We start from the raw sequence: 288,358 nt of genomic DNA, 5'->3' as shown, positions 1-288,358 counted from the left end.
CGCATAATATGCATGGCCTTCCTAAAGAACGCCCCTCATCCCTGCTATGACAAAAAAAAAATACATAAATGGTAGGGCAGTAAGTTCAGCACACAGAAAAGGTATTATGCAAAACTTTCTGAAGTAAACAGCAGCCAGCCAAACAAGCTTCAGTGTTTATTTTGAGAGTCCTTTCAATGTTCCTGTTATGAGGAAGCCCACTAATTTTGCATGCATCTTCTAATGTGGCTGTATCAAAGGACGAACAGCATGATAAACACTGCTACTATAGTGGGAGTGATGCATAGGGAGACTCTTTGGATACAAATGATGGCAGGGGGTCACCTTTATCTCGGCCATGGAAGAACAGATGTGGTAACTTGCAGACAGTGGCTACATACAGAGTGCTACAACGTGGAGTTTCTGGAGTGCACCCATGGCGATAAACAGTCTCACAGTAAAGTATTCCTGCATCATGGTCGGCTGCTGAAGTGTCAAGCAAGAGTGATTTCTGCATATTTCCAACCAGTCTGCTGGCACTTAGTGATTGCCAAATGGCCATTACTTCAAACAACATTTGTGGTCATGTGCCACTCTGTGTCAAAAAGAGGTGGCACCTTGCCCATTTTCAAAGTTCACTCGCACTTGACAAGGAAATGCGAGAACCAGTCAGAAAGGCAATGCAGCAAGCAATACGGCACTCGATGTAAACAATAGGATTTCAAGTCAGCATGATATGTCCGGCAGTCTATCCCACACCTCCATTTCAGAAGGGACGCAACTTTCAACAAAATTTAGTTTATTTCTAGCTGTATTTACATGAAATTTTTTGAGCAATTTAAAAACAATTTTATGACTGCTCTCACCAAATGTCACTGTTTTATGTGCAGAACATTATTTTCCTATATATATTTTTCTTGAAACATACAAAGCTAAGAAAATATGGCAGAAGGCTAGTTCAACATTCATTGTTCTTGCAGGGTGAAGTCATTCTTGTAATTCTTTTTGTTTTGCAAAGGTCAAATTTTTGTTTTGAATTTTTGAGATTCAGTGTTTGTTGACATATTAAAGTGAGAAGACAATTTCATACAAGAAATTTAAAATTCATAAATTTGAAAAAAAAGCAGTTGTCTAGACCTGGGCTGCGGTCCTAGGAGTGCAACGAAACAAGTGGTCCAGAAAACATAAAACTGTTAAGGACAAGTATGCTCCGTAAGGCATGTATCTAGGCAGAAAACCTTAACAGAGAAAATTGCCCGTTTCTTGAATGTTTCGTCACTATTCACAGTCGCCGAGGTTCATGAAACAATTTTTTTACAGCACTTCCCAGTCGATTTCAAGAATTAAATTTGGGGACAGCAGAGTCATTCCACGCGAAAGGAGATGCAACAAATTCTTGGTATTTTAGATTTTGCTGAGAAAATTCATGGAAGACCAGTCCCAACAGAAGTGTAGAGACCTTCTTTCAAAGAAAAAAAAAATTTCTCCGTATATCATGCTCCAAAGTGTAAGACATCACCTTCATCTGGGCATTTGGCAAGAAATATTGTTCAGGAACCGGTCCTTGTTAGCAAAGTTTATCTCCGCAAGTAGTCAGGTATTGAGATGCCCTGTCATGCCTCAAAAAATAAACTGTGGATGATGCCATTTTGGTTTAAAATGGAAGTGCTTAACAGGAGAAAAATTTGAAGATTTCCGCATTTTTTAAGCTAAGCTTGGAGTCTAAATTTAACCAAACTTTTTTGGAGTTTTGCATAAAACCTTGATCTAGCACTGTTTGAATTAAACTTGAACCTTGCGTTGTTCTGTAATTTTTAAAAAAGTACATAGATTTCTGCGGAAACGGCCACATTGAGGACCAGAAAACGCTATGTGGGCAACGGTGGTAGATAAAAAAATCAGCCAAATGGTCAACCCATTTACTTAAGCATATTAAAAAAACTAGAAAGATATTTTTTGTTGGCGAGAAATAAATTTTTATAAAGCAGTTCCAGCGATGTGGTGCGAGCACCTGTTATGGTCCGTCCGGTAAAACGCTGCTTTTATTTCCGGCCTTGCTAAACTCTAGCAATTGCCATTAGCATTGAACATATTGCGAGAAGATGGAGCAACGGAGCCATTTCAGTGTTTTCATTTATTCTTAATGAATATGTTTGGGCGGAATACTCATGGTATACAGGATGTGCCATGTTATTCCCTATAGATATGACCTAAACGCAGGATTTAAAAAGCCAATCTGAAAGTGTTAGATGTATAAGCATTTATTATTTACATTGCACTTGACTGAGGCATCAGCCTCACCGATTATTCAACTTCCAAAGCTGTGGTGTACAGCAAATGCAATGTTTAATAAACCATTTGTATTGAATTAAATCGGACACCTTGTATACGCACAAAATATGAAGGGAGACTGCATACTGCAGCAAAAAAAGGGTTATAACATCATGTGGCCTGAATTGGGAACAGCTGGGGATAAGAGTTAATGGAGAATACCTAAATAATCTGTGATTTGCTGATGACATTGCCTTGCTGAGTCACTCGGGAGATGAATTGCAAAGCATGATCAATGATTTAGACAGGCAGAGCAGAACGGTTGGTCTAAAAATTAACACGCAGAAAGCCAAAGTAATGTTCAATAGCCTAGCAAGGGAAAAGCAGTTCACAATTGGAAGCGAGATGCTGGAAGTGGTAAGGGAATATGTCTACTTAGGGCACGCAGAGACTGTTGATCCGATCATGAGAGGGATATAGCTAGAAGGATAGGAAGGGTCTAGCGCATATGGCAGGTTCTCTCAGATCATGAATAGCAGTTTACCAATATCCCTCAACAGAAAAGTGTACAACAGCTGCATCTTGCCGGTACTCGCATATGGGGCAGAAACGTAGAGGCTAACGAAAAGGGTTCAGCTTAAGTTAAGGACGACACAGCGAGCCATGGAAAGAAAAATGTTAGGTTTAACGTTATGAGACCGGAAGTGGGCAGAGTGGGTGAGGGAACAAACGCGGGTTAATGGCATCCTAGTCGAAATTAAGAGGAAGAAATGGGCTTGGGCAGGGCATGTAATGCGAAGGCAAAACAACCATTGGTCCTTAGGGGTAACGGAGTGGATTCCAAGAGAAGGCAACAGTAGCAGGGGACGGCAGAAAGTTAAGTGGGCGGATTAGATTAGGAAGTTTACGGGGATACGGTGGCTGCAGCTGGCAAAGGACAGGGTTAATGGTAGGGACATGGGAGAGGCTTTCGCCCTGCAGTGGGCGCAGTCATGCTGATGATGATAATGATGAAGATAGATGGCGTGCTCATATACTTTTGTCGGCATTCATAGCGATATGAAAGCCTCAGTTACCTTCCTTTCAGCTTTACCTCTTGCCTTTGCAATGAACACTGTGTTTTCAAGGGCAGGGCAACAGCCATGTTTCTTGCATTTACTACAGTGCATACTCCCACACGGTAGGCGAATCTCGGCCTGTGTTCCGATTTGTGTCCCTGTTGAAAACATCCCATTTCAGTGATACCTAATTGGCCAAAATGCCAGAAGCAGATGCGCATCTACTTCCGCCATTTGGGGCAGTCAGGTGTCACCGAATGGAATTTTGAAAAAAGACTGCGCAAAACAAACAACACAGGAGAAAGACAGACGAAACGAGTGCAACTCTGCAACTGTGTATTCACTTGGAAAGCGAGTGAATAGATCAGCAAAAAGGCTAGACCAGGCTTCAACAAGCTGATATCTGCAACTGTGTATTCACTTGTAAAGCGAGCGAATAGATCAGCAAAAAGGCTAGACCAGGCTTCAACAAGCTGGCTATCCTACTCTGCTCAGTTGCCAAAGTGTTACTGAAAAAGGTTAAAAAAAGAAAAGTGTAATAACAGAGCAAAAAACTATGTTGCCAAACAGAAAACTAAACCTGTGATGATTCCATATATTCATAAGATGGCACACAATCTGAAACATGTTGAGGCAAAGTTTAAAGTTCGTGTAGTTTTTCCACCCCCAAGAAGCTGTTCTCCTTGTGTGCCAAAATGGATTCAAACAAATTCAAACAAACCGAAAAAAGCAGAATGCCGGAAAAAGAATGTGGCGCTGTTTGTGAAATGTGCAGTGGGCGTAGTTTAACAGATCCCGCTGACGTGTGGGAAATCTTACATTGACCAAACGGGCTGATGTATTAATGATAGCCTTGCTGACCCTAATCACGCATTAAAGAACGGCACGGGTTCTTTCTTACCACATTACTGTAAAGCCTGCAGAGAAAAAGAAGAAAAAATGCCGGGCGAAGCTGAAGGAAACAAAAATGCTAAGCAGGGGCAAAGATACTACAGCCCGTGATCTTATAGAGGGGTTCCACATCAAAAAAGGCAGAAGAGATTATGTAAGCACACCTTCGCTTACAATTGACAGAAAAGAAAGTGTCTTTTTAGATATGTGCTGAGACACATTTTTTTCTATAGCCATTTGTTACCTTATTGTTTCTGCTTGTGCGCATGTGTAGGTCCCTCTCTGCTCTCGCCTTTTGTCTATATATTCACTTGCTTCAATAGGTGAATAAACAGTTGCACTTGTTTCGTCTGTCTTCCCCCAGCGTTGTCTGCTTTGTGTGTCTGTTTTCAAAACCATGCACAAACTTAGCCTCCGAGAGATTATTACCGAATGGGATGTTTTTGAATGAGCCGCAAGTTGGAATAAAGGGCCGTGTTGATGGCCTTGAGGCGCATTGTGTTTGCTTATGTCTTTTTTTGTTAACTCTTTCAGCTCTTAATCTTTTGCTCAACCTTGGGTACACCTTGGCAAGCTTACGAGAGGAGGTCTAAAATTTGTGGCCGTTAATTGATGGAACGAAAGACAAAGGTTGTACCAAAAGAGTCTATTCATTCAAACATCTCTCAACATATTTGCCATTGATATCAGTGTGTTTCTTGTTGTGACAGATTTATTTTTCCTAATATGCTTTGAAATTATTCCTTTGTAGCTTTTGCAATTCACTGTTCCGAGTGGCAGTGGTCTCATTTCTGGAAATAAACAGTGGTCCTAGATGAATCTTCATTCACAAAATGCAGTTGGAATTCAACAAATCAATAGGTGGGCCTGAGCTGATAGTCAAAATGGTGCAGTATCCTTGTTCATTTTTGCTCTTTCAAGAATGTCGCCGTTGTGTTTGCACCATCTCCACATTTTTCTCATATTTATGGTCAGTATGTGTATTTGGAAAAGCACCATGAAGCAGTTATGCCTCTAAAACGACATAGGAACGCCACTCTAAGCTTGACAAGACAGAACATTCATGCAGCAAAATGTATTGCCAAAGTCCACAAAAATTTGGAGCTCCTCGCATAAATGGCACCAAAAACATAGGCTTACTCGTTACCTGCCTGCAGCTTTCTTGACGTGAGAAACATAATGCAGGTAAGGCATGGAACACACTCGCTTCCTGTCTTCATTGCTCTTCAAATTCTGTGTGTGTGTGTGTGTAGTTCTCATTTCTCCTCCTTCCTTTCTTGCTTTTTCAGTTTTTTTTTTACAGGACTATACCCACCAAATCTTTGCTTGCGTGTTTTCTTGTTTAAAATGATGCGTTAGACATTAGTATTTATGGATCACCCCATAAACATCAGTCGCTAAATAATTTACAATCGAATTTCCTCTTGATGCTGTTTTTATTCCAGCAGCTAGGAGATAGTTGTGATAACAAAGGTCGGTGTGCGGCACATGCGGCATAAAATAAACTGCAATATAACTGCTCCTTCTTTGTTTTCATTAACTGCAATGCTAAAACCAGCCTGTCTCAAGAGTGAGAATGACTACAAATGAAGAAGCAGTGACCTATACTGACCTTTGATGTCATAGCCATTGTCCGGCTGTCTAAACCGAAACAGCATGAGAAAATAAATTGAATTTTAAATCACATAGCAGGCCTGGCTAAATACCCTGTGGTGATCCATGTATTCTAATATCTTATGCTTCACTACAGAGAAGACAAGATGTAACTAAAATTAGGTGTCATTTTCGAATGTGAGTGACAGTATGACATTTACTGTGGCCTCCCTTTATTCTTGTTTAACCATGTTCACAATAGATAAACCATTTCATGCAGTTCAGATTATAGTAATTGCATGCAGCTTATCTATGTAATAAAGTACACTACTTGTGCAATGTATGAAAGAACTCTGACTGGCACCTACAAACTGTGCCAACTTTCTTCTTCTGTCATGAGCATGTTTGCAATTCGTAACGGTTGGAGAAAGCTTAGCCTAGCAGCACGAGCGGCCATCTCAGCAAGAATTAAAAAAATTAATGACCTCACTGACACCATGCCTGGCCTCATCTTTTTTTTTAAATGCATATAATTTCATACAAGTAGAATTGCAAGGGAAATTAGCACAGCTCAAAACGGGACTAAGACTTAGCAAGTTTGTTCAGCGTTACACTATGTGTATGACCCTTTCAAATGTTGAGAACTGGAAGTGATTTCCTCACTAAATTCCCATCAGATATAGTTTCATGCACCTACATTTCGAGCAATCTATCTTGAGTCAACATACACTGAAGCTGGGTGCAACACTAATGAGGTGTATATTTCAGTGTTTGCAGTTCAGAAACTTTGTACGCCACAGCTCTCTGGAATATGAAATTGCGCATATGAAAGATCTGTTTGTAGATGGACCAGCTTATTATTAGTCATTATACGACCTACAACCTCACTTACAGAGCTTTAGACAAGATATCTAAAAGCAATCTTTGTACAACATACAGTTATGAGCAGGTTTTATTGCTCTCTCAGTGCATAGCAATCGTGAACCTCATGTTAACTAAATTATTTAAGGATGAAGTGCACTTTTGAGAGTAATTTTAAAGTGCTCTGAAAAATTTCAGCCCCCAAATGAATGCTGCATAACTACACACAATATAAGCTTCAGTTATCGCTGGGCAAAAATCAAACAAAACTTAAAAGATCATTGAGGATAAATTAAAGTTGACCTGCTACTCGACAGACTATGATATTCTAATGTCAAAGGAACTGCTGTCAGCGAAAACTGAGCTTTAATAAGACAGAAACCACCAAAAGGTGAACTAAAGGTGTTGTCATCACCAGCTGATTTTGCAAGTAAACTGCGTGCGTGCGTAGGCACCAAATTTTGGGCATATCCAAAAAAAGCCAGAAAATACCAGGAGGTTCTAAAACATTTGCATGATTGAACAAGATGAAAATAGCCCAAGTTGTGGCAAATTTCTAATAAAGAAAGCATCATCATCATCATCAGCCTTACTACACCCACTGCAGGGCAAAGGCCTCTCCCATGCCTCTCCAATTAACCCTATCCTTTGCCAGCTGCATCCACCCTTTGCCTGCAAACTTCTTAATCTCATCCGCCCACCTCACCTTCTGCCGCCCCCTGCTACGCTTACTTTCTCTTGGAATCCACTCCGTTACCCTTAAGGACCAGCGGTTATCTTGCCTTCGCATTACATGCCCTGCCCAAGCCCATTTCTTTCTCTTGGTTTCGACTAGGATGTCATTAACCCGTGTTTGTTCCCTCACCCACTCTGCCCGCTTCAGATCTCTTAACATTACACCTATCATTTTTCTTTCCATGGCTCGCTGCGTTGTCCTTAACTTAAACTGAACTCTTTTCGTTAGCCTCCATGTTTCTGCCCCGTAGGTGAGTACCGGTAAGATTATGCTGTTGTACACTTTCCTCTTGAGGGAAATTGGTAAACTGCCACTCATGATCTGCGAGAATTTGCCATATGTGCTCCACCCCATTCTTATCCTTCTAGTTATCTCCCTCTCATGATCCGGATCAGCTGTCACTACCTGCCCTAAGTAGACGTATTCCGTCACAATTTCTAGGCTCTCGCTGCCAATTGTGAACTGTTGTTCCGTTGCTAGGCTGTTGGACATTACCTTGGTTTTCTGCATGTTAATTTTTAGACCCATCGATCTGCTCTGCCTGTCTAACTCATTGATCATGATTTGCAGTTCACCTCCTGAGTGACTCAGAAAGGCAATGTCGTCAGCAAATCGCAGATTATTTAGGTATTCTCCATTTATTCTTATTCCCAACTGTTCCCAATACAGGCCTCGAAATACCTCCTGTAAACATGCGGTGAACAGCATTGGCGAGATCGTGTCTCCTTGCCTGACGCCCTTCCTTATTGGAATTTTATTGCTGACTTTATGGAGGGCTATAGTAGCTGTGCAGTTGCTATATATATCTTCCAGTATTTTGACATAAGGCTCTTCTACCCCCTGATTACGCAACGCCTGTATGACTGCTGAGGTTTCCACTGAGTCGAATGCTTTCTCGTAATCAATGAAAGCTATATATAGAGGTTGGTTATATTTTGCGCATTTCTATATCACCTGATTAATAGTGTGAATATGATCTATTGTGGAATATCCTTTACGAAAGCCTGCCTGATCATTTGGTTGATTAAAGTCTAACGGTGCCCTGACTCTATTAGCGATTACCTTAGTAAATACTTTGTAGGCAACGGATAGTAAGCTGATTGGCCTGTAATTTTTAAAGTACTTGGCGTCTCCCTTCTTATGAATTAAGATAATGTTTGCATTCTTCCAATCTTCTGGTACAGTCGAGGTCATAAGGCATTGCGTGTACAGGGTGGCTAGTTTTTCTAGCACGATGTCCCCTCCATCCTTCAACAGATCTGCTGTTACCTGAGCCTCCCCAGCTGCTTTTCCCCTTTTTATTGCTTCTAAGGCTTTCTTTACTTCATCTTTCGTTACTGGCGGGATGACGCATTGCTGTGCACTGCTGTCTTTCTCATTAACGCTCTGATTACATTGGCTACTGTACAGGTCTGTGTAGAACTCTTCGGCTACGTTAACTATCTTATCCATATTGCTAATGACATTGCCCTGCTTGTCCCTTAATGGTGAAGAAAGCATTACCTAGAATATTTACCTGTACCATTCACGGTACCTTGTTCTTCACAACTTCTTTCTGTTCCGCTCTAAGAAGAAGGTCCACAGGGTAAACTGTTCTGTGGTCGTGGAACGCAGCCATTTGCACATACATTGAATTAAGCTTGCCCAAACGGCACTCTTTTACGCCATGTATTCATGCAGTCTCTTACGCACTAAAAAAAAAAGAAACTGGGACAGCCCAATGTCCCAGATAAATTGGCCAAACGGCACTCTTTTACGCCATGTATTCATGTAGTCTCTTACGCACACACACAACAAAAAACTGGGACAGCACAGTTGTCCCAGATATATTACTCACCTTCATTAAACTTATCCCATACCACCCCTACGGCAGACATCGTTGCTTCACCGCCTCACCGGCCTCGATGCAAAGAATGAAAACGAACAAAATACCCACCTTGAATTAAACTTGTCGAAACGGCACTCTCACAGTCTGATAGTCGCCGCAAGCGGCAGTCATCGTTGCTGTCATCGAAAAGCACGAACACCCAGAGGCGGCAGGGCGCCGCCATTTGCAATTACCGGCGTCGGGTCTATTTTCCACATTTTGCCATGGGAACAGCTGCTCCGCGTGCGCGTTGGCGTAGGCAACCATGGCATGTACATATTTGTCATGGCAACAGCTGCTCCGCGCGCGCGTTGGCATGGGCAACATTGGGCTTGTCTGCAGCGGCTAGCAAACGGAAATACGCGCCCCGCTCCCGCTCGAGCTAAGCGGAGCCCGGAGCGGCGTGGTGAGTGGGCCACGCGCAAAGCCTTCTGGGCTCGCGCTAGCCTAACCAAACGAACACATTAAACATGGCTGCCGCCAGCGCTTTTTCTGCCACCTCCGCAGAATGCACAGATCCGGCTTCGATTCGAACGCCTCGAAGAAGTTTCGTATCAGCGAGGATCTGTGTCTGTTGCGCGAGGTGATGTAGGTGAATGCGTTTCAAGACCCGCTCAGGTGGCGCCAGGTTTTGAAAAATGTTGCGGCTGCCATCCAGCGCAAGCTGATTCTTCGTGCCTTGTGTGACAGGGTGAACCTGTTGATTAGTTATTTCCGGCAACAGGACCGAGCTAATCTGCGAAAGTAAGTGATTGTGTGCTTTTTATCTTGGTGTGTTTGCGCTTATAGCTTGGTGTTGCGTGGGGGGATCCTGTACTATGTTAGTTGTCCAGCGTTTCCGCGGCCGTCCCCGTCACTTCGGTTCACGAGGTGGCTGCGCCGCTCGTTTATTTCCGTCCTCCCTTGAATCTGTTTTTGCTTTTTATTCCCTTATATTCGCATGCAGCATTGATAGCGGCCCTGTTTGTAGTCGACAATTCGTGGTCTTTTCTCTTGCTGCTTTTACTACCACTAATTGGTATTCGTGATCACTTACATAACCAAGCCTGAGCTTCTCGTATTTCATTCTCAGATCCGGCACAGAAGAAGATTACAAAGAGCTAGAGTAGTTGCTGCAGGAGGTTTCCGACCTAGCGTGGGAGTTTGCACATACAGTTAGAACTGTTCCTCGAAAGGGGAAAGGATCGGCGCCAGAGAAGCGGCAAACGCTGCCAGCACAGACATCGGCCGCTGCAGAAATGCGTATGGCCCAGCGACAAAGGGACGCCGCTTTGGCGGAAACACCTATTGTGCAGGCTAGCCATGATGAGGACAGCCAAATGAGCAGTAAGTGTTGTGGTCTTGTTCACGAGTATTTCTGCGCTAATCCTCGTTTGCACTTCGTTCTCCTTGTTGAGATGTTTGACATCGGTGTTTGCATGACTGCAATGATTATTGAGGGCATATAAAATGCGACGAATTTTGATTTCAGTTAAATGGGCTGCTTTATGGTGTATACACATAAAACGTGCAGCAAATCTGTGCATTTACTAAAAGTTGTGAAACCTTTTGATTCCTTGACTGTCCCAGTTTATTATCTTTGCAGTTTTGTTATTTCATTGACTCACACATTATTACTTTCTGCATTGCCTTTTTCTGGCAGACAATAAGTCACCAGCCAGACAGCTGCTGATGACTTTGTGCGAGCCCGAGTGCTCGCAGCCATATTCCCCACAGCCCGCAATCACTGCAAAGCGAGCAGGATGCCACTGCAGAAAATAGTGCCTTAGTCCACATTGAAAGCGGCTTTGTGCCTAGTGCACAGGTAGACGAAGAACAGCCGCAATGAAAGCGGCAATGCAGGAGGGATGTCACGATAGGTAAGAGAGAGCTCTGAGTGGTGCCCTAAAGCAGCTTGTAACCGTTATGTGCAGACAGTAGTGTCAAGTAAACCTGCATATATTATCCCTTGCAGGGAGCACTTTTGACTACAGGGAAGCTCCATGTTGCATATTTGGAACGTGCACCTAGACAGTGTTGCACAGGTCGCACCTGATTCTTGCACCTGAAACATTTGAAAGTGGTTCTTGCCTGTATAAGTACTCTTCCATGTAGACAATGCAATGAGAAAAATCCAAGAATGCACATGAAACAGCTGCCACAGGTTTAATCAAGCAAAGCTGTAATGCACACCTGGCCATATCCATTTTTAATTTTATTTCTCAGAATTTCCACAAGGAAAACAATTCAACATGTACAGGTGCGGACATAAGTAAAATGAAGCACGAAGTTTTGTTCTAAGTGCAGTTACGTCTTCTGTATGAAAAATGCAGAAACACTGAAATTGCAGTTGCTGTTCATTCTGTCAAGCCTGGCGTTCCGCCTCAGACAGTTGGTTCCGAGGCCCACTCTTGTCTTCTTCTGAAGCCTGTTGGTGTCTTCTCATTCTTCTTCACCAGTCTGCCATGGGCCAGACCAGGTACCATGCAGAAAAACAAAAAACTGCTCTTCAGCTGTGTTGAAGCCATTGTTCTAGCACACTAAAAACAGAGCAAAAATACAAGGCACATAAGTTGGAAGCATTGTTTCCAGCAATGTTTACTATATGTTTAATTAAGAATGATTTTAGGCATTTCAGAATGATTTGAACATGCACACATCACCTTGACAAAGACTGTACTCTGCACCTCCGCTCAGTCAAAAGTATAGAGCTGAAAGCATGATCCTTTCAACGTTTGTTCTAGGCTAAAGTTTTGTACTTTGCCAGTTTGCATAATACACTACAGAATATGTGCGGAATTATTCATGAGAAATACAGTAGGAAGTGGGTATCTAACAGTATTTTACAAGGATCTCGCCTGATTTTTGCATGCCCTATGATTGGCATTACCAGGGTGCTCATGGGAGCGCGCCGACGATGAAGACGAAGTGTGCGTGTGCCGGTGGACAAAGACGAAGTGTGTGTGTGGTTCGGACAGCCATCTTGTGAGTTCCCTGCGTGCGCTGGACTTCGCTGAGACTGTGATCTGTGCCGGTCCTGTCTTCGTTACATTTTTGGTGGAGGTGCTGGGTACTTTCCAACATCTACGTGCCCCGAAGGCTCTCTATGAACACGGATTTGACTCCGATTCATCGCAGTACGAGCCGCTGAATCCAAGGTCAGTCACCAGAGTACGGTCCGTTATCCCCTATGACCAGGGCTCCAGCTGCGACGCGCAGGACTGACGTGGCACCTATGGCTAGCAACGGAGACGCGGCAGCTATGGCTGACAACGGGAACTCAGCTGCTCATTTCCTGGTCCTCCAGCCGCGAACGCCGCCGACCTTCCATGGCGAAGTGTTTGAGGACGCGGAGGACTGGCTTGACCAGTTCGAGCGCGTTGCCAGGTACAACGGCTGGGATGCGGAGCGGAAGCTGCACAATGTTTACTTCGCTCTTGACGACTCGGCGCGGACGTGGTACGAGAACCACGAGACAACGTTTCCTTCTTGGGAACGGTTCCGTAGCCAGTTGCTGGCGACCTACGTCAACACCGACCGTCGGGAACGAGCTGAGTCGGCGCTGCAGTCAAGGAACCAGCGACCCAATGAGAGCGTCGCAATGTATTATGAGGACATGACACGACTGTTCAGAAGGGCGGATCCAAACATGGCCGAGGACAAGAAAGTGCGCCACCTGATGCGCGGGATAAAAGAAGAACTGTTTGCTGGGCTTGTGCGAAACCCACCTAACACCACTTCGGAGTTTCTATCGGAGGCCACTACCGTCGAAAAGACCCTGCAACAACGCGCCCGCTATTACAATCGCGCCGTGAACACCGTATCAACTGCCGACTTTGCGCCAGCCTCCAGCGACTCCGCTGACACCCTTCGGGAGCTGGTTCGATCTATCGTCAAAGAAGAGCTGCACAAAATGCGCCTCTCTGCCCAGTCGCAGCCGCAGTGTCCATCGTTAGCACAAATTATCCGAGAGGAAGTGCAGCAGATGGTTCCTGAACCTGTTGCCCCTGCTGCCCTTAAGGCGGAACCGCATGGCGCGTTTTCCGCGAGCGAAACACGCGACGCGCGGTGGACGCCCGCGTTGCCGTCAACGCGCGAGCACCCGCACGTAAAAAGGGGAGCGGCGCCTTCGCGGCGCGTTTTCCGGGTTGCCAGACAACGTAACTCCCAACGACATGAATTGTCCCTGCTACCGCATATGTAATATGCCCTTAAACTTACACAACACTGCAATAGAAATAATCTAAGTGTAATTACACAACGACATTTTTTTTCCGAAGTATATTTATCAAGCTTAATTTCAAGCAGGAAGAGTGTGTGCGAAACTGCGACTATGTACTTTCTGCATGCCAAGAGGCCGCTGCTTGTTTACAACTCGACATAGAAAATGGAGTGTCGGGCGCTTACTACAGAGCAGAAGAGGCGGTCGCGTATATCCCACAGGACGCGACGCCTCTCCACTTCCGTGATAAGGGCCTCGTTGAAGACTGCTTTCTCCATTTTCGATGAACACGATGCGCGCACGAAACAGTAGCACGTGTTTTTCACGTGCGCGCCGGTTCTGCAGAGCGAAAAAAAAATGCGCCGAAGAGGCTCCGTCGAGATGCGCAGAGAGTAGGGCCATCTAGCGGCAAAACCAAAAACCAAAAATGCCACGTGACCAAATACCACGTGACTTACTTGAAATCTGATTGGCGGACGCGCCCCGGACGCGCCGCGCGAGGCGTTTTTTTCTCCTCCGAGTAGGAGCACGCGGCGGCGCGATTTCGTGACGGATCATACTGGGCACGCGTCAAAATGACGCGCGCGTCCCACCATCCGCGCGTCAATCGCGCCTGAAATCGCGCCATGCGGTTCCGCCTTAGACGTACGCGTCGGTACTCCGACAGAACTGCGACCTCGCCCCTTGGAGCACCAGCCCATCTGCATCTGCTTTCCAGCCGCGGTCCACGCCTGTCCCTGTGTTGCCCGAATCCAGGCTGCGGAAGACGGACGTGTGGCGGGCACCTGACCAGCGGCCCCTTTGCTACCACTGCGGTGAGGCTGGCCATATCTTGCGGTGGTGCCCTTATCGTCGAGCTGGAATTCGCGGATTTCATCCGCGAGTCCCCTGTCCGCCCAATGGCGAACGGTCCCGCGAAATTGAGGAGCACCTGTCAACGCGCCGGGATCACACTCACACTGATTTCCCTCGCCCTGACTACCGCCCACCAACCTCTACCCGCTATCGTTCGCCGAGTCCCCGTCCTTCGACAAGCCGTTTCAGCCGCTCACCGAGTCTTCGCCGGGGAAACTAGACCCAGCGGCCTGCGGAGGTAAGGCCGCTGACGAGCGAACAGCCGAACATCCTCCATCGCGTTCCCGACCAGACGACGGCTATCAAACGAGGACACGTGACGATCACAAAGGATGTGCAGCTTCGAACTTACCGGTCGATATCGACGATTTAGCGGTTACGGCATTGGTTGATACGGGAGCGGACTATTCGGTTATGAGCAACGAGCTAGCAAAAGAACTGAGGAAAGTTTTAACCGCGTGGACTGGGCCTCAGATTCGCACAGCTGGTGGGCACCTAATTACCCCTGTTGGCCGGTGTACGGGGAGAGTTACAATCGACGGATTTATTTACGTTTGTGACTTTGTTGTCCTACCTCACTGTTCGCGCGATGTCATTCTCGGCCTGGACTTTTTACAAGCTAACGGCGCCGTTATCAACTTACAAGAGCCGCGCGTGACGTTTTCGCCGACGCAAGCAATTGAAATAGCCGACCCAGACGACTCCAGGATACCCGCCCTGCGTATTGCTGCTGATGACGTGACGGTGCCTCCGCGGTGCAGCATGATGGTCCCCGTGCAAAGTGACTCGCCTGGTGATCGAGACGTTATGGCAGAGAGAAACGTCAGCCTTCTACTCGAGAAAGGAATCTGCGCTGCAAGAGGGCTTGTTCGCTTACGGGATCGCTCTGCGACACTCTTGATCACCACCTTCGGAACAGAGTTCCAGCCTATTGCGAAAGGAACGGCCGTCGCATACGTTACCGACTTCGTTGAGCCCGCAGAAATATGTGCTCTGGAGCTACCGTCGCCGGACGGACGCGATGCAGCAACCGTTCTGTCTACCGTGGACATTAATCCCGGCTTGTCGGTGGGTCAGAAGCAGCGCTTGTTAGAGCTCCTTCACGATTTCGCAGAGTGCTTCGCCACGACATCAAAGGTAGGGCGCACCCCGGTAGCCAAACACCGCATCATCGTCAACGAGGAGACTAGCCCCATATCCCAACACCCGTACAGAGTGTCGCCGGTGGAATGGGAGGCTATACGATCCCAAGTGCAAGAAATGCTTGCAGACGACGTAGTCCAGCCGTCCACGAGCCCCTGGGCTTCGCCTGTGGTATTGGTGAAGAAAAAAGATAACACCTTGCGATTCTGCGTCGATTATCGGAAGTTGAATCGTGTCACGAAACGTGACGTTTACCCCCTTCCACGTATCGACGACGCCTTGGATCGACTGCGTGACGCTAAATATTTTTCTTCACTCGACCTTAAGAATGGCTACTGGCATATCGAAGTGGACGAAAGGGACAGAGAGAAGACAGCGTTCGTGACACCTGACGGCCTTTATGAACTCAAAGTGCTACCCTTTGGACTCTGTTCTGCGCCAGCAACCTTCCAACGCATGATGGACACCGTTCTTTCTGGGCTGAAATGGCAGACATGCCTAGTGTACCTTGATGATGTCATTTTTGCTCCTAGCTTCGAGGAACACCTCAACCGGCTGCTAATGGTGTTACAGGCGCTCCGTTCGGCACAGTTGACGATAAAGCCACAAAAGTGTCACTTTGGTTTCGAAGAGCTCAGTTTTCTTGGTCACGTGATAAGCGCTGACGGAGTCCGTCCTGACCCGGAGAAGACTGCCGCTGTGGCACAGTTCCTGCGCCCAACCGACAAAAAGTCCGTTAGTAGGTTTCTGGGCCTCTGTGCCTATTAGAGACGTTTCGTTGAAAACGTTTCCACAATTGCCGAGCCCCTTACAATGCTTACTAGAGACAATGTATCTTTTGTGTGGCATGATGATCAGGAATCTGCCTTCAACGAGCTACGCAGCCGCCTACAAACTGTCCCAATACTCGCCCATTTTGATGAACGAGCTGCCACTGAAATTCATACTGACGCCAGCAATGTTGGTCTCGGCGCTATTCTCGTTCAGTGGCAGGATGGCAACGAGAAAGTCATAGCGTACGCCAGCCGCTCCCTCTCGAAAGCAGAGGCAAACTACTCTACCACAGAGAAGGAATGCCTTCCGGTAGTGTGGGCGATTAGCAAGTTCCGACCATATCTCTATGGTCGCCCGTTTCGAGCTGTCAGTGACCATCATTCGTTATGCTGGCTAGCCAATCTCAAAGACCCTTCGGGACGGCTTGCGAGATGGAGCCTTCGCCTCCAGGAATACGACATCACGGTAGTGTACAACCCGGCCGTAAGCACAATGACGCCGATTGCTTGTCACGTGCACCTGCCGACGTTGCTCCGGCCGAAACGGAGGACGACTTCCCGTTTTTTGATCTCGTCACGTCGTCCGATTTGGCCCGGCATCAATGGGCTGACTCAGAGTTGCGTCCGCTCATCGAGCACCTGGAGGGCCTTAACGTCGCTGTTCCGCGGCTTTTCGTTCGAGGTTTGGGTTCCTACAGTCTCCGAGATGGCGTCCTTTACAAGAGGAACTTCGCCCATAACACGGAAACCTTTCTTCTGGTTGTGCCATCCGAACTCCGTCCAGAAATCTTGCACGCCTGCCACGACGAGCCATCGGCTGGCCATTTGGGTGTTACGCGGACGTATGCCCGCATTCGTGCGAAGTATTACTGGCCAAAGTTGCTCTCATCAGTCCAGCAATATGTGAAGACCTGCCGTGACTGCCAGCGACGAAAGACACCACCAGTTAAACCCGCAGGGCTTCTCCAGCCCATCCCACCGCCTACAACACCTTTCCAACAAGTGGGCATGGACTTGCTGGGCCCATTCCTATTGTCATCCTCTGGGAACAAATGGATTGTTGTGGTGACGGACTACTTAACGCGGTACGCCGAGACACACGCGCTCCCCCACGCTAGTGCTGCAGAAGTGGCTCAGTTTTTTATGACATCAATCGTCTTGCGTCACGGTGCGCCATCAGTCGTCATCACGGACCGTGAAACCGCCTTTACGGCGGCATTAATGCAATCTCTCTTCGAACTCACCCACACCAGTCACCGGAAGACAACAGCCTATCATCCCCAAACAAACGGCTTGACTGAACGCCTCAACCGGACGCTTGCAGATATGCTTGCTATGTATGTCGACGTTGAGCATCGTACGTGGGACGAAGTTCTTCCTTATGCAACCTTCGCCTACAATACGGCAGAACAGGAGACTACCCGTCTTACACCTTTCCAGCTGGTCTACGGACGGTGTGTCACACCCATGCTGGATGCTATGCTACCCGCTGCTCACAACGACGGAGACATCGGCCCCTACGCTGACGTTGACACATTCGTCCAGCGGGCTGAAGAAGCCCGCCAACTCGCAAGGTGCCGGATTCGACATCAACAACAACTCGACGCTGGTCGCTACAACCTCCGACACCGATGCGTTCGGTACGAGCCCGGCGACTCTGTATGGGTATGGACACCTGTGAGCCGCCGCGGACTCTCCGAAAAGCTCCTCCGACGCTACTTCGGTCCGTACGAGATGGTTCGTCGTATAAGTGATGTCACATACGAAGTTTTTCCGCGGGACACGACCTCCTCACCACGTCGGCGCCATCCGACCGAGACTGTCCACGTGGTGCGCATGAAGCCCTACCATGACAGGCTGCAACCCGCCGCTTTACCAGCTTAACAGCTCTGTATTCTCTGCCGTCCGCCGTCTATACCGAACATTACCTTTGCTGTCCGTGTTCGTTTCCGGCGTCGGGCCGCCGCCTTGATGGAGGGGGTAATGGCGCGTGTTCATGGGAGCGCGCCGACGATGAAGACGAAGTGTGCGTATGCCGATGGACAAAGAGGAAGTGTGTGTGTGGTTCGGACAGCCATCTTGTGAGTTCCCTACGTGCGCTGGACTTCGCTGAGACTGTGATCTGTGCCGGTCCTGTCTTCGTTACAATATTGAGTGAGGATTACTGCATCTGGAGCTTCACTGCGGAGATTCTAGCTTAGTCTTTCACAGCATGCGTGGGTGCACGCATTAGTTAAGGCTGTATTCAACTGTAGATCGAAAGTGAACATCTGGCCACATACTTGTGCTCTTGGACTCTCTTAATCTGCTTACTGGTAATTAGGTGGCAATAAGTCATAACGGCTCTTAAGGAGGGGGGGGGGGATAAACTAGCGACAAACTTGTCTGAGAACACTAGGTGCTGGGCGAGTTATCCAATGTGACGGTGAAAGGCCACTATGCGTGTCCGCAGATTTTTAATGTGTTAGTTGCTTGCTGTACATTTATCCTTCATTTGGAGAAGACAAGGGCATTACAGGTTAAGAGGCTTTTGATTACTAATTTGTGTTGCGTTGCAGCACTATATAATGTAACTGCCTGTCCTCATGCTAGTGTTCTTTAAGGCGACATTGCTCAAATTTTCCTTTCGTTGTCCCAATAGGAGTGCGAAGTCTTCAGGCAATGGGCTTGCAGCTCCTGGCTCGCCGTGAGGATTATGAATTTCGGCTGAGGCAGGAAGAACTGGCACTAGGAAGACAGCGGCTGGCCCTCGAACAAAGTAAACTAGCTCTAGAGGAAGAACGACACCGCCTTGAAGTGCAACGCCAGGCAGAACAACATGATCATGTGCTTGACCGCCTGTACAGGCTTGAGAGACTTCTCGAGAAAAAGAACACCTCGGGTGCTTGAGCAATGAATATCAAAAATGAATGGGTTGCCATGCTCCTTTTTCACGTAGCTGCCAAGAGCAGCAGCGATGTGTCGAAGCCATTACTCAGAGTAAATCTTGAAGGAAGGCTCAGTTATTCCTTGTAAGTGGCAATGATGTGCAGACTCATAGTATAAGTACACTAGTTAAAGGAATGTAATGCCTTTAGCACTGTTTTTACATTCTCAGTTTCAATTCAACTTTATTTTCCATTAGATTCTGGTCGGCTGCCTGAGCTTGACATGGCCCAGGCAACCGTTACTAGGCATGACTTCACACACACCGGCGGAAATATTCGCCCACGTCAAAGAAATACTTAAACGCATTAGAAGCATAACCCAACAGGAACTGGAAATGAAGAGAGCGCATAACAGACATATGTCACTAAATTCATTAATATTGCCGCCAATATTTGCAGTGTTTGTTCGTTTTTCAAATCTGCCGCGACACCACCTTATCGCTTCGTTTGCGACGCAAGACGCGACTAGAATTATCTCGATTGATCGCAGCCAGGCAAAGCTGATTCTACGTTGTTCCGGAATGTTCTAGTAACTTTGCGCCCTTTATCTCGAATGTTCGCTATCAGCTTTAAATTGAGCACGGCCGACAGCGGCGGGCATTCTGTTCGACGACCGCCGAGCACGCTTGTCGCTTCGCCGCCGCCGAGTGATTCAGTGCATTTTGGGTGCAAGTCAGCCCAATAAACAGTTCTTTTAGAAGACCCTTTCGTCCGTCTTCATCGCTGCTTCGACTGCCGTCACCACTACGTGACAATATCAAAAATACGAAGGAGATAAACATCATGACAAATAACAAATATGTATACAATCAACTGCTCAATAACAGCAATTCACATATACATTTTTGGGCTCTTATGCAACGTAAAAACAAACGAAACAAAACTACAGAAAAACTAAGCTGAAAGAAGATGAGGTTACATGATTACAAAGGGCACAGCACAGTGCGAACCTTGAGTCAAATAGACGGCCTTGGCATTGCCACCCAAGTGACGTGCTGAAGTGCAGCATGCAAAGCGGAAAAGACCAGCACAGTGACTTTCTTGGCCGGCTTTAAAAACCAGAAAATGTTTTGTAAATGATGAGGCGCCCCGATTTTTATGTAGGAAAAGTAAAATTGTGTTGATTTGACACTGCACGTTTCGTCATGTGGCTCACATAGGTAGCTTCCCGTTTCACGCTTTGTTTTTAAAGTTTACACTGCACCAGGCCTTTTGTGTTTATTGTGCAAACACGAAAGTAGGTACATCATTTGAGTGCGTAATACTTGCCTGCGTGTCCTTGTCACCGGCCTGCAGTTAGGAAATAACGTGCGTAAGACACTACTCGAAGGAAATTTTGAGGAGCGTTGATTGACTGCTCACTGGTGGCAGACACACAGACATGTATTTCATACTCAAATAATGATACGTACTGTAGTGTTTGCTCAAGAACCACAAAGGACCTGCACCAGTGGACACTGCAAAAACAAAGCTTGCAATGAAAAAGCCACTCACAGTACACGCTCGAGTGGAGCACTAGCGGGGTGTCAAGTACACTTCAAGTGATGGTGGTTCCAGGCCAAAATATTGCGACACTTGGGCACTGTGTCGGCACGTGTGGCAGTTAGCCAGCAAAGCACTGCTGCGTGGCACATTTTGCGTGGCACATTTTGGAGAAAGAGCTTCTGATTTTTTTTTAAATCCACGAAAGCAAACATTCCAACTATTTTTCCGAAGCCCTATTCTACCGCCTGTCTCACAGCGCTCATTGTCTTATTAAAATCATACTGCTGTGCTGTTATATGGGCACCACCATATGGCTTCAGCAGGAGGGATCGCAGCGGATATGCCGGGTCTCCATATATGCAATAGCTACGTCCTTGCACAAGTTTTTGTAGCTTGGCATACACATTGCTCCTCCCGAAGTTACCTGCAAGGACATAAAAAAACTGTACATTTAGACAAGCTTAAATGACACCTAGCATCAAGCTGCAAGTACAGGTAGACTAGCTTGTTGAGCTAGCTAGTGTTTTACTTCTAGTTGCACACTTACCGGCGTCATGTTTGATGCCGGGATAAGAGCGATCCAACTGGCAGATTATGCGATTTGGGCACATAATGGCCTGGTACTTAATGGCATGAAAGCGTTTGTGGCCACTGAAATACAATTTCTGGTCTTTGTACGGCCGGCATATTGCACGCGCCGTGCTGTCAATAAACCCCCAGCAGTTCCTAAGTGGGGCTCCTTTTGCGTGTTGTGTTGGGTTTTATGGCACATAGGCAGCTAAGGCCATCATGCGCCAAGCTCAAGGTATAAAAATGGTTTTCCGTAGAATGTTTAGGAACATTAAAAATCTTCGATGGTGTAGATGGCCTAAAAATATTGAACTGCTTGGAAAAAAACAGAGAAGAGTAAATCTCAAAATAGTTAATAGTAAAAGCCCCAAAAACGCTAAGGTAGCCCCAGCAGCTATCCTTGGCTGGGCAAGGACCCTGAGGCTCCCAACCAATCAAATAAAGAACTTCAGCCTTCTTCTCAGGAATGATAAAGTGGCTGAGGTTTACCATGCAATAAAGTGAACCAGTGGATTAAAATTTAGTTTTTCAAGTACAACTGCTTCTTTTAAAAAGCTAAAATCGGAAGGTATGTTAGCAATAGCATTATCATCTAAGAGCAGTGCTGGATAAAAAGGAATGTATTCATTACAAAATTGAGTAAAATACTTGTTTCATAGTGTTTCAAGTTTCACACATGAAAAAAAAATTGTGATTAACAGTAAGAACATCTCCGCATTCGCAAACAGGTTTGTCTTGTTTTGTTAGCACGAAGTTGTGCGTAAGGTGCGTGTGGCCTATCCGATGACGGCATAAAATCACCTCCTTAAAACGTTCCTGGTGAACACATGATTTAAATTCACCTAAAACCGGTTTTACCAAATGTAATTTATGATTCACTTCGCCGTTCCATGTGGACTGCCATTTTTCTCTTAATTTACGCTGTACTAAGTTTATGCAATCCTTAAAAGGTATATTTACTTTTGTTATTTCCTTCCCACGAACCTTACAGCGCAGAAATCTGCCTTCTCGTTGCCTCTTATCCCGACATGACTGGGAACCCAGCAGAGTTTTATGTTTTGTCCTCGAGCTTTCGCTGTTACTATCTTGTGTATGATGTCACCAAGAATCGGAGTGACTGCATTTCTAGAGTGCAGAGCTGTAAGTATACTGAGGGAGTCTGGAAATAATACTGTTGGTCTATTTTTTCTACGGCCACTCAGACTGCGTAACATTCTGCAGTGCAGATGGATGACCACTGTGGAAGTCGTACTGTTTTCTCCGACTTCCCTGGGACCACTGCGTTTCCTACGTAAACGTCTGTTTTTGAACCATCTGTATAAAACTGCGTAAAACTACTGTATTTTCTTCGAGTGCAAAGAATTCTTGTAGTATATGTTGTTACGGAGTTTGTTTTTTGTGGAACTGAGTAAGAGAGGTCACAGAATGCAGAAAAATTGTACCAAGGAGGTAGTGTACCTTGTCTCCGAGCAATGTCAGGTAATGTATCTAGTACGCCGAGGTTTTGGCACATCGCTTCAAAACGCAGAAGCAGTGGCTTTAAAACGACTGGTTTATTGTTAAACAATGTTCTAGATGGGTACTTTGTGACTATTGGGTAGCATAAATGTTTGGGCAGTGAACGGATTTTTAAAATGTATGAGCAGGTAAACAGGGTTCTTCTATCTGTAAGTGCCGGTTCGTTGATTTCTACATAAAGACTATTTATCGGCGACGTCCTGTAAGCACCAGAGGAAAGACGCAAACCTAAATTATGTATTGGATCTAAGCGTTTCACGTACGAAGGTCTCGCTGACCCATAAACAATACATCCACAGTCTAAGGTAGAGCGCACCACTGTGCGATAGATTTGTAAAAGACATCTCCTGTCAGCACCCCAACGTTTACTTGACAGTACTTTGAGTATATTTAGGGATCCGGAGGCTTTCTTTTTCAGTGCGTTTATATGAGGCAGGAAGTTGAGATTTTTTTGTCAAAAGTTATCCCTAGAAATTTATGCTCATTTTTGACGGGTATCTGTGTTCCATTCAGATGTATAAATGGGTCGGCTTGTATGCCTCGTTTCAGCGAGAAAAGGATGGCCACAGTTTTCTGTGTGGAGAACTGGAAACCGTTCTGATCTGCCCATGTCACTAGTTTATTCACTGCCAACTGTATTTGTCTCTCGCACGTTGCTACGTTTAAGGATGCGCAGGCTATTTGAAGATCGTCGACGTACGCTGAATATAGGATGGACTTTGGTATTATTTTACTTATTGAATTCAAAAATACCATGCTTAAAATACACCCCTGAGGAACCCCGTTCTCTTGAACGAAGTTCCTAGACAGAGTTGATCCCAGGCGTACTTGAAAAGAACGGTCCGAAAGGAAGTCAGTGAGGCAGTTTAACATCCTACCGCGGATACCTAGGTTGCCCAGGTCGCGGAGGATCCCAAGCCTCCAGATTGTATCATACGCCTTCTCCATGTCGAAGAAAACGACAAGACAATGCTGTTTGTGTATAAAAGCTTCTCTTTCTTATTGTGTTTTCGAGGCGTTCACACTTTCCACGAGGTGAAGCAGGAGATGGGAGTTATATGTCATATACTCTGTGCCGTATAAGGTTTCATAATCCATAAGAAAATTTACCATTTCTTTCTGAATTAGGAGAAGTTCTTCTATATGTACTGACGGACCAAGCAGATAGTGCATCATGGCAACAAACCTTAACCAGTGCTTGTAGTGCTTTTCTGGAACAAAGTCCTTGAGCACAACAGGCGAATAGAACAACATCTAGTTCTTCCACTCTGATGCCTTCCATTCTTTGATCTGTGATAGTGACCTTGGGAGTTGACGAAGAAGAAGGAGCGCCGACCAAAGAAAACAAAAAACATAAACAGACGACCAGACGAGTTTTCGTCGAACTCTCGACTTGACCTTGGGAGTCTCGATATCTCCCATATAGGAGTCAGGCTTAGTAGCAACTTGTTTGCATCTTCAAGGTGCTTGCGCAGTCTGAACTTCCGACAGCGATGTGATTTGAGCCACATGAACAAGGTGCTTCGAACGAAGCCTAAGCACACCGCGTGCATATGGTCAACTGCAAACCCTCCTCCAAATGTAAAAAATGCAAGCATTGTCAAAACACTTGCGCCCTTAATGCCACTGCTTGCCTGCTGACTGACCCTTGCCTTACTGGCATGCTCAGAAAAAGAATCTTGTGTCCTCGGCTTGGGCAATGGTGTGGCTGGTGGATACATACGGCAAAAGCCATTACCTTTAGCTACAACTTGGCCAGGGTGCTCACACCAAGCACAACCATTTGCCCCATTAAATTGGGTCATATTCATTACATCGCACCTTGCGACGCTGTCCACTGAACAGGGTCCAGGAAATGCCTTCGACAAGTGTGTATTTCCATCTCTGTCCTGCCACGTGACTCCCTCAGCAGACAACTCATTTATTGCCTTCACAGATGGAATAAAAAATGTATTCATTACTGGCTTCCCAGACCTTATCCAGAAGCCTGCCAAAAGAAGCTTCTCTCTCCGGTGCTTGTAAGGCAGTTCATTCACCATTACCAGCAGTGGCCACATACTCAGATTTGAACTCTCAAAGAGAGGCACACCATCAGTGTTGAAGGTGAGTGTGACATCATCGGCAGACAAAGGCAATTGATCATAATGAATGCTTTGTGTAATGTCTGCCACTTCGTATTGAACCGAGGTTCCCTCTCTTTTAGCCACTGTAGACTCTAGCACCTCTCGGAGCTGGCTTTTGAGGTCCATGACAAGGAAAAAGGAAGATTTGATAAGATTCTCATGTGTGTACACTAAATTGGTGTACTTATTGGTGTACACCAATAAGTCGTACTAGGCTCTCTGTCACCTCCTTGGAGCAGCCATGTCGCAAACTGTGAGCCATCACCATAAGCAAGCCTTCTGCTTGCGTTATATTTGCTTCTGGAAACAGCAAGTCATCCTAAAAAAGAAAAAAACAGTACACAACATTTGAAGTGCAATGTGAGGGTGTTGTGAACAAACGAGCAAGGTTTCATGAAAAACGCTGTGCGTGGAAGACGCTCTTGTAACTGTACATTACTGCATTACCTATCGTCTTCATGACATTACAATGCATCTCGTTGCTAAACTGTATGCGTCTTAGGGAACAAAAGACAAAATTGCACTCAGAATGACTAGAAATTAAATGACATCACTTTCAAGCATTTCAACCACTAGTTTGTAGAAAAAAGTGGTACACATTTGTGGCAATGACTATGTGAAGAGACCTCAAGTGCGCTCGTCAAGTGTGCTGTGCGGCCATACCGCAGTCCTCTCGACATAAAAAACACCTGCATTAGGACTGCAAATTATGTCAGAAAGTATTGTAAGGCAGCTTACTGATGGAAGAGGCTCAAAAGCTTTTGAATTTTTTCTCCGTCTTAATGGGATATGATGAACGGTGCACCTGCACTTGTAAATGCACATAACGAAGGGTGCCTATTAGTGACAGATAGAAACATGCTAAGTGATGTTTTGTTGTTTGGTAGCTTTCAGCATGCAAAAATGTGGTACTATCGAGACGCAACATTGTGCTACAAGCAATCTAGTCACACAGGAGCCTCTTATGACTGCCACATCATTTAAATACTGCATGTAAAAGCATGTAAGCCAGACTTCAACATCTAGAAGTGCGGCCTCAAGCAACCGGAAAATAATAATTTTTCCATTTCTGTTGTCACTCGCTGGTCCTGCAGACTTTTCTTCCCGACAGTACATAGGTGCACAGTTGTCCATTTGCTGACACTTGAACCAAGTGCAACACATGTTAAGCTCTCTTACAAAGGGATGAGAACTCTGTGGGCTCTTCATCTCTTAAGCAAGGAACAGCATTTAAATTGAAAAATACTAGATTCTCCTGTCAACATTGCATGGGGGCTTTTAGAAAGAAACAGCACTTAAGCTGAAAATAACCTAACTATAAGGTTCTGCTATAAGCTCCTGTCAAACAACATATAATCCATTATCCCTTTTCATACTGCAGTACAGTACGGTCTACTGATAAGTGATCTGGTCTATAGTCTATGGGGGTATAACATCCCAAAATGATTCTGGCTATGAGGGACGCCATAGTGAAGGGCTCCGGAAATTTCGACCACCTGGGGTTCTTTAACGTGCAGTTGCATCGCGCAGTACACGGGCCTCTAGAACTTCGCCTCCATCGAAATTCGACCGCCGCGGCAGGGATCTAACTCGCGTATTTCGCGTCAGGAGCTGAGCGTCATAACCACTGAGCCACCATGGCGGCTAAAGAATACACACAATTGCGTGGCCTCCACGCTTCGTGAAACTCTACAACCGACTGACGTCGAAAGCAGCACCAGGCGCATGCCCGGAAAAAGCAACCAAGCGTACTAACGGCGCATGCTTCTTCTCCTGAAGTCTTTTCTCGCCAGCTTTCGCAGCAGCGCTTCGCGAAACTCGGAGGCCACGCGATCGCGTGTTCCCTTAATTCAGCAGTTCACCGCACATGCAGAAACAAATGGCAAGGGCTGTTACCAATTCACCAGCCCGCTCATCCGGTGAGGCCTCGTGACTTTCGGGTTCATGCGGTTCAGGTTCGCTTTCTTCGGACGACACGTCATCAACTTCGTCCGATGAGACATCGTCAGGAAAAGCGCCTTCAAAAGATTCACAAGAACGTGAACGGCTGTGCGCAGTCTCCCCAGCACAGGCACCAGAGCTGGAATCTGCAACGCCGGCTGTGTTCTGTTCTTCATTACTTGCATAGGAGCTGCTTTCATCACCCGATTCATCCGAATCACTATCAGCTCTAGAAGCTGATGGCGCGCCAAGTAACTCCCGCTGCTTGAACCTGCACTTTGAACGATGCGGAACCTCGGCCGACGAGTCCCATAAGTATTTACTGTACTGCCTTTTCGGCGGCATGGTGGCAGCAAGCACAGTACCAGGTTAACTGGAGATTATATGGGACAGGAAGCTATATATATCTTCCGTGTTATGGTCACCCGTGCTTTCCAAGAAGCTTTCAAAGGATCGTCGGTCGCTTCTACCAGTAACAAAGGAAGGGCGCTCGCATGGGCGCTCGGATGTTGTTGTCATCGTCTGCTATTTATGACGGTGCTACTGGCATTCGCGTATGCAATTTTCGAACGCGGTTTGAAGTGCATGTGCTAGGATAAATGATTACTCTCCTCTCACTGCCTACCGGTGCATTTTTCCTGTCTTATCTTGAAATCAAGTAATGAAGCGTGCTTGAAGTAAAGTAATGGCAAATGCAATCTTGCCCAACGGGTTGACTGTAGCGCCACGCCAACCGTAGGTGCCCTTTCCCTAGCGGCAAAAGGCATGAGTGCAGCCAAATACCGCACCTGTAATCCCAACCATCCGAGCCAAGCCATCAGGCCCTGTGTGCGGTCCAGTCGGTTCAGCAGGTGCTACAGGAAGGCCCCGTGTTTCTTCCCAGTCCGTGACAATGAGCCACATTTTGATAAAATGGGTGTAGGAGTCTAAGTGGGATGTTTATCCTGTTAAATCGCTCGCGGACCCTGCCATCGGCATCCGACTTTTAACTGAAGAAGGCGCCATAAAAAAATTTAAAGGATCAATTGTAAGCGTTTTCTGGAAGGAGGGCGAGCAGCCGGTGAAAGCTGAATTGCTGTACCTAGGTGAGTACTTGTATTTCTTTTGCGTGTTTAGTCAATTTTACGCCTTTCCAGGTAGTGGAGTTCATTTGCATTATTTCTGTCAGGTAAACAAGCCTCACTGGAAAAAAAAGGGCGAAACTTGCCGCGGAAGCGCCAGATTGCGTGGACAGGCGGAGAGAGGACAGCCAACCGTCAGCCGGGATGGCCACGTGCGTTGTGCGTATCAATGATGCTGTTACGTGTGTTCTTTCCACTGTCGTTTATTTCAAAACGATTTCAGTTCAAGGGGGGCGTTTGAATATTTGTGCGTGCGCGGTGACGAACGCAATATCAAGGATAACTGTGGGCATTTCACCACAAATGCTGTTATTGTAACATGCTTTTAATGCGGGGCAATTTACTGTATCAGCTTTACTAATAACTTTGTTCCTGTGCCTCTTGGCAGCAGCGACGACAGCTTGCGAGACGCGCCTAACGCGCTCCCCTGCTTCCTTCTGCAGATCACTTTTGCCAGGTGCATGAGCCGCCCGACGTACGCCGGCGTACTATCGCGCTTCATCAGCACGACCAACCACGGAATCAACGACAACAGGCGTCAGGAGGCGATACTCGTCAGCAGCGCACGTGGTCTTCAGTCCTGGTTTCCGGTGGAGCGCCGCTTGCTATATAAGAGGCATTCACTTCCTGGCCTGGTCACTTGGCAGCAGCGACGACAGCTTGCGAGACACGCCTAACGCGCTCCCCTGCTTCCTTCTGCAGGTTAGTGCTCGTAAAAGCAAACTTTCCTGACCCCTTTCTTTGTCATCGCTGCTGCCAAGCACAATTATACGAGTATTTGTGTGTGCGGGTGTGTGTGTGCTAGAAAGACTAAGTATATTGCAAAAATAAAAGAGGAATTCCGTAATGAGTTCGTGAAGCTAAAGGAGGAATTTCAAAGAGAGGTGAAGACGTTACTTGAAACTTCCGGACGCGGCCTGCGGAACGAAGTGCGCGAAGTCAAAAAGGAGCAGATGGAACTGACTCACAGCATTGAGTATACGCAGGACATAGAGGAACTAGAGAAAAAATTGCAGCTAGAAGTGGAGAAAAATTCGAAACTAATGATCGAAAATCAGCTCAACTCCCGATGTGCTTTCATAGAAAAAAAGTCTCGAGATCTTGAGATCCGGCTTGTTCAATGTGAACAATACTCTAGAAACCACAATATCGAAATTCAAGGTGTCCCAGAGAATGAGGAAGAAAATGTGACTATGATTCTGTCAAAACTTGGTGATGCAGTCAAAGAACCAGTCACAGACTTGGATGTCGAGGCCTGCCATCGCGTTCCCATTCGCAACTCCGGCAAATCTAACATTGTTGTTAGGTTCAAAGCCAAGCGTGATGATATGCTGCAGAAATCAAAAAAGATGCGGCTTACTGTCGAGGATGTTGGACTGGAAGGCACGGCTTCAATCTATGTCAACGAACACCTAACGCCCGAAAACAAAAAACTTCTTGGAGCTGCATTAGCAAAGAAAAAAGAAGTTGACTGGAAGTACGTGTGGACAAGAAATGGGGCTATTTACGCACGCAAATCTGATGGATCCAACGTTATTCGCCTGTATCTGCACGATGATTTGCCAAAAATGAAATAGTAACTGGTCGCTCAGCACATGCATCTTTTTCCGTTTTTTTAGACTAATATGGAAGAAACGCCCCTTTTCACACCATGGGAGTTCAGCTGCTCCCTAAGAAACAATAAGTGTGGTAAATGTTTGCAAATGCTACATTTGAACATGCAGTGTGCCTTAACTAAGACGGATCATTTGAACAGTTTTTTGTCAAGCGTTCAGTGTACATACGACGAAATCATGCTATCTGAAATATGGTATCGCTTCGATAGTGACGTTATTCGATTTACAGGCTATAATACATTCTTTCTTAACCGAAGCTCACAACGTGGTAGGGGCGTCGCCCTTCTAGTAAAAGAAAGCTATTCGTGCCATATCTTATCGAAACACAGTCTGAGCGACGAGAATATTGAAATGCTTACAGTCCATTGTAGCCGTCAATCACTTACCGTCGTTTACCGCCCACCACAAGGCAATATGAATGAGTTCCTTCGTGTTTTTGAAAAAGAAATCACTTTTTTTGTCAGATAATTTCTTATCGTGTATAGGAGGTGCTTTTAATATAGACATGGGTGTTAACAGTCCTGCACAACAAGAATTCACAACACTGCTTCAAGCCGCTAGCTTCCAGAACGTTATAAATAGCCCAACACGCATAACTTCCACTTCATATACCATTATCGACCTTTTCATCACAAATTATGATGTGCCTCTCACCGCAGGGCGTTTTGCAGTAGACATGAGTGACCATCTGCGTATTTTTCTGCGCGTTCAGACTAAACCCCTCCCAACACAAACCTTTAATCCACGTCGGCAGTGTATTTCCCAGAAAAACCTTGAAAAATTTAGAAGTCGCATAGAGCTAGTAGTCTGGGAACCTGTTTTCCTAAGCACCGACTCGGATGCTGCCTACACAGCTTTCTTGCGACTCTTTTTACCAATCTATCACGAATGTTTTCCTACTGTTGAAGTAAAACTGCCGAAAAACGCTCGCAAACCATGGATGTCCCCTAGACTTATAAGACTTGTAAAAAAGAAGCACAGGATGCTTGCTGAATTTATTAGGACTAGGGATACTTCACTATTGCCCCGTTTTAAAGCATTTCGGAACTCTTTGAACAAAGAACTCAAAGCAGCTAGGACCACTTACCACAATAACCTTTTTGGTAAGGAACTCTCCAGTCGCCCTAAATAAAAATGGAAGCGCCTTAATCTACTTCTGAATAGAATTACACATCCAAATAAAATGACAAGTTTAGTAGTTGATGGAACTAACCTGAGTGGGTCTCGTTTGGCCGGTGCTTTTAATAAATTTTTTACTACCGTTGGCAGTCGGTATCACAGCCCTGACTTCTCAAAATTTCTGGGTGATAAACTTTCACAATCCCTCTTCTTTGAACCTACAGATGAAAATGAAGTGTACTCTATTTTAAAAAAAACTTGAGAGACTTAGACTCTTGCGATCTCCAGAGTCGCCCAATAAAGTATGTCCTGCCTTCAATAGTTCCCTGCTTAACGCATATATATAACACGGCGCTCACTACAGCTCACTTTCCTGCTGGTATGAAACTTGCTAGGGTGGCAGCAATCTTCAAAAATGGGGATAGAAATAATTTAAGTAATTACAGGCCCATATCGGTCTTACCTTTCTTCTCCAAGGGGCTAGAACGCGTAATTCATCATCGAACTCATAATTTTCTTCTAAATCACTCTATTATAAATGACTGCCAATACGGGTTTACCAAGAACAAATCAACCGAACATGCATTAATTGATCAAAAAGAATATATATTAGGTAATATTGAATCCCAGAAGCTCACTCTTGGAATCTTCGTAGATTTCAGCAAGGCGTTTGATACCCTCAATCATAACACCCTCTTTGCAAAACTTTAACATTATGGTATACGTGGCCTTGCCCTCAGCCTTTTCAAGTCATATATGTCCTTGCGTTCACAATAAGTTGTCATCAATAACTGCCGATCTGATGTCCTACAAATTTCAAATGGAGTGCCACAGGGTAGTCTCTTGGGTCCTATACTTTTTAACTTATATATAAATGACATCACTAATATAAGCAACGAGATAAAATTTACTATTTATGCTGATGACACCACTTTGTTCTGTTCCTCTACTGACATTAACCAATTAACCGATTCAGCGAACTTAGTATTGACTGCTCTGAAGGAATGGTCATCCTCAAACTCCTTGACAGTAAATAAGGAAAAAACAAAGGCGATAATATTTCATGCTAAGGGAAAGTTGGTAGAGAATGCAGCGCCTATCTTTTTCGATGGAGCACAAATTGAATATGTTGAATCATTCACATCACTTGGCGTAGACTTTACCCCGTCAATGTCATGGGATGCTCACATAAACAAGGTCTGCATCAAGCTCTCTAAATTCATAGGTATCGTCTCTCGCCACAAATATATCTTACCTACAAAGACAAAACTTGACCTTTACTATACATTCTTTTTTTCATACTTAGGGTACTACTGTTTGGTATGGGGAAATACTACAGTGTCCAATTTGCAAAAGCTTTTTCTTCAACAGAAGAAAATGCTACGAGTCATTACAAATTCCTGCTATGACGCCCCAACTCGCCCCATTCGAATAAAATACAAAATAATTCCATTTCCTAGGTTGTTTGAGTATAGGTTTGCCTGTTTTTATAAAAACAGACTGCAAGAGATGACCCCTTTTTGTCCCGTATTGTGCAGCTGGTACCACACAACACGCCGTAACCACTAGAAACGCTGAAATGTTTTCGGTACCCAGATGTAGAACAAACTATGGTTTTGCTATGCTGAAATATATACTACCAAGATGTTTGAACTCTTCTCTCTATAACAATATAAACACAATGTCTTTTCGTGCACTTCGTGAAACTTTTATTGATTAGGTTGTATTAGTACTGAAATACATTTGTCGACCGTTTTTTCTTTCCTTGTCATTGTTTAGTATATCTAACCCCCTACCTACATTATAGCACAATCTGTTTTGTTTGAGATGTGAATTGTTATTTGTATGCCGCAAGAACTGCCGCTGCTGTCATCGTCGACTTTTTCGGGTGACGAAGCCCGTCAAGCGGTTATTGTGAACCGCTTTATTTCGTCACCCACGCTTTCTGTAATGGCAAAAAGCGAAATAAACAAAGAAAGAAAGAAAGAAATGTGTTCCGCGTGCATTCGCAACCTGCACGCAGAAGTTGCATATGTAAACCCTTTACTTCCTTGGCCATCGCTTATTTTCTCTGTGTGGTATTTAAATAGTGTGACATACAAATTTTTGCCGCAAAAGACGGAAAGGCGGGAAACCAAATACTTTAGAGGACATCCAGGCCTGGCCTGTTTGTACACGCCCGAGAAAAAGTAGAGACCACAAGAACGGTCACACAACTGCATGCAAGGGCTATAAAGTAACGAACTGCTCAGGGCTCTGTCAAGGTCTGTTGCCAATTATTGCATTGGCGCAGGTGGTATAGTTTGTTGCATGTGCTTAGCAGCCCAAACCTAGCTGATGCATAGGTTCCCCTGCGCTTGCTGCTACGACGATGAGTTGCTAATCATTTGTAACAGCATGATCTACAATGCTGCATTTTGCTGCTGATGGTAGGGCTTTTTTGTGTGTGGGGGTGTACACTGATAAAATTATCATCAGACTAACTATGCTACGTCCAATGCAAAACAAAGGCCTCTCCTGCTTCGCTTAAACTGACCCTGTCGTGTTCCAGGCATAGTTAACAATGTCTCCTTGGAATCTTTCATACATCTCCTCATAATGTCTGGGTATAACTGTGTAAACCTGTGCAGTCATGAAATTTCTGAGCATGAGCACTGAAGTGCGTGCCGAGCAGCCTCGAACTCTACTTGTGGTTACGCACGGCGATTGCTTTAAATAACAGTAGAAAGGGAGGTGCGTTTCTCCGTTTGCCAGAAGCAGGCAAGGCAGCAGAACCCTTTTTGCCACATTGTGAAAAGTAGCCACTGCGCATTGCCACAACTAGGATTTGTAGCTATCTGCCATAGGTTTCTGTGTTCACGACCATAAGTTCATTGACTGCACTGCTGTCGGCACACTTAACACGAATGCTTGACAGCATGGCTTGGACTGACGTCAGTTCCATTGAGCGTTGGCCACTGTTGCTGAGATATCTCAATATGTTTACGACAGCTAACCACAGCCGGAGTTCAGCTCGATTTGACTGGTCGACTTGTCTTTCTCCTTTGTCTGACCGGCGGGGGAAGAGCACCCACTTGACAGGCCTGTTTTGCCACTTTTCGGTCGTGGCTGCAGTCTCATGTGCACCCGGAAAAGGTTGCGGTTCGCTTATCTCAGCAAAGCAACATGGTGTGCGATGGTTTGCATGACTTTTGAGTTTGGCCTCAAAGTGTGCATCGAAGGGTTCTTTGCAGGCCGGCTTCCTGCATAGTCCATGCTGCTCTGGAGATCTAGTGTCGGGGCATAGGAACTGCACGTGTCTTGAGCTAGAAAGACTCGTCGATGCGATTCAAACTAAGCTTTTAATAAAGTGGAGTTTTGGGCCAGTTGGTGATTCATGATTTCCAGGTTGCCTTAGCATGAGACAAACGAGGACAAGAGAGGGACACAGGACGAGCGCTCGTCTTGTGTCCCTTTCAACACAGATTACTGTACAGGGCAACACTCATCAATGACGTCTCGTCTGGAGTCTCCAAATCTGCAGTGTCGTTTCCGCGATGTTCTAGGTTATCCGCAGTTTCCTTTTCGCACTCAGCGCGGTTCCTAAATATATGGGTACCATTCTTTCCATTCAGCATGTAGAAAGTGCAAAATATGATGGACCTCAACCCTAGCATTAGCACTTGTATAAGTATCATATTATTGAACAAAAACCTGCAATGCTCTAAAGGCTCCACTACGGTACCTGTTTCCTTTCTTCTTTTAGTCCCTCCTTTATCCCTTCCCTTATGGCAGGGTTCAGGTGTCCTGTTCAGGTGTCTGCCGATATGTGAGAAAGACACCGGGCCATTTCCTTTCCCCAAGAAATCAATTTTCAATTTTCTGTAAAGGGTGCGACTCCCCCAGCCTAGCAAGCATTGTGCAAAGCCTGCCATTTTCTAGCCTGCAAGACAGCAGAAAAATAAATAATTTAAGGGCATATGGCAATAAAATTGGTAGGGTTTTCAAGGGACTATGCAATAAATTAATTGAGATTACATAAAGCAGACGAGAGATAGGCATTTCATCACTCGTCACCCCAACGCAACAATTTTTAAGCTAGCATCAATAACACCGAAGATATAGACGATTTAAAATTACGCTCCTCCTCTCCCCCCTCAACTCGCACACGCGGGGCACCAGACAAAAATAAAGAAAACAGCTCTGGTACTGGGCTCCGCCCATGAATAGGTCATCCGCTGGCGTTCCTTTTGCAACTTCCGGTTGTCGCTCCTAGCACCCCAGCAGCAGCGTCGGCGGCGTGATTGCGGCGCGCGTCGGGTTTCTTTGCTTGTCGTCTGTTGTAGTTAGGAGTAATAGACCGGGACCACAAGGCGCGACTGCTCGCTCTTACGGCCGCGATGGGCATCGAGCCCTATGCGTTCACGCCGTACCGACTGAACGCTAGCGACGACAGTAGCGACTCGGCGAGCCACTGCGAGTGGCTCCGGAACTCCATACAGAAGGAGGCGGCAGAGGAAAATTGAAACCATATGCGCGAAGGCAATGCCCTGGCTCGCGCTTGCCCGAGAGAGTCGTGCGGTGGCACGAGCAGACGATTTTCACGACTACCGGAAGTGTGCCTGTGACGTCGTGGCTGCCGTGGCTCCAGCGAATGAGAGCTTGTGGTTGCCTGGCGACGTCATGGGTACAGTGACGTCTTTTTTCACGATATAAGTTTAAAAATCGGTCACTACGAGGACACCAATCAGCATGCAAATTTTAAAAACACGGTTTTTAAAAATTCATAATAAATTGCCGGTTCAGTTTCGAAGACTCATACTTGGTGTGAATGCTTCTTAGCATCATTGCTAAGCATTGAAAACATTTACAAGTGACTTATTATTCATTGCATAGTCCCATAGTCCCTTTAACGCAGTAAAACTGAGTAGAGGTCATGATTTTGCTTTGCTGGGCCGTCGACACATTTGGGGACAATATTACACTCCTGTTAAGCTTGTCTGATATGTTTGCACTGCGACAGCCGCCTCGGTGGCTTAGTGGTTATAGCGCTCAGCTGCCGCCCTGAAAGACGCGGGTTCGATCCCGGCCGCGGCAGTCAAATTTTGATGGAGGCGAAATTCTAGAGGCCCGTGTACTGTGCGATGTTAGTGCAGTGCACGTTAAAGAACCCCAGGTGGTCGAAATTTCCGGAGCCCTTCACTATGGCGTCTCTCATAGCCTGAGTTGCTTTGGGACGTTAAACCCCTATAAACCTATTTTCACTGTAGATGTGCAATTCACGGCATGTCTGTGTTCTGCAGTTTAACACGAGGCGTGTTTGGCTGCGGTGATAGCCTAGTGCTCTCGCGCAGCGGCCAGCAAATCTGATCAATTCACCTCGCCGCGGGTTCGACTCCCAGCTAAAGGTAATGATGGCCAAATTCGAAAAAAGTCCTGATCCCTGCACGCCAGCCGATAAGGTATGTGTGCTTGTTCACTTGTCACCATCAGTGTGTAGGCATTCTGAACTGAACCTGAACTGTGCTATCAGGGAAGGGGTAAAGGAGGGACTGAAAGAAGAAAGGAAGAAAGAGGTCCTGTAGTGGAGGGCTCCGGAATAATTTCTACCACCTGGGGACCTTTAATGTGCACTGAGATCACACAGCACACGGGACCATCTCCTAACAATCACGACATATCAAACCATCTGATTGATTAGAAGAATAGCCAACAAGCACCGAGGCATTCCGTGAACATGACCTGAGGCGGCTGGTGCAGGCTTTCGTGATTTGTCGGATGGTTTACTCTCTTCCCTACGTCTGCCTCACAAAGGCGGAAGGGAAGGTAGATACACTAATAAGACAGGCATACAAGTCAGCCTTGAATCTCCCACAATGAGCTCCCACCACCCATCTCCTATGCATGGAAGTACACAATACACTACAAGAACTAACTGAAGCTCACCGCACGGCTCAGATTGACATACTATCCTCTACAACTAGAGGTAGGCACATTCTCGCCTCTCTAGAGATTCAGCCAACAGGTCCACCCCCTAACAACACCCACGCCATCCCAACACACATCAGGGACAGACTCATAGTTCACCCTCTGCCCAAAAACGTACACCCAGTTCACAACCAGGCCAGACGCGAAGCTCGTGCCAAGGCTTTACATAAAGCTCATGCAAACGACAAAGACGCGGTCTACGTGGACGCGGCTGAGTACATCCACAATTCGGTTTACGCCATCACTGTAGCATTGCATGACCTCAGACGCATAGCCTCGTGCTCGATTAAGGCGATAACCTCACTTGAAGCCGAAGCAGTGACTCTAAAACAGCAATCACGAATTTTGCACGGGGACAGATTCATTCTACCACCCAACAAATTCTCAATTCTTGCTGCACAGAACCCCGACCCCTTCATATAGTTTGGGTGCCAGCCCACGCAGGCAACCCCGGCAACGAAGTGGCCCACTCTCTTGCTCGAGCGTACGTCAATCGAGCAGGGCACACCGTAGACCAGGGTAGCGCTAGGGGCCGGCTCGTCACCTATCATAAAATAATTCTTCATTGCAGGGAGCAAAGACTCGTCTATCCCCCACCACATATCTCCCTCTCGAAAAAACAACAACTTACCTGGAGACAGCTCCAGGCTCGCACATTCCTCTCACCGGCTTTGTTAGCCCTTATCCACCCAGGCCAATACAGACCAGAATGATCTCTTTGTGGGGCTCCGAGAGCCAGCTTTTACCACATTTTATATCGCTGCCGAGAATTCCAACCACCATCTTGCTGGAACCTCACGGACAAAGAGGGTTGGGAGATCGCGGTCTCGAGCTCCGAGCCGGCCTCACAAAGGCGCCAGGTAGAGTGGGCTGGACAGGTCGCCGCACGTCATGGACTGTTGGCCACCACTCGGGATCAAGAGCCAGACCAACCCTAGGCAGTAACTCATCTATAAGGCTCATCAATAAAGGTTTCACCTACCTACCAGCACATGGGCGCCTTTGCATTTCACCTCCATCGAAACGCAGCCCCCAGGTCCGATTCGAACATGGGTACTCTGGCTCTTTAGAGGAGCACCTTGACCACGGGGGGGGGGGGGGGGGGGGTGCTAAATTGGTTTTTAGGTCATGTCATGTCTCGCTTTGAGCGTTTTTTTCTCATATGCCTTTAAATTGGAGCTCAGTGCTACTACTGTCTCATTTTATTTGTACGTTGTTGTTGTTGGGCTGCTTTTACCTCTGAAGGTGCTCCTGAATTTGTTTTTCTACTTTGCTACATAATCGCTGGATGCAAGTTAGGCTTTTGTGATGACCATTTCCTCACGTTTGACTCTTTATGTGTTATTGATATTTGGATTATTTATATTTTGGGCCATGTTTATATTTCGCCACCTTGTGAAAGCTGTTCTTCCTTAGAAGATGCTTACCTTTAGCCCCTCAAAATGCCAAGCTTTTTTGCCTACACTACCCTTGTAAGACTGATTTTACAATACGCAAGCACTCTTTGGATCCCGCAATCAATCACTAACGTCACTCCGCTTGAGAGTGCAACGAAAAGCTGTAAGGTTCATTAGAGCAAAAGAATCTCGCCTGAAGTTTTTATACCAATTATTACGCAGCAGCTACAGTGTAAATGTGTCTAAATATGCATCCTTCTGACAGTCACTGCAATCCCGGCACAAGCATGCGCATACGCTGACTGAATACTCATGTCAAACCAACATTCTCAAGCATTCCTTCTCTCCTCTAGCCATCAACGAATGGAATTAACTCAATATATTGGTTACTAGTGCGAACTCAATTTCACTACCTTCCTTCACCTCAATATTAGAATCCAACAAAAATCAGTAAAGTGGTCATAGTCCTATATTCTACCAGATGGCTGTGCAGCCATTATTTGTTGCCATTTCTTGATATGTTATATTTACGGATGGTTACATTGTCGGTTTCTCAGTGGGCATAGACCACTAACCACCGCGGATTCGTGCTTCGCGCGAGCCAAGGGCGGCGATCAGCCGTCACCACATGCACCCTGGAGCACCGGTGCGGCGCACTCAACCTCTGTAGAGAGGAGAGCGGCTCGCCGCAAAGACATAGGCCTCCAAGTTCACGAAGGAGACGTTTATTCACGCCGTCCTCCAGCGATACACAAACTCAACAGTCACCCCGTCCCGGGGGCGCGCTCGGAGCGACAAGAGCAATGCGCGCTGCTAGCACGCCGCTGGAGGAGATTGTCCCCGCGGCAGTGCTGTGATCTCCCTCGTGTTGGACGTTGGGCCGTTTGCGAGAGAGAGTGGGCAGTCAACGCAAGGTGCGCCTGTCGGAGGTCGCTGGACCCCTGGACAGGCTCGAGTATGCACTGGTCCGAACGGCAAAGGCCGGCTCGGACAAAGAGTAGCGTACGCACCTTACGCTGTCTCCGAGGGGTCTCTCTGGGCCCCGCTCGGACGATCGCGCGGCCACCCAAGCGGGTCCCGAATTCCCGCCCAAAGGCACCAATGGCAAAGGCCCTTGGGAAGCCGGGGCGGAGCTGCGGCGGAATGACAGTGATTAGTCACCCAGCCGCCTCTCCGTCGCCTGAGGCGGGAGAAAGGGAAAGAGAACGACGCGGGATGCCGGCAACCGCCGCGCAAAGGCAACGGCGGGAATCCCGGATTCCCACAATGTGGACCATTGTGATCCGTTACCTTCTTTTTCTAGCATGCTTACTAGCAAGAATGCTGCTCTACTTGTTTTCTTTTTTCTGTTGTTCTGAATTCTTAAGGTATTCTTTGATAACCTGCCTGCTAGTAGTTATATAACATTTATTTTCAAAGTTTCCTTTCTGTTGACCCCTGGAAGCAATTTCTCTTGATTGTTTTGAACTTTGTATTGTACTGATTGCCCACCTCCTATGGTCTCTTATTGCGACTAGCAGTATTGTAAATAAATAAATCAATTATACTGTCTCTTTATGGCACAACCACAAAGCAGGAGCATGTTTCATTAGGTAGCAGTTTCTGTGTGGTCACTGTAAAACAAGGCCTTCTAAAAAACCTTGTTCTCTTCTCGTTGCTGTCTTGCGAATGCTTTTGTTACAAAGGTGGAACATGCTTTGTCTTTGCAGGTTGATATCGATGGCGGTGTGCTTGTTGATAAATCGGTGCTCAAGCTGTTGAACCATTCGAACAGCGGGCCTGGGAAATATGCCCGTGCGCTGCTCGCCATCTATTTTTGCCTGAGGAGCTGCAGGGCAGCTCTCTCTTCGGGCAGGAGAACACGCACGCACTCGATACGCGGGGCTCTGGACCAAGCGAATGTCTCGAAAGTAATTGTTAAGTGTCCTTTTCAGACATATCTCTATGTAGACAGCCATCTAAAATACTTTTTACAAATCCAAACTGCTCATTTAGAATTTAGAACTCTGTTGATCAGAGTCAAAAAAATTCAGTATCCTGGGTTGAAAGCACTTGGAATTTTTTTGCAAACAAAACAGGAATTCAAACTAGATGTGTACGGATAGTACTTTTTTAAATTGAACATGAGTAGTTTAGCTGGCCCAATGAGTTGAATACGAATAGAATATGTGGCAATATTTGCTACTTTTGCAAATAATCGTACAAAACAGAACAATAGTGTTAAACATTTATGTGATAGCGGCGGCGCTACAGTACGATGCTAACTTACGGAGTTAAAGCTATAGTTGTTAAATTACGCAGCACTGACTTCCACTAAGGGGCTGCAACACGAATTCATTATGTTAACTCCATGATGCGTGTAAAAAATTATTTTCTTATTGTAACGATGGAGAATAAACTAGAGCCACAGCTAAGGGCATGAGAGGGGCAAAAGCATATATGAGCCATGGCCTCCATGGCTGCTAAACTTGGCGAAGCCTTGCCGCGTTGTCGCATGTTAGAGGCCATGTATGAGCATTACGAATGATGCCACAAGAAAGGCCCATGTAGTTGCACTAAACCTTCATCGCGCAGATATTGATCACCGCAGGATGGTATGCAGCATCAGTGTGTTGTGCCCTGTTCTTTGAAAGAGCAGTCATCGAGGAAATATACCATGCCGAGCCTTATTTGAACATTATGCCTACTGTTCAAAAACTGTTCGAAAGTTCATAACCAATTCGATTCGGTTCGAATAATTTCCAAAATACACTATTTGACTCGTTCTATATTTTATAATAGTCCGCCGCAATGGCTCAGTGGTTATGGTGCTCGGCTGCTCACCCGAAAGACGCGGGTTCGATCCTGGCTGTGCCGGTCTAATTTCGATGGAGCCGAAATTCTAGAAGCCCGTGTACTGTGCAATGTCAGTGCACTTAAAGAACCCCAGGTGGTCGAAATTTCCGGATCCCTTCACTGCGGCGTCTCTCATAGCCTGACTCACTTTGGGACATTAAACCCTATAAACCAAACCAAATCAAACTGATTTTCTGATATTCGCGCGCACTTAACACAAATCATATAGCAAGACCTCTCCAAATGGTATGTGGCCGCCGCGGTGGCTGAGTGGTTACGGTGCACGGCTGCTGGCCCGAAAGACGCTGGCTCGATCCTGGCCGCAGTGGTCGAATTTTGATGGAGGCGAAATTCTAAAGGCCGGTGGCTGATTGGTTACGGCGCTCAGCTGCTGGCCCGAAAGACGCTGGTTCGATCCTGGCCGCAGTGGTCGAATTTCGATGGAGGCGAAATTATAAAGGCCCGTGCACACATGTGCCATGTCGGTGCACATTAGAGAACTCCAGGTGGCCGAAATTTCCGGAATATTTCACTGCGGCGTCTCTCATAACCTGTCTCGCTTCGGATGTTAAACCCCCATAAACCATAAACTAAATGGTATGTAAAAAAAGAATAGGAAAGAATGAGAAATGGCATGCATGTTCAAACAAAGCAGCTGCTGAATGCCTTGAAATTGCAGATTGCATGCATGCATACAAAAATACTGCTCCCACTAGTGTGACACGTATCAGTTAAAGGGGCCATGACAGCCTATTTTCACGCATACCCTGCTTATCGCTTTTGATTCCCAGCAGGTTAAATTACAATTCCCCGAATTTTCAGTTGATTCTGCGCGGTAAATATTTTTAAAACGTTTTTTTTTTCGTTGCTTCTGCGAACTCCTTGCTGCTCTGGCAACGTCTGATCGCTGTCGTCACGAGGGCATACACGCCCCGCGTCGTCTGCTGCGAGATGTTGAGGCGCTTGCATGCACACCGTAGACAGCGGTCGCTCGAAAAGATTTTTTTCTTTTAGCTTAGTTAAATAAACCGGGCGCGAAGCTTTCGCTTGGCAGCACAAGCCCAGGCGACGGCGGCGAGCGACGAGCGGCACCGTTGTGCGGCGTTTTCTGCCCGTGTCGCTTGCCTCGCCGATCGGTTCTATGCGCAGGCACCGAATGAAAGCACATCTTCTCTGGTGCACGCATATTGCGTACGTCGCCGTGTCTAGCATGAGGTCCAGTAAGTCTTAAAATTCTTAAGTTTATAGAATGTCATACCAACTATAGTCCCTTAACAGACACTTCTGGTTCCCACTAATCTGACTCTTAACAATACTACGATACGCGGTCGTTGATCGTGCTGGCGTCGTCTTCGGTCTAGCGTGACAGACCAGTGCGTCAGCGACGGCATTTGCATACCGACCATCGATTGCCGTCACATCGGCCTATAGTGTGACCGGACCCTACCTATACCGAAGAAAAACTGCGTTACTGTTATTATCGCTTTTGCGGCACCAGTCACTCATATATGGGGGACGACTGCTCCTTCGATCGCCCGCGAAAGTACAGGGGGGAATGAGACCTCGCTGCGCATACTGCAGCAACGAAAGCAGACGACGTTGCTCCGTCACGACGTCACGAGAGCGTTCAATATAGCTGTCGCTGCCGGTGGGAGGAGTCTCCCGGTCTCAATTTCGATTGCATTTTTTTTTGAAATATACGGCGCGTCCAGGGCAGCCAAATTTTGGAAATTGAATCATGAGCTCTTGTATTAGTTACTGAAGCACAAAACCTCAATATGAAGAACGACCATGTCATGGCCCCTTTAGGACTGCCTGAAGTAACTTATTATATTTGCCCTTATTAGCAATAGGTTCACATTGCACAGTTGAGAGGGATATGGCTGGATTCATTATATCATTGCTTATAGTTTTATGGAGCAAACGAGAGTTACTGTACAGATAAGGAAAAGGAAAGGACGAGTCGATTTGGCAATCAAATTCACTAGGTGCTAGAGCACCTAAGTCACATTTAGTATAACTAAGTATTTTTGGTGTAATTTTATTTTGCAATAACCTTAGCAATTGGAGTGTCACGTTGTGCAAACTAAGCTGGCCAAGCCAAGCCAAGTCACCACAGTGCTCAGCCAAATTGAAAGGGGCGCATATATACTGCTGCACGTGCTCGAGAAACTCTTTCGCGTCTCACTCAGCAACGTTCATTGCTGCGCAATTTCGCAGTAGTACATATACGTACGTCACCATGACGAGCAAGTGCCTGGTAACGTTCCGGGAAAGGAATTTTGTTTTGCCCTTTGATGGGACGCTTACACGGCGCGGGCTGGTTGAGCGCGTGAGAGACCATGAGCTGTTCCGCGGCATCGACGTTGCCACCCTCATCTTCACGGTGAGTAATTGTGTAAACTTATCTACGTGGTAGCTCCGTGACAAGTCAGTTGCCGTTCTCGGGTTCTTTTGGGGACTGGTGCTTATAGGCAGGTGCTTATTACATCCACGCGTGTAAATGTGTGTACCTTACTTATGCCTCGCGCTTTTGTCCACAGTGAATTACGTAGTGCGCTGACAGTTTGCGTGTAATGTAAAGTTTAAAGCAATATCTCGGCATGCATGTGCTTCCCTATGCGTCATGCTTTAAAAATCTCCCTTTCCGTAAGGATCTCGTGTCACAACAAAGGTCGGCGAATATTAAAAATGCACACCGGAGCGCGCCGCTTAACACTAAGGCAGGTGTATAGAGCATTTTTCACATATTAATGCTTTATTTCAGTCGCGAGGTACAGGCCTGTCTAGAGCGCTGGAGCGGTGTAGTGCGGAGCAAACAAAGTGAAATCTTCACTCAACCCCTGTCAATGCTGCTTCGCACCAGCGCAAGCATAATCTCTACGACCAAATACCAGCGTGAAAATTCCACTTATTTAGTGCGATATGCAGGCATTCCTGTGCTCTAGACAGACGTGCTGACGACTGCACACGAAATACCCGAGGTAGAGGGAAGTGTTGCTGGTGTTGCAGTATTTTATGGTCATTGCTCTTCTAAATTGACAGGTCCTGAATTCAGTGCGTAGCCCGTTGATTGAGGTCTCGTAATGCGATGCAGCAAGCATGCCAACATTCTCTGGAAAATAATGTGACACACTCATTTTGAATAGTTTAACTTTACATGGTTAGCTATTTTAGTATCATTCTCGTGTTTCCACAGATGTTCGAAGAAGATTTTAATGTTTTTGTGGACATACCTGAAGACTTCGAAATTCGGGACAGGGCAAAAATCAATGTCTCCGAGGATTGCCAGGTTCGGTGAGTACATTTTCTTACCAGTATTAACTATTATTTTGTATATTTCAAATAATGCTGGAGGAGCATCATGCAGCAAGGGGGAGTGTCCAATTTATGTCTTCCACTGCAATCAATGGCAATCATAGTAGAAATGTATGGAAATGTTGGCCACAGTCTGTGCTCACTGTGTAGTATGCTCTTGTTCTTTTCTTATTTTAACCTGGCACTTTAGGACTGCGGATGTTCTCGACGAGCCCCAGCAAGCGGAGCAATCCCGTGTCACTGCCACATACAGCCTTACATACAGCCTGCCAGCTGTACCAAACGATATCCAATTCAGTATAGAGCGCCACCAAAGTGGACAGTACTTCAAAGCACGGAGCAGAGTTGTCCAATGGCTCTATCATGACCTCTGCTTATACACCATGTAAGTTATTTGCAAGACTATTGGACCATGTTGGGCAATGTGGAGATAACTTGGGCTACAAACTTGCGTGGCCATAAGCCATTTTAACGAGAAAGCATGAAGGAGCTCGTGGCGCAGAAAATCCTGTGTCGGCATTAGTAGACATGAGCAAGAAATCTGAATTTGTTGAAAAGGTGGCTATGTCACACATAGAGCGACGGACTTGAAAAGTGAATGAAATTAGAAAACTGGTGATTGGAAGGTTGCAATGTGCCTGGAACATCATTAGGACATCCAGACATATAAAGTGATCCATCGTATAAAAACCAGCGCTTACAAACACGGACAGAGGACGAGACGAAACGAACTGAAGGCTTTTCAGTTTGTTTCGTCTCGTCCTTTGTCTGTGTTTGTAAGCGCTGGTTTTTATTTGATGGATCACCGCCAAATCGCCCAATCCTGAGTTCTGCATATGAAGTGGATGAGTTGCCCCGAAAGGAAAATTGCGGTTAGTTGAGAATCGAATCCGTGACCCTTGGGTTGCGAGTCAGACATGCTATTGGTATGTCATGTAGGAATGTTCAAAGGACTTGGTTAAAGAGGGCTGTAAATGTGTGTGGTTTAGTCTTTCACATATTGATTGTGAGAGAGCAAGCAATGTCCTTGCTTATATGAGCAAGGGGAACTGCTGTCACGTCGTAAACTTAAAGGCAGAGCTTATGTGTCCTCCCACGTCTTGACACCTAAGACAATGACTGCATCTGAAACTAAAATGTCTATGTGAGCCTACAAAAGAACATCCTCACTGTGTACTGCCTTACACGTTTGTCTTAACTGTGCCAGGTACCCTGGCAAGCTGTACAATGAGGCTGCGCAAGCTCTGGTGTCCAGGTACCCAAACTTGGCTGACTCATCTGGCACCGGCTATATAAGTAGGCAGCTGAAGCCCTTCAAATTAATCTTGTAGGGACAGCAGACTTTCTTAAATTAACAGGGCGGCCTAGGTGTTCTGAGTATAATAATAATGTCTTCTCTATTTATCAGTGGTAGCCGTACCATTTTCAATGACTGTTTTGAGCGCCACTGATAGAGTCATTCACACCACAGTGCATGCTGCTGGCATGGCTGGCTGATTCTCTTTCATAAGATACTATCTCACAAAAAAAATGGGATAAAAAATTGTTCAGATATTTCCTGTGGTACGTCGCTAGTGAGCAGGTCCTCTTTCCCTCTTGCTGCAGTAGCGGGGCAGTCATGAGTAATACTTGTTGGGGGGCTAGTTGGTGCATGTTTTCAGAAGATGGTTGTAGCGCCGAAAAAGACAGCAAATTTGGCACACAATTTGAAGCATGTGGCAACAAAATATAAGGTTCCTGTGGTTTTTTCTACCCCAGAGAAACTGGCTGGCTTGTGCGTTAAAACTGATCCCAACAAGGTAAACAAGACTGATTGTAAAAAGAGGCATGCAGCTCCGCTTGTTAAATGTGCCGTGGGAGTCGTATATCAGATTCCTCTCACATGCGGAAAGCACATTGGACAAACCGGCCGCTGTAATAACGATCAATTAGTGGAACATAATCGGGATTTACAAAATGCACTGGTTCTCATCTGCCACATCATTATAAAGCCTGCAGAGAAGAAAGGAAGATTAAGTGTGTGGCAAGGCTGAAAGAAGCAAAGGCTTTAAACAAGTAAGGACCAGACAGCCCGTGAACTGTTGCCGGCCTTCTATATTAAAAGAAAATAGCGATTGTGTTAGTGCCCCATCTATCTCCATTTATAAGAATGAAACTGCTTTTTTAGATACACGGGCGTGAGATATGTGTGTGCCTAACCTATCTTTTATCCGGTTTTTTGTAAAACCCTCGCGCGCATGTGTGGTTCTTGCTACCCATCTTGATTTGTCCTTATATTCATTCGCATTCGCGGTGAATAAATAGTTGGAAGTTGTGCCTGTCCCGTCTTGCTTGCTATGTGTTGTCTTTTTCGGTGCTACAGCCGTCTTCTGGAGGTAGTCATGAAGACTGTCGAATAGGACGGTGTATTAAAGGGTTGTACGAGAGAGCTTGATAATCCTGGCCCAGCTTGTCTGGTTGGCATTTGAATCGAAGGGCCATTGGTTGGCCTAGTTATTAGAGAACTCCAAGTGATCAAAATTAATCCAGAAACTCCACTGTGGTGCCCATCGTAGCTGATGTGTCGTTTCAGGACATTAAAACAACAAAAAAGTTCGCCTCACAGTGAAAAGATAATTGGAAAACAAAGCTTGGATTACTGGAAAGGAACTCTATGCTGCAAATTTGGTAATGTGCGCGCTACCATAAAAAAACTAATGTCGGCGAGAGATCAGTGTGGGTCCTTTAGTGTTTTTATGCTATCAAAAATGTGCTGCAATAAAATATGGAGCAATATCTATAGCTTCTCATGAGGTATTGTTATGTCCATGGGTGTTTACTGGTGGCTTGTGATCAACACCATCACTGTTAGCATGTATTTAATTGTATTGTGATTGCTTTTGTCAGTGCAAGTAGTAATGCTTGCATTGTGTGGGATGTTTTAAACACAGGACTCTTGGCGAGAAGCTCTCCGTTTCAAGGCAAAATATGAGCGGAGAAAAATCCGTATCCAGCAGAATGATGGGGCAGATTCTCCACTGTCAAAAAAACCAATGAAAGATGGGAAAGTGGCCACGGTTGGCGGAAATGCCCTGCAGCGTGTTTCGAGGCCGTCTGTGGTATGCATTTGGATTTCATGTAGTCCTTGTGCTGAAGACAGCCTGGTGTGCAGTGTGAAGTAGGCTCCTTTTGCTTGCAGGCAACTGCACCAGACGGGGAGGATGAGGAGAGTATTGCTGGCCACATCGAAGGAATGAAGTCCGCGGTTCAAAAAGCTGGGCCAGACATGGCTTACATAATAGACTGTATGCGCCGTACATTTCCTACCCGAAGGAAGTGGATTGGATCCGAGGATCCATCAGTGGAAGTGGCCATACAGAAATTTCCAGCATTGGCCATGAGCTCAATCGTAAGTTCAGTAACTAGACCATCAGTTAGCGAAGCAAGGAAAAAGAAATTTTCTTTTTCTTTTCCTCTTTTGTCTTTCTTTCTTTTAATCCTTTCCTTTTTTGATTTCAGTTGCGGTGCCTGCACTTTGCATTCCATCTTAGTGGAGGCGAAATACAAAAGTGTGGATATGCTGTGTGACGTCAGTGCATGTTTAAGGACCTCAGATGGTCTAAATTGTCTGGAGCCTTTCACTACGGCGTCCCTTATGGCCTGAATCGTCTTGGGACGTTAAACCCGCTAAAGCAATTAGGCGGAAGTGGTCTATATGTGCAGAAAATTCAGCTCAAATTTATTTCTCTTTGCCTCAGTGGAGACCTGATTGAATGGCTCGCACTGTTTGAATTTCAGAATACACCTAGGGTTGGTTCAGTGTAGCATGCCCTGATTCCACATTCTGGTCTTTTTGTTTTTGTTGCTCGACTTCTGCTGTTTAGTCGTTTATTTATTGCACGGTTCTTGTATGTGCTTCAAGTTGGTACTACCGGTGTTTGCTGGTGACAGCTGTTACATGGTGGACACTGAAGGGAAATATCGAACTAAGCAAGACAGTCAGGATATTCGTCAGGGACCGTACTTATACTTTCGATGCACTGAATAGTACCTGCATTGCAGAGAAAATCCACACAATGAAAGTCCAAAGATCATTCCACATTTAAGCGGAGATGCCACAGGAAAAAAAAAACAATTTTAAATAGTCCACCCAGAGCAGTGAAATTTTGTGTGCTTATACTGCTTTTCTGCTCTTTTCAGGACACTAATTAGTTCTCTTGTAGTGCGCACTTTTGCTCAGTGTTGCTAACAGGCCTCAAAAAACAATTTGTGTAGGTTTAATCTTACTTGAACCTGGTTATAACTAGAAAAAGCATTCGCGGGTGGTCCAACTCGCTCATCCATGGTAGATGACGGCGGCAGACACAACCATTTTGTTGCAGCTTCTAATCACATGATCACCATGACGTCACACATGGTGGTGACGCCACCAAAGGCCAAAGGTTCTTTGCGACGGCAACTATTCCCTGTTGAATCTCTCCGTAACCAGCCAACTTGGGCTCTCTCCTTACTGGTGGCAGTGCTCGGCAAAGCCATCTACCGGTTGCGTGCCTTAAGTCTCAGCCACTGTGCCACTCTGCGGGTAGTGTTATAAAAGCTCGGAGGGCCTATATAACACTACTAGGAAAGTTGGAGCGAGGGGAATTTCCGAGTTGTACCTGGAGTAGTAGAGCTTTTTCTCTAAAAAGGCCCTTTTGTGCGCATGCTTTCTCATAAAAAATGTTCACTGGGAACTACCAGCGGTAGCTTATTTTATAGCTTACTAACTATAGAATGCAGGGAAATAGCCCTGATGTGGTCATGGAAGTTCCTGGTGTGAAAAAAAATTGTGATGTTATTGTTAGGTTTTTGGAACTCATTACTGTTGTATCGTTTCTATACACTTGCATTGGAGATACTGCAATTCTTAGGCGACATCTGAAGCTACACATTGTAAAGGACACATTTGCCAAGTTTCAGTGCGATACGAAAAGTGCAAGCACCAAAAATTCTGGGCGGACTTCGAAAATTTGCACCCAGGATCTTCTGTAAGTCTCCATTCCATATCACTGTGAAACGTCGCAGATGTGTTCTGTAGAATGTGTATGTGTAACTTGCAAATATCTATTCAGAATTTCAATATCTCTGCTACAAGTTTAGAGAGGCTTCAAACTACACTAATCTAAGTAATGATTCTGAAAAACAAAAGGGTAACATCATCACAATTTATTTTTCCCATACTAGAAAAACTTTCATGACCAAATTTGAGCTAGTTTCCAGCATTCTACAATTATTAAGCCGCAAAATTAGCTGTTGCTCTTCGTACCCAGTGAAAATTTTCAATGTGAAATCGTGCACAAAAGGACCTTTGTTTTAATCTTGTTAGTAACACTGAGCTAAAAGTAATCCTTCTACAAGGAAACTAATTATTGTCCTGAAAAAGGTAGAAAAAACAGTATAAGTGCAGTTTCGTTGTTCTAGGTAGATTAGTTAAATTTTAGTAGCTTCTCTCGTTAAAGTCCCCACGGAAAATGAAGCACAGTGACAATATTTGTATGATGCATTTGTAATGGAGCTCTACGGCCAATCAGAAGTGCCACCTGCCTGCCGGGGGCACTGGTGCATCTCTTAAAGGGACACTGAGACGAGCCCTATAAATTTTTTTTAGCAAAATCTGATAGTTCGGCATTTCATGGCTTTGTTTCCGCTTGTCCGGGAGCGAAAGATGCATTTATTTCAAAGAAATTTCGATTCGAAGTTGAAAAAGTTTTTCCCGCCGCTCTGATTCAAACTCGAGAACTATTAATTATTACGTCAAGGAGAACTCTTATGATGTCACAGGACGTAGAGACGTGAAACGTGACGTAAACGGAGACTCCGTGATTTCTGGCTGCTGGCAATGCGGTCTAGCAGCCGCCGAAATCAAAGCTACTGCCGCCGCACGTTGAAGGCATCTATCGGGAGTCGCTACCGTCAATTTTATTTTTTTTCCACAAAAAATGGATGGGTGCTCAAGGGCTATTGCATTTAAAGTTGGCGGCTTGAAACTAAAGCCAGCGCACGACGCTTCAACGGCTTCCGCTAGATCCAACGGGTCCACTGGATCGATCTCTCTCGCCCACTTGCATGTACCTTCATATGTGTACTGTGAATGGATTAAATTAGCTGAGTGCTCGAAAAGAACAGCTCCGCCCAACTACCAAAGCTATTGAATTACGTCACAACGCGCACCTCGCCGCGGAGTTGAACAAGTCTAGTCTGGTCGGGCCGGCGGCGGCTGGTGCACTCGGCGCGAAATAGAAACATGCTCCAAGTCTCCCCGCCAATGCGGTCAGAGTGCGCCGAAGCCGCCGAACGCGTCGGCGGTCAAGCGCAGTTGGAGTATAGAGGGTCTCGCTTTGGTCGACGTGACGTCGCCTTGCAGCACGCGCGCGCGTTACGCCGGAGCATAAACGCGCCTTAACAGAGCCTGCGCTTAGCTGCTAACCAATGTATTCGGTGGCGGCATCTATGGGAGCCACTGAACCCCCCACCCGCGCAAAAAAAAATCCTGTGCCGAAGTCCGGAATCGAACCAGGACATTTGGCGTTTGAGGCGGAGACGCTACCACAACGGCTCAAGGTACTACCATCAATAAAGGCGCATCTAGTGAATGCACTCTTACAATGCAGAAATATCCGCACTTTCGCTACGTATATCCTGGCCTAACAAAGCTAGGCCATCAGCAATTTTTCTGAACTGCCTTGTACCTTGTCTCCCGTCCCTAACAAACGATTTCCATTAAGTAGTTCGATGTTGACTGGCGCAGCTAGGAACGTTTCGTAGGGTGTGTGTGCGAAGACACAAGTGCTGCCTTGTACGATCACCGACCATCGTGCCATCATATTTTTTCATCGAACGTGGCGATCATCTGACAAGCGTTCACAGGCTCCTTCGAAAGTTAACTAGCACTTGAAGTGGCACTTGGAGTTCCTCTGCTGTTCGGCGCTTGTAAACGCGTCAAAAACAAAACCACGGGGCACGCAAAGCTCATAGACGCGAAGCGCCATAAATCGAAACTCTCCTGGCCGCCTGTGGCGCCACCAAGCATCGGTTTTCTTTGCTTCCAACATTCATGTTGTCATTTGTCTGCCTTCCTTGGGTGATAAAAGTCCACTATCGGTTTTAAAACAAAACTTCCTTCAATATTGAACCGCGCAACCTGCCTTTGTCAGCCTCAGAGATTCGCGGCTCATGTACGAACGAAAATTCCTCCAAGGTGGCGTCTCTTGTCCTATGACGTCACCACGCTTGCGCTTGCGAGATTGACCTGTGGCGGCGATACCTGTATTTTGGTTATTGCTATTTTCTACCTTACAAGTGCTTTGTTTTCAGTAAGAGCGGCGTTTTTATAATCAGGAGCTGGTATTCTATCGGTACAAGCCAAGTTCAATTTCTCCTCAGTGTCCCTTTATCTGCTGCAGTGCGCAGCCATGAGTGGCATGAGAACTCAATACGATTTGTGAGACTAAAGCAGAGAATGGCTGAATATGTATGCTTTGCTTTACGATTGCATGGTAATGCTTTCGCACTCATGCACATAAGTGGTCTCTGCCGAATTCTTTCTTTGCTTGGGAGCTATGTAAGCAGCCTGCAAATTTCTTTTCGTGAACTTCGTAACATTGCAAACTGGGTGTTATACCTGTGCTTCCATGTTTTATTCTGTCCTAAAGCAACCGATGTGCTACAGTTCTTCATTACTGTTATTTTATGCTCGTATTCTCCATTTGTAGGCCCAGCTGGAGTTTGAGCTGATCACAAGCGTGCCAGTCTTGGAACGGCTTGAAGAGGCAGTTCATCGCACGAAAGAAAAAATTGTGCATGCAGCTCGAAAGAAGCGCCACCTGGAAGGCTTCCTTGAAGACTTCGATGCCCGCATCGATGGCACTTCGGAAGCTGCAGTATATGGCACACATATTATACTGTATATTGTCGGCATATATATAGCTTATCGTATCTACTTGTGTAGGGGCTCCACTCTTGTAGACTGACAGACTGAGGATATTACATGAAAGTGGAATATTCCCACAGTTTTTTCGGCCACAGTGGAACCCAGTTCATGCATCACCTATTTCTGTGACGGCCACAGATAAATACTTTCCCTATTTTGAGTGCATCGGTAAGGCCCAGGCATGTGTAGCAATGAGCAATGTAAGCTTTCCAGTCGCGCTTTTGTTCCTTGCAAAGTGCATTGGAAAGAATATGTCATTAAGAGTGATATAGTCTAGAGTACTATGAATGTTGCACTATGGTTTAATGTCCGAGCTAGGAAATGCTACCAAAGTCATTTAAATGCTTACTGCTCATAGAAAACCTGTGCTGAAGTTTGTTGTGTCGACCACTACATCGCAATACGCAGCCTAGCAGTGAGAGGTGTAAGCAGTTTCTGGCACACTCATAGTGCTTCCTACCTGCCCTTATTGCATGAGCTTCCACACATTGTGAAGGCCACACTAGGCGAGCATCACTAATTTGGTCCGCAGGGACTGCCTTCTGTGGCTATGCTGAGCAGGAAAGGGAAAGACGGCTCTTTGTTTAGTGAAGGCTGGAGAACTGAGGAGCAAGTGTCATTCTGCAGCAGAATAAAGTCCCGAAGAGAACGGGGACTAGGGGGATCAGCTCGCATAATAAATCCCCCCGCCCTTTTTTTTATGGAGCCACGCAAACAATTCTTAGATATGGCTGAACCAGGTCCTAGCTCTCTCTCGCTCACCTCATCAACTGCGCACTTTAAGCAGGATTCACTCGAGAAAGGATTCTACCCCTATAGAGCGGGGAGGTGTGTACACATCACCAGAACTTGACGTCCTTGGGCGCCAGCCCAGGGGTGCCTGGCCTCTGGGATATGGGTCCTTTTGCTTGGCCAGCACAAAAGCTTCCTCGGTTGGAGGGGGTAAGCGGTCATTTTGTTGTAGTTTTGGGCCATAATATTATTTTAAGAGAATTTTGTTTCTACAGGTCTGGGAATATTCACTACAAGCACAGGAGCTGCTTTCTTGTGCTTCGGCACACTCTAATATAGTCAAGCAAGCTATTGACAGCTTGTCTCGAATCTGCTCTTTTGAGGTCACGTAATCACGCATTTAAGTTTTAGCAAGCTAGTTGAAACGGTTGTTGTTAGCTGGGTTCCCCTGTGCGGTTATCACTTCATGTTGAGGCAGTTTTCTAAAAAAAGAAATGGTGCATATTGTGGAAGCAATGCAAAGAGGAAAAATGATGCAGCTAAACTCGAAATACCATATGCACATAAGGTTGCTCATGAAAAAGAAAATAGCTGACAGACATGGTATACAAGTTGTGTTTGCTGCTGCTCAAAAGCTCGCCCAAATTTTGTTGCACATTTTGTGCTATGGAAGAAAAAAAGGGCCAAAAAGTTTGTGCCATGTTGCAGCAGGGTTGTTTATGAAATTCTGTTGACCTGTGGGAAGGCCCATGTAGGCCAACGAGGCACCTACGTTTGTGGTCATTAACATGTACAGAAGCACATTTATTACAGCATTGTGGTCACGGATGCATGTGGTAAAGATTTTGCACCAGAAATTTGTTGGAAGCTTATGCATAAAAAAAAAGAAATGCACTAGCGAAGTATCTGTACAGCTCTTAAAAGCCAAATTGTGGATCTTGAAATTGTATGCATGAATGCATACTGTTTACAGCTGTTCATTCTGCATGTGTGTTGTTTTTTTATATTTCCTCACCTGAAAAACAAATTGCATAAAGCAGATAAAGTGGCCAATGTGTGATGCCTGTTTGTCTTGCGCTGGCGCTTTACTACTACTTGAAACTATGAACCATCTTACCTGACAGCAAGCTCCGCTACTACTTTACATTCTGCCTGGACTATTGTTCTTGGTTTATGTCTAGTTAACCCCAAATTAGCAGCTATCACTTCAAGAATGTGTTTGATATACAGGGCTATTGCTTAATTTGTTATGCCTTCTAGTCTGAAATGTAGCAGCGCATTGCTTGGGTAGTTAGTGTGGCGCACCTTTTATTTTAGTTATCTCCAGTGCAGCCATTCTGGGATGACAACGCACTTTCCTTGATGCCTCATGAAGGCACTAATATAGTCTGCATGCAGTAAAAAGTTGGCTGGAGCAGGACCTTGGGACTGAAGCATATTGTAACAAGCAATAAAGATCAGAATTTATTGTTCATTTAATTTTGGTGCTCTTTTTATGTCTCCATGTTTCATGTCACTGTATTTAAATTCATTCGCCACTCTTTCAGAGACAACAGTCACGGCAGCAGTATGCCTGTTGCCAAGCATGGTGAAAGAAAGAGTGGAGACTTTCATCCGCCCCTTTGTAAGTTTCTAAAACCGCATGTGTGAGCAGCAATGTTTTTTGGGATGCTGGGGGCATGCAGTTCTTTTTTCTCCTTGAGAATGCATTTGACATTACTTTTGTTTCTTAAACAAGTTAAACAAATATACCGTGTCAGACTGAAGAAAACAAATACACAGTATTTGATATAATAACATAATACACAGTATTTGATATAATAACATAGCTTTGGATACTAGCCTTCATATTCTTGTTACATGGACATTTTCAGAGGCTATGTAGTCCAGAGGCTTAGAAATTCTCAGTTGCTATCGAACTCGAATCAGGTGTGCTGCTACAGTAAACTCTATCACCATTGAAGGATTCCATCTCACTGAGGCATAGTGGCGTCACTATCGCAGCCAGTCATTGTTCAGGCATCCAAGCAATTGACTTATAAATGACCTGCAGAGCAGCTGACTTGGTTTAAATGCAAAATTTTTGCTTAGGTGCCCTATTTAGCTAATCAATTCTAGTAAGCCACCTTTTAATATGTATTAAGCATTGTGGAGGTACAAGCTTGCAAATGCTTCCTTTACATGCAAGGCTGGAGGTGTCTGAACTTGGGATTTCTCGAATGATTTGCAAAACACTCTTTTCTAAAACTTGCGTGTGCGTTTGTTTTTTTACAGGATCCTGCAGCTGTGCACTATATACCAACTGTTGTGCACAGAGGAGGCATTCTGACAACGTCAGATTTTTCTGTTTGCCTTGAAAAGATTTGTATCAAGGAAACAAGCCTGCTGGCGGCAGTTGCAACCCAGATGGCCTTGTACTGGGCAATTAATATAGTTTTTGATAAAAAAAGCACAGCGGTCATTTGACCTGCTGTGCAGGCTCATCAATGTCGACAGTGGCCTACGGCCAACTCCACTTGTGCGTTTGGCACAAACTGTTTTGGGAAAGTGAGTGAGTGAAAACATTTATTGATTTCCAAAGGGATTCGTGGATCGAAGGCTCCGTCGTCTTCGTGCTTGCGCCGGCGACTAGAGTCTTCTTTCAGCAAGGGTGGGCCCCTATTCCAAGGCTCCACTGAGTCGTGCTGCACCGGTCGCGTGCTCTATAAAGGCCCTCTGGGCCGTGAGCTCGCTGCTGGTGAGACGGCTCTCCCATTGCTCCGCACTCGGGTGTTTGTGTTTGTGAAATGCCTCGTTACGTTCGCATTCCCATGTGATGTGGTAGAGTGTGGGTATGGCTCCGCACCACGGACAGGTGTCCCTGTATTGCGATGGGTACATTTTGCTTAGTATATATAAAGTGGGGAAGGAGTTCGTTTGCAATCTGCGCCAAGCAGTGGCCTCCTCCTTTGTCAGAGCTTTGTGTGGTGGCGGGTATCTAATCCTGACGCCTTTGCATAGGTTTAAAAGTTCTGTGTATCCCCCCTCGCAGGCTTGAAGGTGAAGACCCGGGGCGTGTGACTGCCCGGCTCGGATTACTTCCCCTCGAGCTAAGCTGTCTGCCCTTTCGTTCCCCTCTATTCCCGCGTGGCCTGGGATCCAAATTAAATTATGTCTGAGTTTTTCCAACCCTGCAGGGGCTACCCCGCCGAGTATGCTAAGGGCCGTTTTGCTGACTCTGCCCTTTGTATAGTTTTTGCACGTTTCTCTCAAATCTGTTAGTATGTTGAGTGGGCGACCGGTTCTGTAGCCTTCTGCTGCCGCCAGCGCGACGGCAGTTTCCTCGGCCTCCGCTGCGCCCGCGACTTTTGCTGCGGCGCTCGTTAGCATTCTTCATTTGCTGTCTACGACTACCAGTGCGGCTGCGTGTTCTGACCCGCACGGGTAGACGGCAGCGTCCGTGTATACTGTGTTTTCTTCCGAGGCTAGCATTTTCTCTACGTACTCCGCCCTAGCCTTGCGTCGGTTTGCGTGAAGGTTAGGGTCCATATTTCTCGGTATGGGCTTAACGTTAAAGGTTTCTCTAAGGTGGTCCGGCATCTCCGCGTATCTGTCTGTCAGTCCGCGAGTGTCCCGACCCAGCCTTTTCAGGAGCGCCCGTCCCGCAGGAGTGCCTCTTAGTCTGACTTTTTGTGCTCCTAGCAGCGCTTCCGCGAGTTCGTCGAAAGTGTTGCTGATGCCTAATTGTAGCAGTTTTTCGGTTCACGTGTTTCTGGGTAAGTGGAGAGCCGTCTTGTAAGCATTCCTCAGGATGGTGTCGGCTTGTTCTCTTTCCGCCTTGGTGGTTGCGTGGTACGGCAGGGAGTACGTAACTCGGCTGACTATGAGGCTGTTTACTAGCTTGAGGGTGTCTTCCTCTCTCATGCCGTATCTCTTTTGAGAGACGCGGTTGATCATGCGGCCCACCTGCTCTGCCGCTTTGCTTAGCAGGCTAATGGTGTGACTGCATTTGCGGCTGCCTTGTAGCCACATGCCCAAGATTCTTATCATGTTCTTTTCGGGTATGAGTTGACCCTCGAGGGTGACTTCCAGGGTTGCTTAGGTGGGATGTCTGCCGATTCTGAGGAGCTCCGATTTCTCTGTCGAGCACCGCAGTCCTCTTTCCTTTGTGTAATTTTCCACGCAGGTGGCAGCTTCTTGCAGCCTTTCTTGTTTTTCGCCTAGGAATCCCCGGGTGGTCCAGACCGTGATGTCGTCGGCGTACATCGCGTGCTGAATTCCCTCGATCTTCTTTAGTTTGTTTGCTAGTCCAATCATTGCCACGTTGAAGAGGACGGGCGAGATGACCGAGCCTTGAGGTGTGCCTTTACACGGGGTGTGGAAGACGTCGCTTCTTAGCTCGCCTAGCCCTACCGTTGCCGTTCTGTTGCTGAGAAAGTCCCTGACGTAGTCGTGGGTTCTCTTTCCGCAGTCGGCGTTGTTCAGGCCCTCCATGATGGCCACGTGGCTCACGTTGTCAAAGGCCCCCTTTATGTCGATGGCCATGACCACGTTTTCGCCCGCTTTCGGCATCGTTTCGAGCACCTCTTCCTTGAGTTGGAGTAGCACGTCTTGCGTGGATAGGTTGGCTCTGAACCCAAACATGCTGTCCGGGTACAGTTGCTCCTTTTCTAGATGATTTTGGATTCTTCTGGTTATTATTTTCTCATAGAGCTTCCCCAGGCACGACGTGAGTGATATCGGCCTGAGGTTCTCTATCTGTAGTTTCTTGCCTGGTTTCGGGATCATCACGACGACGGCGTGTTTCCATTCCGCCGGGACTCTTACTTCCTGCCATAGCGTGTTTAGATATTTGGCCAGTTGGTCTATTGCCTCGTCGTTGAGGTTGCGAATTAAGGAGTTTCGGATCTTGTCTGCTCCTGCCGCTGTGTTTTTTGTTGCCGACGCGACCGCTTCCATCACTTCTTCTCTCGTGATGGGTCTGTCTATCGTGGGGTTGTCTTCTCCGCGGTATTCTTCTTTATAACTTTCGACTTGGTCTTTGCCGTAGCATTTGACCTTGACTTCCTCTAGTAGTTGCTCGTCTGTTCCTTGGTGTGTAAGGCTATCGTCTAAATGTGTAAGGCTATCGTGTACGCGCATTGACAGAAGTGGTAATGCATTGCACTAGACACCGGTGTATGGCAGATATGTGCCTGCTACTTTCCCAACAGAGCTGTTATATTTTATTTTTGTCTTTATTTTTCAATACTGGTGTCAGCGGCGCTTGATTCAGGCAGCTTTATCTAGGCTACACAGTATAAAAAAGAGACATTTGCCACAAACCACCACAGAGTCAGTGCCAACAGCACCTACACTCGAAGATTCAGTCAGTGCAGACGAGACCGAAGAGGAACATGAACCCCAAATGGACTGCAGTGACAAATTTGAAGATGATGGGATGCTAACAAGTGACACGGATGATCTGCAGTCTCCTACTGCAGGAGGCCTTTCACTAGTAACAAAGGCTGATGTTGTAAGCACCCAGTATTATTGTAGATGTTGCGATGTAAATGTTTTTATACTCCAGAAAGTTGTCATTATGATTGCACTCTATCTGGTCTTTTTCTCACAACACTTTGGAGCATACCAAAACCATATGCTTTGCAAACAAAATTTTTTTTTGCTATTTCAGGCATGCCAAACAGTCTCCAGCCACTGGAAAGCTTACTATCTTTCTCTCAATGACGAATTGTGATGAAGCATCTGCTCAAGTTACTCACACCGAGCAGACCGACCAGGTTGAACCTTCATTGAACTTTTCATTCTCTGTTTTGTTTGTACATCTTTGGTTGTTATTTATATAGGAACCGGCATTTTTGTCTCCTTAATGGTTGAACATCCAGGAAAAAAATTATTGTCTTCCTAAAGTTGCTGCTGTTTTATCAGCATGTAATGTTGATGTTCGCTCTGCTTCTATATACGTCACTGGGACGGGTGGAAGTTGGCGAAGAAGGTGTGGTTTTCAAGGCTTTAACTCACTGCGAGGAAATGAAGAAGCACTACAAGACGTGTGTGGTGTGACACTCCCAGTATTCAGCCTGTTGTTGAACCTGCTACATACCTCTAGGTACAAGAGCACAGATATCACACGTGAGGATAAGTTATGTTTGTTCTGGCTAAACTTCGCCTTGGGATAACATACAGCGCCTTGGCAGTTATGTTAGGAGTGAGTGCGACAACTGCGTCAAATATCTTCAAGAAAATGCTCGAGATCTTGAGTGTGGTGCAGCAGGAATGGGTCTACGTGCCACCAAGAGAAGTCATCAAGCTGTCCATGCCACCTGCATTTAAAGTAAACTACCCTAACTGTAGTTTCATTATAGACTGCAGTGAAATCTGTACAGAGATGCTGTGACGCCCCCCCCCCCATAATGCGCAGGTCCACACGGGACGGAGAGGCAGACACCGTATGGCTCAGTTTAAACAAACAGATATATTCAATAATTATACATGATTATACATCAGAGGCTGGGGTGTCCGAGCTTACGTGCCGACGAGTTCATGGGGACGATGAAGGGGCTCCGGAATTGAGCTCGAACGGTTGCTGGCAGAAGCTTCACGCCGTCGGGCTTCGGCGCTGAAGGCCCCCTTGGCGAACGATGTCCTGAGCGTTTTTTCTTCCGTACTCCTTGTCGATTTTTATATCCTTCTTATTCCCCACATTCAATAGGTTGAGGACGCCCACGCCGGAGTGGGAGGGGCCTAGGGCTTTCACTTGGGCGCACAAACACACCACCGCACTTATGGTCTCGCCCCCGTCACGTGTTGAATCCGAGGGAAAGAAGGTTGCCGTCGAGGTAGCGTCGGCTGTGGTAGACGGTCTCTGGCCCGCTGACGGTTCCCGCGGGTCACCGACCTCCGTTCTCCATCAAATGACACTCGCCACTCAAGGCCGGAACGCGATGTCACTAAAAGGCCGGGAAAGTGGTCCCTTGTCCTAGGATGTGCTCGGGAGTGTTGGTGATGATGCCCGCCGTCTTGTCACGGGGCCAGGCCCGCCGAAACGAGGCCCTTTGTCCCCGGCACGGTCACGGCAATTGGGGCAGATAACGCCCGTCTCCCCGCGGCGGCGGCGTTCGACACGTGCCGACACTAAGGAAACGGGGTCCGGTTGTGCTTAAACCCCTTCGTTTTGGTCGTTCACTCTCAACGAGTATGGCTCGGTAATTGGACGCAGCTGTCACCTGGGTCTTCTCCGTGCGGTCCATGGCGGCAGGCCCGAAAGCAATCCCACTCAATTTGGTTGCAGCCATATACAGTAGAAACATGTGTGCTGGCTGCTTCCAAAACGAGACCGGCTGTCGCCGATCTCCTCTCTTCCAGCTGAATTGCTTTCCCTTGAGTGCTTTTGCCGCCACTGGGGGCTCCATCTACGCCGCGCCGTCGAACGCGGACCCTCGTAGCACACACAAGGAACGTCACAATGCCGTCAAAACCAGATTGCCAGCATGTTTTATACTCCAACTACAAAGCAGGCTACACAGTAAAGTTTCTTGTAGGCATCATCCCCAATGGGATGATAGCCTTTGTGTCTAAGGTGTATGCTGGGCGGCATACTGACTCCTTCATCATTCAAGACTCTGGATTCCTAGAGCTCATCAAACCTGGCGATCTCGTCCTAAGTGACAAAGGGTTTCCTAGCATTAGGACAAACGTAGAAAGAAAAGGTGGAATTCTACTCATGCTCCCATTTAATTCTGCTGGGGGTCATATGTCTGAAGAGGCCATGGACAATGCTTACAAAATTGCGGCTGTACGCATTCACGTTGAGCGCGTCATTCAGAGGTTAAAAAATTTACAAGATCTTATCCAACAGACTACCTCTAAGCTTGGTTACCCACATGAGCAAAGTGCTTTCTGTTTGCTCTGCCCTTGTCAACACGCAGCCACCTATTGTAAAGAAATGAGACACTAAGTCTCACCTCGCTCGATGGCTACCTTCTAGAGATTGTGCTGTCATTAAGCAAATTAAACTGCATGAAGCTTGTTGAAATGCTCTGTTTGACTTCCATATACGAGTAGCCCACTTGGGACCTGCACGGACTTTCAGCCAAGTCACGAAGTGGGTTCATGCATAAGCACAGAACTCAAAATTCATCCTGAGTTTTATTGTACCCATACAACAATGCGCCTTTGTTTTAGCAGCACGTGGGTTTTAGTGGCAAGCCAGACCAGAATACGCTAGACAAAAACAATAAGCCATGCATGTACTTAACCCTTGTCACTGATGGCAGCAGCTGCATGTCTTTAAGTGCATTCAAGTTCGAAATAAAATATTCCACGTCAGTGCTGTGCTAAAACTGCATGATGCTCCCATCGCAAACATGGTTATGCTGGGCGTTTTAGGGAAGACTAATTTTCAAAAATAGGCTTTTTGAGGGATGAAGACTGTTTTTGGGGCATAATAATTGTACCAGCATCAGCAACTATAACAGAATAGGTGAATAAAGGCAGCTATTTAGCCGGTTAACTGATTTGTGATAATTAGCACTTCAATGATCACAGTTAGAAACCTGGGTGAAATTAGGGATTTGTGGCCGGTCTTCAGTAATGGCCGTATCAGTTTTTAGCAGACAAGAGAATGGAAAGAGGTGCTCGTTAAGACATGACGGAAGCCTACAGTCACCAACACCAAGGAGCATAGGAGATGTCATTCTTTTAAAACATAATTTACAGTTTTCAGCGATGGCATATTAATAAAAGCACAAGAAAAAACAACCACATGCTGCCGGTGGCTAAAGGCGGATGAATGCTGATTGCACAAAAACAGGAATATATTTTATTGCGATAAGCAACACAGCCATGGCCAATTATTTTGCAAACATTTAACACAACAATATATTCCCATTCCAGTGCACATAGAAGATATTATACGGACTTAAAATATTTTAAAATTGATTCAAGTGATCACAGAAGCAGGATTTCAACATATTTTATCAAAAAATTATAAACAGATGGAAACACAAAAATCAGAATATGAGGCTAAAACAACGCTGGCATAAAGAACTTGAAATAAAAATGCTCCAGCTTTGGGATAACCTCCCAAAGGAAAAGCTCATCTCGAGTCACGCTTACTATCACTGACTGATTTGGTGAATAAACATACAGGGGTGCTCTCTGAAAATTGAGCACATACAACGAGACTTGCACCTGTGTGTAGTACTGATGCGTTTTCTTGAGTGTGATTATGTCATCGGTGAACGTGAGATAGGGGAGATGGTATATCGTTTCTTTATAGTTAATAAATGGGCTATCCTTAAACTTGAAAGTGCACTTTATCTCGATGAGAACTGCCTCGCCCCCAATTTGGACAAGGTCATTAGGGCTACAGCAAAGGCAAGGCTGCTGCGGCAGAACCACCAATCCTGTCTGGAAAGCAGAACATGGCTATAAGCATTTCTCTAAAAATTTACAATGAACACATTGCTTAATTATTAAGAGTGGAATCCATGTATAGCAAAACAAAACAGCTACATACCTGGACAATGCATGCTTCACGTTTCTGTTCTAAGCTCTGTCGAGCTGCACCTTCTGTCTTGATGCCTGTTAAACAGTAACACATGATAGTTACTTTAAGTACTAAAAATTTGGTGTGTAAGGGGCGTCTCTAATGGAAAAAGTCAAGGCTCGCAATAGACTGCAATACTATAACATCATTTTCATTTTACCAGGTTCTCATGGATTCAGGAAACCAACCGTAACGCATTGCAGCACTTGCGTAGGTGGTGGCCTTTGACAGTTGCTGGGCAGCCTTTTGAAGTCCGGCGTCGCATTTTTTCGTGACAACTGTGTGGGCTTTAGACCCGCTGATCCTCAGCCTGCGCTCCACATGCCATCTAGATAATGAAAAAATGAGCAATGCTGACTGTCTGATATTCATGCTGTATGCAAGTTGTCTATTAGAATCCACAGTACCGTGCACAGTTCGCCTGGCCCTGAGTAAGAATAGGCAGGTCAGCAACACTCCCGTGAAAAAGTATCTTGTGCTTGTACTTTTCTTTCTGGTCGGAACTCAGTTCAGACAAGAAGTCCTTTGGTTGCGTGTCCTTATCATCTATAATTTCCAGGTGATGGTAGACAGGCCTTATCAACATTGGAGCCAACAGGTCTTCCAGGAGCTCTCTTTCAACAGCTGTTGAAGCCCTCTCAACAACCTCATCAAGGACTTCTTTGCAGATCACTTTGTCTGCGTGTTGCGTCGTGAGCTCTAGCACTTCTTGCAGTGAGCATGCTATCTCTGGATACTCGAGCAGTACAGTGCATGAGGCAGGCTTCACATCTGGGTAACTGGTTTTCTGACCTGTTTAAGAATGCGAAGGTGAAATGATGTCACACTGTGTGTCTACAAATTAAGCGTTCAGAACATAATGTGGGCTGAATGCGCTTATCTAATGAGAGTATTAACCATATAATAGTTGTCTATTCAACAAATACCTATTACCAACACTACACAAATGTGGTTAGAGGAAAATGAGCAACTTTTTGAAACGGGCTGTCACAGCAAACTCACTAGGGAAGAAGTCCATCACGTCCTCTGATGAAAGCGTGCTTGCAGTGCCCCTGGATACCAGCCTTGCAAGTACACTTGCTATGCCAAATCTTAAACTGGCGCTTTAACGGGCATGACCATACCAGCTGTAAAAAAAATTACGGAGTACAGTTAAGAATACCTACGTGCTTTGAATGCGAAAGCATTTGTGTCTCATTGTGAACTACAAGTTACCTATACTTGTTTACTAACTGCTAACTCGTACTAGCCTTAAACGCCTCTAGAGTGAATACGTTTATGCTAAAGGTCTTTATGTTGAAGATATTTACAGTAAAGGCCCTCGGGTCGGAGCCTTTAGGTCAATGTCATTTACCCTGAACGTCTACACCTAAAGGCCCAAAACATTTGCTGTGAAGACCTTTTGGGCAGAGCCGCCGCGGTGGCTGAGTGGTTACGGTGCTCGGCTGCCGGCCCGAAAGACGCGGGTTCGATCCCGGCCGCGGCGGTCGAATTTCGATGGAGGCGAAATTCTAGAGGCCCGTGTGCTGTGCGATGTCAGCGCACGTTAAAGAACCCCAGGTGGTCGAAATTTCCGGGAGCCCTTCACTACGGCGTCTCTCATAGCCTGAGTCGCTTTGGGACGTTAAACCCCCATAAACGAACCCAAACGAACCTTTTGGGCAAACGCATTTCACATCAAGGCCTTCACCCTTAAGCAATTTGACCTAAAGGCCTTCACCATGAAGGCCATTGGGTGTCTATGTGTACACCGTTTTCGGGGCGAGGAGTAAAACAACATATGACGTCACTATAACCGTCTACAGTGCGTACCCATTCACTAGTCGCCCTAGTCTTGATGACGTCAAGCCTATTTTTTTATGACCACTCTTTCCGCTCAACGTCGACGCCGGATTTCGTTGCTGATTCATCTCTCTGAACCTGGGTTGGTAATGCTTTCGCAATAGCGACCTACATCACTGAAATAAACTGAAGCAACATTTTGCGGAGTCGAAATTGCTCGAATTTTTCGCGGAATGGATTAAAAAAAACGAGAAAATTACCATGACGGAAGCCTCCAGCGCACGAAGGGGCAAGGACACAGAAGCCGAAACTGCCACGTTAGCGAAAATTAAGTCGCTTGCAGTGCAAACGTCCAAGTTTGTTGGCATGCATGTGAATGCACAATTCTATGAAGATATATATATATATATATATATATATATCGAAGCTCGGCATTGATGATCCAAACAAACGATTTATTTCTGTTAATTCACATTCAACAAGCGCGACAAACATACACTAAGCGCACCGAATGGTTGCGGTTACCCTACAAAGCTGAACGTTTGCTAAATTGATCATGCAAAAAGGTGAAATAGTTGCCTCAAATTCCACGTCGTAAACGATGCAGTCATTCACCTGTGAAACACTTCGCCTTGACGAAGACAGCGTTCTCTTCTACAATCTGCTCAACGCAGTGCACATGAGCCACCAACAGGTGTCCCTTTTTTATGTTCGCACTGCGAAAAAAAGCGTCACTGTCGGCTATCTTCTTGAAACCACATCTAAGCGTGTACATCGCTGCACACCCACTTCACGTACTACGGCGTTCAAGCGTGAGCGAAAGAGCACGATTATCAAGGGCGCGCGCAAAACAGGCTACTTTCATTAGGGTGTCCAAGCGCGGGAGAACAAAGCAGGAGCGCGCGCACGCGAAAGAGATTTCCCACCTGCAAACTTGAGAGCGCGCGCGCGCGAATCAAATTTCTCTCCCCAAGCCACCAAGCGCAAGCGAGAAAGGACGAGCGCGCGCGCGCGCGCGCGCAAAACGGCTTTCTGGTACGTGCTGTCGAGGCAGACGCACACAAGTGAGTGGCGAAGCTCTTCGTCCTGCCACGGCCGGTCTCGAAGAGAGCGCGCGCTTTTCTTCTTACGGCCTTCGCAATGGGGTCTGTTTCCGCTTTCCGCCTCCCGCCGCACCTCGGTGGGGTCGCCAATGCCACACCGCTCCGCCGCTGCGACCGCCGTTCACTCCGAAGGAGAACGCGCGCTCGCTCCCAATTCGGCCCGCGTCAGTGGTAACTGTCAAGCCTTTATATTTTGCCCTTTACGCTTTACGCAAAGACCGCGTAGTCAGGCCCTTTCCCATGGGCGAAATCTGAAACAACGGATTAACGTTTGCGCGCTCACTCCTTGAGCCGGACTGTGTATGGTCGAGCGTATGCTTCGATCACAAACGTCAACAGGTTCCACCCTTATATTTGGCTAAAAAGCAAGGCTTTCAGCTTCTATAGTTCGTCTTCCGGCAGGTTATTTAGGAGTGTGTAGAATGATATGCGGCATGTAATACTTGGATGGCAAGTTTCAAAGAGTAAAGGATTCTGCAGAGCAAATATAGCTACTGAAATTTCAAGCGCAGATGCTTTAAGTTTGCACAACAGCGGCACTAGCAAGAATTCATGGTGCTACCCAGGAAAACGCGTCATGCCATTCGCGAAAGGAGCGGTTATAGACGGAACCCAACCCTGGATGCTGGAGGAGAGCACGCTGCACGCACGCGACTTCCAAGATTTCCTCTTGGAAAGGCATTTTGAAGTTTGGCGGCGTCTCACGACCGCCCATCACACCACATGACAATGCGAAAATTAAGTCACTTGTTTAAGTAACTGCAAGCATGAACTAACTGCCAGCAAAGCAAAATTAGGAACTGCGCTCTGTCTTAATAAAATCGGCCTTTACGAGCGAGCAAACTTATCTGTGAGGCGATGACTACCATCTTTGCATTATTCTCCTGCATATATGTAGCCTCATCCTTGCTTTCGATTGAGCATGAACTTTCCTCACGTCATTCAGGAAACAATGTAGCACCACAAAAAGAAGTTTTCCGCAACTTAACGGAGCTCCACAAAACCTCACAGCAATGCGCGTTATACCAGATGGCTGAGCTTATAATGTAAGGAACAGAAAATGAACATTTGCAGTACTTACATGTTAGTAAAATCCCCTGAATTTAAGAAAATAGAGGGCATTCGGCATTCGAGTCCATAATCTGATGTCTTTTACAATGATATTTAAACCAAATATTCTAGGAAGTTTCAGGACACGCCGCAGGTTGAATATACGTGGAGAACAAAAAATGGCGCTCTTTATGGTAGCTGAAGTCACTTATTAGACATACATACTTTCTGAAATTGCAATACTCAGTACATGTCAATATCTGTGGCAACATACGCAGCTTGTACTGATTGGTTCTGTATGTTCTATTAATGTTAGTCAGGCCAGAATGACGACAAGGAAGCTTGCGTCCAACTAGAAAATTGTTTATTGGGGCTAACTCGTGTCCTCCAACATAAATCATGCAGTTCAGCGGCGCAGCGATTAAACAAGTGCTCGGTCAACGAAGGTCAGAATGATGGTCGCTCTCGGCCTTGCACAATTTAAAGGTGACCAGGAACTTGAAACATTAGACGCCTAATGCGCTTACGACCATTTTGAATATGAAGAGAGACTTGCACGCGGATACAGACATTCCAGAGGGATCTGGTGGCTTCTTGTTTGACAACAAAATCAGAAAGGCCGCGGGCCATTGGCTTTGAGCAGATAAAAATTCATTACAATGCTTCTTGACACTTGCTCGCACATTAGTAATTAGCATTCTTTTGAGATATCAATACAGGCCTCTCGTTTAAGGAAGTTGTGAGGTATAAGAGGGTGAAAATAAGTTCATTCAGGACTTGCGAAAAGCGATATCGGCGTAATTAAGTACTATATACACCTCCCAGCAATCTCGCAATTTATTTGACCGTTCAACGACTCAAGTATCGTCTCAAGCCACCAGCTACGGCGCTATCGAATTTATGGCTCAAGCGTCGTAGAGAATTTTTTCTCCGATATAGTACATTTTTATGGGAAGAGCACAAAACGTTCCTTCTCTGAGTTTTCATTATCTTCCTCTTAGCACTAACTTGTCATTTAATCACAGACCATGATATATAAGAGAGGAAGTGATCACAGTATTTCCTTCTGGATTGAAAAACAGAAATGCTCGACATAGTTGTGAGGAATGGGAGAGGGATTCCTCATTTTAAATGTTTTCATCGAGCAAAGTTTGTGACGAAGAATCTGTGCACATGTGGACTTTGCTGCCGATACGCAGCTTAAGCATCTGGATTTTGTTTTCTTTGACTTCGGTGCTGCGCTCACCATGAAGCAGCGGACCACAGCGCAAAACCAGTCAAAAGCCACCCGCCGCCGCAGATGCAGGCGGGCAGCGAGCGGTGGGGTCGTCGCGCCTCTAGCGGCGGCAGGCGGCGTAACTCCCGGAGACTTCGAGTGAACTGCGCGGGAACGCGGACGTGCTCTGCATGGGCTCCGTGAATCGTCAGTGTTTTTGACCGGAAAACCCGAGTTTAATGCAAAGTGTTTATTGGATGTGTTCCGTGAAGTTACGAGGACCATCTGAACACCAATTTTATCTCTGTGAGTAGAATCTATTTCCACTTACGGGTCATTGAAATCTTGAGGCGGCGAGAGTCACGCTCACCCTAACGCCGACGTAGCGTCGGCCGTGGCCGAAGCAGGAGACGCATGGGCTTCGCTGGCCCTACCGGGGCTGAGCAGCCTCGACGGCGGCATGGCATCAGCATCGACTGCGGCACACATTACGGCCCCGGTTATTGAAAATAGCCCGGGTACGGACCAGCCCCAAGCCATGGAGCTTGCAAGCATCAGCAACGCCGGAGGTACGAGGGGACCGCAAGAACAACCAAGAGTCTACCCAGTCAACGAGACCCCGTGGCGAGTGATGAAGGAATTAGTGGAGCGCAGAGCCCAGAAGGATAGGAAAGCTACCGGTCAAGCAAGTACACCTTCCGAGGCAAACAAGACTCCAGTGAGTACGAGCGATCCGCAGCAGCAGAAACCTGGGACGCTGGGACCGAACGCCATGGTCCCGAACGCGCCACCGGCGTCCGCTGTAAACAAACAACTGAAGACGCTCGCTGGTAACAGGCGAGATTTCGTACAGCTCCCGAAAGGCGGATACAAAATCGTATTCCGACCGAAGAGCCACAACCTAAGAGTGGGAGATTTCAAGCCCAGCGATTACATACACGCCCTGGTGAAGGAATGCAACCTGGTCTACATCGGCGACATGCTTGTCGCGGTGAAAGCCATCTCAAACATAATAATAGTCCGGACGCCAGATGGTGCGAAGGCAGAAGCTCTGCAAAAGACGAGGAAGTTGTGCCTCGGAGACAAAGAATTCGAGTTCAATGCCTACTGCTCCACAGCGGAGGGAACTGTCCGGGGTGTGGTGCACGGAGTGATGGCCGGCACCACGCAAGAAATCCTAATGAACCACATCCAAGTAGCAACGCCGGGAATTCGTGCAGTCTACGCCAGAATGCTCGGGAAGTCAGAGTCAGCGCTCATCGCGTTCGATGGACCGAGGTTGCCCAAGACAGTCGCAGTGATGGGAGGACTGTACAGAGTTTACCCTTACCAACCTACGAAGCAGGTGTGCTTCAGATGCCACCTGCAGGGGCACCGATCAGACGTCTGCCCGGAACCACAACCCATTCCGCAGTGTCCTAGATGCAAACGTGCCAACGTCGACGGACACGAGTGTGGGGAGCCCAGGTGTGAGTGGTGCGGCGACGCTCACGCCACGGGCGATATAGGATGCAAGAGACGCCTCAAGCAGAAAGGCCAGCAGAACAAGCAAGGCAAGAAAAAAGAAAGTAATTACCACGGTGGCCACAGGCCGCGGTGGTTCGACAGCGAGGAAGCCGAAACGAGAGGAAAGAACGGATCTTCGAGATCTGCGTCTCGGAATAGGCGCGGCGGCAGCAGAAGCCGAACGCCGTTCTTCAAAGATGGAGACTTTCCGGGGCTAGCAGACGCGAGATCCACCGACCACGGTGGCGGCAACGCCTGGGTTCCAGGGAACGCTCATGACGCTTCCGCAACCAAACAGAAGACCAAGAAGTCCAAGAAGGTGAGTCAGTCTAGGAGCGAGTCTCCAGTCTATCCCACTGCTCTAGACTATTCCATACAGGCTCGATTCGAAGCTCTAGAAAAAACAAACAGGGAACTTAGAGAGGAAAACGAACGACTAAAAAGGAGGCTTTCGTTTATAGAACAGCGACAACAAAGAGAACAAACAAACCAAGGAAAAGTACACGGAGTACAATCGCCCTCGACGACAACAAGCACGCAGGGGCCGGCAGCCGTACAACCGCAAGTAACGGAAGCAATAGATGCTACTAAACCACTACACCAAATACAGGAACAACAGAAAACAGTCTTGACGACGCTGGAACAAATCATGACCAGACTGAACGCGACCGATCAGAGACTGGCAGAACTGTTCAGGAGACAAAACAAGAGAGCACCAGAACAGGTCGACCTAAACGAAAGCGCGAAGATCTTCGCGGCGCAGCAGTAGTGTCACATCATGGCTAACGCAGAAGAAAAATTTACAATATGGCAATGGAACTGTAGAGGATTTAGAAACAAAAACGATTTCAACGTACATGTAATGCAGCATAAACACCCACCTACTGTAATAGCGCTGCAAGAAACTAACACTTCGCCGAAGATAGTCGGCTACGACACCATAGTAGATGAAAGATATAAAAAAGTGGCCATTTTATGTCAGAAGGGGGTCACTACGCACAAGCACACGACGCCAGAAGAAGATATAGAACACCTTTTAATAGAGGTAATACCTAAGAAGCGCGGGGAGAAGAGCCTGTTCGTACTTAACATTTATTCCCCACCGCGCAAGAGGAGACATGACTTCAGAGAAATCATTAGAGCGGTGATCGGCCTGGTAAAACAAAACCACCTTGTGATTGTAGGAGATTTCAATGCTCCGCACAAAGAGTGGGGCTACAAGATGAATACAAAGAAAGGAAAAACCATCCTAGATGGAGTGGACACGCACGGGCTGGAAATCGTTACCGATAGCAGATACCCTACTAGGGTCGGAAACAGCGTTTCAAGAGACACTAGCCCTGATTTGACCATCATAGGAAAAATCCTAGACTACGAATGGTCTAACACCGGGGAGCAGTTCGGAAGCGACCACTACGTAATTCAAACGCAAATTAAACTTACAAGGTTCAGCACAATCCAGAGGAAGACAAAAATCACAGATTGGAAAAAATTCCGACAACAGTTGGAGAATGAAGGCGGAAGAAATGCGATAACGGACATCGAAAACTGGACCAAACGACTACGGGAGGTCCACAGAGACAATACTATGACGCTAGAGGTTACCGATGAATTTCCACGTGCGGATAAACGATTGCTACATCTTTGGGAGGCTCGTAGGGGGCTGACGAAAAGATGGAAGAAACAAAAACATAACAGAAAATTGAGACTCAGAATAGCTCAAATCAATAAGGAGATAGAAGACCACACCGCAAACTTACTTAGAGACAATTGGCACCAAATTTGCGATGAACTAAACGGCAACTTGGGTAGCGCTAAAACATGGGCGCTGCTCAGGCACCTCATAGACCCGACAAAATCGAAGAGAGAAAACAGCAAAACGATAGAACGTATCACGCACAATTTTCAGGGCACGGACGCCCAGATTACAGATTTTCTTTGGTCCAGGTACGTCGGAAGCACGCAGGTGCCACCCTGCACCATGGTATATTCAGGGACAAGGAACTCGAAGCTGGATGACCCGATAAAAGAATACGAGGTATACGCGGCTGCCAGGTCATTCACGAGGAACACAACACCGGGAAAAGATCAAGTAACCAATGCAATGATCAGAAACCTCAGTGATGACCAAATGGAAAGCCTGACCGGACTAATCAACGAGCACTGGGAAAGGGGCACGGTCCCGGCGGAGTGGAAACACGCTGAGATTATCGTGATACCTAAACCAGGGAAAACACCCAGTTTAGAGAACCTTAGGCCGATATCGCTAACTTCATGCCTTGGTAAACTATACGAGAAAGTGTTCAAGACTAGACTGAGCAACTACATGGAGGACAACGGTCTGTTTCCGGATACTATGTTCGGGTTCAGAACAGGACTCTCCACGCAAGACGTGATGCTCCAGTTAAGAGACATGGTACTAAAACAAATATCGGGGACTCGAGAAGGCGTAATCTTGGCTGTAGACCTCAAGGGGGCCTTCGACAACATCAGCCACAACGCCATTCTCGCAGAACTCTCGACAACAAACTGTGGGGAGAGGATCTTCGCATACGTAAAGGCCTTCCTGTCTAACAGAACAGCAACGATCGGCATCAACAACATTAGGTCAGAAAAGAAGACGACGCCAAACAGAGGGACACCACAAGGATCCATCATCTCACCTTTGCTCTTTAACATAGCAATGATTGGATTAACTAGGAGACTGAAAAACATCAAAGATGTAGAACATTCAATTTATGCGGACGACATAACAGTGTGGACGACAAAAGGATCGACAGGACACAAGCAAGAAATACTGCAAAGAGCGGCGGATGAGATCGGTCAATTTGCTTTATTTAGCGGGATGCAGTGCTCTCCAGAAAAATCAGAATTTATTAGACTTCACAAAAACAAAGAGGACAGGGGATCGCTAGAGTTAGAGATCGATGGACAACCCGTAAGAAGGACACATAAGCTTCGCATCTTGGGAATGTGGCTGCAGGAGAAAGGCAAACGAGACCATACCATCCAGCTCTTGGAACACTCCACGAAACAGATATGCAGGATGTTAAGCCGGATTACGAACAAGAGAAAAGGGGTGAAGGAGCGAGATGCGTTACGGATCACTTCTGCGCTCATCATACCGAGGATGACGTACGCGCTTCCGTACCTACAACCTAATAAAGGGGAAAAGAACAAAATGGAAACATGCATCAGAAAGGCGTATAAGCAAGCCTTAGGCGTCATGACCTGCGCCTCGACAGAAAAGTTAATGAACATGGGTGTGTACGGCACCTATGAGGAGCACAGTGAAACTATGCTCAGATTTCAACTCGAAAGACTTAAAAGAACAGCCACTGGCCGTGCACTACTGCTAAAGCTAGGATACCCGGCAGAAGGCGAGGGCGAAGACAAGACAGACATTGACAGCCAAATTAGGAGCACTTTCTTGGTTAAACCAGTGCCCAGAAACATGGACCCGAAGAACCACGAAGGAAGACGGGCGGCGAGATCATTGGAGTTGGACAGGTTCCTAAAGAAGAAACAGATGGTTCTGTATGTTGACGCGTCCAAGTACAGAACGAAGGAAAACGCTAGGGCGGTAGCAGTGGTGAACGCCAATGGGAAGATAATTACTGGTGCATCAGTGCGCACAAGGACAACTCAAGCAGCGGAAGAGATCGCCATAGCTCTAGCCCTGACTGAAGCCCATCGGCAGGGACTGAGTTACTGGATAGCGACGGATTCTCAGGCTGCAGCGAGGGCATACAGAGATGGCAGGATCGGCCAAAAAGCCGCGAGGATTCTCTTCGCACAAAACCAACACAGACATGGATCAAACAACACACACATTCAACACACCATCATTTGGGTCCCTGACACTGGGGTTGAGGGAAATCTCATGGCAGACACCGTTGTCCGAGGGTTCACGAACCGGAGGGCGGGTTTGCCGGTCGAACCCTTCAGCACGCCAGAATCGTACGGGGAGGCAATGAAGGCGTTGTTGGGAGCGCGCAAGAAGTACTCGGCTCCGGCGGATATCCTCAACAGAGAGCAGGCCACCACGCTCAGAAGACTACAAACAGACACCTACCCAAGCAGAGCCATGTATCATAAAATGTGGCCGAACAGATATGCGAAAGAGTGCGTGTGGTGTGGGGGCTACGCCACAACGTACCACGCCACCTGGGGCTGTGAAAAAAGCCCTTTACTACCAAAGATAAATAGCCCTAGTCTAGAGCAGTGGGAGGCCCTCCTGGCTGACTCCGACCCGAGCACACAGCTTATGCTGGTGACGAGGGCCAAGGCAGCGGCGGAGGCCAACGGGATCCTGGACTAGGGAATACCGACCACTGCAGCTCCACTTCTATCTATCCCCAACACCCTACTCCCTTACTCTTCCTTCTGTGAAAATAAATGTTTTTACTACTACTACTACTCCCGGAGAAAAACTCGCACGCATTGCTTCTGCGGCGAATGCGAAGGCCGTATGAAAGAGCGCGCGCGCCCATCTCGAGACCGGCCGTGATTACACTTCTCCGCTGCGCTACGCGCCGAATGGGACGGCCGGAGCAACGGCGCGCCGCCGGAACTAATCGCGTAGGCCACGGTCAACAGGCTTGTGCTTCGCGGCGTTGACACGAGGTAGCGACACAGTAGACTTCACGGTAGGATTTGCCGTCGCTGGCAGTGCGCCGTGCGTATTTGTGGGTTCGTTGTTCTGCTGTGCGGTTTTGCGCTGGTTTCAGTGCTTCTCGGGGATCATTTCACGTTTTTGTTCACGTATGGCGCCAGTGCTTGTTCAATCTCCCGTCGACAGTGAAAGTGTTGTTTACACCAAGTTCTACTAATATAATCCATTTACGTCTGTGTGGTCGTGTTTTGCCACGTGGTTGGACCGCTGTTATGCTTTTCTTTCACACACGGCGTGGTAACAGGACATCTGGCGTTTGCTAGCTGGTTGCTGCACTGAAACTAACTGCTAATATGCCTGCCTCCGCCAAAACGACTGTTACGCGCCTGGTTGCATGACCGGTTGTGTGCATACCAAAGGTGGCCCAAAGATAGCCCTGTTCGGAGTTCCCAAAGATGACGCTCTAAAAAAGCAATTGGAAAGCAACCTCCGTCGGTCGGACAAGAGGCTAGATGAGAGCTGCGCTGTCTGTGAACTTCATTTCGAACCGCGCTTCGTTCTACGGGACTATGTTCATATTGTGAAGTCCGCATTCCTCGTGGGAAACCAGCACTATCCCCTGATGCCGTACCAACGCTGTTGCCGATTCTGCCGGTCTACCTTTCAAAGAAGCTACCGAAAGAAAGGCAACAAAGAAAGAGGAGGATACCCGCTGATGCTGAATCTCATGGGTCCTCGAAAACAAAATTTTCAAGTCCGCCCGCTGTCTCTCTACCAGTATCAACAGAAGAGCAGGAACCGGCCTCAGACCACCAGAAGCAAACGGAAGATCAATCCTCGGAGTGCCCAAACTCGGAATATGATGACTCAGCATGCGTCTCCATTAATCATTCTAATGCCTGTGCATCAGAAGAATATGCTGGAAGACTGAAGATGCCATCGAATTTTTGAGCAAAAAACATGCTTCCGGACCATGATGGCTGTTTTCTACTGCACTTCAGTATTAAGTTCTAAAATGGAAGTTGTCTCCGAAAAAGTTGTGATATTTCTTCCTGGCCATTCTGTCCACTCTTGCAAAGTGTATGTAAGCGGCCTTTTGCTAGAGGAAAAAACCATTTCTTCAAAATTGGAAGCAGGTGTCCTTGAGCACGTTGACGCACTTCAACTCTGTACAGTACTGAAGACCCAGGAATACAACAGCGCCTACCTCACTGAAAAGCTTAGCGGTCATGCTGTCACACGTGATGACACATGCTTCAGCGATACCTGCTTAACAACAGTGACTGAACCAGGTATTCACACAATTTTTTCTTCTTTTTCAATTGAACATTTTTTTTTCTGTAAGCGTGCTGCGGATATTTTGAGACCATTTATAAACAATTAGAAATAATGTATTGCTTTGCTCTTTAAAGGTAGGCGATGCGTCTCCTGCAAATACTTCAGAAAAGCTGTGCTCACACGCCGTTCTAGGGTTCAGCGGGAGATTGCCACGTCAGCTCGCTCATCTGCACAGAAGGTTAAGGCCCTGTCACGGAAGAACAAGCGACTTGTGAGGCGTCTTCAGAGCGTGACTGCAGCCTTGGAAAAAGCGCAGGAACGTGCAGCATCTACAGGGGAGAATGTTTTCAACGAAAAAATCTCATTGCTACCCCCAAAGCAGCAAGAGGCTGTCCGTCAATGCTTTGCTGCTGCACGGGTGAAACCGAAAGGCATGCGCTACAGCAGGAAATGGGTGCTTGAGTGCTTAATCATGAAAATGAAGAGCCCACAGCTTTATCAGCACATTAGAAAAATGACATCCTCAGTCTCCCAAGCAAGTCTACTCTGAAACGGTACCTTGCCTCATACCGATCATTTGGCTTCAATGAGAACGTTTTGAAAAAGATCAAGGCAAAGGCTGCTGACATTGACCCTTACAGGAGGCATGGTGGCCTCATTATTGATGAGCTGAAGCTCTCTGAAAGCCTGACCGTGAAACGTGGCTTTATCGAAGGCTTTGTAGACTTGGGCCCTTTCACCACACCCAACCAACAGCGTCTGCCATCTGATCATGGGATGGCTGTCCTCTTTGTACCCTTTGTGGGCAAATGGAGCAAAATAATTGGCTGCTTTGCGACTAGCGGCAATATGAAGGCAGAAATTTTAACAAAGGTAGTTATAGAAGCTACTATTCTTGCTGAGAACAGTGGCCTTTTCGTTGACTTTATTACGTGTGATGGTGCGACGTGGAATTGCAAGATGTGGCGATTAATGGGTATTCAAGGAACTTCTGATTCTGTGAAATGTAAAGTTCAGCATCCAGTGGAACCCTCAAGGAGCTTGTTCTTTATATCAGATTTTCCTCACTTATTGAAGTGCCTACGGAACTGCCTTCTGAAGAATGGATTTCACACTCCAGATGGACAAGTACGTTTCACTCAATATGACCGTTCAGTTTCAGATAGTTGCTACATACATTGGTGTCTAACAAGAATCCTCTTTCACAGGTGGAGCATGTGAAGGAGGCATTCAGAATGGACTCTACCACTGACACTCAAGGCTATGCCTGGAATCACGCGAAGCCACATGGAGCCGAACAATTTTGAGAAGATGCGAGTTTCGTATGCGTTCCAGCTTTTTGGAATGAAAGTCCAGCAAGGTCTTCACCTGTACGAGCCGAAATTGAAGAAAAAATATGGATGTATTGCTGGAACACAAGCATTTTTCAGGTGAGCAGAACTGTTTGCCAATTTCATTCAATTTCCCTTTTTTTATATGAACAATAAAGGAGAGGTTGGTGCTGCCTAGCGGCTCTGGCTACTCCTTTTCAAGAATTCATTGCAACACTTGGTCCCAAGATATACAGTTCAACATACAAAACAAAGTGCAAGCGTCAGGAGAAGTAACACTAATGAGCGAACAAAAACACTGAATGTTAAGACAACAGTACACAATACAACATACATAAAACAGGACAGAAGAACGAAACATAAGCTTATTTGCAGTACGCACAGCAAAAGCAAATAACAAAGATATTGAAGCACTCACGCTCTGAGAGGTCAGAGCTCTAGCATTGACTCCAATTCTAATAAACTAGTATTGCCGAAGGATGCCGCTGTCCTCAAGGAATGATATCAAGGGAACAAGTGCTCGCTTTTGTAGTTCACATGTCGGCCACGGGCCTAAGAGCTTTTGTAGACTTATTGGTCTTTTGTCAAGAGCACTCGCGCGCCTTCTTCCTGATTCTGGTAAATATCTATTATGCTCAATACTACTACAAAATAATACACTACTAGCAGCCAGCTACAAACCTATGTACACCTGTAAAACTCTGTTCAGAAACTCTCCAGGCTAGTGTTACAACAAATGTTTTGTCATTGTGTCAAGTGCTGAGGGTCTCTTTATTTTGTGTGGTGCAGACGGATCCACGAGCTCATAGAGGCCATGACTACCCGGTTTCCACTAGAGGCTCTGCGGCCGGAATCAAAGCGTCACAATGTTTTGAAGACATTTTTAGCATTCCTCGACGACTGGGAGGCACTTGGTAAAAAGTGGTCGTGGTTTTCTTAGTGCCTCAACAGCCACTGGTTTTCGTGTGACTATTTCCAGCACACTTCAACTGTTAACATACCTGACAGAAAAGCTAAAGTATAAATATATGATGACTGCAAAGCTTCGCCAGGATCCTCTTGAGAATCTGTTTGGAATAATAAGGCAGTCTTCAGGATGTAACCAGCACCCTACACCAACCCAATTTTTAATTCTAGTTAATTGCCTTTCATTTTATGGGCTCATAAAATGTGCATCACAGGGCAACCATCCTGAGACAGTGCTAGATTCTCTGCTATATTTTGAAGACGGAGATGATGGAGCATGCCCAGATAAGCAGCCTTCAAATGCACTGTCAAGGCCCTCCGCACAAGAACATATTTCAACTTGTGTGCCTGCACATGACTACAATGAGCACGTAGCTAGAAGTGACAGTAGACTTGTTTTCTACGTAGCAGGGTATGTTGCACGGAAGTGTGTATTGAAGAGAAATTGCCAAACGTGCATAACGTTGCTCACAATGCAGTCTACCGATGATAACTTTTTTCTTGCGAGGCTGACAAAGTACCGCGACCACGGAGGACTGCTGTACCCATCGGCGCAGCTTTATGGCTTTGTTTTGAAGCTAGAAAACCTCTTCACAGAATGCTTTAGTTGCAATGAGTTACATTCCGAAAGCATTCTTGATGTGTTGGAAGTGGTCAGAAGTAGACTGCAGAAAGAAGTTGGTTGCCCGCTCACGCAGAAGGCCTCTCTGAGGAAATAATCAGGTTTTATTTGGTAACTAGACTGCACTTCTATGTTAAAGGAGTTAATTAAAAAAAAGCAGAGAAACGCGAACGGGCGAAGCACCTTAAACTGAGCCGTTTCTAACGCTGCTCTAAGTGCTAGAATAAGATGGGAAAAATAACAGGCTAAATTGTTTGGTTTATGGGGGTTTAACGTCCCAAAGCGACTCAGACTATGAGGGACGCCGTAATGAAGGGCTCCGGAAATTTCGACCGCCTGGGTTCTTTAACGTGCACTGATATTGCACAGTACACGGGCCTCTAGAATTTCGCCTCCATCGAAATTCGACCGCCGCGGCCGGGTGCGAACCCGCGTCTTCAAGGTCAGCAGCCGAGCGCCATAACCACAGAGCCACCGCGGCCAGAGGCGAAATGAGCGAGTATAAATGTAAGCAGTGATGACAAATCTGCCTCATTTTTTTTTCAAATAGCAGTGGCGGCTGCATGGCTGTCCAAATAAATGTGAAGTTACTGTTCTGTCCACTCTTCGTGTTCAGCGCAAAGCGTCAGTTGTAAATAATGTAGATAACCCCCCCCCCCTTATACTTTGTCTCACTTACGTGTCTTCCTTCTACCTATCGTCTCCCTGCCCCTCTGTTTTCTGTGTGCTGCAGCTTGGCTCCTTGCGAATAAATATAATTGTCGCCGTCGAAACTTTTCATTCCGCGTTTGTCCCTGGCATGAATCAAATGCCGCTACACCACATGCTACTACTATTGACTTTGAGCATAAATAGAAAAGCTGTATGACCCCTCGGCGTGCAGTGCATTATAACTCCAGGGAAACATTGCAGGCACGAGTGACAATACGTGATCATCCCTGCGTACCAAACGTACTCATAAAAGTTGCTCGTGTAACCCCTCATCAATGACATTTGTGGACCTTTGAGAAATAAATAAACATGTGCATATGCCAGAAATAAAGTTGCAATCAAGATCCGCTAAGCCATTTCGGCGACACCCACGCGAATGTTACGATAATAATTCAATTCGTCGGCGCGGCTACCACTGCTACTGCGACGCCGGCCGAATGCGCCGCTCGTTTCTACCAGTGAAGACGCCTGCAGCGCCACCACGCGCCGCCCCGCCCTGTCGACACCCGCGGGGTCACCCCGAGCGGGGCCTGTGAGCACACTACCCAGTATTCTAGTTCACTATACCATAGCTATAGTGTTAAGAAGGGGGTAGTGGGGTAAGGGAGAGCCCGCGGGTGCGGCATCTCACGTCGACAGCGTGAGAGGGCACCACCGGAGCACTGGCTGTAAAGAACCCGCGACATACCCGCGAGAAAGCTGTGTGCATCTGGTGCAACACCGAAAATCGGACGTCTGCAGCTCTAATGCATACTTTCTTAAAACCTACCTATCAAGGCAAAGAGCCCAGAAAAGGTGGAAACGCGGACATGCCACAAGTTTGGGCGAAGATAAAGCCGACTCGACGAAGAGACAGAACCGCCGTACGACGATCCGGTTGCATTTCTAAACGCAGAGCTCACAAACAGGGCAGAATTAAAATTGTGGATGAGTCGCTTATTTTTAATCAAAATTTTCGATGCACGTCCAGGCGCAATCACATTCACTGTTAAAGTTAGCCAAACAATTGCGGCACGCGCACTTACGCATCCTGAACAGAGATATCCCGAATCGACGAGGCTTTATTTCATCATATTAAGCTTTTGTTTTCCAAAGTACACATTCACTGAAATCTAGAAAGATAATTCCTGCCACGGTGATGCAATTAGTAGGCGGTCACGGCGGTTCCTAAAATGCGCGAAATTTCGTAATACACCTGCAAAAAAAGTAGGGGAACCCCAGTCAAAAATAACCAATGGGTTGAATTGGAAATTTTCCCATTGAAACCAATTGGTCATCCAATTGTGTTTTCGCCACCCATTGGGCCCCAACCAGATGGAATGAATTGGTTCTCCAACTGAGGTCAAATGGTGCACCACTTGGTTTTAACTGGTTGCCCAAGCAGACCAAACGGTACACCAGTTGGTTTCAAGTGGTTGCCCAAGCAAACCAAATGGTACACCAGTTAGTTTTAATTGGTTGCAGCTTTTCTTCAGATGTGGTATCTGACCTTTCTCCAGTCATGCAAGCATTGGCCACTGATGATTTGCCTTGCTTGGGCCAATAACATTCTGCTGCCTGGTACTTTTCCTGGATATAAACAGTCCAGTGCTCGTTCGACTTTTAATGAGGTGTGAATGCATTAGTTACAACCGTGTGCTGGTGGCTATTTTGCACAGCCATGGCCACGTGAACAAAAGAATTTGAATCGTGCCGTATGATGGAAAGCTGCGGAGTTTTAATATTGTGGGCACGATTTCTTGAGACGTTTATTTAAACGTTTCAACCTTAATATTGCTTTCCACTGGGACTGCACCAAACAATTTTATTGGTACAACAAACGGGCAGTCACCTCCTTCTCAAGGCACTGCTTACGGCAGCTACGAGAGAGGCACTATGAACAACGGCTTACCTTCGTGTGTAATTTCTTTTTCCGCCGTTCTTGTCGCGATTGGTTCAGCCCTTTTACATAAAAGTGCAGCCTTGTCAGCACATAGAACTTCATCAACTCTGCAGTTGTGAGCTCATCTGCGTGCTGGCTGTAACCTAAGGCATAACCAAAAGTTGCCTTCACAAGCAGCATTACATCTACTAAGCTCTCCCTGCAGAGTTCCTCGCGACTGAAGAAAGCAGTGAATATATATCCTCTAACTTCTTCTCTGCCCGGAAAAGTTCTTGCGAAGGATACAACAACCCTCCCTTGCCACATATCATTGAACTCAGAATTTCTGCCTTCCTTATTGGAGCTTTCCAATAGGCTTTGCAGTGCGTGCAGTGATAACGTGTCAAACTTTCAGGCAGCATACCCTGCCATATAATGTATAAGGCGGTCGTCGCTCTTCTGCTTTAGATACTCTCTGTGCTCAGCAGGAATACTCTGAAGCATGCGCTCGGCTGAAGCTAGGTTGCCTTTCTCGATGAGCTGGACGATTGCAGCAACCCTGTCTTGTGCAGGAGCATCGCACGCACCCAGGAGAGAACTTATTTCTCCACTACCTCCCTTAATGTCAGCATTGCCTGAGCGCACTGTCTTGGCCAGATTATAAAACGACAAGCAGTTGACGACAATTAGAAACTGTGTCGGTGTTGGGTGGTCGTTGGAACCGCACGATTGCCTGAATATGCGAAATAAATTTTCCAGTAGATCCTGGCTCAATCTGGATGTCATGATGTACTGGCAAGTTCTGCGTCTTTCCTCATCTTTCGGCACGGTAAACAACGACGGCTGCTTTCCTTTAGTCCACTTGTAGCCGGTTTGACACCCGGGAGCAAAGCAGTGTCGTTGCCGCTGACGGTTGCAACTTTTCACGAATGAAGAAGGCAGCCAGCGAAACAAACTAAAGTGATGCGCTGAAAAAACGGAGAACAGCGGCGGCTGCGTTTTTTTAGGAAAAACCCCAAGGCGCCCGTGTGCTGTGCGGTGTCAGTGCACGTTAAAGATCCCCAGGTAGTCGAAATTATTCCAGAGCCCTCCACTACGGCACCTCTTCCTTTCTTCTTTCACTCCCTCCTTTATCCCTTCCCTTACGGCGCGGTTCACGTGTCCAATGATATATGAGACAGATGCTGCGCCATTTCCTTTCCTCAAAAAACAATTATTATTATTATTATTATTATTATTATTATTATTAGGCCGCAAACCATGCGTGAACAAACGTGCGAGAGGCATCACATGGGCGCCACCAACAGCCAGCCCACGCGACTACAGCGCCGCCGCTAACGTCCGGGTCCCGTCCACACTCGCCGCCTCCCCGCAATGCATGGGGCGCGCCGGCTGCTGAACCCACTACCCTTCTAGAACACTATAGCATGGCTATAGTGTACTAGATTAGGTGTAGTGGGCCGAGGGAAGGCCCTGGTAGGCTGCGCGCGTGAAGCTCAAATCCCAGAAATCTCAAGCGGCCGCGAGGTGGCGCAGCTGCGCCTTTCACCTGGGGATTCCGCCGCGGCGCAGCGGCTGCTTGCCGGCTTGCCTGTCTCCACGTGCTTCTTGTGTGTTGACGCTTCGCTGTGCTCCGATGTTCGTGGTGTACTGTGTTCTTTCTTCACGATGAAGCCTCGGCGCAGGAACTACTGCTTCGCGCCTGGTTGCAGGGCGGGGTATAGCGGGGCTAAAAACTCGCCAATACTTTCTTTGTTTGGTGTCCCCGAAGACGAATGCAAGCGCCGGATTTGGGAGCGCAACCTTCATCGCGCTGACAAGGCTTTAGAAGTGACTGACACTCTTTGTGAGTTGCACTTCGAGGATAAGTACATTTTGATAGACTATGTGCATGTGATTGATAGAAAAGAGGTGCGCCTGCCGCGTGGAAAGCCATCGCTTTCACCGGACGCCGTGCCCACTATACTGCCGAACCTTCCGAAGTATCTTTCGAAGAAGCCCACTCGAGAACGACCGCCACCGAAGAGGCGGTGTGAAGAAGCAACGAAAGATGACGGAACAAAGAAATTCTGTGATGAAGACATACATGGCTGCTGTGCAATGCCGCAACCCAGCGAACCGGACGAATGTGTGGAGCCAGCCTTTCCATGTGACATTGAAAATATTCCAAAACCGACCGATCAATGGGCTATGCACAAATTTCCAAATTATGCTGGTGCTGCATACGTGCAGGCCTCGTACGACAGCGAAGCTCATTCTGTCGTCATCGAGAAGACTGTTTTTGCGAACTGTGGTTGTAATTCGGGTGAAGTAATTTGTAGAACATATTGCCGGGGGACCCTTATCTCTGAGAAAGTGTGCCGCGATATGGATGAAGCGAAATGTGTGCTGGATGATGCCGAGTCCCTATACCTCTGCAAGGGAGTGGGCAAACCAGCATATTTTGTGACTGTGTCCCTAACAAAAGGACTGGAGAAGCAACTGATTCATGCCGACGGACTCGACCTTAGCAAGAAATGCAGAGGAAGTGTGATATCAAAAGGTAAGAATCAGGGTTTTCATTCAGGTATCGTGAATTCTACGATGTTTAACGACGAACTGCACTGCTGCGTTTTTTCTCCTATTGCGGTGTTGCATGTTTTTAATGTGCTATTTATCAATTAATTTAGCGTTGGTGAGAATAAAGTCCTGTATGCAGATTTTCATTGAGTTTTGCTTGTTACAGGAACAGCCTGCATATCTTGCAAGTACCTGAGAAAGGCCTTGCTCACAAGGCTGAGTGAGGTGAAACGGAGAAGGCTACGCAGTACGCCTGCAGCCAAAGTGCGACTTCTTAGTCAAAAGAATCGTCGTGCAACTGCCGGATTAGTCTCCCTGACTGCGCGGCTTGAAGAAATGAGGAAGCAAAATGCAAGCATTGAGAAAGAAGTATTAGAGAAAAATATTTCATGCTTGGCGCTCAAGCAACAGCTAAGTGTACGGCAGTGCCTTGCAGCATCAAAAAGGTCCAGCAGGAAAGGTATGCACTACAGTCAAGAGTGGATACTCGAGTGCATACTCATGAAGCTAAAGAGCCCTCGACTTTACCACCATATCAGGAAGCATGATATCTTAATTTTGCCAAGCAAAACCACGCTCAAAAAGTACATAAGGTCGTACAAGTCATCATATGGCTTCAACTCTAAAGTTGTAGATATTTTAAAGACCTCCAGCATGTCAGTCTTCCAGAGGCACGGCGGACTTCTTGTGGACGAGGTAAAGCTGTCCGAAAACTTCACTGTGACTTCATCGGGAAAAATTCAAGGCCTTGTTGACCTCGGCACATTTACAAGACCAGAAGATAAACACCTGCAATGTGACCATAGCATGATTGTCATGTTTGTTCCATTTACTGGAAAGTGGAAACAAATAATTGGAGTTTTTGCTACTAAAGGTAACATAAAAAGTGACATTCTGTTCAAAATAAAGATTGAAGCGGTCATCGTTGCTGAGAAAGCAGGTCTGTTCGTGGATCACATTACATGTTATGGAGCGGCTTGGAACCGCAAGATGTGGAGATTGGCCGGAGTGTGTGCTTCGGCAACTAATATTGTCTGCAAAATGGAGCACCCTGTGGACAATGAAAGAAACTTACATTCTATCTCAGATTTCCCCCACCTTATTAAGTGCCTGCGGAATTCCCTGCTGAAGACTGGCTTCACTACACCAGAGGGAAAAGTATGTCATTTGTTTGGTGAAGGTTGCATTTCTACTGAAACTAATGTTTCCTCCTCTTTATGCTGTTGCTTCTAGGTATCTGTACGGCCAGTCCGAGAGCCATTTCTCCGTGACAACAACGTGAGGACACTGAAGGTGATGCCTGGTTTGACAGAGGCCCACCTTGATCCGAACTCATTTGAGAAAATGAGTGTCTAATATATTTCAACTTTTTGGATCAAATGTCTTGAGAGGAATGATGTTCTACAAGAATGAAATTGATAGAAAATGTGGCAGCATCACTGCAACTCAGGAGTTCTTTGTGTAAGTAGGCATTTAGCAGTTTTTCTACTTATTTGAGAGCATAGTTCGATGATTTACATTTTTGCTGTTTGCTTTTGCAGAAGGATTGAGAAGCTAATTAGTCTCATGACGTCCCGGTATGCAGCTCAGGCACTGAGGCCAAATTCTGCGGATGCAGCCACCCTTGTGGACTTCCTGGATTATTTAAAGAGATGGGAAGCTTGTAAGGGTGGTTTTGTTAGTGAATCGACATCAACGGGACTCAGAGTCACTATCATGCGTACACTTTCGCTGTTGCAGTACCTGACTCAGACTATTGGGTTCAAATACATGATGATGTCACGGCCTAGCACTGAGCCTCTTGAAAACCTCTTTGGCGCTGTTCGTCAGCCAAGTGGCTGCAATGCCCACCCCTCACCAGAGCAGTTCTTGATAACAGTTAATTGCCTTTCCTTTTATAACCTAGCCAGAAGCGTTGATGGAGCTAATGCTGAGCCTGACATTGTTAGTACACTTATTGGCGTTGAGGATCGGGAATGCTCACATCGTGGGCCAAAAAGGATTGATGAGATGCTTGCTCAAGGCAAACTCGAGGAAGCAGAAATTTCTTTAAAAACAATCCCTCGCAGCGGTGCTCAACACTTCTCACTTGTGATTGAGAGAAGCGATGCACGACTTATATACTACACTGCTGGATATGTAGCACGAAAATGCGTGCTCAGCCTCAACTGTGCATCGTGTAAGAAGATACTACTAGTTGAGCCAGCAGCAGCAGCTTCTGACCGCCTCCCCTCTAGCTTTACTGAGCAATGTGACTGGGGTGGACTGTTGTACCCGTCAAAAGTGCTGTACAACTTCATGCTTGCACTCGAAAATATATCCACTAAATGTTTCAGTGTAACAGAGCTGCATACCAACAGCATCTGTGATGTTGCGTCGCAAGTTAAAGCAAACTTTTTGAGCTCTAAAAGTGTTGGTTGCGATCAGCACAGGGAACAAGTGAGTGTAAAATTTGTTTCATTTTACATATTCACGCGCTTGCACTTCCTTGTTAAGGGCCTGAATAGCTCAAATGCCACAAAACGGCAGCGAGCTAAACATCTTAAGCTCAGCAGGAGCACGTGAACTGCGGTTTATCAGTACTTTTTCCTTCAGTGCTGTATATTTGAATAAAATAAATGCTGTTCTGTGTGTGGTAAAAGGTTCCTTGTTTTTTTCGCGAAGTCTCCGCATAGCCATACTTGTAAACAATATATGTAGTATTGCATGCTTTTTCTTTTAAGCGTCCATAAAATTAGCGTTGAATCGACTTCATAAAATACATTCGATGCGCGCGCCAGAACGCCGCTTGAGTGGGAGCATGCGGGAGTGCGGACGATGACCCAGGTGAAAGGTACTGCAGCGCCACCTAGGCGTGTCTGGGATTATAGCTTCACAACGGCTCCAGTCCTCGCCCCACTACACCTAATCTAGTACACTATAGCATGGCTGGGTTCCAATACTCTAGACGTCTAACAAGACGTCTAGTGTGACGTCTAGGAAGCAGTCTACATGTCCATGTATTGGAACTTGTCTACTGCTCACGCCGCCACGCGGCGTAAGAATGTAACTAAAGCTTATGAACAGTTGTACTACTATTTTTCACAAACTGAGCAATAACGATAATTAAAAACGTGTTTTCAACAAGCTTACACATTTCTTCTGCAATGACTGAGCGTAAACCGGACTGGTGGATGTGCCTATCGGTCAGTCAACTTGTAGCAGACGGGGCCGCTCTCCGAAGACGACGCTAAAGAGATATGCGATTATTCTTTTATTATTGATGCTAAACTGTACATGCTCCTCGAACGTGCTCGTCCAGACGGTCCTGTAAACATAAGAATACGAAAGACTAATCAATATGCGCGAAATGCGATACGGCTAATATACACTGCAACAGGAAAACACATACGTGACATTAAACCTGCTGTCTGCCGTACGTGGCACTCGGAGACAGCGAGAGACCTAAAGACAGCAGCGATCTTTAATCCTGCAAAGACTAAAATCAATTCGCAACATGCCGGAGTATTGGTTCTGAGAGTGTAGAGATAAAAAAAGAATGCACGCGAAAGAGTTGATGCAACTAATACAGCAACAGAAGAACACATTTGTTAACCGTCACGCCAGCCGTCTTAACGCCCGTCGAGGAAACCAACGACAGCGACGAGTATTCTCTAAAATCAAGGTGCTAATTAATCGTCAGATGCCGGACCACGTAAACAGACCTACAGCGTCCGCTGCTGTAGCAAACCTCTAACTGGACGATTTTCTCCTGCGTGATTCACTGCTAGGAATCGCACGTCAACGAAGATTAATTAGCCACTAGTTTGCGTACCAAATAACATGGAATGACACATTTTTCCTTTCCTATACTCCGTGTACAGTCCGACGCCCGCAAGCGCACGACTCGCTCATCCGCGTACATCAGCTCCGCCATCTTTAGACAGCAAGTTAGCCTGCATCGATGTGGACTTCGGCGAAGCAGTCTTATTAGACTGTTTCGCCGAGAAATGAAACGCGTCCCATGATGGCGGCTGTCCGGCTAGACGTCTAAGTAGCCGTCTACTTGGGAGTATTGGAACGCAGCCCATGAGTAAGGTGGCTAGAGTGGGCCCCAGTCTAGCCACCCTAGCATGAGTACAGTGTTCTAGAAGGTTGTAGTAGAGTGCACTAGAATATTTGGTAGTGTGCTCACTGCGCCGCGTCTCCATAGGCCTGAGTGAAGCCGCCGATGTCGACAATTTTTAGTTTCCCGCTTGTCCGCTAGGTGCCGCTACCGTTCCAAACACTGTAGCCACCGCCGCACGGTGACGCGCTTGGGAGTTGTTTTTTTGGTCGTCGTGGCGTTGTGTATGTGTTGTGGTTGCTGTGGAGGATTCTGTGGCGTGCTTAGGGCATTATTTCTTGTCCCACGAACCTTCAAGGCGAGGCTGTACCATCCTGGATAGACTGCAAGATTTCCGTAAGGGAAAAGAAATGCCGGGTCGCCGGCAGAACCATTGCTTCGCGCCGGGTTGCAATACCGGCTATGCTTACAAGAAAGATGGCCCAAAGGTAGCCCTCTTCAGCGTGCCGAAGGAGGCCGCTTTGAGGGAGCAGTGGGAAAGAAACCTGCGTCGCTCGGACAAAAAGCTTGACGACAGTTGTGCTGTGTGTGAGCTACATTTCGAGACGCGCTTCGTCATCCGCGATTACGTCCACGTCGTGCAAGGGGAAGAGGTTCGTATTCCTCGTGGCAAGCCAGCTTTAACACCTGATGCCATTCCGACCCTCTTGCCCAACTTGCCGAAATACCTGTCAAAGAAAATGCCGCAGCCGAGACAGTCAAGCAAGAGAAAACGGTCAGGTGGAGACGAAGAAATACCCACATCCAAAGCAGCTTGTGAAAGCTCTCGCCAAAATACCGGTGGTGCGGACGGTGCGAGCGTTGCTACCACTGACGGTACTTCGGTGACGGAACTGGCAGAACAGAGTCTCTCTGACGCTGTGCCATCGGACGCCTTTGCTTGTTCTTCCGTGTCACTGCAGCGAGAAGACATAGAAAGCTTGAGTGGGCCTTCAGCGCTCTGGACGAAGAAAGCGCTTCCTGGCCAAAACGACGGAACGTTTTACTGCACGTCAGTCCTAAACGCAAGGAATGAAGTGGTGTCGGAAAAAGTCATTTTTCGTCCGGTTTCCTCAGTGCTGCATTGCACGGTGTATTTGAGGGGCGTTTTATTCAAAGAAAGGCCTGTAAATTCACGAGCGGAAGCTGTAAACGTTCTGACAGAAGTAGATGCTCTTCATCTCTGTCGTGTCGCGATGCATTGTAAAGAATATGCAGGAGATTGCTAGACTCGGAACCTTAAGGACCACGCTGTCACCCGTGACGAGATCTACAGCAGAAGCCGCTTTACCACCGTTCCAGTAGTAGGTAATGACATATTTCAATTTACATTTTTTTCGCATGTTGCAGAGCATGTGGAGTTTAGTTTATGTAGTTTTACAGGGCATTCAGATCTGCAGCCAACCTTTTTTTACTTTTTCAGATGGACAGTGCACCTTTTGCAAGTACTTCAGACGGGTTCTGCTCACACGACGATCCAGAGTGAATAGAACCCGAAAGTGCATTCACTCAGCTGCACTCAAACTGAAAACACTTGCACAGAAGAAGCGCCGACTAGCAGACCATTTGCAGCGCTCAACTTCAAGCCTTTCGCAAATAGAGAAGAAGGCTGCCGCTTTAAAAGAGGATGCTCTAGAGCAACAAATATCGAATCTTCCACCTAGACAGCAGGAAGCTGTCAGGCAGTGTTTTGCAGCTGCGAAGATAAAGGCGAAAGGTGCTCGATACACTAAAAAGTGGCTGCTAGAGTGTATAATGACGAAGATGAAAAGTCCACGGCTGTACGAACACCTGAGAAAAAACATGGTCTCCTACCGATCATCATTCGGTTTTAAAAGCACTGTTATGAGGCAGCTAAAGGACAAGACTGCTGGCATTGACCCATACAAGAGGCATGGGGGCTTGGTAATTGATGAAGTAAAGCTGTCTGAGCATTTATCTGTCAAGAAAGCCGGTATTATTGAAAGATTTGTTGATTTGCGAAGATATACATCGGCTGACCAGCAGCATATGCCTTCTGACCATGGCATGGTTATTCTTTTCGTCCCATTTGTCGGCAAATGGAACCAAATAATTGGCTGTTTTACCACCAGGAACAACATGAAAGATAGAATACTTGCTCAAGTGATCACGGAATCCACAATACTGGCTGAAAACAGTGGGCTGTTTGTCGATTTTATAACTTCCATATTAGATTCCATATTGGCCTCCTTGCTTGATGTAGACGATAAAGATGCCGCTGAGGTACCTCAACGTCGTATGCCAGCAGGAACTACAGTGAAATTGCCGGTTGGTCAGGCTGGAACGAGTCATGATCATAGTCAACATGTAGTCAACAGTGACTCACAACTAGTTTTTCACATTGCAGGCTATGTAGCGCGAAAATGTGTCTTAAAGGCAAAATGTGAAAGCTGCATTGGCCTTCTAACTATGCCATCCACTGATGACAGCTTTCAGCTCGCAAGATACACCAAATACTGCGACAAGGGAGGACTCATCTAACCTTCTGCTCAGCTCTACAATTTTGTGCTGAAGCTCGAGAACCTTTTCACAGAATGCTTTAGCCAAAGCCAGCTCCATTCAGAGAGCATTTTTGATGTCCTGGATGTGGTCAGAGCAAAGCTGTGCAAAGATGTTCGTTGCAATCTTCACGCAGAAGATCTTTCCAAGGAAATTGTAAAGTTTTACATTGTAGTCAGGCTTCACTTCTTTGTGAAAGGAGTCAACACTGAGAGGCCTAGCAGACGTGAACGGGCCAAGCACTTGAAGTTGAGCCGTAGCTGAACCACTGCCACTGTTGCTTTCCCTGGGAGCTTATCTCCTTATTTCAAACGATGTAACTAAATTTCTTTTCCCCGTTTGAACACGAAGGGCTTCGTGTGTTGTTTCACTTAAAATCTGCTGAAAACCTTTGGGCTGATGCTATGGCAGAGAAGTTACTGCATGCAAGTTCAAAGTGATGGGTAGGTAGGTACATGCAATTCAAAAAGAGTGAGCGAGTCGCGAAATGAACTGCAAGGATGTGTGAAGTTTCACAGCCACCATTAGCATTGATCCCAAGCGATATTTGTCTACGTTAAAATTGGGAATAAAGCGACACGCCGTAGCTGAATTGGTGGCTCAAAGCATTTGCTTTACGTCGCGCTGGTAGGACGACGCTTAGCGTCGAGTCCGCAATCTGAGCTGATGAGTTCTTAGGATCGCAAAGTGGCGGCCGCTGTGCGCCTGCGCTCCACGCGCTTGACTCTACCTGTGTTCGCGCGGATGAAGATTTTATTAAACCTTCATCCGCTAATGTTGAATAACGCACATGCAAGCTAGGTTACTCCGCGCAGGCACGATCTTTTGGCAATAACACGGTATTTTACCCCCGCATACGCTTGGGCCACTTTCCCGGCCTTCCTACAGTGAACACGACCGCAGCGCCGCCGCCATTTTTCGACATCGGCGGCTTCACTCCAGCCCGGCCAGTGAGCACACTACCCCTATTCTATTTCGCTGTAGTTGTAGTGGCAAGAGCGAAGCGGGTTTCGGCGGGAGGAGCTGAAGCAAAAAAAAAAAGCGGTCGGCCGCTCGGGGCGCTGCCGTCGAATACTGGAGGAGAAAAGCGAGGAGTCTGCTTCGCCGCATCGCTGTATTGAGCGGGTTTGAGCGTTGCCGTTGGAAAAAAGTGGCGATTTCGGCTGCTTGGAGTATTTGGGGTAAGAACAGCAGATAAGAATATTCCTTGGGGGATGAAAAAATGTACAAAAAGACAACAAAACTCGGAGAGCGCCCCTCAGACATGTGGCCCCGCTCCATTAAAAGCCACCTGCGAACACGCACGCTGAACAAGACACCCTGAGGAAACATCGCTGGCCAAAGGCACAGAGAGTGAAAAAGCGTATGGGACAGAGAAAGTGCAGTGCATAGTAAGCACGGCGGCCAACGAATGCAAAAGTTGACAAACAAAAGTGAGGGGTAGCAGAGGGGCGAAGGGGAAGATGGGTGGAATGAAGCGGGGGAGAGGTTGCGAAATCACATAGGAACAGCGAGAAAGCGGCGGTAGAACTAGAAAGAAAGGGTGTGAAGAAGAGGAAAAAGAATGAACCGAGAACTGGAAAAGGGACAAGAGAATGAGGTGTGAAGAGGAATGCAGCAGGGAGATATCCCGTACTTCAGTGCTTTTGCCCCTCGAATTTTTTATCAGCTTTCAAATTGTGGTGAGTTCGTCTTGTTTGTACAATCTTTTTTTCTAGCCTTCCCCGTTCCTCCTGCTTCGCTACTTGGAAATAAATGCTCAGTTAAGCCAGCACTCGTGTGTCCGTGTTGTGTCTCTCCCGTGCTGTCTTCTCATCGCTGGAACACGGCGTGTTTTGCATCGCGTGTTCTGTGGAATAGTGGGCTTCTCCTTGTTCTTTATTCGGCCACGCTAGTGCTTTGTAATAAACTCAAGCACATTTTCAACCAAAAACTAATTTTAAAACCCAACGTTGCGGAGCCAGCTGGGCTCCTTCTTCAGAGGTGAATGGGGGCAGTAGTTAGCGTCTTGAAGTATGCATGGATGGGAGCAGCAGGAGGCCGAAAAAAGAAAAGCGGTGATGCGAAAGAAGCGGGCAGGGTGGGGGTTATGGCTGCGATTCACATTACGGTGTGTAGAACAATGGTACGTTCTCGGATTGACGCGGTCAATGGCGACTTGTCTCCTTTGAGCTGAAGAGCGAATTAAGCTCCCTGCGCATATACTGCGGGCAGGTTTCCTTTTGTGCGCTCGATGTCCCAGGAATGTTTCAGGATTCTGGGAATAGCCGTTTTTGAAAATTTTTTTTGTTCAAAGGTGGCACGCACGTACGAGGTTTCGTGGAAGTTGATTCTGTGGTTTCAGTCTTCGGAATGTCCGGGTACACAGGACTGCGCTCTCTTGCGAAGTTGCGGACGTCGTTTTTATGTTGCCGAATTCTTTCTTTCAGTTTTTTTTCGACGATGTAGCTTAGGTCGCAGTCGCCGCAAGGCTCTTTCCCTCGTGACCGGTCTTTGGGAACATGTAGGCAAAGCGCAACAGTGTTTGTGGGCTTGTGCGCAACCTGGAGACCCCTTTTCTCAGGATTCGGGTGGTGGTTTCGCTGGCATCTCGGACATAAGTCAGAGTGACGTACTTTGGTGGTAGCGTTGGTTGCTGTTCGTGCACGTGCTTCGGTTGTAGTGCCTCGGTTTTGCGTTTTCTGCGATGGAGAAAAGCAGATACTCACTGTTTTGCACCGGGTTGCAAAACTGGATATCCCGGGCATCGAGTGGAAAACGGACGGAAGCTTTCTATATTTGCAGCACCTTAAGATGCGGAACGTCGAAAGGTTTGGGAGCGAAATTTGAAGCACGACGACAAGCCTCTTGCTGAAACGTCTGCGATCTGCGAGAGACACTTTGAAGAGCATTTCATCCTTCGGAATTACATACATGTGATTGACGGCAAAGAAATCCGGCTTCCTCGAGGCAAGCCTGCCCTAGCTCCAGATGCGGTGCCGGCACTGCTACCAGGTCTGCCTAAGTACCTCTCGAAGCCTTCTTCTAAACCGAGAGTAGAAAGAAAGCGCCGCGAGGTCGCTGCAGCAGGACCCAGAAAGAAATCTCGGCTGTCTCGTTGTGATGAGCACGAAAACGAAAACTCGGACAGGAGCAACAAGTCGATCGGTGACTTCAAACAAGCTGAGCAAGTCGTGCAATCAGGCGATCTGCATTTCATCGCTGAGAATGTAACAGTACCGAAGTTGTGAACGAGGCTGAACACATCGGATCTTGATATTCTGCTATATGCAACAACACATGCCACCAAGACACCGTTTACTGTATTGCATGAAAAAGTGGTGTGGTTCAGCTCGGATGGGCAAGTGGAATTGTGGCCAAATGCTATTTCAATGGAAAAGAAAAGGAATGCGGAGGAATTACCTACCTTCATGAAGCAGGAGATATTCTAAAAGAAGCTGACTGTGCACGGATATGCGCAGGTACTATGAGTGCAGAGACGTATCACGAACTGAATGAGATGCTGACCTTCAAGATGAAAAACACGCTGAATCTTCTCAACAGCAAAGTCTTCAGCAAGTTCTGCCTTGGTGCAGTCACAGCTGAAGGTAAGTGCTTCTTGTATCATAAAGCGCACGTTTATTTTTTTGAGCAGATCGAAGACGTGCTATGTCGGCGTATTATTTAATGAATTTCATTCCATTTTTTCATTTCCCGCCCTTCGCAACTGGCTGAAGCGATGCCCCGCATCCGCATTTCGTTATTGGCTCAATAACGCCGCTTCAAGCAATAGTGAGGGGCGGGAAATTCAAAACTGGAATGAAATCTGGAAAGACTCGTTATATATACCGGCCCTGTTTTCATATTTAGTACATGGATCAGCAACCAACTTTGTGCATTTTGTTTTTGTTTTGCAGGCGGCATCTGTGTTAGCTGCAGATACCTAAGAAAAGCACTTGTCACCAGAAAGTCAAAGTTAAATACCAAGACCATGAAAAGGAATTTGTCCCAGCGACTGAGAATTACCAGTCAGAAAACAAAACGGCTCGGTATACGTTTGAGGAACCTTGCAAGTAAGATAACTGCAATGAAAGAAGAAAACTCCAAAACAAGCGAAGTGACATTCCAGCGTAGAATTGAATCGCTAACCACAAAGCAGCAAGAAGCAGCTTTGCACATGTTTAAAGCATCGAAGAGAAAAAGCAGGAGAGGGATGATGTACTCATAAGCGTGGATCCTTGAATGCAATATTATGCAAATGAAAGGTCCACGGCTCTATGAGCACATGCGCAGGCAAAACATCCTCACTTTGCAAAGCAAAGTGACATTGCAGAGCTATCTCAAGTCATACAGGACATGATTTGGCTTTAACGAAAATGTCCTGAAAATTCTGAAGCAAAAGACTTCCACGATGGATATCTGCAAGACATGGTGGACGAAATGAAATTACCAGAAAATCTTTGCGTCTCCTCTTCAGGACATATTCAAGGCTTTGTGGATATGTCAAAATTTACCCCAAGAAGTGAAACGCACAATGTGGCTGACCACGGGATGGTTATAATGTTTGTGCCATTTGCTGGCAAGTGGACACAGATACTTGCATGTTTTGCTACTCGGGGGAAACATGAAAAGAGATCTTTTGACAAAAGTCATGCTGGAAGCAGTAATACTGGCCTGTTTGTTGACTTCATTACCTCTGATAGCGCAACTTGGAATCGCAAGATGTGGACAGTAATGGGCATTCAGGCAACTGCATCGAGCACAAAATGCAAAGCACAACGTCCCATTGATGGAAAGCGGTTTCTTCATTTCGTCTCTGACTCCGCATCTGGTTAAATGCGTAAGAAATGGACTTCTGCACTCAGGCTTCAATACACCAGCCAGACATGTAAGTGCTCAAGCATATTGAAGCATTCCACTAAGAAATTATTTTTTAGAGAAAATTGAATACTTCCGTTGTCGGTGAAAGAACGTGCGTGCTATTTAACTGTTTGAAATGCTGCATGTTGTCTGTTGCAGTGCCACATCGGATTGCTGCTCTATTTGTTTATCTCATTACAGTATAGAGAGCAGAAAATTTTTTTATCTTATTTGTTTCAGGTGTCTATCTATCCAGTTCGAGAAGCCCTAAAACTACATGGCTCCAATGTGACGCTCCAGGCCATGCCAGGCATCACTGCACGCCACACACAGCCGAACAACTAGGAAAAAATGAGAGTAACATATGCATTTCAGCTCTTTGGTGACAGCGTTCTTAATGGCCTCCAGCTGTACAAGAGCGAGATTGAGCACCACTGTGGAAGCATTCAGCCTGTCCTGACTTTTTTTGGGCAAGAAAAAAGTACGATTGCGGGTACTATTCTCCCTAAGTATGTTCCACATCATTTTCTAATAGTATGTTTTGCCTCTTCCAGAATGATGAGGGACCTTATTGAAATTATGACGTCTCAATATCCCGCTGAAGCTCTGCGTCCGGATTCCCCTTCCGAGGACAAGTTGCTCTCATTTTTGGCTTACATCTGCGAGTGGGAAGTTCACGCCTGCGAGCGTGGTGGTTTCTGGTCCAACTCTACAGCAGTTGGACTTAGGGTCACTATCGGCAGCACACTGTCCCTGATGGACTACCTGGCACGTAGCGTTGGGTATAAATTCATTATGATATCAAGACTCAGACAGGATCCAGTGGAGAACTTGTTTGGCATCGCCAGGCAGTCGTCAGGTTGCAACACGCACCCAACCCCAGAGCAGTTTTTAATAACTGTGTCGTGCCTAAACTTTTATAACCTTGCCAAGTCAGTTTCTCATGGAAACGCAGAGCCAGGTGTTTTGGATTCTTTACTTAGTGGTGATGCTGATCCAGGGGCAAAAAACACTAAGCAATCACTCATTGATAAATTGATTGCTGATGGTGATCTGTGCAGTGCTGAGCTTGCTGTAAAAGAACTGAAAGATCCAGCTTCCGACCACATGGCATGTCTATCTGCAAGGAGTGATCAGCGCCTTATTTTTTTATATTGCTGGATATGTAGCACGAAAGTTCTTGGCTAAATCACCATGTGATGCATGCAGAAAGCTCCTACTTGCTGACGAAACTGACATACGAAACCCGATCTCTGATCCCGAACTCTGATCTTACTTTTGGGCGCGCGTGTACAACTGCGCGCTTGTCGAGGCATGCACTCTGAGACGCGTATTTCTAAACTGTGAAACTGTTGTGGCGGACTTAATTTTGACCACCTGGGATTCTTTAACGTACACTGACATCACTCAGTACATGGGCGCCTTGAGTTTCGTCTCCATCGAAACGCGGCTGCCGCAGCCGGAATCGAACCCGCGCCCTCGGGGTCAGCAGCCGAGGGCACTAATCACCGAGTCGTCGCGTAGAGGAGGCAGCTCAAAACATTGCATTAATTCGCGTGATCATTTTCTGCGGACGAGTCAGTGCGACTGAAGGCTGCTTCCGACTTGCGAACAGTGATCCAGTCACAGTGTTGATTGCGTGAATTTAAGCGGCACTTTCTTTTTTTTTCACCACAGCTAACTTGGTCAATTCATGCAAAGCAGGAGCTTCACATAAAGGACGGCCGCTGCACTTGTAAAGCGGGCATTGCAGCGCAGTGCAAGCATGTCGCCGCAGTGTGCTTTTACATCAACCGCTACGAGGAAACTTCCTGCACCAGCCAACCTCAACAGTGGGGCAAACCGAGCATGAAACCCCAGAGGCCACGGAACCAAGACTTGATGGCATTCTTTCCCAGTGAGTCTCAGCACTATTGCATTTTGTCTAAGGTTATTTCCTACACTTTCAGTTGTGTGCGCATGTTTCTCTTCGCATATGAAGCAAACAGAAACGTTAAAGCCTTGCAATTATTTAGCATCTTGCTGCACTGAATGTCTAAACAGCTTGTATTTATACTAAAATTAAGTTGCACTTCTCTGTTCAGAACGTGTGTAACCTTATGGATGTTTGTCTATGCCCCTTTTGCATAACAGGTCAAGAGAGCAATTCGGCCAACACAAAGGCTGCATCTCCGTCCATTCTACTGAACTACCCGGACATAATGAGTTCGATGAAGGAAATTTTGGAGATGAGACAAATGAATGCGGAAAAATTGGTGTGCCAGGACGTGCTTAACAAAATTGTAGATCAAGCTTCGAAGGTGGCAGACGAAGAAATTTTAGAAGACGTGCTGAAATCAACGGCACGGCGGCCTGTGTATCACTGCCTGAAAGTTGTCGACAACAGTGCAACAAAAAAAAAAACAATCATGCGCAGGGACCTTGCAATAGAGATGAATAGCTTAGAGGCTGCTAAGTACCAAACCGACGTGGTCCTCTCTTGCAGTCCCTGTAAACTGTCTGTCCTAACACAAGGCCAAGCAAAGTGTCCATGGTAAGTTATAATGGTAGTGAAGGCAATCTTTCAGCTGATTTCAAACCATTCGTTTAAAATGTGCAGGTGGCTTCAGGAACACAGGTATCGGATTAGCAGCACCAAAGCACATTGTGTGCGCACCAAAAGTGATGAAGATGGCTACAGGAAAGCTGCTGAGCAACTGAGGACTGCATGCTCATTCAAGAACGCTGCTATGCGTTACGGTAAGGTCTAACTTCTATCTTGCACATTATGATGCAAAGCTGATGACAATGGCATGCTCTAAGTTATATACGAGATGTGTTGAAGGCAAAGTTGAAGCACAAATGAGGTTCATTGAAATCAAGTGATTGACATGTGGATGAATTAAATGGAAAACGAATATTTAACAGGTATCAACACAGAAGCCAGAGCACGAGAGGAGCTGGGGCGGCGGCTAGAGGCACACATATTTCAGGTGCGATTTTGTTTGTTTACTTTTCTAATGCGCATATAAGCTTCTGCCTTGCGAAGAACCTATTATTTCACAAAATTATTTTTAATTCCTTCCCTCTCCAGACAGGGTTGGTAGTGCTGCCTGAGCAGCCATGGCTGTGTTGTAGCCCTGATGGACTTGTGAAGCTTGAGAATGAGACAGTCCTCGTGGAGATAAAGTGCCCATTTACATATAAAGATACGCCATTCATCAACTATGATGAAAGGTCTATAAAATTGCCCTACCTGGAATTCCGAAACGACCAAATTGAGCTTAGGTCTCGCCACCAATACTACACCCAAATCCAGGTACAACTGTATGTTTTGAATTTAAATAAGGCACTACTCTATGTTTTCACTCCTCAGCAGTCTGTGATTGTACCAGTAAAGAGGGGTGAAGCATTTTTGACTGAGCTCATCCCGAAGATGGAATACTTTTATTTCAAATTTCTCATCCCAAACCTTATCTAGAATTTAGTATAATTTATTTTGTTTCCACTCACAAGCAAAGAGGGTTCTTGTAAGTAGGCACTCAGTACGCCAACAAATCAAGCTTTCTGTTTTAAGTGCAATATTTTCACTCCATCTTCTAGTCCTTAAACATTGTTACTGCATTCTTAAACAGCACAAGTAATCATGGCAGTTCTACATCTTAATATTTTTGGGAGTATTTATGTGTGTATAGTGAAATGCTGAACAGCGACAATAACTTATTTTAATGACTTGGTTTTGTAACCAGTGATACTAATTGTACTCATGTTTTCAGAAATAAAAGTTTACTTTTTGCAGCTCTATTGGGTACGCTATATCATTTCACCATACTTAAGACCAAATATAAAGCCTTTCTTCCAGATTTATAAATGTGTTATGTCAAAGAAACAATGCTCCTGACACAAAATGAGTAAAATACACATAAGGAATGTATTTAATGCAGTTATCTGCAAAAATTAAAAACAGTAGGCAACAAATACCACAACCAAAAATGTGAACATAAAATATCACACAAGGGTAGTAGTGCCACTGCAAAAACATCCCATCAGGTATCATTGCAAAAAAATCTCATTGGCATGGCACAAGTCAAAGAGAACACTCAGAAAAAAACATATTCAAGCACTACAGAGCTTAGCATTGCCACAGTGACACAGTGCATTTGTTCATTTTCTTTGCACACAGTTGACAGTGCACTAACTGGTTGTGCCAAAGGTACAAAGAGGTGCCAGTGCATGACACAAATGCGTGAAATGCATCAATTAGTAATACACATAAGGAATCTAAGAAATACAATTATTTGGAAATAATTAAAACCAGCAATAGAACAACAAAACAGCAGTCAGAAAAATAATTTACTAGCACTGCAGAGCTTAGCATTGCAATAGTGGCACAGTGCATTCGTTCATTATTGTTGCACACACAACAATGCACTTGCTGGTTGTGCCAAAGGTACAAAGATGAGGTGCCAGTGCATGATACAAATACGTGAAATGCATAAATGAGTAAAACACATAAGGAATGTAAGTAATGCATTTATTTGCAAATAATTAAAAATAGCAGTAGAATAACAAATACAACTAATATGTGAACACAAGAAAATCTTTTTCACTATCCACTGGCCTTTTCAAAGTGGTTAGGCTAGTACACAAGTCATTTGAATTCTTGTATTTAAGCACAATGCATAAGCTTTCGAAAAAGATTGCCAGGTTCAAAGTCGATACGACAGTGAAGGTCTGCTCATTTGTTATTGATTCAAGGCTGAGCCACCGACTTTGAAACAATGAGGAACTGCTTAAGATCTTCGACACTAAGGTAAGAAAGGCAAAAGCCTGGAGCCTTTCGAAGGAGGCTGGATTTATTAAAGCACTGAGCCAGAAAATACCATAAAATATAAAGCAAGCGCAAAGCATTCAAATATTGTGCCAGTAGACAAAGCAAAGGGAACAACTTATCAGCATGAAACCAGTGATTCCCTTCCCAACTATACCAGGTAAGCAGACATGCTATTAGCGATATAGTAATGATGCCTGCAACACATATCAAAACTTACAGAGAAGTAAAACTGAATTCAGGTCTTAAGTGTGAACTAAGTGTGCCCATCATGTCGCTTGCACAGCTTGAGAGTGGGGAGGATTAAGGAGCAAACACAAGTTACTAACACTCCACTTGAGATGAAGAGAAAATGGGCATGGGCAGCAAGGCACTGATTAGTAAAGGGGCTAGCTTATGGTCTCTAAGGGTAACAGGCTGGACTCCAAGAGAACGTAAACATAGCAGGTGCAACATATCCGGGTTGGGATATGATATCAGGAAGCTTGTGGGGTTAAGGCAGCCGCAGCTGGCATAAGTGGAGGGATACGGGAGAGGCCTTCATCCTGCAGTTGGCATATTGGACCGATGATGATAGTTGCGGTGAACAAACCAGCCTTATTGATGATTGGTGGCTGCATATTAACAAGAGCAGCACACACAGAAACTACTTTGTTCATGTGTGGCATCAACTTGAGAGGAATTTCGTTGCTCAGAATGCGGTAGATTTTTAGTCTCTGAATAAACCTCTGAACATGAATGCGAACGGATGCGATTTCATGTTTTTCCATAACTTCCTGAGACAGTTGACCACCTCCTACATTAAAAGGAGGCATAAGACCGCACCTTTCCCCTCAACAGTAGTTCTTATGCTAGGAAACCCTTTGTCACTAAGGACTAAATCACCTGGCTTCAGGAGTTCCAAGAACCCAGAATCTTGAGTTATAAAAGAACCCGTCCGACGCCCACCATACACATTAGACACAAATGCGATCATTCCATTTGGTATGATCCCAACAAGAAATTTTATAGTGTAGCCGCTCTTGTAGTTTAAATACATCATATACTGACATTCAGGATTAGATGGTGTTTCAGTTCGGAGTTCCGTGCAGTCAATTATGAATGTACAAATAGGGTAGTCTTCCTTGAATGGCGGTGGCATAGACAGGCTAATCAACTCTCGTGGAGGTGCAAAAATCCACTTTTGCAAGGCCACACTAAGAATGTCTAAAGTCTTCACAAACACATTTGATGCTGTCGTTGCTGTTACATTAAACATGACTGCCAGTGCGGCATAGGCAATCCCGAGCCGAAGCTTTGTAAGAAACATGCACAGTTTGTCCTCAGCTGCCATATCACTTCTTCTGTACCTAGAACGGGGCATCAAGTTTAGTAGGAGGCAGAAAACTGGCAGTGTGACTCCACACAGGTCTCGCAGTGCTTCTTTGTTGTCTTCAAGAGAAGAAAATCCAGAAAACCCACAGCTTCTCTTCCACAATCCATCTGTCAGGGTCACCTTCAAGGATGAAAATGAGTATTTAAAAACCAAGCTGAAAAGACACCTACTTAAATGGAACATTTTAAAGGTAAGTAATTAATAAAAATAACTAATGCACTGCATTAGAACAGAGGTCTCTAGAACTGAACTACAAATGAAGATTAGCCAAACCTGGTCGGTCAGTTCTGTGTGAGACACCTGGGTGGATGCTTCACTCCCATTGGTCACACACAGAAGCAGGGTCAGCCTTCCTGAAGAAGAGGGTGCTGTTTGGCAGTCCTAAAAGAATAAATTTTTAGGTGTATATTCTTCAAGCACAATTATGTCGATGCTTCCCTGTACGATTCTAACCCCAGACAAAGTGCCACATCGCAAGGGCTTTTTAATCTACGGTGAACATCTCACAGACTGCAGTAGTTACAATTTCTTTATGAACACAAAAACTTACAAATTAGGTAAATATAAATTTCCACAAATCGCAGCTTTCCCCTTCCCCTAAGGCACACATTTTCCTTACAAGCAGTTGCAACACATTGGATTGCATTGTATTTGGACAATGGTAGGTGCATGTGCTTTAAAACAGTTTTGAAATTACTTCATTTCAAAGCAGCACGGCTGTCATGGTACATGTGAATACCTGGTAATGAGTCGCAAGGCTTATTCCTGTTATGGTAGCATATTACCTGCACTACCTTTATTTCGTTTATTCCTAAACACCAAACACAACATATCATTTATATATGCAAACAAACATTTAGAGCCACACTACAGCCAAGTGAGCAGCAGAGGCTGCTGCCCCAGCCCCATTCATCACACAAGTAGAAAGAATTTTCACGTTCAGCAGGTTTTGTCTAGTAACTCAAGAACAAAACGTGCTTGAATGTCATTATCTTTGTTATAGCTTCTAGAACTCAAGGTGATGGTGAAAATGCCCTACAATGTTGCAAAGGTGCTCTCTGGATACACTGAAGTGTCTGCAATTAAAGATGTACTTACAACATCAGCATGTGTTGGGAGGGGAGCTTCAGCTGCAGTGCTGTTCATACATGCAAACTGCCACTTTCTGCTGCTGCCGTGATACATCATCTTCCTCAGGTGACGATGCTGCTTGTTTAAAACGCTTCAGCTACCTGTGTTGTATGAACAAAAAAACTATGACTGCCATCCTCTGAAAGCTGAATGAATACATGCTTTGCACAATATCTTGATAGGATACCTATGCATCTTACCACTCTTTATGAATTGTCTGTGCCACTCGTACATTCAGGTATACATACTTCTAAGGCATTTTTACATACCTTTTTGCCCTCTCTTGGTTTGGCATTCTTTTCCTGTAGACTGAAGGGAAGATGCTGGGCACATACGAAAGATGGCGACTGATATCACTCTTACAGTTGCCCACGAAGTGGTCGCTGCAAATTCTTGATGAAGCATTTGGCTGCCATGTGGTGCCGTCGGGACTGCATAAAGAACAGTATGTAGTGTAGTGAGACACTAGGCATAAGCCAAAAAAATCATAAAGAAATTTGTTAAAGCTGTATTCAATGCTTTACTGCATTTTCTAATGTAACAGCACAATGTAGTAATATTTATTACTGAAAAAAAATCACAGTGCGAAAAAACTCTTCAATCCCAAAACAAAGACGCTGAGCCTCCACATTAAATGTCATTGATCAATGTGCCTGTCAGGAGCTGTAGCCCATAAGTGAGCATATTAATATATAGCTCAAAAGCAGCGTGCCATGATAACACTAAACAAAAAGTAGCCTTGGCAAAAGCTGTTCAGGAGATTAATAACGGATAGTTGTTCTACCTATCCTTAAAAAGCGGCCACCCTACCACGGCCCTCCCTCATAAATCAGTTGACGACAATGAATTCGCTTATCACGACACACTTACCGGGCGAAGCCAACAATCCAGTGTTTTCATGACCTGTCACTAACTACAGCCGAAATGAAAACTGTCAAATATCCTAGTGCCATTTCGAAAAGCACCGCGAAAAACACGAGAAGCGATACAAGCGTCTCTTTTCGTTCGGTGTTTCATCCTGTCGCGCTGCTAATCTAGATTGGATCAAAAACCCACTAAACTTCCTAGTCTGCAAATTATGCGGAACTGTCATACTTATTACAATCTACCTGCTAAAAACGCGCTGCTTTCAAGTGCGCGATAAACATAAGAGCCCATCCACACATTCAACTGCCGTGCGCATCGGTAGCGGGTTAAGCCAGTCTTTGCGCTAGTTAGCCTCAAAGGTATGACTGGGATCACTAGTATTGCTGTGCGATACGAATTAAGCTCATACTACCGCAAAGGAAACACTTACTTGATTCTGCGGACTGCTGAGATCCACGCTTGGCACCTCTCTTTCTCGTACCACTTACCAGGGAAGCGGTAAAATCTCACCGGCGGTTCCCGGTTCTTCGTGTTGTGCAGACTGTTATGGCACTCCACAACACAACAGTAATGGCTTCGAGGTTTCCGTGAACACGAAGAAGCTGATGCCATTGCAAAAACTGCAATAATATCACGCGAGATGAGCGTTTGGCACTGTTAAACGCGCTGCTGCGCTTGGTTTTCCTAGGCGCGGCACTCCCTACAACTTCGCCTCGTGCCGAAGCGGCGCTGCTGTCGCGCCGTCAAACTTGAGCTTGGGAGCCCTATTGTTGGGCAGCGGGAAGTCATTTTGAAGAATGCCCAGCACTTCGGTGTCAACGTCAAGCAAGCGAAGACTGCTGCACATGGTTTCGCGAGGTGACTTCAGCCGGCGTGAACGTGGACGGCAAAGTGCTACGGGAGAAGGCTGACCACATTGCACTTTCTCTTGGCATCGAAAATTTTCAAGCGTCCGAAGGGTGGCTCCATCGCTTTAAAGAAAGGCACGGGCTTGTTTACAAAACCGTTTGCGGGGAGGGTAAGAAAGTGGACGAGACGGCGGTTGGCGACTGGATCGACTCACTGCCGGTGCTGACCTCGGGGTACGCGCCGCGCGACATTTTCAATGCCGATGAGGCAGGCATCTTTTTCAACCTGCAAACGAGCAAGAGTTTGTGTGTGAAGGGCCAGGCTTGTCAAGGCGGCCAGAAAAGTAAGGAAAGTGTCTGTATTTTTCTGTTGCAACGCCGATGGTTCCGAAAAAATGACCCTGACCGTCATCGGCAAGGCTAAGCGACCGAGATGCTTTCGATTAGCTGGACGTTTGCCTTGCTTGTACAAGGCTAATAAAAAAGCCTGGATGACTGCAGATTTTTTTTCGAGTTTCTTATCGGCTTAAATCGGAAAATGTCATCGAAGAACAGAAAAATTTTGCTTTTCGTCGATCAGTGCTCTGTCCACCGTAAGCAAGTGACCTTAAACAGTGTCACAGTTATGTTCTTGCCTGCGAACACGACTACCCACCTGCAGCCGTTGGATGCCGGAATAATTCGGAACGTAAAATATCACTTCAAGGGCCTTTTAGTGAGGCGATTACTCGCAAAGATTGATCGCAAAGATGACAATTTGCAGATTAGTCTGCTGGACGCAGTTCATTTTCTGGCGATGTCTTTGGACAGTGTGACTACGCAAACAATCGCGAACTGCTTCCGCAAGTGTGGATTCACGACTGCACCGGTAGCAACTCGGATTGCCGAAGAGACCAGCGACGATTTTTCTATTGAAGGTTGGGAGACACTCGACGTTCAAGCTTCTGCGTTTGTCTTTGTCACTGCGGATGACAACGTTGCAACTTGCGGCTTGCGAACCATTGAGGATTTAATTTGGAACAATCTTCATCAGACAGCGATGAAGAGGCTGAACTGCTACCATCGATGGCAGAAACCCTCAACGCCCTTGACGTCCTGCGCCGCACCGTCAGCTCCGCCAGCGTGAGCGACGAAACTGCGGCACGGTTTTATTCTTTTCAGGCTGGGCTGAATGGCGAAATCGAGCCCAAGAAAGTGCAAACAAGCATTACTGACTTTTTCGGCCGAAAGTAATTGAGCTAATAAACTTCGCTTGATTTCCGTGTTAAACCTGGCTTGCTTTGGATCATACAAATTCGGGATGATACGAATATTTTTCGGGGTCCCGCGGAATTCGTATCATCGAGATTCTACTGTACCAGGGCAGTGTTTTTCGTGCACTATTCTTTTTCCTTTTCCTGTGTTTGTCTGTTTGTTTTTCAGATTGTTTCAACCATTCTTCACCTGCCTTTTCGCCACCTTCGTCTCTATGTTTACATCTTCACTCTCATTGCCTTCTTTTACTTTGTCTCCCTGTGTTTTTTGGGCACCATCATACTGTATTAAAGCCTTACTATTTCATCAATAAATCAGCTCACGTGGGGACTTTTTCACCCCTCTGTGCTCGCTGTGCCCTTAGGACTCCGTTTTTAGTTACCGTGCCCACCATTTTATTTTTCCAATTGGCTTTTTCTACCAAATTAAGTTTTTGCCGAATGGGCCCTGTTCATTTTTTCTTTGATTGGTTTAAGCCTGGTGATGCTTTGCAGGACAGGCTACTTCTCATTCCACTTTATTTTTACCATTGCTTTCCTCCATTTAACCGGGAATGGGACTTTGATTGGGGCGGTATTACGGATCGCTCTCAAAAACAAGTCTAAATTTTCAGATCGTGACGTCAAAATGACGACACCACGAGATGCCGACCGCGGAATCAGCCAATGAGGAGCAAGGTTGTGGTGGCTATTAGCAGGGCTCCGCGCCGGAACCATTTATTCGCACGACAAGGGACCGTAGACTAATGTTTTGCTGTAAGGACGCAGTGAATAAAACGAGTAATGTTTCATTTTGCTAAGAAACTGTATTTCAAACTTAACAACACCAAGCTAAACAAGCAGCGTTTTCAGTTTTGCAATTAAGTTTGCTGTTCAGTCACTATTGTTGCCGTGAAGGTGTGCTGTCAGCGGTAAAGCGTGAACATGTCAGTCTAAAAATAAATAGAAATGCAATGAAGAAAACAAATAATGTTTTATTTTGGCATAACACTGTGTTGTAAAGTTAATAACATAAATGAAAATTAAACACCTGGACTCCATGTACGCGAAAACTCACGCGAACGCGAAGGCGACGGCTGGCATTCGCTCCGTCGCCCACTGGCCAAGCTTCATGCACGAAACAGACACGAACGCGAAATGGCGATGACGATCAGTGTTGCTGGCATAATACACCGCAAAGCTGTTTGCGCCTATAACAAGAGTCACATTATGTGCAAGGTTTAAAATATTGCACATGAAATTCAAAATAAAATGTGTTTACAGCTTTGTGCATTGAGTATAGACTGTTTAACTGAACACTCACGTAACTTTTTGGCACTTGGTTGTGGAGTTTGTTTTTGGCTGTTTTCCCCACGCGTTTTTCCCCGATCGAAATGGAGTGGCAGCAGAAAGTAGCAGCTCTACGTTTGCGCCTAATTCCGAAAAGAAAGAAGGCCCTTACACGCAAGTACTGGGTGCGACCAGTCTGGGAGTGGCACGCTGAGGAAAGCGAATTCTTTACAGCAGTAAGTTGTTCCTGGCAAAGAAATCAAAGCAGCGCAACTGCATATGGTTCAATGCATTCTTGCAGATGAAGGTGATGCAAGACGGGGACGCATCGCTGTTCCACAAGTTTTACCGCATGTCCCCGGAGACATTTAACTTCCTCCACTCAACGGTTGCAAGTCGCCTAACAAAAGAGTGGCTGTGCAGAGAGCCCATATCGTCTGGCGAGCGCCTTGCCCTGACGCTGCGGTAAGGACGTACCGTTTCTGAAGGGACGCTGTGCGATGAGCGGCTCTGAGCAGACGACGCTTGTTTGGGGGCATTGTACAGGAGATTGCTTGCCTGTAATAATTCACAGAGTAGCACAGCGCGCGTGCATGTGCATGCATTTTGGAACTTGATGAAATTCTTGTTATTGTCTATATTTTCAGGTACCTGTCATCAGGAATGCTGATTAAAGATGCCGCAATGGCGTTCAGGGTGGGGATCGAAACAGCCAGACGGGCAATCCATCTGACATGCAGAGTGCTCTGGGAGGTGCTTGCTCCAATTTACATGGTGTGTCAATTAATTTTGCCCTCTAGTACAGTACAGCTACGATATAGGCATTTCAGTTTTCATTAACCACTAGTCCTCCGTATTGCAGGCTCCAACAGAGAACGAGTGAAGGGAAATTGCTGCGGACTTCTGGAGTCTGTGGCAATTTCCGAACTGCCTGGGAGCCGTTGATGGGAAGCACGTTGAAATCAAATGCCCCAAGAATGCTGGAAGCCTTTATTTCAACTACAAGGTATGAAAGCAAAGCATTTGTATGTTGTGATGTAAAAAAGGGAGTAATCCATTTGTTGCACTGCTGTAAAGGCCCAAAGAGCATTGTGGAAAGGGTCACATCAGACTGTGAAACAGTCACACTGAGCTGGTGTTTTGTGTGGCGTGATTGCAAGTGTGTATTCTGAGGAGGCAAAGCCTTTTTTTTTGTGAAAACTACTGCATTGAAATAATAATTGTAACGCACTGCAAGAAACAAAGTTCATGACACTCCAGCAGTAAACTCAGTACAAGGGGAGGGTCAACTGCTGTGGGTGTAGAGCGAGCATCAGGACGTGGTAGAGGGTGGGATGACATGCCAGGTCACCGCACTTGCTACTGCTCACTCTGGTGACACCTGTGGACCCCACCCTTCAGTGTTTGTATTCGCACTTATTCGCAGGGTACCCATTCCATTGTTCTGCTGGCCGTGGTGGACAGCAGGTATCTTTTTCGGCTGGTGTACTCAGTGATGGGGGCATCTTTAAGATTCCCCCATTGGCCAACGTCTGCATGAGGGCAAGCTCAATCTGCCTCGCGCAGCTCGATTACCAAAGTCGGAGAAGGTGTGCCCTCATGTTTTCATTGGCGATGAGGCCTTCCAGTTGCGCCCAGATTTCATGCGGCCACTGCCAGGGAGCCGTACAGATGCCAAAGAGGTGGTGTTCAACTACCGCCTCAGCCGAGCACGGTATGTATCACTCAAGTGAGAACCTAACAGTAAATTTAGCTGTGTTTTTGGCCTCACTCAGTCGCCAGTTAGCATCATAGACTTGCAGGCGTGCGATATTTTATAAGTGCTAAAATCAGCCTATTGAGTAACAAAAAGGGGTGTTTGGTGTGAAAAAAGTGAGACGCATATTAGCTTTGCAAGCAAAATTGTGATTGTTTCTTTTACAGAAGATGTGTCGAAAATGCATTTGGCATCTTGGTGTCTCAGTGGCGCATCTTCGAGAGAAAGATCAACCTCGAGCCCATAAATGTGGACAGTGTAGTAAAGGCAACATGTGTGCTCCATAATTTTCTTTGTATGGAGAGCAGTTCCACTATCTACTACTGCCCTCCTGGCTACGCAGACTGCACCGACACGTTCGGAAATGTTCACGAGGGCTCCTGGCGGGAGGCTGCGTCTACCTCTGCAATGTTCCAGTTGCAGAGGACAAGGGCACGCAACTGTGCACAGGGTGCCACTGCTGTGCGCAACACATTTTTGGAGTTTTTTAGTGCTGAAGGCCAAGTGCCCTGGCAGTAGAGCCTGCCTGGTGTCAGCAAGCCGTAAGGCTTGGGCAGTGGCTCAGCCATGTGTGTGTCGAGTGCAGACTACTAATTGTAGTTGCATGTTTCCTTCTCATCCATTCTATTAGATGACAGTCTATCATCATCTTGCATTAGCTTTATGGTTTTATGAGGGTTTAACGTCCCAAAGCGACTCGGGCTATGAGGGACGCCGTAGTGAAGGCCTCCGGAATAATTTCGACCACCTGGGGTTCTTTAACGTGCACTGACATCACACAGCACACGGGCACCTTGTGCATTTGCCCCCATTGAAATGCGGCCGCTGCGGTCGGGTTCGAACCCGGATACTCCGGCTTAGTAGATGAGTGCCTTAACCACTAAGCCACTGCGAAGGGTACCATTAATGATTTCATTGTTTGATCTGCCATAATTTGGTATTTTTCTAGAAGGTGGTCTGCTTTTCATTGATAATGAAAAAGTGGTGTGATAGAAAAAGAATAGTGATAGAAAAAAAAAGCCATACGCTGCTTAAACAATGTATCATATTTACATCCCTCAGCCGAGCTATTTAGTCAGCGTCATATAATCAATATTCACTCCCTTTATAATTACCGTCTCCTCCACCAGTTTCATTTTGGTAATGCAAAGTATAAAGAATTCTTATTGACACTTGCAATGTTATGCTGCAATATTTTTAAAACGCGTGCCTGAAAAATGGGAAATTGCACACCGCCAAACAAATTACCTTCTACAGTCATTAAGCTATACATGCCAGTGTTACTCAATAAGCTCAATGTACCCAGTTCTTTTAATCCTGTAATAACCCGCAAAGTTTTGCATTCAATATTTCTAGAATGACTTGCGCTTTCGTGCTATAAACATAATAATCTTAGCTTAATGTCTAACTTGAATGCAATGATCGGGTTTGTTGTAATCTCGTGTGCATATATACGCTAGTCGTTGTATAATGGCTTCATGTCTTTTTTTACTCTTACTTCTGCTCTTATTTTTGTAAATTTATGACAAAATGTGTCTTTTTCAAAACAGCAGAACATGTATAACTTTTTTTTGTACTGCTGTCACTGTTGCCTGCCGCCGGCTATCAGGCCTCGTCAAGCTGCCCCCACAGCTTTTTGCCTGTAAGACCGTCAACATAGTGAAATGTTGAAAATGAAGGTATTTTAATTTGAAATTTGAGGAGGTTGTGATCGCTCATGCCGGTTATCAGATTTATACTCGTTACATTATCAGGGGTTGATGTCAACAGGAAGGCCATATCATTGCTCCCTGAAGGTAGTGATCCTGTACTAGGCTAAAAAATTGCCTGGATTGTGCTCATGTACTGGACAGACAAAAGGAAGAAGGTAGTCGCTGAACAAGATGGGTACCAGTACCATGCAGCAATGCACCTCCATTGAGAGAGTTTCAAATTCGGCTAGTTGGTAGTTAACATGGTCAAACATAATGCCAGAGATAAGACAATCAGGGAGCTGTGGAAAGCTTAGCTTGGAATCGGGGAAAAGTGGAGACTTGTGTAAGAGACCCTTCATATTTGCATTCCAAACAAGAAAAGCAAATCTTGGAAAAGTAATATCAAAGGAGTAAAAGTAATATCCGATCTGCTGGGAGAGTTTTTTTTGACGCTTGTTGATACGATAGGAAAGTTGCTGCTTTCAATGTTTTCTTTTATTTATGTTTTGACATGTGACCCTTACATATGTGTGCAAACTGCAGTAAACTTCAGTTGACAGTTTGCGCACCAGTGCTTGTGTCGCCCCTGTTGTCCCCAGTCAGTTCAAAAGCGCAATTATGTTTGACCATCTGCATTCTCTGTATTACATTGTCTTTTTTCCCCAGCGAACTTTGTTGGATATCGATAATTTACAGCCTCAAGTGCGTGTGTGTGTAAATATTGAGAAATTATTTTGTTGCGTTTGAAAACTTTCTTTTATTTTGCATGTGAGCCTCTGCATTCAGATTATGTACCTTTACATCTTATGAATATGTTCTTGTGTATTAAATTTTTGTACCATAAAAGATCTCAACACTTGATTCTTTACATTGCCATGCAAAGGATCCATTATGCCATTGTTTTCCAACCTCTTTAGTAATCAGGGAGTTCGAAAGCAGTAACTTGCTAGATGCCACGACTAGTCAAGCTGCTGCTGCAGCTTTTTGCTTCGCCCCGTATTTCTGATGGAAAGAAATGAATTTGTAAACACACTGTTCTCTTTGTGATTGTAATAGATCACTGTATCCACACACTAAATTTAGAAACTTTAAAGACGCCTTTTATTTCACAAAAATGCGGACATGTACGCATTGAAAATGACCACTGCAACTGCAATGTCTACAGTGGCAAAGCTGACTATAAATAAAAAATGCATAACGGAATGTAACCTTGATTGCACAAAAGTGTAAAAGCTGCTGCATACACAGTTATTGCAGCATCACTGCAGTCAGATATCACTAAGCGCACAATAAAATGAGAAACTTTAAAGACTCCTTTTACTTCACAGCAATGCGGACATGTAAACATTCAAAATGACCCCTGCAATGTCTACAGTGGCAAAGCTGACTGTGAATAAAAATGCATACAGGAACATAACCTTGATTATTGCAGAAAAGTGTAAAAGCTGCAGTATTCAGTTATCACATCACTATAGTGGGGTATGACTAATCATACACTAAAATGAGAAAACTTGTACTTCACAAAAATGCAGACTCCTAAGTAATCATACCAATCAATGCAACTGCAATTACAGAGTTGACTTTAAAATAAGAAATACATACAGGAACGTAACAGTGATTACTGCGCAAAAGCTGCAGTAAACAGAGTTATCACAGCATCACTATAGTCGGGTATTACTAATATACACTAAAATGAGAACGCTTGTACTTCACAAAAATGTAGACTCCTAAGTAATCGGACAAATCGTTGCTACTGCAATTTCAGAGTTGACTTTAAAATAAGAAATAAGTACAGAAACGTAACATTGATTACTGCACAAAAGTGTAAAAGCTGCAGTAATCAGATTTATCACAGCATCACTATAGACTGGTATTACTAATCATACACTAAAATGAGAAAACTTGTACTTCACAAAAATGCAGACTCCTAAGTAATCAAACCAATCATTGCAACTGCAATTACAGACTTGACTTTAAAATAAGAAATACATACAGGAACGTAACAGTGATTACTATGCAAAAGTGCAAAAGCTGCAGTATTCAGTTATCACAGCATCACTATAGTCAGGTATTACTAATCATACACTAAAATGAGAAAACTCAGACACCTTTAATCTCACGAAAAATGCACTCCTGAGTATTGAAAACAATCGCTGCAACTCCAATTTCAGAGTTGACTGTAAAAGAAAATAAAGAAACCATAAAGGAATATAATTTTGATTATTGCACAAAAGTGTAAAAGCTGCAGTATTCACAGTTATCACAGCAACACTATAGTTGGATACAACTCAAGGATAAAGTGGCAAATGCCATTCGGCATCAATGCCTAATGATGCCATTGGCTGGAGGCCTCCTTTCAGCGGCCCTGCTGCTTAGCTTCTGAGTTGTATCTGGCTACAATGTCAAAGATGATGAAATGGGAAACATGAAACAATTAGCATTGCTCAGAAATGCGACTGCTTCATTGCAGAAATATCACAATTGATGCACAAAGCGATGCTGGCTTCACTGTATAATGATGCAGTTGACTATAATGCCTTGTGAAAATGCAGATGTTGATGTCTTGATTATTGCACAAAATTGTGTGTGATAGTACAGTTCAAAACGAGTGACACCAACAGTCACTGAAAGCAAGGAAAGCATAGTGAGTTTGTATACATATACTGTTCTCCATTTCTTCGTATTGTGGTACTGCTTGCTTGGAAATCAGTACTGTAATCTCATTATGCCTGAAAGGTAACTGATTACAAGTCGAATCAAAAACATGAATATGCCAGCAATGGGAACCAAACTCGCGACCGTACACGACATGGAGGTTGTGGGTTCGGATCGCACTGGTGGCAATTGCTTGCCTTTGTTCCAATTTGTAATCCAGCCGCCACGGTGGCTGTGTGGTTATGGCGCTCGGCTGCTGGCCCAAAAGATGCGGGTTCGATCCCGGACACGGCGGTCGAATTTCAATGAAGGCGAAATTCTAGAGGCCCGTGTACTGTGCAATGTCAATGCACTGCACAATGTCAATGCACGTTAAAGAACCCCTGGTGGTCCTTTTAGAGAGCCCTTCACTACGGCGTCTCTCATAGCCTGAGTTGCTTTGGGACGTTAAACCCCCATAAACCAAACCAAACCAATTTGTAATCTGTTATCTTTCAGGCATAACCATATTACAGTAATAATTTCTCAATGAGCAATACCACAATATGAAGAAATGTATATGCATCTAGTTCCCTATGCTTTCCTTGCTTTCGGTGACTGTTAGCTTCCTTCATATGATCTCCCATGCATGATGTATAGCTAGAAGCAATATAAGAGGGAACATGGGAGCATGTGGCCTCCTTGCTTTGCTAAGTACTGCCAGGAACAGAAGTCAAGAATTGTCAGTGTAAGGCGCACGCAAAGTAAGCATGGCCACCTATCCTTCCCGAGCATGACCCTGATGCCACCTGTTGTAGTCTATTGGTGGCTGCAGTTTGCAAAGTATGGAGGCACCATGCTCCTGTGTTCCCCCTCATATTGATTCCAGCAGTTCACAGGATAAATCAAGTAAATTACTTCTCCGGTGTGAATTCGAATACACACTGCAACAACTTCATCTGCATTTCATTCTGCAGCCTCTCTGGCACTTCCCTCATTTCGTCCACTAAGTATGCTCCGAAATGATCGAGGCTGTCCGGTTTTTTTTTAGCATTTCTCCAAGCATATCAATCTATCATACTTCTCTATTCTGCTCCTTTTTTTATGTGAGCCTGTGCTGGGCATTTCAGCCACAAGCTCAACACTGGCACTTGGGGCATTTGGTGTTGGTGCTGCGCTTGTCCCAGGACCTCTTCCGCCATGAGGGTGCGCTGGCAGTGGTATCGCGTGATCATGGCAGCCTGCAAGAAAACAGCTGATTCCATGGCTAGTTCCTTTTTTTGCGTGTCATCTAAAATCAAGGTACTTTGCACATATCAAAAGTGTGCAGAAAAATGTTTGAAGGCAGTGAATGCTACAGGCCTCCGGAGATCAACTTACAAGGAGTGTTGGGCTCGAAAATCGATGACAACATATTGTGGTAAGTGTGTTCTTGGTCGGTGCCTAATATCGATGACAACAATGGCCCAAAGATGCTCTTAGGTTGACGTGTGGGATGTGTGGTTCTGTTTTTTGTTTGCTAAATACAAGACACCGGCAAGTGTGAAATATGGGGCAAAATAAAGTTGTATGGCCGCATAATCGTCTGTTCATTGTGTGTAAGTAAGGAACGAGCAAGGACGAGAAAAAGATTAGGCGCACACTACCAACCGTCCTGCTTGTCCTTGCTGCTTCATAACCTTGTATAAGTTGTTACAATAGAGCACACGTCTATGCTCTGCTGTGTGAACCCAAGTTATATATATCGCACGTCCGTGTGAAGCCAAGCTGTAGATTCCCCATTATCCCCATTTTATTCCCTGACCGATAACAAAAAATCGCCGCCGGAATTGGCATGATAGTGTGTTATCATTCGAAATAGCGCCTGTGAAGTCGAGCAAGTGTGTGTCCAAGGCACAGTACCTACTCATGCTTGGGTTCATGGAGCAGCACCTGGTGCTCGCTCACGCTGCCTCACCCCTTTCCGGGGCTACACGGCGGCTCGAAGGCGCGAGCTGTGGCAGGAACTTACCAACCTGCTCAACTCCGTGGGCCCAGTTGCCAAAACTGTGCCCCTCTGCTGGTGCTACATGTGGCAGGTGTGGTGCACCCGGTGCAAGAGGGAGGAGGTGCAGTTTTTGGCAGAGGGAAGGTGAGCGTGTCAACAACGGTCTGTCGAATGGCCCTTGAATATGCCTCTCCGCATCCTGTTGCAGGGGCACTGGAGGCAGCAGGCTGCCAGGCCATGTTTGTAAGCTGCGGTCTCCAGGCGTTGTGCAAGGCGTCGCAGCTCCAATGTTCTCTTCCTCCAGCCAGGTATGTCGTAAGCTGCGGTGACGTTACTAATAATGAAGGGGGAATGATAGTGGAGGCTAATGAGGGATAATGAATGTCAACCTCGGGGCCATGTACTGTGAGCAATGCACACACAGAATGAACTTCGAGACACTTGTGCATGAACGTGGGGCGATGTGCCTCTTGCCAGCCCCGTGTGTCCTTGGGTGATGTACCCGGAACGAGAGGCCTGCAGCAGGCAGAGGCACACTCTCCAGCTGGTAGGTGAAATTTTAGTCATTTGATATGTACACCTAACAACTTGTCTACATTGTTGACCTCATTATGGTTTTTCTTTGTTAGGAAGGGATGTGAATGCTGAGGTAACAAATGCAACCTTGAGTTATGTACCTTGTACTATCTTGCCCTCTTGGTACTGCTGTTTTTCTTCTCGTGTCTCAGTACCTAGTAACCGTACATTTTGTGCCAATAAATGGTCTGCTGAGACTGTCCACTAAGCAGTGGTGTCTTGTGGAATGACTTCACACAGATGGCACCCCCCCCCCCCCCCCGGATGAAGAACAGATGCAGGAGGGCTGGAGGAGCAGGAAGAGGAGGACCTGGCTTGTCACACAGCCTGTGAGCTGATGTTCCAATATCAGGCTCCACATTATCCATTTCACAAGCTACCTAACATTAATACCATTTGCAGGAGCAGAGTATCAGTATTATTTTACAATACCCACAGAAGTGTCCTTCATATGTGCCACTGGTGCCTTGTGCAAGCTTTTTTCCTCTTACAACGGAAACTGTGGTGTCTGCGATGGTTACACAAATGTGCACACTAAAACAATGCTGTTTTTGTCATACCGCTGATTATGAATGATTTTATGTACTGCTCCTCAGTATGCATGTCAAGAGTCCTCTGAGATATTGCACCAAATAGTCAGGTTATTGTACATCGTGCTCTACTGTATGACAAGTGTACATTCAGTCACTTTCTCCTTTTGACAGCTACACAGGAGCAGCCAGCGGTGATGCCAGGCCATCCCACTCAGCAGCACAGGAGCACACGGGCAAAGGAGGTGCGCCAGCTGCTGGTGGAGACCCAGTGGAGCAATGACCTGCTGAAAGCTCAAAATGTGCAGGATGCAGCATTTCACACACGCCTTTTAGAGGTATGTGCAGACAGCACCGACCACATTTAGTGAAGGAGAAACAGCTGCATGCAACATGTCTTTAATGTGAAATGAGGCCTCCATGTCCGTTAAGTGTGCAAATGAAGCTCCTTTTATGTGCACCACCAGAGCGAGACAGCAGAAGTCTGCAGCCTCACTGCTGCAGTGAAGGACCTCGCTGGTGCCGTGAGAGAAACTGGAGCAGCGATGGCGCAGGCAGCAGAGGCAGCAAGGGCCGATTCGGTGCGCCTCACCGAACAAGTGGTGCCTGCGGTGGCTTTGATTATGCTTATCCTGCAGAACCAGGTACAGCCACCGCAGTAACTTGTTCGGTGCGGCTTTTTTTTCTCTTTTTTACCTGTTTTTTCCCTTTTTTTCCTTCTGCAAGGTGCAGAATATTTTTTTAAGTTTCCTGCCAGGTGCAGAAATTATGCATTTTTTTTTCTTCTGCAAGGCCCAGAACATTTTTTTAATTCCCTGCGAGGTGCAGAGGTTATGCATTTGTTTTTTTCTTCTGCAAGGCCCAGAATATTTTTTTAATTCCCTGCCAAGGTGCAGAGGGTATGCATTTATTTTTTTTTTCTTCTGAAGGGCCCAGAATATATTTTTTTAATTCCCTGCCAGGTGCAGAACAGTGATGCATTTCTTTTTTCCTGTTTTCTGCAGGAAGCAGAATGTGTACATATATGACCTTTTTTCTTCTGCAAGGTGCGGGAAGTGTTTGTACATTTTTTTTTCTCTCTGGGAGGTGCAGAACAGTCATGCATTTCTTTTTTCCTGTTTTCTGCACGATGCAGGAAGTGTACATATGACTGCTTTTGTTCGACTTCTGCAAGGTGCAGGATTCCTGCTAGCTGCAGGAGGCCTATGTATAAATGTTTTTTATTTTGTACTTTTTAACTTCTGTGAAGTGTAGAGGTTGTGCAATATTCGTTGTTCACTTTGGTTTCATGTTTAATTGTGGAAGCATCGCTAGTCCCATTACGAGAAAACTTGGCGGCATGTATGCACACTCGCAGACGGTATACAAAATCCCAGTCATGTCAAGATAAATACGTCGTCATCAAGTGGATGCATGACGCACACAGCAAGCTGAGCACCGCCTTTCCAGACGGTCATATACATGACATTCGCCTTATGCTCCCCCCATCCCCCCACTGGCTATGCTCAACATGGCGCCGCTTTTCCCTGCTGCATTCGGATCAAAATTGCGACCAACCGTTTCTCGTACAGCGTTCCAGGTGGTGTCATACGCACGTGCTTTCACATTCCCGCACATAAGCAGTCTGAAGTGTGAGTGCCAATTTTTTGTGATGTTACCTTGCAACCATTTGCAAGACACGCAAGGTGTGTGATATGTACTATTTACTCTGATTTCGTTTTTCAGATATTACCTTTTTACCTTCTGCAAGACACAAGGTAAGCAATAGCTAGTCAGTGTTTGGTTTTTCATATGTTCATTAATTTTCCTCCTTCGCACATTCAGTTAATTGTGTGCTTTAATGACCCGAAGTGACACACGTGCTTGTAGGGACACTGTTGTAGAGGGCTCCGGATTAATTTACACTGCGGGGTTCTTGAACGTGTCTACACATAGCGCAGCACGCACGCACTGTTTGTCCATCGCAGTGCAACCACCATGGCTGACAGTTAACCTGCTCCAGATCAGTAGCAGAACACTTCAACCACTGAGGCGCCATGATGGGGCTTACCATGCCTTATGCCAAGCTGTACAGCTACCATAGTCCTCCACAAAGTCAGCAATAAAATTCCAATAAGGGCGTCGGGCAAGGAGACACGATCTCGCCAATGCTATTCACTGCATTTTTACCGAGGTATTCCGAGGCCTGAATTGGGAACAGTTGGCGATAAGAGCTAACGGAGAACACCTCAGTAACGTGTGATCCGCTGATGACATTGCCTTGCTGTGTCACTCAGGTGATGATTGAGTTAGACAGGCAGAGCAGAACGGTGGGTCTAAAAATTAACATGCAGCAAGCCAAAGTAATGTTCAACAGTCTAGCAAGAGAACGGCAGTTCACAATTGGCAGCGAGGTGCTGGAAGTGGTAAAGGAATACGTCTACTTAGGGCAGGTAGTGACAGCTGATCCGGATGATGAGAGGGAAATAGCTAGAACGATAAGAATGGGGTGGAGCGCATATGGCCGGTTCTCTCAGATCATGAATAGCAGTTTACCAATATCCCTTGGGCAGGGCATGTAATTGGAAGGCAAGATAACCACTGCTTCTTAAGGGTATTGGAGTGGATTCCACGAGAAAGCAAGCATAGCAGGGGGGCAGCACAAAGTTAGGTGGGCGGATGAGATTAAGAAGTTTGCGGGCACACTGTGGGCGCAGCTGGCAAAGGACAGGGTTAATTAGAGAGACATGAAAGACGCCTTTGCCCTGTAGTGGGTGTAGTCAGGCTGATGATGATGAATGAAAATTTTGTCATGTTACAGTCATTCTGACACTGCAACTTGCAATGTTCATGATGCATCCAGTTGTGCGTCATTCTTGTCGGAACTGGTTATTGACTAATTATAAACAACACCTTCGTAAAGTAATCACAGGGCATTAAATACTTCAGATTAAAGAGCACAAATCTTTAATGTTAGCACTTTCACACAGCCCTGTTCTGTGCAATAAGGCTATTATTTCATTACTGATATCCCAAGTACTCATGGAAATAGAAGTTAAACTCCAGCATGGATATTACATGAAAGCATTTCTTAGAAAAATAAGCTTGACAAACTACTGCACGTGTACAGAGAAAAATCAAGAGCTTCAGTGCACTTCTCAAGGTGTCAGGATTCGTGCAGATAGAATAGTACTTTTACTGTCACTAGTTACGAAATGCCGAAAGGATGAGTGAGAACAATTCAAAACAAAAAGTGAAAGCTGAGAAAACCAATCTCAAACCTTCTCTACTCGTTTCCCTCATTTACTGCTCCATATGTGTCTGCTTTTTGTTAGAAGTTTGTGAGATAGTGTAAGAAAGGGCCATTTATTATACACGTTTCTTCTTTCCGCAAGTGTCGTTCTGTGCAGCGAGCGTGCTTTTGTGCCCACACGTGTGCTTTCTGTACGGGGAGCGTCCTTGGCGCCACCCACCGTTCTGCGAACGGACCGATGGTCGCCCGCTTCGTTACCAATTGATGTGGTCGTTAGGGTCGCGGGCAATGCCCCCGCCACCCGAAGTACGAACTGGAGAGCCGCGCGGCGTCTGCTTTCAAGTGGGCCCGTGCACATGTGTGCGTGAGTGTGTGCGTGTGTGTGTGCTTCCGGTGCGTTGTAAGTGCGCGGTAGCCTGCTCGACGGTGCGGGTGCGCGAGCGGGTGCGAATTCGCGCTATTTTGGCATGTAAATAAGTTTTTGTAAATATATCCTTTTGCATTTCCTTCACATGAGTGCTTAATCGTCTCATTTCTTCAGCACGTATTTGCTAACATTAATTTAATCTTAAGGGTCACATCTAACATTAATCAGAAGTGGGATTGTAACTGCGCGAACCGGACTGGAGACTGCGAATTCCAGAGAGCGAACTGTAGTTAATCACGACCATGAGCGAGACACCTTCAGGAGCGACAGCATTTCAGTGAGCGACTTCCTGAGCGCAATGCAGGAAAAAGACCGTCTGTTGGCCAGTCTGCTGGAAAGGCTCGCTCTACCAGCGTCATCAGGAGCGCCAGGCGTGGCAGCAGCAACAACAACCTATCAGGTGATGCCTGACCTCAGCAAGAACATTTCTGACTTCGATGGCAGCGGCGATGCGGCGTCGGCGAAAGAGTGGCTGGGAAACCTGCAGACCACCGCTACACTGCACCGATGGCCTGAACCATTCAAGTTGGAGACTGCTAAGTGCCACATTGTGGGATCTGCCAAGGACTGGCTGCATTCTCGCAAAGAAGTGAGTATGTCGTGGGAAAATTTTGACTACCACTTCCGCCGCACCTTCTGCGGCCAGACACAAGCGGCAGAACGATGGAGGAAGATGCAGGAGCGAGTACAGCAGCGCAATGAAAGCACAACAGCCTACTTCCATTCAAAGGTGCGTCTTTGTCGACAGGCCAACCTCGATTTTTGTGACACCCGGGAGCAGGTGCTGACCGGTCTCCGCTCAAGGCAGCTCTGTACTATGCTACTTGGACGCACCCACGAGGACAACGACGATCTTCTCCACAATATTATGGAATTTGAGCGTATCGACCGAGAGCGGGAGCAAAGGTTTGGCGGCACGCGTGAGAAGAGGCAATTCACGGCGGCCACCAAAAGGGTTGCAGAAACACCACCTGCGCGGAAGACTACGTACGATCGATTTGGCAAGGACAGGAGACCACCCCTGACCAACGAAAGAGGCCAGTTCAAATGCTACAACTGTGGGCGATTCGGACACATCTCTCGCGATTGTCCAGTAGAAAGGCATGAGATGAAATGCTTACACTGTGGGAAGAGCGGCCACACGCAGCGTCATTGTTCGATGAGCCAAAGCAACGAGACCAACATAGTGACCGACACCGAACGGAAAATCGCCCCTGGAGCGCTACTGAAGCAGGCCATGCTGAACGGGACGACAACCCTCGTCGGCATGATCGACAACGGCAGCTCTGGATGCCTCCTGCGTGCCTCTGTGGCTGCACGTTGCGGTGCGAGGCTAACGAAGGATGCCACGGCCCTCTACGGTTTCGGCAGCCAAGGCACTCCTTCAGCCAGGGCGATCGGCAAGTGCTACACAGACCTCGAGATCGACGGTGTCAAAGGCGAGAACGTTCCTTTTCTTGTAGTGCCAGACGATACTTTGACAGTTGACTAGCTTGTCGGGAGAACGTACACAGAACTACCTTACGTGGCCTACGCCAGGCTGGGTGGTTGTTTGCGCTTCTGGCACAAAAGCGTATGTCCGTTCTCTCACCTGGAGTTGTTGAATGAGCCCAGACTGCGTGTGAAAGCGACTAGAGAGACCGTCATTCACTCTAACTCCATTAATTGGATAATCTTATCAGATTCCGATTTCTCAGGCCATGTTTTGTTCAGTATACTTGGAAGCGAAATTCTTGTCGACATGAGAGAAGGGGAGATTAGTGTGCCGATTTTCACGAGCGGAGACAAAGACTTGCTTGTGAAAAGGGGACGGCGACTCGGGCGCGTCATGGAGGTTGACGTTGTGGAGATACCTGACAGCCAAAACCAACCTGCCCGCGTGAGCGAGAGGGATGCAACTGAGCCCAAGGTTTTCTGCGTTGCGACAGAGCGCAGACCAATCGAGGATCAGCAGCTTGAAGTAGGGCCCTCAGTAACGAAGCAGCAAAAGGCTGAACTTCTTGGCCTTCTAAATGAATATTGCCGCACTTAGTTTAGCCATCACGCTACCGGCTCCCCCGTGTGGTCTGTCTTCGACCTTTGTCGCGCGCCGGACTTCGTCCTCTTCTGCTCGGTGCTAGGCCCTGCCGGCTACGCTCTGCGCTGTGTGCTCACAAGGTACTGTTCTGCCAGGGATTGAACGTCCTACCGGCATCCGTGACATTTTTGGTGCAGCTGCTGGGTACAACCTATGTACGAAGAGGTCCCAGGAACCTCCAGCGCTCAGCCACACCCCGTGGACACGACACCTGTCCACAAGTGAAGCCGCCGCTTGAAAGGCTTAGCTCCCGAGTACAATCCCCTCGCCGCGCCATCCCGCAAGATGACCTCTACAGTGGCCAGCCAGACCTTCCAGCAAACTGTGAGTCCGCCACTGCTGCTTCTTCATTCGCCTCGTACGCCCGCGCCGTTTCATGGTGACAAGTTTGAAGATGTGGAGGACTGGTTGGACGGGTATGACAGGGTCTCTGAATTCAATCTGTGGGACGAGGACCGCAAGCTTCGGAACGTCTACTTTGCCCTCCAGGACGCTGCCAAGACGTGGTTTGAAAACCACGAGTCCGCCATCCACACCTGGCAAGACTTCCGGCGCCAGTTGCTGGATACATTCAGCAGCAACGAGCGGAGGGAGCGTGCTGAATTGGCCCTGCAATCGAGAGCGCAGCAGCCAAACGAGAGCGTGGCGATGTTCGTGGAGGACATGACCCGGCTTTTCAACCGCGCTGATCCTTCGATGTCGGAAGCCAAGAAGGTGCACCATTTGATGCGGGGCGTCAAGGAGCAATTGTTCGCTGGACTCGTGCGCGATCCTCCGGCTACAGTCGCCGATTTTGCAAAGGAGGCGGCAGGCATGGAGCGCGTCCTGCAGCATCGGTTTGCGCACTACGGCCGTTCCTCAAACATCACTGCTGTGGAGTGCCACATGCCGAGGCCCGGGGATGAGAACGCCTCCCTCCGAGAGCTCATCAGGAGCATCGTTCGCGAAGAGCTGCAGAAGCTTCGCCCTGTGGAGCAGCCTCCTAGTGTCACCGCCATCTCGGAGGCTGTCCGTGACGAGATACGCCGCACGGTGCAGCCCACTGCACCGCCGCCACCGCCAGCGCCCTATATGATGATGACATACAGCGAGATGCGAAGTCCTGCGCCACCACCGCCGGCGTTCTACTCTCCTGCCCCTACCGCGCCGTCCCACCGATTCCCGCATACGACAGCGCTGCCAGACGACCGCCCACCCGTCACGAAGGCAAACATGTGGCGAACGCCGAACAACAGGCCCCTGTGCTTCCATTGCAGCGAAGCAGGCCACATCCGTCGTCACTGCCCGTACCGCCGGATTGGCCTGCGCGGCTTTTCGCCCGACGCACCCCTGCCGCGCTATGGTGAACGACCCCGCGAGGTCGATAAGTACCTAGCGGCCAACGTCCCACCTGTACCCACTGCCCAACGTCAGTCCAGGTCACCGTCGCCTCGACGGTTTTCTTCACCAGTTCGCCAGTCCTCATCCGGCAGTTCTCCAGCCCGCGCCGGGAAAACTGAGGACGGCGACCCCCGGAGGTAGGGCCGCCGTCACCGGACATAATGACGAACATCCTCCGCTCACCGACGTTAGCATGCGACCCGCCCTCCGACCCCACGCCGCGACGACCTTTCGACGCCCAGAGACGCCTTCTTCGCTTGACGCCTCAATTGGACAATCTGAACGACCCTTAAGTCCGACGACTTTTCGACGAACGGAGACGCCTCCGCTTGATGCCCCAACCCGACCGCGAGAACGATCCCCTAGTCCCACCTCCCTCACACAGCGTTTTTCTGACGGTGACCAAGCTTCAGCTGAAATCTCGGTCATCGTTGATGGCCGCCGCGTGACTGCTCTCGTAGATACCGGCGCCGATTTCTCCGTCATGAGTCGTGGTCTGACGCTTGTCCTGAGGAAGGTACTGACAACTTGGCCTGGAACACACATCCGGACAGCTGGAGGCCATCTGCTGACAGCGCTTGGCGTCTGCACCGCTAGAATGGAGATTCGTGGTGTCACCTTCACTGCCTGCTTCGCTGTGTTGGCTCATTGCTCGAAGGACCTCATCCTCGGGTTAGATTTTCTTCGGGAACACGGTGCGATAATCAACCTCCGCGAACTTGTCGTGACGTTCTCACCTCATTGTGCCATAGCCGACAGCAGCGAGCCCGACAGGCCTGTTTTTCACGTGTTTGATGACAATGTCACGCTACCACCATGCTCCAGTTTGTTTATTACGGTGGAATGCTCCAACCCACGCACTCCTCACGGGGTTGCGGAAGGTAACCTGTCGTTACTGCTGAGTCAACAGGTCTGCGTTGCGCGGGGTGTTACTTCCCTCCGCGGACTGCGAACGCAGCTTTTTGTTACGAACTTTAGCGCCGAATACCGCCACTTGCCGCAAGCAACCGCCATAGCCTATTTCGATGAAATTAGTGACTCAGTCTCCCACTGCGCCTGCTCCCTCAACGATACCCATGCATCGACGTCTGACACCCCCGTTATGACTGACGTGAACCCCGACCTAACCGCCGATCAGAAACACCGCCTCCACATGATCCTCGACTCTTTTCGTGACTGCTTTGCGACCACTTCTAAAGTTCGACAAACATCGGTCGCTAAACACCGCATTGCAGTGGATGAAGGCGAGAGGCCTATACAACACCACCCCTATCGAGTGTCTGCGAAAGAACGGGAGGTGATTCGGAGGCAGGTTGAGGAAATGCTCTGCGACGAGGTTATCCAGCCGTCAACAAGCCCGTGGGCTTCGCCCGTTGTGCTGGTCGCCAAGAAGGATGGCACTCTCCGATTCTGCGTCGACTATCGTCGCCTCAACAAGATTACTAAAAAGGACGTTTATCCGTTGCCCCGAATTGATGACTCGTTCGATCGCCTGCGTCATGCCCGATACTTTTCTTCTCTTGATCTACGCAGTGGGTACTGGCAGGTCGAAGTCGATGTACGTGACCGTGAAAAGACCGCGTTCATATTCATAACACCTGACGGTTTGTACGAGTTCAAGGTGCTCCCCTTTGGCCTGTGTACCGCTCCTGCCACCTTTCAAAGAATGATGGACACTGTCCTGATTGGCCTCAAATGGCAGTCGTGTCTCGTCTATCTTGATGATGTGGTTATTTTCGCTGCGACCTACGAAGAACATCTCAAACGCTTGAGTGCAGTATTGACGGCCATCCGATCAGCCGGTCTATCTCTAAAACCCGAAAAATGCCACTTCGCGTACCAACGGCTTAAGTTTTTGGGCCATGTTGTGACACCTGAGGGTGTCAGCCCCGACCCCGACAAGACGGCTGCTGTAGCTGCGTTCCCGACTCCCACTGATAAGCGAGCTGTGCGCCGGTTTCTTGGCCTCTGCGCATATTACCAACGCTTCGTGCAAGACTTCTCCAGGCTGGCTGAGCCTCTCACACGGCTGACAAAAGACGATCAGCCTTTCGTCTGGGCACAGGAACAGCAGGACGCCTTCGAAAAGCTCCGAAAACGCCTACAAACAACGCCCATTCTTGCCAATTTTGACGAGGAGGCGGATACAGAACTTCACACCGATGCCAGCAACATTGGCCTCGGTGCAGTCCTCGTCCAGTGGCAAGATGGTGTTGAGCATGTGATTGCTTACGGCAGCCGTACGCTGTCTCGGTCCGAGGCCAATTACTCAACCACTGAAAAGGAGTGCCTAGCTGTTGTGTGGGCGATAACGAAGTTCCGGCCCTACTTGTATGGTCGCCCGTTTCGGGTCGTGAGTGACCACCACTCACTGTGCTGGTTCGCGAATCTTAAAGACCCCTCGGGCCGGCTAGCTCGTTGGAGCCTTCGCTTGCAAGAATTTGATGTAACAGTTGTCTACAAGTCGGGCAACAAACACAGCGATGCAGACTGCTTGTCCCGTGCTCCTATCCCATCCAGCTCTGATGACCTCGAAGATGACCCCCTCTTTATTGGTGCTCTGACCACGTCCGACCTCGCTCAACACCAGAGGGACGACACGGAATTGCGGCTACTCATCGATTATCTTGAGGGTACCGCCTCGTTACCGCCTCGTCTATTCGCGCGTGGCTTGTCGTCGTTTTTCTTGCGAGATGGCGTCCTCTACAAATGAAATTACGCCCCGACGGACTCTGGTTACCTGCTCGTGGTTCCAACGGCGCTCCGCACTGACGTTTTGCAGGCATGCCACGACGAGCTTCCTTCCGGCCACCTCGGGTTTTCTCGAACGATGGCACGAGTTCGTCACCGTTATTACTGGCCCAGGCTTTCTGCGACTGTCAAGCGTTATGTACGTACTTGCCACGAGTGTCAACGTCAGAAGAAACCACCTTTCAAGCCGGCTGGCTTGCTCCAACCCATTGCTCCGCCGAGAATTCCTTTCCACCAAGTCGGCATGGACTTACTGGGCCCATTTCCCACGTCATCATTGGGTAACCGGTATATTGTGGTTGCCACCGACTACCTCACCCGGTATTGTGAGACGAAAGCCCTTCCCCGCGCCACTGCTGCTGAAATTGCTGACTTTTTCATCATCAGCATAGTCCTCCGCCATGGCGCCCCTTATGTTGTTTTAACTGACCGAGGCACAGCGTTCACGTCCACGCTTACTCAGGAAGTTATGCGGCTCAGTGGCACAAGTCATCGTAAGACCTCAGCTTACCACCCTCAAACCAACGGCCTAACCGAGCGCCTCAATAAGACTATCGCTGATATGATTTCTATGTACGTCGACGACGACCATAAGAACTGGGATGAAATCCTTCCGTACGTCACGTTTGCCTACAATACTGCCCTTCAAGAGACGACGGGGTTCACGCCATTTCGTTTGGTACACAGTCGTGAAGTCGTGACTACGTTGGACACGATGTTGTTGCCCGATATTGCCCGCCCATCCGTTGCCGACGCTGATGCATTCGTTTGCCATGCAGAGGCTGCCCGCCGCCTGGCTCGGCAACGAACCTGCGTGCGGCAAGAAGTCAATGCTCACCGCTATAACCTCCGTCAGCGCGAAGTCATTTTCCAGCCTGGCGATCAAGTGTGGGTTTGGAGCCCCATCCGTCTGCGCGGTCGCTCCGAGAAGCTTTTGCGCCGTTACTTCGGCCCCTACGAGGTACTCCGCCAACACAGCGACGTTACGTATGAAGTGCGCCCGCAAGGGAGTGTTCGTTCTTCCAGACGCCCGCCGACATCCGAAATTGTGCACGTCGCACGACTCAAGCCATACCATGCCCGCTAGGACAACTCTCACCACGTTCGGTGCCTGGGATTCTGTTAACACCAACACGTGGCTCCCCCTCACTGTCAGGCATCGAGTCGATGCCTTTCCAGAGGGGAGGGGCAATGCCGCACTTAGTTTAGCCATCACGCTACCAGCTCCCCTTTGTTGCGCGCCGGACTTCGTCCTCTTCTGCTCGGTGCTAGGCCCTGCCGGCTACGCTCTGCGCAGTGTGCTCGCCAGGTACTGTTCTTCCAGGGATTGAACGTCCTACCGGCGTCCGTGACAATATCGCGACTGCTTCGCCAACAACATTAGCGAGCTCGGATGCACTCCTGTGCTTAAGATGGACATCACGGAGACACCTGGAAGTTCGCCTGTTGCGGTTAGGCCGTACCGAACAAATGCCGCGGAGAGACAATTCGTGAGATTGTTGGAGAGTGGAAAAGAGAGGGTATCGTAAGCGAGACCTTGTCGCCTTACGCGAGCCCAGTGATCCTAGTGCAAAAAAAGAACGGCGAGAAGCGTTTAGTCGTCGATTACTGCCGCCTGAACACGCAGACATTGAAGGAAAAGTACCCGCTCCCTAGCATGGACGAACAGCTTGAGAAACTGTCTGGGGCAAAGCTGTACACTGTGCTGGACCTTGCTCACGGCTATCTGCAGGTGCCACTCAGCGACGAAGCAAAGAGCAAAACAGCTCTCATAATACCTGATGAGACAGGGCAGTTCGAAAGGATGACGTTTGGGCTCACAAACGCTCCATCGGTGTTCCAGCGCCTGATGAATCGAGTCTTGGGGCCTTTGAGGGGCACAATTGCAATGTGCTATTTGGATGACGTGCTCATTCCGGCACGGAACTGGAACGAGTTGCTCGTGTGGCTGCGCCAGGTTCTCGAAGCTTTCAAAAGGGCGAATCTAACCCTGAGACTTAGCAAGTGCGCCTTCGCTAAGGACAGCGTTGAATTTCTGGGTTTTCGCCTCAAGGAGGGAACGGTGCAGCCCGGAGAAGCTAAGGTGCAGGCAATAGAGCTTTTCCCTGCACCGAAAAACGCTCATGACGTCAGGCGGTTCTTGGGGCTGACGAGCTTCTTTCGGCGTTTCATCGCGAAATATGCTCTGATTGCCGAACCTCTCACCAGGCTCACCAAGAAAGAAGAAAAATTTGTATGGGGCTCTGAACAAGAGGAAAGTTTCCAGGAGCTCAAATCAGGGCTCATGTGTGAACCTGTACTCCAGCTGTATGACCCGAAAGCGGAGACTGAGTTACATACCGATGCATGTGCGAAAGGACTAGCAGCAATGCTGCTCCAAAAGAAGGGCGACAAATGGCATCTCGTCTATTGTGTTAGTAAAAAGACGACGGACGCGGAAAAGAATTACCACTCGTCTAAGCTCGAGTTAATGGCAATTGTTTGGGCAGTGGATCGCCTCAGACCGCTGCTGCTGGGAATACACTTTACAATTGTTACCGACTGCCAGGCTTTGGTTTACCTCAACGCGCAGCGAACCCAAAAGCCGCAAATCGCAAGGTGGTATGGTTTGATCCAGGAGTTCGAGTTCACAATCAAGCACCGCCTGGGAACGCGAATGCTCCACGTCGACTCGCTCAGCCGTGGTCCCGTGGAAGCTCCTCAAGACACGATGAACTCCCTGCTAGAAGAAAGGTTCGAGGTGTGCGTGGTGTGTGACATTGCCGAACAAGTAATGGTTCTTCAGAGAGGTGATGAAGAGCTGCGAGAGCTTCAAACCATTCTAGAGAAACCGGAGAGCGATCGTACGAAGGAAGAGAAGGCAAGAGCGAAGGGTTACAACGTGAGGGAGGGAAGACTCGTGAGAGAGATAGAAGAGGACGGAAACGTGAAGTTCAAATTCGTACTGCCAAAATGCATGCGAAAGGCGGTTGTGGTGCAATCGCATGATTTGATGGGACACTTCGCACTGGAAAAGACAGTTTCCAAAATCCAAGAGAGCTTTTGGTTCCCACGAATGAGGAACTACGTCCGGAAGCACATTTCGCAGTGTTTCGAATGCATTTACAACAAAGTACCTGCTGGCAGACGAGAAGGTCTTTTACACCCAATTCCGCCGGGCAAACGACCGTTCGAGGTGGTACATATGGACCACATAGGGCCATTTGTCCCAAGCAAGAAGCGCAACCAGTACCTTCTTGTGTTCATCGACAACCTCACCAGATTTGCGAGACTGATCGCTACACGCGACACATCAACCAAGCATGTGCTCCGTGCGCTAGAGGAGTTCGTTCTCGAAAGAGGTCTGCCACGGACAGTTATTAGCGATAGAGGCAGTTGCTTCACGTCGCGCGCCTTTGCGGAATTCTGCACTGCACGATGCATACGTCATGTGCTTAACTCGACGTGCCACCCGCAAGCAAACGGCCTTGTGGAGAGAGTAAACCGGACAGTTCTGCCCGTCATCGCAACTTCAATGAGCGACCCAAAGCAGCGCGATTGGGACGAAAAACTTTCAAAGGCAGAACGTGACATCAACAATGCCGTAAACAAGACATCAGGCAAGACACCCTTCGAAATGCTGTACGGGTACCAGCCGGAGTTCCACAGCACCGCCTTGAGAAGAATTGTCGGCAGCGACGAAGCCCAATGGGAAAACCCCGAGGAATTGCGAACACGAGTTCGACAGCGCATCATCGCCGAGCAAGAGAAAAGCAAGGCAGCATATGATCGAAGACACTTCCCGGCACGTCTCTACGATGTCGGCGACATCGTGTTCATGACTAAGGCTCCTGAGCAGACCGGAAAACCGACGAAGGCCCAGCGTAAGTACAGAGGACCGTTGGTAGTAACCCAGGCTCTACCCTCTGATACATATCGAGTGACAGAGCTCGATCAGTGCAAGAATACTCGTTTTGCGACTACAGCTCACGTGTCACAGCTTAAGGGGTGGACGTCAACGCACCCGCAAGACCACTTAGAAGACGACGAGTTATCCACCGAAGAGGAAGACACTGCGAGAGAAGTGGAAAGTGTCCCGCAGCCACTCAGGCGTTCGGAACGCAAACGCGCAGTGCCGAGCTGAACTATTTTTCAGGCCACATCCAAGGATGCGTGCTACTAATTTTACCCACTTGTCTACTGCCTGCATCCGTTCTATTCTAGTTGTATTCATACGTCTGTATATGTTTCTTGACTGTTTGCGAAGTGTTTGTGTGTTGTACAGTTTTGTTCACTTCTATTAACGAGGCCGTTAAGTTTTGTCAGAATGCCCGAGTGTAAGAAAGGGCCATTTATTATACACGTTTCTTCTTTCCGCAAGTGTCGTTCTGTGCAGCGAGCGTGCTTTTGTGCCCACACGTGTGCTTTCTGTACGGGGAGCGTCCTTGGCGCCACCCACCGTTCTGCGAACGGACCGATGGTCGCCCGCTTCGTTACCAATTGGTGCGGTCGTTAAGGTTGCGGGCAATGCCCCCGCCACCCGAAGTACGAACTGGAGAGCCGCGCGGCGTCTGCTTTCAAGTGGGCCCGTGCACATGTGCGCGTGAGTGTGTGCGTGTGTGTGCGCTTCCGGTGCATTGTAAGTGTGCGGTAGCCTGCGGCGCTGGGAGGAGACACAGCGAAGAGACGGACGACAAGGGACGAGTGTGTCTCAGAGAGTGTGTGTGTGCGATGCTCGACGGTGCGGGTGCGAATTCGCGAGTATCTATTTTGGCATGTAAATAAGTTTTTGTAAATATATCCTTTTGCATTTCCTTCACATGAGTGCTTAATCGTCTCATTTCTTCAGCGCGTATTTGCTAACATTATTTAATCTTAAGGGTCATCTCTAACAATAGCAACTAAGTAAAGTTATGATCTATCCTCATCGTAGTCATCGGAAATCCACAGAATTTGCAAAGTGCTAAGACCATCAGAAGTGCAATTCGCTCAATATTTTCAATGACCATACATCAAAAAAATCTTTTTCTAACTTTCATATCTCACTATATTGTTCTATCACAAGACAGATGAAGACATAAGGGTTACAAAAATAAATTGAGATTAAAAATCCTGATCATACTATTTGTCACGTGCCCTATAATCTGAGCTAAGCAGCAAGGCAGCGCACCAATACTTCTGCCAGAAGCCACACCAGACAAGCACACTGTTAAAACAAGATGAGACGGTCCCTCTGTGTAAGCACCACAGCTGGCATCCACAGCACCAAGGCTCCGAGGCACTCTGAGAGTGCCCCCGTTGTTGGGCTACCAGTCCAGAGGCCTCGCACTTGGATGCAGCACAGGCACGAACTAGAAGCGAGAAAACTATGAATGGAGGTAGCATAAATTATTTGTGCATTTCAGCACAGAGCCACTGGTAAACAATGCAATCCGTTTTTTTCCTCTGCCCTCCTTCCATGCATGGCTTCTGATGCGTAGTTGCATGTTCTAGCAAAAAAAGTTGAAATGTTGCAGTTTGATACTTTTCCTGTTCTCCTCCTACATTCTGAATATTAATTTGGTTTAAATAAACTAATAATATTTCTGCTGTTATATTTTCCGTCTACAAAGGCGTTTTGCCATTTCTTGAATGAGGGCATGGGAAAGGCTGGACGGAGGTTAGACGGAGGCTGGGTGAGGTGTTCAGCATTGATTAGGGCTCATGTAATGATGTGAATAACTTTAACGAAGCATGGTGCCCCACTATGTGCCAAAGCCAACCAAAACTGCATGCACTTACCAAACACAGATACAAAGCAGTTTTTCCTTGGTGTTCTTCAGAAACCTGTCATTAAGCAAACGAGTTCAAGGCAAGCAAAGTGCAACAAACTAGCTATGACATCCATGATGTTATCTGCATGCGGAAATGGCTGAACAGCACTCACAGACATCTTGTTGAGAGGAACAGTCAACACAAAGGTGTTTTTTAGCACCTCTAATTAAGACCACTGCGGGGAATGCAAAGGCTGCAAGAATGATGCCTTGGCGAAGGAATGTGCTTGTCTGATCCTCAAGGAAATGACAGTCTGCAGCAGAATAGCAGGAGGGGGATAGACTGAATGGTGCAGCGTCAGGAAGAAGGCTTACTGCATGTTGCACACCTTTATACAGACCCAAGTCACCCTCTCCATGAGCTAACATCTCAGCATTTTTGCATTTCCTGCTTCTGAAGAAGCGGTAAGTGGCTACCAATCTGTGAGGCAGGCAACAATGAATGTATGCAAGCCTAAATTGTCAGGGAAGCAGCTTGCTTGGATTCAGAGGGGTGGCTGCATATGTTTGAAACATCTTCATGGCAAGACAGTGCTACCCAAAAGGGCTGGTCTGGCCCAGGAAGTGGCAACTGTTGGAGGCCTGCCGAGCTGAGGTGTTTGAGAAAACAGAGGTCAAAAGATGACCCTTAGAGCAGAACAACATTCCGCAAACCAGGCAACAGTTGTTCATGGCATGACACACTTGTGCTTGTTGGAGATTGGTGGACCTCAGTAGGCATGGCTAGTTGAAGCATCAACTGAACTTGACTAAAAGAAAACCAGCCCCTCCCCCCCCCCCTCCACCACGTCAGCAGTGCAGCATTGTTATCAAGGGCAGCTACTTTGATCAAACCAGTGATAGGTCCAACAGAAATCTTCAAGCAAATGGCACTGGCTAGGGTTACTGATGTTCCTCCAACAACTAGGGGAGGTCTTGTCCAGAGCAGGAGGGGGCAAGGAACTGACCAGGTCGCATAGAATTAGCATCACTTTAGATCAACTGTCTGGAAATGCATGCGGTGCTAGTGCAACAGTACAAAAGCAATAGTGGCGCTGACGAGCTAACACTGAACCAGTGATCCATCAAGGGTCTAAGGGCTGCTGTGGAGAGCTGGGGAAGGGGACGCAGAGTAGACTTTGGAGCAGCTGATTTAGATGGACACTTGTAGGCGAGATGTCCTTTTTGAAACATATTGAAAGCATACAGCACCTGGCCAGGACAGTGCTGTGCTTAGCAGAGATGGTCTGGTGCCGAGCATCTCATTGGTCTGCTGGGAGGGCTGAAATGTGCTGCTGCCGGTTGGTTGCCTAATCAAGCCTTGGGAGCGTTGGGTGCACTGTGGTGTAAAATGGCACTTGTGGCCTGAGAACTGGTAGCTTGGCACCTAAACTCTCTGTGTAGTTAAGTTGAACGGACGAACTGCTCGATGTCTGGTAAAACAGTGGAAATTTCCATGTATGCTGTGACTTTTTCTGGGCGTTGGACTGCAGTGGTAGTAGCCAAATTTGCGTTGGCAATGCCTTGAAGAGCGTACCTTACGTGCTGAAGGCAACTAGGCAACAAAATTACCTTAAACATTGCCAGAGAGTAGTGGACAAGGCACTCCTCTCCATGCACTTGCATGCGACTACTTGTTGCCACTGCAGCAAGGCTGCTGAACTGATCTAAGAAAGCTTGCCTGAAACTCTCCCACGTTGGGTACCGAGGGTCAATGACTGCTTTCCAATCCTCCGTGGCTACACAAAGTTTTTCCAGGGTGACGGCGAGAAGTGTTGACGGCTCCCGTGAAGCCAGTTTTTGAGTTTGCTCGAAATCTTCAATCCAATGGGATGCTTAAATGCTGCCGTCACCACTGTATGCTGGAAGCAATGTGGATAGGTCTGGTAGAATAATTACTTGAACTGGGACTGCAGGCATTGCAACAAGTGGAGGAGCTGCTGAAGTAAACCCATGAGCAACTCACTGGTTTGGGCAGCATTGCGACTTGGTGAAGGCAGTGTAAGGTCGGGGAAATAGAATGCTGTAAAGTCTGCGAAGGATAGGGGGGTAGCATTGTGGGGCTGCATTGTGACTTGGTGTAGGCAGCACAAGGTCGGGGCATCAGAATGCTGCAGAGTATGGGGCAGCATTGTGGGGCTTTTGGCGATATCGGCAAGGTGATTTATTACATCTTTCTTCAATCTGGTAGCATCAAAGTTTCAGCGAGCCAGCTCTTCACGGAGATAGTCTGCAATAAAGCCAGTAGGGTCCTACCGCTTAGCCTCGTTCCAGCTCACGCGGGGCATAACAGTTGATGGAGTAGCGCAAGAAGCGAAAAAGTGTGAAGGCAAGCAGGATGAACAGTTCAGACCGAGTGGCGAGCTGCTTCATCACATGGGCCACACAAGCACATGCAGTGAAATGGGCAAAAGGCTGCATTATGGTGGTCGGCAGAACAGCACAAAGGGTAAAAATGGGTGAGACAGCAAATTACTTCATCAGGAAGGTAACTGGTGACATTTCCAGCATGGTTCGAGATCGACTGCACCGCCAGCTGTGGAGGAGTGGGTGACAGCTTACGAAAGGCTAGACAGGGATTGGGCGAGGTGTTCAAAATTGATTAAGGATCATGTAATGGTATGAACAAATTTATAAACGAAGCATGGTGCCCCATTAAGCACCAAAACAAACCAAAACTGTGCGCTCAGCACGCAAGCACACACACACACAATATTGAACTGTACTAGGCTTGGCTTCAGGTGCTGCAGTGAATGGTAGGCAGCACTAGTAACGAGTTTATCACTTAAACTTAAAAGAAACAAGGAATGTAGCAAAGAAGTAAAGCCGACATCGAGGCGAACGAGGAAGACGAGCGTCACTTGCATGGCAAACTACACGCTCAGTCCAGCTTTGCAGCCTCGCTCAGTCGATCTTTTTGCCTGGGTCAACTCCCCTGCAGCATAAGAATATCCGAGACTACAGTTCAGTATTGCTTTGCCATCTCAACATGAGCTCTGCGAATGGTACAAGTGCATTAACGACAAGCCAGATTTTACGTCTGAAAATGTTCGCCTTCTTACAAATATAGTGAGGGTCGAAAGGAACACCTCCTCACTTCGCTAATAGTAGACGAGACGAATATCAAATACGATGTACAACTCGTAGGCAACAGTGTTTGGCTATGTGGACCTAGAAATGAAAAATTAAGACAGTTCTGTAAATCCATAAAAGCTAGCCTTTTTGTAGTTGTGGCCATGAATATGAGGTTGAAAGTGCCACTTGCCTACTTCTTCATTGCTTCCCTTTCGGTATCTGAGATAGCTGAGCTCACTAGGGAATGCCCGTCCACAGTTGCGTCATTGAGCAAATGAACAGTGTCACCGACCTTTGATGGAGCAGCGTCACACTTTTCTGTGGCTGAGTGTCTTGGAGCTCAACTGGATTGCCATTCAAGTGCATCTGACATCAGTTTCTAGTGCTCAGAAGAATATGCAAGCAATATTTGTCATGCTAGATGCTTGTCACATGATTAACCCTTACCAGTCGGGTGTACTTTCCCTCTCGACTGCTGCACCACCGGTTAACATTCGTTTAGGCTTTCTATCCCCTCGCGAAGAAAGGGAGTGCCACATCAAGATTTGGTTACAAACACTTAATGCACTTTTTTTCAGCTCCACTAGGGCTTCAGCAGAACATCTTGAGTGTGGTACCTCTCGAAGCACTCTCCTGCGTGGAGGCAAAGCTTCCTCTCGCATGTCTTCCAATAAAATACTGTCCCCAACTGTCGCCCTTTGTCATTGTCACTGGAGACAGCCCGCAATCATTATTGAAGGAGGCACATAGTTATCTTTGTCACTAAAGTCATCTTAAATTTCTACGAAGCCATAGACTAGTTTCCATAGAATACACCTGCTGAAATGCCGCGATATTTGGCACCGAGGCCTCAAAACCACGTGATAAAAAATATTTCTACATCAGTAAGGTGCTTCAACCCTCTGGGAGGAAAGCCAAATCGCCAATTTGCAGGCTATAACTATTCTAACCACATCGCGTGCCATTTTTTCTAGCAAAAAAGCAGCCAAAATGTATTACACCATGCTCGACAAATGACTGACACACACTTTTCCGCTGTGAAGGTTGCCTCATTCTCAAGGGTCACATGCTACAGTGGAATTTATATGTATTTTTGATCTTTTTGACATTCTGAACACTAGAAACTCTCTGGCTCGATCGTATAAAGCCCCCTTACCAAAGAGAATGCACGCGTTTGGAAGGCACTTTTTCACACAGCAAAGGCGTGCATTAGAGGGTTAAAAAATGTGACAGGGAAACCGTGGATTGAAGGAATCAAGAAAACTAGATTTTTAGGCCTGCTAATTTGCATTCAAAATATTACAGCTTTTTTCAACACGTTAGTGGCCACTGAAAAACAGCGGTACATGCCGGCAATTAGTCCTTTGCAGAGTTCATTGAATTTGTTTTAAGGATTGATGAACTTCATGATTCAACGAGAAGGCAAGACGGTGAAGTGCCAAAGCACCGTTTGCGAGACCAACTCAATCCACTGGAGCACTCCATGGACCGCGAGTTTTAATTCCAACACCGCTTCATGAAGCTGTCTGTCGTGCAGATCTTGGAGTGCCTTCCGCTTAAAGATAATGGAACAAATCGTGGTTTGCCGTTCTCACTGATGTTGCAGCTTTTGGGTGCACTTCGCTTCCACGGCTCGGGCACATTCCAAACAGTCGCAAGGGACCTCGTGAACGTCTTCCATCAAACGGTGTGGCGAATCGTAGAGTGTATTTCACAACACAGCGCAAGTGCACTCTTCACCCGCCTAGTGAAATTTCCGGACGACTTTGACAGCACCATGTGTAAATTTCATGAGATCGCCAGCTTTCCTGGAGTTACATGTTGCATCAATTGCACACACATACAGATAAAATGACCCAGTGGACTAAATGAAAAAGTATACAGGAACCGCAATGGGTACTTCCTCCACTAAAGTACCCATAGGTTTGTTCTATTCCTTCCCCAAAACGTGACCTAAAAAAATAAACTGCTGCTGATTTGGCTGTATTTAGCGAGAGAAAATTACTGAGCATACGTGTGGAAATATATCAATGCAGTTTTTCCTCAGGCATCCTCTTCTCCACTCACTGCAGACAAAAATTGTTTGCATAGCGTTCTAGTTATTGATCAGTACTTCACAGTAGGTAATTAATATGCAGTAGAGGAAAATGCAATCAGATTTATGGGATTATACACTAATTGATAGGCCACATACCTCCAACTAAAGAAATTTCGATGTGTTAGGATGGACTAATGCATTTTCCACAGTCATAAAATGCAAAAGATGAAGAGCTGCTAAAAATGCACTATATCAGCCTGAAAACTACATAATTGTTTTGCTGAACCATTTTATTTATTCGGTTGCAGTGAAGAATGGGTGCAGGTTGTTACATAGTCATAAAGTTCATGCAATGTAAAGCTTTGAGAATAATCCACATATTTCAACACAGCTGCACACTATAATATCCATTTCTATTTACCCCTAGTATCCAGTATGTGCAAGACATATGCTCAAACTGGGCCATTTGGCAGCATATTTACTGTGCAGTTGTTATTATTAGCTTGCTCAGTTCTACACAACCTGGCTGGTAGGTACGAAGTCCCCTGCCAGTCTGCTTTCCCATCAACTCCAGACGGGGCATAGCGCCAAAGACAACAGCAGATGCCACAGCCAGTGGACTCGGTTTGTGGGAACCAGGCAAGCAGGAGCCTCATTGTAGGGTGTTTCAGATGCCACAGCCAGTGGACTCGGTTTGTGGGAACCAGGCAAAGAGGAGCCTCACTGTAGGGTGTTTCCGTTAGTATAGTTGGCCATCTCCCTTAGCGTAGAATAGCAGGCAAAACTGCAGCCGACTTTGCCATATCTTCCTCAGATTAATGATGGATGTCCTTCTAGTACAGTTTCTTAACCCTTTCCCTCCCGGTGACGAGTATACTAGTCACGAGAATTTGTACCACTATAACCAAACACGACTATAGTCGTCATGCATAAAATTTTCTCACACAGCGAACCGATGGCGACAGTACTTGTCCTATTGCATCCAGTTGCGATTGCTAACACAAGATGGGCACACTTGTCCGTGTGCTAACTCCTTTCATCATATCCCCACCTCTCAGACCAGCACGCGAAACACGGCTGCCGGTGTGCCGCATGGGAATGAAAGTGCGCGCAAAGGAAAGTATTGTGATGACTCCTCATCAGAAGACAACTCTGCAGAGTTTTGCTCGGAAACAGAAAGTGACGTGATGTCATCTGAGGGCTCTGACGATGACGATTCTGTGGATGGACTGGAGGACCTTGCGGCTGCCAGTGAGTGGTGCCCCATAGATGTGTCAAATCCTGCTGCACCGCCACGTTCCCCGTTTTCTCAAACACCCGGGATAACCGAAGCAGTGCCTGACACTGAAGATGCAGTGGCATGGTTTTAACTTCTTATTGATGAGGAAATCTTTGACATAATTGTCACTGAAACAAACCGGCATGCAAGAAGGGTATTTCGAGCCAATTAAACTTCATTATGGAGGGATGTCGACAAGAGTTGAAAGTGTTTCTTGCTCTTGTAATTTTGCAAGGCATCATTGTAAAACCACAAATTCAGCTACACAGGTCGAAGAAAGCAATTCTGAGTCTGCCCATATTTATCCTCGTGAGACCCAGTGTACAATTTATTGCACACTCGGTCTCAGCGTCGAAGCCCTGCTGCAGCTGCGGTACGCGCTAAGTCCTCCTGTGCAATGTATTGCACAGACATGTGCTGCCATCTGGCCAAGATTGAGAGAAGTCAATCGCGCGGGAGCGCTTGCTGGGCAGGTTCGAAAATGGCGTCCATACCGACGACGTCGTTTTATTCAATGCGACCAAGTAAGTTGCCCCTATTTACTTAACCCTTTGCTAAATGTTCTGAACTTTGCAATGAACAGGTTCAGGAATGTACAGGCATCATTTTGAGCATAATTTATCGTGAGGCAAGCGCTTATTTTGTTCGTGGCCACTTTGAACTTTTTTGTGTACATTGTATTGCACACTGGGACTGAACTACAGCACATGGGGTTGTTTTCATTCTGTTCACCGTAAGTGCTTTCCTGCGTGGGAAGATGTTATGATGATGTTCAGTTTTACTCAAAAAGTTATTTCCAATTGATATGTAAGCAACGTTTGTAATTTAGGCTTTCTTTGGCCCCTGCCAGGGTTGAATCTGAGCAGGGCAGAGGCGATTTTGGAGGCCATCGCCTCCCAGGACGGGTCGGATCTCGACTTGTCGGATGACGAGTTGAACGAAAAGTCAACACAAGCGCCACAACCAGATGTTTCCTGTTCAGGTAAGTTTCTTAATATAAGTTTTTACAATGTAAGTGCAAAATGCGGAACTTGACGCCGTTTTTTTTTTTTTTTTAAGACGACTCGGACGAGGAAGATTCCGGCAGTGGGCCATTAACAAGTGTGGGGAAATTCCCTCCTTGGAGGCATACTCCGTTTGTGTCATCTCTACCCGATGTTCCGGATACTCCGGATACTGAGACCGATTCTCGAACGAATTGGACAGCTCTGGACTATTTCAAGCAATATTTTTCTGAAGAATTTTACCGCAATATGCACGAAAAGAGTGAGGTGGGCTACCATCAAAGAAAGGGGACTCTGCTCAATAGCAGCACTGCCGAAATGAAGCATTTCATAGGTGCAACGTTCATGATGAGTTGCTTAGGATACCCACAGATTCGTCTTTACTGGGCAAGGCAAACACGAGTTGCTGCAATCGCTGATGTTGTGACTCGCGATCGCTTCTTCTTGTTGCGAAAAAACATAAAAGTTGTGAATGACTTGGACATCAGTGATGAGGAAAAGAAAGCCGACCGGCTGTGGAGACTGCGACCGTTCATCGAAATGATAAGGACGGCTTGCCTCCAGCTTCCAAGAAGCCCGTCAGCAAGCATAGACGAGCAAATAATACCGTTTACAGGCAGAACTACACTAAAGCAATACGTCCCTGGTAAACCTCATCCAACAGGGCTGAAGAATTTTGTGCTCTCCAGCCCATGTGGAATGGTTCTAGACTTCGAAATATATCAGGGAAAGTCTGCGCTCGCAGCTGACCGATCAGAGCTTGGTGTGGGTGCTTGTGCTGTGCTTAGATTGTCACAGTCCATGCCAACAGGCAGTTCTTTATTTTTTGATCGCTACTTCACTTCTGCACCCCTGCTTCATCACCTCTCGAGCCAAGGCCTGCGTGGAACTGGCACCATAATGAAGAATCGCGTGCCAAAGGATTCTAAGCTCCCTGATGACAAAGCTTTGGTGAAGAAAGGCCGCGGATCCTTTTGCCAAACTGTCAATGTGGCTGATGGCATTTGCCTCGTTAAGTGGGTCGACAACAAGACCATTACGTTCGCTTCTTCACACATTGGTGAGGAGCCAGTAGGAGAATGCAAAAGATGGTGCAAGAAGGAGAGGGTCTATAAAGATGTACCTCGGCCAGCTATCGTAGAAGAGTACAATAAGAATATGGGAGGCGTTGACCTCTGCGATAGAATGGTGAGTCTCTACCCAAGCAAGGCAAGGACAACGCGCTGGACTCTTCGTTCTCTTTGTTTTCTTGCGGACGTGGCTGTCGTTAATGCATGGTTGCAGTATAAAGAAGACTCTCAACTCCAAGGAGTTGCCAGCAAGAACACACTAAGTCTACTGGACTTCAAACTGATAATTGCTAATGATTTGCTGAGAGCAGAATTGGATGTGGGCAGCGACGACGATGAGCCGCCAGCGAAGCGCCCTGCCAGTAAGACAACACCATTGCCTCCCGTCTCCTTCCGGACAGCCGGAGCAACACACATGCCCGAACTTTCATTGCAGAAGTCCGCATCAAGATGCCGTAACCCCTCCTGTTCTGAACGCACAAAGTTTCGTTGCACTCGCTGTGACGTTTTTCTTTGTATAACTTCTTCAAGAAACTGCTTTAAACAGTTTCATGCCTAGAGATATCATTGAAGGGCACAATAAAAGCCTTCTTGCCCATTATCCATAATCTCTCATGATATTGTTTTTTTCATCCGCTGAGTCCCAATGTGCAATATATTGCACATGCTTTGCTAAGCAAACAAAAAATACTTCATCAACAAAACTTTTTTTATCGTGATAAGATAGCCTCATTGGTCTAATAAATGCGTTTTCTTGATCTGCATACAAAAATTCGTCACTCAGGTTTCACGAGGTTATACAGGTAAAGAGCCGAAACGAATTTCAAATGCTGATGCGCTGTCTGCACTTCGTGAACGACGAAGAAGAAATAGACAAGGCATCCCATCCAAATCTGAAGGCACGAAGGCTATGGCCTGTACTTCAGAAGCTGATTGAGAAGTTTCTGTCTGAATATGCACCTGAGCAAGGCGGTTCAGTCGACAAAAGCCTCTTGCTCTTAAAAGGTAGACTTGCGAACAATGAAAAGCAAATACTTTTTAATGCCCCCAAAAGAAACACTTGCATGCCATCACTTTTCAAGGAATAGCAAATATTGCAGCATTTTCTTATTCATGACTAGGTATGTGACAACTATAAACTACAGCCTCCTCTCCCAACAGGAAGGGTTGTATACAATGCTACTCAGTTGCACTCCAGTGCACAGGTGGACAAACTTGGGAACCTTTATGAATGCTCGAGCAGGCCTAGAAATGAAAGCAACGAAACTTTTACACAGGATGAGCCCTAGCTTGAGATGATAAAACAAGCTTTGCTGAGAATGCTCACTGTAGCACATATTTCTAGACAAAGCCGAGCAGCCTTAAGCCGCACTATAGGCCATTCTGAGCCCCATAGCCTTTGAAGCAGATTTGTCTATGCAGATTACGTCTGCCTTTACCACCATAGCTATCAAACAACTTTTATAAAGTATATGGGGCCGAAGTGGCAATTGGAGCGCAAGACGCAAGCACAAGAAAAACTGACGGTGTGGATATCCACCAGCTGCACACGATGACTGCTGCAGCAAAACTGAACTGCAATGCACACCACCTAGAGTTACACATACAATGTCCAATGCTTGCCTATTCAATCTAACTCGTCATACCTGCGGCTTCGTGCACCACAAGACAGGAAAATGTGCGTCAGCAATGCCTGCACAGAAACTCGCCTTCTGGGCTAGCCACTCGCACAGTGGGACCAGAAAGATATCACAAAACACAGGATTTTGCAGAGCACACATTCACTGTTCAAACAAGAAAGTCGCCCATGCCTTGCCACTCATTCAAGTAGCAGTTCGCACACATGGTTTGCCTTTGGGCAGCCCTTAATTTACTTCCTTGTCAAGTGTTGCCCATTGTCAGCTTTAAATGGCAGCAGTTCAAGAAGGCGGCTCCCTTTTGAAGTACTGAAATTCTGGGCACTCAGTCTTTATGGGCAGGGCGTCCTGCTTAAGGCCAACGAGCTGCTGCGGTCACCGCGCAAAGTCATATTTGTCAAAATGGCGGTAGCAGATGCACAGGCTCAGGGGGCAATTGCGTTTATAGTTGATTGGCAGCTCCTTATCCCATGAAGAAATCAGCTGCTCTTTCTCGCGCATGGCGAACAGCCACAGGCCCTCCTTGTTACTCGTGTCACTGGACACACACAGCCTTCAACGCAGCAGTAGTAGCTGCTTTTTCCAGGTGTTCACACTGCCTGTATGATGTTGGTGTCTTTGTTCCAGTTTGTATATCCACCCTTAAGATTCACCATTGGTGGTGTTTGTGTTGGCACATTATGAGAAGGACCCCATGCAGAAATCTTTCACTGCCCTGGCCTCTGCACATTGGCAGGGGAAGGCAATGCAGGGGCATACCTATCAGCATGGTTTATTGGCTTGGCTGGCAGAGCCCCTTTATTTCCTGGTGTCGTGGTCCCTGGCATGCTGAGAGGGGAAGTCGATACAGGAGGAGAATGCTTGTCTGCATGCTTTGGTGTCTTGGCTGGCTTTCTTTTTCTCCTTTTGGCCAGCTTCTTCCGCGACAGACACTCATCTGGCTGGCTGACATCATCTGACGACTGTGACGAACCTTTGGGTGCACGTCGGACTAATGACAATGTACGACGGGCCTTCTGGAAGTTTTTGACCAACGTTGAAGCTTTGGTCATTGTCCAAGCGGTCGGTGTCGCTGTTGAACATCTCTGATTATATCTTCAGATAGTTAAACCTGTCTATAACAAACCTCCATACAACCAATTCCTCTATTTTACGAAGTTTTTCTATTCCCCGTCACCAGTCCCAGAGAAATCCATGTATTTGTGACCTCAAAGTAACAAAGTGGCCAGGGGAGAGAACCTCGAAATAACGAATTTGCCCCATCGACCGCTTTGTCTTTTTCCCCCATATTTTAAGAATATAGAGCTAAACTGTGCCAAATTTCTTTGTTAGTCAATGATGAATGATGAACGTCTCAACAAAAAACAGCGAGCATCATCACCCGCCCGTTCGGTGGTGATGATGATAATGCACAGGCGCTGCTTGCTTTCGCGCCGGCAGCACCCCTCTTTGGCTGCTGGCGAAGTCACTTCACTTCGTATGCGTGACACTAGGCGGCACTACATGCGTTTCTTGAACTTTGTTTTCAGCTAGCGCTTTCTGAATCTGTTTCTTTGTTCCCTTCACCGTGCTGGCGTGTGCACTTTGTTCTCGACTTCGTATATCTGTGCGCCGGGTCGCGTTGGTGCTTTGACACATCAAGAATGAAAGCGTCTATGAAAAAACGAAAAATATTGTCTCTTGAGTACAAAATTGCTATTCTGGACGCCGTTGTTGCCGGCGAAAAAAGAAGGATGTAGCTGCCAGGCTTGAAATCTAGGCCAGCTGTCTCTCTACGATACTCAACGCGAAAGATGCGATTCGCGGTGCAGTGGAGTCCGGTACTAGCGGCAACAATAAGAAGCTAAAGCCAACAACATACACCGATGTGGACAAGGCGGTGTTCACATGGTTCATGAGCATGAGAGCTAGAAATCTTCCAATCAGCGGCACTCTCTTGCAGCAAAAGGCACGAGATTACGCCTGTATCTAGGGATTTCATGACCTAAAAGCTAAGAACGGATGGCTTCAAGGCTTCAAAAACAGGTATGGCATCGCTGGAAAGATAAGTGGTGAGTCCTCTTCTGAGGACAGCGATGCTGCCAATTCTTGGGTTGAAGAGAAACTGCCAGCAAATTTGGAGTGCTACGACGCGTGCAAAGTCTACAACTGTGACGAGACCACTCTTTTTTATCAATTGCTTCCGAACAGCACCCTTAATGTCTGCCACGGAGGCAATCAGAGTAAACTTCGTGTAACTGTTTTGCTATGTGTTAACTCGGACGGGACTGACAACTGCGTCCCACTGGTTATCAGTAAGACGCCCCAGGTGCTCCAAGGAAACACACTGGATGCCCATGAAATACGTAGCAAACACGAAAGCGTGGATGACGCGGGCCATATTTGGTGACTGGTTGAAAGCGCTTAATGAAGATACCAAGAAGCAAGGCCGCACAATTTGCTTATTCTTAGATAACTGTGTTGCGCACCATGTTGAGAAACAAGTGCGGACATTATCGCCAACTGTATCAGAAAAGCCCGTGTAACAAAAGACGTTCAGGCTGCGCAAACTGACGAAAAGGAGCACTTAGGAATGGAGCCCTCAGGGCCGCCCGATCTAGCCAAAGCTTGGGGTTTACTGCGCATGAATGGAGCAGCCTCAGATGACGTGCACCTCTGTGACTTTTTGTATGCGGACGACTGTGCTGTGACTACAGAAGAGATGTCGGATGAGGCGCAGGTTGAAAGCGCCCGATGGCAGACCGGCGACGATGGATCTTTAGAGGTCGAGTCACCATGTGATATGCCTTCAACAAATGAAGTGTTGAATGCCATCGACTTTTCGCGGCGCGGCGCGGGCTCGCTGGATGATGGTGGTACAGCACTAAGTGCCTTGATGTGCTACAAGCGATCAGTGGTGCTGACCCTCTTCAACAAACAGAAGAGCAAAATCACTCGTTTCTTTTCAGTGCAATAAATGCATTCTGGGCCAGTTAAATGGCCTTGATTTTTCACCTTAGTTTCCTTTCTGTATTTTTCTAACTTTCTCGCGGAAACTGCACATAGCGAAAACCTCCCTATAATGAATATTTTTGGGCCTTTTTCAATTTCGTTATATCCAGGTTTAACTGTAGTCTGCTTGCTCGACGCTCGGTAGGCCTTGGTTCAATCAACCAAAGAACGTTGGTCAACTCCTCTGCCACTGTTGATGAAGCGGGGTCTTCAGAAAAACAAACAGCTGTTGCACTTCACTCCACAAGTTGGAGCACGAACGCTTGCTGCTAACTGGCGATCCTCTGTAAACGCAACAAACACAGTTCCTCAGAAGTCGAAGACCTAACAGTCTTCCTGGCTACCTGCCTGAAAGAAGAAATGTAATGAAGTCAAGCCCAACAACTGCATTAGATTATAACAACACCATGGGTGCTGTGGACAAATGCGATCAGAATTTGTCGCATTACCCTGCAACCAGAAATGGCCAAAAGGTGAACTACAAGAAAATTTTTCGACGCCTCATGGATATATCAATTTTCAATGCCTTTATTCTGTATCAGAGGTCCGGAGGAAAAGACACCTATCTTGATTTCCGTGTCAAAATTGTAGAACTGCTGTGGAGAAATCTAGATGGGCAGAAGATGCCAAAACAAAACATGTTTTTGACCAAAATAAAAACTTCAACTTTATACATCCAGTATTTTGGTGAAGCACCAGAGACTAGATTATGATGTTGCACCGAGCAATTTTCTGCTCCTCATGTAGACGGGGCAGTTATGACTGTTGCGTTCGTGAATGAGTAGCCACATACCAGCACCCCATCACTGGCAGCAACATGTGATGCAGCACAGGCTCAGCAGGATGTCTCAGAGGAAGTGCCGGATGTGAGAGATGATAAATCCTGTGAACTGTGGCCTGAGAGCAGGGCACGGTTCCCAATCTCTCAATGCAAAGAAAAGAAGGAACTTCTTGGAAAAAAAGGTGGCTGCCGGCAAGCTTTATTTCTTGTAAGCAAACAGTGGTGTTGGGGTTCGATCATGTGAGAAACTGGGTTGAGCAAGACAATTTCTCATGCCGCTTGCAAGTTCTTACTAGAGGCCATCAAAATCAGTGCAGGAGCCCCTAAATGCCCTCAGTGGTCTATGTACATCTGTCTACAGACATTTTGAGAACCCTTGACACAGAGCAGTTATTTCTTTAAATGGAAACTGATCATATATTTCATATTCCCTGTCTATGCAGGACAAACAGGGCACTGTGGCAAACTCTTAAAAAGGCAGTAAGCAAGGAGTTCAATTGCAGCGTCAGCCCAGTACAAGCAGAAAATAAATAAAAAAAGCCTTGAAAAGGCCTACAAAAGAGTTCCTTGCAACCATGAAGAGTACAATTTTTTTAGATCTAAACCATAGCAAATTGAACAAGGGGTACAGAGCAATTAGTCTGCTTGCCAACATTTCGACAAACGGACTTGCGCTTGCCCGGGTGAAGGCCAATCTACTTCTCGCAATGTTGGCTAATGGACTGAGGCTTGCTTTAAGCACTCTGTTCAGTTTATTTTTTGTGCTGCATTATCCCATGTATTGATGTTCTTGCTACTGTGGATTTACTTGATCTGCCATTCGCAAAGCTTCCCAACATTTATTTTAGGGAGCTAAAAGAGGTGCTGGAACGCAAACATCATATTATGCCCACGTTTCTCTTAGGCCCTGGAAAGGTTTTGGAGAGTGAAAACTCAAGGTAAGACTGTTTAAGTTCCACTGCTGAGAAATTTCAGAAAAGAGTGCTTTCAAAACAAAGATTGTTTCAGGACACCTTCTGACACAAAACCCAGCTGCCACCACGAGGCAGAACCCTCACAAGAGCCCCAGGAGAGCCCACGCCACAGGAGGTGCCACAAGGACACTCCTGTTGGCACCTTCTTGAATGTTCTTCAGGATGCTAGAAAAGGACAGGGCTGAACGCTTCAACAAAAAGATGGCTTTGCCAGAGCATCTTGTAGCAGCAGTGAGAGAAAAAGTGTCTGTCTTCGATGGCCTGGGTAAAGCGAATAAGCACCTACCTGAAAGGCAGGTCGCAAAGCTTTGTGGAATTGGCACTCCAGAGCAGTACTCCCCTGAACTGAGAACTTCTGCCTTAACTTTTAATTTCTATTCCCCATGGGCCTATCAGTACGTCAGGAAAGTGTTTGATATGTGCCTCCCGCATCCCAGAACGCTGCAAAAATGGTATGAGACTGTTGATGGCTAGGCAAGACTTTCAACAGAAGCTTTCAATGCACTAAATATGAAGTGTGCTGAAAACAGCAAGCAAAGGGTATCAAACAGTTTGCAGCCTCATGGTTGATGAAATGGCAATTCGCTAAAACATCCAGTGGAACAAACATAAATTTGAAGGATTTGACTTTGGGAGTGGAATTGACAGCGACTCTTTGCCACAAGAAAAGACTGCATTTGTAGTAATGGCTGTAGCTATTAATGGGCGATGGAAGTTGCCCATTGGATACTTTTTAGTTGACGACCTAACTGGAACACACAGAGCCAATCTATTACCCAATGCCTTCATAAGGCACATGATGCTGGAGCTGTGGTCGTTTTACCCACTTGTGATGGTGCACCTGCAAATCTGGCAGTGTTACTAGAGCTTGGGTGTGATTTCCAACACGTGAGAGATCTAAAAACAACTTTTCCACACCCAGCCACACAGAAGCCAATAACAGCATTTTTGGATCCCTGCCATCATAAGGTACATGATGCTGGAGCTATGGTCATTTCACACACTTGTGATGGTGCACCTGCAAATCTGGTAATGTTACAAGAGCTTGGGTGCAATTTCCAACATGTGGGAAATCTAAAACAACTTTTCCACAGCCAGCTAGACAGGAGTCAGTAGCAGCATTTTTGGATCCCTGCCATATGCTAAAACTTGTCAGGAATGCACTGGCACACAAGAGGTATTTTATTGATCAACAAGGAAGGACAGTGTCCTGGAAGCACATTGAGCAGCTGCATTCTGTGCAGCAGAAAGAAGGCCTACAATTGGCTAACAAGTTGTGCAGCACTCATATTGAGTGGCAGCGGCAGCCCATGAAAGACTTGCTGCCCAAGTGATGAACACTTCTGTTGTGACAGCACTAGTCGAGTGCAGGGAACTTCCCCTAGAAGGTTTTTCTGGCACACAGGCAACGGAAAATATTTGTTGAAAATTAATGACACATTTGATGCCTTATATTCAAGAAGGCTATATCAGAAAGGTTGGAAGAAGCCTGTAAATGAAATGAACAATGAAGCTTTCGAAGGCATGTGCAAAACCATAACCCATTACCTCTATTCCTTAAAGGAGTCTTCAAATGGGAAAAAAATGATTGAAGCAAACTGAAAGACAGGTTTTTGAGGCTTTATCATCTGCATGCAAAGAAGCCTTTTTCTTTTTCTTGTTACTGAAAAACGACTACTGAAGTACATCCAGGCCCACAAAATTTGCCAGGGCTACCTGCAACTGTTTTTTGGCCTGATTCGAGCCCATGGCGGGCATAACGACAACCCCACTACACAACAGTTTCGTGCTGCCTTCAAAAAAATGATTGTGGAAAGCGAACTGGCTGATGAGTCAACAGGAAACTGTCTGAGCCTGGACAGCATCTCCATATTGTCATGCAGCAGTGCAACAGTTATTTTCACTGAGCTCCTGAAAATATCTGCACAAAGGAGGCAACTTCTAGACAGTGATGCTGATCAGCAATCTCAAATCACAGCTGCAGACCATTATTACATTATAGCTCCAGGCTACATCAGTGAATGTGGAGGTGGAGTTGTGACTTCCATGGCGGGCTATGTAGCCCACATATTGGCTGCAAAGCTGACTTGTGAGCACTGCACAAGTGTGCGACTCGCAACAGAACGAGGAAACATTTACTCACTAAGAGGAAAAGCAGGAGAGAACTGACATGCCCATTGGATTGTGTATTGAAGATCTGTCAAAATCAGAGGCGGTGATCAGGATGGCAGTGCGCCTGAATAAATTGGCATCAAGAACACTACTCTCCGATATTCTGCATGAGGTCCTTGATGCATTCCACTGTAGAGAGCTCTTGCAATGAACTTCATGAACACGTTCCACAATGCTCCACTTGACAATGATTATGTACACCTTGTGAGAAGTGTTGTAGAAAATTATATCAACATGCGCTTGTTTCATGTTGGTAAGCAGGCAACTGAGAGCCTGCACACTGCTCAGGCTTGGCAATGTTTAAAAAATAGCTGAGTTTAAAGGGCCCCAGAAAGGGGCTCTCAATAGAGTTGTGATATGTCTGGGATGTTAAAAGATGCCCCTTCATAATTATCCTCCAGCAAGAATTTTTTTACTGCATTTTGTGGAAGCCGAGTTATATGCAGACAAAAATTGAACTTCCACATCTTCGCGCCTTTACCCACTCCTCGCATGCCAAAACGGCAGCACTCTGCTGGCCTCAACCACTCAGCCCCTCCCCTACCTCCACTGGCTGCAGTGCGCGCGGAGTGGCCACAGACGTAGCGCGTGACATCTCAAAGAATTAACGCTGTGAACCAATGATAACCCCCGGCTGCTGACGTCACTTGCACGATGTGACGTTGTATGCCAGGTGTGGAGCGAAAGCCCAGCACCGTGCGTCGCCGCGAGGTGCGAAAGTGGGAATTTTTACAAATGTATTGTACATTTCCCGCTTGCTTTTGAGGTCTCGTATGTGGCATGGACATTAGGTGGCCTGTACTCTACATAGTGCAACCATTTCAAAGCCAAGCTCAAACCAACCTTTCTGTGGCCCTTTAAGGAGCAGTGACTAATGCGGCAGTGAGGATTCAAGAATTAGAGTTGGTTTTCGTCATCACGTGCAAGTGTTGGTTTACCATAGAGTGTGAACAAAACCAGCCCAATATGGGCCCCGAACTTCATGTTGACACTGCAACATGCTGCTGCAATATGGACTTCAGGTTTATATTTTACACCTGAATAAGAATCATACTTGTAACAGACTTGCATGTGTGGCTTTTGTTAGGAGAAATTTCTATTCAAAAGGTCACTCACAATTTAGAGTACATTACAGCCTCTCATGCTTAGCATTGAAATTAAGTCTTGTAACCACAGAGTATTCAAGTGAATATGTCATGTACACTGACGATGCAGGCTATGTTTCATGACAGCCACTGTCATTTTTTTTCAGGAGTAATCAGGGCTTTGATCTAGCTTGATTGCTACTGAATCAACCAGAAACTACCTGCTTCCTAAAACCAAATTTCCATCTTTTGCGGTAAATGAAGAGTACACACATTTTCAAAAAGAAGTCAGTTAAAAGCAAACTGGAACGAAATTTTGCTTTGGCTGGAATGCCTCTTAATAAGTTAAGTATGTTGTTAAACTAACCATGACAAAGTTCTGCGCTTCTTAGCGAGTTTTGTTGCTGTAAGCATTTGAAAAGCTCTAAAGCAGACGACACGTGCACTTGGTAGCATGTCGCGCACTGAGGCAAATTACTGGACATGACGTCGGTATTGACCGCAGAGAATCTTCAACAAGGCTGGGAGGGGCGCTGCGATCGTCGACGAGCACGGACGTGCCTCACATGCGCTCCGCGATTTTTGGGTCCTCTGACCCGGTTAATCCCTACGGATCTCCAAAATTCTTGCTGGAACCGACGCCGAAAGTGAAGCGGACCACGAGGATACCACTTCCAAGCCGGTGGGTCCATTTTTTAGGATTTTATCGGACTTTGAAGTTCCCACGTGGTCGGCCAGGCGTTAAGCCTAACGAGGCTTAGCACGAGCTCGGGGCTCCACGGCCTTCCCGGCCTCGGCCCGCGGTGAAGACGCATCGGAGCGATGTCCCGAACGAAAACTTCGAGTCAGGAACAACCCACAATCACAAGACAACCAGGATTTTTTACGGAACCGCCCGAAAACATGGAAGAAGACTTCCACGACAACATCGACGTGACCCACGTACCGCGAGGCCACGACGGCCTCGTCGCTACAGGGACTCAAGCCCCGGGATGCAGCACCCCATCGACTCTACAACGACCACAAGTTAACGGAATGGACGCAGACAAAGCAGAAGGCTGGGCGGTCGTCCAGTCAAAGAAATCGAAGAGACGCCAAAATGGCGGCGACAAACCGCACATTTTGGCGGGAAACGGCGCAGGAAGGTCGCCATCTTCCGACGAAGCGGGAAGAAGCGCAGCTGGCGCACCGGAGAAGAAACAATGGGAGGGAGGGCCGAGGCTGCGACTGCCTCCTCTCCCGAAAGACGACATCAAGATAGTCCTCCGGCCGAGGGGACTCGCAGTCAAGGATCTACCGCAATACAAAGTGGTGGAAGCGGTGGTTGCGGCCACCGGAAGAGGATGCAAGGAAGAAGATCTTCTCGTCCGACTTCGCCACGGCTCGAACATCATAATCGTGAGCACAGCTAACGAAGACGCAGCCAAGAAGGTTCTGCACATCAGGCAGATCAACTTTGGAGGCAAAAGCTTTGCAGTGAACACACACGCGGCGGCCCCGGAGGGAACGCTACGGGGAGTTATTCACGGCCCAGCACCGAAAACCACATCCGAGGAACTCAAGGCCCACATACGACTTCGCACCCAGGGCGTCAGAGTCATAACGGCAAGAATGCTTGGAAATTCAAGCACGGCCCTCATCACTTTCGACGGCCCTACTCTTCCGAAGTTTGTCATCTACCACAGCAGCGAATACCGGTGCCACCCGTACAGGCCAACAAGGCAGGTATGCTACACCTGCGGCCAACAGGGGCATCGCATGGACGTCTGCCGAAACCCGAACGCCAAGGTCTGCAGACAATGCGGACTTCAGAACCCAACGACGGACCACCATTGTACACCCAAGTGCCTAGTGTGTGACGGCGACCACATCACGGGCACGAGGGACTGCAAACAACGACTCAAATCAGCGTGCGAGCTGCGGTGGGGCCCCCTGCAGCAGCAACGCAAGAGCCGGGACCGCAGCCGCAGAAGAAGGCCGCGGTGGTTCCGAGACGAGAGCCAGGAATCCGGGCGCAGCGGCAGCCGCGGACGCAGCCGCAACCGGAGCCGGAGTCGAGGATCCGAGCGGGACGAGTCCTTCCCGCCCCTGGGACAACAGCAACAGGAGCAGAAGCAAGGACAAGAGCAACAGAAGAAAAAGAAGACCGGCGGTGTCAAGGTGAGCTGGGGAGACGGCCCTCCCAAAACGCTCTTTGCTCCGCACTCAAACACAAACACACAATCCACTCGCGAGAAACAGTTAATGGAAGAGAACAAAGCCCTCAGACAGGAACTAGGCCAACTCAGAAAGCAGCTGAGCGAGGTCCTTAAAGAACTCCGCGAAATCAGGACAGGGCAGACACAGCCCAAAACTCAGACCCCACCACCCCCAATGGTGGAAGCAACACAGCCACAAGATGGGCAGCTCGAGGCTCTCATAATGAACATGCAGAAACAGACGCAAGAGCAGATGCAATTTATGCAGCAGAAATTTGCCCTTCTAGAGCAAAACGTTAGAACACACATTAAGAATCAGAACGCGCAGAGAACGACTAACGACGCTAGAGAACGCCTATATAACGAACGCAGGTTCGGCGCAGAAACCCTCAACTCCAACCCTAGTACACCATCATGGCAGAACGCCTCCAACAATTAGAGATATGGCAATGGAACTGCAGGGGGTACAGGCAAAAACAAGGCCTCCTGCAGCAGTACATTTATGCCAAAGGAACCCCGCCAGACGTAATTATATTACAGGAAACCAACTGCACACCTTCGCTGAGGGGCTATACGTGTCAGGAAGCTCGCCGTACGGCGACCCTCGTAAGCAAGAAATTGGTAGCCACAGCACACGACGAAATAACGGACACTCGGATCGACCACACGATCACAGAGATTATACCTAAAAAGAAAGCACAATCCAAGAGCACCTTTATTATCAACCTATACAGCCCGCCTAAGCAGAAGGATGGGGACTTTAGCAGGCTTTTTACAGAGGCTAGAAAACTAGCGGGCAACAACACCCTAATAATAGCAGGCGATTTCAACGCCAAGCACCCAAAATGGGGTTACAGCAAAGACGATAAAAAAGGAAGAACAATCAGCGACGCTGCAGAGCAAACGGATTGCGATCTCCTAACTGACGAAACCCAACCAACCAGACAGGGTAACAGCGTCAGCCCAGACACTTGCCCCGACCTGACTTTTGTGAGGGGCGCCAGACAGGTCGAGTGGGAAAACCTACTCGAAAACCTAGGAAGCGACCACTATATACTGAAAACCAGCATCACAGCCGAAGACACAAAACGAAAAATAGGCAAGACCCGTCTCGTCGACTGGGACGCCTTCAGGGCCCACTGTAGACAGATGCAAGGAGGCGACATTGTATCTGTGGGGGAGTGGAGCCAACAGCTCAAGGAGGTCCAGGAACTCTACACCAAAGAAGTGGACCGAACCGAACACGCCCCGGAGGTGGATAAGCGACTCCTCAAGCTATGGGAGGCGAGACGCGGACTCACCGCACGGTGGAAAAGACAAAAGCTGAACAGGAAGCTCAAGACCAAGATAGCTGAAATCACCAAGCAGGCGGAGGAGTACGCGACGCAGCTGGCCAGACAAGGATGGCAGCAGTTTAGCAACGCGCTGAACGGCACCCTGAGCACGGCCAGAACGTGGCAGATCCTCAAGTCCCTCATGGACCCAAGCAAAAACAAGTCGGAGAGCGGCAAAGCAATACGAAGGCTGGTGCACCAATACACCGGTACAGATAAACAACTACTGGAGGAGGTCCGGGTCAAATGCTACGGCAACGACCAGGTCGAGTGTTACAAAGAGGAATATCAAGGCGAAGAGAACCCCGTCATGGACAGGCCCATAACCAGGGAAGAGGTGGTCGATGCGATCAGGTCGGCAACAAGAAACACGGCAGCAGGAGCAGACAGAATCCGCAATTCACTGATCAGAAACTTAAGCGACGGAGCTATTGACCAGCTCACCGCGTACCTCAATAAACTATGGCAGGAAGGAACAGTACCCGCCGAATGGAAACACGCGGTCGTGGTGATGATTCCGAAGCCCGGTAAAAAACTACAAGTGGAAAACCTCAGGCCGATATCCCTCACATCGTGCCTAGGCAAGATGTACGAACGAATAATAACGAAGAGAATTCAGTCACACCTGGAGAGAAACCAACTCTACCCTGATAGCATGTACGGGTTTCGAGCCCACCTGTCCACGCAAGACGTACTCCTCCAGCTAAAGGAGGAAGTACTTGAAAAAATGCCGAGAAGCGGAGAAAACGTTGTCATGGCCCTCGACATCAAAGGAGCCTTTGACAACGTAAGCCACGCCGCCATCATGGAAGGCATAAACGACACGAACTGCGGAAGGAGAGCCCATAACTACATCAGGGCCTTCCTAAGCAACCGAACAGCGACCGTAGGGCTAGCCGAGCTGCGAAGTGACGTCTTCGCCACACCCTGCAAAGGAACACCCCAAGGCTCAGTCATATCGCCGGTGCTCTTCAACATGTCAATGCTAAGACTGGCAAGAAAGCTCAAAGAGATCCCGGGTATCAAACACGCCATGTACGCCGACGACATAACCGTGTGGATCACCCAAGGATCGCTAGGAGAAAAACAAGACCGACTACAGGAAGCCGCCACCTGCGTAGAAGACTACGTGAAGGAGAGGGGCCTGAAATGCTCGACCGAAAAATCGGAGCTCATCAGAATAGGGAGACACCCTACCCAAGCCCCACTGGACGTCGTCCTCGAGGGACAACCGATCCCGGAGAAAAACATAATCCGCATTCTGGGCATGTGGCTACAGAGTAGCCGCAAATGCAGCCACACCATCACCCTGCTCAGGAAAGCCACGGAACAAGTAGGAAGAATGATCAGCCGAGTATCCCAAAGAAGATACGGAATGAAGGAAGACGACACCCTAAGACTCGTAAACAGCCTAATCGTCAGCAGGGTCACATACTCGCTGCCCTACCACGCAACAACAAAAGCGGAAAGAGAGCAAGCCGACTGTATACTAAGGAAGGCCTACAAGATCGCTCTGCACCTACCCAGGAACACGTCAAATGAAAAATTACTCCAGCTCGGAGTCAGCAACACCTTTGACGAGCTAGCAGAGGCTCAAATGGGTGCGCAATTGACGAGGCTCAGGGGCTCCCCCACAGGAAGGGCGCTCCTAAAAAGGCTAGGTCGGAACGCAAGTGGTCTGGCTGACAGATACACAGAAGTTCCAGACGACCTCAGAAGAACTTTCAACGTGGGACCCTTACCTAAAAATATGGATCCCAACCTACACGAAGAAAGGCGGAGAGCCAGGGCCGAACAGATAAACAGAAGGCTAGGCCAATCCGAAAGCACACTATACACAGACGCTTCTATGTACGCAAGAGCAGAGAAACGCACAGCCGCGGTAGCGGTGGTCAACGGTACAGGGGAAACTATCACCTGCGCTTCAGTAGGAGTGTCAGGGATAGCAGAGGCCGAAGAAATTGCCGTCGCGCTAGCGATAGCCGAAGGCTACAGAAAAGGTCGCTCCCTAAATATCCTAACGGACTCGAAAGAAACATGCAGAAACTATACGAAGGGCAATATCAGCGGCACTGCCCTCAGAATAATCAGCGAGGCGGCAGCCTCAGCTGAAAGAATACCCATACAACATATAATCTGGGTGCCAGCCCACGCAGGCGTAGCAGGAAACGAAAGGGCGGACAGTCTAGCTCGAGGGCTCACTTACCGAGCAGGCTTATCGATCGTCTCGGAGTCACGGCTACTCATATGCGAGGGGGGCTACACAGAGACCCTACAACTATATAGGGGAATCAGAAAGAGATATCCATCACCACACAAAGCACTAAATAGGGAAGAGGCTGTAGGATGGCGTAGGCTACAGACGAACACCTTCCCTAACCTACACACATACAACAAGATATCACCAACGCAATTCAGACCAGACTGCCCCTGGTGCGGCAGTACGCCCACACTCTATCACATCACCTGGGAATGCAAGAGAAACATAGCATTCCACAATCAACAAACACCGAGTGCGGAGCAATGGGAGAGCTGTCTCTTCAGCAGCGAGCTTGAGGTCCAGAGGGCCTTGGTAAAGCACGCAACTGAAGCGGCACAACTCAGTGGAGCCCTGGACTGAGGGCCCACTCTTGCTTGAAGACTCAAGTCGCCAGCACCCAAGCAAGACGACCAGGAAGTCTTCATCCCCGCGAACCTCTTGGAAAGAAATAAAAGTTTTCTCTCTCTCAACAAGGCTGAGCATTTGCAAACGAACGGATTATGGATGTTGTGTATCAAAAGGTTGGTGACTGAAAATGAGGTTTTACAGTCCTCCTGTGGTACTGCGGAAAAATGTTACGAAATTTGAGGAGACATTACCATGTCGAACTGCTGTGTGATCGTCGGGGGCATGAACGCACACATCGCACATGGAAGCTCGCGCCGCAAGCGTTTTCAAAGTACAGAAGATGGTGCACGTTAGGGGAAATATGGCGGTTTCTTTTCTTCCTCATAAAGTTCCGGTGAGATACTGGCCTGAATTACTTAAAATGAATTCGAAAGTCTGCATCATCTGTGGCGGTTCCGGTCAGAAAAGAGAGCTTTCGCAAAGCTTGTAGTCGTCCACAGACCTGTCTAGAGCGCTTAAACTCCGTGCCGTCTGCGCTGCTTAGCGCGCAAAGCGATGTCTAGTGGCAGCGCCTGGTTTAGAGATAGCACTTGTCTGATACTCAGATAGCACTCAAAGACGCGCAATCTCAAACCAGGCACTGCCGCTAGACGTCACTCTGCGCGCTCGGAGCGCAGATGGAACAGAGTTCGACCATTCTAAACAGGTCTGTGGACGACTGTACTAGTCGTTCTCGGTGACAGGAGGACAACAGCTGCCCTACAACAAATGGCGATCTCTGCTCGCGTGCGTTTGTTCGCAGAGCTGTAAATTCTTGCAGTTGGCGTTCGTATCCCTAGCAGTGCATGTTTTAAATGTGTACCAGCTTGCTGTTGTTTCTATGGGAAGCACTGAGCCCCCGAAAACCCACGACTACGAGGTCGAGCAACACCTCCTTGGGCCAAGTGGTCTGTTTCCGCGTCATTTCCAGCACTTTATAATGGCGGGTCTGTTTCGAGTTCTGATTTGAAAATGACGATTTTTGCGAGCAATTCCTGACGCATTCACTTCTCTTGCAAATGTCATCTCCTGTTTTTACATCAGTCTATTGGCACAGAACAGTAAAAACATCTTTTTACGGAATGAAAATTTTCGTTGCAGTTGGCCTTAAGTAACATCACAAGTAGATGTCAACAGCAAAAATGCTAGTTCTTATTCATGAACCTAAATATGCTGTAAGCTTTACACATGGACTTGTACTATTGGCCAGTAATGTTCAAGACATGAATAGGAGCTGCAGCTAGCAGTCTCACAAAGCCTTCTTTACAGCAACGTGCCTGCACAACTGTCATGTGGGGTAGAGTGACTGAAGTATAGTATTTTGTAAAAATATGGAATGCGAGTTTTTCACACTAAAAGCTAGTGTAGTTAGTGCACCGTACTTAAAATTTTAATAATAGGTGTTGAACACAAGTTGAAGGTGATTTTGGCCTTTCAATGCAGGCTAGGCAGGTAAGAGTTGAAATACAAACAAAATAATGCAACGCTAGAAACAGTGCCGTCAGGGGACCATTTTTTACATATATTACAGAAAAGAATACCACATGAGCCAGTTACAGTACACTTGTTGCGACAGCTTCGTTCAATTTTTCAAGTCTTCTGCACGCAATGATCCAAATATTTGGTATTTACATTGCTTTCTATGAAATTTTATCAATTTTTTGATGCAAAAATAACTCGAGAAATGAAAGCTTTTACACAATTTGGCGAGATCAGTGCACAAATATTTTTCTGTCTCAAAGCTCTCATTTATTGCCTTCCTATGTTTCTGCTCTTCTCTGAATAGTTCATGGTTGCAAACTAACCTAATGTCCGTTGTGCGTTTCTGTCTTCTGTCTAATCTTTTTGTTGAATCCTTTTTGTGTGTGTTCTCCTTCCGTACACGAGTGTTATAACTTTTGTTAAGGGGGGACACGGGTCTTTCGGGCCAAAAATTCGCTAAAAAAATCAATTTTTCGAAACCGGTATTTTCGAAATCGGCAGCTATCTATCTACCTATCTGCCAAGTTTCTCACTTCTAAGATCAGTATTTTAGTCACAATATAAATTTATATAATCTACGTTGCCCGAATTTGCGCTGAAATCGGCTCCGAAACAGCTGTGTTCCGCGCCACATAGCTCCCGTTTCATGCGCGGCACCGCAGCCATCTTGGTCTCGTTTGAAAGAGCCGTCTTTCAACTTCAATTTCCCGCCACTGCTGCTTCCTTTCGTCCATTGGTTGCCTAGCAAATAACAAAAAAGAAAAGGTGCCTTCCGCGAGCCTATTGGCTGCTTGGGCGCACGTGACAGCAGGTCGCCTTCCGATTGGTGGAGCTGGCCGGCATCGTCTGCTCTGCGCGGCCAAGCCGCGGGGAGATGCGGCGTTTTCTTTGTGTCGAGCCGAGGCGAGAACGCACAGCGATGCCTGGATCAACGCGCAAGTTTTATTCGCAGCAGAAGTTCGGCAAGAAGAGGAAAAAGTCCTTGATTAATAACCTCAAGAGACCCCTTGCTCCAGCTGTCTACGCTGAGAACGACAGTTCTGCGCCGAACGACCGAGTCGACGACAGTACCGAGCTCAAAGTAGGCCTAATGCCAGTTTCACACGAAGCGCGTATACCCTGCGGTGGCTCAGTCTTCTTTTTTGTTTGTGTGGTTCAACCCGTCCAAGTCCTCCCTAGGTCTGACTCCGCCCTTAGATGTCCTCTGTCCCCTAGGGGTAATTCCCTTCCCCTGGCTAAATTTGTTTGTGTTGTTTGTCCAGCTCAAATAATTTTTAGTATCATATTTGAAAACAATGCTTATAAATTTTACAGAAAATTTTTAGAGTTTTGTTTTTATGTGATTTGAATTTTGTTTTTGTATTATACATGATCACGTGACTCATTTGTTCCGCAGATTTGTCCCCCGTTGCATCGTGCAAGCGTCGTCGCTGATGCCTGGATCTGCGATCTTGCTGTTGCGCTAATTGCTGTAAACTTTGCAGTAATTGCACTGTTTTTTTACCGCATTGTCCAGCCGCAGCTCCGTTGCGCTTTCTTTGTGGCCGTTGCCATATTCTGTGTTGCGCTGGGCGCGCAGTTTCTCCTTGTTTGTTCCGTTGCGCGTTCTTTGTTTGCCAGTGTGAATTGTGTTTGTGTCTGTCGCCGAGGTGCCCTTCTAGGAATGGAGGGACCAAGCGCACCACCCGTAGAATCACCTGTACGAGATAAGTATCAGTGTCCTGTGTGCCAAGCTGAGTGTTTTGGAGCAATCTCGAAGGAGGCATGTGCGAAAGCAGCATCCCGAAGCTGCAAGCTCTCTTAGTGGTAGTGCGAAAGCCTCCTACAGTTGTGATCAGTGTACTAATGTGTTTGCCCGCCGTGGCCAATTGTTGCAGCACCACGAGCAGAATCACGGGTTCGTGTCGAGGCTCAGTACGCAACAGTTCTCTTCCTATTCAGGTGAGGAAGATGCACGTGTTCTTGGCGCCATTTTTTTGTGTCTGTGCATGCACGAAAAAGTGTGAGCTTGTGTACAAACGCGAGTAGGCTTGCGTTAGAGCACTCACGTAGCGTTTACTGCATGCACGAAAGAATTGTAAGCTTGTGTACAAACGCGAGTACGCTTGTGTTAGAGCGCTCGTGTAATGTTCTGCGGAGGAAAATGGAGCGAAATTTTAAAGCAGGCAGTGGTTTCACAGCAACAGATTAAATCGCTTCCACGTACCTGCATAAACGACACAGGTATGACAGTCGAGTCACCAACATAGCAGATTTGAAGCTTCACCTTTCCTCCCGCAGCATAGCGTTCTCGACAAGTCGGCCCACATCCGTACATACCAGTGCATTGCAAATTATATCGCTGGGTAAAGTAAGGAACAAGCACAACAAATGCAGGACTTCCTGGTTTATTCAAACGACGCTGTTCGCATGCACAACCATTGAGTCTGCCACCAGAACAGCAGCAGAAGCTTAGGGTGTATTAGAAAAAAAATAAGCTGACAAATGCAAATGAAGGGGAAACATTATGCACCTCAATGCTTGTGCTTATCTGCTGTGTATTGCTCTCTCCTTTGTAATTTTTAATGCACAACTTGGAGCAACAGTGCACCTTTTCTTTCCGCTTTGGCAAACATGCATTATTTTCGAGGGTGAGAACTCGGACACAATGAAGCTACAAGCTTGCGCTATGTCCCTCTTGCTAGGAAATATTTCCCGCAACTGGCGAAATGATGGTATTTTCTTTTTGTGAACAGCTGACGAAAACGTATTGTCCACTAAAAAGTCACCAGTGCTCACTCTGTGCTCTTAATGAAAGAGTATGGCTACTTTCTGCATGATATGTATATTGTATCTGCAAGTTACTAATACAAATACGAAACTTATTTTGAGGCAGAAGCCTTGCTTGCTCTATGGAGCGAAAACTTGTGTGTGTTAAAGTTCAATGGTAACCATAAAAGATGGCGAACTTGTGCAACCTGGCATGTAGCCGTTAAATTAATGATTGGCTGCGGGAGGTTGCTCGAGAGGGACAACATGCTGTTGAGTTGAGGAAAGCCGGACCAGTGACCGGTTTATTGACTGTGCAGGCGAACATTGCCCAGAACGAGCTCGCGCGGCTCGCACAGCGTGCATCACGTGATCGCGCAGCCAGGCGCGTTCTCGCTCTAGCCCTATGCAGTGGCTACACTACTGCCTACAACACCTGTATCGCACAAATTCCACCGGTGGCAGCATCTGCCATCCCATGGTAGTGGCTTGTGAAGCGCTACCTGCATTGCACGAATTCTTCCTTTGGCAGCACCTGTTATCCCAGGGCACTAGGGCACCACTAAACTGCTGTACCACTGTGCTAGCCGTGGCATGAGGACTCCTAGGAAAGTAGACTAATTCTGCATATATGGGCATTAATCCACTAGCTATCGCATCATACCCTTATAATGGCGCCGAGCATGGGCTGTGGTACGGCGGCGACTGTCTTTAAGAGGTTAGCGTGCAGGTCACAAGGCTTGCAGCAGTGTTTTGGTGGTGGCTATGTAGAGCCATTCAGATGTACAATTGCCGGCTGCATGGCATCTGATTACATCACGCCGTTCACTAACAGTCTTAAGTGTGTGCGTCTTTTTAATGTGGTAGCGATGAAGGTCCCATTGTCAAGAAAGTGCGGTGTCGGTGTTGTTGGCATTGCAAGCGAAAAATCACGAGTATGACTCTGGAAAGTAGTCCCCAGGGAGCAAGCTAGGAGGCAGGTGGCCCGTCTATATGTCACGTGACTTTGTGGCATCCTCAAAGCCTTCCTGCCCATTGCAAACTGCCCACCTTGGCAGGTGGCAGCTAAATGAACGATTGGTATTTGAGAAGAGGCCTGGGTCATTTAAGACCTGCAGCTGGGAGCAGCTGCCATTGCAGGACAGTGGTGAATTGCTTATCTGCTGCACCACTACACCATGCTGCCAAAATTTTTTTTGGCAGCATAGTTAATCATGTTCTTAGCGTCCGTTTCACATGGTGCGACGGGAACGAAAAATTACGGCCCGGTCGCACTGTCGTTGCGGCGGTAATCGCAGCCGCCGTTTTACATTCCGATTTCTGTCGGTGCCGTCGGCACCCTAGTGTCGGTGCGGGCTTTCTGTGGAAGAAAATTCTTCGGCTGCAATAAATGTCAAACATCATGGCAGGCGTTGATTTCGTAATCATGAGTAATAATATTGAGCTGTGATGTATTATTAAGTTCAGCAAAACGTTTTCGAGATTATTTTTTTTTTTCGCCTTTGTTACCAGATATGCAACTACGCCAACTACGCGCATCTCGCCGCAAAGTGTTGCACGCGGGCCGGCCTCCGGCGCGCTATACACTGAGTGACCGAATATTCAACCATGCACCGCTTCCTCTCGCTATGGACCTTTTAGTAGCACAAAGTATTTTGCTTCTCGAGGAGTACTACCTCCTTGAAAAGAAAAAGCTGCTGATGAGCAGTACACCAGCCACAAGCAGTTTCGGTTCTGGTAGACGGCCGAGCGGGCGCTCTACCACCGGATTTCAGCCCGCAGCAGCTTTTGCTATTGGAAGAATATTACCTTCTGCAGAAGAAGAGGATTCTCTTGAGCGCTCCGGTACCTAGACGGTGGTGGACGCGGCCGATATGGCAAAACCTCAAGGCAGAGTCAGTGTTCTACACAGTGGCGAGTTCATACTGCCAAAATTCATTCTGTGGCTATTCCTCTCTTGCTTGTGTTCTCATACTAGAATTTCTGTGTGCAGATGCCTTTGCTTATGTATGGCGACCCCGAGTACTACAAAAAATATTACAAAATGACGCCTGAAAAGTTTGAGGAGTTGCACTCACTCCTTGAGGAGCATCTGACAAAAGCTTATGTTGTGTGTGAGCCACTGCCGTCGCGAGCACGGCTGGCAATAACGCGCAGATACGTACACAAACATGTCAGTACGTTGAAATTATTTTGCATTAATATGTCATTCTTTTTGTTTGCTGCTCTTGTCCAGTGTCCTTTTAATTTTATGCTCTTCCCAGATGTATTCTTTTTAGGCCCTAATTTGCACGATTAAAAACATCTAGCAAATAAGTTTTAGTGAAAGCCTCGTAATTGTCTTTTTTTTCAGATACCTGGCTTCAGGCATGTACATGCAGGATGTGGCCCTGGAGTTCCGTGTTGGGATTTCGACAGTATCCACAACAGTTCATTTTACATGCAGACTGCTGTGGAGAACATTGCAGCCTTTGTACCTTAAGGTATAAATGTATCCACATTTTTATGCACAAGTAAGCTAAACTAGTTTTTTGTGGAATTGAAGACTGAGTTCTGCATACAGGAATGCAGATTTCACCATTTATCTCCACTGTTAGTCTCAACAAGCCGTTCAGTGCTTTGATTTTGAAATGTATATAATTTAAACAGCTGCCATTTCAGGTGGCAACAACTAAAAAATGGGACGAAATTGCCAGAGGTTTCAAAGAAAAATGCAACTTTCCAAATTGTGTCGGAGCAGTTGATGGTAAACACGTTCAAATCCAGGCCCCATCGCACTCAGGCAACCTCTACTACAACTAAAAAGTATGTTGTTCTTGGTAGCAGTGCGTCATATTGAGACTTGACTGTGTTTGCAATACATTCTCATTACAGGGAACCTACTCCATTGTGTTGATGGCAGTTGCCGATAGCAACTTAAAGTATGCGATGATTGATGTTGGCGCATAAGGTCGGCAAAGCGATGGGGGCACTTTAAGCATGTCACAGTTTGGCAAGTGTTTTGAAAGAGGTGGTCTTGGGCTCCCTGGACCAGAACACCTGCCAGGCACATAGACGGCAGCACCCCATGTGTTTGTGGGAGATGAAGCGTTCCAGCTTTGGCCGGATTTTATCCGGCCTTATTCTGGCAGGAGTCGAAGTGAAGAAAACAGAATCTTCAACTACAGGCTCAGCAGAGCAAGGTGATTGTGGCGAATCTGCAGTGCCTATTTTATAGTCAGGTGTGAAGTTATCATTTACCATTTTCTTTTCAGGAGGTGCGTGGAAAATACTTTTGGGGTTATGGTGTCGCGGTTTCGTATCTTTCGACGCAGCATCAACCTTCTGCCAAGCAATGCCGACTATGTTGTGATGGCATGTTGTGTGTTTCACAACTTTCTTCGCGACGATGTTGTGTACATGTCTGCCACTTCTGATGATGAACCTGAAGATGCAGCCAATGGTCAGTTGTGTTCAGATGGTGGATCGGGTATTCTTGATCTTCAGCCACCATGTGGACACAACTATAGCCGGAGCTGCAGAAAACAGGGATTTGTTTTCTTCATATCTTTCAAGCACTTGCGGTGCTGTGCCGTGGCAGCAAACATCTGCTGGCCTGCGTAATTAGTGCATAATTCAACTGGAAACGTTCTTATGTTTTGTACCCTTCTTTGTCCTCTGTTATTATCTGCATAGTGAAATAATCCGCATTTTTGACTGTATAAGTTCTCTATATTTCATTTAACTGTGCATTACATTCCTTCAGTATTTATCAATGTTTCACCATGGAAACACTTCTGTTAAGATTGCCCTGATCTATAGCTATAATTAGCCTTGTACTTGATTTTTATAATAAAATTATTTATAGCTCTTCTCTTTTTTCTCGATTATATTTCCTACCGTACCTATGCATACATTGCTTGTGGGTGGGTAGGCAGACAAGCAGAGGCGTACCGGGCAAGCACACGTACGTGTTGACAGCAGTTCCCCCCCCCCCCCGGGAAGAAACGCCAAGCTGTGGGAAAATGCTACAAAGCAGGAACAGACGACAGCAGAAACGTGGGCGCCCTTGGACACCCGAACAGCTGCACTTGAAAGAGAGCGGACAAAAGGCCACCAACTGCGCGGCGCTTCTAATTGGCAGCGACATTAGGGAGAGCGGCGCGGTCGGCAAAGGACGGCGCTTCTGCTCTGCACGCCCGCGAGCGGTCTCTTTCCCGAACGAACTCCAGATGTCGGCCACGGCGCAAGTGCGGGGGCGGGGACGCGACCACCAAACCATGTGCACGTGCGGGGGAGACAGAAAGAGTGCCTCGAGGACATTGAGGGTGAAAAAGCGGGCGGACGTGTTATCGTTTATTCAGTTTTTCTCCCCGTGTGATTTATCCGCTATTATTCGAACCCTAAAGTTTAAAGTTCAAAGTCGTAGCGTTATCGCTAGATTCAGAAGTTACTATATATTACATACGTTATTCACTAGGCAGTACATGTATGTGGGTGCTTGCCGACGTGGTTCCAGGATGTTTTGCATGAATTTCATGCGTTCCATGTAGGGCCACCGGGTCTTCACTGACCCGCCGCTGGACCCACTGTGCGTGCAGTCTTTTAATTCCTTTAATTTTCTGCGGAACGAATCATTTAAACTGCGCCACTGTGTTTGAAGCTCTTCTATAGTTACTGCGTAGTAAAGAAACAAGACAAAAAGTTCAGGGGAAGGCATTTTTCTTTGTGTTTAGAAAACCTTAAACTATAGCCGCAATTAAAACATGCTTAACATGCCAGAGCTACAAACATCAGACTGTAATGCGAACACAAGGGCTTAATTTAATAGTGCACGGGTTTTTTACATGCATGCTGGCATATTGGTTTCGTTTTTCGTTCAGGTTGATTTCAAGGCATAATTGTTGCAGTAAGAGATGGTATCACTGCAAAGAAGAATATCTCAACAGCTGGGCTTGAAATTTGCACTACAAAAAGTGTAATTGTCAGCCAGCTTTTTAATATTCCTGTATGTGCATAGTGGAAGCCAAAGAAATGCAGCGTGATGTTGGCATTTGTGCCTGTTATGATGCCATTGGGCTTTTTTGAACTAAGAGGTTTACTGAAAGGGAAAGCCTGAAACCGCCTGAGAAGTGCACAATTTTTTTATAAGTTTGGTAGGTTTACAGGGGTTAATGCCCCAAATCTACTCAGGCTGTGAGGGATGCTTTTTCGAAAAGTAAAGGAATTTTCACACTCCTCGCCATGCATGAAAAAATTTCTATCGTTGAACTAAGACTTGTGTCACATAGTAGCTGCTGAAGCATTCTAGGACTTTCAGGATGCAATAGATTGCTGTACTTTCATTATGCTCAGGAGAAACAGCACGTAAGAGCCCGTGGTGGCTGAATGTTGTTTTTCCTGTGAATTTCTTTCTTCCGTGGAGAACTGTGCCATGCCGGATATTTGTAGCTGCAGTGCTGCTGTTCTTTTTTAATGCTCCTTTGCTTTTAACTTTTTTTTATTGCCTCTCAGTCATCAGTTTCTCTGCCCACTGCTCTTTACATTAACAACTGAAAACATGACTGCAGCCTTGTGCAGAATCTAAACCAGCATAAACCTCATCTTGGTACATTTTTTTCTTTAGTAAATCAGCACCAACCCATTTGACATTTTTTTTTTCATTCTGTTGCAGGGGACTCCATCGATGGCACTTTTTTGGAAGATTTCCCATTTTCTGTGATTGAAACGTGTGAAGCGGCTGGGTGTCATGTGGATGCTGTGATTTCTGACGTGGGCCCAGCAACAAGGCACAGTGGAAGAGATGTAGGATCTCTGCAACTCGCTCAGCCAAGCCCGTGGTGTCGTGCAGGCATCCGTGTGCGGTCAACACTGGTCGACAGCTGTACTTCTTGGCTGATACTCCACATGTTCTAAAAAACATAAAAGGTCACCTAGTGAGAGGCCAGTCATTCTTTCTGCCTGCTACCATCGCGACCGAGTACGAGCTTCCAACTGACGAGGTGGGTGCAAGCACAGATTCCATACATTCTATGCCCGTACAGTCAGGGTAATCAGGCAGGCACTCTGTATTGAGGAACTTAATTCTGTAATGATGGACTTAATGGGCGTGATTGAATGCCATTAACTTGCATTTTACTTCAAACTTAAATTTTGTTCAAAATCACATTTAACTGTGCAGTGTAACAGGGATATTATGACATTGCTTGAGCTGGGGTCTTTTAAAATACGGTAAGGTTTAAACTAGAGTCACTCTAAATAAAAATAAATAAAAAATTTTATTTAGTGACTCTAGTTTAAACCATTTTCAAATCTGTTTTGTGCTTCTCACAGGTGTCTGTGAAGCACATCAGGGAACTTTCTGTAATTGACGCAGAACGGGACCTTAAGTTGGCCCCTCACCTGAAGCCTGCACACCTGGACCCTGATCATTTTGCCAAAATGAATGTGGCATTTGCGGTTGCAGTTCTGAACCAGAGTGTTGGTGCTGCTATGCGTGCCCTAGCAAGTCTTGGGCTCCTGAAATCTAAGGCTCTAACCACAGCTTGGTTTGTCGAACGTCTGTTCCAGTGGTTTACACTAATGACATCACGGTATATGGCACTGCAATGACCCTTTTCAAGCAGGATGTGCATGATGAGGCAGTGGTTTTTCTCAAGGAATTCATGGAGATTTTTGCACATGTTTCCATAAAACCCAGCAATGCAAAGAAAATGTTTAAGCCTGTCAAAGCTGGTGTGCTCATCACAATGTCTAGTGCACTCCACATTCAACCCTAGCTTCTATGTGTGCACAAGTTCAAGTTTGTGTTGTGCAGGCTGACACAGGATGCCCTGGAGAACCTCTTCTCCTGCATTCGCTCAAGACACCCAATGCCGAGGCCACTAGAGTTTAAACTGATGCTCAGGCTCATAATGTTGAGCCAGTTCTTAAACCAAGCACCAAGGGCAACTATGACAACGATGACTCAGTAGACCTTATTGAGTTTCTTGAAATAAAAAAAGCAGCTTTGAAGAACGGTGTGAAGGCGGCAGGAGAGGAGCTCTTGAACGACAGCTTTCTTGATGATGCTTCCTCCCTTGATGAGGTGCAAATGGAGTCGCTGGTCCATACATCACCTATAGCGTGACCAAGAAGTACAAGCTATGCAACACGTGCAAGGAGAGTCTTGAAGCACAGCCTGTAGAGCAAAACAACCAGCTATTAAAGCTGAAGTCGTATCGGTCGCAGTCGCAACCAAGCCCCCTCACTCGTCCTTCATGTCACGTCGTGTGCCTGCTGTAGCATGTCGATAAGGTCTTCCGTCACTACGTACCTGACTTGTGAGGTCTCGACGAATATGCAGCAGCAATGTGGGATGCATATAATAAACAGGACGTCGCACAAGTGGAGTGCACAGAGCAAAAAATATTGGACAGATTCTTCAAGTGCATTAATTGAAAATAGTAATTTAGAGCTAACAATAAAAAAATTAGCTGTCTCGTGCTGCTTCACAGTTACATCTCTAGCAATTTGAAAGAAGTTTTTCCTAATTGTATCCAATTGGCCTGTACTAGAAAAACACATGTATGCGAGCATTCATTAGCCCCCATTTTTGCATGCACCAATGGGTTTAAGTGCAGTTTTTTTCTGGAACTGTCACGGAGTGGAATAGTCTTTCTTTGGGTTTATGCAGGTCTAAATATTTTGTGCAGAAATTGGAGGATTTATTACGCGCCACCTAGAATTGTTCTGATGACTGTTGACTTGGTCTATATTATGACTTGCGGCTGTTGTGGCTGATGGTTTTTATGGCTTTTACATTTTAGTTGAATGACCCTCTTTTTCGTTGCAGTCATATTCTTGAAAAGGTCTGTTTTCCTAGATCAGCAGCATGATGTGACTTCAGCCATATGTGTACATATTTTCAAATGTAACATTGCCTTTTTTATGTGTACATGTGCCCGCACAAAATTTTTCCGTGTGTTACCTTAGCAATGTATGTACTGATATGCTCCCAAATGCCTGGTCACTTTGTATATGTGTGTGTATGTGCACACAAGTCATGTTATAATGATGTCCTTGCTAGTCTTAAGTTCAGCAGTGTAATAAAAAGGCAGCAGCTGCCTGTTTGTATGGCAATCAATTTTTTTCTTCAGTCATGCAAAAGTTTAAAATTGCTTTTTTCTTTTCATGCAGAAGTTTGGTTTCATCTGCCGCCATTTTAGTTCCTGCTATCTCATGGCATATGAAACATTTGTTGTGTAGCAGCTGCAGTGTTCTCAAAAGGCTTGCACTTTGTTCATGCTGCCATTTGTTCACATTGTTTATAACACTGATTGAATTTGTATTTCATATAAGGTGGTATCTTGTGAATAAAACCACACTTTATTTCCAGTATTCCTAAGCGATATAGAGGTACTCCAGCCACCAGATGTTAGGGTTCCCCATAATTTCTCTGCGGTTCTTTTAATCAATGTGGAATGAAATACGTGTACGAATACTGCCCAGAACCACTATCATTGAAGCATGCACACTAATATTCACTTTACGTTTTTTTTTTATGGCAGCTCCAACATACTTTTTGTCTCTTTCTCCCGAAAAATAAAATCCAAAGCATGTGGCTGGTCTGGCAAGTGCTGGGATGTGTTCCTTTCTCTGTTTTCAATAAGCAATTTCTCCCCAAATTTGAAAGCATTTGCGGTCGGGTGGCAAGGTCGTTTTTTTTTTAAGTTATGACTAGCAGAGGTGACTAAATGTGTGCTTCCCGAAAATCAGCCGGCGAGCAGCTGCATGCATGAAAACCGACGCTGCACATCAAATGCCTGCGTAAGTGTATCGCAAGATTAAGCCATTCCCTATAACCAGCCCCCAAAGTTTCATGGAATTATAGTGATTACTATACTCCAGAAGTGTGCTGACCATTGAGTAACACCCACGCTGACCATCATGTAATACCGGCTACAAGTTGCAAATGCGCGTGCAGACGGCTCGCTCCCGCTCGCTTCCAGATTAAGCTGCTGTTTGAAGCAGTCGCCAGTGCGCCGAGCGTTATTTTACCACCAGCGGGGTTACCCCTGACTTAATCACCGTGAATTGCTCAGCCGGAGCGCTTGTATATTTCTGCTGTAAAAGTTTGCAGTAACTGCAACGATACCCGTAGCAGCATTGTACTCGACCGCTGCCTACAATGAGCCATTAGCAATACAAAAATTTGCCCAGAATAAGCAACAATAACCTGGAATATTTAAGTTCATATATGCAAGGAGTGTCTCCCCACGACGAAAGCATAAACTGATGGTAACGGCTGTACCCTTTGCATCTAAGCGGTTCCACGCCGCACGATCCCAGCCGCTGCGTCAGGGTGGCTCAACGGTCGGGTCAAAGTTGGCGGCGAGGTCGCAGAAGTGGCAATCTGAGAACAATGACGAACATCAAAATGTCCACCCCTACTTACCACCATTCTACAGTGTCGGTACTTTAAATTTTATTTACTGACTCTAGTACATACCTCACTGCATGGGTTCTGTCTGGTGCCTGTGACATGTTTTCTTTGTGGGAGTTCAGAGACGACAAAGTGATTTTTCCTACATAGCCTCCTCCTCCTCCAAAAAAGGATGGGCCGAGACAACACCTTTTGGACATTCTAGATGCAAAAAAAAAGCAGTTCAGGCATGAAGCAGATAATGAAAACCTGCATAGAAAGAAAACTAAACCTGAACACAGTCGCACAGACAGGACCTACCAAGTGACTAAAATGTTGAAAGAAGAAGTGAAGAAAAAACTGAAGAAATAAGGAATTTGAAATCTAAATTGCAAGTACAAGAGGAAGAAATCCTGCAGCTATGCAGGCTAAATGTGGGCCTGCAGGAAAAAATTTTGGCCAGGATTGACATTGGGGAAGGTACGTAGCTGAGAGGGTTTGGCACTAATCTAAAGCAGTTAGTACTGGGATGTTAGCTGCTATATATATATGACATGTGTATAACACAGTTTGAAACATGTCATTAATAGACATACTTCATTTACTCTCGAGAGAGTTTCTATTCACAAAGGCTGGTTGCTGGCCTAAACATCAAGTAAAATAACTGTTTCCATGAATAAAGTGTTTCAAATTTTCCTACACACACACATACGCACACACACACACACAGTTTCCATTAATGAAGTGTTTCAAACTTTTCCGCCCACACATACACACACACACACACAAAACTGCTATAAGATCAGTCAACATTCAAGTGAACATCTTTTTATTGTTATTAGAACTATAAGTGCCAAATTTCAGTTCAATACCTTTTAACAATGCGTAACAGCATTTATGCATACCTGTTCTTTTATTTAGTTTCGGTCTTGAAACAGGCTGATTTGATTGCTGAAAATTAAATTGATGAAGCACAGATTACATCATGCTTTCAGCATGCCTTACCTTCAATCACCTGTTGAAACTTCAAAAGTTTAAAGCAAGAAGTTCAATTATAAATTATCAGCAGCCATTGGCAAACCCTACAAAGTCTGCAAATTTCTGCCTGAACTTCTATAAAGAGCAGTTGGAAATAAGATACAAGGTAGTCTCAATAGCATTCACCACCTACGAAGTACGTGGTAGAACATTTCGACTGCTTTTAGTTTTTGTGGGATCTGGTTGTGCTGTACTTGGAACCTATCTATCTGGCACCTAGCATGCATACTGCAGTTGCAGAATAACTGAATTTGCAAAATTTTTCATTCTGTTTATGCATGTGCTAATACCCAATAGAGGCCTCCTGGTCACCCCTACTGTCACTCGACTCGGCCTACAGCAACCACATCGGAAACTAGCAGTGGCAGAACCTTGTCACAACATGCATCCTGCAGTGGAGCAGAACCATTGACAGAAAGTTCACTTCAAGGTGACAACATGGTAGGTTAAACTGCATTTTAATCGACTGCATGCTGGTCTGTATTGACAAAAGGTTAAGAAACGTTCCATGTACATGTTGTCAAGAGATATTTGTTTTCTGTAGATGGACATCAGCCAAGGGCTTTGTATGCAACGAGAAGCCTTGAAATATATTCAAGGCCAGCAAAAGGACACAATATTTATAAAGCAGTTGATGACAGCCATTTGGAAGAAGGAGGAATTAGTGAATAGGTCACTGCAAGGTAAATGACCATGCTATGCTTTATATCTTACTTTGAAATCATAACCACTATTTCTTATCCTTGTAAATAACTGAAAGCTTGCAATCTTTTTATTTTGTTTGTATGCAAGCGGAAAATGTCCATGGTTTCCAGGCAAGGCAACAAAGAATCAACTGTCCCCCTGGAAGGCTGACGTTATGCGAGGCAAAAGTTAGACAATGCAGCACGTGATGCAAAATAGTGCCGCTTGTCGTAGCACCGAGGGGTAAATAAGGACAAATGAACTGTTTGGTTGGTCTTGTTTCTTATTTTAGGGAGGAAAAAATTTCTTTTGATATAAAACATTCTACATTAAGCTTTTTTTGGGAACTTTATGTCAGAATGCTACAAGGCATGGCTGACAAGGGAAAACGTACCAGAAGGGCTGTTGCCAGCTGCCTCAAAGAACCTCAACGAAGAACAAAGAACCTCAACGACTTGACTGTGGAGAAGCTGGCAGATATTGAGAAGGGAGTAAGAGGTAAGCAGCTACTTTACAACTTAAATTTGCAGTGAAGCCCCACCCACATTCAGTCTCGCCACACAACCCCACGACATAACCATACTCCACTGTTGTTGTTTTTACTGAAACAAGGAACTAATAACAAGACGTAAATATTAGCTCTAGAATTTTGAGTTGTCTGGTTTGACTAGTATAGTCAGTTATTAAAACGGTGTCTTGCAGGGACTGCATTTACTTAAAGCATGACGTGACTACAGGTCTCTGAATACATTAAACTTCAAGCTTTTATGCAGGAATTATTGCTTAACCCCACAATGCCCAACGTATCATAAATGATACGACAAATTGAAATCTCCCGCTCTTGGAGCAAATCGAAACGGGAACTCCGGAAACCGCTGTGGGTCTCTCTTGACACGTTTAAAATTGTTTTCTTTTCCGGCTGCTTCCAATTCTTACCACCAGGAGGTCACAAGTTGTCTTTTAAAAATGGCGTCCACCAGCAACACTCGCGTCGCTATACCATGTCGCATGTTCTACTCCAAAAAAGTAAGCTGTGTGTTATATATTGCATTTGCAGGTTCATAATTGTTCCCAGTACGTTTGCAAATCACCAGAAGTAATTTTCATCGATACACAGCAGTTTTATGCTGCGTGACAATGTCCGGAATTTGCACATATCATATTTGATACAGTGGGCTTTAGTGGAGCTCCCTTTCTTCTCGTGTGTTTCTCCCCGTAGTGATTCTTGTATCTTGGATGAGCATACCTTGTAGTGCTGCCCGTTCTACGTGAAAGACTTCTCACTGTCTGTTCTAAAAGGCGTGAAGCAGAAACTTAGTCATGCTGTTTCCGTAGTTTTGTTCGGATTGCATTGATGTTTACAAATGCGCGGCCTGCCGTTTACCGCGTATTCTGCTCAGTAATCTTACTCTTTCTGTTTTAGGTGGCGCTGTGAAAGATATCCTGGAGCGTTTAGCTGTTGGAGATGATGTTAGTGACTTCAGTGACCTTTCGGACAGCGACGAAGAGGAATAGACTGCAGCAAATAGCGATGCACATTCTGTGTCAAGTGATGACAAAGAGGCAGAGGACTTCTGTGGTGGTTCAGCTGTCGCGTCATCATCCCATCCTGGAAGAAACTGGGAGAAGGCCTTACTCGAGATTGCCCATCCAGAATTTTTGGGAACATTTAGTGAACCGGACAATCTTGAATCTCCAGTGAAGGTTTTTGGAAGGCTTCTCACAGATGATATGCTAGCAATGCTAGTTGAACAAACGAACTTGTATAGTACGCAGAAATACGGAAAATCGGCGAACCCAAGTATCCATGAAGTCGAACAGTACATTGGCATGTACTTGCAAATGGGTCTCGTCCAAATGCCAAATGTAAGATGCTACTGGGAACAAGGCACAAGGCACTCACCAGTTGCTGACATAATGTCAAGAAATCGCTTCTTGAAATTGATGGCATGCCTGCACATTGTTGACAATCTTGCAGTTCCCAAAGAAGAAAAAAAGACAAGGTTTGGAAGCTGCGGCCTTGGATTGTCGCCTTGCAGCGGAACCTTGAAAGCATTGAATAAGAGGAATACAATGCAGTTGATGAAATGATGGTGCCTTTTCCGGGTATAAGTAGCTTAAAACAATATATGCCCAACAAACCAGTACCATGGGGCTTCAAGCTTTGGGGTCGTGCTGGAGCAACTGGTATTCTGTATCAGTTTGACGTGTACCAAGGCAAGACCAATGCCAACTACACATTTGGACTAGGTGGCGACACCGTCCTGGATATGTGCAGCAAACTACCTTCCGACGAGGGTTTCAAGGTGGCTGCAGATAATTTTTTCAGCTCTTTGGACCTCGTTGAAGAACTTACTGGCCGTGGTATCCAGTATGTCGGCACTTTGCACCAAAATCGGCTTAAGGATTGTTCGCTCAAGTCTGAGAAAGCCCTAAAGCCACATGGGCAAGGTTCCAACGATCATCGTGTCGACAATGGGGCAGGCCTTGCGGTTGTACGCTGGTTCGACAGGAAAGCCGTAACATTAGTTTCAAACTTTGTGTCCGTGGAGCCTGTTGAGAAGGTAAAGAGATATGACCGGAAGGCCAAAGTCCACATAGATGTACCATCGTCAGCACGCTTAACACGAACGACGGAAAGCGTGGCCGGGAGCGGCTTGGACTGACGCCAGCACCGCGAAGTGTTGCGCGCTGTTGCCGAGATAATATTTCGGTATGCTTGCGGTGGCTGCCGACAGCTGGAGCGCAGCTCGATTTGGCTATTCACGTTGTTCTTTCGCTTGTATCTAGCTGGCGGGGGTGAGAGCGCTCACTTGGCTTTTTCGCGACTTTTCTCTACTGGCCGCGGCTCACGCGGGCGCAGAAAACACGTTGCGGTTTGCTTATCTCCAAAAAGCATTAAAGTGGCGTGGCTTCTGACCGCTCGAGCGCTTTTCCAGGTCGGCCTCAAAGCCACTAATCGAAAGAAATGAAGATTCAGGAAAGCACAGCAGACCTGGGTTTGCAGCATTTCCAAAGATTGGACAATAAATTTTCAAATCCGGTGGCACCGTTGTGCAGGTTCTTATATTCTCATATTTTAGGACAGTGTGTGTCGCTGTGCTCTCGCAGGTTAGTGTCTGGCTTCCAGTTTCGCGCATGCTGCACTGTACAAGTCAATGCAATTCAAGCTAAGATTTTAATGTCTGGTTATCAGCGGGAAGCGCTATGTGTAGCATCCCTACGGATAAAAAACTGACTGTTTAGGAAAACTTGGTTTGGTTTTATGATATTTAATGTCCCAAAGCGACGCAGGCTGGCGATACCGCAGTGGAGGGCAGCTGATAATTTCTGACCTCTGTAGCTCTTTGACGTGCGCTGGCATCGCATAGACCACTTGCGTATAGCATTTCGCATCCACCAAAATACAACCGCTGCGGCCGGGATCTAACCCGGGTCTCCCGGGCCAGCAGCTGAGCACAAAAACCATTGGATGCCGCGGTGGCATTATTATGCAAACTAGGAAGCCTCTGGCCAGAGACGCAATGAGTCCAATGGTATAAACCGAAGAAGGATACCGGTTGGCTCAAAATAGGCTGCTCTGAGATATTATATGCACCAAGTGAACTGTTGCCGCGTGCTCATCCAGGCACTTTTCAATGCGATCCTGACTAAGTGGCTCTGACATGGCAGGCATGACACTTCATTTTGCGCGAAAATTGGTATCAAGAAGAAAGAATACTGCCACACTGCTCACATTCTGCGAGCGCCGCCATGAGGCCGAGCGGCATTACTGGGCTCGTGTGGGAGCGAAGAAGAGGACGTTCCCGTTCGAACGCGCGCTGCTGGGTTTCTGGCCTTCGGATTAAAAAAAGCCCCTTTTCGTGCCGCCCTACGTTTGTCGGCGACATTTTGGTGGAGCCGCTGGGTATCGTTCCATGAACGCTCACCCCGAGGGCAACTCTGACGCTGATCAGCGACGCTTGGACACAACACCCGTCCACAAAGCGAACCGCCGCCTGCGAGGCCTGCAACCTGAGTGTCAGCCACTGACGAGGCCGGTGCGTACCATGACGTCTACTACAGGCAGCCAGACAGGCCAGCCTTCTGGCACTGTCCCGCCCGTTGCAGTTCTCACCCCTCGCTCACCACCATCCTTCCACGGCGATCGGTTTGAGGACGTCGAGGACTGGTTGTCCAGCTTTGACCGTGTGGCCACTTTTAACCAGTGGGACGACGACCGAAAACTACGAAACGTCTATTTCTCGTTCCAAGACTCTGCAAAGACATGGTTCGAGAACCATGAGGCATCCTTTACAAACTGGGAAGCGTTCCGCCGTCAGTTGCTGGCTACCTTCAGCACAAACGCCCGCAAGGAAAATGCCGAACTCGCCCTTCGCACCAGGTCACAGCAGGCAAACGAAAGCGTCGCTATGTTTATTGAAGACATGGCACGTCTTTTCAATCGGGCTGACCCTGCCATGCCAGAGGCTACCAAGGTGCGCCACCTCATGCGTGGTGTGAAGGAGCAGCTCTTCGCTGGCCTCATACGCGACCCACCAAGAACCGTCGCTGACTTCGCTAAAGAAGCCACAGGCATGGAACATTCCTTACAGGAACGCAGTGCGCAGTACGGTCGTCCGGGAAGTGTTGCGGCCAGCAACTATTGTGCGTCCCTGCCAGTCGCCGGGGACGAGGCTCTTCGGGAGCTTGTGCGGAGTGTATTTCGCGAAGAACTGCGCAACCTCCGCTTAGATGCTCCACCTGCCAGTGTTGCAGCTGTAGCCGATGCCATCCGCGAGAAAATTCGGCGAGCAGTCCAGCCACCACCGGCACCACAGCCGGAGCCGTACGCCAGCAGCTACAACGAAGCCCTACGGACACCGCAGCCGGAGCCGTACATCATGAGCTACAGTGAAGCTTTGCGGAGACCTGCGCCAGTTCCACATGCGTTCCGCCCTGCTGCCGAACAAACGCAGGGGTACTTTCTCTCCGCCGAGCTGCGTGACCCGCGCCCTGTTCGAAAAGCTGACGTGTAGCGCACACCCAACAACCGGCCACTATGCTACCACTGCAGGGAGCCCGGTCATATCCTCCGCAACTGCCCCTACCGGCGGATGGGATTAAGAGGATTTCCACCGAGCGCACCTCGACCGCGCTATGGTGAGAGACCGCGAGACATTGAGCAGTACCTGGCCGATAATGTGCTGCCCTCAACGCCTCCACGACACCAGTCTAGGTCACCGTCTCCAAGACGAGTTCCTCCACCCAGTCATGCACCATCATCTGGCCAATTCAGAGGCACGTCTCCCCGCCGGGAAAACTGAAGACGGCGTCCTCTGGGGGTAGGACCGCCGCTGCCGCAGACAGTGAACAGCCTCCATCCGACGATTTTATGCGACGACCCCACCCGCCGACCTTAAAGACGATCCCACCGCCGACCTCACCGACGACCTCAGCGACGACCCCATCGACGACGGCACCAAAAACCTCGCCGACAAATTGTCAAACAATTGTTTCCGCCGCCGAAATTCTTGTTGCCGCCGATGGCTATGACGTATCTGCACTCGTCGATACCGGAGCCGACTTTTTTGTCATGAGTAGTAACCTAGCCGCGACCCTCAGAAAGGTTCTAACACCTTGGCATGGGCCGCAGGTACGCACAGCTGGTTGCCATGTGGTAACGCCGGTTGGCGTCTGCACCAGCCGTATAAAGATCCGCGGTGCAACTTTCACTGGCTCCTTCGCCGTGCTACGAGAGTGCTCTAAAGAACTGATTCTCGGCATGGACTTCCTTAAAGAGTATGGGCCGGTCATCAACCTGCACGAGCAATTGGTATCGTTTTCGACACAGCGAGCCGTTGATACCGACCCCGAGCCGCACAGAGCACCATTACGCATCTCTGATGACCACACAACGATACCGCCGAGAGCAAGCAAGTTTGTCACAGTCCAGTGTGATACCAGCTCCGGTACTCGGGGCATTGCCGAAGCGAATATGTCGCTGCTACTGTCTCGGCAAGTTTGCGTTGCTCGCGCCCTTGTCGACCTTGTTCACGCGCGTACCACGCTCTTAGTGACCAACTTTAGTTGTGAACCCCAACATTTGACAAAAAACACGGTGATTGCCCATTTTGAAGAACTTGGCGAACATGCCGGCCAATGTGCCTTATCAACAACGGCCCCCGAAATAGCTGAACAGGACACTGCAACAGCTATTAGGACCGACGTGAACCCTGACCTTCTGACCAATCAGAAACGCCGCGTGGAAAGCCTTATTGACTCTTTCCGCGACTGTTTTGCATCAACATCCAAGGTTCGCCAGACGCCAATAACTAAGCACCGTATTATCGTCAACAGTGACCAGAGACCGCTATGTCAGCTTCCTTATCGTGTTTCGTCGAAGGAGCGCGATGCTATCCGCCGGCAAGTTGCCGAAATGCTCCACGACGACGTCATACAACCATCGACGAGCCCCTGGGCGTCACCTGTTGTTCTCGTCGCAATGAAGGACGGCAGCCTACGGTTCTGTGTAGATTATAGGCGTCTCAATAACGTTACCAAAAAAGATGTCTATCCACTGCCGCACATTGATGACTCATTAGACCGCCTCCGCCATGCTACCTACTTTTCATCACTCGACCTTCGTAGCGGTTATTGGCAAATCGAGGTCGACGAACGTGACCGAGAAAAGACCGCCTTCGTTACTCCTGATGGACTGTACGAATTTAAGGTGCTTCCTTTCGGCTTGTGTTCAGCCCCTGCGACGTTCCAACGTATGATGACCACCGTACTAACTGACCTGAAGTGGCAGTCCTGCCATGTCTATCTCGACGACGTCGTGATTTTCTCCGACACGTTCGAGGAGCACCTGAAACGTTTGCGTGCCGTCTTCGAAGCAATTCGTTCTGCGGGTCTGTCTCTCAAGCCTGAAAAGTGCCACTTCGCATTTCGGGAGCTCAAGTTTCTTGGCCACATTGTGAGCGCTCAGGGCGTTAGCCCCGACCCAGAAAAGACCGCCGCCGTTGCTGCATTTTCCCAGCCAACAGATAAACGAAGCTTGCGGCGTTTCCTGGGGCTTTGCGCCTATTATTGGAGGTTCGTTCAAAACTTCTCCAAGCTCGCAGAGCCGCTGACTCGCCTGACAAAAGACTCCGAACCCTTTTTCTGGGGCCAAGATCAGGAAAAAGCTTTCATAGAGCTTAAGGCCCGCCTCCAATCTACGCCTATCCTTGCCCACTTCGACGAGCAGGCCGACACGGAACTGCACACAGATGCCAGCAATGTGGGCCTCGGTGCGGTGAATGTGCAGTGGCAAGACGGTGTGGAACGCGTGATCGCATACGCAAGTCGCACTTTGTCCCGTTCCGAAGTGAATTATTCCACAACGGAAAAGGAGTGTCTCGCTGTTGTGTGGGCAATCACAAAATTTCGTCCATACCTGTACGGCCGCCCGTCTCGAGTCGTCAGCGATCATCACTCCTTGTGCTGGCTTGCGAACCTCAAAGATCCATCGGGGCGGGGCGACTTGCACGGTGGAGCCTTCGGTTGCAAGAGTTTGACGTCACCATCGTGTATAAGTCGGGTCGGCACCATAGCGATGCAGACTGTCTCTCCCGAGCTCCTCTTCCGTGCCCACCAGATGAGTCCGACGACGAATCTGCTTTCCTCGGCGCTGTCACCACATCCGACCTTGCCCACCACCAGAGGGCCGACTGCGAACTACTGCCTCTAATCGAGTACCTCGAAGGAACCGCTCCGTCTCCGCCCAGACTCTTCTCGCGCGGACTTTCGTCGTTTTGCTTAATAGATGTAGTCCTCTACAAGAAAAACTACGGTCCGACCGACACTGCGTATCTTCTCGTTGTTCCAACCGTGCTTCGTAAGGAAGTTCTCGCTGCATGCCACGACGACCTTTCTTCTGGCCACCTCGGTTTTTCCAGAACATTGGGACGCCTCCGCCACAAGTACTACTGGCCATGGCTTGCTGCGGTCGTCCAACGCTACATTCGAACCTGCCGTGAGTGTCAACGACGGAAGGTACCACCGACAAAACCGGCCGGCCTTCTAAAGCCAATTGATCCACCGCAAATCCCATTCCAACAAGTCGGCATGGACTTACTGGGCCCATTCCCGGTGTCCTCCATGGGAAACCGGTATATTGTTGTTGCCACGGACTACCTAAGCCGCTATTGTGAAACCAAGGCTTTTCCCCGTGGCACCGCGGCTGAAATTGCACAGTTCTTTGTTGACCAAATCGTGCTTCGCCACGGCGCCCCCGTGGTTGTATTAACTGACCGGGGAACCGCGTTTACGTCGGCTCTTACACACGAGGTCCTCCTTCTTAGTGGCACCAGTCATAGAAAAACGACTGCTTACCATCCTCAAACGAATGGACTTACTGAGAGGCTGAACAAGACCATCACAGATATGATGTCTATGTATGTCGATGCTGACCATCACAACTGGGACGAAATACTTCCCTACATCACGTTTCCGTACAACACCGCCCTCCAAGAAACGACGCGCTTCACCCCCTTCCGTTTGGTGTATGGCCGAGATGCCCTGACCATGCTTGACGCCATGCTGCTCCCGGATTGTACCCCCTCGTCTGTCCCAGGCGCTGACCAATTCGTTCGCGATGCAGAAGCCGCTCGCCACCTTGCTCGACAACGCATTCGCCACCAGCAGACAACTGACGCCCGGCGTTACAACATCCGCCACAGGGAGGTGATATACCAACCCGGCGAGCACGTCTGGGTATGGAGCCCTATACGTGTGCGCGGTCGCTCTGAAAAGCTTCTGCGGCGCTACTTCGGCCCCTACGAGGTGCTACGTCAACTCAGCGATGTGAACTATGAAGTGTACCCGCAAGGAGTTGTCCGGTCTTCTCGCCCGCCCAAGTCTGAAGTCGTCCACGTGTCCCGCATGAAACCGTATTACGCCCGTTAGCCCCTCCCGGAATTCACATTCAGTGCTGCCACCACACGCCATCGCACTTTCGGTGTCTCCACACTCTTTATCCCCCTTGCCGGAGGCATCGAGGCGATGCCTCTTGAAAGGAGGGGGGCAATGCCACACTGCTCACATTCTGCGAGCGCCACCATGCGGCCGAGCGGCATTACTGGGCTCGTGTGGGAGCGAAGAAGAGGACGTTCCCGTTTGAACGCACGCTGCTGGGTTTCTGGCCTTCGGATTAAAAAAAGCCCCTTTTCGTGCCGCCCTACGTTTGTAGGCGACAATACAGTAAAATAGCCTTGCTCATGTAGGAATACCATCAGGGGCACAAACCAAGTGTTACGGTTCGGGGAATTTCGTGCCAAGTAGCCTAGTAATACGACAGCATGAAGCGATAAGGAAGCATGAGGTCAGCCGTTTTCAGCCAGCTAGCCAGATGAGACAGCATGAACGCGCTGATGCCGATATAGGCGCGGCGACAGCCGATGAAATTTACGATAGTTTGGGATGACGCTAGACCTGGGTTATATAAAGCCATGCGTCTAAGCAGTGTGCACTAAAGATGCCGCGCAGTGCCAAGGGAAGAGCGCCTAGCTATAGTTTGCAAGGCCCACACAATGTCGCAGCGAGAAATAGCTGCTACAGTTGGGCGGCCGCTTTCCACGGTAAACCGAATTGTCCGGGCATTCAGAGACGAAGACCGGATAGATGATGCTGCACGCACAATTCCGGACCGGACAACAACCCCAGCAGAAGATCTCCTCATTGTAGCCGCTTCAGTCGACGACCCCTTCCTGACAACGCGCCAAATACGCGATGAGCTTGGGCTACAAGTTAGCACGGACACTGTCCACAGAAGACTGCGTGAAGCGGGCATCCAAAGCCGGGTCGCAGCAAGGAAGCCACAGTTGGAAGCTTCGCATCGCCACCAGCGACTTCAGTTCGCTCAAGAACACAAAGGCTGGATGACGGACGACTGGGAATACGTCGTTTTTACCGACGAAGCGACGTTTTTTACGCGGTGGGACCAACGCCAAAGAATTTGGCGTCCTGAACACTACCAGTAAGTCCTTGGTGCATTTTATACCCATGCGGTGCTGACAAGTCATTTTTTTTCTTCTCAGTTACAATGACCGCTACGTCTGGGACGTGCACACAAGCGGACGCACAGCCGTGAATGTTTGGGGTGCGGTCAGCTACCAGAGCCTGGGACCCATCCACAGAATTTCAGGCCGTATGACAGCGGACTCCTACGTGGACACACACATTGGAGCATGTGCTCATGCCCTACATGCTGGATGGGCCCTTCCCAGAGGGATTCTTCTGGTTTCAGCACGACCACGCCCCCATCCACACTGCAAGAGTTACACAGGAGTTCCTGGACCGCCAAGCTATCAGGCAGCTTGAGTGGCCCAGCCGTAGCCTCGTACTAAACATAATAGAAAATGTTTGGGGCATGATGAAGTTGAATCTATTGAGGCGCCTGGGCTCAAGCTGCACAACGGCGAACCAGCTCTGGATTGCCCTACAAGAACAATGGGAGGTCTTGCGGGCAAGGATAGAGGTGGTTAAAGCGCTCTACAATTCGCTGCCTGAGCGAATGGACGCAGTGAAGAGCGCACATGGCGGAAGCACGCGATACTAGATTGTCAATTACATAGAATGTTCTTTGTACTATGTATTGTTTTATTTTTTTGCTTGTTTGCTGCCAACAAGTGTTCCAGCCTTTATTTCTCGTTGAAACCAGGACTGGTTCGTTCCTATTTTGTGCTTGTGCTCAAACTCCGCTCGTTTCGGTTTTGTTGGTGCTTCTCGCTAATCACCACACATTAAAAGCTTTGTGTGAATTGCATCGACGTGTCTTCCTTGCTCATGAGAAGAGCAGCTCTTACGCACCTGCACTGGATCTCCAGTGCAGCGTGGGCGAAACAGGAAGCCAGACACTAACCTGCGAGAGTACAGCGACACACGCTGTCCTAAATTATGAGAAATTAAGGACCTGCACAACGGTGCCACCGGGTTTGAAAATTTATTGTCCAATCTTTACAAACGCCGCAAACCCACGTCTGCTGTGCTTTTCTGAATCATTTCTTTTCGATCACCGGCTTTAAGGCCGACCTGGATAAGCACTCGAGCGGTCAGAAGCCTCGCCACTTTAACGTTTTTTGGAGATAAGCGAACTGCAACATGTTTTCTGCGCCCGCGTGAGCCCCGGCCAGTAGACAAAAGTCGCGAAAAAGTCAAGTCAGCACTCTCACCCCCACCGGCTAGATACAAGCAAAAGAACGTGAGTAGCCAAATCGAGCTGCGCTCCAGGTATCGTCAGCCACCGCAAACATACCGAAATATTATCTCGGCAACAGCGCGCAACACTTCGCGGCGCTGGCGTCAGTCCAAGCCGCTCCCGGCCACGCTTTCGGTCGTTCGTGTTAAGCGTGCTGACGATGGTACCGCGCCCAGCTATTGTTGTGGTGTACAACAGTTTCATGGGTGGTATAGACCAGCACAATTATCAGGTGGCTCTATACAAATTCAATATCAGATCTAGGCGGTGGTACATGTATATTTTGTACCACAGCTTGTTTATCTGTGTGGTGAACGCTTGGAACATCCATAGGAGCCAATGTGTCCAGCTAAAAACAAAAGCAATGAAGTTACGAGTATTCATTGCAGAGCTGTCAGATTCTTTGATGCTCTGTGGAAAGACAAGAAAAGGACGACCGTCTAGTCTCCCTTCACCAGTCCCAAAGAAAAGTGGCAACAAAGTGGCGACAAAGTGACCTCAAAGTGAAGTATGGAAAGATGATGTTGGCCACGTTCCTCTGGTCACCAGCAAGAGATTGCGATGCAGGAACTGTTTGTTCACCAAGTATGACCATGTTCAGTTCTGTTATTTGTTGCAAATGTGAGGTGACACTTTGCCTGAACAAAGACAGAAATTGTTTTTATGACTACCACAAGCAATGAACATCTGGCTTGCACAACCTTCCTGAACTAACCGAAAAGCCCATTGTATCAAATATGATACGGACTGCAGTTGCGTAATGCTTAAATATTTTTGTAGTATTTTTTAATTAATCACTCATGTGCATCGCAGAAGTAAATAAACAAGTTATCTCATTTTTTTCTTGTGTTTCTGTGTGCGGGCTTTCCAGGGTTAAGTACATTTTTCTTGGTAGTATGGGATCCTTGAACACTGCACTTATTTTCGCTTTAGTACTTTTTGAGGGCATCAAAGGATAACCGTGACTACTGAGTGGACACAAATGAAGTAGAGGCTGATGTTGGGGGAAAGTGTTGTTAGTGTGCGACGTGTAATAATTATGAAAGTGTACCGTCTTTGTGGCCAACATTTTTGGAATGGACTCCCTTGTGCATAAGACTAGTGGGCTATATGAAAATTTGCCAGTCAAGCCATATCACTTGAACTGGTGAAGTCTGGGCTAGTTTTGCATCAGGCTGTGTGACTCTACAAATCTATTGGGCAGTTAGCCAATCTAAATAAATTTGGTTTGGCGGCTAGGTTAGACTAATTAGACTACCATTAAGGTCCATTTCAAATGTAATTGGTATAGTCAGATGGCCAGTTCTATTCAGTCGGGCAGCCGATTCGGTCCAGTTGGTGTATCATTCGTATTTAGTTGGTGGGCCATTTGATCCAGTTGGGTGACCAGTCCAAACCTGCTGAGCACCCATTTATGTTCAATTGGTGTACCATATGCATGCAATTGGCGACCCATTTGGCTCAGCTGGGTGACCAGTTCAAATGAATTGGGCAGCCATTTAGGCCCAATTGGTATAGAATTTGGTCCATTTGGATGACCAGTTGAAACCAAGTGGTGCACCCTTTGGTCTGGTTAAAGATTAAAACCAACTGGTGTACCATTTGGTCTGCTTGGGCAACCAATTAAAACCAACTGGTGTACATTTGGTCTGGTTGGGCAACCACTTGAAACCAATTGGTGCACCGTTCGACTTCAATTGGAGAACCAATTCATCTCAAATGGTTGGGGCTCAATGGGCAGCGAAAACACAATTGGTTGACCAATTGGTTTCAATGGGAAAATTAACAATTGGACCCATTAGTTTTTTTTTTGAGTGGGATGTACAACCATTAATCTCAAGAATGTCAAGAATCAAATGTCGAGAATCCAAACGCACACCTCATTAGATGGTCTCTACTATTACAGGGGTTTGGCATGACTATGATACACCATTTCGGTCTGAAGAACTCAAATACCGACACCCTTCTGCCGCAGAAGACTGCACCGATCAGTGAAGAAAAATGCACAGCTGCTTGTGCAGGGTCACGTGGATGTATATAGGAAGCAGAGGGAGGACCTTTGGATGAAGAAGATGACACAACACATTGAGAACACAGATTCACCCATTGCCAGAACACTGAAAAGAATGGCACGGTGTTTTCGCACAATTGACGACCTATTGAACAGGCGGGCGAAAGGACTGCAGGAAGACTACGGCACACTGGTCGTAGTTGCGCAGCTAGATCTGCAGATTTCACGTGGCAGTTTTGCGAACCAACAACCCACGAAGGTATATTATCTTGTCCCCATGGCATGACTGTTGCTATTCCCCACAGTTAATTTACACGCCATTGTGCACAAGGCCATAAGGGGACCCACACCATGACAGGGTAAGCAAGGCCCTTTTTCTCTGGCTCTCTGTAAGGCAGGTTGCACAGCCCCCCTTCCTGGCACCGTTCAGATGTTTTAATTATGGCATCTTCGACTGGTTGCTTTGATCCTCTGGTTGAGAGTGCACAGATCGAGGTGAGCTTGGAATGAGAGTCAAGGTCAGAAGAGGTGCCATCAAGCTGAACAGACCTTTTCACAAATTGCAGTGCCACGCCAACTTGTGGCAGATTTAGGGAAAGCATTATGAGAGAACAAAGCGATCGCTTTCCACGTTAACTGCTGTTTTCTAGAGGAGTCCGTTTTTCTCATTCCCGTTCAGTGCATACCTATTCGTTCAGTGTATATTCTGGAGCTAAATATTAGAGTGTATACTGATGAAGATCAAGTCTTCGTCTTCATGACCATCTCCGGAAGAATAACATCCTCTCTCTTCCCAGTTAGTCAACACTGAACCAATGTATGACCTCTCACTGCACATGTTTCGGCTTGAAAGAAAAGATGCTAAACCAGCTGAAAGAGAAAGCTGGAAACCTGATGCTTATAAAAGACACGGTGGCCTGCTCATTGATGAGCTTCAATTATCTGAGCACTTGTCCATGAAGAATTCTGGGACAATCGAGGGCTTTGTTAACTTGGGGTCCTTCACAAAAGCATAAGGGTATAGTCTCTGACCATGGGCTGGTGATTCTGCTTGTCCCATTCCAAAGCAAATGGAGTCAGATCATCAGGTGTCTTCCCACAAATGGCAACATGAAAGAAGATATCCTAGCAAAAGTGGTGCCTGAAGCAACGATACTGGCCAAGAAAAGTGGAGTTCTAGTTGACTTCATCACTTCACGTCATGCCTGCTGGAACAGGAAAATATAGAAGATATTTGCTATTGGAGCAACTGCAAGATCAGTGAAATGTAAGGTTCCAAATCCAGCTGAAGCGTCTCGACACCTGTTATTTCCCCCATCAAATCAAATGCCTCAGGAAGTCCCTACTGAAGACTGAATTCAGTACCACAACTGGCCTTGAAAGTTTTAACATACTTGGCAGATTTACTTCACTCGTGCATCTTTAAGAATATGCTTGAAAAGTTTTGAACATACAATTTTTAGGCATCATCAAACATCCTCTTGTTGGATGATTTTGTGTTCGTCATTACGGTTGTCCTAAGGACACATAGGTAATATGGAAATTATGATTACAATAAGCTTGCTGTTAACCATTATCTGAAAAGTAATCTGTCAACAAAGCTTTCATAGAAGCCATCAACAGTATTTTGCCTGCACGTGTTGTTTGTATCTTTCATTACAAAAACCACTTACGTTTACTTTCCGCAAAATCCATAGCATGACAAATGCAATGAAGTCAAAGTTGCCTGCTGAGGCCCTCTGTCTAGATTCAGCAAAAGTCCAATTGCTGAAGGAGTTCCTGCCATACTTGACTGAATGGGAAGCCCATCGAAAAACACAAGAGGCTCCCTGAGAGACTCTACAGTAACTCCTTGCGAGTTAACATAAGCAATATACTAGAACTCCTAGCCGTTCTTGCACAGAAAATTGGATATAAATGCTTGATAACCTCAAAAACCAGTCAGGACCCCCCTAGAAAATTGATTTGGTATTATCCAGCAGTCATCAGATAGCAATGACCACCCCACCCGAACCCGGTTTTTGATAATCATCAGTTGTCTTTCATTCTATCATCTTGTCGAACACAGTAAGCCAGAAGAACTGTGACCACGGCGAGCTAGCCTCATTGCTAGCTATAGACTCTTGTGCTGACGTGCTGTCACATCAAGAAAGCACAAAGCCAGGCAGGAGTGTAAACACCATAGATAGCCAGTCAATGCACTGGCATCTGTTGAACACAGCCAGCATATAGCCAGAAGTGATTCTAGGCTGATATTTTATATTGCTGGTTATGTTGCTGGAAAGTGCATGCATAGTGAAAATGAAATGCAAACCTTGTACAACCATGGCACCACAAGGAGAAGGCTTTAAGCTTGCTAGGCTTGCAACCTTTCGTGACAGAGGACTGCTGTGCCTGTCAGGTCAGCTGTACAGCTTCATGAACAAACTCCAAAATATGTTTACAGAATGCTTTCTCTGCCACAAACTGCATTTGGAGAGCATCTTGGATATACTCAGAGCAAAAAAAAGAAAGGCTCTCGGAAAAAATCGGAGGCCGATAATATGCCTCAGCTTTTATTCTACGACACAGTTGCGCTTTTTCGTCAAAGGAAAAAATGCTGACGGATCATCGAAGCGAGAAAAGCTAAATATTTGAGGTTGAGCTGTTGCTCATGAACCAGAAACGTCCAATAAATGGTTTTCATCTGCACAGAACTCCAGCATATTGCCTCCTTTCTTTCCTATCAGTGAGTTTTCATAGTGCACATAACACCATGTACACAAATAGCTAGTTCATTGTGTAGTTATTTGAAAAACTTGACAAAAACCTGACACTGAACAGCTGGTGGTAGTGGAGGATGATCAGTTGCAAGCTTTTAAGCTGTTTTGGATACAACAACAATGACTTGTGGCCATCTTTGAACACCTCTATTCCAGAAACGTTAGCAGTAAATTCACGAGCCAAAAAAATTGTGACACAGCGGTGCTGAGAGCAGTAGACGAAAGGATACAGCTTTGCATGTTACCCGCACAAAGCTACGTGTCCCTACATGCTTCGGATATTTGCAGCTGTGAATCGTAATCCTCAGAAAACGGGGCTATTGAGTACACACAGTCATTTTCATACGTGCATGCATTCGTGCTGCTGGGTTGATTTGTGACAGGTCTACCGGAGCGGAATCAGACACGTGTGTGCAATTAGAACAGTCTGACCTCTTAGTTCACTGTACACAACCGGTAGCAGCATGAGTTAATATATTCGATGTTTGTCTACCTGCTCCGTGCAGGCCTGAAAAATATGGCCAATGACAATGAATAGGTCCGAACGAGAAGGCTGCGAAAGAAGGAAAATAGCTGCTCAAAGAGCAAAGCTCTACAGTGAAGTCGCCAGTAGCGCCAGCCCCGTACATGTAACACATACCGCATCGTGTAAAGAGCACCTGTGAGCCCTCAACCCTATTCTAGCTCTTGACCCCATCATATACTGCTGCCGTGTAGCACGGTGCTGGGAATGGTGAGAGTGCCTATGCGAACCAGTACACTCCAACTGCTCTGTTTAGAAGGTCGGAGCACCTCAAAACGCTCTGAGAGAGGCAATTGCTCAGAAAGAGCCAGCCAAATGTAGTGCGAGCCTCCAGTTTCGACGAAACAAATGTGTGGCTCTAGAGCGCTCAGATCTCCGTACAGCAATCAAAAGCTATAGCCTGGGCTGATCACTGCACGGGGAGGTGTTATCTCTCTTTCCGCAGGTGGCTGAGAAGCGGATTACCATGGCAGCGGCGATGCAGTGGCTGCGACCGTACATGTTTTTCAAGCGTGTACCTCATGGGATTACGAACACCGAGATCTGTAAAGCACTTGTGATGCGATTCCCACGTGAGGATGTTCAGGACTTTCAGGCTGGCCACTTCAAGGTTTTTCTAAAATCCAAGCCTTCTGTCCAGAGGTTGATGGAAGACTGTTCGTGGTGCAAGCCACCGCGGTACGTTTTGCGTACCATGGGATGCTAAGCACCACAGTGTGCTTGTGTGAATACTATGTAGGCCTGCCAGGGAGTGAGCTGCTTGATGTGTTGGAGTGCTACGGCCCTGCTGACTCCACCACCATGGAATATGTGCCAGAGTTCGAGAGCATGCTTAGCAGCAACCTCCACGTGAAGATAAAAGTGAAAGCACCGTTGCCAAACTTCCTGCAGCTGACGGAGTTCACTGTCCAGAGCAAGTATGAGGGCGTCATGCATATCTATCGCCACTATGATTGCATGGTAGGTTACACTGAAAAAAATGTGACCAAAAAACACAAACTCTGAAGGAACTGTAAGGAAGCTATAAATAGCTAAAAAAAGACACCATTCAACTTCTTGTGGTGAAGAACTACGCTGAAGGTGCCCAATCAATGTGTAATGCTTCAGATACTGTATTAGCTCTAAGGATTAAACGATGCTAAGGGTACTTCAAGGGTAGTGAAAATAAATTGATTGAGGGAAATCTCAGCATTGAGTCTCTTCAGTTTAGCATAGAAAAGAAACTGGCAGCTTTCGATCACGTGCCCACCTATTATGGTGTTGGCAACAAAGTCATTCAAAAGTTTTCTTTGCAGGCTTAGGTTCCCTCTGCATAGGAGTGAAATCACAATGAAGCAGCTGAACACAAAATCAAAACGAGACTTTAAGAGCATTGGAATGCATGATGCTGTTTCAAAAATACTGTGAAATAAACTTGCAGAATGCCTACAATGTTCACTTCATTTTATTTATCGCTGCATACCAGGAGGCCCTATCATGTGCCGCATGGACCATTGAGCACTTCAAATGTGCCTCAACCTACCCTGCATGATTTTGAAGATAATGCAGCCTGAGCTTTTAGATGGTCCACTTGAGCATGGCCCATGGAACTGAGCAGATGTAATTTACCAGGCAGTACATGTGTCATGAGCGAAAAAGAAAAGAGGGATGAGTAAAAAACTGGACCTAATGAAAGGTAGGTTAATTGGCACATGGCACTTGAGAAAAGAAAAGAGGGAAGAAAAGAGAGTGCAGTGGTAATTTTGGAAGAGATGGAGAAGACGACAAAACCAAAAACAAGGCAGGAGTAGAAGAAAATGAAGTGGACGTATAAGAGGAGGGGTGGCGACGTGGGCAGGAAAAGGAACGTTCTAGGTGTGGACTTAGGCGCACGGCCGTCAGCTGCTGCAGGAGGTGTTCAATCGTAAGGCCTACTGACCAGGCATGGTCCCCCACCGGCTGATGCCCAGGTCTCGTGGATCACGACGCTGACCCAGTCTTCGGAATGCGGGCCCTGTGTCAACGCCTCTGGAATGACAACTCAGCCAGTGGCTGTTGCTACCTCCCAGACCTCGTCACCTGTACGAGGACACTCCAACACCGACATCCTGCTAAGGCAACATGGCAGCACCGACTTCCTTCACCTGATCCTCCTCAACACTCCTCTTGTAGAACAGCGGCATCTCTTGAAACAAGGTACCACCTGGGTTTTTGTCCGTGCTCTGCATCCAAGATAGCGTGCAAACCACCCGCGTTTGGTAGCAAGACTGTACAAGTGTGACTGTGGTTTATGCGTGAGGACCATTAGTGTGGTAGGACTGCGATGTTTTCTGCAGCGCTATCTTGGTGTATGTGTAGTCCGCTGTTTTGTTTGTTGTTCAACCAGCTATAAACTGTGGTGTCCGGAGTTTCCCCTTCGAAGCCTTCTCTCTGCTTTATAGGCTTGCACGCACACAGAGCGCTTACTATTCTACATCATAAGTGCACTTTTGTGTGACAATATGCCATCATTCACCTTCACACAGGAAGAAAATGTCATCACAGACTGGGAGTAGGAGGTGGTGTGAATGGTGAAACCACTGAGCTGAAGGCAAGAATATAGTGTCATGGCAGGGATAGTTCCATATCTGGAAATGAAAAGTTCTTCAATTGAACTGTCTATCTGTTCCGAAAGCAAAGAAGCTCCGAGGAGCTGAACTTTCAATGTGTGGGGACCTGCCCTGCAGCCCGCTGTGTTTGCTTTCCCGCGAGGCACCGTGCAGCAGCAGTCTCACCTCGAGGAGGAATGCATTCCCTTGTCAGTTACATTAACTGGCAAGAGAGGGCGCAAGCGTCACTGCGCGGGAGACTGCTGAAGCCCGCGCGCGGAAGAGGGGGCATGAGGTTCTTCGGCTGAGATCGTCGGCGCGAGCGGACATGTCGCTTGCGGCTCTACTCTTCCTCGGCGGGGCGAGGAAGTGGCGGGGAGACTTGGCTCTCATACTTGTCCCGTCCAGGGGTGCGGAGTATCCCTTGCCCTAGCGCGGGCGAACATTCGCTCGGAACCTTGCTGGTGAGTCGGACGACCTTGACTCATTAGCGTACCTTGTTGCTAGCTGGCGTTATTGTTGCTGTAGCAATTAATGCCTGTTTGTGTCAGCCAATGTGTCGTTCCATTAGTCCCTCAGAGCAAGGCCCGCCGTGGTTGGCGTGCGCTCGGTAGCGTACGCAATCACGGGGTGTGGTCTGGGCGGCTTTCAACCGTGTCAGCCGCGATTGAGTGGGGAGAACGTACTTATGTGCCCAAGTCAACCCCACAAGTGCTAGAAAAAAATGCATATTCATGATTTTGTTTATGTTACTGTGCAAATGAGACATGTCTACAAATTTCAGAGCAGTTCTCAGCCATGATTTCATGACACAATGCTGTGAAATGTGCACTGGATACACATTGTGTAGTCTTAAAGATGCATTAAAGAGGTAGCTGCACACGTCTTTTTACTGCGGGAACTCTATTTACACGTTCCGGGAATTCTTAGAAACTTCGAATTATTATCCTGTGGGGCCGATTGCACTACTTGGATTAAACGTCCTGACTCCCGCCTTTTGAACTGAACGCGTTAGGTAGGCAGAGTCAACCAACGGGTGGAGTGCTTTCAGCTAGTCATGTGGCGACTTCACTTTCACTTTTATTTTGTATTTTGGTTTCTGTGAAAGAACAGTTTCAGTCACAGACAATATAGCCGCGAATTAGGCCCACGGAAGTAAAAATACACGTGAACTTTTTGATTTACGTATCACTCTGCTGATGGCAGAGTCGCAAGCCACCGCGGGACTGGCCGACGCGTTGGTTGACTCCTCCTACCTACCGCGTTGAGTTAAAGAAAAAAGAGAAAAAAGGGGGGAGCCGGGACATTTAATCTGATTTAATTAGGGAAATCGGCTGCACGGGACCATAATTCAGTGTTTCTAACAATGCCTGGAACACATAGAGAGTTAGAGTTCCCACGGCAAAAAGACGAGTTCAGATTCCTCTTTAGTGCACCTTTAATGAGTTTACGCAGCTGGCCATTCCCATTTTTGAAGGGAAATATTGGGGTTCCCCACAATGGACCTAGTGTACACCATATGTTTGCTTTGTCAAACAAAATCTTTCTCAAACATTCGTACAACTGCTGTACATATTGTCCAATTTTGTCAAGAAGCTGCCTCTTTAAGTCAAAGATAAGGAAGAAGTCACCTCTTCTCATTACCTCTTGAGCAGTGTACCTGACCTGGCATGTAACACAGGTAAAAGTTTGTGATGCTCCAATAACAGCCTTTTTGCCAAGCAAAGCCAAGCATGTGCAGCACAAGAAATGTATATGCAAGGAGTTCTTTCGTTCTTTCTATGGCACTACTTCAGTGCCATAGTTTACTAGCACCAGTAGGCCTTCCACTTGTGTGCATGACAGTCCTGAACAGACGACATAGGTGATAATGAGGAGTAGTGCTTGTGCTTTTGTTAATGTTTGGTTTGGCAAGGTTTTCCTACAATGTTTTTCCATGACGCTCTTTACTTCATTGCAGTCTAGACCCAGACATATATGATATATTTCTTTTTTGTACGGAAACTTGCTTTTGTTCTGAAAATCAAGCTGTAAAAATCAGGTACTACTCCTGAGCTCAAATTCAAGTACAAATTAGCTTGCTTTTGACTATTCACTCCACAACTAGATTTTTTCTCTCCTGAGATATATATGGTAGTGAAAACATAAGTTCCCCACCAGTTTTCAAAGTTTTAGTGCAGTGTTGCTAAGTAAAGCCAATTGCCCCTGCGGCAAATCAATGGCCTGTATATTTCGACAAAGGCTATACGCTGCAACAATACCTTTGCGCCCCTTCTCCGTTTCTCTTTTCAATCCCCTTATCAATCCTCCCCTGTGCAGAGTAGCCAACTAAAACACCCTACACCTGGTTAACATCCCTGCCTTCCTTCTTCCTCTTTATCTCTCTATTTTGTTTCAATATCTCATAGGTCATCGTAAACATGCAACAGCCTTGTTGCATGATTTTGTCAATGTGCGTACATGTGATACAGTGCTGCCAGTAACACGCCGGGTCAGCTCCAGGTTTTGGTGGCTCGAGTCTCTGAGGCACTTTTCAAAGCCTCTCCCTGGATTAATAACGAGCATTAAAAGAGGACTGAAAGTCATCAAGGAATCAATTAAAGCACTCCTTGAGAATCAGTTGAATATTTCCACTACTTTCTATGACTCCAGCTTTTTACAATGGCAATTAGATGCATTTTTTATCAGCAACAGCAGCAGCAGCAGTAGTAGTAGTAGTAGCAGCTGCAGCCCGATTACATCCACTGCAAGACAAAGGCCTCTGCCATATATCTCCAATTAAGAGAACAGGGTAGGCAAAATTTCCAAAAAAAATCGATTTTTTGTTTTTGTATAATTTAAAATCTCTATTCTTTCCTTAACATAGCCCAGTGTTTCATTTGTGCGCACGCGAAATATTTACCTCAAAATCAACATTTTTCGAACCCTAGGCAGCATCCAGCCACGCCCCCTTTGACACATGCTCGGGATCTGTGCCTCTCCTAAACTAAAAAAAAAAAAATTTCAGCGCCTCTTTTTTGTCACGTTTAGCGGAATGGCAGTCACCCATCTGGCAACACTGAAAACCTAGCTAGCATACTTAGCCAAACGAATCCTAAGACGCAGCTGGATTATTCGCAACGCGCGGCATTTTGCTCGTGTTTCGGCGTGTTTTCGCGGACATACGGGTTTGTTTATACCTTTGTGCTGGTTATTTATCGGTAATGCAATGACAAGCCAAAGAAGTGCTTTAAAAAACGTCTCTTCCACGGAAACCGGCATAAGTCGATCTCCAATGATGCCAATTCTCCGCAACACAACCCAGGAGTGGGCGCCGCGGCCACCACGTGCGTCTCTGCATCGAAGCTTTCGCACTCGGCGGAACGCTTGAAGAACCTAAAGGCAAGTGACAGTGACCGCGGTTATGGCCTGATTGACATTGACCTTCTCTCGTGTGCCGTTGCCGAAAGCTGTGCGTGTAAAGCGTGCGGTGGCGACATGCAGCTTGTTGAAGACGCTGCACGAAAAGGAGTTGCTTGCGCGTTTTCCCTGCAGTGTGTAAAGTGCTTCTCAGCGCACCGGTTCAAGACATCGAGACGGACAACATCGGGCCTTTACGAAGTCAATGTGAGGATTGTTTATGCATTGCGATGCATAGGAAAAGGAGCAGCTGCCGGGACTACGTTGTGTGCGATGCTCAACTTGCCAAAGCCACCCACAAAATTTTCGCGGTACAATGATGAATTACTGAATCATGTTACCGCCGCCGCGCAAAGATCAATGGAATGCGCAGCTAAAGAAGCAATGGACCTCAATGACGGAGATACTGATATCGCTGTTGTTCTTGACGGAAGCTGGCAGAAGCGAGGGCACACCTCAAATAATGGCATAGTGTCCGCAACCAGTGTTGACTCTGGCAAGGTCATTGATGTGGAAGTAATGACGAAACATTGCGCAATGTGCATATCGAAAGCCACCTCTCGTGCCGACCTAGACAAGCATCATTGCCAACGGAACTATGAAGGTTCAAGTGGAGGGATGGAGACTGAAGGTGCTTTGCGTATATTTCAAAGGAGCATGCAACTACATGGTGTTCGGTACACTAAGTATTTAGGAGATGGGGACAGCAAAGGCTTCCTTGCTGTGCAAGCAGCAAAGCCATATGGAGACCATGTTGAAGTCTCCAAGCTAGAGTGCATTGGCCACGTCCAAAAAAGGATGGGGACCCGGTTGTGAAGACTCAAAAAAGAAAACAAAGGAAGCAAGCTGCCCGACGGAAAAGTTATCTCTGGCCGAGGACGCTTGACTGATACTGTGAACAAACTTCAGACATATTATGGCTTGGCCATTAGGAGACATGTTGGGAGCTTGGACGACATGCGGAAGGCCGTATGGGCCACCTATTTTCATATGGCCTCCACTGATGCTCATCCTTCCCATGGCCCGTGTCCAAAGGGTCCTGACACGTGGTGCCGATTCAACAAGAGCGAGATGAATGGAGAACCTTACATCCACAAGGATTCCCTCCCGGCAGCGGTCATTGAAGCAGTGAAGCCGGTGTTTCAGCAGCTCTCAAAGCCTGAGCTTCTCCGGAAATGTCTCCACGGAAAAACACAGAATGCGAATGAGGCGTTCAGCAACATTGTATGGGAGCGTGCTCCGAAAAATGTCTTTCTTGGTCTCAAGACGCTGAAAATAGCGACAATGGATGCTGTGCTAACTTTCAATGATGGCAGCATTGCTTGAGCCGAGATTCTGAGGTCATTCGGAGTTTCTCCAGGACGGTTTACAGTCCAGTGGTTGCGCAAAGCTGACCGGCGGCGACTGTACTTAGCAGAGAGGGCTACACGACTGGTCACTAAGGAGGCCCGGAAAACAAGGCAGCTAGCGCAGAAAAGAAGTGTTGATGATGGAGGGGACTACCAGGCTGGTGGCTATTGAAAAAATGCGTGAGAATTTGTTCCTATAGTCCTATATTGCAATAAAGCTCTTTCTTCCACTTCAAAGCCAATTATCTCAAAACACCCAAATTTTGCTGCATTTGACCCTTTTTTTAAGAAACTACAGGCGCAAGGGAGACAATATTTTACAGACATTGAGCAAACATTACAGATAGTCTACTGAACTAGGATTATAAATATTATTGCAGATTTTTATTTACAGGCTATTTACTGCAGATTATGGCTCTAAAATTTGGTGGGTCCAGTAAAAAAAAGATAACAAAAACCTAACCTTTAAAAAGAAATTATCCTAGTTCAGTAACACTACCTAACACTGCTGATTACAATGCCACCAAGGTTAATGTTCTAACCCCAGCAGATCATGAGAAAAAGGGTCACGAACATAGCCTGAAATGCATGGCAAGAATAGGACCTACCCTGTCCCCTTAACCCTGTCCTGTACCAGCTGCGGCAGCCTTATCCCAAAAACTTTTCAACCTCATCCGCACGCCTCACCTTCTGCCGCCCCCTGCAAGGCTTACCTTTTGGTATCCAGTCCGTTACACTTAACAACCATTGGTTACCATGCCTTCGCATTACGTGAACTGCCCAAGCCCATTTCTGCTTCTTGATACTTTAACGGATAATCTCCGTAAAGATGTGGAGGAAGTGTTCGGTGTGTGCGCACTATCTGCTCAGTGTTTGCTGTGGCCTGTGCCCTATGCTCCATCGTCCTTGTGGCTGCCTAGACTTTGGGCCATGTAACGTCTTTGGTGGAGGTGAGGGGTAGACGATATCCACGCTACGCAGCTCCGAAGCGGTAGTCAGGCCGGGCCTACTACCATCATGGCTCCACCGGCAGTCACAAACCACTCCTGCTGCTCCCTGTGTGGTCATGGCTCCTTCCCGTGACCCCTGTACATTTTCTGAGAACGACAGCACCAATGTCGACAACTGGCTCAGCCTATATGAATGAGTGAGCACCTATAACCGGTGGGATCCCACCGTGATGCTGGCGAACGCTATCTTCTATCTTAGTGCCAGGGACCAGGTCTGGTACGAAGCACATGACGACGAACTAATTAGCTGAGACACTTTTAAAGAAAAACTCCGTACTTTGTTTGACAGACCTGATGACTGGAAGCTCTCCGCTAGGAAGCAGCTCGCGTCGCGTGCCAAGTCATCAACAGAAAGTTATGTTGCATATATTCAAGATGTCTTGGCCCTTTGCCACAAAGTTGATGCTGCCATGAACGCGTCCGACAAGGTGGGCCATGTTCTGAAAAGAATTGTGGATGATGCCTTTCATTTAATTGTTTGCAAAGGCTGTACTACAGTGTACACAATAATAAAAGAATTCCATCGCTTCAAGCAGGTTAAAAGCCGCTAATTCCACTGCAGTTCACTCTGCTCCCTAAAATAGCCGCCGCCTCTTCCTGCGAGGAACAGCGATTACCGTCACGTGCGTCCTTCCGATGATGCCCCCCGTCGCTGCCACTGTCGCCCGGATTGTTCGCCACGAACTGGAAGCCCTTGCGCCTGTGATGCCCCGTCCGCCTGCACCTGATAACTCTCTACCCACCTTGTTGCTGGCTCAGGCCGTCGTGCGGCAGGAACTCGCTAATATGAACCTCCCTCCGGCAGAGTGCGCCATCAGAAGCACGGACACCCACCAGCCACCTTCCTTTGTTTTTCGTCGCACCTATTATTCTCCACCGCATTACCGCAATCCGAATTGTTGACTGTTGACTTATGCATGTTCAGAACCCGGCTTTTCATATGTGATGACATCACGCCTGAGCCAAGACATGCTCGAGAGCCCATTCGGTATAGTAAGGCAGTCGTCAGGTTGTAATGCCCACCCAAACCCACAGCAATTCCTAATAACCATCAACTTCCTCAATTATGATAACCTGGAAAAGAGCGTCGCTGGGTCAAATGTGCCTGAGGTTATGGTTAGCTCGTTTCTATCAGTCAAGAACCAAGCGGCAGGTTCTCACAAGCAGCAGAAACTTATTGATATGCTGATGAACATGGGTAATCTTGATGAAGCAGAAAGAGCTTTTAACAACAAAGAAGTGATGACAGAACATTCTTATAACAATCAGAGGAGTGACTCAAGGCTTACGTACTATATTGCAGGGTATGTTGCAAGAAAGTGTATCTTGAAAACAAAATGTCGTCTGTGCATGGATCAGCTTCTGTTACCAGCTCCCGATGGCAAAAATTTGAATGCTGCCACGTTTACAAAAGCCTGTGATTTTGGTGGCTTGCTCTACCCCGCATTGAGCCTATTCAAGTTTGTCAGTCAGCTTGAGGACGTTTTCACAGGATGTTTTAGCTCTGGAGAATTGCATCACGACAGCATCATGGATGTGCTTGCTCTTCTGAATAAGACAGGCATGAACCGGTACTGGATGTGATCAGCACTTCAAGGAGCTCACCTCTAATTTGCTGGGTTTTATCTTGTGACAAGAATGCATTTTTTTGTCAAAGGTCTACACAAGTCTCGTGACTTTGCCCGAATGAAAGCACAGCAGCATTTAAAGTTGAGCCGTGCGTAGAAAATTGAGATGCAAGATTTTGTTGAGGACTGAGTGGGGCACAGTATATGTCAATAAAATTAGTTGTGTAATGCATATTCGCATATATTTTTTTAAGCGGGGGGGGGCTACTGCTGCCTTACGACTGAGTTGCTGTGCACAATGTTTCTCAAGTTCATGAAAAGTTGGCATTACATACATGAACTAGAAATGCACTTTTACTAGTTACAGCCTTTGTCAAGAACTCACGTGGTTTGCTTCTAGGCCGTGTAGTGGGGCTCCTGTAGCACTTTTGGGCGTTCAGCCCATTGGAGGTAACGGGACCAAAAATCTTGCCTTCGGGAGATATGGAACGCTGGAAATGCATTACGAGCTACGTGGTGTGGCTCGGAAGTGAACCCCGTCGGCTCCAAATTTGTATAAAGGCTCTACTTGCACTGATGCTGCAAGTAAGTCCACTAGCTAGCCCTTCTAAAGAACTGCGAGCGCTAAACGATAACAACGAAAGCGTTCCATACGACCATGGCACGCTCCTCGCTGAACCCCGGCCTATCCCCCATCGTGAGTGACTGCCATGGCATATAGGCAACAACATCGCAGTCACTGCATTCCGCTAGGCTGTTATGTAATTCCGTGTCGCAGCGTCGTGCAAACTAAACAAGATCGCAGATGTACATGGGGGAGAGAACTCCTGTGTAAAATTCCAGGCATTTCACTTACTGTTATGCATTGTTTTGGCGTTTTTTTTAAGGGGTGCGTGAGGCCACAGAGCATTTGCATAATTCATTTTACTAAAGAGGAATGATGCATTAATCTGAACATCACGTGGGCATTAATTACGCAGTGACTTCTGTGCGTGGCAGCAAACGGCAGGCTGACTGCGAAGACGCATTTAAGTGCGGTTGACTGCAGCGCTGCCGCCAACTTCCACGCTCACCGGCCCTCTCCGCGGCGGCTGGTCGCGCCACTCAAAACATTCTAGTACATTCTAGTCGTGCTCTACAAAACATAAGCTCACCACCGCCTACCCCCCCCCCCGCAGACAAACGGCTTCGCAGAACACCTCAACCACACTCTCCCTGATATGCTGGCTATGTACGTTTCCCCGGACCATCGCGACTGGGATAACGCTCTCCCCTATGTGACCTTCGCCTACAACTCCTCCCGCCATGACATTGCCGGTTACTCCCCTTTTTATCTTTCGTACGGACGCGAGCCCCTGCTGCCTCTGGACACGCTGCTTCCCACTTCTACTGCTCTGCCATCTGCATATGCCCACGACACCATTGCTCGCGCTGACCATGCTCGCCAACTTGCACGCTCCAAGCTGCTCACTTCCCAGACCTCTCAGCAGGAATTCTACAACCGCCATCACCGTATAGTCTCCTTCTCCCCAGGCTCCCTCGTCCTGCTTTGGTCGCCATCTCGCCACGTGGGGCTCTCTGAAAACCTTGTCCCGCTATATCGGCTCGTACCGTGTCCTGTGCCAAGTCACCGCAGTCACCTATGAGATCGCTCCGGCCTTCCCCGGTGCCACGTCCTTTCAGCAACAGACTGATGTGCACGTTTCTCGACTCAAACCTTCCGTCTCACAGACCCCTTCACTGCCCTGACGTACACCGAAACGGTGCCTTTTCGACAGAGGGGGGCTGTGCAACGGATAATCTCCATAAAGACGACGTGGAGGAAATGTCCGGTGTGTGCGCGCCATCTGCTCGGTGTTCTCTGTGATATGTGCCTTGTGCTCCGGTCATCCTTGTGGCTGCCTAGACTTTGGGCCACGTAACAATATCGACTAGCATGTCGTTAACTTGCATTTGTTCCCTGACCCACTTTGCCCACTTCCAGTCTCTTGACATGATACCCATCATTTTTTTTTTCCATAGCTCGCTGCATTGTCCTCAATTTAAGTTGAACCCTTTTCGTCAGCCTCTACGTTTTAGCCTCATCAGCGAGTACTGGCAAGATAATTTCCTATTTAGTGATTTTGGTAAACTGCCATTCACGATCTGGGAGAAGCTGCCAAATGCGCTCCATCCCATCCTTGTTCTAGTTATTTCACTCTCATGATCTGGATCTGTAATCGCAACCTGCGCTAAGTACACATATTCCCTTACCACTTCCAGCGCCTCGGTACCGATTGCAAACTGCTGTTCCCTTCAGAGAGTGTTGAACATTACTTTGGTTTTCTGCATACCTATTTTTAGACCAACCGCTCTGCTCCGCCTCTCAAGTTATTGATCATGCTTTGCAGTTCATCCCCTGAGTGAGTTAGCAAGGCAATGTCATCAGTGAATTACAGATTACTAAGGTATTCTCCATTAACTCTTATCCCCATAAATTCCCAATCTAGGCCTCTCAACACCTCCTGTAAACAGGAGGTGAATAGCATTGGCAAGATCGTGTCTCCCTGCCTGATGCCCTTCCTTATTTGAATTTTATTGCTGACTTTATTTATGGAGGACCATCGTAGCTGGACAGTCGTTATCTTCGATAGATATCTTCCAGTATTTTCACATAAGACTCTTCTACACTGCGATTCTACAATGCCTGCATGTGCTGAGGTTTCCACCGAGTCAAATGCCGTCTTAAAGCTTTCCCTCTTACCACCAACTCATAATCAATGAAGACTATCGGTTACATTCAGCACATTTCTCTATCAAGTGATTGGTAGTGTGAATATGATCTATTCTCGAGTGTCCTTCACGAAAGCCTGCCTGATCATTTGATTGATTGAAATCTAAGGTTGACCGATTCTATTGGCGATTACCTTAGTAAATACCTTGTATGCAATGGTGGACAGTAAGCTGATCTGTCTATAATTTTTCATGTCCTCGACATCTTCTTTATCAATTAAGTTAATGTTAGCATTCTTTCAAGTTTCCTGTATGCTCGAGGTCATAAGGCGTTGCATATACCCGGTGGCTAGTTTTTCAAGCCCAATCTCCCTTCCGTCCTTCAACAGACCTGCTGTTTCTCGATCCTCACCTGCTACTTTTCCCCCTCTGCATTGCTTTCAAGTGTTTCTACCTCTTTCATTACCTGTGGGATGTCGCCAGCCAGTCGTTTATGCATATACACAGACACGAACACACGCACGTGCATACACACGTACATATACGCGCTTTCATTTTAGCTGTTTGGTGAGGGCACGGCACAGATGCCGCGTCTATCATGAGTACACAGCCGTTTCAACCATGGTCTCAACGCTGCTCACTAAAACAACCATGGCCACGGAGCCGTCTGCTACGGAGCGTGCCAAACACCTTGCACTACTTGCACAAGAAAACTCGCCAGGATGCTAGTGCAGAAGTGCAGAAGAACTCATGCAGCACGAAGCCAAATCGAGTGCCGAAGTGCGGGTGGCGGCGCTAGCCACACTGTCAAATCGAGTGCGAGTGCTGCACCTCCGGAACCGGTGCCGAAAGTGCAGCCAAATCGTGGAGGCCACATATAAGAGATTGTGGCCAAGTGCTGCACCAGGGTGGCCAAATCCTGTTCTGGTGAGGTACTGCGTTGTCGGTTCTTGTCACCGAGCTCAGGCCACACCCCAGGCCTGGTTATGCAATTGCAGATAGATGTACAGAAGTAGAGGGAGCGAATTAGACTCCAACAATGTTTGGATCCATAGACTGTTTGAAAGTAATGACTCCTCTACCAGTCATGAGTATCTCATTTGGGAGGGAGAGACAGATCGATGCTGGACTCACTTTTTTTAGGAGCACAGGGTAAGGTAAAATTAGAAAAAAACGATTTTTTTTCTTTTGCAATTGGAGATGTTCAATCCTTTCTACACATGTTCCATGATCGCACCTTCCTCAGAAAGCCATATTTCGGGATAAAAAACGCTTTTTGCAAAAGTAGTGAGTGGTCACACCCCCTTTGCCCAGGGCAAAGAAGGCCTTCGTCAGGTGTGAATTTCACGGCAACCGTTACACTCATCGTGAAAAAGCAAAAGGATGCCCATGACCTAATGAGACGCCGAATGCACCAGCTCCTCGACATCGAAGCTTTCAAGATTTTCTGAGTGCTTCCAGGAAGAGGATGTGCTACAGAGAAGCAGCGAATATGCCTTAATGGCCATGGACGGGCAATTACACAGAGTTGTGTGTGTAGACTGTGGTGGAAGAGTTGAGCTCATCGAAATTGTGACAAAGTGGGTAGGTGCTGCAAGTGTTTACAGTTTGAACTGTGAAGTGTGTAGTGCCGCATAATGGTTTCAGACGTCGAAACAAACTATTTCTGGCCTCTATGAAGCCAACCTCAGGTTGGTCTAAGCCTAGAGGTACATTGGCAAAGGAATGGCTGCAGGAAATGTACTCTGTGCTATGCTAAACCTTCCTAAGCCACCGACAAAGTTTGCAAAATACAATCAAGAGCTCCTAGGTCACATCGAAGCTGCTGCTAAGGAGTCAACGAAAAAGGCAGCTGACGAGGCTGTGCAGCTGAATGAGGGGGACAAAGACATCACAGTTGCTCTTGATGGAAGCTGGCAGAAGCGAAGCCACACTTCCAATAACGATATAGTCTCTGCGACCAGCGTAGACTCTGGGAAAGTGCTGGAAGTGGAGGTTTGGTCTAAATGTTGTCCAAAGTGCAACATCAAGGGTGTAAACAGTGACCCTCTTCACAGAGAAAGGTGTGCCAAAGTAACTACCAAGGCACCAGTGGTGGAATGGAAGTTGCAGGAGCACTGAAGAGTGAGGAGTTTCACGGCGTTCGATACGTCAAATACCTTGGGTATGGTGACAGCAAGGCTTTTATGGCTGTGAAGGCACAAAAATGCCATATGGTGAATCTTTTGAAATATCGAAGGTTGAGTGCATAGGGCATGTGCAAAAAAGAATGGGCACAAGATTACGGAGGCTAAAAAAAAAAACAAAGCAGGAAAACTCTCTGATGGAAAGAGCCTCTCGGGCCAAGGCCGGCTGACTGATGCAGTTACCGTATTTACTCGCGTAATGAACCCACTCGCGTAATGAACCCACCCCCCACTTTCTTAGACGAGAAATGAATTTTTTTTTTCCGTCGCCGAAATAACGCACACCCGCGATGATGATGATCGTGCACGTTGCCGAGTGGCTTCCATGAAATCGAAAACGAAACCTCTGCTTATAGCGCCATGCCTGCGCTGCGGCGGCAGTGCGAAGTAAAGACAAACGCACTTCAACGGCGCTGGTCGCCATTTCGCTAGCACTTCGCTTTGTTGCTGTTGGAGTTGAGTGCGCGCTACGGCCCCTTGATGTGTCAGTGAATAAGCCCTTCAAGGACAACGTGCGGCGGCTCTATGCTGAGTGGATGGCCGCGGGGAACCACGACCTGACTCCCGCAGGCAAGATCAGGAGGCCCACCATCGACATGCTGTGCCGATGGGTCCTAGAAGCGTGGAGCATGATATCCACTGAGGTCATCATCCACAGCTTCAAAAAGACCGGCATCTCAAACAGCCTTGACGGCACTGAAGACGACGCACTGTGGGCCGACGCCGATGCTGACGATGTGGCAAGCGACATTAGTCGAAGTGACTCAGATAGCGAGACCGAGTGAGGTCTTAAGTAGCCAGAGGCTTGTGAATAAAAATGTATTTTTATTCACATTCATCGCGTACGTGTTTGTACTATAAAGGTAAGGTTGTGACCGCGATTTTCCTCAATGTGACATGAAATTTCGACCTTCTCAAAAATTTCGAAAAATTTTTTCCCGCGTAATGAACCCACCCCCTAAATTTATGTCAATCTATGTGGAAAAAAGGTGGGTTCATTACGCGAGTAAATATGGTATAGACAAGCTCTAGGCGTACTATGGTTTGGCCATCAGAAGAAATGTAGGAAACTGGCATGACATTTGACAGGCTGTTTGGGCAACCTACCTCCACTTATCGTAAGCAGACGATGACCCATGCCATGGACATTGCCCAAAGGCACCCCATACGTAGTGTGCCTGGTGTGCCTTCAACAGAAGTCAGTCAGAACGCAAACCTTTTGTCCACAAGGAGAGTTTGCCTGCATCTGTCTTGGAGGCTATCAAACCCATTTATAGAGAGCTATCAAAGGCTGAGCTCCTAGAGAAGTGCCTGCATGGGTGAACTCAAAATGCAAATGAGTTGTTCAACCATGTTGTTTGGGAACGCATGCCAAAGAACGTGTTTGTTAGGCTTCGGACCATAAGGATGGCAGCACTGGATGCTGTTCTTTCATTTAATGATGGTAGCATCACACGGACCAACGTTTTGAAGGCGTGTGGATTGAACCCAGGGCACGACACCATGAAGTCGCTGAGGGAAGCTGACCACAAGCGAATGTACTTTGCGGACCGAGCAACAGAACAGCTCACAAAAGAGGCCCGGCAAGCAAAGCAACAAGCCAGAAAGCGAAAAAATGACTGCGACAGTGACTACAAAACAGGGGGCTATTAAACCAATGACTATGAAGTTGTTTGTGTGAATAAAAATTGCTTTCACATCTTTTTTCACTTCTAGCTCAATTTATCTCAAAACAGTTTTTTCATACAAAGGTACCATTATTTCCGGTACCTTTCAAGACAGATGGCAGATTTTTTTTGCAACCATCTACATAAATGCAGGCAACTACTGAACTAGAATTAAGCAATTTCACTCAGCAGTTTTTCCGTTGTGAATTTTCAAATGCGCAAAGAAAGCCCAAATTTATGTACTACAGGTAAAAATTTATTAGAAATCGAATTTTCAGCACATTTCAATTATTCTAGTTCAGTAAAAAGTGCACATAATTTGGAACAAAATAATATATGCATTACAGGGTACTCAATGAGAAACATGTACCTCAACATGGCCTAAATTCCATGGATAGTATAGGGCTTACCCTGTGCCCTTAAAGCACCTTCTTTGGTACAAACTGCCACCTGCTTACGTTTGCTTACCAGATTTCAAAACATGGTAATCTGATTCTGTGAACATATGTGCGCAAGTGTAAATGTAGTAAAATTTTTATGCACGGACAATTTCCTCTCATTTTAACTTTTAGCACCACTTCTCATGTCTATGAAGAAACTTTTGCACATAGCTAATAGCCTTTGCAGCCAAAAAGACAGCTAGTTCATTTGTTTTGCAGCCAAAAACACCCACTGTTCATTTGCGAGCAAAGCATCAGTGACATGCGCCAGTATATCATCACAACATTTCTTCATTTTATTCTGTTTTATCCCATTCGAGCCAACTTGGCAGTCTGTGCAATTAAGCTTATGTCTGTTTTGTGAATGCTATTAAGGAAAGGGCAATTGGTGCTTTCACTCATGTGTACACATTTGAAATTGTGGTGCTTTGTTTCTAGGTCGACATACATCAGCCATGTGGGTGAAAAAAAGAGCAGAAATTAAATCAGCCAAGAATAGCCAACTGCGAGGAAGTGAAGCAGCAGTCTCTGAGAAGAGAATTTATGTTGCCACTGCTGCCAGGACTAGCCTCATGAACCATGGATTTGGAGACATTGAAGGATTCAGCGAAATGATGGACAAGAGCTTAGTTGAGCGCACAGCCCTGTTGGTCAGAAAAGGGATCATATCCATGTCGGATGTCAAAAAGTATCTGCATTACCATGTGCACGATGTGCTTTTCCCGAGTGGTGAAAAACTTGACAGCAGCAGCAGGGCATTTTTCCCTACTGCTAAGGACATAAGCAACCACATTCAAGCTGTTCTCAGAAGAGACCAATTTAACCCTCTTGATCAAACAAATGCCCTTAATTTGATAAAAAAAATCTAGTCTGAGCAACCTGACAGTTCAGTAGAGTATCAGCCATATGCAGCAAGCAAGAATGCAGGTTGTAGCATGTCTGATGACATGGAAGAGAATGTTGCCAGTGAGTATGAGGAGACATTGCTTTTTTTTTTGCAGTCAAAGTTCAGCAAGTTCATGAAAAACATGCTCGTAAAGTATGGAAATGCAGCCATTTGTTTGGATTCTACCCCGTAAGACCAGTGACTATGCACTGCCACTTTTTCTTCTTGTAGTTAGAATACCATTATGCTACGCAACTGCTGGCGTGTTCATTGTGCAGTTTGAAACTGCTTATCGTATAGTATAGCTGAAGGTTTAAATGTGTTCACACACAGAAATGTGTTCACACAATGGTGTGAAAATCTATCTACGCAATATGGATGGTGGATAAGTCAGGCAGAGATGAGTGCCATCCGCCAAGTGTTTCCAGGAAATAACATATCCATCTGTGATTTTCATACAGGTCAGGCGCGGCAGAGATGGCTCCGCAGAAAACAAAATAGTGTGTCACATCTTGATAACGCCCTTAATCTTAAAAAGTGCACCGCCAACGCTTCTAATCCAGATGAATTTGAGAACTCACTGGAAGCTCCCATGACTTTAGAGTAGTGGCAAAATGAAGAGTTCCAAACTTCTTTTTACACACTGTGGCTACCTATGAAAAAGCTTTGGGTTCTGTACTATCAGCTTGAATTTGATGTTGTGCTTACCACGAACAACGGGATCGAAGCTTGGAACAGAGTGCTCAAAGCAAATTATGTAAAGAGCGCAAGCAGGAAGTAATCCCTAACCTCCCTTATTACAGCCCTTGTTTACTCGTGCCTGCCAGATGGTGAGAAAAATTGATGTCAGAGATGAGGTAGTTAGTGTTATACAGACAGCACAGTAAGGGACTGGTGCATGTCACGGGACTCCGGGACAAGGTTTGGAGGAGACCGCCGCAAAGGGGCATGATGTATGCGCAGGGGAGTGTGGGAAGTGCACGGGGAGTTGAAGGCGGGAAGCAGGAAGTGTCGAGTGTGCGCGGTGTGTGTCTGTTGAGGCTGACGACTTTGTGACCGGACGTGTAACAGCGTGGGATTCTGCTCGGAAAATAAACATGACCTGACAAGTGGGGGCTCGTCTGGCCGAACGAGCCATGGAATCGACCGACAGCACACCATCAACACAAGACGATTTCTGCTCGCTGCCGTCCCTAGTCCAGCAGCTGCTAGCGACAACTGGAAGCGCGCTGGAGTGCGAAAAGCTGGCAACACAGGAGCAAGAACTGCTTCTCACAACGCCGCTCGAACCCAACACAGCCAGGTCAACGGGAACGGCTGCTGTGGTTAGGCCTAACGCCCACCCGGCTAGGCCTAACACCAACCCGGCTAGGTATTACGTCGACCCAGGATTTCGAGGCCCTTCCGTTACGCTCCCATGGTTCAGGGGGTACGCTGACCCCAGCCGCCGCACAATTTCCTGGAGCATCACCATCATCATCATCAGCCTGACTACACCCACTGCAGGGCAAAGGCCTCTCCCATCTCTCCAATTAACCCTGTCCTTTGCCAGCTGAGCCTACCAAATGCCTGCAAACTTCCTAATCTCATCAGCCCACCTAACCTTCTGCCGCCTCCTGCTACGCTTGCCTTCTCTTGGAATCCTCCACTCCGTTACCCTTAAGGACCAGTGATTATCTTGCGTTCGCAGTACACGCCCTGCCCAAGCTCATTTCTTCTTCTTGATTTCGACTAGGATGCCATTAAAATGCGTTTGTTCCCTCACCTACTCTGCCCGATTCCGGTCTCTTAATGTTACACCTATCATTCTCCTTTCCATGGCTCGTCATGTTGTCCTTAACTTATACCCATGCCACACGGCAAATTTCATTTCATTCCAACCGAATGTCATTTGATGCATCGAATGTCATTCGGTCTCCTTCGATACAGTGCTCTAGAACCTTGGGCAGTGTGTCGTCCGGGTTGGGAAGCAATGGAGAAGGCGAGGCCGTCGCAGCGATGACACGCGCGCCAGGCGGCCAGGGGGCGCTGCTAGTAAAAGGAGTGTGGGAAGCACTGCTCGAGCGGAGAGTCGTTTCACGTGCTGGCGGCTGTGATAAAGATGAAGTGTGGCAAGTGCGCTGCGCGCACTCGCGCGCATGGGGGGAAGGAAGACGACGAAGTAGGAGAATATAGATCGGCTCGACCGTATGCTACGTGTACTGTTTCATTGCTAATTATCATTACTACGATACAACATATTTTTGCGACGAGGATGCTGTTTTGATTCGGGACCTTCACGTGGCCTGCTCACCATCCGTCATGAGCTTTTCTGGGCTTCAGCTACCACCACCCTTCCTGCCGACTCCTGGTCGTCCTGCCCTTCCATGGGAGCAATGGGAGCTGGCGTTCCGGAATTACATGCTGGCCTCTGGTGCCTCTACTCTGGGTGCGGACAGGCGGAAGGCCATCCTGCTGAATTGCCTCGGACTGGAAGGTCAGCGCATTTTTAATACATTGGCGCTGCCGTCGTCCACTCCAGCGCCTACAGCTGCGGCTTCGCACTCCGGTGACGAGGCGCCCCGCCTTGACGAATTTGATGCGGCGATATCCATCCTGTCGGAGCATTACAAATCGTCCGTGAATGTAATCACCGCACGTCATCGCTTTCGCCATCGAGTTCAGGCTCCAGGAGAGACAACCGATGAGTACGTCGCTGTCCTTCGCAGCCTTGTCGGCGACTGCGGGTTTGGGACCATGGCGGACGATATGATCAGGGACCAGCTGGTGGAGAAGACCTCGAGTTGCCATCTGCGTGAGCGCCTACTCATGGAAGGCTCCTCCTTGACTCTGTCGCGCGCCATGCTCCTTGCTCGACAGTGTGAGCAAGCTTCCCGGGAAGCCAGGGAATTGGCTGAGGAGGACGCTCCAGTACATCGCGTGAGATGCGAGCGCGGATCGAGACAAACACCATCTCAGGCCCATTGCTGCAAGTGCCAAAGTCAACCATCACAACCTGCTGCTGCAATACCAGAGCGCATGTGCTACCGCTGCGGTTCTACAACTCACCAAGCGAACAACCCTGCATGCCGAGCCCGCAACCGCAAGTGTCGTCGGTGCGGCAAGGTGGGCCATTTCGACTCTCTCTGCAAGTCGTCCGACCGTCCTGTTCAAGTTCAGCAAGTTGCAGATACTGCTGACACATCGTCGATGCCGGATGGCTCCAGCAGTGCGTCTATTCTCAATGTTGAAGTCAAAAAAACGGAATTTTCACCTCAGTCCTGATTGAAGGCAAGTTCATCCGCTTCCTGATTCACACCGGCTCATCTGTGTCAATTATTTCTGAAGATCTATACCACCGATTCTTCGCTAAATGTTTCCCGCTTAAATCGACTGCAGTTCAACTATTGGACTATTCTAAGTCTCGGATTATAGTCCAAGGGTGTTTTGTTGCCACAGCGAAGTTCCACGACCGTACCGCCTGCATTCTGTTGTACGTTGTCTCGGGAGGCACAACGCTGCTGGGCCTGGATTCCATTGCCGCTCTACAAATGAAGATCAAAGGTGCATCGTTGGAATGTCTTTCCATGACACCTGATACGCCTCTGTTACCTCCTGAGCTACGTCCACACTTCGAACATCTCTTCTCCAAGGAACTCGGAGTTGCTCGTGGCTACGTGCACAAAGTCGGAGTGCAGGATTCCGTTTCTCCTGTTGCTTGCAAGCTCCGACGGCTGCCGTTTGCCATTCGTCAGCAGGTGTCCGAGGAACTCCAGAAGCTTGAAGCTCAAGACATCATTGAACGGGTCGACGCTTCCAAGTGGATTTCACCCATAGTCGTGGCTCGGAAAAAAGATGGCTCCATCCGAATGTGCGTCGATTTGCGTGAGCCGAACAAGGCTATTGTGGTCGACAGTTTTCCTTTGCCTCAAACGGAAGAACTTCTACATAGCTTGGCCGGGTCACAGCGTTTTTCGAAGTTGGACCTTGCCTCGGCTTACCATCAAGTACCACTTAGCCCTGAAAGTTGGGAATTGACCACATTCATTACCCATGATGGCCTCTTCCGCTTCAAACGAGTGTGTTTCAGCCTTGCTTCGGCGCCTTCGGCTTTTCAAAAGATGATGCACTTAATTTTATAAGGGTGCAAAGGTGTCCTCTTCTACATCGACGACATCATAGTCCATGGCACCTGCCGACAGGAGCACCTGACCAACCTTCGTGCTGTTCTCAAGCGCCTGTCCCAAGCCGGACTCAAACTCAAACCGTTCAAGAATTCCTGCTTGGCCTCTTCGCTCGTGAGGGTTACCCTCAAGAGATTGTCTCTGACCACGGACCTCAATTTTCATCGATGGCCATGCAAACTTTCCCCCGCGAACGGGGGATACGCCATTGCTACTCTTCAGTGTACCATCCCCAAGCTAATGGACTCGTTGAACGATTCAATCGAGTGCTTAAGTCCTACATTCAGCTAGCTCTGTGCGAGCGACGCGACCTACGTACAGCGATTGTGGACTACCTCGGTGTCTACCGCTGTACACCCCATGCCACGACAGGAATTGCACCAGCTGTCCTACTTCATGGCCGGTTGCCCCGCACAAGACTTAACGTCGTAAGACTGCCGGATCAGTCCTTCTCAATGGATCCGACAAAAGCGCTTAAGCTTTTGCGGCAGAGGCTTGACGAGAAACAAGCGCAATACAAGCTTTATGCGGACCAGCGGAGTGGCGCCCAGTGTCGTGACTTTCAGATTGGCCAGTACGTGCGTGTCCGCAAACCAAATGTGCGAGGCAAACTGTCAGCTCGGTTTTCGGAGCCTCGGAAGGTTGTGGAGTAGCGTGGACCTGCATCTTATCTGCTGGATGATGGGCGAGTGTGGCACTCGTCCAAGTTTTCTGCGGTTCGCCCAAAAGTAGTTCAGCAGCAACTGTCCTCCGCAGCTCCAGCGGCCCTTTTCGCTGATATTTCGCCGCCTATCGACGGCAACCGAATGCCGCCGCCCAGTCCACAGTCCTTCTTCGGACGCGCCTTCAATCCATATGATGCCAGCCGTTCCGCCCGCTCCGGAATCGGCAGCTGCTCCTCAACCCTCGTGTAGTAAATCCACAGCGGCAACTGCGGCTTCACCTCCTGCGCCGCCTCGCCGAAGTACTCGCAAAAAGAAGCGGCCCGCATGGTTCAAAGACTATGACATCCGCTAGACATTTTGTTTTTTTTAAGTGCGGCGGAAATGTGATAAAGATGAAGTGTGGCAAGTGCGCTGCACGCACTCGCGCGCATGGGGGGAAGGAAGACGACGAAGTAGGAGAATACAGATCGGCTCGACCGTATGCTACGTGTACTGTTTCATTGCTAATTATCATTACTACGATACAACAGCGGCGAAGGATTTGTGTTTTGTTATGCGCGTTGCATTGCCGTGTGTTCCCGGTTTATTGTTGACGTCTGCCTGTGCTGAAGAGTTGGATTAATGTGTGCATAATGACGGAGAGACGACGAGACAAAAGGGACACCACATATTTTGTGCCGGGCTGCAACAGTGGTTACCGGTCGTGCAAGGAACCCCGCTCCCTTTTCCGTGTACCCACTGACCCTGATCGTCACGAGATTTGGTCACGTGACATCAAGTTGTGTGCGAGCGCCATTTCGAAGGAATTTTCGCTCAGCGCACATTTAAAACAACTATAAACGGTGAAGTCGTGGAGATCCCTCGAGACCGGCCACTGCTTGCAGATGATGCTGTTCCAACCATCTTTCCGGATGCACCAAAGTATGTTTCGAAGTCGCTCCCAAAGAGGAAGGACAGGAACATCTGTGAGCAGAAAATTCCTGCAGCAAAATGGAGGCGGTGTTCAAGCACACAAGGCAATCAGCCAACAGCTACGCCTGATAGCGACAGTCCCGAGGAGCCGAACAATGAGGCTTCTGTCGAGAAAAACGCGTATGTACCATATGGAAGCCTAAAAATACCCAATATGTGGTAAAAAATCGCCTTGCCAAGCTGCGAAAAATGTATTCACTATGCTAAGCGTGAATTGGATGCTGCCAGAGAACAAGCAAATTGGTTTTGCAGAAGCTAGAAAAAATTTACTTGTCGGCTACACAGCTGCAAGGGGAGTCTGTTGTTGTGGCTGAAGCTTACATAAGAGAAAAGAAGTTGTTTCAGTGAGATATTTCAGAGCCAACAGATGCGGAGGCACTAATCGAACACGTTAGTAAGCTGAATATGCATCTGAATATCTGGTGCAGGCGTACAAGCAGTTACTGGTAAGTTCCCATCATTAAACGGAAATTTCATTTCCAAAAGGTGCAGGCTTGTGGTCAGGGACGGTACAGCCATTGCATGTGTTCACTGCAAGTACCAGCGCAAATTAACACAGAACCAGCTGTCTCGAAGATGTTCAAAGGGTGTCGCCAGAAGCAAAACTGCTAACGTGCGCCGGGCGTTGCGACGAATGAAGGTGAAGCTGCAAAAAGCAGTGGGCATGGTGGCAACGCGACGATTATGGCCTCAAATCCATTTCTGTTCTTCGTCCAGGTTTTTGCTTGGTTGTTGCTGTCACCAGGACCGACAACGGAGCATGCCACACCGTTGATGCACTTCCGGGCTACCTACGGTGACTCGTCCGATCATTCTGATGCCTATTAAAGAGAGACAAACCAGCGTTCCCAGCGGCACCAATTTTTCAACGTTGGATCTGCACGCCCGATCGTCAACGACAGCAACCAGTATAAAAGAAGGCTTCCGAGTAGCTTTCGGCAGTGGGCACGGCGGCAACGCGAGGATCATGGCCTCAAATCCATTTCTGTTCTTCGTTTAGGTGAGCAGACGATATGGAAAGTGTTACCGCAGTAATGATGTTTGCCTGCTCATGCTATCGTGCCCACAGCCTATTTTTGAAATGTTTTGTGATTTGCGGTTTTTACTGCTTCTTGGGGAGATGTTGAATCAAATCCGGGTCCAGGGGACACGTCATTAGAAGCCCAATTGAAAGCAATCGCAGCTGACATACAAGAAATTAAAAAGGGCAAAACAGTAACCAACCAAAAACTATCCGCAATAGACAAAAAACTTGAGAGGATTGGTGTACTTGAAAAAAAAGTCTCAGAGTGTGTTAAGAAGGTGACCGTACTTGAGCAGCCCGTGGATACTATGGCCAAGAAACTTGATGATCTTGAAAACAGGGGTCGTCGGTGCAATCTGATTGTTTACGGCTTGAATGAACTTGAGGAAGAATCCCCTGAAACGCTTCAGGAGGCAGTTGTAGATGGAATTCTGAAAGACATAATTCATGTTGACATTGCGGAAATAGATCGAATTCATCGACTTGGTAGACCAAAACCAGATGACGACACCTATATTAGACCCGTCCTTTTTAAGTTACATGACTACAGAGACAAAGCAAAAATCCTCAAAATTGTAAGAAGCTGAAAAATACCAGATATTCTATTGGTGAAGATTTTTCACGCAATGTTCGCGACATAAGGAAAAAGCTTTGGAATAAAACTAAAGAAAATCAGGACCGGAAAGAGAAGGTAATGCTAACTTACAATAAGTTCGCATAGCTGGCCGCCTTTTTGCATGGGACACTGAAAGCGATGATATGGTTGAGATAAAACCAAATAACGACGAAGAATCCAGCTCAGTCCGCAGAACCACGCGATCTCATCAAAATTAACCCTTCTAAACTTAAATGCGCGAAGTCTTGTCAACAAGGTGGAATGCCTGGAAGCTTTATTGATAGCACTGAGTCCGGACGTGGTCACTATATCTCAAACGTGGCTTCACTCTAACGTCTCAGATAATGAAGTTGTTCTGCCAGGTTATGCTATTCTGCGCAAAGATAGAGCATAGAGAGGAGGGGGTGTGGCTATTATCTTGAGGGATGATTTATCTTTCATGTCTATGCCTGATGTACCGAATGTCGAAAGCATTTGGTGCAAACTAAACAAAGACGGACACGTCCTGCACGTAGGCACTGTCTATAGGCCACTAAATGCTGATCCAGAGTGCAAGTGTGCAACCACAGCAGTCAGAGCAATGAACATCAGCTTCCCAGCAGATAACAGCGCGCCACTGGAGAGTACTGAATCTTCATTTCTCATGTTATCTCGCTTGGCAAAGACAGTCAAAAGATTCTAGGCTGGTCCCTTGATGTTACTGAAGCAACGGTTCTATTATACCAGCTGGGCACAAGGAACAATATTCCCTGTGTGGAAATGTGCCTGACACTGTCGGAGAACATCGATATTACGGTTTATGCAAATGGTCGACTTGTGCCTCGCACTGTCTACGCCGGGAAGCAGATCACTGAGAAGTCCTTTGATGGCTTAAAAAGCCTGATTAGGTACATTTAAAAGCTGAAGTTGTGCCAAAGATTTCCTGCCAGAAAGTATACGCGAAAATCTCTCATTGTCAGTGGTAACAACAAAGGAAGGTGAAATGTAGAGGCGCAACGCATGCACTATGTTGAGCATTAATGCTACATGAGCCCAGTGCCGAACCTTGGACAAACCTTTTGCAGTGGAAAAAGAAGCACAAAGACTGCAAGAAAAAGCAGAGGGCTTGCTTGAAGTCTGATGTGTCGCAAAGTCATTCGGGCAACTTCAAGGCAAGAAAAATTGAATGAACAGTTTGATTTGATGAAGAAAATGCTTAGCAAAATAACTGAAGAAACACTTGACAGCATTAGACGTTTTTAGCATACCGTAGACGTACTACCGGAGACGTATACCGTAATACCGGATGCCTGCTACGCATGCGCTCACTTTACCGGAACGTCCAGGCGTTTGAGACGTACTCCGCAGACGTATGGGGTCTGCCGTCCAATTTACCGGAATCTCGCAGTCACGTGTGACACGATCGCCTCAAGGGATTTGTTCGAAACAGACAAGACGAAACAAGCAGTTTTTTTTTTTTCAGTACCTCACGAGATTTGATCCAAAGAGACAAGACGAGCCAAGCTGAGCCTTAAAGCGTCCCGAGATATCCGAGGCGTGAATATATCCCCAGTATCCCGAGGTGCCGAGGGAAGGAAGGCAATGGCCGCGTCAGACGAAGCTGCGCGTTTGTCTCGCAGTATAAAGCGCAAGCGCTTCTACGTGGCCGACGACATACTTATTTTAAAGGCAGTCTTGGAGATAGACGCCATGCGCGATGGCGCAAAATGGGCCGAGATCGCCACGATGCTGTTAGCCGCTACGGGAAAAGATTTCAGCGCACGAAGTGTAAAAGACAGGTTCGACCTGATTCTTTTGAACTTTGTTTCAGACAACTTGAAGAAGTGAGTACTTTAAATCTCTCCTGAGCAAAACGCTTGAGTACACCGCACTGCAAATCTGCTTAAAGATGCTGATGAAGGCACTCTATTAATACTATATAGGTCTGGAACAGAAGAAGAATACTCGAGCCGTGAAGTGCTGCTCCAGGAAGTCAGCGACGTGGCGCAGGAATGCCACTACAAACCTCGCGCAGTGCAGCGCTGAGTATCGGCGCCCTGCAAAGACAAAGAGGCTGCTCCGAGCAAGGATCAGGGACACCAGCGTTCCACTGTGCTAGCGGACATGGAGGCCTTCGCGCAGGACTTTACGGCCCCACCAGCTGCATGTGCCACCACATGCGATAGGCAGCTTTGCCTTGGTAAGACTGCGCTACCTTCTGCTGTTGTCCGTAAGCAGTTTTGTGCCCACGTGATGTAGGCAGCACATGAGACACGATAGTCTTGATTTATATAATCACTGGCTCCGACTGCATGATGCAATGCTTATCATGTAAACTGTACTGTTCGTACACGCATCCATTCTACTCTATAGGCTAAGCGTTGCATCTGTACCTTTTGCCGAATAGTAGTCATCGGCATAATAGTGTTGAACAAGGAGCCAGAATAAATGCTAGGTGATCCCAAGATTGTTTGCTTCATTTCTGCTGGTGCACTTTCCTGACATTGAATGCAGAGCTAAAACCAAACATTGTAACAAAGGTCCTGTGAGACAGTTCTATCTACTACACCATAAGCTACAAACAGATGTCCTTGCATCAGCAGATGGCATTATATGTACTGGATCATTTATGCCCTTTGAGCAAATAATTCCAAGCAGCTGAAGGTGGTAGAAATTGTGCTTGTGTTTCGTTCTGGGTTCGCAGAGCAGCTGAAAATGGCACAAGAACACTAGCCAAGAACACAATAGTGATGGACGGTAGCAATGTCATTTTGCAGTGCTAGCGTCCTTGTGTAATTTTCAGCTGCTCAGTCTGATCCTACATGCATGTTGGTTAACAGTGGTCCATGTCGTATATGCTTCTTCCATTTCAGACTAAAATGAGCCGCCTTCGCCGACTCAAGAAATTTTAGAGAGAATGATCTCAAATAATTACTCTGATCTCGGCAGCCCTGGCCATGACGCAGAGAACTCAGTGGTTGGTAAGTGACCAAGACTAGCAGTATTCATTTTCAACATTTATTCATGTTGAGCACATTAGTACATAAGGACAAAATGTTATGTTCTTTCTTGAGTCATTCATAACTATTAACGCAGCACATAAAGTTTAATAAAAAAAATGGCAGCAGTATTCGGCATTCAACTTACAACATAATAGGGTGTGTTCACTGACTCGCAGTGCCCACCGTTTAGTTGTTCGAGGAGCATGGCACAAGGCCACGCACACATCTGATTTGTGGGGTATAGCCATGGACAGCGTCTGCATTGTTGTCTGCAGCTATTATTCATTTGGTGTAGTATTCCTGTGTGCTTCCCTGTGTGCTACTGTATAAAAGGGCTACATGACTAGCCACGCAACCTCTTTTGCAATGTTTGTGCGCATTTCATTTCTGTCTGAAACCTTTGTCATTTACTTTCTTTTTTCGCAGCTTTCTGGAGTTCCCGGCATAGGGCTCTCTGGATGGGTCGTACGTTGAACTTGAGTCCCCCAGTAACAATTTACCAGCAACCTACTGCAACAGTTATGACTACTAATCACTGACACTGCAGGCGGTCTGCGACAACAAGCGTAGGTTTGTTAACACTTGTGTAGGTTGTTCGAGCAAGATCCATAACTCAAGAGTGTTTGAAAATCTTCGCTCCTCAAAAAGCTGCCGGCAGTATGTGAAGTGGGCAATATCATGTTCTGGGGGTGCAGCATACTCAACGCGTCAGTACTTGCTGATACCATTCCAGGATTATGGGGCTTTCGATGCAGCATGGGGATCTTAACGCCAAATTTTCTGAAACCAAGGTTCTAATTTAAAATGCTTTCGGAATTCTGAAAAAACAATTTCGGCAATTAATTTTTCTGGAGCTTCACTCAGCTGGCTGAACAAATTCATTACGGTATGCTGCATCCTCCACAACATATGCATCGACTCAGGAGGCATACAGCCAGATGAGCCAGAAGACTTGCCCACAGATGTACAGTGGATGGGCACAGACGATGCCGACAGTGAAAAGGAAACGACTGAATAAATGGTTTTATGCAGGCTAGGAGAACTCAAGCGCGAGAAAGTTTTCGAAGAAATAATAAGAGGCAGAAAGTGACGTGCTGCATGCCGAGACCAAGATGTCCTAACTTAGCCCACAGGGCAAGAAAAAAGTGAAGACATCTGTATAGAAGTGCCGTAATTGCTGTTTTTCAATTTTTTTTTCTGTAACAGCATTTTAGAAGCCCATTGACAGTTTCTCATTCGTACATAGCCATCTTCGATTTTCAATTTGATCAAAGGCAGCAACCTTTAGAACAAGTATCAATACACTATTTCTTTTCAGAAAAATTTACTTTCCTTCACTACATGGCTTCAACTTGAACTCCAAGCACGCGTTTCAGCAATGCCATTTTTATTTTCGGCGCCTCGCTCACTCCTAGTGCGTTTCTTCTTTGTAGGCTTTTTTTCTCTTCCTGCTGCCGCCTTTTTTCCGCTTCTCTCTCACTCCATTTTCGCTTATTTTTCTCTATTAAAGCTTCCATTTGCTATAAAAATGCTTTCATCTCTAGCAGCCTGGCACTGTTTGCCCTTTGTGCAGCTATTTTTTTTTCTTCCTTCGGCTGTGGATGCGCTCCCTGCAGAGCAAGCATCATCTTGATCAGCGCTAGGCAGTTCCTCTGGGGTGCTGCTGTCTTGTGTGCTGCTGCCTTGGGTGCTGCTTCCTGGGGTGCTTTCAGTGTCGTTTGGTTTAAATTTTTCGTAAATAATTCCGCTGCTGTCTCTAATTTCTTCTGAGTCTAAGCTATCATCAAGCCATCTAATTTTTGCGAGCTCATCCTCAAAAGGATCGTCGCAGGGAGAGTTTCCAGATTTTCGGTTCTGCTGGCTGGTTGCACTTTTTCTTTTTAGAATGGTTTTGTACCGGGTGCAGCACTGTTCTCCTGCCTGAATTATGCCTAGTGTTTCCGAAATGTTTTTCCAATGGCAGCAAAAATTTTTTTTGCCTTCAAATTTTTTATAAATCCGATCTGAGGAAAGTACTGCTCATAATAGTCTAACATCATTCTTGTCTTGCCGCTTGTCCACTCGCAACCTTGAGATGGAAAGAAAATAAGAAATGCATGCATGAAAAACTGCGAAATGTACGAGGTGTTGAAACAGGTGGGAGTGGAAACAGAGGGAAAAATGGTTGGGGCTTAACTGTGGTTAAGCCTGGAAATACAAGCAAAAGCTTTAATTATGTTGTAGTTAAGCTTGGTTAATCACAGTTGCAAGAGAATTGTTGACACAGTTAATGAGCTGTAGTATCACTCATTATTTTGCAACTTTATTGCTACAAAGATTGCCAGATGGCCGGTGAAGAAGTTTTTTCGGCTGGATGATCAGACTCAGCCTGGTTCCGAATGTACTATGTGCGTGCACTGCACGCAGGTTCCTCGGCGTTTTCCCCCATGCCGTCTGTGCTCGCATGCCCCGCCAAGCCAGCTCGTTCTTCCTCAGTCATTGCCGCTAGCTTCCCGCGCTTGGCGTTTCAGACCCTCTCCAGTGAAGCAGTTTGCCGGGCGCTATCCGTGGCGTGGTCAGAAGCCGCTTTCCGATGACAGCTCAAAGCCTCTTACGCAACGCTAAGAGAAGACGGCCCGGCCTCGCTCTGATGCATGGACAAGCTCGCACTCACTAGGGCAGCGTGACGCTCCTCTTAGCCAGGCGCGCGGCGAGTCACGAAAATTTTTCCTAATCTTCCTGCATACATGATAATACCTCCAGCTAAGAAGCGCAAAGTACGATGCAGCACAAGCGGAATTGAACAGCGCAGCGACTTGCAGTGCAGCGGTGATCAGAACGCCAGTTTTTCAAGCTTGGAAGATACGCAATGCAGCCTAGACGACATGAAACGTGTTCAAATGCCGGGGTCGTAGAAAAAAATGATCGCTGAAGATGGAGGCGACAAATTCATCGCATTCTAAACACTCAAGCAAAGGTAATAAGCACCTTAACTTCTTTCTGATTCAATATCATATAACTGTAACCTTGTTCTTTATTGCAGGCTGGCTCTGACTGCATTAATTTCAAGGATTTTTAGCATCTCTTCGACACAGAAAAGAAGGCACGCCTAAAAGTTGTCCCAAAACTTACAGCTTCACATGCGAACCCTGGAAAGCTGGAAAAAATGAATGTCCGGCTGGCAACTCAGGTGCATTCATAAGCTCCAGTGCTTTTTGTTCATTCTGGCTGTCTTTGCATATTTTAAGCATTTGTAACTGTTAATCAAGTTTGAAGGCCTTGAAGAGTAGAGTGCAGTGCAAGGTCCAAATCTTGCGAACAAGGCACTTGTGTTCACGCCAAAGGAATATGTACGCCGTGGAAGCAGCCTCCTGGCTATTGCTTTGCAGATAAGGAAGCGCCTGTGGCTGTTCTGCATGACTTTCTTTACAAATGCCACAAAATGTTGGCTGGGCCTGGACTGCAGCCTGTGGCTATGGTTTGTGATCAGGGCAACTAAAACGTTTATTTGTTTTCAAACCTTGTAACCCCTGAAAAGCTCTACTTAAGTGTCAATGGTGAACCACTTTTTTTTATTTTTGATGCACCACACTTGCTCAAGTGCTTGGGCAATGTGTTTTCAATTGCAACTTCAGAATAGGCAGTGACACATTGAAAACCTCGTACATACGACAGGCTTATGAGACGGATCGAGAACTGCAAATTCGCTCCATTCCAAAGCTGAGTGCTCGGTGCTTTAATTTGAGTTTTGTTTCTAAAACGTCTGTGGAACCTGCAGCACAGGTGTACAACAACCATTGCGCTGCTGCATTATGCACGTTGGTAACATTCCAGCAATTGCCACCAGAGGCTACCCACAGGCCAGATTTGTCGAGAAGACAGACAGAATCTTTGACAGTTTAAATAGTTCACAGAAGCGAGGAAAGTCTCCATATGCCTATTCAATGTGTGCAGGTTCTGCGCATAAGGAGTTTTTGCAGGAGTGCACTGCAGTTTTCCAAAGTATCAAAGTGTTAGGCTGTGCACGACAGCCTCTTTGCATCTGTGGCTTCTGCCAGACTATGAGGGCATTGCTGCTGACCTGTCGGTGCTTACCAGACGTCTGAATCAGGACGCACTTGAAAACACCTTTGCAATTGTTAGATCAAAATCTGGATTGAACAGCAACTCGTCTTGCCGGCAGTTTCAGGCATCTTTAAGTTAGCAACCTTTTCAAACTGTCGGAAAGCAGCAACTCTGCTGAAGGCATGTCTAGTCTTCTAGCCACTCTCCCAGTTTGTTTTTCTTTATCTGCTCCTTCTCTCTGTCCAGCTACCACATCTTTGCCAGTTGTAGTTGAAGTTTTCCCTTCTTATTATCCGTCTCCGGTTGCAGAGAACAACATTGTCTATTTTGCCGGCTGGCTTGCATATAAGCATATGAATGGTCACAGAAGTGCTACAAGGTCGCATAAGTGAAAACTGTGGCTAGAAAACGCAACCTTTGCCGATCAGAACCAAGTTCTCTTGTACTTAAGCATGCAAAAAACCTGGAGAAGGTGACTTTGGCAGCCTGTCGGTTCCTGCACCCTCCTTTGCAGCATTCGTCAATGCTTGCAAACAACATTTTTTTACATCTGCCTCCAATATTGTGGGAAAAGAACATGTAGGGCATGACCTGATTATGTTGCTTCATGCAAAGATAGAAAAACCGCCGACTGCATGTGGTGATAAAGTTTATGATGGTTTGTTTGCCCTGTTCATCAGGGTGGGGCTGCATTGGCTTGCACGCAGGAAAAATCTTGAACACCACAGTGCAACTACTAAACGGAAAGCTACAAAGCAAGCAATGAGGCCAAGCACTTGAAAAGGGTGCAATTCCCAAGCTACTGGCTGAATGTTTTCGTTGGTGTGCTTTATCACTGTATTTGTTTGGCTGGTTTAATAAACCATCAATATGAAAACAATACTTGCCCTACACTTTTTTGTGAACTCTGCACATAAGCCAGTGCTTTGTGGATCATACCTTGCTATACTCAGAGACAAAGTACCTACTTGTAAGGGTACTTGCACCAGTATTTGTGCTGCAAATTATGCATGCTTAGCCTGTGTCTGGAAGGGTTGCTACCTTTTTACGCTGCCTTCTTTGCAAGCCACTTTCATTGGGCTTCCAACTGCTCATAAAGAACGACATGACTAGCAGGAACTCGAGCACGTTTGACTGGCAAAAGGTGGCACGCGTTGAAAGGCAACAACCTCCAAAAGATGCGGGCTTGAAAATGCAGATCCTACAAAAAGACTGGTTTATAATTCGCTTCAAAAGCATGCATAGATGTGACGTCATTTAACGTCCCACACTCACAGAGTAACATAAAGTAAAGAGTGGACACTCGGGCCCTTTCGCGGCGAAGTTAGGCGTTGTGCCGTGTCTGCCAGATAACGCTGCGCAAACAAATAAAATAAAAAAGTGGGTTCATTATGCGAGTAAATACGGTACTTGTAAGGGTACTTTCACCAGTATTTGCGCTGCGAATTATGCATGCTTAGCCTGTGTCTGGAAGGGTTGCTGAATGAACATGATATGTAAGGGTAAGTGGGCCAAAGCAAACATAAGCAACTACCGTCTCATAACAGTGATGCAGACTATAAAGGACAGACTGCAGGCTTGGGTGGAGAACGAAGGGGTGCTAGGAGAGCTACAAAATGGGTTCCGAAAACAAAGGAGGTTGGAGGACAATCTGTTTTCATTGATGCAGTGTATAGAGATTGCTGAAAAGAAACACAGGCCCCTATGGCTAGCATTTCTGGATATTAGGGGAGCCTACGACAACGTTATTCAAGAGGATTTGTGGGGCATACTGGGTACATTGGATGTGGAAGATGGAGTAATTAATCTTTTAAAAGATATCTATAAAGGTAACAGAGTGCCCATAAAATGGGAAAAAAATGTATCAGGGCCTATAGATATACAGCGGGGGCTTAGGCAAGGCTGTCCTCTGTCTCCTTTGTTGTTCATGTTGTACCTGCAAAGGTTAGAGACCAAAATAGGGAGGAGCAGACTAGGCTTCAACCTTTCTTTTTTCAAGCAAGGTGAATGGATTAAACAGTCATTACCGGGACTAATGTACGCGGATGATATACTGCTAATGGCTGACAACAAAGAAGATTTGCAGAGCTTGATAGGCATTTGTGGTGCAGAGGGAGAAAGACTAGGTTTGAAGTTTAGTTTGCTGTTTTTCAATTTTTTTTTTTGTAACAGCATTTTAGAAGCCCATTAACAGTTTCTCATTCGTACATAGCCATCTTCGATTTTCAATTTGATCAAAGGCAGCAACCTTTAGAACAAGTATCAATACACTATTTCTTTCCAGAAAAATTTATTTTCCTTCACTACATGGCTTCAACCTGAACTCCAAGCACGCGTTTCAGCAATGCCATTTTTATTTTCGGTGCCTCGCTCACTCCTAGTGCGTTTCTTCTTTGTAGGCTTTTTTTCTCTTCCTGCTGCCGCCTTTTTCCCGCTTCTCTCTCACTCCATTTTTGCTTATTTTTCTCTATTAAAGCTTCCATTTGCTATAAAAATGCTTTCATCTCTAGCAGCCTGGCACTGTTTGCCCTTTGTGAAGCTATTTTTTTTTCTTCCTTCGGCTGTGGATGCGCTCCCTGCAGAGCAAGCATCATCTTGATCAGCGTTAGGCAGTTCCTCTGGGGTGCTGCTGTCTTGTGTGCTGCTGCCTTGGGTGCTGCTTCCTGGGGTGCTTTCAGTGTCGTTTGGTTTAAATTTTTTGTAAATAATTCCGCTGCTGTCTCTAATTTCTTCTGAGTCTAAGCTATCATCAAGCCATCTAATTTTTGCGAGCTCATCCTTAACTTAACTTTCTTTCTTAACTTCTTTCTGATTCAATATCATATAACTGTAACCTTGTTCTTTATTGCAGGCTGGCTCTGACTGCATTAATTTCAAAGATTTTCAGCATCTCTTCGACACAGAAAAGAAGGCACGCCTAAAAGTTGTCCCAAAACTTACAGCTTCACATGCGAACCCTGGAAAGCTGGAAAAAATGAATGTCCGGCTGGCAACTCAGGTGCATTCATAAGCTCCAGTGCTTTTTGTTCATTCTGGCTGTCTTTGCATATTTTAAGCATTTGTAACTGTTAATCAAGTTTGAAGGCCTTGAAGAGTAGAGTGCAGTGCAAGGTCCAAATCTTGCGAACAAGGCACTTGTGTTCACACCAAAGGAATATGTACGCCGTGGAAGCAGCCTCCTGGCTATTGCTTTGCAGATAAGGAAGCGCCTGTGGCTGTTCTGCATGACTTTCTTTACAAATGCCACAAAATGTTGGCTGGGCCTGGACTGCAGCCTGTGGCTATGGTTTGTGATCAGGGCAACTAAAACAACAGGATAGATAAGCGGGCGAGTTGGTGATACATAATGCAAAAAAAACATTGGGTCTAAAGTAGCGCCTGCGCTTAGTGATATTTTTCTGTCATTCGTGGATAGAGCTATCCAGAAAGATTTGTGTGGAATGCCGTACCGAATTTTCAGATACGTCGATGATTTTTTAATCCTCATTGAAAAAACGGACTATGCTAAGCACATGTCTACAGTGTTAGAAGCCTTTAAAGCTAATGCACGGGGTTTACAGTTCACCACTGAGGTACCGGTCGATAACCAGATACAATTTTTAGATTTATGTTTGACTGAGGGGAAGGGACACATGTGTTGGAATTACGCGCCACGTGCCAACAAACCGCTGCTGAACTATAAGTCACATCATTCTAAGGTAGTGAAATGTGGAATTGTTCTTTCATCCTTGTCATCTGCGTTGTCAAAATCTTGTCACCATGCTATGCAAGAAAGCTTTGATAATCAGGCTAAGAGACTAAAGGAAGCAGGATATCCAGCTGAGCTTATCACTTTGGGTTGCAATAAAATAATTAAAAAGCTTAAAGCGCCGACATTGCTGCCGTCTTCACAGAAAGAACAGAAACGGAAAAAGTTCGCAGTCCTTCCCTATGTACATCGCCTGTCTCATGGTCTTAAAAATGTGGCCCATAGGTATAAAGTTGATGTGGTTTTTTCGGCCCCGAATAAGCTCAGTAAAATTTGTTCAGCAGTAGAAAATAAGTCCCGCAACCCCAAGAAATCTGTAGCGTCCTGTGGTGTTAAGCACGCTAAAAGTTTTGTGCCGTGCTCCAAAGGGGTAGTTTATAAAATCCCCCTATCCTGTGGTCAGATATACATTGGGCAAACGGGACGTTGTATTAACACACGACTCGGAGAACATCTCAATTCATTAGAATCTAATCGCTCCACTAATCTAGTTGATCATTGCCGAGAGTGTCAATCATGTTTTCCGTCCTTGCATTTTACTGACATTTTGTACAAACACCCCGACCAGTTGATCAGGGAAATTATCGAGGCGTATAACATGACAAAGAAACCAAGATTATGTGTCAGCCAACCATCCCTGCTCCTGCGTGACTGTGAGGTTGCATATCTGGATATCACATAGTAACACATGCGTTCTGATTTTGTGTTTTTTTCGTTTTCTGTTTCCTTTTATAAGTGTGCTTCCTGTGATTAAACTTTAGTTGAGAGTCAGCGCTTGTTCCTGTGTATTCTTCGTCTAGTCCCCGTTTGTTCGCGCTGTTTTTTTTTTTTTGCAACTAAAACGTTTATTTGTTTTCAAACCTTGTAACCCCTGAAAAGCTCTACTTAAGTGTCAATGGTGAACCACTTTTTTTTATTTTTGATGCACCACACTTGCTCAAGTGCTTGGGCAATGTGTTTTCAATTGCAACTTCAGAATAGGCAGTGACACATTGAAAACCTCGTACATACGACAGGCTTATGAGACGGATCGAGAACTGCAAATTCGCTCCATTCCAAAGCTGAGTGCTCGGTGCTTTAATTTGAGTTTTGTTTCTAAAACGTCTGTGGAACCCGCAGCACAGGTGTACAACAACCATTGCGCTGCTGCATTATGCACGTTGGTAACATTCCAGCAATTGCCACCAGAGGCTACCCACAGGCCAGATTTGTCGAGAAGACAGACAGAATCTTTGACAGTTTAAATAGTTCACAGAAGCGAGGAAAGTCTCCATATGCCTATTCAATGTGTGCAGGTTCTGCGCATAAGGAGTTTTTGCAGGAGTGCACTGCAGTTTTCCAAAGTATCAAAGTGTTAGGCTGTGCACGACAGCCTCTTTGCATCTGTGGCTTCTGCCAGACTATGAGGGCATTGCTGCTGACCTGTCGGTGCTTACCAGACGTCTGAATCAGGACGCACTTGAAAACACCTTTGCAATTGTTAGATCAAAATCTGGATTGAACAGCAACTCGTCTTGCCGGCAGTTTCAGGCATCTTTAAGTTAGCAACCTTTTCAAACTGTCGGAAAGCAGCAACTCTGCTGAAGGCATGTCTAGTCTTCTAGCCACTCTCCCAGTTTGTTTTTCTTTATCTGCTTCTTCTCTCTGTCCAGCTACCACATCTTTGCCAGTTGTAGTTGAAGTTTTCCCTTCTTATTATCCGTCTCCGGTTGCAGAGAACAACATTGTCTATTTTGCCGGCTGGCTTGCATATAAGCATATGAATGGTCACAGGAGTGCTACAAGGTCGCATAAGTGAAAACTGTGGCTAGAAAACGCAACCTTTGCCGATCAGAACCAAGTTCTCTTGTACTTAAGCATGCAAAAAACCTGGAGAAGGTGACTTTGGCAGCCTGTCGGTTCCTGCACCCTCCTTTGCAGCATTCGTCAATGCTTGCAAACAACATTTTTTTACATCTGCCTCCAATATTGTGGGAAAAGAACATGTAGGGCATGACCTGATTATGTTGCTTCATGCAAAGATAGAAAAACCGCCGACTGCATGTGGTGATAAAGTTTATGATGGTTTGTTTGCCTTGTTCATCAGGGTGGGGCTGCATTGGCTTGCACGCAGGAAAAATCTTGAACACCACAGTGCAACTACTAAACGGAAAGCTACAAAGCAAGCAATGAGGCCAAGCACTTGAAAAGGGTGCAATTCCCAAGCTACTGGCTGAATGTTTTCGTTGGTGTGCTTTATCACTGTATTTGTTTGGCTGGTTTAATAAACCATCAATATGAAAACAATACTTGCCCTACACTTTTTTGTGAACTCTGCACATAAGCCAGTGCTTTGTGGATCATACCTTGCTATACTCAGAGACAAAGTACCTACTTGTAAGGGTACTTGCACCAGTATTTGTGCTGCAAATTATGCATGCTTAGCCTGTGTCTGGAAGGGTTGCTACCTTTTTACGCTGCCTTCTTTGCAAGCCACTTTCATTGGGCTTCCAACTGCTCATAAAGAACGACATGACTAGCGGGAACTCGAGCACGTTTGACAGGCAAAAGGTGGCACGCGTTGAAAGGCAACAACCTCCAAAAGATGCGGGCTTGAAAATGCAGATCCTACAAAAAGAGTGGTTTATAATTCGCTTCAAAAGCATGCATAGATGTGACGTCATTTAACGTCCCGCACTCACAGAGTAACATAAAAGTAAAGAGTGGACACTCGGGCCCTTTCGCGGCGAAGTTAGGCGTTGTGCCGTGTCTGCCAGATAACGCTGCGCACACAAATAAAATAAAAAAGTGGGTTCATTACGCGAGTAAATACGGTACTTGTAAGGGTACTTTCACCAGTATTTGCGCTGCGAATTATGCATGCTTAGCCTGTGTCTGGAAGGGTTGCTGAATGAACATGATATGTAAGGGTAAGTGGGCCAAAGCGAACATAAGCAACTACCGTCTCATAACAGTGATGCAGACTATAAAGGACAGACTGCAGGCTTGGGTGGAGAACGAAGGGGTGCTAGGAGAGCTACAAAATGGGTTCCGAAAACAAAGGAGGTTGGAGGACAATCTGTTTTCATTGATGCAGTGTATAGAGATTGCTGAAAAGGAACACAGGCCCCTATGGCTAGCATTTCTGGATATTAGGGGAGCCTACGACAACGTTATTCAAGAGGATTTGTGGGGCATACTGGGTACATTGGATGTGGAAGATGGAGTAATTAATCTTTTAAAAGATAACTATAAAGGTAACAGAGGGCCCATAAAATGGGGAAAAAATGTATCAGGGCCTATAGATATACAGCGGGGGCTTAGGCAAGGCTGTCCTCTGTCTCCTTTGTTGTTCATGTTGTACCTGCAAAGGTTAGAGACCAAAATAGGGAGGAGCAGACTAGGCTTCAACCTTTCTTTTTTCAAGCAAGGTGAATGGATTAAACAGTCATTACCGGGACTAATGTACGCGGATGATATACTGCTAATGGCTGACAACAAAGAAGATTTGCAGAACTTGATAGGCATTTGTGGTGCAGAGGGAGAAAGACTAGGTTTGAAGTTTAGTAAGGAAAAATCTGGAGTCATGATATTTATTGATGAGAGCGGTGAGCATAGAATACAGGAGTTCACGCTAGAAGTAGTGAATGAGTACAAGTATATTGGGGTGTGGATAAATAACGGTGCTGAGTATCTGACAGAGCATGAAAAATATGTAATGACCAAAAGCTAGTAGACACGTGACAGTGTAACGTGATGGTGTCTGCTGTCTATTAGATGTGATTAAGCATCTTGTATAAATGTAGTTTTCCTTGTAGTAAACCTCAGTTGAGTTTCCGCGTTTTGTTGTGTGCTTTCTTCTCTCCGTCCCTCGGTGTTTTGCACGGTTGCAGTACGAACTCCAAGAGACTGGTAGTTAGGGAAAACACTACGACAAGCCTGGTAGAGCCGAGTCAGCTGATAGCATGGAACAAGATGAGGCCAGACCACCGCCGCTAAAGAGGAAAGGGGGAGACTTAGACCCATTAGAAAAACAAGTCAGAGATAAGGCAAAGAAAATTGAGGAACAGGAGGGATATTTTAAGATCTTTCAGGAACAGATGAAAGACAGGATGGAAAAAATGCAAGCATTCTCGGCTGCGCTGAACAGCATCGGGACAAGCCTAGGGGCCAAAACTGACCAGACAGAGGAATTTTTAAATGAACACAATGGCAAAGAAACTCAATCACAGCAATCACAAGGGAAGCCCGGAGCTTAAAACTCTGTGGCAGTGGAACTGCAGAGGCTTTGCCAGAAAACGAGCGCTACTGCAGCAGTACGTAAGGATGTGCGTTGTTGAACCCATAGCTATCGCCATACAGGAAACATCCAAAACAGGGGCAAAGATAGTGGGCTATAAATTCTACGGGAACGGGAAGACGGACTCCAGGGTGGCAACCTTGGTTAAAAAGAATCTGGCCGTCATAAAACACGACATAGAGTCCGAAGGAACAGACTCCATCCTGGTAGAAATATTCACCAGAAGGAGGGATTTTAAAAAAAATTTTCTCCTTAACAAATACAGCAACCCGACAAAAATTCAATTTAGAAGCTACCTTAAGGAGGCAATCAAAATTGCAGGAAGATACCCCTTAGTTATTATGGGGATTTCAGTGCAGCACATGCGGAGTGGGGCTACAAGCAGGCAAATCCCAAGGGTAGGAAATTGCTAGAGTGCATCTAAGACCTGGGAATCACACTGCATAACGATCCCTGCACGTCAAAGAGAGAAGGAACAGGCAAAAAGGCGGATACTTCTCTGGACTAGAGATGTGAAGGCCTGAAAAAAACACTGCAATTTTGGAAAAAAAACCGTTTTTTTTCGTTTTTTTCAGACGAGAAAAAATGGAAAAAAAACATCGAAAATTTCACAATGCAATTTCAAGGTTTTATGATTGCTTGCTTTCAGTTTAGGTTTTTGCTGTGAAAATCATTACAGCGTGCATCTTTGAACGATTGGAGAGCAGCCGCCATCGCCGGTGCCAGGCAGTGGTTTTAAAACGTTCGTGCTGCGAGTACGCGGGTTGAAGGCCAGGTCACATATAAGATCGAGGCTTGACTTAAAAACACACTGATACTTGAACTCACGGCTGAAGTAGACCAGAATGGCTGCAAATTCTACAGCGCGACACACACGGCATAAATAACATAGGCTGCTGTGCACGTAATCGGTTTTAGCCAAATAGAAACCTTGCTTTCTGGGTAGGACGGCTACAAAGTAACACCTGAAACTCTGGTAACACTAAGCGAGATCAAGCGTGATTAGGGAGCCTACATGTCGCGCCCCCTCCCGGCTTAGGGTGGTGACTTCCTTTGACACAGCACATGCCGCCTCCCGCTAAGACCCATGTTGCCAGCGCGTGTGTTGTGATGGTTACGGGAAGACGCCGCGCCATCTTGTTCCCCGCCGTGCATAGGCGCGCATTAGCTGCTGCAGCAGTTGCGTCTTCATCGCCGTTCATCGTTGAGTGGGACAGTCATATGTTGTCGGTTGTTGCACTAAGTGCGCCAGGAAGCTTACGCAGCAGCAATGCCCGGGTGTTGCGTTCCGCAGTGCTCGAACCACTGCAGGAAGGGCACACGGATGTTTCGTTTCCCGGCTGACTCCAACCGAAGAAAACGTTGGCTGGCACAAGTAAAGCGAGACTGCTGGGAACCCACTGCTGCTTCTCGCATATGTTCTGTGAGTACCGTACCTTTTTCTCTTTTGTTACCTGCTCGCTTGTTATGTTTGGTGTACTGTGCTTCACGTTTACGATAATTAAACCACGGCCGCCTCGAACGGCGTGCGCGGCGTGGGTTTGATAACAGGCTACGCATTGCGGGCGTGGGTGCAATCTTCTCGTTAGTTTTTAGATGCGCTGGCGGCGTGTCTCGAGCACCAAGGGCGAGAAGCAACAGTTCGCATTCGCCCTCGCTGACTGTAATTCTCACGCGAGTGCACTCACGATATATTGGCGCCCGCTTCCTTGTTTGCGCTGTAATACATGCGCCAAGACTCATGTCAGAGAACATGACTGAGGTAGTGAAAATAAATTTCTACATCTCTCTGACATTGTACGCGTTCGCTGTTTCGTGAGCGCTGTGGTCGGAGGAACTTATTTTCAGTCAGGTCTGGTTATCTAGGCACCGTTCTGCTGTACGACGCTATTCAGTAGAAAAAGATTGGAAACCCAAGATCAGACTAAAAGAACACATTTTGTATATGCCCGGTTACTGGCATGCATATGAAGCCTTTAGGAAGCCCTTATCCAGTTTTTTTAGCTTGGCACTATAGCCTGGTAAAAGACAGCATGTGAAAACATTACAGCAGGTAGAAACAGCTCTGTAGTTGTAACGCTAGTCATGTTCCGGTTTGCAGCATTTGTCACAGTTATGTGCAGGTATGAATATACTTCTTGATGCTTATGAAGTACTTGCTGCCATTCATTTCAGGCACATTTTGAAGAAACAAGTTTCGAGCAAAACAGACAGGATGGCTTAAAGAAGCTAAGGCCAGATGCGGTTCCCACACTTTTTACTTATCGAGGTAAGCTTCTAATTTTGATCCATCTCTTAAATACAACTCTGCCTCATTCATATGAAATGTTTGCAAAGAAATTTGTCTACACGTATACGGTAGTGCTGTGGTTGCTTTGTGCAAGCTCAAAAATGTGCGCTCATCTGCTTTTAGAAGGCTGCAAAGAAAGGTTCATCACCATCAGCATTTCAAGGTCCATAGCAGGACGAAGCCTATCCTACTGACTTCCCTTTAACCGGTTCCTGTGCCATCTGTGGCCACATTATCCACACAAACTTCTTGGTCTATTGATATGGCTTTTATATCCAAGCATTCCTACAGCGCATGTTTGCATCAGCATCTAGATCCCTAGCTAGAAATTTGTTGGGATCCATGCAATTCATTTCTTGTAAAACTAAATCGCGGGCATAAAAAAATATGTATATTGCACGTTATTGTAGGATCATGCATTCGAACAGCACCTTCAAACATAAAATCACCTTAAGCCGTGTTTTAACGGCTTCTGCATTACCTCTGGCTCATTTTTCACTGTAGATTGAAAAAAAAATGAATGAATGACAATTGAAATCTTCCGTGTAAGCCATAAAGGTATAAAGTATGGCACTAAACAAAACTTTTGCCACCTAACTCTCTGCCTACCCCTACTATATTTGCTTTTCTTGAACACCCACTGCTTCCCTAAGGGACTACTGTTTATCTTCTCTACACATTGAATGCACTCATATATATGATACTAAGATCCAAAACGTAACACACAGATATAGCCTTGTATTCAAAGAGCACAAGGCCACCTATAGTGTGTTTATACTTTGTATAGCATCGTTTTTTCTTTATAATTCACCCGACGCCTGCGAGAAAGGGGGCGTCTAGAATCAAACAAATATCCTAAAGCAGACTGCATACTGTGCTGTCTCATTTGTTCTATGTCACCTGGCACAGAAGCTAAAATGGCAAAATTCAGGACGATTAGTAATTCTAGTTGCATCAATGGTACCTCAGCTGCTAACACAACCTGCTGTTGAGCACAATTTTGCACGACTGAATCATTGCCAGTTGTAGCATGCTTTCCGACGCTGTTAAATATGCACTGGCGGTAAGAAATCTAAAGCCCCCCAGTACAGCTTTGGGATCTTATACCCAACTGATATTACTACTCCTGAAGTTTATTTGGAAGTTTTATGCAGGTACTAGGTTGCGCTTCTGTAAATGCAGAATTTCTGCAGTTCTTGAGTGTAGTGCTACCCTATTGACTGAATTTTTTATTTCAGCCATCCCGAAACACCGGAAGCCTCCGAAGAAGCGGTCTTGCTTTCGTCCGGCCACGCCAACGCAAAGCCCAGTACTTGACCCCACCGGAAATGAACCATGTGGTAGTGCTGCTCTAGAGCCTGTCTTCGCATCAACAGCCGAACAAACACAAGACTCGGCTGTGAGTGACAGCATGAGTTCCCAGGACACTGTCAGTCCACTACAATGTGCTCAGGTACCAGGGTATGATCTACCTTTAACAACCACCTTGCTGCCGCCCAAAGCTGTCGACACTGTTATCTATGCAGACAGCGTTGCCCATTCCTTTCTGAGAACAGATAAAGCCAGTGGGGAAGATTCCACTGATGCAAGTCGACTTCCTCTGCCCGCAGCTTCACCCATGGAGGCCGAATCCTTAAGCGCTGAAAGGTCACAGCATAGTAATGAGCGATCAAGTAAAGAAATACCTCAAGCTGCATTCACACTTGGTTCAAGTACGGCTTCAACTGACTTGTCTCTTCAAAGACAGAATGCTGAGCTGAGAAAGAGAAATAAGGACTTGGCCCAAAAGTACAGAAACCTACAGAGGCTTCACGAGCAAACAAAGAGAAAACTGCGCAGTCTTGTAAAGAAGTCACAGTCGCCACAACAAAAAATGATAACCTTGGAACAATTACCGTTCCTCAAACACGACCAGAGAAGGGCTTTGACGGTGAAAACTACGAAGGGCCTTAAGTGGTCTGAGAAGACTATTCGAGAGGCCCTTCAAATAAAGCACGCATGTGGAACAGCAGGCTATGAATTATTAAGATCATTATCATATCCACTGCCATGCAATAGGACATTAATACGAAGGCTTCAAAATATTAAATTTTTGCCTGGAGTTCTTCATGAAGTTTTTAATGTCCTGAAATCCAAAGTAGCCACAATGCAAGACATAGAAAAAGACTGTGTGCTCTTCATGGATGAGATGGAAATCTCCCAAGGATTTGACCACGATCGCTCGCTTGATTGCTTTTTTGGGAGCACTACATTGCCGGAGTCCGCTACAGATGTTGCCAACCATGCTCTTGTGTTCATGGTTGGTGGCGTGAACACGAGATGGAAACAGGTTATCGCCTATCACTTCACTGGAAGGTCGATAGATGGCTCTATTTTGAAGGACATTGTGTTCCACTTGATTGAGCTTTGTTTTCAAATCTCGCTTAGAGTGCTTGTTGTCACAAGTGACATGGGAGCTGCCAACCGTGCAGTTTGGCGCCTGCTTGGCTTGTCCAACCACAGAAACTCACAGACTGTCTGCTGTATTCCGCACCCGCACCTCCGTGGCAGGCAACTATTCTTTATGGCTGACCCCGCCCACGTCTTGAAGAACATCCGTGCCCAACTACTCCGAGTGGGAGAATTCACTCTGGGTGAAGAAACTGTTAAGGAACAAAGTCTTCCTTCTGGCACTGTCAAGGTGGAGCATGTTGAAGCAGTGTTGAAGTACGACTGTCAAAGTGAGCTGAAGATTGCAAATAGGCTGTCGGAAATCCACATCAGCAGTGGACATTTCACTACCATGAAAGTGAACATTGCTGTGCAATTGTTCCGTGAGGCTCCTGCTGCTATCCGATATTTAATCCAACAAAAAATTTTGTTCCCCGAAGCAGAGGCTACAGCGTGGTTTTTTAACCTCGTGAGCAGGTGGTACACCCTTATGTCGGCCAGACATCCGGTTGTTGCTCTGAGCGATATAGATCCTTCAAAGCATAAAGAGGCCACTGCGCTTTTGGAACTGACGTGCAGCACTTTCCGTCAAATGAAAATGGGAGCAACGGCACATTGGAAGCCTTCACAAGCTGGCCTTCTGGCATCGACCACTGTTGCTCTCAGCCTGTCGCAAGACCTCTTGGACAACCAAAGCTACAAGTATGTGCTTCTTGGCCGGCTCGTACAAGATTGTCTCGAAAACATATTCTCTGTGTTGAGACTCAAGAAGCCGGTCCCTAGTGCATACGACGTTAAGTGTGCACTGAAGCTGATTTGTGTTGGACAGTTCATGCACACACCTACAAATTCTAGCTACGAGGTTGATGACAGCTTGCATCTAGCTGACCTCCTTGACCCAACTATCCAGAGACATGAAGGACAAAACCAAGAGCCTGAAGAGCTAGAAAACCTGTTTGTGTGTGCTCTCACAGAAGCAGAATGTGACATTCTTGCTTATCTAGGAGGATTCCTGGTCAAGTCTGTCATGAAGTCCATTGGTAACTGTAGTGACTGCAAAAATGCCCTTGTTGGAGATGCTACAAATCAGTATAGCAATCTTATTAAGCTTAAAGAGTACGTGAAAAATTCTGAGAACCTCATTTATCCAACGCAAGCAGTGATTAATGTCCTTATAGAATGTGAGGAGCAGTTTAAGACTTTTGCAGATATGAAGGAAATCATGGTGCTCAAAACCCCATTTGCTAGCATTCTGAATGCCCTGTGCAAGGCTGTCAAGTTGAACTTAGGTTGCTGTGAAACACATCATGCTCAGGCAGGGAAGGTCCTCCTGACAAAATATGTGAGGACAAGACTGAGGATCCATCTACGACAGCAGCATGCACAGAGGGTGGATGGAATGTCTAGCAAAACATGTGCCGCAACAAACCTGGTCTGAACTCTGAGAAGGATGGTAACATCATATGCTTAGATGCTTGCAGTCAGCTAGTTAATGATTTGGCCTTGCTTTCGTTGTTTTTCTATAGTTTGACACAACTCAAGAAAATAGGGGAGATGTCCTTAAAGAATTCTATCCAGCCAATGGCGCCAACCGATTTTCATGACACCATGTTTAATGCTGGGAAGTTGCATCGCTGGGAGTGGCAGATGAACGGCAGTTAACCGTGGCTTAATCGGATTGACCGCGTTGTCATGAAAATCGGTCACTGCTATTGGCTGGAGGGAAACGGTCGGGGGGCATCTGCCACTACTTCCTTGGGTTGTACCCGAATATAGCACTCTGACACTTTCACTGTGTATGTCGTGTGTACTTTGCTCGCCTGTAAATTGTTCACGTCTTTCAGCATATTTTTATGTCACCTCTCTGTAGCAAGCTGTTGCTTGCAGATTGTGTGCACTAACCAATGAAGCTGCTTTGCTTCAGTCAGCATTTGGAAATAGCAAACTGATTTACAGTGCGTGCCACTAGTGTGTTCATCAAAGGTGAAGTTTTTAGGAGCAAGTGTTGGAACTAGATGCAAATGTGTAAACCACTGTTTCAAGTCTTTTGTGAAGTGCGTAACAGTCTTATTTTTGTGGCTGAAGCATCACTACCATGCCTTGCATTATTTAGGGGCTGTAAAACATACGCTCCCACAGAGTTGCCGTGGTGTTTCTCATTATCATTTGAGTTGTTTGCATTACTAGTCCTGCTAATTTAGCCCATTTATTGTGTCCTCTGTACTGCACTCATGCAATTTGTTCATGGCTATCAGTATATTTTGTTTTATGTAGAAGTGTTCATTGAGCAACGAAGCTGCTTTACTTCGGTCAATGTTTAAAAATAATAAGCCTGTTTGCAATTACACCATCAGTGTGCGCACCAGATATGTTTTACAGGAGTGACTGATATGTGTACAAAAATTTCACTGGTTTCACAGATGCTGATAATGGAAGAATGTAATTTCATATGCACTTTAGCTGGCTGCGGATGCTTATATATTCTGTCAGTTTGCTTGAGAAAGAATATGAGCACCTCCCCTTTAATTGACAGTTGCCAGAAGTGTGTCGGCAATAAAAGAAGCTTCTTGAATGTTTACACGAAGGCGTCTGAAAATGTCATTTGGTTTCTTGATTTTAGGTTTTCTCACTTGTCCCATTGTTTGTATTGCTCCTCTTTCTCCGATTCCATTCCAGCAAGTCTCATGTTACACTCTGAACATTTGAGCCTCCTACTGAACACCCTGTGTAAGTTAGTTTCTCAGCACACGTGGAAAAATGGTAGGCAATGTGAAATGAAGCACTGCTTTAATGTTAACTCAATGGCAATCTGTACAAAACTAAGACGCTTACAACACTCGATCTTAATTTGTTAACATCAGCCTCAAGATTCCCTAAATTTTTTTAAGTATGTTTATACCTTTTGCTGAAGCTACAGTGTGCTAGTATGGGGTTGCATAGCTCATTGCGTAGAGCATGTGTAATTGCTCACAGAAGAGCAAAATGCACAAACTAATGGTACATTGCACACGCAAATGCCATTGTGATGTCGGTAATAGAACTACTGGGGCACTTAAGTCTCTTCCCGTGCTGTGAATGCATAAGCATTAGGTGCTACTGTTTTGCTTCTGTTGCGTGGTTTTATTTTGAACCTACATAGACCAGCGTTAGCTCGGTTTACCGTTACATTTTCGATTCTACTCATCGAGACCTTTCAACGATATATGACGATGCTATAGCATTAGGTTCAATTTTAAATCAAATAAATAATTAATGGTAATTAAGACCTGCGATTACTCCGGTGGAATTATACTCGACATAAGCTATCCAACGATATATAGCTTGATGATGGAGCATAACGATTGATTTTTAATCACGGTTATCTAATTAATGGTCGGTAAGACAAGATTAGTTCAGTGCAATTGTACTCAACATAAGCTATCCAGCGACTTAGTGATGTAGCGTAAATTTCAATTACATTACAATTAACTAATTACCGGTAATTAATTGAGACCTACAATTAGTCCGGTGCAATTATACTCGACATAGGCTATCCAACGATAGAACACTTGCGGCGATTATGCCCGACATAAGCTACACAGCCACTACGGCCACATTCTATACAGGCCGCGCATGAACCAAGTAATTGATAAGCATTAAAAAGTGGGCCTGCGTAATCTTTTGATTACCGTCATAACATTAAATTCTGAACGCCCAACACCTAAGCTCGGTTAGTGCTCATCGTGAGGAGGAACCCTTTTTACGTAATTGATAAGCGCTGCCTTTTGGCGCGATGACGCGCGCAGAGGAGAGACCCGTTCGGAGTGTAATGCACCGTCGCTGAGAACTGCTCTATGTCATCGGAACGGCGTCATCTGTTGGTACTAACTTCGAAAGAAACGCCGATAAACTAGAATATAAACTAATGTTGTAGATCGCCCCAGCGACCACGCCACTGAAAGCCGGGGATGCTCTCTTCAAGGGGAACAACATGGCTGCCCGTCATGTTTAGCGGCCGTTTTCGGCAACACTGGGAGAGATGTCACCACCCTAAGCCAGGCGGCAGGCGGCATGTATGTAGGCTCCCTAAGCGTGATGGACTCGCACTGCCATCTAACGAAATGTAGGCGCAACAAAGCTGAACCATTAACTACTACAGCCAATATCGTCTACAGTGGACAGGGCTGCAGAGTGCTGCCTCTGACAAAACAAACGCAAGCACGATTACTCGGAGTGCATGCCGCTTTGTTAGCATGGTACACGGTTCTGGCTGTGACAATGGTTCGCCCGCGGTCGAATGTTTGGGAACACTTTTCTGTGTGCGAAACGTCCACTGGCGGGACAAAGCGAGCAGTATGCAAGTACTGCAGTGTTCAGCATGGATTTCCGAATGCCACACGTTTGACAAGGCACCTGTTGGCGTGTAAGAAATGCCCGCTGGACATCAAGGAAATTTGCAGCAAGGAAACGAACGCCAAACATCCTGCTGGTGTGTCAACTCAGTCATCAATTGAAGCAAGTGAGTCGGAATTCTGCAAACACGATGAAGAGCAGCCATTGCCAAAAAAAATCAAGAGTATTGCGCCTTTTGTAGACCGCATGACTCCAGAGCAGCAAAGCCAAATCGACACTGCCTTGGCTCGAGCGATCTACTCAAGCAATGTGCCTCTCTCTGTGACTGAGAATGAACATTGGAGAGCAGCTTTTAAGATGCTTCGACCGTCGTATTCTCTGCCTTCTCGACACCTTCTGAGTGGACCTCTGCTGGACTCGGAGTACACTCGAGTGAAGCAACACGTCGAGCAAACCGTGAGAAACGCTTCGTGTCTGACACTGTTGACAGATGGATGGACGAACATTCGTGGCGAGGCAGTCATGAATTTCGCCGTGGCAACGCCAAAGCCATTCTTCTACTCAGCTGTTGAAACAGGCCAAAATCGTCACACTGCGGTGTATGTTGCTGCCGAGATCTGCAAAGTGATTGAATCGCTGGGAAGCGATAAAGTAGTGGCGCTGGTCACAGACAATGCCAGCAACATGCAAGCAGCCTGCAGTATTGTTGCAAGCAAATACGAGCATATCACAAGCATTGGATGTGCAGCTCACGGCCTGAACCTGCTTTTGAATGATTTGATGAAACTAAAGACATTGGAGGATGTCCATCGTACGGCAAGGCAAGTTATAAAGTACGTGAAGCGTACCCACATCGTTGCTGCGACGTTGCAGGAGAAACAAGAATCAATAGATGGTAAAGGGAGATCCGAAACTCTAAAGCTTCCGAGCAAAACAAGGTGGGGAGGCATGGTTCTATCACTTCAAAGCCTCTTGAGAAACAAGGAAGCCCTTCAGCAGACCGTGATATTAAGTGACCGCAAAGTTAATAAGTCCGTGCGAGAAACTGTTTTGGATGAAGACGCTTTCTGGAAGTCCGTGCAAAGCTGCCTGCTCCTCATTACACCAATTGCGTCAGCCATAACCTCACTAGAGTCGGACAATGCTCTGCTGTCCGACGTTCCAGAGGCCTTCCATTCCATTAGAATTGAACTTGCAGCAAACCTGGCGACCTCCGCGTTGACAAACGAGGAACAGATTCGAGCGAAAGAAATGATCACCAGGCGCAAAAAGCTTTGTTTGCGACCAGTCCACATTGCTGCTAATTTGCTGGATGCAAGATATAGAGGAAGACACCTGGACGATGCGCAGATTGCAGACAGTTTTGAGTGGATATCTCAGCAAGCAGGGCACCTTTCACTGGACATCGGTAAACTGATTTCCAACGTAGCAGAGTACAGGACATCCGCAGGAATATGGTCCAGGACAGGGGTCTGGGACTCAGCGAAGCACGTGGCCCCATCTACCTGGTGGCAAGGCCTTTGCACCAACCAGTCGCTAACTACTCTGGCTTGCCGACTGCTGCAGATACCACCATCATCCGCCAGCTGCAAACGAAACTGGTCACGTTTCGGAAACGTCCATACAAGGATTCGCAACAGGCTTTCAGGGGAACGCGTTCGAAAGCTTGTGTATGTGCAGTCGAACCTAGCTGTGGACACAACTTCAATCCCTGCTGCTGCGCGTAGTGCCGCATCCAGCGACAGTGATTCTGAGTCCGATATGGGGTGACTTATAGATCAGGTTTCATGTTCCCATTCTCGGTGCAATAGAACAAGAAGTTCGTTCCACAAATATGATATTTATACCTTCATATTCGCCTCAAGTGCAAATCATTATTTATCTTCGCGGTGCAATAGAACAAGAAGTTCGTTTCACAATATGACATCTACAACTGCATATTCGACTCAACTTCGGAGCATTATTATTGATCGTTGTGTTTTTGCAAATAAATTTGTTTTTGTCACGTTTTGCAAAATTTCCAATTTTTCATGAAAAAAACCCTGAAAAAAACGGTTTTTTTCATGCCATTCAAAATTTCTTGAAATTTTGCATCTCTACTCTGGACTTCACCCTCAGCAGAAACATTAGTAAGGCAACCTGGGCCATCACAGTGCAGAACCTAAGTAGCAACCACAGCTACATATCCCTCCCATTAGGAAAGGGCATCAAGATGAGGAAATGTAAGAAACCAACCAACACAGAGTGGGATAAATTTAGGGCCATAAGAGAAGCAGAACACACGGGCAGCATAACCGACATATGCGAATGGACCACCCTGCTGAAAAAACACATAGAGGACAGTACAGTTGCGGTAGAGGACAAGGACGCCCCACAAAACATGGACAGCAGGCTCCTCAATCTCTTTAGGCATAAAGCGACCCCAGAGGAAAGGAAAAAGAAAAATATGAAAGACAGGAGGATAACCAGAGACTTGAGCAGACTTAACCGGGAAATAGAAAAGCATGCCTTTCAGGTATGCGAGCAAAATTGGCTAAGCGCTTGCGACCAGATGGAAAAGGGAATGAGTCTGGCAAAGACGTGGAATATAATTAGACACTTATTAGACCCAGACAAAACCAAATCAGAAGCAAGAGTTGACATTACAAAAAAATGCAGTCAGAGCAATTGCGGGTGCCACATACTTAGCACATACGAGTGCTCTATTTGCAAAATACCGCATTATGGATGCAAGGGTTATTCATCAGTACCGTGTAATTCAGCAGTACAAATCTCAGGTACATAGTGACACCACATTTTTTTCTGACCTTGCGAATCTACGGGAAAATACCGCTGTTCACAACACAAGACACTACGAATATTGGTATGTACCTTGTCCACGCACAAATTACGGTTTTCAAACACTCAGGTATGTGTTGCCATCTTTCCTTAATAGAAATGCTTTCACTAATCAATCCATTCTTTCCGTTTCATATAACGCTGTCAGAAATATGTTCTTACAAAACAATGAATCATATCCAACTGTAAAATAAACTAAGTATCCATGTGCTGTGATTAAACTATCATTTGCGTGTGTGTAACAGTACCGAGACTATTCTGGTGATCTGTTATGAAGATATTGTACATATTTGTTATTTCATGCATTCTCTTGTTATTGTTTTACTGCTGCCTGTCATCGCCGTGCCAAGCCGCTACGGGAGATGGGAGCTTTGTCAAGCCGCGTGCGCGGCTTTTTTTCCTTTCTCCTCAGCCATTGTACATGACTGAAATAAATGCAAAATGCAAACGAAAGTCAGACACAGTTTCAATGGCACAGATGAACAACTGTGCGAGCGTTTGGTAGAAGTATATATCAACCAGGAACCAGCTGGGCCTCTACCAGAATATGGTGGTGAAAACAACCCGTAGCTGGATACACAAATTACGGAAGCGGACATGCGTGCTGCTTTATGCAATCAAAAAACAGTCTGTACCCGGCTCAGATAGGATGGGTAACAAGGTACCTTGATGATGCATCCACCACCAACCTCACGGCTTACATTGGGAAAGCATGGCAAACCGGAAAGATTCACAAAGCCTGGAAACAGGCAGAAGTATTATTTATACCAAAACCGGGGAAACCCAAGGAACTCTATAGTTTGCGACCAATCTCACATCCTGTGTGGGAAAGATAATAGAGCATGTGTGCTAAACAGACATTCAAGACATATGGAGGACAATAATAAATGGCTACACCAGATGGTTGGCTTCAGACCAGGGATAAGCACTCTGGATATAATGCTGTGAAATTAACGAGTGTTTATGGCTCAAAACGCACTTTTTCCAACCTTAGTATTTTTTTTACTTCGATGTACACAGTTTCATCACCTTAACATTTGTTATAGGTACTAGACACCTAGAAAAACAAAACGGCTATTTCCGAATTTCCGAGAGCAAGTTGATATTTAAAACAAAAAATGGCAAAAATGGTACATTTTTATACTTTTTTAAATTTTTTTAAATATTTATGCCCCATAAAGCTGCATGCTCTGAATTATATTGAAAAGGCATTATCTGTGCAAATGTCAATGAAAGAACTGGTGAGGTGTTTTCGAAAAATTTGGAACCGCCCTCATCTCATGAATAAATTTTTTTCGGCAAAAATATTTCCAGCTTTGATTACGCAGATTAGATAAGTTACTATGAATTTTTTTGAACAAGTTGGAGATGGTCGAGCGCAACATCTGGGACGTTTGGCGTGGAATGACCCTATAACAATGAGAGGGCTCCCACCCCTCCTCAACAGAATTAGCAACCTCAAATTCAGCTTGTACATAGATAACATAAATCTTTGGATCGGCGAACCTGGTACGTTCAAAGTCAGAGATAAGCTACAAGAAGCTGCGGGCATCATTGTCAAATATGCCAAAGAGAGAGAACTGAACTGTTCGCCTCAGAAATCAGAGGTTCTAGTGTACGCCAAGGGAATATACGGTCCTAAGCCGGACATAAACATCATAGTTGAGGGGCGCAAGGTTCCAAGAGTTGAGGAAATCAGAATCCTTGGTTTCTTCATCAATTCCAAAGGCACTAGCAAACTACCAAAACGCTAGAAACTAAAGCAATACACAGATAAGATAGCAAGGTTAATCAGAAGAATAGCCACCAAAGGAATGGAGTTGAAGGAGCGGAACCTGCACAGGCTCATGCAGGCCTTCATCACAAGCAGGATCTGCTACGCCACCCCCTTCATGGAACTTAGCAAAGGGGAGGTAGACAGACTGAACATAATCATTAGGAAAAGCGTAAAAAGAGCCCTCAGTCTACCCGTAAATAAATCCACTGAAGAACTGGAAAAAATGGGGGTTCATAACACATGGGCGGAGCTTAAGGAAGCAGTTAGAATTTCACAACTTGAGCGACTCAGCAAAACCCAGACAGGTAGGAAAATTATGGAATGTGTGGGGTAGAGCCTGACAGCAAAATAGAAGACAAGGTAGAGATACCTCTCGACGTCAGGTCCAAAATCAAAATTCCCCCCCATACCGAAAAACATGCACCCTCAGTTCAACAATGATAAAAGAAAACATAGGGCCAAGGCTATGGCTTAAAAATTCAGAGAGCTGCCTGCTGAGGAGGTAGCATACATAGCTACTGCTGGGGGTCTGGAGGGGGCTGCGGTTACGGCCATTGTAGACGGTCAGGGAAAGCCCCTGATCACAGCCTCAGTCAGGATCCAGAACACAGAAACTGCTGAATACGTGGCGGTGGCGCTCGCCCTGGCAGGATACATACAGGGTACATTCTCAGCGACAGTAAGTTCACTGTCAGATATTTTAGTAAGGGCTTGGTCTCTTGGGAAGCCAAAAGCATACTGGAAAGCATACCAAAAAAATAAGTTTGCTGCACTAATCTGGATACCAGCACATGAAGAAATATCTGGTAACGAGGAAACTCACCTGCTAGGCCGTGCAACCTACATCCGGCCAGCAGCAGCGGAGCAACCAGTCTGCAAAAATCTTAAGGATGCCACAATCGCATACAAGGAAATTACGGATAATTACAAATTAGGAAGAACAGTATACCCTCCTCCGGACATATCCCTTAGTCACAAAGAGGCTTACATCTGGAGGAGGATCCGAGCAGGGGTATACATAGCGCCAGCCAAAATTGCTAAAAACCCAGGTGGCGAAAAATGCATCGACTGTGGGGAAAGGGGCACGCTAAACCACATTACTTGGCAATGTCTTAGCTCACCAGGGGCTAAGAAAGAAATAAATAGTTTTGAAGACTGGGGGGGGCACTGCTGTGGAGTGAGGAGCCCAACGCACAGTGCAAAGCAACCCGCATGACAGCTGAGGCCGTGAAGCATCAGCTACACCGTCCTCAGCCGAAGGCCTCTCCTCCTGATCGGGCTTAGGCTCGGCCGAGCTTGAGAGGGGGTAAGGAGATACCATCTGCTGGAAATAAAAGTTTTTCTAGACTAGACTAGACTCATAAGTGTGCCCCCGACATCCAGGGGTGCTGGGGGGCCCATGAGCCACCATATTTTTGGACCAATGGGCGCCTATGGAGCCTTCGCTACCATAGTAAATCTACCTTGGTACTGGTGCTCACCCCCATAGTAAATCTACCTTGGTACTGGTGCTCACCAGAAGCCCTCACTGATCCGATAGTTCCTGGCCGAGGCAGTATAGAACCCTCACACTCCAACCAGCACACTTAGTGTTGCAGCATTGGTTGCACACTCTACTGCCAACGGCCTCCAATCCCCTCCTCCCCCCCCCCCCCCCCCCCCCCGCCTTCTCCCCCTATCGGACCCTCATGCAAATGTTGGATTCTTAACCACGAAACGCCTGGTCTGTTCTCTGGGTTACACAACCCCCCGTCGCAATCAATGGTGCTCCCTACTACTCGCAAAAAAAGGTGTGTGAGCACACGAGCAATAATGCAATGGAGTTGAAATTTACTTACTTGTGTAGTTTTTCTCATATTCGTTTCCTTTATTATGTAGTTATTTTGTGACTTGTGCTTTAGTCAGAAATGTTACTATTGTATGAATAACTGATTAAAAGCCCGACATTCATAATCCTTGCAGAGCGGGTAGGATCCTGGTGCATTGCCTCCTAATTCACGTTTTCGCACCCAGGCTGTTGCGATTTCGGCTTTTCGGTCACCTTAATTTTGGCTCACAACATTACTTTTTGTGTTGACTGCTGAAGACACTACGGCTGAAGTAGATATTCATTATTTGGCAATGAAACAATAAAGGTAAGAGACAGCAGCTGCTTTATTTTATTCTGTTTTCCTCAGCTTTAGCGAAGTGTAGTTTGCAACAGACCTAGTGATCTATGGTATTGTGAGCCTTCCAGGGATCATCTTCTTTCTCTTGTACATACCATCATCATCCCGTGGCTACGCCTGTAGCACGCGCCGGTGGCACGCGCCCAGGTTCGCTTTTGGAATAAAAACCAGGCACAGCCGTCTTGCCGTCTCGGTCTAGCCTTCCACAGACGTCTTGCCGTCTCGGCCTGGCCTTCCTTCACAAGTGGTGGAGGTGAAGCTCGATCCCCTTGCTGCCTTGTACCCTGCCTCTCGCTGGAGCTGCGTTCCGGTCGCCGTTGTGCACCTCCCACTATTGTCATGCCAACCGAAGACAACCCCGACCCCACTGGACCCTCTACCTCGGCCTCACCTGCAACGCCCCCTTCAACTGCGCCCTTCCGACAACGCGACCCACCGATGTTCGCTGGTCGTCGTGACGAAGACGTGGATGACTGGCTCGACACCTATGAACGTTGCAGTGCCTACAACCGGTGGGATGACGCTTTAAAATTTCTCAGCGTTTCTTTCCACCTCATTGAGGTCGCCAGAAACTGGTTCATCAATCGCGAACCCCATACCACTAACTGGTCCACCTTCAAACAGCAATTCCGTCAGTACTTTGCCGACCAGGCTGTTCGGACTGAGGTCGCCAAGACCAAGCTCGCTTCCCGCTTTCAAGGTCCTGATGAATCCTATGCTTCTTACATCGAGGACGTACTTGCCCTTTGCCGTCGTTTTAGTTCCACCGTGCCCGAAACTGACCGCGTCCACCATGTTCTGAAAGGAATCAATTCTATGGCTTTTAACACCCTAATTGCTCAAAATCCATCAAGTGTCGATTCAATCATTACCACCTGCCAACGCCTCAACCAGCTGCAGTCCTCCCGCTTGCAGCCCCGCTTCGCACACCCCGGCCTTGCTACGGCCTTGACCTCTGCGGACCTCGATCTGCGAACACTCATTCGAGCGATCATCCGCGAAGAGCTCCAAGTCCTCGGCCCTTCCTGCCACCATGGGTGCGATCGTTCTCCCGCGCCTTCTAATGACGCTGGACTTCGTAACATCATCAAAGAGGAGTTGGCAACACTCACCCACCCTATCGCACCTGAACCTCCTGCTCCCCGCCCAGCACCGACCTATGCTCAGGTAGCTGCATCTTCCCCTCCCTTTGACCACCCGCCTCGACCGGCCCCGACATACAAACACATCAACGCAATGGCGACTGCTCCAGCTGCGCCATCCTATTACACACCTTGGCGACCCGCCCCGCCCGCCCAGTGTGCTACTACTGTGGAATTAGTGGACATATCTCCCGCTTTTGTCGTCGACGCCTTCAGGACGAGCACCGTGGTTACGCCGCCTTCGAGACTGAGCTACCTTTTTCTTCCTATTATCAACGTCGGCCTTCTTCCAGCCCGCTTCGCCGATTCTCTCTGCCGCCGCCACCCTTGTCTGCACCTAGTGGGGCCCATGTTTCCCGCCGCCGCTCCCCATCTCCATGTCGCCGTTCCTTGTCCCCACTCCGACCCGCAACAGCTCTCCCTGTCCGTCACTCGGAAAACTAGGCGATGCAGTTTTCGGAGGTGAAACTGCACTTTGCGAAATCACTAAAAGTCCTCCAGATCGGCCGTTCAATATGATTTCTGTTTTAGCGGAAGGACTACCTGTCGAAGCTTTGATTGATACAGGGGCTGCAATTTCGGTTATTCACGCTGATTTGTGCTGCCATTTGCGGAAAGCGACGACACCATATGATGGGCCTGAACTTCGTGAAGCAAATGATGTCACTCTGCGCCCTTGTTGTTTTTATTGACGGTGTCCGCCACCATGTGCAGTTTGCTGTACTCTCACCTTGTGCGCATCTGATGATTTTGGGATGGGATTTCTTGTCAACAGCTTCAGCATTAATTTCTTGTGGCGACCGTGTCATCCATATGACAGACAGTGATTTTTCATATGACTCTTCCGACCGCCATCATTCCCTCACTGCCGCAGCTGATACAGTTTTGCCTCCTCAGTGCGAACAACTGCTTACCGTTGTTTCCGACCACATCATTGATGGGGATGTACTCATCGAGCCGTCTCATCGTCATTTTGCGCGTGGGATCGCCTTCCCGTCAAGTCTTGTCCGGTTCTGCAGCGGCTTAGCAATCGTAGCAGCCAAGAACACTTCCCGCGATTCCCTCGTGCTGCCCAAAGGAACTTCCATCCTTTGCGTATTAGATGCTCAACCTATGTCTGTGATGGCACTCACCACCCTTCTACATCAGCAACCTGTTTCGTCCGACGTCTCTCCTACTGTTCTATCAAAGACAATTAATCCGAACCTCACGCCGCATCAACATCAAGAATTGCTCATATTGCTTCGCAGTCACCAAGTCATTTTCGATGCAACTTCCCCACCACTGGGACGGACTACTGTTGCACAACACCGCACATTTACCGAAGGGAACTCGATCGTACGGCGACGGCCTTATTGGGTTTCTCTCTCCGAACGCAAAGTCATTGAAGAAAATGTCCATGATATGCTACACCGCGATATTATTCATCCCTCAACAAGCCCATGGTCCTCACCGGAAGTGTTGGTTAAAAAAAAAAGGACGGCTCAGACGATTTTGCGTTGACTACCGTGCGCTCAACAAAATTACCCGCAAAGATGTCTACCCGATGCCTCGCGTTGATGACGCCCTTGACTGTCTTCAAGGCGCCGAATATTTCTCCACCTTAGACCTACGCTCGGGTTATTGGCAAATACCTATGCACGAGGCCGACAAAGAAAAAACTGCTTTCGCAACTCGCGATGGACTTTACGAATTTAATGTTATGCCCTTCGGCCTCTGTAACGCCCCGGCCACATTTGAAAAAATGATCGATACTGTACTTCGTGGCCTGAAGTGGAGAACCTGCTTGTGCTACTTAGATGACATTGTTATCTTTTCTTCAACTTTTCAAGATCATCTCACATGCCTGAATGAGGTTCTCACGTGCCTCGCTTCAGCGGGCCTTCAGCTGAACACCAAGAAGTGCCACTTTGCACAGAAGGAAATTAAAATTTTGAGCCATCTCATTATCCATGATGGCATTAGTACAAACCCTGACAAAATCATCGCGGTCCTGCACTTTCCTCGTCCTCAACGGATTGCAGATTTGCGCAGCTTTCTCGGCCTGGAGTCCTATTTCCGGCGTTTTATTAGCAATTTCGCAACTATTGCTGCTCCCCTTCATGAACCACTTAAAGCGCACAGCACTTCGTGTGGACTGAGAAGTGCGACACTGCTTTTACCAAACTCAAGCATGCCCTCACATCAGACCCTGTCCTTGGCCACTTCAGTGACGCAGCTCCAACCATCCTGCATACTGATGGCAGTGGTCACGGTCTCGGTGGTGTACTTCTGCAGCGAGACGCAACTTCGCGTGAGAAAGTGATTGCGTTCGCCAGCCGGACCCTCACTCCAGCAGAGCAAAATTACACCATTACCGAGCAGGAATGTTTAGCAGTCGTCTGGGCAGTCCAAAAATTCCGCCCTTACTTGTACGGTCGCCATTTCACTGTTGTGACCGATCACCATGCTCTTTGCTGGTTGTCTTCCATAAAGAACTTGACAGGCCGACTTGGCCGTTGGATTCTGCGCCTCCAGGAGTAGCACTTCGACATCCTTTATAAATCGGGTCGCCAACACCAGGACACTGACGCGCTTTCTCGCTGCCCACTTTCGGACTGAGCCTGCTGTTTTCCTACGCAATGCCGTTCCTCCTCTGACCAGAGCCCACCCTCTTCGACGCACATCACAGCAGTTTCTTTTGACGACTCCGACCACAAACACGATTTCCGCTCGAAGCAACTAGCCGACGCCTACTGCCGTCCCATCATCGACCGCCTTACAGTTGAACCTCTATATAACAAACCTGTATGTAACGAATTCCTGGATTTTATGAAATTTTTCAATTCCCCAATACATCCACCATTGAAGCCCATGTATAGGTGACCTCCATGCGACGAACGCGTTGCAGCAGTTGATTTTGATGAAACAAATTCGCAGTGCTGATCATCGAGCTGTATCTAGTAATGTTTTGTCCAAAATTCGGCCGCGCAGTGCGCAACTTTAATGAATATTGTTTAAGTAAGTTGTTACATCAAAAGGTAAAGTAAACCGCAAGCAGAACGCTTGCAATCGCAGCAAACAAGCAGACCTCAGTGATGAGGATCACGATGTTGAGCGCCGCTAGCGCTGCTCCGTGGCAAGCATAGCAACTTTTACAGCTTTCATTTTGCAACTTGGCACTGGGTGGCACTATTATGACAAATTCTTTGTGGTGTCTTGCGGCGCATTTATGATAAGCCTTCGTCAGCGTGATGACGTGCGTGTACTGGTGTGTGTGCTCACGGTGTCGGTTCGTTACAATGAGTTCCACTGTGAGGAAACGAAAAGTTTTGTCACTTCAAGATGAGCTCTCGATTTTGAATGCGGTTACCGCCGGCGAGAAAAGGAAGGATGTCACTGCCCGCTTCAATATACCAGCCAGCTCCCTGTCAACCATTCTTGTCTCGATTTTGAATACGGCTACCGCCGGCGAGAAAAAGAACGATGTCACTGCCCGCTTCAATATACCAGCCAACTCCCTGCAAACCATTCTTGCTGCAGAACAAAGCATACGCAGTGCGATGGAGTCGGGCACAAGTGCCAAGAAGAAAAGACTGAAAAGTCGACGTATGCTGATGTGGACAACACCGTGTTTGCATGGTTTTTGGACAGACGAGCAAAAAACGTGCCCATAAGTGGTGCGATTTTGCCGCAGAAAGCCATAGATTTTGCTTGCATCCTGGGCCACGATGACTTCAAAGCTAGTAACGGCTGGCTACAAGGATTTAAAAGCCGGCACAGTGTCGTCGGAAAAGTGATATCTCGCGAGCCTACCTCCACAGACAGCGACGCTGCTGCCTTATTGGTGGCCGACAAGCTTCCTGCACTTTCAGCTGCTATGAAGCTGCCGACATTTACAATGCTGATGAGACGGCCGTTTTACCAAATGTTACCGAGCCGCACTGTCACTAAAGGGAGAAGACTGCTGTGGTGGGAAGCAAAGTAAACTCGCGTGACGGTTTTGCTTTGTGCCAACACTGGTGGCAGCGACAAATGTATCCCATTAGTTATTGGCCGCAATGCCCGGCCCAGATGTTTTAAAGGAACAAGGCGAATGCCAGTAAAATATGTGGCAAACTCCAAACCTTGGATGTTGCGGGCAATTTTTTCCGAATGGGTGAAGAAGCTCAACCAAGATGTCAAACGACAAGGCCGCAGCATTTGTTTGCTGCTTGACAACTGCTCCGCGCACCATGTGGAAGGCCTACAGCTTTCGAACGTCGAGCTGCAGTATTTGCCACCTAACTGAACTTCTCTGATACAACCCTAAGACAAAGGGCTTATTAACAGCTTTAAATGCTGTTACCGCCGCCGATCGAATCAAAAGATGCTCCTGGACATCCGCCTTGAACGGCCGACGAAAGTAGACATTTACCAAGCAATCGAAATGCTTGCTGCATCGTGGCAAGAGGTCGGATCACAAGTGATCGCCAATTGTTTCGCCTAGGCTCAGGTAAATCAGGCCATTCAAGCTACAATTACTGAAGATGAACCTCCAAGCCCACCCGAGGTCGCAGAAGCGTGGGATGAACTACACATGAACAGTGAGGTGCCTGACGGTGCCGAACTGTGCAACATTTTGTTCGTGGACAACAGTGCCGTTTCTACGGAAGAGATGACTGAATGCGGCATTTGTGTAAACCGTTAAAGATAGCCTTGAAGGTGACAGTTCGTCAGAGCCTGATACGTTTTGTGCGGTGCCTGTGAGGAAACTGATGGACGCGGTGGATGTTCTGCGCCGTTTCGTCGGCTCGCAGGACGATGAAGTAGCCCTGGATGCCTTAGTTCCTTGGAGCGCCGAGTAGTGGCTTCAACCGGGCAAAAACAGCAAGCGAAAATTACGCAGCTTTTCTTCATTCAATAAATTTTTTGAATGGCGAGTTCTCTTGAAATAATATGTCGCATTTTTGTTCCGTTTTGGCATGATCCTTACTAGCCTTAACCCAAAACTGCATACAACGATAACCTGGATATAACGAAAAACTGCGAACTTTTTTCAATTTCGTTATATCCAGGGTTGACTGTATTGGCACTGTGATTGTGTTGTGTCATCTTTGCTGAGAATTCGTTCTTGTGGACCCCACCTTAAAAAGAGGCAACAACAGTTTTCACTCAAAGAAAAAGTGAACATTCTGATGCAGCTGAATGCTGGAAAAAAGCAAGTGGACCTTTGCAGAGAGCTTAATATGATAATGGCAACGGCAAGATCATAAAATTACATTGAGAGTCACAGATGGTTCCCTCAAGAAAATGCTTGAGGCTTGGCAACTACCAGAATGTTGACGACGCCGTCCTCATGTGGTTAAAGTACGCCAGACAACACTGTGCCCTTGTCAGGCTCATATATTCAAGAAAAGGTGAGACAGTTCACGGTCACCGTAGGGATCTATGGAAGTGCCGGATGGATTTATCGCTTCCGGCAAACGAATGGCATTGCCTAACAGGTTGCTTGTGGCGAAGAAGAGGCAGTAGATGCCCATAGTGCGGTTGCCTGGCGGAATGAACGTTAATCAGACGGTCTTTTCAACGCCGACAGAGCGCCGTGCTTTTATCAGCTGTTGCCTGATAAAACAATGAACTTTAAGTTACAAGTGCAAGTGCGGAAAGAAATCACATCTCCGCATATGGGTTCTGCTCTGCTGCAACTCCAAGGAAATAGAAAAATTCAAGCCGCTAGTTGTTGCTAAGTCTGCTAAGCCGCGTTGCTTGAAAAATGCCGTCTCATTACCTTGCAACTACAAAGTCAACAAGAAAGCGTGGATGATGCAAGCATTGTTCATTCAATGGCTGCAGCAGCTTTACGACACAATGAAAAATAAAGAAAAAAAATTCTTTTTATCACTGACAATTGCTCAGCACATACAGTGAACGTGTGATTAAGGAATGTGCAACTTGAATTTATGCTCCTGAATTGTATTCCTTTCCTACTACCTTTGCACCAGGGCATCATCATATGTGTGAAGGCAGGATTTCGGAAGCGTCTTGTGCAGCTCCTCCTTATTATTATTCAACTGAAGCTGCCTCCAAAGGTCAACATCCGTCAAGCCGCTGAAAAAGCTTACAGGGTTGTGGTGGAGTGTCAAGGCAAGCAGTCAGCAACTGCTGGCGAAAGGCAGGCCTTTTAAAGGCTCCATCTACATCACAAGACTGTGAGGACACAGAGAAGCTCAACCCAGAACTGTGGAATGAGCTTTAAGTCTTTACCAATCTTCATATGACCACTGTGGCTCAACCGTTTGTTGCCGAGTGTTCAGGGTGGTGGCATACGATTTCATGACGCACAAACTTACTAGTTAAGCTAGAACCTGGCCCACGGCAGGGATTAGAACCGGCAACCTATGTACCCAAAAATCCATGTCTTTACAAATCTTCATATGAACACTGCGGCCCAACCATTTGTTGCAGAGTGTTTCGAGTGGTGGCGTACCATTTGGCGTTTGTGCAGCATAAACTTACTAGTTAAGTTACAATCTAACTAGCGGCAGGGATTCGAACCGGTGAGCTATGGTTTATGGGGGTTTAACCTTCCAAAGCGACTCCGGCTATGAGGGACGCCATAGTGAAGGGCTCCGGAAATTTCGACCACCTGGGGTTCTTTTACTTGCACTGACATCGCACAGCACATGGGCCTCTAGAATATCGCCTTCATCGAAATTCTACCGCCGCGGCCGGAATCGAACCCACATCTTTTCGGGCCGGCAGCCAAGCGCCATAACCACTCAGCCACCGCAGCGGCTGAACCGGTGAGCTATGTTAGGTGTGTTAACGCTCTATATTCAACTGCTGCCTCAGCGTCGGCTTATTTTTTCTCGTGCACCACCTTCATTGGGCCATATTGGAATCCTCGCCCTGCTCACGCACTTTCTCTATCACCCGCAAGCTCTTTCTCCTTTTGACATCTCCCGTGCGTTTTTTCATCTTACGAGGATACTTTTGCTTTGTTTGCTGTTCTAGCTGCGCTGCATAAATACGGCAGCACAGCATTTTTAAGGTTGTAAAATGCATCTATACAGTTTTCATTTGCTTTTGTTTTGCGATCTGTCATCTGTCTAAGAAGTGGCTGCAGCCCAAATGAGCACCATGAACTCTGAACACTAAAATGCTCAAGACAAACCGATGGGCTAGTTGGTTGGTTAAAAACGCAATGGTCGTCGAGCCGCTATCTTGTCAGCTCTTTGAAAGCAGCTAAGCATTGCCGCTCCGCTACACTCAAAAATGTTCAGAGAACTACTATTTCGTTGCTCTAGATTCCTCACCATAATACAGCTGGGTATGTCACCAACACCGTGACAATATGCAGGCCCACATTGCATCCACTTGTCATATACTGCCGTTCACAAGACAACTATGCATGCAATTCAGCGAAGACATTTATTCTCATCTCCAACTGCCTTTGACGCGTGGATGTGGCGTGATGATGGCTTCCTAAAAAATTGGCGGTGGTTTAGCTTTGGTTAAACCTGGAGTGACGCGATAGCTACAGCTGGCAGAGTTGAACTTGGTCACATGACCAACCAAGTGACGAACCACGTGATCAACCAAGGCGCCTAGCTGCTGGCAGCTGCTTCGCACCACGTGACAGTGTGGCAGCGCACGCACAGCCACAGGGTGGCGACGCCGCCACGCTGAAGGCTCGAAATGCTATCGTAATGTAGCTATCACTACAAAACTGCCATGTGTCTGAATGAATATAAGAACAGATACCAGTCATGTCATTCATGTTGCCTTCTCACTCGTTTTTGCACCATGCAATCAACTTGAAGAGCGACCTGTGAGCTCAAAAAGCAGATTTGATCCAGCGCATTTTGTGTTTATAAAGATTGAGCTGCCACAACAAGGATCAAATCTGTGATGCTGGGCTCAGCAGCTCAATGTTTGAGCTACAGCGGTGCCCTGGCACAAAGCTCTGAATAACAGCGGATCAGCTGACCTCTATATGCAAAGATCAAAAACCTGAACTCACCGAAGGCGCAGCACACAACGTTGTCACCTCCTTTAGGAACCTCTTTGTTGCAATAGTTGTGGCAGTCATCCTTGGGGTCCGCTGCTTGAAGAGCACAAGTAAGTCATGCACACAGCCCCACGTAACTAGCCACTGCTTGGGCTGCGCTCGCCATGACAGCGTAGCAGATGGATCAGCTGGGTTTTGCTGCCCTCAACCTGCAAGGTGATGGCCAGATTAGAGCAAGGAAAAAGAAAAAAGAAGAAACAGCCAAATGTGCACATTCTAGCTTATAGGTATTAGTAAGGCACAAAGCTTTAACATGGCAATAATTTGCCTTTTATACTTTCACTTTTCCCAATTGATTTGTTTGCAAAATTGACGTGTTACACATTTTTATATATATTCTCTGTTCGTGCACCATGATGTGACTGGCTGAAGTCACTTTGGAGCAGCAAACACTTATTTTGCTGCAGAAAAGCGAGCGTTTGGCACAGATGATAGATATATGAAACCAAGGAAATCATAAGGGTACATTTTTTGTGTCATTGATCACAGGAATATTAACAGTTGTAATTAATTTTTAAAGTGAAAGATAATTTAACACAAAGCACAAAAGACAGTCACATGCCACTGGAAAGATCCCAACCCATGACGTTCACATCTCGCGCAATGTGCTCCTTCAATTAAGCTTCGACTGCCCTGCACCCCCGCCATTTCCTGTATCTATACGTCAGGCATTTCTATAGCCAACAACAGACATTTTTTTTTTAAGTCATGAAAGATACGTCACTGCTGGCGGCCTGCAGAGCCAGATTCAGATTTTAATTTTTGTCGTATGGCACAGCACTTCGGCCAAGCAAGGACGTGAAAGTCAACACTAGTGCCATTTGTCAACATTTGTGCCATGCTCATTTCCGACCTGCCCTGGATCCGCACCACGGAATGACCAGAGCAAATCCCTGCCCGCTGCAGGCCTCTTTTGCTTCTCAGTTTTCATTAAACCGGCTGACAACGAGCTTGGTCAACATAACTGCCTGCAGACCACCTGACTGAAAGATTCTCGGAAAAATAAGGTTTTCCGCTAGTGCCGCCAAATGCAGATGTAAGAATACAAGCAGCGCCCAAGAATTTTGTTCTTAAGGAAATGCGGACTTGTGCAGAAGATTACCAGTACTTTGTCATTATGTAGCACAATGCCGCAGGCTTTGTTGTGTGGCGCAATTTGCGCAGCAATCGTCACATCACTGGCGTATTCACATAGCACCACAAACCATGGTAGGCCCAGTAAGGAGAAGGTGACAGTTGTACCCATGCAAAGACAACATTAAGAGCAAAAATAAGAAGAGCGTTCATAGAACAAAACTATTAAGTACAGAAGAAAGGCTGTGCGATGCTACCTCAGATCAGGGACAAATACAGTGGCAAAAGCACCAATAGTGGCAAATGCGCATTACATGGAACATAAGTGCTGTGAAGAGAGAAGAAAGGATGCAAAAAAAACATAAGACCCAGTGAAGCAGCACCTATGCTAGCACCCAATTTCCTACAAGTTGTACACAAAAAATTTGTGCAAAAAGAAAAAAGTCATGCAGTTCACAGTCATGCAAAAAAGTTGACCTGTTCAAGATCAGCTATTACAAAAATCTGAAGCCAACAGTAACTTGTTAATCCCATGTAATGCAATCCATTGCCTTGGTACATAATCAAGTTCAATACCTTTTGCACTTCTGTGGCCTGCCAGATCATCTAGTACAGATTGATATTCAAAACATTTTTTGTATTGGTTTCCCCTTACCTAGGGGCATATTTAATGTGTCTTCGACTGGTCACTTCCGTGATCCAGTTAGGATTTGGCAGAGTGGGAGCCGCCCTTGCTCTGAACGCATAGCGAGACCAGTCAAGCCGAATGGTCAGCGAGTTTTAAGAGCAGAAACACAAGAAGCAGTAGGAGAACGTAACTTCCGGAACCATAATGCGGCACCGCTGCCCGTGTCAACTAGGGTGCCTTGATGGCAAGCACCGTGGGCATCTGGCACCCTAGTGTCAACTGTAGCCACATGTGGTCGCACACAGTCTGCATCGCGGTTGCTGCTTAGCCTGCATCGATCTCTACCACCCGCTCTCCGTCTCCGGCAAAAATGAGCGTCCCGTGGGGGCGTTCATTTTTCGAACATCGCCTTGCAGATAGCACTGTTGTCCTCGTCTGAGCCGCAGCTCGAATCGCTGTTGTCATGTGACATCAACACAGAGCGCGTTCCTAGTGTAGTTATCCGGTGCCTCTTGGAAATTTTGCCTCATACAGCGTGGCACCCGCAAAACACGAACAACACAGCAAGGACACTACAATTGCGTGACTGCGTCAAAAGCCTACACTTGCTTTTGCCTACGCGTAGGGGATGTTGAGGCCTTGCACCACCTTCGTGAAATGGCAGAAGTAGCTCTGTCACATGAACTCATCTTGAAGTCACTCCCACTTTTTTCTTGGAGTGCATCAGAGTGCTCTCAGCTGGAGGCGAAAACTCAGAAAGAAGCAGCCGAATTTAGTCAGAGCGTTCGGTTTCGACCAGCCAAATGTGCAGTCACCTCGCAGAGCATTCTAGAGCGATCTAAAGCGACCAGCCGAAGACATCATAAGGGTTTATGTTTCACCAGAAAGACATACATTCTGGTTCCATGTGCATAAGGTTTAATAGTGAGTCACATGTGTCCTCTCTTCTCATCCTAGTTTTTCTCCTGTGTACTGCCTAGTATGTCAGCATACTGATTAGCCGAACTTTCTGTTCCCCTAAAATTTATTGCAAAAAAAAAAAATACTAGCAGCTACATAACAGAAGAGTGTTCTATACCTTGAAGCACTTGAAAGGGAGTCTGTCAACAACACATTAAAACTTTTGTTATTAGTCAAATCGATTATATGGCTATTTCTAGCAGTGGTGATGTTTATCCAGCAGTAAAAAGACAATTATTGCTGAGAAAGCTATATTTCAAATTTCCCACCATTTTATTGAAACTCATGACGTCGAGACCAATAAGGACCCTTTGACCATCATATCAAAGGAAACGGTGGAGCAGCCTAGCCTCAGGGATCTATGCACAAAAGACTGTCTTGACCCTGCACTTAGCTTGCAAAAACGGCTGATAGTGAAAACATTCGTTATATGACCTTTTATAGCTTATAAAAAACTCCGTTAGCATTGAAAGTAGCATCTCTGTCATAGGAAAGCTCAAATCTATTGATACAAGTACTCCAAACTGCCTTTAGTGTTCAATTAAATAAATGTAGCTATACGGAAGCGAAATTTTCAAAATCTGAATGGGAGAAAATTTTGTTAAGGTTAGTGGATCAAAATTAAGGGCACAAAAAAACAGAAAAAAAGTAAAAAGAAGCAACCATTGTGTTCGCTTATGGGCTGCTGATGCGTTGAACAATTTTTTTTTTCCTGCTTACCAGCACATGTTCATTGTGACATTCCGTGTGTGCTGCGGGGATCCACGTTCGACGGCGCGGCGTGGACGGAGACCCGTGACAGCGGCATCATCAATTACCCAGCCATGCTCTTTGAGTGACGACCAGAACAACCGGACCCACCGCCGCCCCGGGGAAACAGGCTTTGTCCTCCCCAATTTCTGGGCACATTCCAGGACAAGGGAGCTGTCAGCGGGCCAGAGCGCCCGTACCACAGCCGACGCTATGCGATACCGCGAAGACGACATTCTTTCCCTCCCCCCCCTTTGTCGTGGGCTATCGCCGGGAAGGCACCCACAGCTTCCCAGAAGGGCCGCGACGGACACCTGTCATGGCGGACAGGCAGTACTCGCCAAGAATGTGGAAAGACAGGCGCTAGTGAATTAGCTCCGAAGAGAGAGCCTGTGTATACTCTCACTTGGGAGAGAGTGGTGGCGTTTTTGTTGTTTATTTAGTTTGTATTGTTAACAGACTTAGGGTTCGAGGCTAAGCCCCACCCAAGGGGTGGTCCCCATCTCGCATGTTATTTTGGATTGGAGAATTGATGCTTTGGGCGGGCCACTGGAAATGACCGCCCTTAGTCCTTTGTTAATCAAGTGCTTAAAATCACATGTAAACGGATGCAGGCCAGTCTGAGCTGGGGCTCCCTGCTTAGCATGTAATGTGATGCTACTTAGGCACTAACCTGCCCGGTCGATGAGTAAAGTAGTGCAAAGTTTGTTCTGTTGTAAAATTATGCTCTGCTGTCATCATCTACAAGCTCGCCTCCTGTTCATCTTCCAAGCCGAACGACACTAGAGGAAGGGTTTGTGAACCATCCTCGAAGAAACGGACGACTATTGAAATTCTACTGCACGGACGCTCAGGACGACATCGTTCGCGAAGAGGGCCTTCAGCGCCGAAGCCCGACGGCGTGCAGCTTCTGCCAGCAACCGCTCGAGCCCAACTCCGGAGCCACTCCATCGCCCCCATGAAGTCGTCGGCACGTAAGCTCGGACGCCCCAGCCTCTGATGTATAATCTTAATCATGTGTAATTATTGAATATACCTGTTTTGTTTAAACTGAGCCATACGGTGTCTCTTTGCCTCTCCGTCCCGTGTGGACCTGCGCATTATGGGGGTCATCACAATGCATAGGCTAACTTGTGGCTTAATAGGATCAACTTGCCAATTCAGCTTTCATGCTGCAACGTGCTCGCATAGGAATGATCACCGTCAAGTGGAAGACCCGTGCTGATTTGACAGCACGGAGAACCTATGCGCAATGCTTTACCGCAATAGCGACTTGCAATAGAGATTGATTGATGAAACAGCTCACACAAGCAAACTCGTTTACCCACATGGACTGTCACCACGGATATGAAGAGTGGTTCTGTCACATATATCAAGGAGCCTAAATTAAATTTTAAAGGAAAAAGGTGTGAAGAAGACGACGCAAATTAACCGAAGAATAAAGAAGAGGAAGAAGAAGCATACGTTGAGGTGGAGAGAGATGATTCGTGGAGAAGCATTCGGTGAGGTGGAGAGAGATGATTGGTGGAGAAGAGAAGACGATGACAAGGCTTATGCGGACTAACACCGAGGCTATAAAAGGGCGAGTGAGAACGAGGCACTGGAGGGAACAGCAGAGAAGCGGAGGCTCCGGTGGGTCAGGGACACATCGGCTGGAAGAGAGCGACGCCGGCTACTGCTCCGGTGAGCTCGCGTTCTACGACTCCGCATCGTGGACTTCCTGCCATGCCTGAGCCCATTCCGGGGAGTCAACAGAGGACGCTACCACCTGCTACGGCCAGGGGTGTCTCCAGAGCTGTTGCCACCGATCCGGGTGGTGCCCCCAACGCCAACAACACCGGCATCACCTCCACGGGCGCTTGGACCTGGATCTTGTACGACGCAGCCAGCAACGCCAGCCCAAGCACGCCGAACGCCGCCTCGACGCCGGCTACGGGATCCATACAACGCCGCAGCCTCACCGAACCAATTGTGAGCACGAACGCCGACCGCTAATAGTAGAACACTAGTAGTAGACGCTAGTAGCAGTGTGCCCGGGTCGTGTGAATTTATAGTCATTGTGTTTTGTGTTAGTTTTGTGTTCTAGTGTGCGTGCCACGTAGGGTGTATTAAATGTGCGTTTGTGTGGGTACACCCGTCGCCTAGTCCATTCTTTCGGTCCGAGTGTTCTCCGGGGAGATCCAAGACAGGTTTCTTGCGACTTTTCTATTGAAACAGCTGTGCCCAACAAAAAACTGCGAGAGCAAACAAGTCAGCGATAAAAAACCAAGCACTAAGCATATCTCGACCATAGGCACATGCCATCATGATGACGCTTACATGGCTTTCAGTCGCCATTTCAGCCATGTTTTCACTTTCACTCACGCCTATACAAAACAAAGCAAACAACAAACCAATGTTCATCTATAAACACTGCAGCTGAATAGCAGCTCAGGTTTCACCACCCCCAACTGGTTGTACTGCACGCGAAAGAAGTGGTTGCACAACTAGAGGCACAACAGGCGCTACAGTCTGAAATCTGCCAACTGAAAGCAGAGATAGTAACTCTAGTGGACTACTCTAGAAGCAGAAATTTCGAGGTATGGGAGCAGGACTTTCGTGGGTGCAATGAGCCACTACGAGTTATGTAAGATCCTAATATCGAATTTCGCATTGCCACCACTAGAATGGTAGATCTCTCTTGTCATGCCTCTTACATAGACGGCTCAAGCTCACATATGCAAGTTATGATGCTTGCTGCTGAAACAACTTCCGCTTCTCGATAATATTACCGTAAGGTGGGATCTCAAGTATGCTGCAGTGGACGCTTAGATTCTTTCTGTGCTACAGTGTGTGCCTTTAGAGCTCTGCCCTAGTAATTTTTTACTGTGCCGGAACCACGCAAAGCACTTGACCTACTTAACCTGGCTCTTGAACTGCACAAGTTCGGCTCAAGTCCAAAAATGACGCGAAAAGCAAGTGCACTTTTCAATAATGCCAGAGGTTCTTGTTTTTATCATGTACTTGAAAGAGCCCTGCATTGCAAATCAAACATGTAGTTTTTATTTTTTGTATGCATAGCATCAGACATGGTGATGCCTCGAAACCAATGAGATAGCCGAAGTGGTAGTGTTTAATGCTTCTGATTGGTCGGACGTACAGTTCGAACTTAATTATTAAATACTTTGAAAAGGGATCTAAAAATAATGTCTCTGAGTATTGTCACCTTTTTGCTCAAGAAAAAAACTACAAAAGAAAAGCAGTACTAGCGAATGAAAACTAATAATAAGCTAGGGGGGGGTCCATTTCGCAGAAGACAGAGGCTGGGAGGGGGAGGGCTTGGGGGGTGAGATGGAAGCAAGGAGCTTTTCATAAACAGGTCATAGAGTGCCAACATTTTGGACACTTGACTATGCTGGTAGAACAGGAAAGAGTTGAGGACAAGCTCCCCCACTCTCAGATTCAAAAAAAAAAGTTTTTTTCTTTTTTTGGAGGGGGGGGGACATAAAAAGGCTCCCGTCAGCATCTTATACACGGAACTATGCTGCCGGCAATTTGGGGTGCTGCGCGTAGCCCTGGAAAGTCAACAACTGCCTACAAGCTTCCACTGCATGTGTGCAAGGCGTGGTTCCGATTTGTGGCGCCCAATCTTCGGCACTAGCGAAGTGAAATGGGCTTGCGAAATGTGATTCCTTTAATGCTTAGGTTTTCAATACTAATACTGTAAGTGAAATCACTTCTGTTAGCACGCACCAATTTCAGCAATTCTACCCGCACTGATATCTGGACAGCATCAGGAATTCTTTGATCCCGATACCACGATTTCCTCTAAGAATTTCTGCACAGGACTTTTTTCCAGTAACATCCTACCGTTTTAGAAGGGTATGCACTACAAAATATGTCACAAGTTAACTGCACACACATTCTTCCAACAACGACGTTTCCTCGACCAACGATGCAGTGGGCCACAGGAGAATAATTAGGTGCAGTGTTAGCACACCCTATACGCAGATACGCACACGCTGGCCTCAAGCAAGAATACCACGCTGGTTTCTAAAGCCTCCTTCAGACAGAGATTGTGTGCCGTGCAGACAACGTACTGCACGACAAGCATATCCACAGATCAGTCACACTTACCTGTTCTGGCAAGGCACAGGCCGCCCTGCTCTTAACTATATATGCCCCAAAGTAAGCCCAAGAGGCCGCTGGAAAGGGATTGATAATGGCCACTCCCCTTTGGGCTCTTCTTCCACAAGGCAAATCTGTACTTGGGGCCCATTCCAGTAATTTCCTTTTTCATGAAGATCTCACTTAATGTTTTCAAAAACACTCCATTTACCACGCCATTATTACCATTATTTGTAGTCGCCACTTCCCTCCAATGTGTACATACAGACCCTTGGGCACCGCATTAAGACCGACCCAATATTGGTACTTAGGCACCATCCAAGACTATTGTCGAGGCAAAACTCATTGTTGTTGCCTACACACCACCATAGGCATGTACACAAGGGGGGAGAGGGGTAACGCCACCCCCCTAATCGTCAAAGGGGGCACCAAGTGTGTCCCATACCTCTGCTCTGGCGGACATGTTCCGTCATTGTTTACAGTGCAGTATTATGGCCATGCAGGCTTTTTAACAATACTGGCGACCAAAGACCCATGATGTTGGGTTCCAAGAACTGTTTACTTGCTGGGCCACTTTGAGGCAATCTTTTAAGTTTCTTTTTTGCTGTGCACAACAGAAATGTGTCGTATTCTCTGCGGTTTAGAGAGAATGGAAATTCCTTCGGAAGTGTGCTCTTACATTGATGCCTCTGCGGCGCAGGATAACTTCCTCTGACGAAACTCACAAAGTGAACAAGGGAGAAAAAAGCCTCAGGGTGCTTGCCAACGTTTCAACAAGAAGACTTGTCTTCATTTGGAAAAAGACAAGTCCTCTTGTTGAAACGTTAACAAGCACCCTGAGGATTTCCCCTCCCTTGTTCTTCTGTGAGTGTCAAAAACCATTTGCCTACCTCCCTCTACATCTATTCCATCTGCCGAAGTTACATACGAAAGTAAAAGCTACCGCTGAATAATATTTTGTATATTTTGCAAATTCCATCACATTGCAATACATGTCTTATAATCATTCCTTATCTCTGAGCTCCGTTTTTGACCATACGGGCTTAGGTGAGAGGAGGTTGGAGAAGGAGGGGCGCAGCGCAGTAAATTGCTCCCTCTCATGGTGAACCCTGCGTACACCTATGGACACGATTCAAAAACGTGCCTAAGCATCTCAGGTGGCGCTAAACAGGCCCTAAGCGTCTGAGACAAGCACAGGAGTACACATTCGTAACATTGGTTCGGGACATGGAATATGCATGATAAGTGACAATTTCCTTCAAGCATCAAAACTGAAAATTGACTAAAGAGACCAGCAGAGCCCCGGGTGGCTCAACACCACACCTATGCGACCCCGGATATGCCAGGCGAGCCACAAGCGCAGTCGGCCAAGGCAGTAAATCTCTCATCTCCTCCGTTGTCAGCAAACATGGAAATAGTGAGCGAATGTGGGTGAGCAGTTGTGAGTGGGTGAGTGAGCAGTTGTGCGTGTGAGAGGTTATAAATGTGAATGAGTGGTTTCTAATTCGGCAGTCTCGAGCATAATGTTGGGATAAATTGGCTAACTTGGATAACACTTGCGCAGGTGGGTCGGACGGTCGCATTTCGGTGGATTCGAGACACGTGTGCTGTGCGATGTCAGTGCGCGCTAAAAAACCCCAGATGGCTGAAATTATCTGGAGTACTCCGTTGCGGCGCCCCTCATTGGCCGAGTCGCTTTGCATGTTAAGCCCCACAAAACCAAGCCAAAGCGTAATCGAGGGCACTGGTGGTGTGCTCCTGCTAAAACTACAAAAGTGTCACAAAAAGTACGAAGTACAGTTCTTAACTATTTCGCGCTGCGTGACCGCATGCGACGGAAGTCAAAACAACAGCAACAGCACCGGCAAGCCGGCTGCGCACTTCTCTGCCACAACATATGAGACATTCTTTTGTTGACTTCGCTTAAAAAACGCGGACAGAAGACATAGAAGACGACGTCACAGACGCTGATGACATCAGCGCCTGTGACGTCGTCTTCTGTCTGTGTTTTTAAGCGCTGTCAAGAAAAGAATGGATCACCATCTACTAGTCCGACAACTTGTCCTATTCAACATATGAGACATCCCAGCATTCCGAGAGCGTACTCTTTCGCTCCTCACACCGTTACGATGAGTGGAGGGACGAGGACAAAAACACTCACGTCAGGCCCGCAAGTCGCACACACGGAACAGACGGCGTGCAGCAGGCTGGGGCAATTAAGCCACGCTCAGCTCCAAGTCATCCCAAACATTTCACTGCTTACTAGCGGTGCCGGTTACACGCTTCGTGCGAACTGTCATACGCAACTCACGTCAGTATTCGTCAACATGTGCATCGTACCGATCGAGTCAACGCAAATTTTTCATCGAACTTCGCGGTGGCGCGGCGGCGGTAACCCTCAGGTAGCCTCAAGCGCGTCTAGACAAAAATAAAAAGCGGTAACGCAACATTTTCCAGGTGGCGCTAGTGAAGAGATTGTGTTTCTCCGATTTCAAGGCAAGTGCCGTAACGATGTTTATAGAGGAAGTGTTACTGGAAGAAATGAGGTGTTGTTTTCTGTCGCTGCTAAATACACAGGAAAATGATAGAATTAGCGAACAGCTCATGAGATCACCAGAGAGAAATGAGGTATGCTCGAGGCGTGCTGTTTGATATTTTCTTGTTGCCACAAATATCTTAATTTTGCTCTCCCTAATGTAATGCCTTCGGGCATTGAAGAAAAAATAATGAATTGAAAGTAAGTGTAATAACAGCCATAACAAAAATTATTGTTTTCAGGAAAGGAAAGCCCAGGATATGCCAAGTGCGGCAACGCGAACTACGCCGTGAACGAGCGAAAAACCATATGGAAAGAAGGCATGACAAAGAATCGTGGTCGTGAAGGGGTAGGGAAGGGCTTCTAGCATTGCAAGGAATTTTGATTACTCGAGGGTGTAGATAGCAGAGTTTTGGTTACACGATTTCCAATTTCGAAAATACATTAGCATGGATCACCACGGGGAATATGCATCAATCGGGCAACTCAAATGAATTTCTTCACATTTTGGTTTCGGCTTCCGAAGCCGAGGTGCGGTTTAATAATAAGAAATAACATATAATCGCTGTTTCGTTTCACTTAACAGTAAGTCTTACCAGCCTGCTTTCTGAATTGGACTTCCGTGAATATATGAACCACTTGTACTCATTTTTAGCACTGTAGCCATCGTTCGCTCATTAAAACCGCAAATCAAACAGTGTTACACATAGACTGATTTCTTGTCACTGTTTATGTTTACTGTCAAAGAAAGAAACATTATTAAGTTCCTGTTCGCACTCTTTTAATGCACGCTGAAATCTCGCTGCACATGGTGCCTTTTTTTTCTTTTTCGCACCAATCTAAATGCAGCCTGTCCTACAGGAGCCATCACGCCGGGGCCCAGGGGCGGTGCATGGGCAGTGTTTAGAGTTTATGCGCCGTCACACCATAAACTATAAATACGCCAACTACGGCCACTACGACCGCACGACAAATTTAAGTTACTAGGCAAGAACGGTTATGGGAGTAACGGCTACGCGGTGTAGTATTTGTCGTATTCAGAGGTGGACAAATGCCCTCATTTTTACTTTTCGACCCTCACCATCACTTTTGAATTCAGGGGCGAGCTCCCTCACCCCCCTCACTAACATATGTTTTAAAACTCGAATTATTTTTTGCAGTCGGCAACCTCTGGCGTGATTGTTGAGTAATAAACATAAGACATGCCCTCAAGGCACTGTTGGACGAGAGGCTAGATGCTTGTATTGTTGTGCGTGTGAGTGTACGTGTGTTTGTGTTGCTTGAGCTAATACGTGAGACAAAATCGAGACGGCTATGAGCTGAACCCCAAAACATCACTCTGCCCTTATTTCTGGCATGCACCGCATGCGTACATGTGCCCTGCACTTATAACCTTTCATTGTTATCTATATGCGCAGCTAAAATGAGTAAGGGTGTTGTGTCCGTGTACAAAAACTAATGTACACCAAGCATATTTAGAAAACAATGCAGCCGCAACGTTTACCACTGCAATTACAATAATTAGTACTATACACAAAATAGAAACACAAGAAGGAAAGTTTGTAGGTCGCTTAATGACCATTACTCGATGACATTGCGATAGCGCAGGGTCTTACGAATTTCAATGCTTCTAATCTCCCGCCATGTCATGCGGTTTGCTAAATTTAATAAGAAACCGCCAGTGGAGCCCTGCCCCAGCCCCCCCGGCTCCTGCGAATAAATCATCTAAAATTTTCTCTCTCTCGCTGTGATGCCGCTTCCACGCGCACGTAGGGAAGATGACGAAGACCACGCTTTCAAACTACAGCGTGAGACTGGCTGCACGCGTGAACGCGGATACGTGGTTGGACGGTGCTGACGTGTTCTTGCTGGTGCTTGGCTTCGAGCTCAACTGTGGTGTCCTGGTGGTGCCTACGTGGTCATCTCTGGTGAGGCCGTTCTGCGTGGGGGATTTGGCCAGGTCTCAGGTTAGGTCTGTAGGCCAGGTTAATGCGCATTTGAGGGTGCGTTTGGCTCAGGTATGTCGCTGACCTCCCCGGGTGGAGGGTCGGCAACCTGGTTTGCCAGCTTGCCCACCCAAAGCTTGCCGCTAGAAAATTTTCGTAAAAATGGAATTGACATCATCCCTGTGGCTCTCGTGCCGATCGGTGAGGGAACGATCAAGATGGAAAGCTCCAAGGTCCTTCAGCAGGAGCTAAGATCTCTCACTACCCACTACCTCCAGATCTCTGAGGTGCGACCGTTCGGCCGGAGAGGCATTGTTTGCAGGTCCGTTGGCATTGATTGTGTCACAGACCTGCTCCAGTGCAAAATTTTTCAGTCATTAGCGGTTAAAGCCTTCATCCCGGAATAGCTCGCATGTTCCAAAGGTATTGTTCGTGGCGTGAACCCAGCATCTTCCCCGCAGGATATACTGGAGGAGTTTCAGGATGCAGGTGGGGGGGCTCTTTCTGTCTACCGGTGCAGTAGAGAATTCAATGGTGTGCGTGTTGCGACAGAGTCAGTTATCACTACGTTTGCTGGTTCCTCCTGTCCTTCTGAACTCAAGGTTTGGCCGATAGTGTATCGTGTGGACCCTCTGCAGCCCCGTCCTCTTCAGTGCAACAACTGTTGGCGTTTCGGTCACAGTGGTAAAGCGTGTAAGTCGGCGACCCGCTGCCGTGTTTGTGGAGAAGGGCATTCAGATGACAGCTGCGCCTCTGATCAGCCCCAGTGTTGCCTATGCAAGGGCAACCACTCAGCTGATGATGTCAACTGCTCGAAACAAGCCGACGAACAAAGCCTGCTCGATATCATTCAAGCGAAACGATGTTCGAGAGCAGATGCTTATGCACTTCTGGATCGGAGGGATAATACATATGCCAGCCGTGCGCGAAGCTCTGTTGCTGATATACCGTCAAGTTTGACTACTTCAATAGTGTCCTCAGTAGAACAGGCTCTTTCTGTGGTGGTCGAGCGAATGCTGGGCAGTTTCACCGAGGCTCTATCTCAACTTGTTGCTGGCCAATCTCTGTCTACTGAATCACATGTTTCGGCGGCTACGCCGGCATAACTTCCAAGCAGGGACTCCGGAACAGGGGGGGGGGGGCAGGGGGGGGCGGGCGCCCCCCCAACATTTATCCAGGGGGGGCGTCGCCCCCCCCCCTCCTCACTTTCCGACCGCTTACGCTGAAATCGAATTTTCGATAAGTGCTGAAGTTCTAGTGCTTTATAATTTTAAAAAATATTGACATAGTACAGAGATGGCCAACAAACAAATATCATTCAGCACACACAAATGCCAAATTCCCATCATAGGAAACAAATGTAACCTTCCCCCCTCCCCCGAAAAAAAAAACAATATATCCTCGATATATTGAAAAAGTTAAATATACTAAACTCTCCTTTCCTGTCTCACAACGAATCCAAGAAAAAATCTCAACACTAACAATTAACCTCAGCCGATTCACAGGACACACTTGAGGTATGGCACCAAAACACCTAAAGGACGTTTACACCAGGGCGACTGAACGCTTCATTCTGTACTCCAAGTCTGGTACAAACAAACATCACAAGTGCGCAGGAAACTACAAACTATCCAACGCTTCCCTCAGAATCACCAAAGCCTTCAGAATAACACCTAACATAGCCCTCCCAATACTTGCAAACGTACCCACCATTCACAATATTCGAAAGATAAAACGCACTTTTCAACGCCCTTAATAACAACCCTTCCTTTACAAACGACACCCTCACTATCCCCCCTTCAGTCATCACCACGAAAACGGACCTCCACCTCACCCACCCAACGCAACGCATCAAAATCAACTACTCTTCCGGGCCCCTTACACCATCAGACCTGCATATTTACACCGACGAATCGAAAACAGAGGCATGCTGTGGCCTAGCATATAACGTTCTCACAAAAAAAGAAACGAATCACACACTATAAACTATTTAAACTTTCTGAATACAGCTCTAACTTTGAGGCCGAGGCTGTGGCCATCATCAAAGCCATTGAATACACAAAAGCCACCACTTCCCAATCAAAACACCATCCTCGCCGACAGCCTCTCAACACTAAAAGGGGCATTTGAAAAGGGGCAATCGTGCCAGGGGCTTCTGAACTCGGGGCTTTTGAAAACGGGACAAATGCAGCGGGGCATTCGGCGCGGGGCATTTGACACGGGGCTTCTGACATCGGGTGCTTTCGTGCACCACCCGGTGGAAATATCAAGTGCAGAGATACGTCTACTGCAGCAGCAGCAGCACTGCGGGCAATGTTTAAAAGATAGATACATGTATCAATTTAAAATAGAAACCAAGGCATTTATTAAAAAGGAAATTTTTCTTGAATAATGCAAAAAATAACAAAGAACCATAGTGCCAGGTATATCAAACATAATGCATCGAGCAAATAGGAATTATTAAAACAAATGTCAAGTACAAACAGCTGAAAGAAGGTGAAGTCTAATAATACTTTTAAAGGAGCGAATAGTTTTAAAATCCTGAGATAAGGTGTAATGAACGGGAGTTTGATTAAAAACTGAGGGAGTATGAGTCTGAGTATGAGTATGAGGGCGTGTGAGTCTGAGGGAGTATGCGTCATGTTTAATGAATTTTGTATTGAAATAATTCAAGTTTGACTTTATTTCTTTGGAAACAAACACAGCAGTTCGAAGTAAAATTATGTCTTCTAAACGAAGTATTTTGGAATCTACTAAGTAATGCAACGTGTGATCTTCAGTTCTTAAACACTAAATGGGACGAATCGCCCCCCTTTTTTTTACAAAGAGGAATGAAGTAGTATTCTGTTTTGTCGTGGTGCACCAAACTAACAAACAACACTGGAGTCGAGATTCTATAAGCAAATAGTACAGGAATGTTTTAAGCCAGACAGGTAAAAGATTTCTATATTTGTTGATGATACCGAAGGACCTTGAGAGGCTATTTTAAGTTCGCTACGTGGGCATTGGAATGCACGTGGCGCCAGTTTTTGCGGGCGCCAGGCGACGCGCTTTAGACGGAGCGGCGAGCGCCGCTGTTCCGTCGGCTAGCCAGAGAGACCCATTCTTGGGGACAAAACAGGTTGTTGACCCTACGGTGGTGGCGGGACGTGCTCTTCTGGGAACAGAGGGACGGAAAGGACGCAAGGGAGAAGATGAGGTTGTAGAGACAAGGTCCGATGTCATTCATCACACCCGACCGCAATGTCTCCACCAGACGAGCGAGTAACAACGAAGAGTGTACGAAGAGATCAGCTCGCGAGGGTCAGGGGCGCCGCACCGCCATGCCAATACGCAGCCGTCGACAGATGCTCTACGAGGAGCGTACAAACTCAGACAGCCGCCATATCTGCACTTTGACCAAGTGGGGATGCAATTACCGTGGAGCGTGGTTGACAGGGGTGGGGTCTGCTGGCTTTGCGCGCGCCCCCTCCTCTTTCCGTTGACTCGAACGTGGGAAGCGCACGTGCGTGTAGGCGCAGAGACGCGCCCCGGGCGTAGAAAAGGAATTTTGTTCTTCTATTTTTCTTTTACCTTGAGAAAGGGTTGAAAACACGTAGTAACCAACAATTTTGGTTGTTCATTCTGATTGAATGCTGGTTGGAATGTAGCCTGGACACAGAGGCCAGCAGTGCCAGCACGCTACGCTTCCACGCGGTTGCGCTTTCTGTTTGTGGTTGTTTGTTCCTTTACGCTCACGTGTGCGCGCGCACAGTGTAGAACGCCCGCACTGGAGAGGAGGCGCGGGACTAAAGAGAAAAAAAAATTACGCTAACCTAGGGGGCTTAACAGTGGTGCGTTTCATTTTTATTGCACCTTTTTTTTTTCTACAGCGGCGCGCGGGCAGCGGCGGGCTGCTGTGCGCGTAGCTCCGCTTCTTTTTCGTTTGTTTGTGTACAGCGTGCGCCCAAGTGGAAGCATTTTTTATCTTGCGCCTGCCTGCTGAGAGGCGCAGAAACGGCCACTCCTGCTAAAGTAGTGTGTAGACTCAAATCTTACACACGTTATCACATGGGCAGGATAACAGGATAACGTAGGCTTTCTTTCCATGCTGTCGTGAGAGGCTGTGCCTTTCTGGCTTGGTTGTTGGCATGTTTCAAGATCCTCAATTTTTAGAGGTTCCAGCGAATACTGCAAATGAATTGGTTCGGACACACCACTGTGTGCCTTTTAATTTGGAACATGGCTTTGAAGCTCCAGGATTGATGCAGGTGATTATAGATTGTAGAGTATAGATTATAGTTGCAGTGAATTGGGAATCAGGATAGAGGGCATTCTGCATGCATGCTAGTAAGGCTTCAGAGATGTTAAATGTGAGCTAGAGCATGGCTTGTATGAGACAAAGTTTGGTTCAAGCAAGAAATGCGCACAAAATTCCCGCGTGTTTTTTAAGTTCGAGTTTATTTTTGTTTTGCATAGCATAACTGCCTTCAGAGGACGATTGCATGACAAAAATAAACTTCATCACATACAACAAACATCATATGCTGTAACACTGCTACTGTGTCTTGTGTTCCATGTTTCTTTTCTGTTGTCCTCTGTCGTGTCATGCACTATGAATAGCTCGCAGTTCTCGACCATGTCTTTAAGGAGTGCCCTTTAACGTGTAATCTGGCATATTTCTGGCTCCAGGTATTGTTTCTTTATCATTTACCCATTATGTTTCAAAGAGCCACTTTTATGGTATGGTATACCAGGTGTTTCACCTAAGACTGCCCTTAATTAAAATAAAAATAGGGTAATTGAGTTAGAAGAGCGCTTTCTGCGGCATACCATTGTCAGCGGTACTGTGCATCAGAATACAGCTAAGACGTGCTAACTGTTTGCCTATATTGAATAGCTAACTTTTTAAATTTAATATTAGTGTCCTTATTTATCGAGAGGCGTGTCGACCACCGTAAGTAACATCCATATCAGTTTCTAGAATTTCGAAAACACGGTTACCCTAGGCGCTGTGGCTCAACAAATTTTGCCTTCATCGCGCGAAAATACATGGGCTTTCGCAAAGCTTACAGGCAAAGCGACCCCTCCAGTTCCCGTAATGCGTCGAAATAGCCAAAATTTGTCCCATTGACTGGGGTAAGCGTTTAAGTGAACAGTGCTTTCTCACCGCCGCTTGTTCCGAGGCTGACTCTCCTAGACCAGGTCGTCGAACCGAGGCTGGGGGGTCGGGTGGTGCACGAAATCACCCGATGTCAGAAGCCCCGTGTCAAATGCCCTGCGCCGAATGCCCCGCGGCATTTGCCCCGTTTTCAAAAGCCCCGAGTTCAGAAGCCCCTGGCACGACTGCCCCTTTTCAAATTCCTCGCGCCAAATGTCCAGATACGTTTTGCCCGCGGCGTTTGCCACATTTTCAAAATCTCCGAGTTCGAAAGCCCCAACATGATTTCCCCAGTATACAGTTTACGATTTACCACGGTGATTTACTACGATTACAATTCACGCGGCATATTTTAAAAATATGAGCAGCACACAAAGAACGAATAAATGACCACTACACTGTGAAAGTAGGCAGAGTAATAATTGAAGCCGTGTTAAAAAGTAAAAATGATTTAGATGCCCAGAAATACATCCAAACAAATAAATTATTACTGTTAGAAAGCAGAATAAAAGGATCAGCACACCATGATACAAATGAGCATAGGCTTTCTTCATATATATATATTAAAAAAAAAGCCAACTGTCAATGAAACCCCATCACTGTATGCTCTCTCTCTCTCTGTCTCTATTGTGGGTGGGTGTAAAATAACGCCAATTGATTATATATATATATATATATATATATATATATATATATATATATATATATATATATATATATATGCACACAGAGCTTTTTGAGGTTGCAGGACTATCGGTTGAAGAAACTGAGAACGGGACTAGCTTGCGGGGCTTTTGCCACGGGGTTTCTGGTGCGGGGCTTTTGGCACGCGGGGATTATGGCATGGGGCAAACGCCGCAGGGGCTTTTGCGACGTTGGGCTAACGACACGGGGCTTTTGCGACGGGCCTTTTGCACTCGGGGCTATCGTGCTACAACCGATATTTCTTGCTTGGTGCCAAGGGCCCCATCAGACAGACTTAACTTCCTTTATCTTCCTTTAGCTCTGGGCTCCAGGATTCTTGATAATTCGAAAAATAAAATTCCGATTCCAAGCAGTTGAGGGTAGCGAAGATGTCTTGGATACATTTATTAAAATTGAAGTATATACAGTGAAAGGGGCCATGTACGTCGAACGGGAGTTGACGTGACGGCATCCGAGCGCGTCAACGTGCATGTTTTCTTCCCCCAGGAAAACAAGGGAGAGGGCAGTTCCCGCGGCGTCCCTTTGTAATGCCTCCCTCTCTTGAGAGGGGTCCGCGCTGAGCCGCCGCAGGCCGCGGGGTGTATGCACGTACGGTAGCGTTTCACTTAGCCGACGCGACAGCCCGGCGCCCAGCCTGATGGCATAGGTGATTTCCTGCTCTGGGCGCCGGTCGTCGCTTGGCATCCGCGGTACCTGGAAGCGTTGGTGATTGAGGGCTGCTAGGGGACTGCGGAGCTCACTCATTCTGATCTTCAGCTTCACTTGACGATCGCTCCTCGCTCGGCTTCTCTGCGGTCTCTGCGAACAACCTTTCTTGTGCCTTCATCGGCTGCTTGCTGCTGGCCCGTACACGTACACATACGTCGCACACACACAAGCCTTGTTTACATGAGCCCGGCAGCGGCGGGTCGATTAGGGCCACGCCAGATGTCGGGCTGACCACCCGACGCGACAGCGTTTATATGAACCCATTTTCTGTCGGGCAGAGATCGCCGCTACCCCTAGCGTCGAGCAAGCAAACCACGCGCGGATGCTAGAAGAAGAGGAGCGCCCAGGCTTGCGCAGCGCCGCCATACCAGAGAGGAGGCAGGAGAGGAGGCGCTAAGCCGATGCGGCAGCGTATGCATGGTCCTTTCAACCGGTTCTGGCCAACGTCGGGACGAGTCAACCCACCCCCTGCAGCCGGGCTGGCCCATCTCGACTCGACGACCACTTATCTCGACCCCCTAGCGTATACATGAGCCCGACACCCGGTTTTCTACCCGACAGCCGACTTAACCCGACTTTTGTCGGGCTCATGTAAACCCCCAGATAGACCCCGGCTGCCCGACAGTCTCTAGGGTTCACTGACACTCTGGGGGTTTACATGAGCCCGACAAAAGTCGGGTTAAGTCGGCTGTCGGGTAGAAAACCGGTTGTCGGGCTCATGTATACGCTAGGGGGTCGAGATAAGTGGTCGTCGAGTCGAGCTGGGCCAGCCCGGCTGCAGGGGGTGGGTTGACTCGTCCCGGCGTTGGCCAGAACCGGTTGAAAGGACCATGCTTAGCGCCTCCTCTCCTGCCTCCTCTCTGGTATGGCGGCGCTGCGCAAGCCTGGGCGCTCCTCCTCGTCTTCTAGCATCCGCGCGTGGTTTGCTTGCTCGACGCTAGGGGTAGCGGCGATCTCTGCCCGACAGAAAATGGGTTCATATAAACGCTGTCGCGTCGGGTGGTCAGCCCGACATCTGGCGCGGCCCTACTCGACCCGCCGCTGTCGGGCTCATGTAAACAAGGCTACTATAACGAGACGTCGAGCCCGGCAGTGTGCTTCTTCTTGGACGGGGATTGAAGTGACACACACACATGCACGCACAAATGCACGCATGTGCCATTCACTCAGAGCATAGGCGGTGTTGTCCACACTATGCATGCACCACTGGTGGTTCATGCTCACCCCCTCCTCCTCTTCCACCGGAACAATGAAGGGCCAGGGTATAAAAACTGATGCCCAGAGGTAGGGATCACACCGAGTGTAAGACGACGCTTCAGCATCATTTTTGCATGCGAAATTACTATAGTTCTATCGCCTCAGGGTTTGCCTTTAAAAGTCATCTTTTGGTTTTACTTACCATTTAAAAATGCCGTTCCTTCAAGCTTCAACGAGAGCATCGGTGAAACAACCAGGAACTCCCGCCACACACCAAGTTACCCATCATCCCACAAAGAATCTTAAGGCAAGTACCCAACTTCTTGAACCGTTGAACTGAACTTTCAGCATGTTTGCCACCGCCACCGCTACCACGAGCCATCATTGCGCATGCCAGATAGTTCCGACGCGGCAGGTGCCGGCCTGTCGGAGCAATCTGCACATACGAATTAGCGGAGCGCGCTACGCGGAAACTGGTAGCGATCGCGGTGTACGCTTTGCTAAAGGTATGCTAATAACAGAATACAGTGACGAAAAATCTGAATGCGGCCGCATTTCGTCCAGAAAGCGCCACTCTAACTGCAGCTTTTCGCGATGCAACGCTAATTTTCTCGCGATCATTTTCTCTCAATTTAAGAGCCATGATGTTGAGAACCCCGCAATAACCGTGGCATTCTATTTTGTTTTCTTCAAGAAAATCTTGTGTACTTCGACGCTCTCATTGCAGTTGTATTAAAGTAAAACGCCAGTTGGAAACGGTGTTGAGTCACTAGAGATTTATCATACCGGGGACGTGTACCGGTTTCACATACGCGTGTTCCGCGCGCGCAGTGGTCCTGCCCGGCCGCGCTTGGCACTGTAAATACGCAGCTCACGTACGTGAAACCTGTATACGTCTCCGCTAGTACGTCTCCTGTATGCTAAATCTCTCTACTATCATCGTGGCATGTGGAAAAGGCAGTGTTTCCGATCAAAACGCTTTTGTTTTGTAGGTCAGTCCACCTGTAACAGCCGCTGGCAGGATTTTTGCATATATGCGGCGCAGGTACTCATGCCTAAATAAGGACAGATGATTACGCAGCACTATACAGCAGCAAGTTACTGCTATACGGTGCAATATTTTGCCCTGCGAGCCAAATTTTCACTTCTGTTGTCATCCAATGCAGTCTGTCGCTGTTTTGTATTCAAACACTGTAAATTGCCATCGTAAATGCATATGCAGCAGTTGCTTATTTAAAGCTTATGCCGTAAATAAGAACCTTCAAGTGTAACGCATTTCGTTCGCGTATTTCATTGGCACCAGCGAGCCAAGTTGACTCATACCTCTTTGCACACGCATTAGGCGAGCGACGGCCTGCCAAGAGAATAGATTACTTTTCCTCTAAATTTTTGTTAGAACAATCTGCTCTCATGATTTACATATATACTGCGACGGGTGATTACTTTCCATGACCGCTCACCTATTTAGTGTATTTTTTTTAATAACTGCAGATTTACAATGCCGTTGCCTCGGAAGATGCCGGGGTCTCAAAAGAAGATCGACTTCTTCGTGCCGGCACAGAAGCGTTTATGCCTTGGAATTGAGGGTTCACAAGGTATATTGCGCCACATTTTTGTCGCCATTTTGTTTATTGATATGTTTCTAATGCCCCTTTGTATTTGTCTTCGGGCTGGCAGCGGGAAACGATTCTCACGAAAGTCAGCCAGCTGACCGTGCGATAGGAGCAACAAGTATTAATGGTACGTCTTTGCAATATTTTGTTTATACCATGCTCTTCATGAGCAGTTCATGAACATTTAGCGCTTGATGCGTTTTTTTAACTTCTCTTACTATTTCTTTGAAGGGATAATAAAAATAAAAGATCCATACAGTGGTCGGCTAAGAATTCCTTCTATCTCACTTATTGCAGAGAACCCAGCAGAGGTTGTACTAGATGGAGAGCCCTCCTTCACAACAGACTTGGACCGGACAACATCGAATTCCGGCGCCTGCGCTCCGGTGGAAACCGCAAGACGCGACGACTCGCCCCAGGATGTCCCATCACTGCCTCCCAAGGGCTACAAATTTCCAAGCAACCAAACCGGAAGGTCCTGTAAATATGCATGGTTCCAGAAATTCACATGGTTGTCGTACGACTATGAGCGCGACGTCGTCTTTTGCACTGTGTGCCTCATAGCCTTCAAAGAGGAGGAAACGTTGCAGGAGTGGAACCATGTTTTATTCGCGCTGGTTTCAATAACTGGAAAAAGGCTATCGAAAAGTTTCAGTGCCACGAGAAGAGCCAATTTCACTGCGTCTCCGCAAGTCACCAACTGTCGAGAGAAAAAGGAATGCACGTAGTGCAGCTATTATCTCAACACAGCAGCAGACAGCAAGAGGAAGCCAGGCAGGCACTGCGCGCTATAGTAAGCTCAGTCCGCTACTTATGCCGCACAGGCCAAGCTTTGCAAGGGCAAACAAAGGATGACGGAAACCTTCTTGATCTGCTAGATGAACGATCACAAGACGTGCCTGCTTTGAAGAGATGGATGGAGCAGCGAGATAGATGGCTGAGCAGCGACATACAGAACGAGCTCATAGAAATTATGGCTCACAGCGTTCAGCGGGGCATCATAAGAGACGTCAGATGTATTCCCTTCTATGGGATAATCGCTGACGGCACTACCGATGTAACAGGGAATGAGCAATTCACATTTTGTGTGCGGTGGGTAGATGGGATTACACTGGAAGTTCGTGAGGAATTTCTTGGCATGTACAATGCACCAGACAGTAGAGCTGAGACCTTGTATAGAGCCGTGAAGGACATGATTTTGCGTTTAGGTCTGGACTTCCATAACCTAAGGGGGCACTGTTTTGATGGGGCCGCGAATATGGCAGGCAAATTTACCGGCGTGCAGAAAAGGATCACGGACTCTGAACCGCGGTCAATATTTGTACACTGCAGTAACCACTGTCTAGACTTGGCACTCCAGGAGGTCGCAAGGAACTGCGAGGTTGTCGGCGATGCTCTGAACATTGTAAAGGATGTTTCCCATGCAATACTCGAATCTAAAAACAGGAAGACTGTTTATTCGAACGTTGTCCTTCCTCCGGGTAATGATGCCAATGAGCAGGATTGTTCCAGGCCGAACACTTTGCTACCATTGTGTCCAACGAGGTGGACAGTAAGAGTGAAATCAATGGAAAGGTTTATCGAGAACTATGAAAGGGTGCAGGCGACATTGCAGGAACTAGTACAAGTTCAAAGCTCTCTCATTGGCACCAGCAAGACAGCACTGAAAGGATATGAGAAAGTATTGGAGAAGTTCGAAACTTTATTGGGCATCAACCTTTCTATAGCCCTATTTGGCCCATGCGAGGAGCTAGCGAGGATGCTTCAACGCCCAGTTTATCGCGCTGCAGGAGCAAAAGAGGCAGCAGAGGCTCTTTGTGACAGCTTGTACAGGCTACGGTCTGACGCCGCATTTGGCGTCCTATGGCAGCGGACGCACTCAAGAGCAACACAGTTAGGGCTAAAGGAGCCTCGAGTGCCCCGAGTCTCGCAGCCGCCGAGAAGGATTCAATTCACAGACAAGCCTCAGGAGCCTGCAGCGCTTGACTGCAAGTCATTACATAGAAAAGAGTTTTTTGCCGCTATCGATCGGATTACCAGCGAGATCCGAAGGCGATTCGAACAGCCTGGCATGGAGCAGCTGATTAGTCTGGAGCGCATTCTGACTGACGCTGCTGGAGGTCGAAACTTCGCGGCACACGACTTAAATGAGCTTTTAGGAGCACACGCTGCAGATTTTGACACCAGTAGACTTTCAGCGCAACTCGTGCTTCTCCCAACGCTCCTGCGTGACCAGGGCCCGGCCGCAAGCGAACGCATTTTGCAAATTCTACAGGGGAAGTCTGCCGACATGCGTGAAATGATGGATCAAGTTGTACGGTACCTGCAACTCGTGTTCTCTGTACCTGCGTCAGCTGCTTCAGGAGAGCGCTCTTTCAGTGCCCTGAGGCGAGTAAAAACACTTTTGCGCAATCGAATGACGCAGAGGAGGCTGACGCACCTTCTCCTGCTGCACGTGCACAAGAGGAGAGCTGCGGACCTGCAACTGGATGTCATTATGAAAGAGTTCGTGTCCAGAACGGCAGAACGAACAGCAACTTTTGGCCTCCTTTGATATCCTCTCCTGCCCGACACCCCCTTGTCATACCAGCCACGAAGCTCATCAATGCGTGGGAATATTCTTGTACTTAGTGCCTAAGCTTTACCTAACTGTGGGAGCGAATGCAGAAACAAATAAGACTTTTTTCAGCTTTCGCACCCGTTCGTTTTTCGTTTCGAACGCGTCATTTGCTTAGTCTGCGCATGGTTTGGGAACTTCAGAAATTTCAAACCATTTTTAAAATGCATGATAATGCAGAATAAGCAAGAATGCAAATATCTAAAATTTAATACTGTTGAAATTACTCATTAAATTAATAATAATATTATTTTTGATAACATTAACGTTATCATTAATGAAATGTAACATAAATAAATAACAATAGAATATTATAATTATAAAATATTGACACAAAAATAAATACATAAGTAAATACGACATAGAAACACGACCAGGCTTGCCCCCCCACTCCCACAAAAGTTCCGGAGTCCCTGCTCCCAAGTGCTGCTAGTAAGAGTCATTCCATGTCGCCTCCTACCGTGCCCCAAGTACCGCCTGCCAACAGCGCTCCTGACAGTGTCGCTCACGTAGATACTTGTAGCATGGACGTTGAAATGTTCACCACTTCCCAGAAGCGTCGAGCTTCTTCCTCACCCTCGAAGTCAGCTGTTCCGCAAGTCAAAGCAAAGAAAGGACCCCCCAAATTATTTCCCCACACTGATGTGCTGAAGGAGGCTGTTGATGCCTCTTTAACCAGTCCATAATCATGGCGGGTCTAAAAGTTATGCAGTGGAATTGTCGCTCCGTACTTTCCTCTTTACCGGATCTTTAATTACTTCTTCATAAACATAATCCAGATATCGTGATTTTACAAGAAACGTGGCTCTCTCCACTTAAATCATTCACATTTAAAAAATTTCGTGTTTTCAGGGTAGATCGCGTTAATGGCAGGGGTGGTGGGTTAATAACTATGATCTCTACGAAAATATGTCACCGGGCATCAATCTCGCAGACAGTTATGCGCCCTGACTGTGAGTTCTTGGCGGTTGAAATCTCCCTTCCACAGTGCGCCAAAGTCACTATTGCAAACGTCTACTTCCCAATCGGTGTTCACAGGACAGACTGTTTGGATACCTTACTGAGCGCCGCAAACAGCACAGTCATCGCAGGAGATTTTAATTCGCACCACAGTGTCTGGGATAGTCGCTCTGACTCCTGCGGCCAGCTTCTGTGGTCCTGGATGTCATTGAATGCAGTGCGCTGCTGTAATTCCGGAGCAGTAACCTTTATGCGAGGAGGATCCCGTTCAATCATAGATTTAACATTAGCATCTCGTGGGGTTGGCGTATCTGCATGGTCAACTGAAGACTCAGGTACATCTAGTGACCACTTTCCAATAACCTTTTCTATTATATCCTCGCCTATCAGAAAAGGTGGTGCAACCATGAAATTTGTAAACCGCATTATGTACAAAAAATTGATATCTGCCTCACTCCCCTCCATAGTTAGCTCAGGTCGAGCACAAAGAGCTCAGCGGACAATTACCTTTCTGCAAGATGCTGCTGAGAGCTCTGTATTCTCGGTGTGCACTACTGCTCCTGCCAGACAGCCGTCTCCTTGGTGGACGGAGGAGTGTGAGAAAGCTTATCGTCGTAGAAAAGCAGCCTTTCCTATAATCAGAGCCCAGCTAATTGGATAAATTATAAGTTCTTCTCTGCATGTTTCAAAAGAACTGTTAAAAAGGCAAAGGAGGATTATAATCAAAATTTAAACACGTATCTCTCAAAACCCCAGAATAAGAAGGCTCTCTATAGATTCATGGCCCAGAATAACAGCTCTCCGGCCTCTAATCGCATAAGGTCAATGGTAATGTCTCCGCAGGAGGCTAAGCAAAACCTTGAACGCATCGCGCAGGGGCTGGCCTTATGTTTCCAGGTACAGAAAACAGAACCTTTGCACACTCTCACCCCCAGCTCGGACTATCCTGAGGTCGACGTGTCGGAGCTCCTGCAAATTGTTTCCTCGATGCACTCGGCTGCTTCGGGATCTGACGGGATTACTGTGGGCATGTTAAAGATTTTAGCGCACGACTTTCCAACTCACCTTCTAGATATTGTAAATGCGTCATTGGAAACCTCTTGGATTCCTCACAGTTGGAAAATTGCGAAAATAATTTTACTTTTAAAAAATGCAGACAATGGATTTCAATTTGACAATATTCGGCCAATTGCTTTAATCTCAAATTTAGTAAAGCTAATAGAGAAAGTAGTACACAGTCGCCTCACTAAGCATGTTCATCATATTAACGGCCTCAGCCCCGCACAGATTGGCTTTCGTCGCGGTTGTTCCATATGGTCCGCGCATGTGGATCTCGAGAGCCGAATACGACTCTCACTGCGCCAGAGAGAAGTTTCGGCCTTGGTGACGCTTGACGTTGCGAAGGCCTATGACAGCGTGGAGCACACAGTCCTCATTAACAATCTTGCTCAACTACAACCACCGCATTACCTCTACGCCTGGATTTGTGAATTTCTAAAAGATAGATTTTTCTTCTGTACAGACGGATCTTTTTGTTCTAATACCTATGGTGAATCGAGGTGTGCCGCAAGGCTCTGTTCTTTCTCCGCTGCTTTTCAACATATTAGTTCGGGACATCCCCATTCATCCTAACGTTACAGTTTATGTATACGCAGATGATATAGCTTTTTTAGCATCAGCAAAGGATATTCATGTTCTCTACGGGTATTTGCAGGCATATCTGAATGCTCTTGAAGTCTGGTTGGACCAAATCAATTTATCACTTAATGTCAGCAAATGTGGCGTGCTGGTATTTCCACCCGACGCTCCTATGTACATCTCGCTAGCCTACCGCTCCACTCCAATTCCGCAGGTGGAGTCGGTTAAATACCTAGGTGTTACTTATGACCAAAATTTGGACTGGCGACACCATATTAAGAATAATGTTATTAAAGGGGAACGTGCACTGGGCCGTTTGACCCGAGTTGGCAATAAAAAGTTTGGCATGCGTCGTGACACGCTACTGTTGCTCTATAAGGCTTATATGAGACCGATTCTGGAATTTGGTTGCCCCTTGTTCTCTGGTAGCGCGAACTACAAGCTGCAGCCATTAGCCTTACTGGAAAGGCGTGCCCTACGGCTATGACTCGGGCTCCCAAAACCAGCTTGCAACGCTATCCTTTATCTGGAAGCCCGTATCCCCAACCTCTATTCCCGCTTCCAACTTCTAACAGTGCGTACTTTCCTCAAGTCTTTTGACCCGGCCCCAGGCGTTAGTATTCCAATTTTTGTATCCCAACCACACCTTTTTTAGACTAATCACTTGCCACGTTATCAGCTTCCGCAAGTTAGGTTCACGCAGAATCTGTTAGCTCCGCTTCAGGTTGATCTGATCTCCTTGCAACGAGTTGCTGACACGCAGGATGATCCCGTCTTCTATTACGACTTTATTTTCCCGTCCCATGCGAAGCATATGCCCGCACATACCCTAAATGGTCTTCTTTCTGAAGACCTACAGAATTTTCCACATCATACTGTTCTCTCCACTGATGCCTCCGGCAGCTGTGAGAAGGCGGCGATTGGCATATATTCGCAGGATCTAGCCTGGAGCTACTCCGTTCGTATCCCTGATTATACTCCTATATTCTTCGCAGAGTTTTTGGCCATTGGTTTGGCTCTTCTCAAAATTCCCAGACATGTCGCACGGGTTCTTATTCTTACAGACTGCCTTTCAGTTATTGTCTGTCTACAAAATTCGGAAAAATCTTTCTTGACTCGTTCACTTAGGTTTTTTGTTCCGAGCACAGTGCGCGAGATCCGTTTGGTCTGGGTACCTGGGCATTCAGGCGTCTATTTTAACGAGGTGGCTGATTTATTGGCAAGGTCAGCTCTCAGCGCACGTGTAATATATCCCGTCCCTCACCTCATTCTGTTAGCAGCTTCACGTTTCCAGCGGTTCCAACATATTTCAGCCACTTTGAGTGATCCGTTGCCCAATACCGTGGACTTTCAACACCTAAAGTACCCATGGAATATCCGGTGGTGTAAGTCAAGGCTTTGTGAAGTGTCCATGACGCTCCTGCGATGTAGAATCTCTCACTTAAACTTGTACTTATGCAGGTGCGGGTTCGCTGCGACAAACCTTTGTGTATCATGTGGGCAAGTTGAATAAATCGATCATTTTCTCCTCTCTTGCCGGCGGTTCGCGGTTCAGAGAAAGCAATATCTGGAGGTTCCTCTTTCGAGATTAGGACTGCCTCTGTCTCTTACAGTTCTTTTATCGTTCGGTGCGAGCGCCAAGGGATTCCCGTTAAGCAGTGTATGCGGCTACCTTCACGATTACATAAGTGCAACTAATCGATTATCTTGTTAGCTATATACAAAATTATTTCGCATGTCCAAAAAAGGCTAGATTGATTCTATTCCAGATAACTCATACCTCTTGAATTCATTTTATTTTTCCCATTTTTTTATCTTGATTCAGTCTTCTGACGTTTCCTTCCCCGCGCAAATGCTTCATTGGCATCCTACTCTATACCTTGGCCAATCCCCCCCACGTGGGTATGTGCCATATTACTTGAGGAGAAGAAGAAGAAGCTCGAGAGCTTGGCAGTTCGTACAAGATTTCTACCAAATGATTGTTCAGGCTGAGGGAAGTGTACGAACAGACCGACTTTAGACCGGAGTGGCACTTTCTCTTGGTGATGTGCTAGCTCATTCTTAACTCCTGTCTAGTGGTGATTGGTGGTGGTGGTGGAAACATTTATTGCCAAGCAATACAAAGGAGGGCACGAGGCTATCCTTAGGGGGCTGCTCTTACAGGGCAAAGGACAGGCCTTGTAGGGCTATATCCGCTTCAGGGCGTCAGTAATTATCCGGCGCTGATCAGCAGTAGCAGAGCTGGCCAGGAGAATCCCCCAGTAGGACTCAGCCGTGGTTGGGGATGGAGGGTGGGGGAAGGTAGGACATGCGAGGAGGACGTGAAGAAAGTCTCCTGGTTTTCCGCAGAGCTTACAGGAAGAGAGGAATTGATCGGGGTAGCGGGCATGAAGGAGAATAGGGTAGGTAGCAGTTCGGGTCTGGAGTCGGCGCCGGTGGGAGGCCTGGGTTAATGTTAGGGAGAGAGCCGGCGGTGCGTATAAGCGCTGGGTATCTCGGTAGTCGTTAAGAATATCTTTGAACGTAAGCCGACGCTCCTGGGATTGTGGAGGAGGGTCAACTCCGGCCCGGAAAGTGAGACCTCGGGCGAGGAAGTGGACTTCCTCGTTACCTCCCGGGAGGCCTGCGTGTGCGGAAGTCCAGATAAGGGCTACGGGGTTGGTGGGGTGCCAGAAGCGTAAAAGCCGAGCCGCGGAGCGGGATATCAGGCCTTTGGCGAATTTCGATCGGGCAGATTTTTAGTCGGAGAGAATTTTAGTGGTAGAGGTGGAGATGAGAGCGACAGCAATGGCCGCTTCCTCTGCAATTTCCGATGAGTCTGTGGTGACGGATCCTGATTATTAGCGACGGCGAGAACCATGCGGGAGCAAGACGAGTACGCTGCCACGTCCACGTAGGCTACCTCCACCGACTCCACCTGCGGAATTGGAGTGGAGCGGTAGGCTAGCGAGATATACATAGAAGCGTCGGTTGGAAATACCAGCACGCCACATTTGCTGACATTAAGTGATAAATTGATTTGGTCCAACCAGACTTCAAGAGCATTCAGATGTGCCTGCAAATACCCGTAGAGAACATGAATATAGTTTGCTGATGCGAAAAAAAGCTATATCATCTGCGTATACATAAACTGTAACGTTAGGATGAATGGGGATGTCCCGAACTAATATGTTGAAAAGCAGCGGAGAAAGAACAGAGCCTTGCGGCACACCTCGATTGACCATAGGTATTAGAACAAAAAGACCCGTCTGTACAGAAGAAAAATCTATCTTTTAGAAATTCACAAATCCAGGCGTAGAGGTAATGCGGTGGTTGTAGTTGAGCAAGATTGTTAATGAGGACTGTGTGCTCCACGCTGTCATAGGCCTTCGCAACGTCAAGCGTCACCAAGGCCGAAACTTCTCTTTGGCGCAGTGAGAGTCGTATTCGGCTCTCGAGATCCACATGCACGGACCATATGGAACAACCGCGACGAAAGCCAATCTGTGCGGGGCTGAGGCCGTTAATATGATGAACATGCTTAGTGAGGCGACTGTGTACTACTTTTTCTATTAGCTTTACTAAATTTGAGGTTAAAGCAATTGGCCGAATATTGTCAAATTGAAATCCATTGTCTGCATTTTTTAAAAGAAAAATTATTTTCGCAATTTTCCAACTGTGAGCATTCCAAGAGGTTTCCAATGACGCATTTACAATATCTAGAAGGTGAATTGGAAAGTCGTGCGCTAAAATCTTTAACATGCCCACAGTAATCCCGTCAGATCCCGGAGCAGCAGAGTGCATCGAGGAAACAATTTGCAGGAGCTCCGACACGTCGACCTCAGGATAGTCTGAGCTGGGGGTGAGAGTGTGCAAAGGTTCTGTTTTCTGTACCTGAAAACGTAAGGCCAGCCCCTGCGCGATGCGTTCAAGGTTTTGCTTAGCCTCCTGCGGAGACATTACCATTGACCTTATGCGATTAGAGGCCGGAGAGCTGTTATTCTGGGCCATGAATCTATAGAGAGCCTTCTTATTCTGGGGTTTTGAGAGATACGTGTTTAAATTTTGATTATAATCCTCCTTTGCCTTTTTAACAGTTCTTTTGAAACATGCAGAGAAGAACTTATAATTTATCCAATTAGCTGGGCTCTGATTATAGGAAAGGCTTTTCCAGGCTGCTTTTCTACGACGATAAGCTTTCTCACACTCCTCCGTCCACCAAGGAGACGGCTGTCTGGCAGGAGCAGTAGTGCACACCGAGAATACAGAGCTCTCAGCAGCATCTTGCAGAAAGGTAATTGTCCGCTGAGCTCTTTGTGCTCGACTTGAGCTAACTATGGAGGGGAGTGAGGCAGATATCAATTTTTTGTACATAATGCGGTTTACAAATTTCATGGTTGCACCACCTTTTCTGATAGGCGAGGATATAATAGAAAAGGTTATTGGAAAGTGGTCACCAGATGTACCTGAGTCTTCAGTTGACCATGCAGATACGCCAACCCCACGAGATGCTAATGTTAAATCTATGATTGAACGGGATCCTCCTCGCATAAAGGTTACTGCTCCGGAATTACAGCAGCGCACTGCATTCAATGACATCCAGGACCACAGAAGCTGGCCGCAGGAGTCAGAGCGACTATCCCAGACACTGTGGTGCGAATTAAAATCTCCTGCGATGACTGTGCTGTTTGCGCCGCTCAGTAAGGTATCCAAACAGTCTGTCCTGTGAACACCGATTGGGAAGTAGACGTTAGCAATAGTGACTTTGGCGCACTGTGGAAGGGAGATTTCAACCGCCAAGAACTCACAGTCAGGGCGCATAACTGTCTGCGAGATTGATGCCCCGCGACATATTTTCGTAGAGATCATTGTTATTAACCCACCACCCCTGCCATTAACGCGATCTACCCTGAAAACACGAAATTTGTTAAATGTGAATGATTTAAGTGGAGAGAAACACGTTTCTTGTAAAATCACAATATCTGGATTATGTTTATGAAGAAGTAATTCAAGATCCGGTAAAGCAGAAAGTACGGAGCGACAATTCCACTGCATAACTTTTAGACCCGCCATGATTATGGACTGGTTAAAGAGGCATCAATAGCCTCCTTCAGCACATCAGTCTGGGGAATTAATTTGGGGGGGTCCTTTCTTTGCTTTGACTTGCGGAACAGCTGACTTCGAGGGTGAGGAAGAAGCTCGACGCTTCTGGGAAGTGGTGAGCATTTCAACGTCCATGCTACAAGTACCTACGTGAGCGACACTGTCAGGAGCGCTGTTGGCAGGCGGTACTTGGGGCACGGTAGGAGGCGACATGGAATGACTCTTACTAGCAGCACTTGGGAGTGATGCCGGCGTAGCCACCGAAACATGTGATTCAGTAGACAGAGATTGGCCAGCAACAAGTTGAGATAGAGCCTCGGTGAAACTGCCCAGCATTCGCTCGACCACCACAGAAAGAGCCTGTTCTACTGAGGACACTATTGAAGTAGTCAAACTTGACGGTATATCAGCAACAGAGCTTCGCGCACGGCTGGTATATGTATTATCCCTCCGATCCAGAAGTGCATAAGCATCTGCTCTCGAACATCGTTTGGCTTGAATGATATCGAGCAGGCTTTGTTCGTCGGCTCGTTTCGAGCAGTTGACATCATCAGCTGAGTGGTTGCCCTTGCATAGGCAACACTGGGGCTGATCAGAGGCGCAGCTGTCATCTGAATGCCCTTCTCCACAAACACGGCAGCGGGTCGCCGACTTACACGCTTTACCACTGTGACCGAAACGCCAACAGTTGTTGCACTGAAAAGGACGGGGCTGCAGAGGGTCCACACGATACACTATCGGCCAAACATTGAGTTCAGAAGGACAGGAGGAACCAGCAAACGTAGTGATAACTGACTCTGTCGCAACACGCACACCATTGAATTCTCTACTGCACCGGTAGACAGAAAGAACCCCCACACCTGCATCCTGAAACTCCTCCAGCATATCCTGCGGGGAAGATGCTGGGTCCACGCCACGAACAATACCTTTGGAACATGCGAGCTATTCCGGGATGAAGGCTTTAACCGCTAATGACTGAAAAAGTTTGCACTGGAGCAGGTCTGTGACACAATCAATGTCAGCGGACCTGCAAACAATGCCTCTCCGGCCGAACGGTCGCACCTCAGAGATCTGGAGGTAGTGGGTAGTGAGAGATCTTAGCTCCTGCTGAAGGACCTTGGAGCTTTCCATCTTGATCGTTCCCTCACCGATCGGCACGAGAGCCACAGGGATGATGTCAATTCCATTTTTACGAAAATTTTCTAGCGGCAAGCTTTGGGTGGGCAAGCTGGCAAACCAGGTTGCCGACCCTCCTCCCGGGGAGGTCAGCAACATACCTGAGCCAAACGCACCCTCAAATGCGCATTAACCTGGCCTACAGACCTAACCTGAGACCTGGCCAAATCCCTCAAGCAGAACGGCCTCACCAGAGATGACCACGTAGGCACCACCAGGACACCACAGTTGAGCTCGAAGCCAAGCACCAGCAAGAACACGTCAGCACCGTCCAACCACGTATCCGCGTTCACGCGTGCGCGCCAGTCTCACGCTGTAGTTTGAAAGCGTGGTCTTCGTCATCTTCCCTACGTGCGCGTGGAAGCGGCATCAGAGCGAGAGAGAGAAAATTTTAGGTGATTTATTCGCAGGAGCCGGGGGCCTGGGGCAGGGCTCCACTGGCGGGAGCTGGCTAAAATGTAGCAAACCGCACGACATGGCGGGAGAGTAGAAGCATTGAAATTCGTAAGACCCTGCGCTATCGCAATGTCATCGAGTAATGGTCATTAAGCGACCTACAAACTTTCCTTCTTGTGTTTCTATTTTGTGTATAGTACGAATTATTGTAATTGCAGTGGTAAACGTTGCGGCTGCATTGTTTTCTAAATATGCTTGGTGTACATTAGTTTTTGTACACGGACACAACACCCTTACTCATTTTAGCGGCGCATATAGATAACAATGAAAGGTTATAAGTGCAGGGCACATGTACGCATGCAGTGCATGCCAGAAATAAGGGCAGAGTGATGTTTTGGGGCTCAGCTCATAGCCGTCTCGATTTTGTCTCACGTATTAGCTCAAGCAACACAAACACACGTACACTCACACGCACAACAATACAAGCATCTAGCCTCTCGTCCAACAGTGCCTTGAGGGCATGTCTTATATGTTTATTACTCAACAATCACGCCAGAGGTTGCCGACTGCAAAAAATAATTCGAGTTTTAAAACATATGTTAGTGAGGGGGGTGAGGGAGCTCGCCCCTGAATTCAAAAGTGATGGTGAGGGTCGAAAAGTAAAAATGAGGGCATTTTCCCACCTCTGAATACGACAAATACTACACCGCGTAGCCGTTACTCCCATAACCGTTCTTGCCTAGTAACTTAAATTTGTCGTGCGGTCGTAGTGGCCGTAGTTGGCGTATTTATAGTTTATGGTGTGACGGCGCATAAACTCTAAACACTGCCCATGCACCGCCCCTGGGCCCCGGCGTGATGGCTCCTGTAGGACAGGCTGCATTTAGATTGGTGCGAAAAAGAAAAAAAAGGCACCATGTGCAGCGAGATTTCAGCGTGCATTAAAAGAGTGCGAACAGGAACTTAATGGTGTTTCTTTCTTTGACAGTAAACATAAACAGTGACAAGAAATCAGTCTATGTGTAACACTGTTTGATTTGCGGTTTTAATGAGCGAACGATGGCTACAGTGCTAAAAATGAGTACAAGTGGTTCATATATTCACGGAAGTCCAATTCAGAAAGCAGGCTGGTAAGACTTACTGTTAAGTGAAACGAAACAGCGATTATATGTTATTTCTTATTATTAAACCGCACCTCGGCTTCGGAAGCCGAAACCAAAATGTGAAGAAATTCATTTGAGTTGCCCGATTGATGCATATTCCCCGTGGTGATCCATGCTAATGTATTTTCGAAATTGGAAATCATGTAACCAAAACTCTGCTATCTACACCCTCGAGTAATCAAAATTCCTTGCAATGCTAGAAGCCCTTCACTACCCCTTCACGACCACGATTCTTTGTCATGCCTTCTTTCCATCTGGTTTTTCGCTCGTTCACGGCGTAGTTCGCGTTGCCGCACTTGGCATATCCTGGGCTTTCCTTTCCTGAAAACAATAATTTTTGTTATGGCTGTTATTACACTTACTTTCAATTTATTATTTTTTCTTCAATGCCCGAAGGCATTACATTAGGGAGAGCAAAATTAAGATATTTGTGGCAACAAGAAAATATCAAACAGCACGCCTCGAGCCTACCTCATTTCTCTCTGGTGATCTCATGAGCTGTTCGCTAATTCTATCATTTTCCTGTGTATTTAGCAGCGACAGAAAACAACACCTCATTTCTTCCAGTAACACTTCCTCTATAAACATCGTTACGGCACTTGCCTTGAAATCGGAGAAACACAATCTCTTCACTAGCGCCACCTGGAAAATGTTGCGTTACCGCTTTTTATTTTTGTCTAGACGCGCTTGAGGCTACCTGAGGGTTACCGCCGCCGCGCCACCGCGAAGTTCGATGAAAAATTTGTGTTGACTCGATCAGTACGATGCACATGTTGACGAATACTGACGTGAGTTGCGTATGACAGTTCGCACGAAGCGTGTAACCGGCACCGCTAGTAAGCAGTGAAATGTTTGGGATGACTTGGAGCTGAGCGTGGCTTAATTGCCCCAGCCTGCTGCACGCCGTCCGTTCCGTGTGTGCGACTTGCGGGCCTGACGTGAGTGTTTTTGTCCTCGTCCCTCTACTCATCGTAACGGTGTGAGGAGCGAAAGAGTACGCTCTCGGAATGCTGGGATGTCTCATATGTTGAATAGGACAAGTTGTCGGACTAGTTGATGGTGATCCATTCTTTTCTTGACAGCGCTTAAAAACACGGACAGAAGACGACGTCACAGGCGCTGATGTCATCAGCGTCTGTGACGTCGTCTTCTATGTCTTCTGTCCGCGTTTTTTAAGCGAAGTCAACAAAAGAATGTCTCATATGTTGTGGCAGAGAAGTGCGCAGCCGGCTTGCCGGTGCTGTTGCCGTTGTTTTGACTTCCGTCGCATGCGGTCACGCAGCGCGAAATAGTTAAGAACTGTACTTCGTACTTTTTGTGACACTTTTGTAGTTTTAGCAGGAGCACACCACCAGTGCCCTCGATTACGCTTTGGCTTGGTTTTGTGGGGCTTAACATGCAAAGCGACTCGGCCAATGAGGGGCGCCGCAACGGAGTACTCCAGATAATTTCAGCCACCTGGGGTTCTTTAGCGCGCACTGACATCGCACAGTACACGGGTCTCGAATCCACCGAAATGCGACCGTCCGACCCACCTGCGCAAGTGTTATCCAAGTTAGCCAATTTATCCCAACATTATGCTCGAGACTGCCGAATTAGAAACCACTCATTCACATTTATAACCTCTCACACGCACACCTGCTCACTCACCCACTCACAACTGCTCACTCACCCACTCACAACCGTTCACTCAATCTCACTCACTTACATTCGCTCACTATTTCCATGTTTGCTGACAACGGAGGAGATGAGAGAT

General features: G+C 46.9%; 5 protein-coding genes and 1 long non-coding RNA gene across 13 annotated transcripts; 4 read left to right on the top strand and 2 right to left on the bottom strand.

Moving 5' to 3' along the window:
* The first annotated feature begins 36,033 nt into the window (after positions 1–36,033).
* On the top strand, positions 36,034–45,496 carry LOC144123857 (uncharacterized). The gene is made up of 4 exons (XM_077656585.1): positions 36,034–36,089; positions 39,722–44,144; positions 44,356–44,550; positions 45,373–45,496. The coding sequence occupies exons 2-4, from the start codon at positions 44,008–44,010 to the stop codon at positions 45,494–45,496; spliced, it is 456 nt and encodes a 151-aa protein (XP_077512711.1). The 5' UTR covers positions 36,034–36,089; positions 39,722–44,007.
* Positions 45,497–47,066: 1,570 nt separating this feature from the next.
* On the top strand, positions 47,067–52,401 carry LOC144124692 (uncharacterized). Its single transcript, XM_077657525.1, has 3 exons — positions 47,067–47,263; positions 47,344–47,553; positions 51,896–52,401. Exons 1-3 carry the CDS (start codon positions 47,198–47,200, stop codon positions 52,151–52,153), a joined length of 534 nt encoding a protein of 177 aa, XP_077513651.1. The 5' UTR covers positions 47,067–47,197; the 3' UTR covers positions 52,154–52,401.
* A 6,884-nt stretch (positions 52,402–59,285) lies between these two features.
* Positions 59,286–262,154, bottom strand: LOC144124691 (uncharacterized). Of its 8 annotated transcripts, none has more exons than XR_013313258.1 (4): positions 261,887–262,154; positions 252,159–252,355; positions 63,377–63,501; positions 59,286–62,702 (listed from the first exon to the last, which is right to left on the bottom strand). XR_013313258.1 is itself a non-coding variant. In XM_077657524.1 (4 exons), the coding sequence occupies exons 3-4, from the start codon at positions 63,390–63,392 to the stop codon at positions 62,766–62,768; spliced, it is 417 nt and encodes a 138-aa protein (XP_077513650.1). In that variant the 5' UTR covers positions 63,393–63,501; positions 252,159–252,355; positions 261,887–262,154; the 3' UTR covers positions 62,714–62,765. The 8 variants fall into 8 exon arrangements, 1 of the variants encoding a protein (XP_077513650.1); XM_077657524.1 differs by lacking the exon at positions 59,286–62,702 and adding an exon at positions 62,714–63,166; XR_013313257.1 differs by lacking the exons at positions 59,286–62,702; positions 63,377–63,501 and adding exons at positions 164,088–165,191; positions 168,572–168,673.
* LOC144126354 (uncharacterized) lies at positions 92,644–97,117 on the top strand. Its single transcript, XM_077660418.1, has 3 exons — positions 92,644–93,165; positions 93,475–93,585; positions 97,017–97,117. Exons 1-3 carry the CDS (start codon positions 93,045–93,047, stop codon positions 97,115–97,117), a joined length of 333 nt encoding a protein of 110 aa, XP_077516544.1. The 5' UTR covers positions 92,644–93,044.
* LOC144123110 (uncharacterized) lies at positions 98,309–103,877 on the bottom strand. The gene is made up of 4 exons (XR_013313007.1): positions 102,003–103,877; positions 101,701–101,834; positions 100,876–100,983; positions 98,309–100,722 (listed from the first exon to the last, which is right to left on the bottom strand). It is a non-coding gene; the product is annotated as an uncharacterized LOC144123110 (long non-coding RNA).
* Positions 118,904–120,298, top strand: LOC144126353 (uncharacterized). Its single transcript, XM_077660417.1, has one exon. The coding sequence runs from the start codon at positions 119,105–119,107 to the stop codon at positions 120,296–120,298; it is 1,194 nt and encodes a 397-aa protein (XP_077516543.1). The 5' UTR covers positions 118,904–119,104.
* Positions 262,155–288,358: the final 26,204 nt, after the last annotated feature.

This window comes from Amblyomma americanum, chromosome 3 (assembly GCF_052857255.1).
Source record: "Amblyomma americanum isolate KBUSLIRL-KWMA chromosome 3, ASM5285725v1, whole genome shotgun sequence".
Lineage (NCBI taxonomy): Eukaryota > Metazoa > Arthropoda > Arachnida > Ixodida > Ixodidae > Amblyomma > Amblyomma americanum.
Note: the sequence above shows the minus strand (reverse complement) of the source record. Positions and strands in the feature narration are given on the sequence as shown.

What these genes read in the sequence shown, in the direction of transcription:
- LOC144123857 (XM_077656585.1), top strand. Translation starts at nt 44,008, where the DNA reads ATGGTTAGCTATTTTAGTATCATTCTCGTGTTTCCACAGATGTTCGAA. An exon ending in TCCGAGGATTGCCAGGTTCG is followed by an intron (nt 44,145 to 44,355) that starts GTGAGTACATTT and finishes CTGGCACTTTAG; the next exon opens with GACTGCGGATGTTCTCGACG. An exon ending in GACCTCTGCTTATACACCAT is followed by an intron (nt 44,551 to 45,372) that starts GTAAGTTATTTG and finishes TAACTGTGCCAG; the next exon opens with GTACCCTGGCAAGCTGTACA.
- LOC144124692 (XM_077657525.1), top strand. Translation starts at nt 47,198, where the DNA reads ATGAAAGATGGGAAAGTGGCCACGGTTGGCGGAAATGCCCTGCAGCGT. An exon ending in GTGTTTCGAGGCCGTCTGTG is followed by an intron (nt 47,264 to 47,343) that starts GTATGCATTTGG and finishes TTTTGCTTGCAG; the next exon opens with GCAACTGCACCAGACGGGGA. An exon ending in CATTGGCCATGAGCTCAATC is followed by an intron (nt 47,554 to 51,895) that starts GTAAGTTCAGTA and finishes CTCCATTTGTAG; the next exon opens with GCCCAGCTGGAGTTTGAGCT.
- LOC144126353 (XM_077660417.1), top strand. Translation starts at nt 119,105, where the DNA reads ATGCAGGAAAAAGACCGTCTGTTGGCCAGTCTGCTGGAAAGGCTCGCT.
- LOC144126354 (XM_077660418.1), top strand. Translation starts at nt 93,045, where the DNA reads ATGAGTGCAGAGACGTATCACGAACTGAATGAGATGCTGACCTTCAAG. An exon ending in TGGTGCAGTCACAGCTGAAG is followed by an intron (nt 93,166 to 93,474) that starts GTAAGTGCTTCT and finishes TTTGTTTTGCAG; the next exon opens with GCGGCATCTGTGTTAGCTGC. An exon ending in CCAGCGACTGAGAATTACCA is followed by an intron (nt 93,586 to 97,016) that starts GTCAGAAAACAA and finishes TAAAATGTGCAG; the next exon opens with GTGGCTTCAGGAACACAGGT.